Below are 288,358 nucleotides of genomic sequence, written 5' to 3' on the forward strand. Positions count from 1 at the left end.
GAGGTTGAACAGTTCCTTCCAGATGTGCATTAGCGTATATAAGCCGCCCCACTGTTCTCGGCCTCTCTCTCTCTCTCTCGCCGTGCTATAAATGATGTTTGTTTTCATTTCTATCAAAGCAATTACACATCGTTAATCACGAGGCCTGTTGTTTTAATGAGTTTATTTATCCGTGCCACCTTCGCGCTGCCCTGATAATGTCCCTTGACTTAGCACGACTGAAACAACATCTCCCTGCTGATAAAACAGACGGCAAGTGCCGTTAGCATGTTGATCAGAGAGTGAGCTAAAAAAGAAGTATGAATCTGAAAAAAAATGGTCAAAAATAACCCAAACGCCATTAATCATCCAGGTCGCCAGGGTTCGTCCAGTTTTCACGGTCCGCTTGAGAAGTAGGGGGGCTTTCTCTCGGCTTCAAAGAGGGATTTATTACGTTTTTTTTATATTCAGCTGAGACTGCTGCGAGCTTTCTTTGAAGATTTGATCAGTTACTGATGTGCATTGTGGCTGCGCCATGGTTCAAAGTGACACCTTTCTTTTGCTGGCCATTAAAGTCGAGATGGGAAAAGAATCAGTAAGTCTCCCGTTTTTATTCCAATCACAGACCCCAAGAATAAGCTCATTAGTGCTAATTACAGGTTTCCTATTCCACTACGTTTCCTTCTACCCATTTGGTGTGAAATTTTAATTCCATAACAAAAACCAAATGGTAAGAACACAGAGAGCCGAGTCACGGCGCTCCACAAGGGGCCTTTTTGTTAGCTACAGGTAACCCTCCCTCCCTGCCCGCTCGCCTGCTTCCAGCAATTTGTTCTCCTTGATGAATAACAGGTATAATTGAGTGGCACAGTTTTCTCTGCAAAGCCAATCTAGAAGTTGAGGAAATCGCCAACTTCAAAGTGGGTACCTCACATCGAACACCGAAGCCACTTCACTAGGCGGATCTCTGAGCGAATGCATATCACTTCTCGTACTCGTAGGATCTGAGTTATTCATATGCTAATTACTTTGCAGTGTGAGAATTACTCAAAGAACGATTTTAAGTTGGCTTGGGTCAGTGTAGCTTCCTAAAAAATGGTCAAGTTTAGAATTCTGGTTTGTTTTTTTCCTTGCTGATTGTTCATCCTCCACGCCTGCTGCGATAGCTCCAATATTTACTAGATCACGGTAGGTGGCTTTTTGTCAGCAATGTTGTTGTGGTGACAGGCGGTTTTCTTGCATGCATGCACTGTGAACCCCAGCGTTCGGTGGGACTCCATCGAGCGGGATTACCCAGGGTGATTTGGCAGTGTTTCAGCAATCAGGCATCCTGCCACACAAACAGATGAAGTCAATAGAGACGTTTCCCCTTTCCTCTGAAATGTGACTCTGACAGATGCTTTGCTGACACTACAGTGACACGACATGACGGCTTCACGCACTCTCTGTGACTTCAGTTACTTATTCCGGCTCAGAGGCGCATGATTTAACACAAGATAAATGTTTGTCAGCGGTGTCACCATGGAATACACAGGAAATCATAGAACCGCTGTCCCGTGTGAGCAAAACACAATGAAATATTCAAATGGGAATGTCTGATTTTGGCTTTCAGGAAACTACACCGGTTCCAAAAGGTAGTTTTCACAGTAAATGCCACAGAAGAACCATTCTTGGTTCCCAAAAGAACTTTTTTTTCGAAGTGTGAAGAACATTTTAATAATCTAAAGAACCACTATGAAGAACCTTTTGTGCAATGGAAAGCCTCCATGGATGTTAAAGGTTCTTCATGGAAACATAGAGTGTTGTGTTTTTTTATACTTTCTTTTTAAGGAATTGTTCGCACCCAAAAAATTTAATTCTGCCGTTATTTAATCATGTCTCATGACAGTACGGTGCACCTTTCCATCATGAAAGATTATGAAAGAAGTCCTTATAACTTAGATTTGGAGAATATTGTAAGGAAATAACAATTTCACGTTCATCTTCTGTTTCTCACACGATTATATGGCTTATAAGTCAAATTGAATACTTTTACATATTGACAGTATTTTCCGGTCAACTATTCCTTAAAAGTAGTTGTAACTTTTAAAGTGATAACTTTGAAAGCAAGCTGGGTCAGCTAAGCCCTGCTGATACTGAGTTGTACCTTTGGTGCCGGGTCTCAAAGAGCATCAGTATCCGAGTAATCACTGTCTAAGGGGCGCAAAGGCCGAAAGTTATTACCAATCAGTGGGGTAATAGATTCAACACTTATAAATGGAGAATGCAGCATTTCTTCACAGCGAGGAGGGTCTTTGCAAGATGGATTAGGTGGGGTTTGTGAGTTCAACATTGACACAGATTCATCGTAAATCATTATGCCACAGACCTGGAGTGATTTCTGTATTAGGAGCAGAAAATGGAGTTCACCCAGTCAATGAGGAGGGCATATTTCACATCAATCACTTCCATGCTCATAGGCTTAAAGCACCAGCAAGGCCACCACGAGAATGGACTGAATCAGTTGAGGGCTCTTTGTGTATGTATGCGTGCAGATTTCAGACAGCTGAAAATGTAAAGGTTTTAAAGACACTGAGTAAGCATTGATGCAATCGCAACAGAAAGTATATATATATAAGTATATATATATATAACTAATCCAGATGAATTGGGCAGTTTAGTACAAATTTTCTGAAGAGACACAATCACTTCTTTATATGATGATCAGATTGAATTTAGGCTTTTATCCACATATAAACATTGATCAGAGAACACACAGAAATTCAACCGAACTTGACGCACGAGAACAAACCTCTCGCTGAAGCTCAAAGTGCTGTGTAACATGGGAATGAGCGTCATTGGTTCTTGCGGAAGCGTAAACGTTCTGTGTAACACAAGAATGAACCTCATTGGTTTTCGCACTTAAAGCGAACATGAGCTTCCGGTTAACTTATGTGTGAGTTGATGAATGTTTATATGTGAATAAAATCCTGTTCATCACATGATCGTGTCTCTTCAGAAAATTTGTACTAAACCGCTCAAATCATGTGGATTCGTTTTACAATCTCTTTATGAACGTTTTGAAGAGTCAAAGTGGTAGTTGCGTCGCTGTCAATGGAGGGACAGAAAGCTCTCAGATTTCATCAAAAAGATCTTCGTTTGTGTTCCGAAGATGAACGAAAGTCTTACGGGTTTGGAACGTCATGAGGGTGAGTAATTAATGACAGAATTTTATTTTTTATTTTTGGGTGAACTATCCCTTTAAGTTACAGACATTTTCCTTAACCATAAAACACAAGGCAATGCATTGCATAATAAAGAAAAAATGGCACATTGTGTATTTTCTGAACTCTTCTTTGAGTGTAGATTTATTAAAGATAGGCTACCATATATTTATCATAAATAAGGAATCCTTTTCACAACTGAAAAGGGTCAAACATGGCTCAGTCTATTATTAGACCCAACAGAAAACTTTACAATAGAAGAAGCAATTTATGCATGTAAGGCAAGCTATGTATACCTATGTATTTATTTGATGGCAGGCAATTGCGAGGCTGGTAATAGTTTTAATAGCAAAAAAAAGCTACATTTAAGCTATTTAAGCTACATCAACAACTTACGCTTTCAAAAGCACATTTTTGGGAACGACAGAAGTCAATCTGACATGCTCCTTCAGATCTCTAGGTAAACAAGACCCCTGCTAGTCTGAGAGACAGACAGACATACTCTTTTATAAACAGTCTCACTTCACGAACAATTCACACATGCAGTCTCGGCTGGAACATCTGAATGTATGAATGCAGCTGGTTGTGATCATCGGAATCCGGATGTGATGAAAATGTTTCAGCTCAAAGTTTCTCCAGGAGCAGGAGCTCGAGCGCGCGCGGGACTCTCGCGCACAAACTCATTATCCAACGTCTGTATCTGCTTGACAGGGATTTTTTGGACTATTTTGGGGAGGTATCTGATAGTTTCTACGGAGTTTTGATTCTAAGCAGGGTATTAAGGAAACTTTTCCTAACGGCACGCCGGTTTTGCCGGAAGAAAGGATGCAAATAAAGGAGTTTCTCTGTTGACATGTTTGAAAGGTAATCAACCAACTTTGAAATGATCTGTTACATGCTTGGCAAACAAATAATATTGACTTAACGAGTTGATAAGATATTTAGGAGTGTGTTTGCGACATTCTGAGTTTCGTTAGAGAAGAACAAACCTAAGAAAAACTTTCCACCGAGTTTAACGTCTTTTCGCTGGATGACGTCACTCCATAGGAAACATATTGGTCGCGTCTGTTTACTTTGCCGCAGTGAATCAGCGATTGATATTATAATAATAGTTTGTTGTTATCTTACAGGTTTGAGGGCTAATTGCGTGGGGCAGTGTTGTTTTTGGGTGTGTTTAGTATCTAAACATCTGGCTCATGTCCTCGGAGACTATTTTACCTCCGGAGGGGCCTGAAGGGCCAAACAAGCAGGAGACAAACCAACTTCTGTCAACAAGAGGTAAGAGATTGATTTACTATTTCTGAGATTCAAATTCAGTTGTATGCCATGGATGCACTGACTAATTAGTGTTTAGTGCATATTTTGTAGCATAAAATGGTGATTTGTATGTTTATATTGGCTAGTAGTCGGAGTTTTTGCACAATAAAGTTTTTATTTCTATTGATTCCATGACTGTGCCTCTAAACAATTAATAATATAGCTCAGTTTGGATAATTTTAGGTTTTTGAAAACAGTTAGTCATTGCACTTGACTTAAAACTGTGACAGATCATCTGCAAAAATGTGACACTGATTTTGAATGTAACGTTATAGCAAATATGTTTGCTGCATTTAAAATCTTTAGAGCAGTTTTCTTTTTTAATTATTTTTTAACATGTTAAATCTCTTGACCACATCCACTGTGATTATTTCAGGCAATTGAAAATATTTGCTGAATGACCTTATTGACAGTCATTAATAATGTTGACTTATTTGATTTATCTCTTGATTTTTACCTGGTGTCCCACCAGTAACTGACTGGCATAAATGGCAACTAGCAAACAGATTCCCCATATGTATGTTGCGCCAGTAGGCATGATAATGTTTTCATTATTTTCCAATAAAGATTGAAGGAGCGCCTTGGTAACTATTAGCAGGAACCACTGCCAATTATAGTTTTTAATTAACTTTCTAGTTGCTTGTGAGATTATCACATGTAAAATAAGCTTGGCCCCCCTCTTCTTCTTTTTTTTCTTAGGCACTGAACCGTTAACCATCCTATTTATACCAAGCATCATTATAGCACTGTCAAAAAATGGCAAAGTAGGACAAAGTAAGCAATCACAGGCTCCGGTGACAAATGGATTTTTGTAGGGCCTTCAAAGTCTCTCCGTTAAGACTGGATTTCCCTCCCCGGGGACTGTGTATGCTTAGAGAATAGAGCAATTTATTTCAAACTGTAATCACTAAATACAGCGATGCATCACAAGGCTTCTGGTACTGTATGTGCATTTGAGGAGTCATGGCTGGAATAAAGGGTTTCCATTCATCAGCCTCAAGCCCAGATGAAGTGATATCAATCTCTGTATCTAGAGCTACTGTATTGTATTGATCTTGTCCCATAATACGCTGTAACGAGGGCTGTAGAAAAAAAAAAAAAAAAGAACTAAACCAAACACTCTATGCTCGCCAAAAGTGAAAACAAGCTTCTGTTTGCTGAGTCACATGCTTTTTCCCCAGAATGCACTTGAGTGATGGAAAAGTACAGGTTTGTGCAACAGAACTGCTTTGACAATACTAAATAAATGAGCAGTTGCCTGCTGCCTCTGTACGTGTGTGGCCACATCGAGGGCCGCCACAAATAGCACGAATCGGAGAACCATACCGTCTCGTTTACACGATGGAACTGGGAGCTGAATAAGTTTAAGTGCTGCGTTTAAAGGTTGCCTATCTTTTTGTATGCCTATCAGGCAGATTTTGCCTACATCCATTTTCCAATTTAGATGAATGCGCTCTTTATAGCTGTAAAAACCTTGGCAGGTGTTGTGTACCCGGGAGCAGAATCGAGAAAATGAGATCCAGAGTTCTGGCCTGGGCCTACCTGATCCGCCCACACGATTTTGCAACTGTTCACCAAAGGAATCTTTTTTATCTGGCAAATTAGAGCTCGTCTTTCTATTCTTGAGGCTTAGGCGAGTCAATATTGGCCTTTTGCATGCTTGGCTTCTGGCAGCTATGAAGTAACGCAAAACTCCGAGATTTAAAATATGACTGTTTTGTTTATTTTTTTTTATTTTTTTTTTGTCCAGATAAATGCAACAGCTGCTCTGATGAATCCTCAGATGCTACGGAAACATCCCAAACTCCGATACCAGGAGATCACACTTCAGACGAGCAGGGTCACATGACAGGGGAGAACCACACCCATGATGGTCTTGTTAGAAGTAAGTGCTGACAATTGTGGTAGTCATGTCTACAAACACATGTTAATCAAACATGCTTGACATCATTGGCTACATCCAGTAACTGTTGTTTTTGCATATTTTTGGCAAATATTGCTCGCTCGACTGAGTATGATTCATAGCTTTCACTTTCTATAACCAATGCAGTGTAGCAGATGCCTTGTCGACAGAAAAAACGGTTCTCTTAACAGTTTTATCCAATCTGAAATATCTAGTCTTGAACCTTTTTTTTTCTAATCAGTCAGTGATGTATATGTGAAACTGATCTGTTTCCATATAAAGCATTTCATTTGTTACCAGTCTATACTTTACCATAAACTTCAAAGGGTTTGTGATCCAATCTCATTTGGATTATCAACTGACATCAACCTTTGTCAGCATTTTCTACAGTTCTGCGCTACTGAAAACTGAAGCTTCCATCTGGAAAACACTGATGTGATTTTAAAACGTTTACTGTGATGATAATTGATTTCATTATTTACTGCTGCGCTGATATTCTTTGCCTTTGGGTGTAGCTTTGATTTGAGATTATGATAATGCGCAATCTATATGTGCAGTATGTAAGCGCTTTGCTTTTTTATTTTCATTGGTAAGATAATGCTATAGGTGCAGTAGCACAGAGTCTTAAGCATTAGTTTTAGTGAAGTGTTGATTAAAAGAAAATGTACTGGATTTGAACCAGCGTCTTTCTGTTGCAGTGAAGTTGTTACTTTCAGTTGTTCTCCTGCCAAAGTCTTGAAAGTTTAGTGAGCAAGGATATCCCATTGAGGTTTGGCCTTGGTTGGCCTGGATCTGGAAATCACGGCTGAGCACTAGAATGTACTGAAATAGTATCTCTCTTACCTGGTAAAGCATGGAGTTGCATCATAGAGACTTTTCTTGTTCTGCTCATATGGGTTTGTGTACCCTAAAAATGTTGAGCTTGATAACATCTTGGAGGTTGTTACTCCGCATGTGAAATCAATGGTGGATCAGCTCAGTTGTGGAACTAATTCAGGGCATTGTTTTAGGCAAATGATGTCAAATGGATGAGGAGTGATGGAAAATCTCACTCATCACTACTTAGGTCGGTTGGAAATAATTAGGGAAACAAAGATTTGAAACAAAGGATGTGTTTGGAAAATTCTCACCACTTGTTTTTGGAGGGGGAAAAAAGTCCTGACACACCTACTTCCCACAGTCTCTTTGTGTAGAAATCTGGTGGACCGTGCAAGAAACTCGTTCCACGGAAGATGCAAGTTTGCCACAAAAGAATTCTCCCCATCAACTTTTTATTTAATGCATTTTTTCAGCTAGAACACATTCAATTGATCAAAAGTAACAGTAAAGACATTTATAATGTTACATTTCTATTTCAAATTAAATGGTTAGTTCACCCAAAAATGAAAATTCTGTCATTATTTAATATTTACTCACCCTCATGTCTTTCCAAACCCGTAAGACCTTCGTTCATTTTCAGAACACAAATTCCAAGAGCAACGTCATAACCACTTTCAAGACCCATAAAGGTAGTAAAGACATCGTTAGTCCATGTGACTACAGTTGTTCAACCTTAATGTTATGAAGCGACGATAATACTTTTTGTGCACAAAAATAATGACTTTATTCAACAATTTCTTCTCTTCCTTGTCAGTCTCCAATGTTCACGTGAGCACTATGACACGTGTGTGTGGTGCTTGCGCAGGAGCCGGCCAATACTAAGCCAGCGTTCTGACGTAGAACTCGGAAGCGCTGCACTGTGTTTACAACATGAACCTCGTCAGAGAAAGGCTGAAATCTTTTAAACTCTATTAATATTTCACAACAGTACTTTTTGTTCAAATAAATGCAGCCTTGGTGAGCATAATAGACTTAAAAAATCTTACTGAACCTGAGTAGTTTGGTCCATGTTTGACTTGTTTTAAATCTCAAATAATTATAAGTGATTGGATATCTGCATAAGGCTCTACAATATGCGACTATACCATGTACAGTATAAGGGTCTGTCTGGCCAAGTATGGATAGAGCAGGGCTGTAAGGCAGTGCACTAATTGGATTGGGAAATATGATGTGATATTTAGAGTCTAGAGCGGGAAATCGATAGGAAATCAACTTGACTGGCCACTTTACAACAGTTTATCTTTTTTATTTTTTATTATAATATTTCCATTTTAATTTGCTAGCAGAATTCACTGTCTAAAGATGAATCGCACTTATTCAGCACTGTCCGTTGACTTACATGGGCAGATAAAAATGGACTATGGTTGAATATACTCCGCTTGAGTTATCGGTGTCATTTTTAATCGCATACTTCTCTATTAGGCTTCAAGAAGACAGTCCAGTAGAGACAGAAAGAACAAACGCATTACACATTCAGTCTCATATGTGTGGGATGTGGCGAGCCTCACAGCTGAACGACAGGAAAACTTGTTCTGGCCTGTAAGAATTTCAGGGTAATGATGTAATGATCAAGAGGTGTTTAATCACTGAATAACGTCAGTCATTTTTTATGTATATCATTCTGTACGATGACAACGCCTCTGCGTTACGTCTGGAATTTTTGTGCTCTCACTCAAGGGTTACATTAGGTTCAGGATCAGGTATTTATTGTTGACGTTCAAAATGTAGCTTTGCTGTTAATCCTCAAAATCAAATCATTGCTTCTAAGAGAGTACACATGCATTTCACCTGCATTCACTTTTGAAGAGTGGCTTTATTTCAATCATTTTGGGCGGAAAGAGTTGATTGATTCAAGATGCTAATTTTTCAGACCACGTGTTCCTCCGAAGCAAGAGCCCATTAGAACACAGGAGTAATTTTCAAGTGATTACTTAGCCGTGGGTCATGGAATCAAAACTGGAATAAATAGGGTGAAATGCTAGCGCAGGGGTTGATTAAAATGGCCATTGTGATTCTACCTCTGTGCTAATTATTTCCTCATTGTCTTGGTGTAGACATATTTCATATGTAAAAATTCCCAGCATTTCAATTAGCGTCCTCGCAAAGTGCCGAATCCCTTTTAGGGGCTCAGATTTATGAGTGTAAAATGTATTTAAATTACCTCAGATAAGAGGTGATCTACACATCTGTGAGCTATAGGTTTAGCACACCATTAGCATTTCTGATTGTACTCATTGACCATCAGCTCGGTGTTATTTCTTTCGCAGGGTGGGCATTATGGGAAACGGCGCTGGGGTTTGAACTATGCAAGGAATAATAGATTGGAAAGTGGAGTCTGTCTGTTAATAAGATGTAGATTTGAGGCCCACGCTTTGATTAACGGCACAGCGCTGCATCTTCGAGAGCGTGAACGCTCCCGCTGCAGCAACCCCAACACAACGCTGCCTTTTCCAGACAGAAAAGCACTTGAAATGAGAGTTGAGCGGGAGGGATTACTGGCCCTCTAACAGGGTTTTGGCTTCAACATTAAGGTTAAACCCCTTTTCTATTACAGTGATCTCTCGTGATGTGCTCCCATCCTGCCCTGCATGTTTGCAGGTTCACCGCACCTCTGCTAGGTCATTCCGTCAGGCCTCTGATCACTGGGGGGTGACCGGGGAGCCACCGACTGACTCCATTCAGACAGTGCTCCCTGCCACGGCTAAAATCGATATGGCCATCTCCCTTTAAAAAGCCTCTCAGAAACAGACGAGCACCCCTGTCCTTAAGCCTGATTCCCGGGCTTAAGGTCTTGATTGGCACCCCGAAGACAGAGTCCAGTGACCCACAGCTGTCACATTAGCGCAGTTAATGCTGAGATTGAAACGGAGCAAATAAAGGAACCTTGTCTATAGATATATATATTTTTAATAAACTCTCCTGGCTGGCTTTAGTTGCCCCGGAGTCCCTCTGTAAGGCCTCGTTCTGTAAGTCCTCCAAGAGATGCCTGCTGCCTCTTGATCCTTATGCAAGGATTATTTTACTGATGTTTTTTTTGTTGAGATTGGTGGAATCATTGAGTCACCGATGTAACTGAAACAGAAAACACACCCCCAGACTCCTCACATCTGTGTTGCTGGGGTTTTTTGTTTGCAGTTGTCGGGAGGCAGGGTGGAGCACTCGTCGTATGAAGTCTGGCAGCTCCCTCAGGCTCGGTCTGAGTCACGTCATAATTGATCTTTCGAGAAAATGTGGTAGCTGTGTAAAACGGCTAAATCTGTGCAAGATGTGCGTTTTATAACCGCGTTTGTGTAGAACCTCTGTGTTTATGGGATTCTTCCATTCCACCGTGATGGAAACGGATGGAAGGGAAGGAGGTGCAGATATGGATTGCTTGAATGTTGTTTCAGGTTTCGTGAAAGTATAAAAACTACAGTTTCGGCCTACTTTAGCAGCAGCAACCACAAGCTCCTGTAGCTCAATCAGTAGAGCATTGTGCTAGCAATGGCAACCTCATGAGTCCTATTTTCAGAGATGAGTTGTTTTGGATAAAAGCGTCTGCCAAATTCATGCATCTAAATGGAAACAAAAAATACCTTAATTCTAGGGATGGTCACAGTGGTTGACTAATTAATAATGTTTATTCAGGTTATGTAGTTCAAACTTAAAAAGTGCATCTTGATATGTTTTTATGTTGTGTTTGAGCACAAAATGTGCCTAATGTAGGAGATCCATTTGAAGTGTATGGTGAAATGTCTAATCAGAGTCAGGGTAAACCGAAAACCAACTTAATGCGAAACATCCTTAAGATTAGTTAATCGATTTTTATCAATTTAAAAATATGTAGTTTAGCATATCCCCACTTCAGATGGATTGTGTCTGCTCCACACTATCATAAGGTTTTCTGGTGGGTTTTAATGATTTTGATGGCTAGCATGCCACATACTGCAAATGCAGATTTGAAATAGGAGTATAATAGATGAAAAGCTTAAGCCTTCACAATCTCTCTCCTTGTCTTTGGAGTTGCCGGCTGCCTTATAAAATGTAATTAAGCAGAACAAGGTCCGAAGGGGTTATTTTTTTCCACTCAATCAGCAGCCAAATTACTAAATTTGAAATTAGTAAATCCCAGACGCCTGGCTCAGCTTGTCATTGTTACAGAGAGATGGAGTAAAAGAATAGCCGAGTGAGAGCGGGACAGACAGTGAATGACTGCGAAAGAGGGTAGCCCTGGAATATTAAACGCCTTCTCAGGTGTCACATCTCTACGGCAGGTTTCATTCGAACAGCCAAATTTAAATGATTGTCAGAAAGAATTAAAAGTGTGCTGTTGCACAAAAAAAGCTGAGTAATAGTGACTACCTATTCATCTTCTGCTAGAAATGAGTATAAAATAAGATGTGAGCTACGGTGTCTCTCAGAAATTAGATATTGTAGGGTGCCAGCAAACCAGAGGAGGTGCTGTAATGGAGTTAAAATAGTTCTGGCATGTGACATTTGGGGCGGCTTCAAAGAACAGGGCAATTACTGTGATCAAGACACACCGTAGTCTCAAATAAATGTATTAAAGACACAATTGGACAAAAGTTTAAATAAGCTAACTAAAAAATACAGATAACTGTTGTGCATGAGATAATATCAAGAAAGTTCTGGGTGTATCAGACACCTTTGTGCAATTTGCACCTTTCGTTTTACACTTTATTTGGTAGGTTCACATTCATTTTATGTACATAATGGATCCAGCTCAGGCAATAGATCAGCTAAGTGAAAATTTTAATTCTTAACTTCTCTTCTCGGGAAGTAAGACCTTGCCACAGAGTCGGAAGGTCAAGCAGTAAACGATTTTTAAAATGCTGAAGGTTTTTTTTTTTTCTCTGTCACTGCCCTTTTTTAATAATATTCATTCTACTTCCTCCCCTCCAACCAAATTCCCATGGTTTTGTTTCTATAAATACGAGGACATCATTTCAACTGAAAAGAGTATATTGCTTTGGATTGAAAGGTGTAAGCTTGCCATACGTGTTTGTTAGGAGAAATGCCACCCCGGGCTGTTTTGGGAGATGGTGGGAACTCTCCTGGTAGGTCAGTGCACATTTGCAAATTAGCATTTCAATCAGAGAGACTGGCCCATGGAGCATTAAACAGCTATTTGTGTTGCATTCATATTATATACACAAAGCTAAACAAATTCTAATGCAGCAACCCTAGCCTGGATTATTTTTAAATCTTTTTTTTATGGATTTTCAAAGAATGTTTTCTTTTTCTTCTTTTTTTGCTTTATCTTTTATTCATAGTAATATTATTGAAAATTTTAAAAAGTAAATTTAAAATTTAACATTTTCAAAATGTCATTTTGAAAGACCTCCTTTATTTATATATTACTCGTACTGTGTGTATATACTGTGTGTATATACTGTGTAGGTTCGGTATGAGGTTCAAAATGAGCTGTCCACAGATTTTATCATTTGTAATAAAACATAATCTATGTAACTTTTCCCCTACATCAAGTAAACCTATAAAAGATCAAACCGTTTAAAGAGAAATTTCCACCAACTTGACCATTTTAACTTTAGATAGCGGTTTTTCACCATCACAGTACTTTGCATATTTTCACTGGCCAACTCTTTTTGTACAGGTAATGATTGTTAGCCATTAGCAGATGATGATAAGAAATGGATGGGGGCTGTTTAGCTGGATGACATGAGTTGACAAGTGAATTAATGTATGTTCCGTTTGATGGGCGTCCTAATGGGGCACAGCAAACAGCTCCACTCTCAGGATGAAATATTAAAAGGCCTCGAGCCGCAAAAATACAGGGACCTACTTTTCTCTCTCTCTTTCTCTCTCTCTCTCTTTTCTCTCTCTTCTCTCTCTCTTCTCTCTCTCTTTACCTTTCAGTCTCCATAGAGATCAGCGCAAATGAGAGAACATCCTGCCCCGTCTCACCTCCTTTCCGACATCTCTCCTGCTTGACCGAATTTTCGCCGTCTTGTTTATGCCGCTCCATGCCATTGACGTTCATACATATTCGTTCTTGGGAGGTCCGCCATGCTCTGCTTCCATGTCTTTGGGGTACAATTTCGAATTCTTCCAGCGGAGCTATTTTCTGTGACACCGAGGCAAAGGGGTGTTTATCCACAGTTTTACATAGAGAGCGACTCCACGGTGGCACGGCGTCTCTCCTGGGCGTCCCGGCCCGCCGTCCCAGCGTGGGGTGTGCGCCGAACGTGCGGTGACAAATGGCAATTATATTTGTGTGTTCTTCATGAATCCATCAAACACTGGCCTTTTAAAAATGCTCCCAGGATATTTGAGGCTGTCAGATCCAGGGGACCAAATTGGGATGCTGCTTAGACAGTCAAGAAGCACTCACCCCCTGTTTGCCTGTGATGTGTTTGACAGCGTGTGTAGAGGAATACCATGTATTATTCAACTACAAATGTACACTCTCAACAGTTGTTGATATGTTGGAAGCAGAGCGGTTAGAAGACCAATTTGAACTGTTTTCTTTTTCCCCCTCCTTCCATTCCTCACCATAACATGGTGTTTTAATGCGACCTGTCAGCTTGTGTACAATCACCGTTTGCGAGACAATAGTTGTTTTTATGCTTAGTGCGGCTATTCAATTTTTATCACCTATCATGCCTTGGGTTGAAAGCAACATTTATATTTTATGGAGGGGTAACTTTACTTTTGGGTTGCGTTGGCCTTTGGGCTTTCGTCGGGCCCATGCGATCCTATCAGTGTGCACCAAATGCCCGCAACATTCTCTGTTCTGTTGTTCTAGCTGTGTATTGCAAGATGCATGTGCAACGTGTTCCTTGACTGGGCCGCTTTTGAGGCTGTCTGGCGAAGCAGAAGGCAAATGTAGTGTTGTGTTTAAAGATCAGGTCTGGTTCAAAACACTTCAAGGGGGGGATCCATAAACCATCACCGTTGTGCCCTAGAGCAAGACACTTAACACCAGGCTGCTCCGGGTGGGCTATCCTGATGTACAAACATCAGTTAATAAATTATTGCTTTCTTCTAACTGCTGTTGCTTTTATACATTTTAAAAGCTCAACTTTCCCTGTGCAAAAGGTAGTTACCAAGCAGGCAGTGACAATGGAAAGCTTTTGTATTGAGGATTTTGTGACCTTGAAGGCTGTTGATGTACAAAAAAATGTAAAAAGGTGAATACTTTTTTTCAGTAATCATTTATCTAAAGCATCTTACAGTAAACTCATGGAGTAGTGACTCCTGGAGTAACATCAGAACATTATTGAAACTACTTGTTTCGAACTTCCACTACTTGCGCTCAGATTATTGCATCAAAATTTTATACTTTCAGATTGTATTTTAATTTTAGTTGGTTTTAGTAATTTTATGCGCTTTTTGTTTAGCATATATTTATTGTTATATCAGTTTTAGTAATTTTAGTACTGAAACCTATACGAAAACTAGAAATGTTGCCCAACTAACTAAAATTATTATAAGTTGAAGTTTTTCATCTAACATTTATATTTTACTTTATTTCAGCTTCATTTCAATTTAACACAGTCTCACCCCAAAACGTCACGTACTGACGGGTCTTGACCAAACGGCAACATACGACGAAAAGGGTACCCCTAAAACGTCCATATTTGACGATTCGGGTTATGGGTAGGTTTAGGTATGCGTTAGGGTACCGCTAGGAAGCGCTACTGGTGCGCTTATGTCTTCGTCTCATATGGACGTTTTAGGGGTACCCTTTTCGTCGTATGTTGCCGTTTGGTCAAGACCCGTCAGTACGTGACGTTTTGGGGTGAGACCGGGTTGTTCAATTAACAAAAACGTTTTTTTAAATAGTTTTACTTAACAATAACATCACTGACCAGCAACCTTCTAGTCACCAGCCCTGAGCTTTGCTGACAACTACCATCACTGACCAGCAACCTTCTAGTCACCAGCCCTGAGCTTTGCTGACAACTACCCCACAATTAGTGGGATATACGGATTGTAAAATTTGCTCAAAATAATTGAATCATAATTAAACAAAGGAAGCATCTTGATAGCCAATAGAGTATCCTGTTGACTCCTTACATGTGTTTGACAACTGGCCATGGCCTGTTTTTAAATGTAATTTTACATTCGCGTCAGTGTCAAGGGTGATATGATGTTATAAAGAGGTGGGCTGGATTTCTTCTCTTGTTAACAATAATAGCACAGTCAGTGTGGAACTCCCACCAAAAGAACAAAGTAATTAAGAGAACTAATTTCACTGAGATTTCATTGGGAAATTCAGGCTCTCTTCCTTACAACACACCAGACAGAATGCTGAGATCTCTGCAAAAAGCAAGAATAAGGTAGAAAAAAAATCTAAAAATGCAGGAAAATGATGAATAATTCAAAGGAGCCCAATAAACATGAGGTGCGAATCCTGAAAGAGAGTACAATAAGACTCCCAGCAGAGCTGAATGCACACTAGTGTCACTTGCTCACTTTACCATCACTACTGTTGCATCATATAGAGCCTCTCGGTTCAGGCTATGACCACCTCCTCACGTTTGTTACTTGTATGAAGACTGGAAGTACTGGGTTTCTGTCTCACGTGGGCCTAGGTTTGAGGTAGACTGTATTCAGGTTATGGATCACAGGGGGTTAGGGTTGGGAATTGTGAAGTGGTTCTTATTCAATACCGGTTCCTTGATGCACTAAATCTGGGCTCAGACTACAGGAGTTTTAAAATCCTTACCGATTATGAAATCTGGTTGCATCGCGCACAGCCTCAAGGGGATATAATGTTTACTGTTGTTTGGCAACACCGTCAGCATGTTAGCTTATAGTGCTAGCAGTTTTCTACACGGACACAATTTCTCCCCAGCTCTTCTCTTTGTCCATAGAAGACACATTATACCGGCAGTCGTTTTGTTGCCACTCTTCCACAAGCCATCTCTGCTGTCCAACAGAGCCATAAAGCAGCTTGTTTCACAGTCGCCTTTTCTCGCATTCACCTCCGTCTCCTAGCAAACTTGTTTCTCATTGGCTATTGTGAAAGTACTGATGTAATCGTAGTCATAATCATCCCGGTTTAAAATCCTAAATATCAAACATGTTTGATATTATCAGGGCAGCCCCCGATGTGTCTGTGAGCAGATCGGGAGGTTTAAGATTTGATCTGGAAGCGCCTCACATTAGGGCCAAACATCGTAACCAACCAAAGTCCTGGAGAAGATGTTTTTCTCAGATTGCCGGGAGGGGTAAATCGGGATAAATCGCCCTAAAACTCTGAAGTCTGAGCCAGCTTAAATGTGAACGGGTAATTGCATGTCCTCCCCAATCCCCTCCCAAATTCTTTCTTCCTTAAAATGACTTAAAAATATTGATAATTGGATGATTAATTAACCATAATCGTTAACTGGAATTGGAATAGGAGCCAGAATGTTTATTAAACATTTTACTGGGACTGATGCAACAACATGAGTCACTCGTACTGTTGACGTTTAAAATTTGGTGAATGTTTGCTGAACACACATTTCCTGGTTTGTTTCTTTCTTGAAAATGTACTAGAGTAAAACTTTTCCTGTTTTGCATTTTATAATAAAATAAATGCTATAAAGGTTATTAATTTCGTTCGGGTTGAAGTCACCTTGAAGTCTTTCTGGTCAAAAACAGATGATTACAAAAAAATCTGTCTCTCTCTCTCTCTCTCTCTCTCTCTCTCTCTCTCTCTCTGTAGCTCAACCTCAGCCTCTGCCCCAGCCAGCAACATCCCTGCAGAATGCCATTGATGGAGAGGCTGGCAGGCAGCAGAACGGTCTGCACACAGTGCTAAGTAATGGCCATGGCACGCCCTGCGGGGTCACACAACCGCCCTCCGCCTGCCACACCTCCGAGCCCAAGAAGCACCCATCGCCTGTCTCACACCGTGTGCAGAGAAAGCTTCGCTCTAGCCTGTCGGTCAACAGCAACAGCAGCAGAAGGAGCAAAAGCAGCTCGACGGGCTCCCATAAACCCGGCTCTACTCCAGAGGGTACATGACATCACACACGCAAATATACACTCGCACACAAACTCGTATGTGCTTGCAGATTTCCTCTGTTCTTGTGAATCTCTGGTCTTCCCCTCCCTCCGCTTAACCGCAACTAATCTGTGACTTTTCTGTGCTGTGTCCTGTAAATGCACTGCTTTATTTCATCTTTCATAACGCCCAACTAGATTGATCTCTTTATTTCTGTGGTGTTGTATTGTCTCGCAAATGGGAAGGAAAAACAGAAGGCCGATCTGAAAAAAGCAGCTTGCACATTGTCAGGTGTGATGGTAAGGAGAGGGCAGTAATGAAGGAGATCGCTGGTGCATTAGTAATGGTCACCAAGGTGTGACCTTTTAACAAGACTGCGGAGAGCGGGGGTCTGCCATGTGTCAACCCCACCTCAGCAGGGGCTATCGCTAGCCTCTCTCACAGTGTCCTCTCATTAAGACCGGCTCTCTGCCTTGCTTCTGTGTACCAGCGCCACTTTCCTGGCTCATGTATTGCGTTTTCTTTACTGCGTGATGTTCAATCATGCTTGTCTGATACCGTAACCCTTTTAAATCAAGCAAAGTCTTGCACCTTATGTTTCATACAACATGCCCTGGCATTTAGCTAAATTAAAAGGGATAATTTGGGAATTTGGGAATGTGTTTTCATGAAATAGCTTCAGGAAGTTTGGGAATTTTTTTTTATTATATTTATGTATTTATTTAATTATATATATATATTTATATTTATGTATTTATTTAATTATATATATTTATATATGTATTTAATTATATATATTTATATATGTATTTCATTATATATATATATATATATATATATATATATATATATATATTTATATATATTTATATATTTATATATATTTTTTTATATTTTTTTAATTAATTTATCATTTATTGGTTAAAGATGTAATGCTCTACAAAGTACATCATTGGTGTTTGCTGTTGCTACAATTGTTAATTTAAGTAAGTGGGGACTTTCTTGTACTATAATAATTGGAAACGGTTTTATACATTTATAAATAATAATTTGAATAATACAGTCTTGAATGCAGGATTTATTTATTCGCTTGGTTTGTTAGTTAGTTTTATTTTAAGATTTATTTGCACAAAGGTAACCATAGGCCGGCACTTATTAGAGACACTTGATCCTGTGTGTGAAAAGTCGGGAAAGAATGTGAACATTTTCCAACACTGGAAAGTTTAAGATCAGATTTATCACTCAGGTGATTTGCGAGTAGGAGCCTTTTACGAGGTGCATGTAACAAACACTATCATCTCCCTACGGATTTAACGGAAATGTGTATCTTAAAAGGCGTCATAGTTTTCACATCTTAATTGGAGAGAGGGGGGGCTGTATGAACAGTTCAATAAGTCTGTCTCATTACAGCTTGTGTGCGTGCGTGTGTTATTTGTAGAACTGTGTTTTGAATCAATATGTTCTCTCTCAAGTAGTAATTTCCCCCTGGAAAACAGCAAGCTGTTGTGTTTTAATGTTTACACGGATTACCATAATCTGTTTGCCTGTGAAATTAGCTTCTAAACAGCCTGGGAAGCTGAAGAATAAAGCTTTACAAGATCTCTGCTCAGGGGATTGCGATTCCTCGTGTTCTTGGCTGCCGTCGCAAGCTGCGATAACGGCAACCCCAGCAGAAAATCAACTAATTGAGAGATCTTTTGTTCCATTGCGGGTGGGTTAGGACCTTGAGTGATGGCGTGTTTGTGATTGTGTTGTGTTGCAAGTACGCAGTAGTCTAAAATCCCTCTGACAAATTCAATTAAGGCTGCGGGATGTACGCAGAAAGCTAGCGCGGTCATTAGCAGTGCATCGTAATGCCATGGTTTCCCCGTCTTCGCAGCTTCCCCAGCGTATCCAGAGTTCTCTTTCAGAAAGTTTACAGCACCCACTTCCTTATTGACTGCAAATTAACTGCTCAATGCCAACTTTTTTTATTTTATTTTATCTCCCTCTCATTTGGTCTCTAAAGCCGCCATGTACAACCCATGGACCAGTCAGTCTTTCTTCATTTGAACGTTCCTGCACCGCTCACTTGTTTTATGTCACGCTGCCTTTCTTTTTGATGTTAGCCTTTGGAGTTTTCCAGATGTCTCAAACTATTTCCTCCAAGGCGCTGGGGCTGTTTTTGGCCTTGCGGAATCTGGGCATACTCCGCTCGGGATGACATTAAACATGAACCCTCTCATTGGGGCGATGCCGGTTTTGCGGCTGAGATAAGGCAGCCTGTCTCCTGTGTACATTACACAGACTCTCATTCCTTAAGATTCACACTAATCGCTGCTGATAAATTATACATCCAAGGGAATTCATTATGTACGGTTGCTTTTAAACCCGTTTCTAGAAAGAAATTGTTAGTTAAAAAAAGGGCAAGAAAAATAGAGCGAAAGAATCGGTGTGGACATGTGTAATTTTTCACACTTGTTTAATAGGATGCCCCAAATCAAATCATTATTAAATGAATTGGTAATCAAGTAGGAAGTATGCGTTTTTGATTAGCATGTACTGTTTATGAGTACTTTAAGCAGATGAATTAAGCAAACAGTTGATGTAGCTGATGTAGTCGGCACAGGCGAAATCTAAAAGTACGCCCGTTTGACCTTTCAGAAAGCTGATGTTTTAAGCCTTTGGTGGGCCTGCATGCAAACTTGTTTCATGTTCAAACACTGTCCAGGCTGCACAGCACCACCGCTGGTCAGCTCCACCGCCTACAAAAAAATCACTTTGATCAAACAAACATGAACATCCAGTGGTCTTCAGGCCTCGTCCTTGCTCTCTCTCCCCCCCACCACCACCAGAGCCCCAATCAAACCCAGCAATCTCTCTGACAGCTCACCCCGGCCTGATGAAAGCCATGCAAATTCACGTTTTAAACTGATAACGATATACACACCACATTGCAGTGATTTCTCCAATGCACCGCGGTTTGGGTTCTACAGTTGATTAGAGGTCCGAGCGGCACGTCCGGCTGGTAGGGGTTCACTGTTATTCTCTGCGGCACTGTTTATGCTGTAGCACAGTGTGAGCGCCGTGCCGATTATTGAAGCTTAGTTTGAGTGAAAGATGTTCTCTTTTCACATTGGTGTTGTTTGTTATAGTTGCATTTTTTTCTGTAATAGATTTTGTATGCCTTGTATCTAATTAGCACACTGCAGTCCTGGTTGTATACCATTTATTAAATATGAGTTGTATTGTATGTATCATATTGCAAACACTCTACTGAGCGATTTGAGGATTCAGCTCTTGATGAGTCAATTATCTACCAGAATTTTTATTTTTATTATTTTTTTTTTATTATTGATTTTATCTATTTATTTACATTAAATATCTCAACTGATGGCTGAAGAGTGGACTGACAAATAATTAAATTTTTAATGCAATTTTATATATATATATATATATATATATATATATATATATATATATATATATATGTATATGTATATGTATATGTATGTATATATATCAAAATAAATTATATTAAAAATAAAAAATATATATATACAGCCAGCTCTGGAAAAAATTAAGAGACCACTGCAAAATTATCAGTTTCTCTGGTTTTACTATTTATAGATATGTGTTTGGGTAAAATTATCATTTTTGTTTTATTCTATAAACTACTGACAACATTTCTCCCAAATTCCAAATAAAAATGATTTTCAATCACAGCTTTCATGTGTCTTGGCATGCTCTCCACCAGTCTTTTACATTGATGTTGGGTGACTTTATGCAACTCCTGGTGCAAAAATTCAAGCAGCTCGGCTTTGTTTGATGGCTTGTGACCATCCATCGTCCTCTTGATCACATTCCAGAGGTTTTCAATGGGGTTCAGGTCTGGAGATTGGGCTGGCCATGACAGGGTCCTGATCTGGTAGTCCTCCATCCACACCTTGATTGACCTGACTGTGTGGCATGGAGCATTGTTCTGCTGGAAAAAAACAATCCTCAGAGTTGGGGAACATTGTCAGAGCAGAAGGAAGCAAGTGTTCTTCCAGGACAACCTTGTACGTGGCATGATGGTCATGCGTCCTTCACAAAGACAAATCTGCCTTACTGTAGCCTTGCTGAAGCACACCCCCCAGATCATAAATTTTCAGCTTTGTCCAACACCTGGTCATCTAATGGTTAGACGGAGACCTGGAGAGGCCTACAAGCCACAGTGTCTCACACCCACTGTGAAAATTGGTGGAGGATCGGTGATGATCTGGGGGTGCTCACCCAAGTCACCCAACATCAATGTGTGAAAGACTGGTGGCATGAAAGCTGTGATTGAAAATCAGGGTTATTCCACCAAATATTGATTTCTGAACTCTTCCTAAATTAAAACATTAGTATTGTGTTGTTTAAAAATGAATATGAACTTATTTTCTTTCCATTTATTTGAGGTCTGACAACACTGCATATTTTTATTTGGAATTTGGGTGAAATGTTCTCAGTAGTTTATAGAATAAAACAAAAATGTTAATTTTACCCAAACACATATCTATAAATGGTAAAACCAGAGAAACTGATAATTTTGAGAGAGAGAAAGAGAGAGAGAGAGAGAGAGAACATTACCTGTTGTGCTGTCAATGCTACTGTAAAACTGTGTATCCATGTCACCTTAAACAACTATAATTTGGCATCGTATGTGGCGCACCTGCGAGAGGAAGGTTAAATGTTAATCAGAGATAAGAGAAACGACAGCATTAACACGCCAATTTGCTGGTGAAAATGTTGGACGCTGTTAATCAGCTTTACGTGACCGACCCTGTGCTTTTGCATGATAATAACCCCATTATTCACAAAGCTACTAATCAACCCAAAAGTGGAATTCGTTCCTTTTGAATTTCTCTGATTCCTCTTTTGCTCTCACCGCTGCTGAACCACCGTCTTACCCACACACACACACACACACACACACACACGACGCACACATATAGACAAGCGTACGCTAGTCTTGTCAGCCAGTATGATCAAAACAAACAAATAAAATGTTGTAAAATACTATAAATATTTAAAAGTTTGTTTCTATTATTTTTATACATTTAATCTTTCATATTAAGCTCAATTTAGTTTTTACGCCTATAAATTTGATTTTAAAGGTGAAGTGCGTAATGTTTGAGCCACTGGCAACATCAAACAAAAATAGCAAAAATGATCACACAAGAAAAGTGACACTACTTTAAATACTTCAAAATAATTGTGTATGTTTATTTGATGTTTTTGTTTTGTTCTGCCTGCTGTAATCCTCTGAGAGCAGACTGCTGTGTCCACTGCATCCTGGCCTGCCTGTTTTGTGAATTTGTCACTCTGTGCAATATGGTGGTGGCTCAGGCCTCGTGCGGCACCTGCACGTCAGAAGCCTGTTGCTGTTGCTGCTGCGCAGACGACCTGGGAGACGACTGCAACTGCCCCTGTGACATGGACTGTGGCATTATGGATGCGTGCTGTGAGTCCTCGGACTGCCTGGAGATCTGCATGGAGTGCTGCGGAATCTGTTTCCCAACATAAAAGCCCAGATGCATACAGGCGACAGCCAGGACAGATGTTGAGCAAGAGTGAGTGTGTGTGTGGATGAGAGCTACTTAGTGTGTCCCTTTCACAAAAATCTGTTCCTGAGCTCCAAATGACCATAAAGGTCATACAAAAGGACAAAAAAACATTATGTACTTCACATATCCTTGTAGACTAAAAGTGCACAAAAGCATATTCAGCGCTTTATATTCAATGCTTTAATGTATCAGAGCTTGTTCTATTGACTGTTTTAACTACATTTCTTCTCTTTGCAGAGGTTTTGAACATTGTTCCTTTTGTTTCCAAAGACATTTCACACTTTTATCATTTTAAAAACTTGCAAATGGTGGAATTAAAACAGTAGACGTCACATGACTTGAGGTCGCACTGCACATCACTGTAATTTTAGTGGAAACATTGCTTTCACACTGTCAGAGGTCAAGCCTTTGTGGGTGTTAAGTGGAATTATTGTTTTGAACTGTTTCTGAAAAACAGAGAGGGCTGTTTAAATGATAGCCAATTTTGTAAGTCTTTATTTAAACTGTGTCTACTGTAGCTCATTTAATTAAATGTCCCTAAGTTCTTGAAACAACATTAGCAGTTAGCTTGCTGGTGTTTTAAAGATACAAAATAACTGGATACACCGCATAGTGTAGAATGCAGATGCAGAAATTCACTTTAAGCATCTTGCGAATTACGTGTAAACTTGACTTTGTTTTTCTTTTATTAAGCCTCTGCTAAAGATACTCTATAAAAGCATCTTTTTGCTTTAGTTCCTAGGTGAAAACTGAACACATTATTGAAAAGTGTTATTACATTTATATAGTTCAGATTGCATTGCCTGAGACCTTCTTGTGAATTGTACAAAGCTGGCATTTGTCGGCATTACGTAAGCTTATGTTAGCATCATAACATTAACACGGTTGTTTTTTGTTCAAAGTGCGTAAAGCCTTCGGTACGTCGTGTGTATGTGATTCGTCTGACTCATCTCGTCAAAACTGCTTTCGACATACTTGCCAAACTGCACTTCAGAAACACAGTGTGACCTGAAACATTCAACTGAACCCGGTTCAAAACAAACAACTTTACCTCTACAGACTTTACCTCTCCAGAAGGAGTGTGTCTTTTGACGAGACCCACTTTAAGACCAAACTGACTAGGACTTGGCTCTTTAACACTGAAAATCTGAAAAAAAGTATAGCTGACTTAAGATACTAGAGAAGTTTGTTGTTACTGTAAAGGCTTTTTATATGAATCAAATGCATTTTAATAGTAAGCAAACTAAAACTCAAGTCATTTTCTTGAGATTTTCTAATTAATTTGAATGAAAATGCACATAAATACATTGACACAAAATATATACATTGACATAAATACATTGATGTAAACTCTCAGAGAAAAAGAAACTAATTAAAAAAGATTGAGATAAAAATGAAAATACGTTTTTAGAGACCGGTGTTTAAATTTAATTGCAAATCTGTAGCTAATTGCAATGTCAGAGGACCAGACGAAAATATAATAGTCTATAAAAAAATTTTTTTTTTTTTAAATCATGCTTTCCACATTCAAAAATGCAGGTTCCATGATTATGAAACTTTTTTTTTTTTTTAAAGGAATGTGAATCGAGCTTAGCATTTTTATCTGTCCAGCATACTGTATTCAGCACAGTTTGATGGTTTTATGTTTCTTCTTTGTCCTCAAATCACTTTTTTTAATATATCTGCATTATGTACCAAGCGTTGTTTTGTTAATGGACCATCAACATTAAAATTTTCTAAAAATAAAATCTTAAACTGGAGACCAAGACATCTGTACCTGTTTTGTGATGCAGAATTGTGTGATTATTCACTGAAAATCGTCTACACGTTTTTTTTTTTTTTTTTTCAGAAAGCCGCCCGTGGTCTGAATGTTTATCAGGTGCATGTCATGCATCAGTGCAGCTCGGCGGTTTGCCATCGCGTTCAGGCATGCGGTAATTGACTCACCTGTACAAGGTTCAGAGACGGATATAATGTAAATCGTTAGCATCATAGTCAGCGTATCAAATTGTAATGTCTCCAGAGAGATTTTGAAGGTTTGTGATAGATTCAGGACGGCATGTCACACTGAATTAAAGGTTGTACGTTCTATTAAATTGGCAGAGGAGTTTTGGAAGGTGATTGATAATGCTTCCAAAAGTCGTGACTTTGTACAGAATTGCTTCCCTTTCGTCAGTTATATAATATACCATCATTATTTGCAATTAAACGTTTCTTGGGTAATTTTGAATAAGTATTATTGAGTAAAAATAAACCGTCCCTTTTGCTGCCATTTAATTTGTTTATATTTACGCTACTGTTAATTCTGTTAAATTTGGTACGATTTTTAAAAATGTTTTTGAAAGAAGTCTCTATGTCTCTCTTTGATCAAAAATTCAGGTAAACCATAATATTGTGAAATATTATTACAGTTCACACTGTTTTCTGTTTTAAATAGAATTTAAAAAATAATTTATTCAAGTGATGGCAAAGCTGAATTTTCAGCAGCTTTTCAGTGTCATCATTCAGAAATCATTCTAATGCTGATTTGGTGGTCAACAATATTTCTTTTTATTATCAATGTTGAAAACTGTTGTGCTGCTTAATATTTCTGTGAAAAAAACGTGATCCTTTTTTCATGATTATTTGATGAATAGAAAGTTCAAAAGAACAGCATTTATTTTAGTTGGCTTTTATATATAGATCAATTTAATTTGTCCTCTCTGAATTAAAGTATTTATTTCTTAAATTAAATCTTACTGGCCCCAAACTTTTGATCAGTAGTGTGTATATACTGGACATTTTTATTATATTAGCCATCAGCCACTTTGGTTTCTAGATATTGAAATCTGCCTTTTATCAAACCCATTCTCTAAACAGTCTCACATAGGGATTGTGCCGCTACACCAGGAACATGCATAAGTCAGGAGGAACCGGTGCCTTTCCCTCTGGATGGTGGTCTTCCCTGACCTTTGACAAACCTTTGTCCCTGTTAACCTCTCAATTAACCTCGACACCACCCCACCTGTGCTGCCTTCTGTTCCCAGCCACAACCTGCTGCCTCCCCCTCACTTCCTTCTGTCGTTTTCTGCCCAGATACCGCCTGCCAGAAAATTACCATCTTATTTCACTAATGGCATTGCTGGAAATATTGGAAGTCGTCTCTAATCACATGGGAGATTTTTTTTTTTTTTCTCCATATTCTTCCACTTTTTTTCTTGTTCAGAAAGAGGGGGAGTTGAGAAGTCCAGTAAGTGTGCAGTGACCTTTTCACAAAGTCACCCACCTCTTCTCCTTTTAATCAAACCCCCTCTGTTCCTCGCTGTGCCACTGCTTGTAATGTCACAATTAAGGTGGCTCCATTGTTTCTGTTTTCAGGCTGGAGAGACGTAGCGCTTCTTGGACCCTGGGTCATTTCTCTTGCAATATTAAATAAGTCATTAGAGACCCGTGACCAACACCCCCACCTTAGGTAGTGGAAAATGACTATCTGCTGTTACCCGCCACCTTATGTAGCGCATATTCAAAGTTCTAGTTGCATCGTGCTTGCATCATAAGAGGAAACAAATATGCGGTTTGATTTGTGCAAGTGGGTATTATGAAATTGAATGATAAAGAACTAAGATAAAGGGGAAATGGGAACTATTATGCCCTTTTTTACAGTCTTGATTTTGTTTTTAGGGTTTACCAAAATAGGATTTCATGCTTGAATGTTCAAAAAACATTATTTTTCACATATTTTACATTGCAGCATCTCTGTTTAGTTTCTGTTTCTATGAAGCACCATCCTTCTGAAAAGCACATTGTGCTCTGATTGGCCGGCTGGATGAGTGTGTTGTTAGTGACGTTGTGCTTTGTAACTTTGCAGACATTTTTCATGCTCAAACAGCAACATCACACACTAAAGAAAGTTGAAAATGTACAAAAGTATAATATGAACTTTATCTCATTTGAAGATGATAATTACTGGCACTTGGCCTTCAGCTAACCCAACGTTATGGCTTCTTAAGTGCTAACAATGATATAAGGACTGTAGATCCACGGCAGTGCATCATTCTTCTGATGTTTTCCATTTCTTTAACGTTCACAGGCACAGGACCAAACCCACTCCTTGTCTTGAAGTCAAGCACTTCTGTTCATCGCCAGAGCCATATGCATAATGTACCATCCTGCCCTTTTTAAACATCAGAGTCAATGAGGGGTTTGAGTGGACAGTCTTTCAGATATTTGAGTTTGAAAGGTAGATCTGTCAGTCAGGTAAGCAAAGGCAAGACGTGGAAGACACGGAGGGGGAAAAACAGAGTTCAAGAAATGTCACTCTCAATTAATCTCCTCGGGTCCTGTCCCCATTAAAACCCTAACACATGGGGGATGCTTTACAATGCAAATGGCCTCATTACCTAGCCACACTTAATTGACTGTGACAATGGCTGGGGATGTTTTGCATTCGATATTTTTGTTTTCTTATAATTATCTTGAATTTGCTGATCAAAATGGTTGTTTACTGAAATACAGTTGAGAAGTGGCAAAAAATGGCAACATGAAAAGCTACTGTTTTATGTAGTGGGAGATGGTTTATTCTAATTCTTTTGTGTATTATTTCAGGGATGATGGGGGGGAAAAAAGCATCTATTTTCTAACTTACGACAATCACCTCACGGCAAACAGCTTGTCATATTGTGCATTTATCTTCCTTTTTGGAATTTTGTTCTTAAAAAATTGTATTAAGTGTAAAATAGACACGGCGAATGAAATGTAAATGATTTGCAGGTTTGTATTTTGTATTTCAGCTCTGCCTCATTGTACTCACACCTTAAATATTTAAAGACCCCCTCCATAAAACCTTTGCTGCTTTACAAGGGCACCGCATGCTGTTTAATCTCTCTTTACCTGCAGGCGAAGCAACAGCAATGTAACGACAGCAAGCGGTAGTTAGCGAGATCAGGAAAACAAGCCCACAGCCACAGACGGGGCACGGAGTGGTTCAAAGTTTCTACGGTTCGCCTTTTTGAAGTCGAACGCTGACAACACCGGCTTTGGATTTAAAATGAAAGAGACACATTGAGACGTATTTTGAACATATTCATTTTCATACGCATTTTTGCAACTTTTTCAACCGCGTATATCACGACTATGGGATTGCCTGTGCGTTCCCTGTGAACGTAAATGACTGGGCTCGTCTAGCCTATTAGAAAGGCATTAAAGTTCTGCACCTTCAACTTTTTTTCTGCGCCCCCTAAATGCATTGAACCATGGGAGAGGCAAATTGAGTTTGACGCGTGGTCCGGAAATGCCTGTTTATTTGCTTGTCCGCAGTCCTTGAGTTATAAATTGGATGTCACCTTTGCTACTTGTCATTCTTTGATATGGATGTGTTGTGGGAACCAAAGCAGGGAGTTGATTGTTTGCTCTTAACATCACTTAAATGAAAGGCCTCAATAGCCCGTAGTCATTCTCCATGATTGGCTGTTTTGTTTACCATGATGCTTTGAGCTCGTGTATTGTGATTCAGCCGCTGCTACAATCCACAGCGTTTGGTGGCAATTAGGTTAAGAAAAAAACATGCTATCGGTTTTCTTCTGGCCTTTAAATACATGGCTGAACTTGCAGCATACTTTTTCTATTTATGGTTTTGTCAATCAGCCGTGGCAGGCATGGTTTATGAAAGATAAACAGTTTAATCACTTTGTTTTTTCAGTCTGATATCTTGTGGTAGAGTCAGTGGCATGTCAAATCTGGCTAGCATATTTACTGAAGCCTTTCAGTGTGAAGATCTGATGTTATTTTGGCACTGACATCAAACAATTATGATAGAGTATGCAAGTATGAATCTCACGAAACCTGTATTTAACCCCCAAATCAACTGAGAATAGAAATTGTATATTTTAGTTTTTTTTTAAAAAAAGCCTATTTTAGAACCATTAAGATTTTTACGTCGTGAAATGTATTTTCATGATGACTTTCCCCAAGGTCCTCATTGCTATAATTACCCTATATCAGGATTATTATAGTTAACAGAAAGTAAAACTAAAGGCATAAACAAAACATTTGTGTTGGTTTAAAATAACATTTCTCATTTTTATATTTAGTCTAATTTGTACTAATTTGTACATGTACTAAAATAACTAAAACTAAAAATTATGTATGTATGTATGTTATGTATGTATATATCATTTTTAGTTTTAGTTATTTTAGTACATGTACAAATTAAACTAAATATAAAAATGAGAAATGTAATTTTAATATATATATATATATATATATATATATATATATATATATATATATATATATATATATATATATATATATATATATATATATATATATAAAAAAATATATATTTTTTATTTTATTTTTTTAAATGTTAATAAATTAATAATTTATTAAAAATACATTGTTTATTGTAAAAAAAAAATCAATATTATTATTGTTGTTATTGTTATTTTTTTTGCTTTAGGAGTGAACCTGGGGCCTGGACATGTTTTCATGAGATCCACCCTAACATTAGAAGCCTCTTCTCATTGAGTTTGTTTGGATGACATGAGAGGCTTCATCTGTAGAACAGCAAACAAACCTTTCATATTTTTCAATGCTATTCTTTACATAAACCAACAAAACAACTTCCACTCTTTGATCAGCTTAACAGTTTTTACATCAGTGATGAGCGACAAAAAACGAATTCATCTTTTCGGATGCGCTAACATCATCAGTCAGAACAAGGTTAGATAATTAAACCGATTAAATCCGTTTGCTGCTGTAATTACACCATTACATATGCTCTTGATTTGTTTGTCAGGCTCCTCAGACAATAGCTACACCTGTTTATGTCTCTGTTATCCTTGTTTATTCACAATATAGAGGCAACCTGTCAGTCTGACAGGTAGGATTTGTTGCATTGCAGCAGGAGCGTGGTGTTTATGCCTGCATCTGATCGTTGCATCCCTAACGCAAGGGAATACAGGGAAACATCACAGGTGTGTGAAATGTGCACCTGCAGCCTTCTCTCGCAGGGATAACTGCTTGTGCCCCGACGCCGTGTAACCACCTCTTATAATAGCTGCACGTCCTGTGGTCTTTCTTGTAAATCTGCCACCCCGACCTAGACTTGTTCATTCATTCAGATAATCTCCATCTTCATTCCACTGTGCTCTCAGTACTTCTGCATTACTGAATATGATATATTTCTTGCATTATTATGTTATTTCAGGTCAAACGCATGTGGATGCAGTAAATTGCTGCATAAAAGGTTTAATGTCAGATTCTGCTGTGTTCTGAGCAAAAGGTTAAGGAAGGACTGGAATACTTCCCTGGAAGAAAACGTGCCTTGCACAAGATTGGAGCAACTGTGGCTTCTCTTTCCCCATCGCAGTTCCTCCTCTAAGAATCGAAAGTGACTAACAAAGAGAAATACTCCACTGCCTGAGGAATATTCATGATCTTGCTTCCAGGTTAAAAATGTATATGCAAATTTACTACATTAGAGCATGCACAGGTTGTTAATAAATTAGCACGTGGCAGAAATAATTCTGCTTAGCGTGATGAATCTCTGTGCAAGCTGTCAGCTGTCGCATTGTTCTGGATAGAATGTGACGCTGAGACGGCAACGCAGCCAGTGAACTGTGATGTTTTAGTGTACCAGCTCCTAAATCTCAGGGCACTGGCAAAATTTGTGTCTTTTGTGTGTGTGTGTTAGCGTGAAAGGGATCGTGTTGGTGTGCGTGCATTCGTGAGTGTTTTAAAGCTCAGGATTTATGAAGTAGGACAGACAAAGCCAGTATAATATTACCTCTCTTTGGAATGAAATGATGCATAATTTATTCCACCTCAAAAGGAAATATCCGCCTTTTTCTCATCTCTTAAATTACGGATATGAATTTGGTAGTGCCGCGACTGGACCATCTTCTGTGAATTTACTGTCGCCATTTCCTGAAAATGACGTGATATACCTGATTGCTATTATTATTTTCGCAACTGCTGAGGAAGTCAATGAGCAGTTATACGTCTACCCAGAGGGACATTTTAGTATTCAGTGGTTGCTTTGTCATATCAAACTGGTCTTAGATGTTTCTCCTAAGTTTTAAGAGGAAGAAAATTATGCAATTGTTGACATGCTGTAAGAATTAAAAGCTAAATTGGTATTGCTTACAGGAAGCTTTTAATGTTACAACTTCAGTATCTTTATTGTTTTTACCCTAAATTAGAGTAAATGCAGAGCAAACAGAGACTTACTGTTAGTCTCCTGCTTCTCAGATGTTTCTGAAAAGAAATGAGATGAAAAGAGACATTTATTGGCATATAGGAAATGTTAATATCTATAGCATTTATTGTGGATTGTGATCAAATTTGAGAAATGTTTGTTTAAATTGAGATCTGAATTTTGATTGCACACTTTTGTGTCTTAGCAAATTTCACTACAGTTTGAGACCATTAAGAAGTGAAGATGCCAAGCGGTAACCCGTAACCCACAAATTTGTGTTCTGCATTTAACCCATCCAAGTTAGTGCACACACTTTAGGAGTAGTAAACACTCACACACACACTGCAAACCGTGGACACACACCCGGAGCAGTGGGAGCGATTGGAGGTTAGTTACTTTACTCATTTCCTGCCGGTATTGAGAATCGAACCTGCGACCTTCGGGTTACAAGTCCGACTTTCGAACCATTAGGCCACAACCGAGAGGAGAAACATCTGAGATTTGAGCAATAAAATCACCATTTGCTTTCATTACTGTCTAAGATAAACAACTGTGATTTCAAAGAGATCTCATTTGTGATTCTTCTTCCCTATATTACGTCTTTTAGGTTCCCTCAATCTTTCAAAGTGCAATCCAAGCAGGGTTACCTATGTGCCTGACCATGCGGAAGTGTATCCGTGCGCGTCTGCACCCACATGTGCTTGCGTCAGCTCTTCGGGCCGCTAAGCCTGTGATTTCATGAGTGTTTACATCTTGTTGTGCCAGCTGTTGTTGCGTGGCACTACTTCTCGCCCGTCCCAGATTAGCATAGCGAGATCCGGGGAGCGCCGCAGCCTGACATTCTATTTGTGAAGCCCTAGTTGCAGTCGTGTAAGATGTCAAGTGACTCAAGCGAGTTTTAACAAGCTCCATTTGTTCAATTTCCTGTTTAAACATTCCGTACACATTGTAGCATATCCTTAAAGAGGCTGCCCTATCTTTTAATGAAGTCCCAGACTAATGTGCCACTTAATTGACTAATCAGGAGATTTTGTTTTCTCTAATTTACTGGAAAAACCAGCAGCACATAAGCTTTTTAATATCAATACCAGGAGAATGGGACAGTCACAGCTGCCGCAGAAATTGAAGTTGTCGCTAGGGAAGGGGGCTTTTTTTATCCTTCATTTAGTCTGCGACTAAAAACTCTTTGACAGGGCTATACCGTGTGTCAATTGTGGGATGATTTTTTTTTGTTTGTCCTAATAAAACTGCTTTTGTAACCCATTTTCCATAATGTGATAATTCAGAGGGAAAAAGGATATGCCATGACAAAAAGTAGGAACTTGCTTGATTATATCCATCAGGAGTTAGCTTTGTTTCCATGTTCTGAATGTAATCTATGCACACACAAACTATTTTTGAATAAAGCAGCATTTCCTATCCAATGTTTTCAAGAAAGAAAAATGGTAATTTGGCAAAAAAAAAAAAAAAATGGAATGTTCCAGATGTAGTTTTAGCACAAAATCTAAATATTGCAAAAACAATTTTCAAATAAAGCAGCATTTCTATCCCATGTGTTCAAGAAAATAACATTTTCATTGGCAAAAAAAACCATGCCCATGTCCCAAATGTATGAAAAAATGCATTACTAGAAAAGTTTAGTTCAATATTTTTCAATTCAGAGATAAAAATACATCAAAAACCAAACACATGCACTGCGTCTAAATATACAGTACGTGAGCCGAGCAGTTCGAACTCATAGTGAGGCCACGGGAGAGGTTTGTGTATAGAAGTGAACGCCTTGGGTCACATGACCATGGCTACATGTCTTAATTTCATTCATACTATTTAGAACATTCTTTTTAATGGTCGCAAAGTAAGTTTCAAATCAAATGTAGTACCTACTATACAGTATGCGATTTCGGATGCAGGAATGGTTTGGTTTGCATGCACTGCTAAGACTCCTAAGTAGTGCATAAATGCAGACTGTAAAAAAAGGAATTTGTTCACTAGGCGGTAAACAAAGCTCTAATTCAAGAGAGATGTTTTCCAGCATGTGCAACAGAATTTGTGGCTTTTAATGATGTGTATCTCGATGCCTTTAGGACATCAAAACTGGCTTGTATAGTGTTTGAATCTGTCCACAGATGCCTAATGTAGGATCGCAAGCAAATTGTGTGTGTGTGTGTGAGTGTGTTTATGGACAGCTAGCTTTAATTTCATGGTGACATGCCCCAGAAGAAGAAGAGTTTAACCGTAGATTGTAAAAAGGGTTTGTTCGGGTTCACAGTGTCAGGCTTCGACATGCTCGGATTCTGAGTGAATGGAAAAGTCCTGTCAGGAAGGTTGCTTTGAGGGCAGCAGATCTGAAAAGACTGTAAACAGTGACTCATCGGCATGTGCCAGAGAGAAAAGGAAGGAAGGCAGATCTCCTGTCCAATGTCGTTCATGGGAAGTGCACTGTGGCCTGGACACACACTCCGGCCTCTGTTTTAGACTTGCACTCGCAGCGAAATACAGAGATTCAAATGCTGTTTTGTGGGGTTTTCAGAAGGGGTTTCCCTACTCAATTTTGCTCTCTCTCTTTCTTTTTCAGCACACAAAGACATTTTCTGTAGTGCATGAGATCCGATGCTTCCCAGTTCACGTGCTATCCGTTATGCAAAATAAGACTTAGTGCATCTCATAATCATATTATGTCAAACCAGATTCATACTTTTTCTGTATGTGCATGTTCTTTATTTCTTATGTTACCCACAGCTCTTTGTGCTATAAAAGAGAAGTTTGTAGCATAATTGTTCTGTTTCGATTTTTTCAGATGAAAGAATAAAAGAGCCCATAGTTCCTGATTTTAATTTTTTTTTTTTTCTTGTTGAATGTCCTATTTTGTCTGAAATATGTCAGATTATGGAAGCAAAGTGGGAAAGCTGCTTTAGTGTTGACTTCTAAACCTACAAGTTAAATGACTTGGATTAGCTTAATTCTTTATGCTTGAACTCAAACAGAATGTGACGAGGGAGTTTATCTCACTACTGTTGCATTGTCTTACTACATATTCAAAAGTATGCACTTCATCATCAGAGAAGTACATACTATTAGTGTGATTTGGAACACAGCCACGCTTAAAGCTTCAATAAATATAACAGAGTATCAGGGTATAAAGTAAACACACAGTCATTAAGACAGCAGTGCAAATACATCAGGCATTTATTAGCATAAACGCTTCAACGAATATGCATGCTATGAGGTAGACGCTTTCACACGTATGCACCAAACATACAAGAAGAAAAACAAAGTCCCTGGATAAATAATTAAATCTCTTGTGACCGCGCACAAAGATTCTGTGATACATTAATTGGGTGAAATTAGCATGAATTAAAGCAAATAAGTGTAACGTGTAATTTATTACTTTCTAAGCATACTTTTGCCGTGGAAGTCTCAGATTTCCCCCAAGATTGCTTTAACAGCTATAATGCATTTCTTAATTTACTCTGTGGAAAATCAATTTTTTCAGAGTTCATTAAGCACCAATATGTTACAATGCAGCTCCCCAGAGCACTCGGCTACAGAAAAACATTATGCAAATTGCTGCAAGCGCATTCTCAGTATGTAAATAGATACTAACACCAGTGTCAAGTCTCTATGGAAAGCTTTGTTAGTGAAGCCTTTTGTTTCACTGCTTTCTGTGATATTGCAGATGAAAATTGCTTTTGCCTCTTTGGTTTCGAGCAATATGTCTACTGGTTTTGCAGTTTGCCGCATTCTTTGCTTCGCTTTTGCGTCTGTTCTGTCATTTTTGGCAGTGGTACTGAATTCCCTCGTCACGTGGACTGTAATTGAAACATCCTGGTCTGTGCCGAGTGTCTGTCCGTGCCAGCGAGGGGCCGTTGTCCAAAGACCACTCTGAGCAGCCAAGCCTCGAGTAGAAAACCCCCTCTGTAAAACGTGGAAGTCCGTGTTTGAAAGCAGTAACGGGCCGCAGAGTGAGCCCACAGAGCTTTAATATGATCATCAGTTTACACTCAAATATGCTCTTTTCCATTCCATGGCCTTAATGTTTATGTTCATGGCACAAGCTCCATCTCTACCTTTCTCTCGCTGTCTTCATTCATCTGTTTTTGTTTTTTTCTAGATCTGTTATGTAGCTTTATTGAAATTTGCAGTTGAGAAGAATGTCAAGGAGGTACCGTGCATGGTATCAGATGCTAATGTAATGTAATATTATATTTAGTTCCATGGTACTGAACAAATGCAGAATCTGCTAAATGTTATTTTAACAAAATAAGAGGGATCATAAAAAATTAATTTACTGTCCTGAACAATCTATTTCACATGACGTCCACTATACAAAATAATAGCTGAATTTATCAAAATGACCCATTCAAATTTGACATACACTTGATTCTTAATAGTGCGTGTCATTACCTGGATAATCAATGATTTTTTTTTTTTTTTTTTTTTTTTGCGATAGTAGTTCATGAGTCCCTTGTTTGTTCTGAGCAGTTACATAAACAGCCCACTGTTCTTCAGGAAAATCCTCCAGGTCCCGGAAAAAAACTTGGTTTTCCAGCGCTTTTATATATTTTAACCCATAATATTTTATGTATGTCTATATTATGTATATGCATATTGATATTTATTTATATAAGTATTATATTATTTTAATATTTTAATATATGTATTATATTATAATATATTATATTATAATTAATTGTAGCGCACACACACACATATTTTTTAAATGCATGTCTGTATTACGGTATTGAGAATTTATAATAATACATAATTAATTGTTCTTAATTGTACTGAAAATAATGTCTGAAATTTATTTTGGTGTGAAATATAACCTAGTCATATTATATTAATTATTTATACTGTATATATTTTTTCCAAAGAAATCTGTGTGAAAGTTTCAAAATATGGTCCATATTCAACTATAATTTTGAAATATTTCTAGATTGTAATGTGTCTTCAGCAGCAGTGGCTCTAATCTGCGCTGCTATAGAATGATTCACCTCAACAATAATCATGTCTATAACATCACTTGTTCTTAAGTGCAGCATTCTTTTTCTTATTATTATTATTATTTATTTATTTATTTATTTTTAAAGATTTTTTTTGGTGATTTTTGCCTTTATTGTGATAGGATAGTATAGAGTGGACAGGAAGCGAGGTGGGAGAGAGACGGGGGACGGGATCGGGAAAGGTCCACGAGCCGGGATTCGAACTCGTGTCACCCAAAGCACAACGGCGCCATATGTCAGCACGCTGCCCATGAGGCTATCGGTGCCGACTATTATTATTATTATTATTATTATTATTATTATTATTATTATTATTATTATTATTATTATTATTATTATTATTATTATTATTATTATTATTATTATTATTATTATTATTATTATACAGAATTGAAGTCCCATCTTTGTCAAACCATCACCTGAGCACAATAGCATAAACCAGCTCTTCAGGACACATGCTGCATTAAATGTCTTCCTTATCTCTGTATGATCAGTGATCAGAAGTACGTCCTGCAAAGGTCAGTGACTCTTCATCTTAAGATTTCTATAGACCAACTCTGTGATTCATTCTTTGCATTTGCACATGTGCAAATTGGACCCATTCCAGCTTTTCCTGTATTTTTCCCATTGTGATCAGTGCATTTTTGGTGACCTAGAATAACTGCCAAGAAAAACATGATTATGAGCCACATGAGTCATTGAGCATATGTTATCTAATTTGAAGAGAAAATAGCCCTGTTATTGTAGAGAAAATATTGTAGTTTAATGCATGTACCCTGGCTAAAAAAAGTACAATACCATAAAAGTATTATCTGATACCATTACTAAAGCATGTTACTGCTAATAAGTTTAAAATAGATGCCTATATGTTATTGCAGTTTTCTGCACAGATGTTGTTTTGTGGTTCAGTTTCAGTTTTAAGTTTTCTCTGCTGCCGCCCATGTGCTCCTAAACAGGAGGAAGTACCAGCAGCCTAAAGGGGAAGACAGAACCACATGCAACAGGAAATAAAACCTGCGTTCATCCTCTTTCTGTGCATCTCTGACATAATACCAGCTTTACTTGTTCTCCCTGCAACGGCTGTTTTTAGAGGAGCTGTGGATGAGTAATGGGCTTGCACTGTAATTGGAGAGAAATTTTTGAATTTAGTCTCTTTTTCAACCACATCTACACACTATTGCTACTGTCCATGTTTGAAATAATAGTAAAGTGGATGGTAGTAAACATTATGAAGTAACTAAAAACATATTAGAGAAATCAAAACTCTAATTTTAGTTTCTTGAAAGTTGTTATCCTTTATTTGGATCAAACTATATGTATAGTAAATATTTTCCTTCCAGTAGATGTTATATCAATTTCTAAATGAAAATGAGGTTGTGATGGACAGATGTATGGTCTGTTCATTTTGTCATGTTGCCTTAAGGTCTTAGATCCTGTTTAATTCACACAACCTATTTTCCAGAGTTTATGACCACTGGAAATTTGTGGAAAGTGTTTTTGGCTGAATGGTACGTCATATTGAACTAGCTGTACTTTTATCCTAAAGCCTTATTTTCATTTGTCGAATTGAATATGGCATCTGCTCTGACTAAAGTCTATGTGAGTAAATCATAATATTCAGAACAGTGTTTGAATCTCCGGTCGCGCTGTGTGTGTGTACTATGGTGGCGTCTATACCACATTATAATAGATGTCCAATAAGTCCCACCAGACTGACTGAGGGGGAAAATGAGCAGCAAGGGTTAGACATGCAGGAGAAGTCTGCCATCACCTTGCCATGCTCCATTAAATGACTGTGTGTGTGTGTGTGTGTGTGTACTGGACCCCAGCTGCAGTCGAGCAGCCCAATTGCCTCTCCCCTGACAGGTAGTCATGTGTCCAGAGTTGGGCTTTGGGAGTGTGAGATGAGTTTAAGCCCTTGGGCTAAAGACACTCAACCCAATGGGAGATCACAGAGCTCTCCAAAATCAGCAGTCTGGGTTTGGCACATCGTACTGGAACTATCGCTCGTGGCAGCTGTCCACATCAATATGACACGTAAACACACTGGCAAGATGCATGAATGTGATAACAAAACGGAGCCAAGAGTTTTGACCTATCAGGGATCAATCAACCGACAACCCAGAAAAAAATAAAAAAGTATTGTTCACCATTCCAGATTCGAATCTCCACACAATTGTATGTTTTTTAAAGTGTTAGTTCACCCTAAAAATGAAAATTGTCACTCGCCCTTATGTCACACCAAACCTGTTTGGCTTTCTTTTTATTTCGCAGATGTTTAGCGGAATGATCACAGCCTTTCAAAAGGTTAGGGTCGATGTAATTTTTAAAGGTCTCTTCTGCTCAACAAGGCTGCATTTATTTGATCAAAAATACATTAAAAACAGATATTTAAAATAGCTGTTTTTATATTAATATATATGTGATTGCAAAGTCAATTTTCGAATGTTGGGACAGCAATATTGCAAAATGGAGAGATCAAAATAGAAAGAAAAAAAACAGAGCTGAAAAGATATTGCTTTTTATTTTGCCAACACGTTTCGGCACACATGCCTTCATCAGGGCTTAAAGATTACAGGTGTACAAAAGCTCATTTAATTTCAAACTTGCGAATAACCAGTGAAAAAGTCAGATGGTATGACATACACCAAACACATAACATGTGAAGTGAGTGATCACATATCAGGCCCATAGCCTCCGTTCTTATGGTACATTTCTAATCAACATGTTCAACAACAAAATAAAAGGTATGATGACAAAAGAAAAAAGAAAAAAAAACTAACTTTATGTATTTTAATATTTCTCAATGTTAATGTACACATATGTCTACACACACATACATACAACTGTTAATAAAAACATAAGCAAAAAACCCATGTAAAGCTACATTTTCAGCAGCCAGTCTTCAGTGTCACATGATTCTTCAGAAATATGCTGATTTGGTGCTCAAGAAATTATTGTTGTTATTATTATTATTATTATTATTATAATAAATTTTTTCAGGATCTTCGATGAATAGAAACTAAGAACAGCATTTATTTGAAACCGAATTATTTTATTTTTTAACATTATAAACGTCTTTACTGTCACTTTTGAATAATGTAATGCATTTCTCCCGCTGCATTTCATTTTCTTTTAGTAGTTCAAGTACTTTTCATCTCACGTTCTGTATCCAGGTTTGTTTACAGATGTTAATTTTACCTCTTTCTTAAGTCTAAAGTGTTTGCATGCATCTCCACTGGGACAGAATTTGCCTGTCATGCTTGTTTATGTAATGTACCCTCAAATGAGAGCATTTTATTCCTCTAGTCTAGGTGGTCCTTCCAGTGTGTTCCTCATGCAACAGCTTGCCAGTTTGATGGATCCACCTGAGAGATTCCGGTAAATGGGTCTTTCTCCCAACAGTCTCTCTGCTCTGGGCTTGTTTACTGACAAATGTCCCCATAGCAACAAAAAACAAACCAAGAAAAAAATGCACAAATTTACTGTGTATGAAGAGGAACATTTATTCCTCTCGTTCGGATACACACGTTTGTGTCTTCTTGAATAAAATGTAAATACAGGCCTTCCTCGATGTCCCCGGCCCCCAGCTCTTGCTGTCTGGTTTGCCTAATTGCACTAGCAGTAGCCAGCATACTAATTGCACGGAGCCCCCTGTTGTCACAGCATTTACATGGGCTGCTTGATTCTGAATTTAATCTCCTTGAAGGGTTTGGATTTCATGCTTGCTTTAAATTCAAACACCCCGTGGGACTTAATATAGCATAGAATGAGAGGACGAGGAGAAAAAATGTGATTAGTTTTGTTTGTTTGCAATTCGGTGGCACAAATTTACATTTAGGTGCAACTTGTGCGCTGATGTCTCTGATCACTGGCTTACTGTCAAAGGTGACAGCAGTCAAGCCATTTAAAAAAAAATAATAATAATAATACACACTGAAATAGAAGAGAAGGTGTGCAGGTCTACCTTTAACGCAGATGAGTTTATGCAGTACTCAGTTTGTGGCCTAGCCTGGTGTTTCACGTTTGATCCTAGGCTGAAGGAGCTCATGATACGGGGAGATATGAGACCACACGCCACAAAGCAATCAAAGACGGGCGGCTATTTTAGATTCGCCGAGGTTCAGTAGATTCCAGTTCAATACGACCGCCGAGGCCACACATGACCGTATCGCTGAAATCACAACCGCAGCTCCTCAACCGAAGCAATACCCATAGCGTCGAAAAACTCAGAGATAGTTGATGCTGTAGTTTTCAGTCGAAGCTTTAATATTCTGTGGTTTTATTAATGGAAAACACTAAGCAGAGAGATGCCAGCGAACCTTTAGGTGACCTAGTTGTCAAACACTAGCCCTCTGCTGAGACTTCCTGGTTTGATTCTCGTTTTTTTTTCCAAGTCAAAATGTTTGTGTCTAGGACATGCCGTCATATCAGTGTGCTTGCTCTCTTTCCTTCCCTTTTTTCTCTGTGTCTGTCGAGGCAGACGAGGAAGGCTGACAGCAGTCTGGAGAGAGCTGTTTTAGACTCTCAGTGGGCCAGGCAACAGAAGAATAATGAAGCCATTGTGGCTGTGTCCAAATTCCTCACCCTGAAGCCCTTTCTAGAAGAATAGTGCCCAGTGTGTGGAGATTTACTCCACCGCAATACTCCGAGGACCAGAGGAGGCTCGGAGCTCCTATTCGGAGAGGGGATGTTGATGTTGGATGGCTCTGTCGAGGGTGTACGGCGGGGAAAAGAGGGAGTCGCCCCGTCAGGCAATACATATATATAGCATACGTCTCAAGTAAGACAGATGCAGTCTGGGATAAAACGTGCACGACAGCCGTTCAGAAACGGACACGGTTGCCGGTTCCTGTGCTCTCAAATGCTTTCAGGTGACTTTCCCAGGTTCTGGATCAGGTTCTTTTGCGCTTGGTTCCAAATTTTTCCCGACCATCTCCCCCCTTCGCTTCACTGTCACCTCCCATTACGCGAGAACCGGAGAGCTCCTGTTGACTTCACCCTGAACCCAAGGAGCCGAGCACAGTCCGCAGAGGACCGCACCGCACCGCACGTCAGCGCTGACAGCTCCAAACTGAAATAGCTCCACTCATTAACTCGCGGAAAAAGTGGCAGCGCTCAAAAGCTAGGCTTATTTATCAGCGTGCCATGCCATCTGCATGCCATATTGTGCTCTAAGATTTACAGCGCTGTCTCCTTGCCTCCCTTAGTTCAATAGATGCAGTTGGCAACTCAGCGGCGCTGATATCAACCCAATTATAAATATTTATAATCTGCACATTTAAAAAAAAAAATCCTGTCAATCACAAAGACAAGGCCAGCTAAGCTCAGAGTGTATCCGGGATGCAATTTGCATGCCACAGAACTTGTGATCCATTTTGTTTTTTTGTACTTTGCACACAAGGCGCTCTCTGCACAGATTAAATATAGAAGTTTTGTTCTCAGAGAGAGCCAAGCTTATTTTCTTCTCTTCTCTGCATGTTGTTGCTACGCTGATGGCGATTCATTATTGAGAGGGAAAACCATCGTAACTGAGCTCCGGTTTGTTATGTGCCCTTTTTTGTGTTCTTGTCATCTATTTTGAATGTTTTTTTTTTGTTGTCAATCAGTACAGAGAAATAGCTCGTGTTCTAGCTCTCTTAGGGTGTGTGTTTGTTTGAGTAACTGTCCTCTGATGAAGGAAATTGTTTTGTGTGGCAGAACGGGAGACAGAATTTGTGATTGGAGTCTGAGATGCTGGAGTGCAAAGTGGCACAAGCAGTTCAAATGAAAAGAAAAGATTTGTATTTGTTCACTAAAAGTTCTGTTCTGAGTTTTCACTTTCTGAGCAAACTTGAACATTCCTCACACTCCTCTATAGGCAAATATTAAAAAAAAATATTATTATTATTTTAACTCGTGTTTTCCACAAAATATTAAGCAGTACAACTGTTTTTAGTATTGATGATAATAAAAAAATATATTTCTTTAGCACAAAATCAGCATATTAGAATGAGTACGGAAGGACACCGAAATGAAATGGAAATTGAAAATTCAGCTTTGCCATCACAGGAATAAATTGTATTTTAAAATGTGTGAAAAAATAAACCAACGTTATTTTAAATTGGAATAACAGTTCACAATATAACAGTTTTTACTGTATTTTTGATTAAATAAATCTTGGTGAGCATGTGACTTGTTTCAGAAACATTAAAAAAAATCTTACTTAGCCCAAACTTTTTTTTTTTTGGTACAGTTTTACATTTTCAGTGATTAGTCTGTACCATTTTGGAGTGGATGCCAGGTGTTGCTGTGGATTTGGGATGTTACTAGGTAGTTCTGGGTGGTTTCAGGTGGAGCCCACATCCAGCTCTTTGTAAACTGATAACCCCTGGATATATCTTTTTTATCATCAAGTCAGGTGAGAATTGTATGATCACTTAGAAAAGTAACAGCATGATTTTAGTCATGTTTGTACAGTAGCTTGAAGTTTGTTCAAATCCCTAAGAGTAGCATGATAGATAAGTGCAAGTTTCTAAAACAATGGTGTCTGTTATTACGTTGCTTTTACTCACCAGAACCAAGTGTGCAAACCGCAGACACGACCACTTTACTTCCACCCAGGAGTTCAACTTTATTTAGAGGCCAAAATTCACACGGTGAAGCTGCAGCGACTCTTGTTGTGTGGCATTCTCTGCTGATTTCATGCTTTGCTGATGGAAAATTAGGCCCCTGCGTATTGGCGAATGAAAAGAGAGGGAGGGATAGCTCCTGTTATCGCCTCAGGACACTCCACCCCGACAACAAGAAAACTAGCGCAAAGGAGGCAGAGGCGCTGCCTGCTAATACACTCTAAACAAGATGATGAGCGCTCGCAATCCCCATGTGGAGCGTCTGCCGGCTTCAAAAATATCAGCAGTGTTTTTGTCTCTTTCTCTCTCTGCCTACTCACACAGTATTGTAAACCATAGTTATGTGTCTGGCCTTTTAAACAGGCTCCAAACGCATCCCATGCCTCTGAGGTGATTTGACTGGCATGTGAAGAACTCAGGAGAAGACGTTAAAGTATTTCAGCCGCACCGCTTTTAAAGGTGTTTGGAGTCTCTGGGTGTGTTTTAAGTGTCTTAATATTGTGTCTTTGTATTATTTTGTTCTAAATGAATTTGGATTTCATATATATAGTTACTTTTGTGATTATACACCTTACATGATCTACAAGAGTTTTTTAAAGACCAGAAACGATGCTGTCCTGATATCTTAAAATATCTTAGAATTTTCCAAACTCTTGGTCCGTAATCGAACATCAGTGACTGTCTTTTATGTTGATTGTGAATGAGTTTCTGGTTTGTCCTGAGCAGAGAAGCCTTACACGATTCTTAAAAATCCTCTAGGTCCTATACTATCTTCGGTTTCCCAGCATGCTCTGCACATTTGAGTTCGTTCCTCAATGATGTTAAAATCAAGCTTTGTCACTCTCAGTACAACTGAGAGACGTAAAAGGATTAGCTTCTAAACAGGATAATTTGGGTAATTTCCATTATGATTTTATTTTCTGGACATTATTAAACAAAAAACGAAACATTTTTATGATCTTACAGACCAAAATACAAGTGTTTATTTCTGTAGCTTGCTGTATTTTTTTTCATTAGAAAATTATTCTTGTCTATTCCGTCAGTTTTTAAAAACAAGCAAAATTACATTTAGAGTAACAGATTCACATTTGAAGTCTGAGGTAAAGCACTGCAGGATGAACTTTTGAAATACACAGTTTCTACACACTGAATTGCAGTAAATTACACGTTTACCAGGCTAGTGTGAAATTGTTTTTAGATAATTAGTCTTTTCTTTCATCAAATAAATCTCATTATAGAATCAATTACTCCAAATAGTTGTCAATATTTTAACACAAAATTGAAAGCTTAAATGTGCACGGTGTCATTTTTAGCGGCATCTAGTGGTGAGATTGCGAATTGCAAACAGCAGAAGTTACGGTGGCCGACAGGAAGAGATGTCGTCGTCTGAGACAGCAAAGAGTAGCCAGTTAAGCAATGAGGTTTCTTTACAAATATAAATTAAGAAATCATGTTTACTTAATTATTCAGTAAAACGATATGTTATTGCGAATATTATTGTTACTTGTTCAACATTGTGTCAGTGTTTTATTCGCTGACTTTAGCTAGCTTCTTTGCATTAAGAACCAACATGGTGACGAAACGCGTTTGTCTGTTTAGGGCTACTGTAGAAATATGTCGGCGCAAAATGGCCATTTCGATGTAACGGGACTCGCAGTGTATGTAGATAGAAATGGCTCTTTTTATAGCCCTTTATAACTTTACAAGGGTAGATGGAGTAATGTTATTTTACAACAAGACGTCTGTAATATTAATGGCCAATTCGCAAGGGATAAGATAACGTTATCTCAGTAAAACTAGCAGAAGTGTGAGGGGTAACTCGATTTGCGCATCGCCGTGACCCTCCTGTCGTCATGGGCGTATTACGATGCTTCCTGATATCACGTGCGCAAACACATTTAACCTATATTTTATTTATATAACTTATATAAAACAGTTATGTCCGGTCGAACGATGTATTAATTAACTTCAGATTGGATTATGTTGGTAAAAGGCACTTACATAACGCTAAAAGATGTTTCGTGCCTCAAACAAGTGCTTTCGATCTTCATTCTGATCTGAATGGTGTGTGTGAAACACTTGAGTTTTGCCACAGACTCGTCCCAGCGTCTAGAACGCAACTGAATGCCTTTTCAAGCGTCTCCATACTTGAAAAACCGCGAAAACTACTTTTAAACAGCGAATGACGGAATATTTACGTACATATTTACAGCGGGTCTATTCGCATTCGATTAGTATTACCTGAGGTAATTTTTCCGGACCTTTTTACTGAAGTACTGACAAGTACTGACATTGTCCGTAATGATTACTGAGATGTCACATTCGGACGGGACTAAAATCACTGAGAAACTCTGGTAATTATTACTTTACCCCACCTCTCCATGTTAAACTAGTCCCATCCGTATAGGGTAGTAAAAACATAACGGTTCATTATGCAAGGTCTTTATACACCACTCAAAACATTTATGTAACGTTATATGACATTACTTTTCTGTCAACAGATCCTCCTAAATATTACACAATGAACCTTTAATTCAACAGACAACCTGTATTTCAATGAAATGAGATATGGTAATACAGGGGTGTAGTTTGTGGGGGGGTTGGGGGGGAGATAACCCCCCCAATATTTAAATCTTTGCATTACAACCCCCCCCAATATTTATACCATGATCACAATATCAGGAGGCATACCCAAACTTCAACCCCCCCAATGTTCAAACCAAATCTACGCCCTTGTGGTAATATATCTAAGCCAATTTAAATAATGTTATACTTTACAATGCTCAATTTACAATATAAACGGGCAAAAGTCATGTTTTTATTACTCGGATTTTGTTCAAAAATTGTTTAAAGTGATGTCAGTCTCGTTCCTGTCAGGAGAATACTATACCTCACTAGCACTGATATACTGCCTACCCATCATCCTCTTTTCCTTTTCCAGAGACTTCAACCTGTGTGTGTTCAGAGGTTAAAATGACCTCACCTCAAAATTACCTGAGAGTTCAGTGACACAGAGAAGCAGCTGGGATTGTTCAGAGAGTCGCTGCGCTGGAAACTTCATTTCATTGGCATGAAATGTGCGGCATCATTTTAACGGTAAGGTTCAGTTGACGGGGTTTTTGGTACAGTATTACGTGAGATACATTACAAGAAGGAGAAACAACTTTTTGGGTGTTACAAGTTCTTTACAAGTCTATATTTATCATAAAAGTGGCCCATATGGCTTATACACTACATTCAGAGTCTTCTAAAGCCATACGCTTTTTACACACAACAGGTCAAAATGTAATCAAAATAAATGTCATGAATCACCTTAAATCTTCCATTCAAATCTCATTTGTGATTGATGTGTTTTCAAGTGTTTTATAGCCAACCGGTAGAAGGGTTCAATATGTTAATTTTGCAAAAAATTACTTTTCCCTCACATAAAGACCTTCGTAAGATTTTGGAATTTTGTGACAAATTTGTTTAGATGATTTTTAGGATACTTTTTTTTGTTTTATTTGTCATTTGTTGGCGAAAACATAAACTTCTAAACATGGAACATTCTGTTGTGTGTTCCACAGAAGAAAGAAAGACATGCAGGTTTGGAGCAACAAGAGGGTGAGTAAATGCTTACAATTTTCATTTATAGGTGAACTATTTTAAACAATAAATAAACTATTTTAAAGATCATCAGAACCTGTACATTTCAATTATGAATACAAGCTCACGTTAAAGCTCTTTGCGTTCCCCTCCGCCTTTTAAAGTACACTCCTTGGCCGTGAGCGTGGAAAGACTCTTTCAGCACGTGCAAACTATCTAGTTGACCTTTGTGTTCAAGCTCTCAAATGCGTCGTTGTATGCACACCGTCCACACAGACATAAAAATTGGGCTGACCCTCCAGATGGTAAAGTATGCCACGCGAATAGTGCGTGGATCGCAGTGAAATGCAGAGGGCCGAAGTAAACTTAAAAATTAAAGGGTTAGTTTACCCTAAAATTAAAATTCTGTCATTAATTACTCAGCGACGAGAATTCTTTTTGTGCATAAAAAACAAACAAAAATAACGACTTTATTGAAGAATTTCTTCTCTTCTGTGTCAGTCTCCTATGCTGTTGGCGTAGTAAACCCAATGCAACGCTTCCAGGTTCTACGTCAGAACGGCGACGCCAATTGTCTGAAGCTGTTCACGTGAGCACCACGACACGTGTGTGATGCTGACACAGGAGCTGGCCAATACAAAACCTGCGTTCTGACGTTGAACCTGAAGCGTTGCAGTGTGTTTATTACGCCAACAGCATAGGAGACTGACACAGAAGAGAAGAAATTCTTCAATAAAGTCATTATTTTTGTTTATTTTTTGCGCACTTAAAGTATTCTCGTCGCTTCATAACATTAAGGTTGAACCAATGGAGTCACATGGACTATTATAACGATGTCTTTACTACCTTTCAGGGCCTTGAGATTTTTCGTTGCGTTGATGTCTATATGGGGGTCAGAAAGCTCTCGGATTTAATTTGTAGGGCTGGGTATTGACACAAATTTCACAATTTGATTCAATTTCGATTCACAAGCTTGCAATTCGATTTCGATTCAGTATTGATTATTGTGGATATCAGGTACAATACATGGCAAATTTTCTCAAGGAAAACAACTAATGCTGTAAACTATGGGAGTCAGCTTTAGCCTACTAGGCTTCATTAGCCTACTATAATATTGAAGGTAAAAATGAACTGATTTGTATACAAACACTTAAATTACACTTTTATTTATTTTTTATAATAATAAAGTTATATGGAATATAAACATTTAAATGGTGGCTGTCATAAAAACCTGCCAGATTTATTCAAACATGCATTAAAAATGGAAGAATATTAAAAATTATAATGAATATGTAATATGGTGCATATATTTAGCAAAATATATTTCCTCTCTACAGTTCATTTTTCTAGCTGACTAACGAGTTTATGGTCACTGGATATAGTTTTTTTTTAGGTAAATGTGACGTTACATGACATTGTTTACAAGCTGATTTACTGACGTCTTTCCATGGTTGAAACACTGATTGAGCGATTCCATGTCACATGATACGGATTTCGCTAAGTTGTACTCTACCTTTTAACACACTTTCAGATGCTCATTCATGTTTATTTTGCGCGGTAACTGGTATTAAGGCGGAAGAGAAGACACGCCACAGCGCCAAAACGGTATTTATGTTTTTGAATTTCGTAAGAAAATGGACGTAATTTGAAATCTGAGACTTTGTTTCATATCAGTAGTAACAAAGCACAAAGATTAATGCGATTTATTGGATGGGATGCGCGCTACAATGTTCCATTCATTCATCAACTGAAAACAGGATGACTAATCGATTCTTGGGATTTAAGAATCGATATCGGTTCGTAAAAATGAGAATCGATTAAAATCCAGAAATCAATATTTTTTTTACCCAGCCCTATTAATTTGTGTTCCGAAGATGAGCGAAGGTCTTACGGGTTTGGGGAACATGAGGGTGAGTAATTAATGACAGAATTTAAATTTTTGGGTGAACTAACCCTTTAAGCACAAAATGCACTTTTGTAGAATGTAGAATGTAGTTTAAAAGGACTTTTGAAGGTGTGCAGAGGTATCCTATCCTTAAAGGCAGGTTTTTCTTAATTATTATGACCTTACAACTCTTACCGCCCCACAACACAAAACACACAGCCCTTTTCCTGTGATAGTTAAGCCTTCAGTCAATTTTTTAGCACATGTAAGTGTGTGGATGCTCGTCCTCTTCATATCACACACCGCTGCCCCCCCCAGCGCCGTCCGCCGTACCTGCACAGGAGCGACGGAGACAGTGATAGAATTAAAAGAGTGCAGCAGCGGCCTGTCACACTGCCTCAGTCTGTCAGTACTCCATCTCTCTCTGTCCTGGAGGCCATTATAAGAACAGGACACCATCTCGACCCACCCCCTCCCGGACCCTCGCCGTCAGTATTCTCAGGGACCAGAGGAGACGAATAATGACGACTAGTGTGATAGAGCCTCTTCCTCACCGGGTATCTCACCTCCAAGCTGTTCATTTGTACATTGATGGTGGGATCTGAGGAAGAGGGACTCAATCATTCTCCTCGCCACTGATTCACCCTCACCGTTCTGAATTTACTCTTACCGGGGGGTGAATTATACTCTCGCTCTCACACACATTCGCGCATGCACACGGCACTTGATTTCTGACTAGGAGCGCAGGTGATTTGCATCCAGCAATCTTTCCATTACACACCACTTGGTCACAAAATTGAAATTCAATTTGATTACATGTTTTTACAGTGGATTGCCTCTTGGGATATTAGCATAGTGGTTTTTTTATCAATGTGTTGTGAACTTATATCATTTTCCTTTTTTTGTTGTAGTAGACTTGACTTTTTTTTAGCATTGAAGTTAGTTCTATAAACAAAATATGTGCAGATTGGAAATATATACACCTACATTGAAATTAAAATAAAATAAAAATATAAAAATAAATAACTGAACATACATTTTTATAATGTTTTTTTGTGTGCATAAACTAAGCTTTTTAAAATTTCAAATAACATTGCAAATGCTATTTTGTTTTTCAAGTGTAATAATTTTGGTTCAATTTAAATCTTCAAATCACATGAGAATAGGACTTTTTGAAAAAGTCTGTTTTGAAATGGAAATAAATTCAAACTAAGTGTAGGCTGTTAGAGAAAACTGTACGAAATGAGAATGCTCCCCAAAAAAGTTCCTTGCTTTTCACCGAAAAGTCAAGTTTTTAACCATGCATTTGAAATGCTGAGTTCTTTCATAATAGATCTCTATTCATTTTTAAATGAGTTGATTAGCCAGCACAATGTCAGTGGATTCAGGGGCCTATTACACATTTATGACAGTAAATTACTGTACATTTACAATCCAAATGAAATTTCATGAGAGTTGATATTGAAAAAAAAAAAAAAAGCCCTGTGTGTATCTCCTCTTGATTTTGTGTGGCTGCAAATGCATCACATCAGCGCCCCCTGTGGTCAGTGGTGTAACTGCAATGGGGGATGGTGTCGAGCCAGTCTCAAACTGAGAGCTGCTGTATTTTAAGGAAGTGCTAATTTACATCTATGCTCATTCAGTGTGCTGTATTGCATGTTCATTAAATATCTTCAAACATTACAGAGATAATATAATGAGGAGGCCACCTCAGCCTAAAGATCTGTAGGAACGGATTCTGTTTGAGTATGAGCAGGTACATTGAGTCCTCTCACTGGAAGTTCAAGTTGGGCTTCGCTTCCATTCCTCCCAGATTGCCCCTCTGTTTTGGCTTCCTTCGCTTTCCATATATCCGTTTAGCAAATGAACAGTGACAGACATTAGCATAATCAGGGGCAACTTTTTCTTGTAATGCGATCTTTAAGGAGAGACCAGGAACGGGGCAGCCTCACGCTTGTGCTGCTCGTCCCACAGCTCTCTGCCCCTAAATTATTCATCATCCAATCAATCATCTTCTCTTTGTTTTGGACCCCAGTGCAGGAGATGAAACGGCAGACTGCCAGAGCTGTTTTTCTTCATCTGAGGTCTGGAAAACATGATCTACTCAGATTACACTCACCCCCAAAACACACAGCTCCAGTACCCACGTGCTTTCAGGAAATACACAAACACACACACACACACAGGCAAACAGACACCCTTGAGTCTTGCACCTGTACACATAACTATAGTATATGGACATAGACACCTCACACCACTTCCATTGCAGAAAAACACATACTTGGGTTTATTATTATTATTATTATTAATATTATTATTATAAATAATGTAAATACATTTTTTTATGTATTTTATTATTTATTTATTTTATTTTTTTTAATTTTTATGTATTATAGTAAAATTGTATTTATTTTATTTGCCGTTTTTAGTCAATTTTATGATTTATTCATTTAGCTTTATTTATTTTATTTTTTTGTGGGCTTTTGAGGCCATTTTGAAACTATTTTAGAGAGATACTGTGAGGAAGAGACATTACATTTTTGAGAAGAGTTCAGAAAACATCACAGGCTTCTTGAACCCGCATCACCCATGAGAGTACCAGAGCTACAACATATCAAAAGCTTTCATGTTACCTATATGCCATGGCTCTGACATATTTTATCTCTTTCTGAACTGTGAAACCACTAATTCATTGCATCTAAAAACATGTAAAACAACAATTAGGTTTCAATTGGTTGAGCTGCTTTGTGACTGGACCTTTTTTTAAATATATATATATATATATATATATATATATATATATATATATATATATATATATATATATATATATATATATATATATAATTATTATAAATTTACTCTATGGTTATATGATACTTTTACTCCTTTTACTCTTTTATCTTCGATTCCCAAAACATATATATAACAACAACACAAATATATTGAAATCTTGACCAGCTTGCCTGTTTATTACCTGTTATGATAACGCATTCTGCCTTGTTCTTGTTCTTCTCGGCCCTTTCAGCAGCTCTGCAGTAAACATGGCATATTCAGACACTCTCACCAGCGGCTGGGTGAACACAAGCACGCTTTTGTTTATTAGTTGCGTATCAGCTTGCGTCTCCATCCTTTCGTTACATCCCCAGCCTCTTTTCTCGCCTCTCCATGCAGAGCTTTGACGGACATGTCATCACACGGCGTAATAAAAGCAGCGAGGCTGTATGATCTATCAGCTGTAACACAGAGGCCCGCTTAGCACATCCAACAGGGGCCCGTCTGCGTCTTAAGCCTGTGTGGGAGTGGAGCACTAATAGGGGGAAATGTCTTGGACAACTGATTTGAAGATAGTTCGTTCAGAGCGCGGCAGGTGACGCGGTGTCTCCCCTTTTTGATGTGGCACAACACAGTCGCGTCGACTGATAGCTTCAAAACGCACAAGAGTGAGACCTTATTCTGCCTCCTGCTAGTGCGACATCAGAGGAGCTGACATCTATTATGGTACGGAAAGACAAGTGTTTGAAACGAAATTCAAGTGTGCGTGGAAGTGTCAGGATTTACTACAGGCCCCAGCATCTTTTTTTCTTTTTCTTTTTTCTCGTTTTCTCTCTTTCCCGCACGCACACCCTCCTCCTGCAACTCTTTTTTTATTATTATTTTTTATTTTCTTTAATAAGGTGGTTTAAACCAAGCATGTCTACATGAACTCCGCAGGAGAAAGCATGAAAGGGTGCTGCCAGCCCATGATGAAAATATTTTACGTCAAAAAACCCGGTCAGTTCCTACTGACTGGAGACGGCAGGGGAAATGGAAAAACAGCGGACTCTTTCATGATGCTTTTGTTGGAAACAAGTTTATTTTCATATAGTGAGAGATCATGAAAAACAACAAAATTGTAATAAGGAAAAGTTCTAAACATGTTATTTTACATATTTTGTTATTTTTAATAACCGGTATTTATTAATAAAATATTTTGGCTATTTATACTATTATTATTTTGTAATTTTAGAATTATTTTATAGTATTATTTAACTATATAATTTTTAACTAAATTCTTATAATTCATTTTTTTTAGAAGAAAATGTACCTGTGCCAAACCTGTCTGGGAGATTGGGACGGTGTTGCTAGGGTGTTCTGGATGTTTATAAAGGCGTTGCTAGGTGGTTTCAAAGTGGTTGCTAGGTTGCCCAAGTCAAAAGACCCAACCTTTACGTTTCTATGACGTTCTCCTCCCTAAATATGGCTCAGATTCTTTTTCAATGCGAGCACAAGAGATTTTTTTTTCTGCCAGTCAAAAAGAATAAATTGTGAATCATAAGATATTGTTAATCTTTGTAGCACTAATTAATTACGTGTCAAAGTTTTATACTTAAGGTTAATATTTGCCTTAAACAAGCACTGCTAGAAAGATTAACATTTTTACTAACCATATTTTAAGCTGTTAACCTTTGTATCAACAGTGATTACCTGAATATCTTTCACCCGGCAAACCCCCCCCACACACACACACACACGAGCGCATACACACTTCAGTTGAGGAATGGACTTTCGAGGTGAAATATTGCACAAGGGAATGGGATCGAGTGAGCTGGACGTCTGGAGGCAGATAAATAGTGTCGTCTGGCGGTTAGGACACATCAGCCGTAAACAGTACCGGCAGCCATAAAAAGACGAACAGCTTTATTTCCCCAGTCCTTGCAGACGCATCAGTGAGACGGACACAGCGCTCGGAGTAAATAAAACAAGCTGACTGGCGGGGCGGTTAGACTGGGATCGCTCCGGGTCCCATAATAATGCCCCGTAGGGCTCACGTCAAGACGCTCCAGTGGGACTGAGCCAGTGCTTTTACCTCCCTGTTTGGCACTCACCAACTAAACCAGTATTTTCACACACCAATCAAATTGCATTTACTTTAATAGTACTGCAGTACATCAGTAGTACTTCCAGTACGGAAGTATGCTTGGATGATAAAATGACAAATTTATAAAATGCATAATTCTGGATTTATCTGGATTTTTTTTTTTTAATTATTGGATGACCCGTTTTTAAAATCAATTGTCAAATAACCGATATAAGCACACTATTGACTGCCCATTAGTTCATACTATGAACCAGTATATCACAGAATTTTTTTGGGATGGAATTATTATTATTATACAATCGTAATACACCAAAAGATCCCATGTTAAATAATTAGATGTTATAATTATAATTAGATTGTATAATAATAATAATAAAAATTTGAATAATAATGTAATTATTTATTAAACTCGGGGTCTTTTGTCATTGCTTATTATAGTGATTTTACTAGTTTGAGAGGGTTATTGGCTCTGCTTCACAGTATGCATAACTACACCCGTTAACCGTGGTAAAATCACTGCAATACACTGCCTGTCTTTGCATATTTTTTTAGTAGAGGATAGTTGGTAAGCATGGTCATTGTTGTATTTAAAATATAAGAATTATATTGAAAGAACAAGGTCTTGATGTAGTCAGATGTAGAGTAAAATTAATAAGTGTAAAAAAAATATTCCTGTACATTTTATGGTAAACCCATTTAGCACTGAGACCCATGATTGAGTGAACAGATGAGTGTTGATTTAATATTTCTTGATGTTTATATTAATTAGGATTTAATTGTCAAAAATATTTAGCTCAGACATGCAAGTTGGACACATACGAGAACATTTTAGCAGCCCTTGCATTATTCCAGTTTCATCAACCTCGTTTTAATTAACCTCTTTGAATAATTAACCACACGTTATTATCAAATGAAGCAAATAATTGAGGTGCTGGCTCAATTTGTAATTTGACAATTTTCTACCATTTTAATTCATGTGTTTCCCACTTTGAAATGAAGGAAAAACATTTTACAGTAATGACCTTAATGAACAGGGATCGCTGAGACGAGAGGGAGCCGGAATAACAGCGACTGTAGTCAGTGAGCATAGACAGACTGGTCAATCCCTTGAGGAGTTCTCCATCTCACTGTGTGTGTGTGTGTGTGTGTGTGTGTTTCTCTCTCTCTCTCAGGAGGAGCTGATAGGGCTCAGGGGAACTCTGGAGAATCTCTACATGGCCCAGTATGGGGAACAGCCTTTCATTACAGTATAGAGGCTCAGACATGGGGGAACTGTGTCAGAGCGACTCTCTCCTCCAGTTTGCAGGCAGCGCACCCGTCCACTGGTCTGATAGGCAAATCCTCTCAAAGCATCTTGGGACTAGGATTACCGAGATTTTATGAAGGTACCGTTCCCCTCTGTGCCCTCGAAGTGTTGACTTCCTCTTTGTGTCCGGCTAGCTGTGCAAAGCCATGGCATTTACAGTTCTTTGGTATAGAGCAGACTCCATATGGCTGGATTGACCCCGGTGTCAGATCTCAGCTGGTTGTAACACAGGTGCTCTTTCCCCTCCCGCTCTCGTTCTCTCTGTCTTTATGTAGGAGGGTGACTGTGGCCTCGCTCCAAGATGCTTCATCATGGGTCTCGCTGGGCTCTCGCTCGTTCGGGCAGACGTTTAACTGCCACGCAAAACTGAACGCTTCACTGCTTCTTCAATCATTCATGTGACAGTTAGCAGCCAATGGTGGCTAATGATTTTCTGTCATGTTCGGCGCGCGGCGTAACCGCGTATTAGATATCGGCGACGGATGGACACATCAACTACTAAAATGGCTCCATTCCCAGGGCCATCAAAAGACACAGCTGTCCCAAAATGGATGAAATATTCTACATGCGTACAGTTTGATTTTTATTAGTCACCTGCTCAGTGATCTTTTTTTTTTCCTAGCTCTTTTAATTTTTTTTTTTAGAGTGCACTCCCTGTTGGAAAAACTAAGTTATACTAACTTAATGTGGTCAAACTGTGTCTTGGAACACAGTTAAAGTCAGAAATTACATTTGCAACCCATTTTACTAACTTAATGTGTCATATTTCAGAATGAAACAGAATATTCAATGTGAAAAGCGTTCCTCACCAGAATGGAGCCAGAGCTGAATATGAGTTCATAATGTCGCATTTTGAAACGCCACCGGCTGCCACTTTTTAAGAGACTTTTTGTCTGGGATGTGGAGGCTGAATGTAAAGTTCACTTAAGAGCATCTCAATAATGATGCAAAAATTGATTTGCTCTCCTGCATTAACTATTGGTAAGATTGTAGATCCGCTGCATCACTTAGTAGCCTTAGTTAACATTATTTTTCCCATCCCAGAAAGGAAAGTCAAAAGTCATTTGAAGCCAGTTTCAAAATGAATAAATTGGACACAGTAAGACCAGGAACGTGTGTTTAGAAAGTAAGTGGAGTCATTTGGTTGTCATATTATTAACTAATCAGCATTATCCAGTTATAGCAGTCTGCTAACTCTAACCAGACTGACCAAGATTGAAGAGATTAAAGATTTTATTTCATCACAGAGCCAGCAATATCCATTGCCAGGTTTATTAGAAAGCTAGACTAGTTTTTAGTAGTGCTGTCTAATCGATTCATCGTGATTAATCACATCTAACATAAAAGTTTGTGTTTGCATAATATGTTATTACATATAAAATTTATATATATTGGATATATGTCTGTGTATATATACTGTATACACACACACACACACATTTATACACATATATATACTGTATACAAGTGTGTATATGTACATATACACAAACACATATACATGATATATGTACATTTAATAATATATATACACAAATATTATGTAAACACAAACTTTTCTGTTAGATGCGATTAATCACGTTTAACCGATTTGACAGCACTAGTTTTTAGTGTTTTAATTTATTTGGAGAAAATACAGTATATCATTTTGATACCAGCCATTAATATCTTCAGCCTATAATCAGTCTATCATGATCTGCTAGAATTTTAATATCAGTGCATCCTTTGCCAAGATGGTCTACCAGGTCACCTCGGCCATATCCGCTAGGAGTCGAGCTAATGACCAGCTGGAGATTTTTCGGTGGGGTTTTAAATCGGTAATAAGATACCATCACCCAAGACCGGTAGAAAAGTTCCACAGACTTGGTCAGCATCTCGGGAAATGAATTGTGGCGAATTTTTATTTTTTATTTTTATTTTTTTCCAAAAGTTTATTCTTTCTCAGGATGTGTCAATTTACGCCAGAGAGATACTCCTGTTTCACCTGGAAATCCGGAAGCTGCATTGATGTGTCCTGTATACCTTATTCATGGCAACATATGTCGGGCCAGGCTTTCCCTACACATCAACATCGTTTTCTGGGCGCGCGTCTCTGCAGGCACCCTGCCACTCGAGTGCCACAAGTATTTATTATTCAAACAACTGTGTTCCTGTATTCTGTTTTTTGGAGCAGAGGAGGAGCAGAGGTCTGTGTTTGGTGTTTTGGACATGCTCAGCTACCTTCTCCATCAGTGACAGCTCCACATCAAACCTGTCCCTGCCAGACTCCCCACCCCCACCCCCACCCTATTAGCCCCACAGCTATGAGTTACTCTGCTGTGCACACCAAAACTTCTGTTGTGCTACACTTCTTTGATTATACACACAATTAAATGGAGAGTGTGATCCTATTTTGGGAATGTTCTTGCTTTGTTTTCTTGCTAGGAAAATAAATTAGTGTATTTATTTCTGTGCATCTTTAAGGTAAAAAAACAATATCCAGAGGTTGGCGTGTTGCGTTAGAAGAATAAAATAACAGTTCTTTCTTGGGTAAAAAAAAGTGTCACTCACTCAAGCATTTTTTTCCTGCATGTGCACATACACACACACACACAAACGCACACACATATTCACAGAGTAAAGCCGTCTTTGAGGAAATGCCTTCCTCTCTATATCTGCGGCTCCTTCCTGTGCTGCCAAAAACTAGCTTCACTTTGCATACAATATTCATACCGTGTCTGAAAAATGAGGCTTGAAGGTCTGGTCATCTGAAAGACCGGGCAATCAGCGATTGTCTCTGGTCCTTATAAAAAAGAATCGTTCCTCTCCATGCGAGGAGACGGCTGTGAATGGAGTTTTTTTGATGAGTGACACCCTCAGTCATACTGTTGCGTTTTATGTGTGCTGCTCATTAATAAAGAAACACCCCAGAGAGGGCAACGGGGGAGAAACTCTGTCAGCGGAGCGTGTGTGCACGTAACTTTTTTGTCTTTTGAAATGTCAGGTGCAATTTCTGCTCTGTGATCTTCTGAAAGCAATGCTCGGTCCCGCAGTCGTGTAGCTGTTTACCGTCTCTGCTTTTTTTTTGACTCCTGTCAGTTTTCGTAACGAGGTGACATGTTTGTAGGGATAGATGAGGCGATGGAAAGAAAGGGTGTGAAAATACTTTAAGCATACCTCCAGGGGTGTAGGAAAAATAAATCTTTAATGTATACACAGCTAACCAGTGATCAAAGGCCTTGGTGTGGTTACTAGTAACAAACAGATATGATGGATATCATTTGGGCCTTAGATTGGCATTATAACACGGATATTATAAAACACAAATAACAATGCAATAAAAAATGTATATATATGAATATATAATTCATGTGTATATATATTAGTACCGTCGATCGCTTACATTTTTTAATCGGATTAATTACACTTTTGTTGTGTGATTAATCAAGATTAATCGCACACTTATTGTGAAAATAACAATATGCCATTTATCTCGTTTAACACATTCATTTTGTTGTCATTTGCTATATCCAGTATACAACAATCAGATTGAAGGGCGATTCTCAAAAACCAAGGACCCTTGGAGACTCTGAAAGGACACAAAATAACCTAATTACATTATATATATATATATATATATATATATATATATATATATATATATATATATATATATATACACACACACACATGTATATACATGTATGTATATGTGTATACAATAATAACAATATGCAATTAACTTTGATTAATATAAGTAATCAGCACATGTAATTGTTTTTCTTATTAGTTTACAGTCCCAATCATTTAATTTTTTCTTCCAAAATGCTTCAGTTATTATCTGTGGCAGATTTGTCATGTATGTGCATGCTTCTGTTAGTGTGTGACCATTTGCTGAAAAAGGTATTCTGCATTTTGTTTTTTTTAAATATAAATGTTATGAACAGATGCTTTGATGTTATACAAGACTACACATGCATCCCTTAACAAGAATGCAGGTTCACTCCTGCATACAAAATACATTTCTGCACTCAGCTGAAGGAAAAGTCATTTAAACCTGTTAGCTTTTAGTGAGCATATTAAATGTGTCAACTTGTAAGTAAAACGCTGTAAATGCTTACAATATTCATGTTTCTCTATTTGTCAACCAACACTTCATCACAAATTCATTACAAAAGCCTCTCAAATGCCTGCAGTGGGAATGCTCTGTACAGCACATTTATTTTTGAAAAGACATCATCCATTATGGTTCATCATTGGAGATTTGCATCCTACGCTTTCAAAACGAGATAAATATTTTTCTATCATAAATTCTTTAAGCTCGTAAGCCATGAAAAAAAATGAAAGCTAGCTGCTCTTCTGCACAGTAATTTTGCGTTTAAAAAACACTAATGGACTTGTATGTCAGTTCGTTTACTGAATAATTAACAGCAGCATCGTGTGCTGTGCACAATGCGCAGCCATACATTATTGATCCCTTGGTTGTTTTTGACTTCTCTGGGTTTTTATTTCAATTAATAAACACTCTGTGGTTGGAATACACACACACATACACATACACATCTCTAAGTATTATGGTATGCATATATGGTGTGCATATTTATATATTTTTTAAGTAATTGTATTCTCTCTCATTTTTTCAGAACATCGAAGGCTGAAAACATTAGGAAGAGCCTTGGAGGCTTCAGGCAGAGTGAGTTGTGATGCTCATATGGGTGATACAGGTTAGATTTCTCCTGATCGCATTCATTCCTGTCACTTTCCGCTATATCTCAGATATGCCTTCCCAAAAAGCCATTCTGAAGGGTCAGTACACAAAACTCGAGTGACCGTAATCAATCTCATCTGAAGAGTAGCAACAGGGCCAGTTTGGCCTTTTCACCCAAGGTACTATTACTTGAGTTTAGCTAACTGTAGAATCATAAATGTTCATAATCAGAATGAAGGAAAAAGTCACTTTTCAAGGTGAGTTTCACCTCTACAGGCACTGCGGGGAGGGAAACCCTTCACACTAGTAAATATCATCAACCTATAGGCCATGTGTTGGGATATAGATGCAAAAAGCAGCTTGTTGTATAGATGTAGAAACAGGAGGGTCGTTAGGCCTCCGTTGGAAGGTTTTAGAAGAGCTTTTGTTTCTGAGACGGTAGTGTTGCAATGGAAAGGAGGCCCCAGTAGTGATTTACCAGCTTATAGTCTGCGTCTCAAGGGCATTTACATTATCAATTAATGGAATATTTAAAGGCTTAGCTTATGGAAATGTAGTTGACTGAAATGGCTATCCATACCTCTCAGCAGAGGCTGTAATTACATTTTCAGAACGTTTCAGTGAGAGCAGGCCAGTGGAGGAGAGCTCTCAGTAAGTCACCTGACCAACCCTGAGAAGTCACACTGGAGCTCACAATTGGATAATATTGCTGTCACCAGCTTCTCAAGCCATACAGGTATATGGAGCACAGTGAGTCAGCTTGTGTGAGGATTTCATCTATACAACCCAGGTCTGCAGAAGAGCTGAACGCACAACACTTCGGACCACACTGTAGCTGCGTCCCAATTCAGAGGCTGCATCCTTCGAAGGATACTGACCTAAAAGGCCACGAAGGTCGGAACAAGCTTTGTTAATCGGGACGGTCTAGCCTTTGTAGGATTGTTTTTGTCACCCATACTGTGACAACTGCCGTTGATGAGTGGCAGTAACGTTTGTACTGGACTTGTTTGAAAGTTTTAGTAAACTGTCTGAAAACAAAACAGGGTTCACAAACTGTCTAAATATATTCACCATGGTCCATTTCTCTATAGAATTGCATCTTAGCAAGATATGTCAACATTTGAACTGCTTTAAACTTTTTTTACATTTTTACATTTGTATCATTAGATATTTGAGTTAAGTTGAAACCCAATACTTACGTTTTTAAAAGTGTAATTCTAAAAATGTTCTCAAAAATAATCCTGTCGGTACTGGCGTGCAATGAATTCTGGGATAGGCAAGGCCGTGAAGGATCCATCTTTTATATCCTTCATTGCACGGGAAACGAAGGACTCATTTGGAGGCCGCATTTGAAGTAGCCTTGGAATTGGGACAGCCTTCGCCGTCCACGGGGACGCAGTCGGCCTTCGAATGCAGCCTCTGAATTGGGACGCAGATTGGAAAAAAGTTTCCCGGTCTGATGAGTCTTGATTTCTGCTGCGACATTTAAATGGTAGGGTCAGAATTTGGGCGTAAACAACATGAAAGCATGGATCCGTCCAGGCTGCTGGTGGTGCAATGGTGCGGTGGAAATTTTCTTAGCACACTTTGGGCACCTTAGTCGCAATTGAACATAGTTTATATTGTTGCTGACCATGTCCTTCCCTTTATGACCACAGTGTACCATCTTCTGATGGCTACTTCCAGCAGGATAACGTGCCATGTCTCAAAGCCCATATTATCTCAAACTAGTTTCTTAAACATGACAATGAGTTCACTAAACTCAAATGGCCTCCACAGATCTCAATTCAATAGAGCAACTTTGGGATGTGGTGGATCGCGAGATTCGCATCGTGGATGTGCAGTCGACAAATCTGCAGCAACTGCGTGAAGCTATCATGTCAATATTGAGCAAAATCTCTGAGGAATATTTCAAGCACCTTGTTGAATCTGTGCCATGAAGAATTAAGGTAGTTCTGAAGACAAAAGGGGGTCCAACCTGGTACTTGCAAGGTGTACCTAATAAAGTGCCCTGTGATTGTAAATCTGACAGGAGTTGATGGGATGAAGAGGATAGAGCTGGGACCAGATGTGAAATTGATTCGAACCCGCATCTCCCACATGTGCACCACATAGCAATGTGCTAAACATAAGCCCATGGCCCTCAAGAATGGTTCATCACGGAGCCATCAGAGTATGTACTTACACCTCATTTATATTTGAGCTGTCTGGGATACTAATGACTGGTGTCTGTGGAAAACACCAAGCAGAAGCCGTGCAACACATTTAATTTGCCTTGTTTAGTGAGGAAAATCCAGCAAATGTGTTTCTTTTTCTGCTCCCCAAATGGTCTGGCACTGAGACAAAGACATCGTATTCCTCATGCACAGTTAACCTTTTCATTAAACTACATTGCATAATTATCGCAAGAAGCCCCAGCATCCTCTATTGTTGTTTAATTAGCCAGTTAATGTTGTTAGTCTGTGCTGCAAACCATTCATTTGTCTTGCTTAAGGAGCCTCTCTTGCCGTAACGGGGAGGAAATTGAGTTTGTTATTTATTGTGAACAGAGACAAAGTGACGGTTATTAAATTTTAATAAGCTCCAGTTTACACTGCTGAGTTGTTGACGACAGCGAAGGCTTTATTACAGAACGGCGCTAACCACCAGTAAGCAATGAACTGGGGTTTGCGCACTGTGATGCAAGCTTCCTACCTTTTCCACGGAAATGGGACTTCCTTTCCTTCTGTATAAGTCAAGTTATCCTGTGAGAAGACATGGTGCACTATATGTGAAGTTGCAGTCACGTATTGATCCTGGTAATATTCCTTAGCACTTAACCTTTACACTAGCTGGACGGGGATATGAAGTCCCTTATTGAATGTGTACTTTTATGCCTTCCTCTTGTGACGGCCCTAATCGATAGCCTCTGCTTCATTAGTTAGCAAAGCTCTCCGTTTTCTCTCCTTCAAAGCTGAAATTTATCTACGTATGGCAAAAAGGGGAAACCAGGTGCTTGTTAGACCAGGTGTTCTTTGTCAGTCCTGTTACTGGCGTACAATAGTAAATCAATACTGACCTTGTTTGCTGCCAGATTTAAGTTTATATTTAGTATAAATAATAATGTTATTTCTTTAACTTGAGGCTATTTTAGTCCTATGTATTTTTAGAAAATAAACTCGTAATATTTTTTTTCAGTCATCAACAGAGATACAAACTAATTTAATGTCTACCACATCATGGTGGAAATGACAGTTGAGTGTCAGCTGTAACTTACTTAAAATGTATCATTTTCATAGAGTAAAAGTTGCAATGGTTAATTTCACAGTATATATTATCAGTTTGATGTTCAGTTAGCAAAATTAAAAATGTTAGTTCTAGTAGTAGTAAAATCTAAAGTGTCAGTAGCTGAAGAAACCGAAAAATACTTGTGATCCAAGACATCGCTGCAGCTCTCGGATAGTTTTTTTTTTTTTTTTTTTATCTCGGAGGTTCTGTGCGGTTGTGTTTTTATTTTCATTCCCCTTAGCTGTTTTTTTTTGGATGCACGCGATTAATCACCCTCAAACCCGCATCTGTTCCTCTGCACACCTTCACCTGAAATTCTGCAGTTGGAGTCCCCGAATTACATCCATCTTCCCTGTGCAATTGGTTGACACATTATCTCATTAAAATTTACAAAGAAAACTCCTTCTCTTTATCTGCAATAATCTAATTAGCATGAGGCAGATGGTTTAATAAGCGATATCTGCACCGTTTAGCCTCCCAGACGCCCAGGTGGAGAGCCAGGGAGCCTCCTCTGGATGCCTCCTCTCTCCCTGCCTGTGAATGGCTCTCCTGGGCTCATATTATTGCTTCCTCTGCCTGAGGGTCGCAGCGCTCGTTGCTCTCCAGATATGAATACAGAAGAAGAAGCTGAGGGAATCAAACAAGATAGAACCCTAATTATTTTGCTTATTAACCAAGCCTAACTAGTTAACAGATGTTCGGAGGTTTGCACGGCAAATTAATGCATTCTTTCCTTCTATTTTTTTTCTTAATTTTAGATTGTTTGTCTCATCTATGTGGTTATCAGGGATAATAGCATTTGCCCCCGGGTGAAGATCAATATCATATTATGCAATCGGCCTGTTCTCCTCGCCATGTCCATCAGACGTGACTAGGAAGAGTAGAAGGGCAGAGAGATCGAGGAAGGCCGTCATTAAGAAGAGGAAAAAGTCCAGTGACCAGATTACATTACAACCATGTTTTTTCCCCACTTCTGACAGTTCTACCAGCTGATAATGAGGCGACGAACCCACTGCCCAGACATGAACGCTCAGATGAAGTCCGGCCGACAGCTCAGCCGTAGCCACTACATCCTGAATCTAGGCAAATAGGAGCTGGGTAGGCCTTCGCTTCAGTACTGAAGCGGAGGGAAAGATCCGCTCAATTACCTTCCCAACTTTCAGCTGAGGTCTTCTTACTTACTGGCTGAGAGGAACCGTAATGAGAGCGGATTTAGAATAAAAAGATGTGCCCATCTACAAAGGCAGAAGGCAGAATCGGGCTCAGATTGATGGCTGGAAATGGTGGGGAGGTCAAGGCGAACCCATGAAGCATCACTCTGGTGAAGGATATGGCAATACGGCCCAGCAGAGCCAGAGTCATAGGTGGTCTGCTTCCCAGTTCGCCCAAAACCCGAGATTTGCTCATAAGCAACATAAATGGAGCTGCTCCATGCGTCTACACACTGAAAAGACCTTAATGGTCCCCATTAACACGGATCAAAGAGAGGTCTTATGGAAGGCAGCTGTAGAGTAACTCAAAAGTTGAAAGTTACAGGGTAAAGACTTGGGAGAAACCAATTTTCTTTCTACCGAAAAGGAGGACCTTTCTTTATATTTTACCATTCAGAACAAACTTACCTAAATCTCAGCCTTAAGCCTTTTGTCTATATTAATAAATAGTTCTTCCAAAATGTCTTTCAATAATGTGTCAATGAATGACATGCACATTTAATAATTCAATTGGCCATTGATTTATTTAATGACATTTTATTATGTATTGAAAGATATGTTGGCATATACAGTATATACACGTATTTATTTCCAGATTCCGTATATATTCACGTTTTATGGTGAAATCCACCTACAAATGGCTTACTATTAGTTGTCCGGAAGTTACTGTAACCGTTTGTAGTTTAGTGTTAATGCTGGTAGAGAAAAAAACATTTTAATATAGAAGAAAATTAACGCTTAATCTCATGAAGTCATTTTATTATATTTGAGAAATTTGGCCCTCACAAGTCTGGTGAAACAAGTACGCCCCATCACTACCTGTTTTTGGTATCCAAAGTTGTTGTAATACTAACTTCTCGTTTCTAGATCATTTGCAAATGTGACCTCAGTCCTCATATGATCTGAACAACATGCCAATTAAACGGTCTGTGAACTAATCAGCCTCAGAAACACTTTCAAAGGAAGTTGATTATTTCTGAAAGAAAACATGAAATTAGTCCTGCACTTCTTGCCTTAGGTTAGAGATTAGAAATCATGCTTATACTATCTAATTCAACCCAGTGCCAGCTCGCTCCGAGAGGAAGGACTCCAGAAGTTAATTACACTCAGCTGTGAATTGAAACAATATCTAATTGCGCGCTGGATTAATTACCAGCATCTGTGGTGTGCATGCCTAAACAAGAGCCCTCATAAATAACAGCAGGTACATCTACATCTACACAGATGGGAATTCTACAGCCAAGCCTTCAGTTTACTCTGAAAACATACTACTACAGTACTCGTTGTTAGGTAAGACAATAGTCTTTGGCCTAGAATCTTAATAAGGGTACTTTCTGGTTATTTACCAATAATCAAGGCTGTTTATCCTGGTATTAATATTTGTCTCTGGTGATCTGAACACAAGTGGTCAGCTGAGTAAAAGTCTTAAAGTGTCTCCACTTCTGATAATGTGTGTGTATACCAACAGTGGTCCAAAGAGGAACAAACCACAGCCGTGTACGTGTGCGCGTTTTACCTGGGGAAGTGATGCACTGTGGGATGACGGCAAGCTGGAGTGTAATGCCCTGTGAGTGTGTACTTTTTTTCTTCAAGTTTTGCTTTTTATGTGGTCCAAATGTCTCTCTTTCTAGATAGTTTTTCTAGTTTAGAGTAGAGAGTAGCTTTAGCAGTTAGTTAGTCTACACTAATTATAATTAGCCTAATTTAAGAACTATGGATCGCCTTCGTTTTTTCTTCTGCAACTATGTAGGGTCTCTTATTCAGACAGATCATCCCTTCGCTCCCCTCCTGGGCACCGATCAACTGGCGTGTTTACATACAACACTCTTCAGTTTAAAGGCATTTGCATAGTCAAATCCCTCCTCATATTATAAATGTAATTAAATCTCTTAACACAGAGGCAACCTCTGAATGTTTTCGCTGCTGAAGCACTTTTTCTCCCGCTGTTTTACAATCAATTAAAATGAAGGAGATTCACAGTCATCGCCGAAGCGCTCTGATCACCATCAGCTGCGAGTTTATGATGTGCACAAGACAGTCGCAATTAATGTGTGACCGCAGGTGTTCTGCGCCTGAGGCCGCCTCGGGAGGATCATATCTAACTTTGTGCGGACCTCAGTCAAAACTAAGACTTTGCACGCGTCAGGTTTGCATTAAGAATATTAATGCCCATATTAATTTTGTATTGACCTTTCTTAGCCGGCTTCATCCGGCAGTCCAAACAGAGAAAGAGGCAGTTTTAATTCCCCGGCTTGAAGGCAGAGAGCCGTCGGCTAATGAAAAAAGGCAGTCAAACAGAGCTGCTCACACAACATATTAAAATAGCAAGATCAATAGTCCACTCTATGATTATAGCCAAACATTGCCATATTCCCAAACAGCAGGCAGGGAAAAGTACAGCCCTTTCTGTTGGATGCCAGCAAATGAAATCAATAGCACGACTTTAAGCACAGGCATTGAAAGTAATAGATTTTAAATATTTGTGATGTCTCCGGTGAGTGTTTTGTATGGGATGTCTATTTTAGGATGCTCTTACTGCAGATGTATGTATTCGCTGTATGTGTGCCATTCTCAGCAACATTCAAAAAGCTTGTGGCCTCATGTCATTACGATGAAGTGCGTTCCTCAACTTTATGGTCATTTTACTGTGAAATCGCACACCATTTCTACAACTTCTCAATAATTTTTTTGGTCCATGACCCATTTTTGAGGTCCCAAATTGTTTGCAACCCTACTGCACTAGTGTCAAAGTATTAAGCTAAACTCTGTAGCATCTCGGTTATATTCTTAAGATTAACACAATTTGCCATTTAATATAATTTGTATTCAATCCGGCTGGTATTGTGCCATGAAAATATAATATACAGTTCTCACAGACCCCAAAGTTAAGAGCCAGCTCATTAAATCGATGGCTCTCAGGTGAATGAACACTTCACAAAGTTCATTACTTCATCAGTTTGCAGGATTCACATACGCTGGATGATGTGTTTGGTCGCAAAATAAACTTCAGCAGCGACAGAGGGGACGAAAGGAGACGCGTTAAGACTTATGTTGTGTTTTTCTAAAGTCGACTTTCTGTGTAAAGATCACTCAGGAGAAATTACATTTCTGCTTTGATTTAATTAAAGCTAAATATTGGCCAATCGTCAACGGCCGGCCTGGCGGATGCTTGACACTATAATTATCTCCTGAGGTACTTTGTCTTAAAGGCTGCGCTCGAGCGTGAAACCAATTCCAGCGTTCACTCATCAGGGGCCACGTCGCTCGGCTCTGTTTGCTTACTGCTGCTTTAAGTCGTTTCTGAATTGCGCCATTGGATCAAGCAGGACCGCTTTGTGACTCACATTGGCCGGGGAATTACAGCCACTCTGCTGTTAATGAAGAAAATAATTCAGTCTGTTTGGTGGTCTAGTAGGTGGTACTTTGGAGAGCAAATTATTATGAGGGTTTAAAAGGCTAAACTAAACAAAACAGTATTCGCAACACATTTTGCTTTGTCAAATTAATGTATTTGTGATATTCAATGAGAAAAAAAATCTAGGACAAGATATATCTCTGTTTATCATTACTATCTCTATATATATATCATTATGTTTCAATTTGTATATTGTATCTTTTTATATTTCCAATTGTAGAAATGCATTACTTGGCCATGATTCATTTATTCTATGAGTAAAAGTCTCTGCTAAAAGAGTGATGACCGAGATAAAGCGAACTGTACGAACTTTAACTGACCATGTGATCTCAAAATGGCGGCCTCCATGAGGTGACCCACTCTGTGTAAAATGAAACTGCTTTTATTTGGCTACTGATGCTCAATTATTTCTACATTCAACACATTTTTCAAAGCACAAATTTTTCATCAACATTGTTTCATGAGAAAAAAAAGGTCCATACCTTTAAGAAACTTAATTTCAGGGTCATCTTTAATTTCAGAAAGACTGAGAAGCCTGTGATTTGCACTCAGAAAAGTAGACGGATGCAAATTTTAGCAGATGTGGCCTCCCAGACCAGAAGTATTGTATTGCGGTGATGTAACTTGTAGACACTGCAATATGTTGCTTTTGATGGCACAGCAGAGTGTTACGACAAGCCGAGAGTATCCACCCATACATGTTCTATACTTTTTGTCATTGACTTATCTACTCCCTCTCTCTTCCCCCCTCGTTCCTTCTTTCTTTTCTTGAATTATTCAACAATGTCACAGCAGTGACCTGTCCCTTGTCAGCACTACCTGCAGTACCTGCAACTCTGAGGCTGTGGTGATGTGAGGTCTGTCTCTCTTCTTAGCTTTCTCTCTCTCTCCTAGCTGTAATTTGTGTCGGTGACAGCAGGTTGATGACTGAGCGGCAGCATATGTTTGTGTGTGTGTGTGTGTGCGCAAAAAGGCCTCCTAACACACATTTTCTCTCTCTCGCTGGCGTGTCACTGTGAGAAGCCTGGAGGAGACAGGCCGCGGGTTTTTTAACCCGGCGCTCTGCCGTTCACAGCTGCGACTTGTCACATTAGTCAACTCAAATTTTAAGAAAATCAATTCCAAAGTTTAATTCGCTCGACTCCCATGCCTGTTCTTCCTCCGTACCTTGGCCGCGGCGCCCCCCGCTACCCCCCAGCACCTCATGAAACAGACTCCCAAGGGGCACAAGTCATCAATCTTAAATCACGTCCTCAAAACTAATGGCGAAGCTCTGTGCCGGGCCTGCTAAATTGAATTATTAGTGGATTGACAAAAAACTGCTGGGATTATTTTAGGGACAGGCAGTGAGAGGCTTAATGACAGGAAGTGGCGGGGGGGTGGAGGGAAAGGGAGGATGTGGCCAGAGTGAAGTAGGAAGAGAAACGATTCAGAAGGGTCTTCGCTTCCTCCTGCAAATCATCTTCTTCAGCTGCGGCATGTTCACCTGTGCAAGCTGCCAGTTTGGGCTCCAAACGCACTCTCTGTGAGTATGCGAACGCAAACGCAGACGCTTACAGCTATGCAAGCAAGAGTGCATTGCATTTTCAACGCCGCCACTAGGGGCGCTGAAGCGTACGTTAGATTAAACTGTCCTTTTACAGTCAGTTTTCTCTTTCAGGTCAACCACTATCATGGTGGAGAAATGGTTTGAAGACACTTTAATCCTATAAAGCCTACTGTATCATATTTGATATGCACATTTTTAAGACCTCTAAATTATCAACACGATCAAAACTTGGCTTTGTTGTGCACAATCTAAAGTCCCCATGAAATCAAAATGGACAATTCTCATTTTTTTATGGAATATTGTAGTATTTTTTTATTTTATTCATGCGCCCTTGTAATCTTCCTCTCCCTCTTGCAGCGACATCTGTTCTGTGATGATGTGTTTACTGGCGCGAGGGCGGGACAACCTGTCACTCACATGAGGTGAGATCGACCAATAACAAACCACAACCATCCAGTGAATTCCCGATGAACAAAATCAAGTCCCGTTCTAAATTTTTCTTGTACGAGAAGCCGTTTCACTCTGATATACGTCACAATTGGAAAGAAAAGACTATTGCAACTTCCATTTCATGCCGACCTATTACTAACTTGTATTGTTAGTAATGTTTCTAGACGAACACTTACTAGACTAAAGCAACTTTATTTATTTAACTATCCATACGTTGTTCCATTTAAAAGAATATGTTTGATTTATTTCATATATATTGGGCTTTACAAGGTTAAAGTTAAACTGTTGACATTTGTAACTAACTACCATTTGAAGGAAACTGTATTGCTGCTTTAAGCAGTTTGCAGCCACATTAGTAAAACAAAATGTGTGAAAAGTTTTTTGACCTTAAGATGTTCTCTTTCTTGTCTCTTTAGATTTTTCTTGCCTTTGACTGAGTGCAAACTTCACTACATCAGCTTCTTTTATCTCTGGAGCAACTGCTAAATTTTGTGGTAGAAATATGCTGAAAATCACACATAAAGTTAGAGTTCGAAACACACACTGAATTTGTAAGCGCAGTTACTGAATATCAACTTTTTTTACTGGATATTTATGATAGTGTGTAAAGAGACACATTTACAAAAGAGTTCAAAAACGGAATTCTATAGGAAAAGCCAGTGATTCCCATCACAACCTGATGTGAGTGGTTTGGCCATGTAAACTGATATTTAAAGATGTATTTTCATGGGGTTTTCCCTCCACCGGGTCTTGTGTTGTATATAAGCGTTACAGCTGTGCTCCTGCCTCATGATGGTGATGGATGAAAGTTGCTCTCTCCCAGAGCGCGGCACTGAATTAAATTGAAAGGTACTGTTGATTCCCCCCGTTACCACCTCAGAATCAAGTTTGTTAGAAATTGATTTAAGCCAAGGGGGTCTTTGTGGAAAGAAGAAGGCAGCGATTTCCTCTTGATGGGAAGGGATGATTAGATTTGTTTTGTCTCTCTTTTTTTTTTTTCTGCTGGTGTCAGCAAATCACATCAGCTCTCTCCCTTGTCAACACATGCTCCTTGTTGAGCAGTCAAAGCTAATTTGCAGATGTGCCACTTGCTATTTTTCTTCTTGCTACTCGTTTCCCTTTCTTCTTGTCTATCCTCCAAGATATTTTGACACTAAACGTTGACTTATCCTTTGCCACCATTGAAGCTTAGCAGTACATTGTGTGATTTGTGTAGAAACTTCCACTGTTTAGCCTAGATGAGGAGTTGGGAAGCTGTAAAGGTTGGTTGTCATACTTTCTACCTTTTGTACAAGATGGTTTCCTATGGGAAAACTGAGCTTCTGACTCGTCATTCATCACCGGTGTTGCCGGTATGTTTTGCAGTCTCCAATGGCAGGAGTCTATCTACGTATCATCCATCTTCAGGCCAAAGTCTCACCTCAGCACTGCAATTAAACCCCAACCTCTCGTGCGTAATAAACAAGCAGGGCATGTTAAACTGGATCAAATATAGAAACAGTGAAGGTTATTGCATCTTCAGCTGTTTAATTAAATTCAAAGATGGTTTAACTTCGGCCCGCAAGGTGTCAGTCAACGTGTCATCGGGGTTCCCCCAAGCCGCCCCGGGACAGTCCTGTTTTGAAGACTTCAGTCCTTCCCATCACAGCGACGGGGACTGAAAGAGACTAGCCTCGTAAACCTCCACGTCTGTGCCGTCCACAAGAGATTTGTCAATACACTGAGCCATATAGGTTCTGGCAGGCTTTCTTCAGGGACGGCATTTGCCTTGAAGTACTGTCTTTTCTCATATTCAATGTCAGCCCGCGGGCTGGAAGACAACATATGTTCTCTTCATGTCCACCAGACAAGGCCCCACCAGTCATATGACACATTATTGAGTTTAAACGCATCACATATTTCAGCTTTCTTCACTACTACGAGAACAGATGGCACAAATTACCGTCGCAGAGATACTTTGACAAACATGCACTGTCCCGGCACCGAAATGACAAAATCATTAATTGGTCTCTGGTATGTTGGTGATTTTTCGCACAGCGTGAAGGCCTGTCTCAAACTCACAGATGTAAAAGATTAATCTGTTGCCTTCAGGTAGGTGAGATGAAAATCAATGCCCGCGATGACGACTCCTCACTGTTTGGAGTTGCTCTCCTCTTTAAACACAAGAGGAAAGCACTTCCTCTTCCTCCTGGGAAAGTCTTTTTTTTGTCCTTGAACAGAGTCAGTGATGGTGACCCCTCTGGCTGTGGTAATTATGACAATTTGAGGAATGGCCTGCAACTATCAGTGATTTCCTCCCATTTACTCAATGTAGAATTTAATTGATTTTACCACCCAAGATGCCAACTAAATATAATCATATTCTAAACCCTTTCTCCATGAAGAAAGAATTATTTTCCACCCTTTCCGCTTGCATTTTGGCTGATTATTTTTATTATTATTATTATTATTAGTAGTAGTAGTAGTAGTAGTAGTTTATCAATATGATTTAATTATATAAGAAACTAGTAGTCATCATCATGCAAAAACATTTGATTGCAGAATGACATGATTGACTAATCAGAATCAAGTATTTTATAATGTTTGTTATTGTTATTTTAAAGTGTTACCCAAGTATTTCATAGTAAGTTACTCCATAACCTACTATGTATGAAAACACAGTTCATTTTTTAATATTCAGTCAAGTATTTCAGTGCAGCCATAACCCAGAGTCCCACGTTGAGAGCTATAATCTTGCTGCTCTCTGGATGTGTGGAGCCTTGTTAATGTTAAACAGAGATTAGCCCTTTCATTTGCCATACAGCTCAGTTCTCGCCCCCTCATCTCCTCTGCCCCCTTCAAGTATTCAAAATTAATACTACCCTCAGCTCCGAGGCCACTGTCTGATATTAACAAAGTAATAAAGAGAATGAATTTTTTAAAGCATATATTCGTAGAGGGTTAATATTAGACTGTTATCATCGAGAGGTCAAGTGATGTGGGGAATTTTGCTGTCAGTTGTAGGAGCTCTGCAATTTTGATAGCTTAGTCGTTATTCGTTTAACTTTATTTTATATGCCTTAATGTATGGCGTATAGGCAAGAAGCCTTTTTTTATTTTTTGTTGCAATGAGCTTCTTTTATGGTCGGTAGTTATTTTAACCACCGTTTGGGGAATAGTTTGCACTGCTAAAATGGGTAAATAGCTAATTAGGGATAAATGTTAGGGTTTTTTGGTCATTGAACACAAACATTATTACCCCTTCTAGTTAGAAATATGTGATGCCATCTCTCCTTATCCTCCATCTACCTCTCCAACATCTCAGTTGCTCTCACTTCTTCTTTTTTGTTGTCCTCTCTCTCCATTAATCTTTCTGAAAGGCCTGATATCATCCATCTCCCCAGTCGGCTATTCCCGAAGGGTAAATTACTCCAGAGGCCCGCGTGGCCCCGCTCTGTATCAGGTTGACCCACGTCTTGTTTGCCATTTTGTGTACGCCGCTGTTTATTTAACAAGGAGCAGAGTGAGAGGGCCTTCCAGAGACGGTCCTTTGATAGTAACTTTGACACCCGAGCTGAATAATAACCCTCATTATGGAGTGGCTGACAGCTCCTGAAAGAGCTGATTTATGAATATGCTGGGGGCTGAAGCCTGCTCGCTCTCCACGGCTCCGCCGGCATCTTGGGCCGCCACCGTCCCTGTGCTTCCACCTTCCTCTCCTTTTCCCCTTTTTGTGCTCGAGATTACAGGCACGTTACGTCAGGAGACTGTAGGCCTATCTGAGAGTCTGAAATCAACGGTAGTTGACCATTGAGACTAAGAACTAAACCTATTACCTCTGTTTTGATGAAAAAGAAGATAGATAGGTAGGTAGGTAGGTGGGTGGAGGGATGGATGGATGGGTGCATGGGTAGATGGAAAGGTAGGTAGGAAGGTAGATGGTTAGGTGGATGGATGGATAGCTAATCTTCAAATCTTTTGTTAAAACTTGCTCCACTTCTAAAACAATTTTCCTTTTCAGATGACATCTTCAAGCCCTCCAATTTTCAATCCCTCCCTCCCGAACATGTCATGCGCAGGGCAATTCTGATGATCCAGTCAATTCCTAATGGATAAAATGCCATATTCTTTTTTTCTCTTGGATACTCTCTGAAATACATCACATTAAAGTAAAATGGTTTGCAAAGTGTTACATATTTGACTTTGAAGTTGTTTAAAGTTAAACTTTACTCTGCATTCATGCTGTAAAATGTAAGTCAGTTCATGAAAAAAACAGTTCAAGTAAAAAAACACTTGCAACTAGTTCTTTTTATTTTTCGGATAGTTGTTCATGAAATTTTAAACCCACCCGTGAGATTAGTCCTTATATATATTAACCTTTTTTAAATATCGCCCATATCAAAGCTTGCCTAAATAAAAGATGAGATATACACTATATTTCTCTTTTTTTTTTGACACCCCAGCAGAATCAATTAAGCAGGAAAGGGAATAGGGATCTCTGGGAAGACTGCGGGTTTGGAGAGGCCTTGAGCCCGAGCTTTGGACGCCGTGGAGGTGGGATATCCAGTGGATATGCATAAACGGGCTGGGGAGGATGAAAGCTGTTCAGCAGATAAAGCCATAGCAGCCTGTCGGAATCCTGCCACGCCGGCCCTGATTTATGACCGTCTCAGTCAGACTCCCTACCAAATCCACCCGCTGCCTTTTTCTTGAGTGGAGATGCCCATGTTTGAGCCGATAGCACGACTACGCATACGCACGAGGTGAAGACAAATCGCTCACAGGACTGGTACCGTTGGACTGTCAATGTTGTCTTCAGAAGACGATAGCAGTAAGAAGAAAGACTGTTTCCAAATGCTGTATATAAATCTACTGTTTACATAGAATAAGTCACTGATAGTAGATTTTCATGCAACATTGTTTCATTTTCGTTTACTGCCTGTTTGGTTACCACAGCACCTATACGCCAATGGTGGGTGAATTAATAACATTTACTAGCCATAAATGTCTTTTGATAAATTAATCATTCAAATAATTTATTTATTAGACTTATATATTAATACATTTCTGCAGACATGAAACTGTATTTTGCATTATCTTAATTCATTAAATATTAAAAAATAGATATTTTATTATTTTAATTTTATTCAGAAGAAAAATATATATTTAGGTACTCTGTTCCTAATAAAGTTACCGACCAACTGGCGAACAGCTATATTTTATTTACCCACCAAAGCCTTTACTTTGACAAGTGTTATCTTGTATACACTTGCTTTAGATATTCTATGTCCATTACAACACTCGTTGGCTACAGATAGCAGAGAGTGACAAAACATTATGGGATTGTTCCACAAGCTTTTTTTAAATCTTAAAGTTTAAACTTGAATAAGCTGTTCTTGTTTTCCTTCTCTGTTGATCTGCTCTTCCATAAATACTGTATGAAAACCAAGAAGTGCACAAAAACTTAATTGACACCAAAGCTGAAACATGATGCCGATTAGCAGCAAGGCCCGCTCTGAGCTAAAAGCATCTCTAGAGTATCAATGCTTTATTATTTGGTGCTGTTTTCATGTCATTAGTGTAATAATGATGTGTGTATGTCTTCCTCAGGGACGTGGTCTGGTTCTTCACACTGAACCTGAGGACACAGCCGATGCCTCTGAGTAGCACTCTGATGTTCCCAGCTCTTCCTCTCTCGCGCAACATTAAAAAGTCTGGATAAAAGGTAAGGAATAGGCTTTATTAACTTTAAATATGCATGATGTTTCTGAGAAAAGTGCAGTACGCCATCGAGAAACGTCCAAAAGCTTGACTACTTATTTCTTCTTATTTTTCTCCCTCTTCCTCTCTCCTGCTCAAAAATGGTAAATAATTGAAAACAGAAGGGAAGGAAAGAGGGGAAAAGACACCAAGATTGTGACACACTCTGCATAAACATATCCTTATTAGTGACCCTAGATGCCCAGGGAGAATCTGCCGCCACACACACACAGTCACACACGCTGTTGCTCATCCAGTGTGACTGAAGCACTCTACTGAGAGCCCAGATAACTGAGGTCCATCTTCACCATCATAACCTCTTCTGGGGCCTCATTTATAAAACTGTGCGTAGGATCCTTACTAAAAGTGTACGTGCGCCCGAAAGCCAAAAATGGCGTGCGCAAAAAAATATTCAGACTTATAAAACCGTTCGTACGCCAGAACCTGCGCAGAATTCACTTTATAAATCCCAGTCAGCGGAAGATTGTCCGCAGATCCTCATCTGCATATCATTTGCATATAATTATTCATCCACGTGATAACGTTTAACGGTACAAGACACATTACATTAATAAAAATCAAGTAGTTGCCTATCCTTGCCTTGTTTTTTAATACATAAATCAAATAGTGTAAAATACATTTCAGAGAAAGTTTTTTCTCAATCTTTTCCACTGGCCGAATTGTATTTTTAATTGATTTCTATTTTTAATGGAAACGGATAGACCTTGGGCATTATTTGCACAAAACTATTTTCTCAGACAATCTGGTATTATCATGATAAGCAATCATCTCTGTGGTTAAAACATTAAAACACAGCAGGCCACAGGAAAAGTGTTCAAAAGCATCGCATCCACAACAAATATTTCTATTGATTGAATATAAAAAATGTTGTAAATTTTCAGTAATGATTTCATGTTTAAGTGTTTAACTCCATTAATTTGAATGGCATATTTAATCTAAATGTTTATATCAGAAGTAAAACATAGTTTAAATCATTATTTTATTTATTTAAACTGCGTCAGTTTCACTAAACGGCCCAACGCGCTCGCTGGCGCGGACATTTAAGAAGGCATGGATATTTGCTTCAAGTGACAGGCTTGGTAAGTGAAATTATATTTGTATTATCTTACTGTAGATGTTTAATTTTCTTAAGATTTTCTGTCTAAAAGTGACCAAAAAGACACTAATCTCCAGCTCACCATCGGTGTCGCCAAACTGCTCCATCTCCAAAACGTACGTACGCATGGGTCAGAGTTTGCGTGCAGGTGCGCACATTTTCCCGTCAAGTTTGTTTTTATAAATCAAAACTTATGCGTCGGAAGTGGCGTACGCCTCTTTCAGGGCCTGTTTTGTGCGTACGCAACGGTTATAAATGAGGCCCCTGGTCTTTCACAGGTGACTCAGAACTGTGAACGCTTGACTATAAGGTCAGAGAATCATGGCAAATATGGCAGTGTTTCTTTATGAATGTTTTGTCAGGTAACCTAAAATTGTTTTTATTTTTTAGTGTTATTCAACCTGACTATATGGTTACACCAAGTCATTATAAGTTTTTTTTTGTTGAAAGAAATTCATATTTTCATTCCGCAAGGATGCATTAAATTGATCAAAAGTGACAGTGAAGACATTGTTCATCAAAAAAATCCTGAAAAAAAAAAAAAAAAAAATCATGGTTATCCCTTCATCCACAAAAATATTAACAGCGCAACTGTTTTATATAATAATAAATGTTTATTGAACAGCAAATTGGCATATGAGAATGATTTCTGAACGATCATGTGACACTGAAGACTGGAAATTACTGTTTTTGAAAATTCAGCTTTACCCATTCTTCTAATTCTAATAAATTTATATTAAAAATAAAATATATTAAAATAGAAATACAGTTTAACTTTAACTGAAACAGTTAAATATATATATATATATATATATAGTTTCATAACTCTTACATTTAATTACATACAAATACATAAAGTATTTAGTATGGCTGAAATGGTGCATTGACCAATCAGAATCTATTTTACAAGAAGTATTGAGAAAAACTGATCTGTGATTTATGTGTTTATTGATTAATACTTAACCTGTAAAGCTGGAGAGGAAGGACTCTAATAATTATTCAATAGCTAAAGATGCTAACATCATGAAAGAAACGCCATGTCTTTGAAATCAATGTTAATTGATTAACATTGTTGTAACGGTTGTCTGAATATTGCAGTGTCATGCGATTCGATCATGGTGCCTCTTTATGAATGTATACCATACAGTAGTACATTAAAAGATTTAAGACATTCAGAGTCTAACATTAAAGGGCTTATGATCCTAATTTGATACAAAACAAAAGTCTTAAAAGGAATGTTCTGGCTATTAACAGCGTTTGTGGCATAATGCTGACTATCACAGAACACATTTTCAACTCGTTTTTAATTAAAAATTAAAAATCATTGTTACAGTAAGGCACTTACAATGGAAGTACATGGGGACAGGTGATAAAAACAGTTTTTAAACAATAGTTAACTTGTATTAAACCTTTCTCATTCTTTTAAGGGCATAGGTTACATCTAATCTAATCTAATCTTTTTTTTTTTTTTTTTTTACCAGAACATTGTGAAAACATTTGTTTGCGATGTTTCGACTGAACTTCTGTTCCCTGAAAGTGTAATTTTAATTTGTCTAATTAAACATAGCGTCTGCTCTGACAGACTGAGGTTCGTTCTTACTAAACGAAATGGAAGAACTTGAATTGACCTTATAATTGTGTCACTCTATAATGATTCACAAAACACATCTCTACTCCTTAGTAAAACAAACCCTTTGTAATAGTTGTTATAGTTGTTCTTAATCTTTAACTGTGATGGGAGTCTTTCTTCATCCCTTCATCCCACACACTCCTCTTCATTGAAAGTGTCAGGTCAAATGGATAAACAGCATGTATTTACCCATCATCACGATACTGTCAAACGTGACTCTGTACTAGCGCTCGCTGGGGTATTTATGACTCTCATTCACTGTCTTCTATTTATTATTACCTGCGTTGCCTTTATTATCTCATGGCTTCACACTAGCCGGTGATACATGGACCCTCCTCTGAATTTTAATTTCAGAAACGTGTGATTATTCCTGCCAGGGCGCTGTAAGAGGACGTCCTTCATGGTTCTCTCTCAGTGATGGATTAACACCCGGCCGGTTAATGAATGGCTCTCATAAGTTGTTAATGCTGTTTTAAGGTGCAATTTCTATTAATTTTCTAGCCAGCGTGACTCGCGTTTTCTCTTATTCAACACTTTTTTTCTGCAGCATTTCTTCTGCAGTTTGTTTGAAAAGAACAGCTTTAAAGTGTAGTCATATAAAAAAAAGACAAAAAGTAATTAAAATATCAATTTGAACAACTTGGAAGTGTATAGAAGCATTAATTTATATTATATATCTCTGTGGGTGTGGATGTGTGTAGCCATTTTGAGTTTTTTTTCTTTTCAGTTTAACATGTAATTTTACTACTTAGCACGTAACAACTTTTTTTCTTAATTTTTCATTGATTTTTATTTTATTTTAAATTAAACATTGCAATTTTTGCATTTTAATTAATATTTTTAATTAATATTTTAAATCCATCCATCCATCCATCCATCCATACATACATAAACCTTTTAACAGGTTTAACGTGTCGGTGGACGTGTGTTAACCAATAAGCCATGGCTCCTACTTATAGAAGCATTATCAAAATAATAAAATCTTTATTTGTAGGGTCCATTTCACACCGTATCTATGCAGGGCTTGCATCCGTGCTCCTTACTAGCCGTTCAGCGCTCCGCCATGCATTTTATTGGCAGGTGCTGTAATCTTCGGATCCCTACAACAACCCCGGCACATATGTAAGCTGTCATCCTCCGAGCCCGGCCTAAATTACTGCATAGCAGGCTAAGCTAAAAGCTCCAGTTAGAATACGGCATGCTTCAAAAAGCCCACGCTGGATGGCTAAATTAGCGAGCGGCTGCGTCGAAGCGCGGGCAGGGGGATGCCTTCCCTTCACTGGGTAGATTATTCTCAGGTATCAGGAGCCAAGAAAGAGGATTATTTCAGTGCAAATAGAGTTGTCAGTTTAGAAACTCCAGATGCAATCATTTCCATCTTGGGATAGTTATGGGATCAGAAGTGGGGTTTGTGTTGAAAAGCTGGCGTGGGATGAGCTATCACTCTCTAATGAAGGATTTTACACACTCAGGGTGAGCGAAGTGTCAGCTAGAGTTCTCTCCTGATCCACACCTTTTTTCCCTCTACCGGTTTTAATAGCAACGGGCCTGTCTGACCTAGTGGTAATTGTATGTTTTGTCTCTTCTTGTCTATTAGAGGGTTAAAAGTGTCAGGAAAGTGGGTACCATTGACCTTTGACCTCGTTCACAGAGCTGCTCACATTAAAGAAAGGGCTCTTTATTATGGCCTTGCGGTGGCCACTTCCACTCCGGACTGGAGTGTCAGCTCTCATCATGTACACCAGAGAGAGGTGAGGGTGTCCGCACAGTGTGCCAGTAATTTTTTAGTGAGATTTTCATGATGAGAGCATAAATTGGCAATAAAAGTTGAAGAAACACCCTGCTATGCAGTTATGGTGTTGCTGGGTGGTTTCTTACTAGTCTTGTATAGCCAGGCCTTCAGACTGACGGCTTTGATTAATTGATTCTGTATGTGTTTCCATCGTAGTTTCTGTGCATGTTTTTCTTTCTGGTCACTAGATATGGTTATTGGACTTTTTGCCTTTTTAATCAGTGAAAACTGTATGTCTGATCACTTAGAAAAACAGTTCCTCACCTTTTTTCATCAAGGTATCATTCACATCTCAAGCAGTGCTGGATTAGCTACACTGGTAAGTGCACTAGTTAGTATTTGGTGTGGTACTGTACACCACATGAATACAGTAGCTGTAAAATGGTCTTGTATTGTCTATAATAATTATGAATCAAATGCTGGACTGTCTTATTTCATAGTTTAGTATTGAGCATTTATTCCCTCTGGTGTGTGTGACACGTGAGGGGGTTCCTGCCAAACGTGGTGGCTGGATATGTCGCACTGGGGTGTGCAAGCTTGGAAAAGGTCACACATTTGAAGGGATGGCCATTATGTTGATGTCACTGCATGATGATGTATCGTCGGAGCCGGGCTCTACCTGACACACAGCGAGCACGAATATGATTTCAGAGAGCATTAAAAATTCAACAGCCTGACCTAATTACACTGTAATATTCAGATGAAGGACTGCACATCACACCGGGAGCTTGCTTTTGGAATTCATTTCTAATTTTATTTAGTTTGATTCGTCAATAGCTGGGATTGTAATGTCTGACGCGATGCAGTGTTTTAATTGTGGTATTACATTGTTTGTTTATACCTTCAACTGTAGTACCTTGTACTATATGCTATTAATATGCAAATCCCTTTTCCCCCAGATGCCATGTCCATGCTGATGTTTTGATTTATCAAGAGTGGGGTAAGCTGTGCCACTTTTTATGTGAGTTGTCCATTAAGAAGACACTAATATGCCTTATTAGATTTCAGGATGTTTGCTTTAAAATCAAATTAGGAGAAAGCATCTATAAGTAGTTACATACTGTAACTTGCCCAACATTAGGGGTACATTAGGGATGTTTTTCAGTGTACATTAGTGCAACAATTGTCAACATTTTGAAATGGTATTAGTAATATTAATAGTATTTCCTTTGAGTGGCAGATTTTATGTCAAAGCATCTAACTCACTTTAACCCACACGTCATATTCTGGGAAAGATTTGTTTAAGAAGTCATTGCTTTTCCTTATAATGGAGCCAAATAATGGAGGTGTATTGCATTTTTAGACCTGGTTAAATTTCCTTTGACATAATTAATTTGACCTGTCATGTAGAAAATTTACTTTGAAATGCAAAATGATTTTGTTTACTTTCCTTGTGAGACAAATTGTGCATTAAAGGAGTGACATCTTACCCACACCGCAAAAAAAAAAAGACTTCTTAATTACTTTTTAATTACTTTCTTTGAAAATATCTAAAAATCAAAAACAAGATAAATATACCTGAGAAGCTTGTTTTCTTAGATTTCATTTTAAAAATGATTTGTTTTAACGAACTGGCACATTTCCCCCCTTGTTTTTACTTAAAACAAGTGAATTTTTTATTTTTATTAAAGATGCGTATTTTTATTAAAGTGTTGCTTTTCAAGTACATTTTCAAGGATTTTTAGATATTTTAAATGCAAAATTAGATCATTCTCATTAAAAAAATAACAGTTTTTGCAGTGCACTGACACATCTTACCCCTCTCCCCTTGTGTTTGGACCGTAAAGTCACTTCACTTAATATGTGTGGTGTGTAAAACGTGAGGTGGAAATCCTTATTTACAGCGTCTGTCTTGCTTTAGGCCCACAGTCTCTGCTAAAGACGCAGAGAAGCTGGGATTACACTCAAGATAAACACTATCTCTACACACAGGCAGTCTTAGAGAAAAGCGCTGCATTTCCTCGCATTGTTCTAGAGTTAAATCAATTCCCCGCGGCATTCAACTCCCTTTTCTTACCCCGCTGATCAGGCCCGGTTACAAACAGCAATCATTTGCATGAGAAAAAAAGAAAGCTCAAATGGAGAGAGTGGCGTATTATCAATATTACAAAGTGTTGCAGGTAGCTCCACTGAAGTCAACGAGGAGCCCGGCTTTTCATGTCTGTGCGCATTGATTTAATGCTACTTAAAACGAATTGCAGATCAATTGGATTACCCACAGGCAGATTTAATGAGCCACACACCGCAAAGGATGTTTGTGGCCCCCCGTCATCTCAGCAAGAGAGACTCGTCATTCTCTGGCAACAGTTTCTAGCAAATGACGTCTTGAGCGGCGGTCATAACAATAGCGAAAACTTTATGAAAGACTTAGTTTACTATGGTATTCTATGATATACCTTGGAATATCACAGTTTTATCAGTGTTTTAACATGGTACAATGATAATACCATAATTTTTAGACATAGATTTTAGTACCATAGTATTACCATGGTATTCTATGAAATGTCTTGGACCATCACTTTATTATGTTGTTGTTTTTTGAACATGTTTGGAAATGTATAATTATATATTACTATGGCTTTTTGGTCATATACCATGGTACTGCCATAATATTCTTCGAAATACTTTGGAGTACTATAGTTATTCCAAGTTTTTTTATCATGTACTATGGTAAAACAATGGATTTTTGGACATACACTCTTAAAAAGAAAGGTTCTTTATTTGCAACAATGGTTCCATGAAGAACCTTGCATGGAACTTTTCTATTGCCAAAGATTATTTAGATGTTCTTCACACTAAGAAAAACTGGTTCTTTTAAGAACTGTTCACTGACATGTTTTTTGGGAAACCCCAAAAATGGTTCTGTGGCATTGCTTCGAGAACCTTTTTTTTTTTTAAAGTGTAGATAGATCATAGTGTTCTCTGAAATAACTTGACTTCTATGGTGTGGTACTACCATGGTATTCATTTAAATTAGTTTAAAGGGATACTCCACCGTCTTTTCATATTAAACTATGTTATTCCCTTAACTAAAACGAGTTGATACATACCTCTCTCGTCTCAGTGCGTGCACTCAATCGCTCTGGCGCGCGGCGAAACTTTGTTCACTCAGTTCATTCAATATGGGCCAAGCAGAGAAGCTACCAAACACCTCCACGTTTTCCCTATTTAAATACAGTTACTCGCGTAGTGTAACTCGACCTAGGACGGTGACACAAAACAAAACTTTGCGCTTTTCTAAGCGTGTAAAATGGATAACTATATTGTATGGCGGAATACCATAGCAAGTGCTTATGAGCACTTCGACTTGGCGGAGTAATATCTTCACTAGAGGGAGCGGGGGCCGGTGAGAGGATTTTTCACGAGTGAAGATATTACTCCGCCAAGTCGAAGTGCTCATAAGCACTTGCACCCTAAAAAGTACTGTGGTGGTACCATTGTACATTGAAGGTATCAAATAGTACTTTGCCATATACACCATGGCACTGAAATTGGTACTCCATTGTGGGTTTTTTTGGTATTTTTCTCCAGATGTACCATATAAATACCATGATATATGAATATAGCAATCAGTCAGTACCATGTATCTATAACAGTACATTGAAACCTTGAATATCTGATACATTATCATCGCTGTGCCATGGTGATCTCTTGAATTGAAGGTCCCCAGTTCTGTGCCAGGTCTGCAGTGAGTAAAATCGGTCTATATTTATACAAGTTATTTTGTAAGTGATGTAATGCCCAACCTCATATGTCTTTATCCCCTTTTTCGTTTCCCTGCCAACTTTCCATTTCCATGCTCTCTCCGCAAGACTGACCGTCACAGACCGGGTTCATCTTGATACTGGCATAAACTCCCTCTGTTTGACGGGCATGTTTTGAGTGGCTCTATACCATCATAGCGAGAGATGTAGAATAAATATTTATCCTTGGCTGCTGATCCGCACCTGGGATCAATAAGGCTTTTTCTCTGTGCTAATCAGATTGCCTCAGGATCATATAATTACTGTTTAATATCCGGTTACAGTGAACAGAGGGAGAACGCCTGGCTGCCAGCTCATGATTCCCCGCTCTGTCATTGGAGCAGTGTTTATATCCGCGAGTCCGACCGCAGGACGGCAGGCACTCTCACAGGCCGCCCGACGCCTCGGGATCACTCAGCAGACGCTGTCTTCCAGTTGGACACGGAGGGGCACTCGCATTTAGATCAGATTCCTGTTTAGAATCTGAGGAACATTAAGATGGAAACGTTAAGTGTAGCGAAACAAGGAATTGTGGAAGGGCTCGCCTTAAAGTGAAGTTTAATTTGCTTCTTTGGATGTGTTTTAAAGACTTTGTGTTTATCTATTAGTTAATTTTTTACTCAATTCATCGAGGGTGTCTTGCTTTAAGTTTTAGTTTTGCTTCACAACAGAGCTCCTGTTTACACTCAAGTTTCCCATTAGCTCCTCACCTGTTTGTTAGTGATTCAAACATTATTTCACCTCAAACAGATCTGACCTCAGCTTGCCTGACCCCACAGCCACCGACGCACGTGACCTTCAGATGAAGTGCATTTATCCACCTGAGGAGAAGTCACGCTGCGCAGCCACCAGTTCGGTTCTTGGAAATCCTGCCACATCAGAATTCAATCACACACAAGCACCATCCAGGCACCCCCTTGTTGACTTGATTAAGGTGAGTGGAATCGCTTCAAAACCTTCACACACTCACAGGAGGCGCTCATAAGTCTGATTTCAAAGCTTCGTAATTGGGAAAGGATATTTTAGACCTGGTGTGGAGCCCTGTTCCTGTATTGTTTCCTGACTTTAATGCTCACAGGGAACGATTATGGTATGAGGGTCCATTTAAAGAACAACTCTGCACTGAAGATGAAGAAACCGCGTCAACAGCCATGTCGTACCCTGCCATTACTGCTTCGGTTGCCTACTCCTATCCTGCTATTTGATCCCATTAAAAAAGCCTACTAGAAGGACTGCAATTCATTCAGACGTATTGTATGTGGTAATGTACACTATTAAGTACTAGTATATTGAAACAAACCTTTGATTAAATGTATTTGAATCACAAAGAAACAGCAAGAATCCTCCCTTGCCTTTGTTAATGAGGGTCTCATTGTGCTACCTGTGCTCACCGACTTTTGTGCCTGTGGTTTCAAGAGGCCTTTCTTCGCTGTTCTACTCTAATATTAAATCAAATCAACTTGGGGAGAAAAAAAAAAGGCTTTTGTTCACATTTGAATAATTTGTACATATTGTTAGTTATATTGGCTGATCCCATAACAATGTGAGGCAAGAAAGGACGATATTTTTTTCCTAGCATAATTGGCATTAAAATGATGGCTGCATTGAAAAGTTAGTTTTTATGGTTTAGGTTTACTTTAGGTGTATGATTTGTTTGTTCATTATGCATTCATGCAATTCATTATGCTAGTTTGTGTTGCGAGGTTATTTGGATACGGGAACACAAACAAACGAAAACAAACTTGAACCGAGCACGCATGCTGCTGCATTTGCATTCGCGGCGTAAACCGAAAAGCGTCACAAGTAAACATGCAGCCAAAAGGGTACAAAAACAAGACTTTTAAACACTCGAGCACCTTAAATACACAATACAAAGGCATTGCTCAGCCATACCGAGAAAGGCGTGCAAATCTATGTAAGTATCATACTGTTTGCATAATAGATTAGAAATTAGCATTTTTGTTCATTTTCCATGTATGCACAGTGCCCTGGAAGAAAAACGCTCCATGCATATCAGATCAGCCAGCCTTCCATTTTGCGCAGTATATTATTTGACAATCTAAAATGTGTAATTTGCATGAAATTGCTTAATTAAAACACAGTCACTTGGGGTATTAATTTCTTTGTCTGCCGACGGAGTGCGGCGCAGGCAGATGTAAAGGGCTGTCAGAGAGGAATGTCAGGGAGAGAGAGGGGGGACACCGCGTCTTGGCCTGGAGAGGGTTACGATGCCTGCCTGCTCTGGGCACACTTGGTAAACGGAGGACCCTGCTTCGGCGGGATCCAAAGGGGAGGATTCTGGGGCGATGGAGGAGGAGGGCGGCTGGCAGCGTGCCATCGGCTCGTGAGATTGGAGAGTCGGCCAGATCAAGCACCACATGCTGTAATTCATAGACACGCTTTTGCGATAGGAAACACACTAGGCTGTAATATATCCATGTATCATGACTTTTTGTATGTATTTTTGTATGAGTGTTTTGTACTGAAAGTTTGATGCAACTAAATAATTTTTAAGGGAATACTTAGATTTCTTTTTTAAAGCTCGAGAGACTCAGTGGAGCACTTTTTTTTATTTGTTTTGGAGATCATCTGAGATTTTCCAGTAAAACTTTATTTCAGTGGTCCACTTTAGACATTGTGCTAACCATATAGTAACTTTGTAACTACGTGTCAATTTATTCAACTAACCCTAATCTAACAGTCTACTACAGTCTTCTAATACTCTAATGAGAGTTCGTTGACATTTAGTTGCAAAGTTACTTATAGTTAGTTGAATGTCTAAAGTGGACCAAGGAGATAAAGTGTAACTGATTTTTCTCTTTAAATTCTATAGAAAATTTAATTTGACACAAGTTGACAAAATCGTTAATGTACAGTAAAATTAGTATCTGAAACATTTATGGCCAGTATAGCCAAGATAATTTGATGAGAAATGTGTAAGTTCATATTACAATTGCTTGCAAATCTGAGCACAGTTTGAGAAATTGTTGAATCTCTTTTGAACTCTGAAAAAAAAAAAAACAACAACAAAAAAAAATCTTAAATTAAATCAAGAGACATTTACTTGAGAAGCAAAATAACATAAAAAATCATCAAAATTAAGTGAGTTTTTGTTTAAAACGAGTAAAAATATCTGCCAATGGGGTAAAAAAAAGAAGTTTATTACGTTTTTCTGACCCCACTGGCAGATATTGTACTTCATTTTGACATTTTTTCAGAAAACAAGATTTAAAATCTTGCTTCTCAAGTAAATATATCTTGATTTAAGAATGTTTATATATTTCTACTGGAAAACAAGACAAAAATACTGAGGAAGAACACTTTTTTTTTTGAGTGAATTGAGTTTTTCTTTTTTTTAAAATAAGTCATTTAAATATTTAAAACAGATCAAATGAATTAATTAGAATTAATAAATAAATTGAAATATAAAATACATATTTAAAGATTTTAAATATTTAAAAAGGTATTATTTATAAAATTACTGGGATTTCTGTTCTTAAGAGAAAAAATATTTCCAAATAATCTCATCTATGTCCAGGAGAAACAACTGAGATGTTAAAGAGATCACATTTATGATTTTATTTGAAACTGAATCTGACATGCATGTACATGTAGTCACATTAGTAAGCACATTGGTATACAAATGTATCTGGCAAACCTTGTGGCAAACCTTTTAATTATAGAAAAGAATAACAGTAAAATGGCTGTTTTTGGAACAGAATCTGACATGCGCACACACACACTAATGAAATCAACCGCTCATATACATACTCTTAAAGACTGAAAGCTTATTGATAGATCATGACGTGTCAGATGAAGTGTCCCGTTTCTAGTTTGTGAAGTGTCACTGTAAGTCTCGCGCTGTACCCTTTTGTCTTAAATATCAAAGCCAACACGGGCACGTTAACATTTGAATATTTTCCAGTTCTTCATAAGGGGAGATCGTACAATAGGGTGGGGGGGAAAGGGCTCGTTGTAGTGAAGTAGCACATATCAAAATGAAAGAGCCCTTTCTCTTTCCTTCTCTCTCTCTCTCTCTCTCTCTCTCTCTCTCTCTCTCTCTCTCTCTCTCTCTCACTCTCACATCAGTGACTGCCTGTGAAGGGCTTCCAAATCACAGTCCTTGTACCATTCAGCACATACAAAAGGGCTGTGTGAGCCTGAGCAGGCAAGGCCTAATTAAAATCCTTTAACAGAGAGAGAAAGAGCGGGGCACATGGAGCTGGGCTGGGATTGTAAAGGAGGCTGTCAGTGAGTTGGGACGTCGACAGCCACACGCAGACTCTGTGACAGCTCTCCAGAGCAGCGAACACATACGCCATTTGCTCAGAGGGCCTTAATTGGGTCTTTGATGTCCCTTAGAAAGGTGGCAGAGAGATGGAAATGTTATCGTCGCCCACTTTCATAATGCTTGCCAGCTTAGATTGTTTACAATTTACAAAAGATGTGCTTTTCTTGTCTTTTTCACCTGCCTCTTTCTCACTTTCTAATAGTGATGGGTCAGGATGCACGATTAGTGAGGTCAACAAGTGAGTTTACCCCCCCCCCCCCCCCCCCCCTTTGTTTTTAGAGGCAATCCTATAATAATAATAATAATAATAAAAGTTAATTTTTTTTACATTTTATTATTATCTGTTACAAAAACAATTTCCCTTTATTTTTAGCTAATACATATTGCTAAATGTAACAACAACAATAATAATTAAAATTATTACGAGATAGCATTATAATTATTATTATTGCTGCTACTACTACTGTTATTATTATTATTACTTTTATTGTTATAATTATATAACAATTTCATCTATGATTATTTTTAGCTAAAATATTGAAAAATTATAGTGGCAACAACATTAATAACTAGATGCGAAAGTTCGTCGAGACAAACTTTAAGTTGGCTTGAGAAAGTTTGGACCGGAAAGTTTTTTGCTAGGCGGTTGTTAGGATGTTATGGGTGGTCGCTATGGTGTTGCTAGGTGGTTGCTAAGGTATTCTGGGTGGTTGCTAGGCGGTTGCTAGGGTATTTTGGGTGGTTGCTAGGGTGTTTTGGGTGGTTGCTAGGCGGTTGCTAGGGTCTTTTGTGTGGTTGCTAGGCGGTTGCTAGGTGGTTGCTAGGGTGTTCTGGGTGGTTGCTAGGGTCTTTTGGGTGGTTGCTAAGCGGTTGCTAGGGTCTTTTGGGTGGTTGCTAGGGTCTTTTGGGTGGTTGCTAGGCGGTTGCTAGGGTGTTTTGGGTGGTTGCTAGGATATTTTGGGTGGTTGCTAGGGTCTTTTGGGTGGTTGCTAGGCAGTTGCTAGGGTATTTTGGGTGGTTGCTAGGGTGTTCTGGGTGGTTGCTAGGCAGTTGCTAGGGCGTTTTGGGTGGTTGCTAAGATATTTTGGGTGGTTGCTAGGGTCTTTTGGGTGGTTGCTAGGGTCTTTTGGGTGGTTGCTAGGCGGTTGCTAGGGTATTTTGGGTGGTTGCTAGGGTGTTCTGGGTGGTTGCTAGGCTGTTTTGGGTGGTTGCTAGGGTGGTCTGGGTGATTGCTAGGCGGTTGCTAGGCGGTTGCTAGGGTATTTTGGGTGGTTGCTAGAGTGTTCTGGGTGGTTGTTAGGCAGTTGCTACGGTGTTCTGAGTGGTTGCTATGGTGTTGCTAGGGTGTCCTAAGGTATTTTGGGTGGTTTCTAGGGTGTTCTGGGTGGTTGCTATGGTGTTGCTAGGGTGTTCTAAGGTATTTTGGGTGGTTGCTAGGGTGTTCTGGGTGGTTGCTATGGTGTAGCTAGGGTGTTCTAAGGTATTTTGGGTGGTTGCTAGGGTGTTCTGAGTGGTTGCTATGGTGTTGCTAGGGTGTTCTAAGGTATTTTGGGTGGTTGCTAGGGTGTTCTGAGTGGTTGCTATGGTGTTGCTAGGGTGTTCTAAGGTATTCTGGGTGGTTGCTAGGGTGTTCTGAGTGGTTGCTATGGTGTTGCTATGGTGTTCTAAGGTATTTTGGGTGGTTGCTAGGGGGTTCTGGGTGGTTGCTATGGTGTTGCTAGGGTGTTCTAAGGTATTTTGGGTGGTTGCTAGGGTGTTCTGGGTGGTTGTTAGGCAGTTGCTAGGGTGTTCTGAGTGGTTGCTATGGTGTTGCTAGGGTGTTCTAAGGTATTTTGGGTGGTTGCTAGGGTGTTCTGGGTGGTTGCTAGGCGGTTGCTAGGGTGTTCTGGGTGGTTGCTATGGTATTGAGGGCGGTTGATATGGTGTTACTAGGTGGTTGGTAGTTGTCACAGATGGTTACTATGGAGTTTTTATAGAGTCCTTAGCATGATCTTGGTATGATTTAGCACTTAACTAATTGATATTAGCATGTAGCTATTCACTGCTAGCATGTGTAGCATGTTGGAAGTGCTGTTTGCTAGCATGAGTCAAAAGAGCCAAACCTCATCTCTATACGATGTTCTGATACAGAGATATAGGTCTTGCAAAACGGTTGCTAGGGTACTCAAGTTTGGTTGCTATGGAGTTGCTTGGGAGCTTGAAACTTTAAACTTAAAACGTTTAAAGTGGTTTGAAGTTTAAAGTAGTTTACGAGTTTTGAGTTTACAAGTTTAAATGAGTTTAGAGTTTAAGTTTAAATGAGTTTAGTGTGTGTGTGTGTGTGTGTGTGTGTGTGTGTGTGTTCACACACACACACACACACACACACACACACACACTCAGAGTTTATGAGTTTAGAGTTTTTAAGTGTATAAATTGATGAGTTTATAAGTGTTAGAGTTTTTGAGTTTAGAGTTTATAAGTTTTAAATGAGTTTAGAGTTTATAAGTTTTAATGAGTTTAGAGTTTATAAGTTTAAATGAGTTTAAGAGTTCAGAGTTTATTAATTTATGAGTTTAAGAGTTCATAAGTCTATGAATTCATGAGTTTATAAGTTAATTAGTTTATAAGTGTATAAGTTTAGAGTTCATTAGTTTAAATGAGTCTCATTGGCTAATATAGTATATAGAACGGCAGTTTGGTTTAGTCTTCAAGGTATTTTGATTTGAATTTTCGTCGGTTGGTGAGTTTGAATCTGGATTTGAATTTTTTAGAACTCCCCAATGTAAGTCAATGGGAGTTTTTCCGAGTTTTGATCGTCATTTTTAGGAAAACCGTAAGTCCGATCAGTCTGAAAAGATATAGCACACTAAGTCAGAACAGTTTGAGTGTCTGAGCCGAGTTTGGAGTATGTAGAGTTAAAGCTCTAGGAGGAGTTTGAGTCAGATTTTTTTCCGCTCAGAAGAATAATAATAACTAGATGCGAAAGTTCGTCGAGACAAACTTTAAGTTGGCTTGAGAAAGTTTGGACCAGAAAGTTTTTTGCTAGGCAGTTGCTAGGGTATTCTGAGTGGTTGCTAGGCGGTTGCTAGGATATTTCTGGTGGTTGCTAGGGTCTTTTGGGTGGTTGCTAGGCGGTTGCTAGGGTGTTTTGGGTGGTTGCTAGGGTGTTCTGGGTGGTTGCTAGGCGGTTGCTAGGGTGTTCTGGGTGGTTACTAGGGTGTTCTGGGTGGTTGCTAGGCGGTTGCTAGGATATTTTGGGTGGTTGCTAGGGTCTTTTGGGTGGTTTATAGGCGGTTGCTAGGGTATTTTAGGTGGTTGCTAGGGTATTTTAGGTGGTTGCTAGGGTATTCTGGGTGGTTGCTAGGCGGTTGCTAGGGTATTTTGGGTGGTTGCTAGGGTCTTTTGGGTAGTTGCTAGGCGGTTTCTAAGATATTTTCGGTGGTTGCTAGGGTCTTTTGGGTGGTTGCTAGGCGGTTGCTAGGGTATTTTGGGTGGTTGCTAGGGTGTTCTGGGTGGTTGCTAGGCGGTTGCTAGGGTGTTCTGGGTGGTTACTAGGGTGTTCTGGGTGGTTGCTAGGCGGTTGCTAGGATATTTTGGGTGGTTGCTAGGGTCTTTTGGGTGGTTGATAGGCGGTTGCTAGGGTATTTTAGGTGGTTGCTAGGGTATTTTAGGTGGTTGATAGGGTATTCTGGGTGGTTGCTAGGCGGTTGCTAGGGCATTTTCGGTGGTTGCTAGGGTCTTTTGGGTAGTTGCTAGGCGGTTTCTAAGATATTTTCGGTGGTTGCTAGGGTCTTTTGGGTGGTTGCTAGGCGGTTGCTAGGGTATTTTGGGTGGTTGCTAGGGTGTTCTGGGTGGTTGCTAGGCGGTTGCTAGGATATTTTGGGTGGTTGCTAGGGTGTTCTGGGTGGTTGTTAGGCAGTTGCTAGGGTGTTCTGAGTGGTTGCTATGGTGTTGCTAGGCGGTTGCTAAGGTATTCTGGGTGGTTGCTAGGCGGTTGCTAGGGTGTTCTGGGTGGTTGCTATGGTGTTGCTAGGCGGTTGCTAGGGTATTTTGGGTGGTTGCTAGGCGGTTGCTAGGGTGTTCTGGGTGGTTGCTATGGTGTTGCTAGGCGGTTGCTAAGGTATTCTGGGTGGTTGCTAGGCGGTTGCTAGGGTGTTCTGGGTGGTTGCTATGGTGTTGCTAGGCGGTTGCTAGGGTGTTCTGGGTTGTTGCTAGGCAGTTGCTAGGTGTTCTGGGTGGTTGCTAGGCAGTTGCTAGGTGTTCTGGGGGGTTGCTAGGCAGTTGCTAGGGTGTTCTGGGTGGTTGCTAGGGTATATTTGGTGGTTACTAGAGCATTTCTAGATGTTGCTAGGGTGTTCAAGATGGTTGCTAAGGTATTTTTGGTAGTTGCTATGGTGTTACTAGGTGGTTGGTAGTTGTCAAAGATGGTTACTATGGAGTTTTTATAGAGTTCTTAAAATCTTTAATAACGAGTGCCTTCAGTACGGCACTCGGCCTGCGGCCTCGTGCCTATGGCCGAATAGGCACAAGCATGGAGCAATATCGCAAGGCCACGAGTGTAATATTGCGTTAAAAAATACAAAAAAATGTAAAAAAAAATTTTTTTTGGTTTAGGGTGGTTGCTAGGGAGCTCTTAGTGGTTGCTAGGGTGCTGAAACTGGTTGCTATGGTGTGGCTATGAAGATTTTAGGCCATTACTTATTGGTTGCTTGATAATATAAATCCTCTGAGGGAGAGAGAGAGGGAGAGACGCAGGGCTGTCAGGCCCTTTGGAGTCTGTGTGTGTGAAAACGGCAGTTTGGATTCAAATGTTTTTAGAACTCCCCAATGTAAGTCAATGGGAGTTTTTCCGAGTTTTGATCGTCATTTTTAGGAAAACCGTAAGTCCGATCAGTCTGAAAAGATATAGCAACGCGAGTCAGATCAGTTTGAGTGTCTGAGCCGAGTTTGGAGTATGTAGAGTTAAAGCTCTAGGAGGAGTTTCATATAGAAATTTTAGTCTCGGAATAATAATAATAATAATAATAACTAGATTAAAAAGTTCGTCGAGACAAACTTTAAGTTGGCTTGAGAAAGCCGGACCAGAAAGTTTGAAGAAGTTTGAAGTTTAAATTAGTTTAAAGTTTAAAGAAGTTTGAAGTTTAAAATAGTTTGAAGTTTAAAGTAGTTTAAAGTTTAAATTAGTTTAAAGTTTAAAGTAGTTTGAAGTTCAATTTAGTTTAAAGTTTAAAGTAGTTTGAAGTTTAATTTAGTTTAAAGTTTAAAGTAGTTTGAAGTTTAATTTAGTTTAAAGTTTAAAGTAGTTTGAAGTTTAATTTAGTTTAAATTAATTAGGGTGTTCTGGGTGGTTGATATGGTGTTGCTAGGCGGTTGCTAGGCGGTTGCTAGGGTGTTCTGGGTGGTTGCTATGGTGTTGCTAGGCGGTTGCTAAGGTATTCTGGGTGGTTGCTAGGCGGTTGCTAGGGTGTTCTGGGTGGTTGCTATGGTGTTGCTAGGTGGTTGCTAGGGTATTCTGGGTGGTTGCTAGGCGGTTGCTAGGGTGTTCTGGGTGGTTGCTATGGTGTTGCTAGGCGGTTGCTAGGGTATTCTGGGTGGTTGCTATGGTGTTGCTAAGCGGTTGCTAGGGTGTTCTGGGTGGTTGCTAGGGTGTTTCTAGGTGGTTGCTAGGGTGTTCTGGGTGGTTGCTATGGTGTTGCTAGGCGGTTGCTAGGGTATTCTGGGTGGTTGCTAGGCGGTTGCTAGGGTGTTCTGGGTGGTTGCTATGCTGTTGCTAGGCGGTTGCTAGGGTATTCTGGGTGGTTGCTAGGCGGTTGCTAGGGGTTTCTGGGTGGTTGCTATGGTGTTGCTAGGCGGTTGCTAGGGTATTCTGAGTGGTTGCTAGGCGGTTGCTAGGGTGTTGCTAGGCGGTTGCTAAGGTATTCTGGGTGGTTGCTAGGCGGTTGCTAGGGTGTTCTGAGTGGTTGCTATGCTGTTGCTAGGGTGTTCTGGGTGGTTGCTAGGCGGTTGCTAGGTTGTTCTGGGTGGTTGCTAGGCGGTTGCTAGGTTGTTCTGGGTGGTTGCTATGGTGTTGCTAGGCGGTTGCTAGGGTATTCTGGGTGGTTGCTAGGCTTTTGCTAGGGTGTTCTGGGTGGTTGCTATGGTGTTGCTAGGCGGTTGCTAGGGTATTCTGAGTGGTTGCTAGGCGGTTGCTAGGGTGTTCTGGGTGGTTGCTATGGTGTTGCTAGGCGGTTGCTAAGGTATTCTGGGCGGTTGCTAGGGTGTTCTGGGCGGTTGCTATGGTGTTGCTAGGTGGTTGGTAGTTGTCACAGAGGTTACTATGGAGTCTTTATAGAGTTCTTAGCATGATCTTGGCATGATATAGCACTTAAGTAATCGCTATTAGCATGTAGCTATTCACTGCTAGCATGTGTAGCATGTTGGAAGTGCTGTTTGCTAGCATGAGTCAAAAGAGCCAAACCTCATCTCTATACGATGTTCTGATACAGAGATATAGGTCTTGCAAAACGGTTGCTAGGGTACTCAAGTTTGGTTGCTATGGAGTTGCTTGGGAGCTGGAAGTTTTAAACTTAAGAAGTTTAAAGTGGTTTGAAGTTTAAAGTAGTTTACAAGTAAGGAGTTTTGAGTTTACAAGTTTAAATGAGTTTAGAGTTTAAGTTTAAATGAGTTTAGAGTGTGTGTGTGTGTGTGTGTGTGTGTGTGTGTGTGTGTGTGTGTGTGTGTGTGTGTGTGTGTGTGTGTGTGTGTGTGTTCACACACACACACACACACACACACACTCAGAGTTTATGAGTTTAGAGTTTATAAGTGTATAAATTGATGAGTTTATAAGTGTAAGAGTTTTTGAGTTTAGAGTTTATAAGTTTTAAATGAGTTTAAGAGTTCAAAGTTTATTAATTTATGAGTTTAAGAGGTCATAAGTCTATGAATTCATGAGTTTATAAGTTAATTAGTTTATAAGTGTATGAGTTTAGAGTGCATTAGTTTAAATTAGTCTCAATGGCTCATATAGTATATAGAATGGCAGTTTGGTTTAGTCTTCAAGGTGTTTAGATTTAAATTTTTGTCGGTTTGAATTTTTTAGAACTCCCAATGTAAGTCAATGGGAGTTTTTGAATGAGTTTTTTCGAGTTTTGATCGTCATTTTTAGGAAAACCGTAAGTCCGATCAGTCTGAAAAGATATAGCACACCGAGTCAGATCAGTTTGAGTGTCTGTGCCGAGTTTGGAGTATGTGGAGTTAAAGCTCTAGGAGGAGTTTGAGTTGTAAATTTTTACGCTCAGAAGAATAATAATAACTAGATGCAAAAGTTCGTCGAGACAAACTTTAAGTTGGCTTGAGAAAGTTTGGACCAGAAAGATTGAAGAAGTTTAAAATAGTTTGGAGTTTAAATTAGTTTAAAGTTTAAAGTAGTTTAAAGTTTAAATTAGTTTGAAGTTTAAAGTAGTTTGAAGTTTAAATTAGCTTAAAGTTTAAATTAGTTTAAATTAGTTTAAAGTTTAATGTAGTTTAAAGTTTAAATTAGTTTGAAGTTTAAATTAGCTTAAAGTTTAAATTAGTTTGAAGTTTAAAGTAGTTTAAAGTTAAAAAGTTGTTGGGGGTTATCTAGTGGGTTGCTAAGGTGTTTTGGTTGTTGCTAGGTGGTTGCTTGTGTTTTCTGGGTGGTTGCTAGGGTGTTGCTAAGCGGTTGCTAGGGTATTTTTGGTGGTTGCTAGGGTGTTGCTAGGAAGTTGCTAAGGTATGTTGGTGGTTGCTAGGCGGTTGCTAGGGTGTTCTGGGTGGTTGCTATGGTGTTGCTAGGCGGTTGCTAAGGTATTTTGGGTGGTTGCTAGGGTGTTCTGGGTGGTTGCTAGGGTGTTGCTAGGCAGTTGCTAGGGTGTTTTGGGTGGTTGCTAGGCGGTTGCTAGGGTGTTCTGGGTGGTTGCTATGCTGTTGCTAGGCGGTTGCTAGGGTATTCTGGGTGGTTGCTAGGCGGTTGCTAGGGTGTTTTGGGTGGTTGCTATGGTGTTGCTAGGCGGTTGCTAGGGTGTTCTGGGTGGTTGCTAGGCGGTTGCTAGGGTGTTTTGGGTGGTTGCTATGGTGTTGCTAGGCGGTTGCTAGGGTGTTCTGGGTGGTTGCTAGGCGGTTGCTAGGGTGTTTTGGGTGGTTGCTATGGTGTTGCTAGGCGGTTGCTAGGGTGTTCTGGGTGGTTGCTAGGGTGTCTTGGGTGGTTGCTAGGCGGTTGCTAGGGTGTTTTGGGTGGTTGCTAGGCGGTTGCTAGGGTGTTCTGGGTGGTTGCTAGACGGTTGCTAGGGTATTCTGGGTGGTTGCTATGGTATTGCTAGGCGGTTGCTAGGGTATTCTGGGTGGTTTCTATGCTGTTGCTAGGCGGTTGCTAGGGTGTTCTGGGTGGTTGCTATGGTGTTGCTAGGCGGTTGCTAGGGTATTCTGGGTGGTTGCTATGGTGTTGCTAGGCCGTTGATAGGGTATTCTGAGTGGTTGCTAGGCGGTTGCTAAGGTATTCTGGGCGGTTGCTAGGCAGTTGCTAGGGTGTTCTGGGTGGTTGCTATGGTGTTGCTAGGTGGTTGGTAGTTGTCACAGATGGTTACTATGGAGTATTTATAGAGTTCATAGCATGATCTTGGCATGATATAGCACTTAACTAATCGCTATTAGCATGTAGCTATTCACTGCTAGCATGTGTAGCATGTTGGAAGTGCTGTTTGCTAGCATGAGTCAAAAGAGCCAAACCTCATCTCTATACGATGTTCTGATACAGAGATATAGGTCTTGCAAAACGGTTGCTAGGGTACTCAAGTTTGGTTGCTATGGAGTTGCTTGGGAGCTGGGAGCTTTAAACTTAAGAAGTTTAAAGTGGTTTGAAGTTTAAAGTAGTTTACGAGTTTTTGAGTTTTGAGTTTATGTTTAAATGAGTTTAGAGTGTGTGTGTGTGTGTGTGTGTGTGTGTGTTCACACACACACACACACACACACACACACACACACACACACACACACACACACACTCAGAGTTTATGAGTTTAGAGTTTATAAGTGTATAAATTGATGAGTTTATAAGTATAAGAGTTTTTGAGTTTAGATTTTATAAGTTTTAATGAGTTTAGAGTTTATAAGTTTAAATGAGTTTAAGAGTTCAGAGTTTATTAATTTATGAGTTTAAGAGTTCATAAGTCTATGAATTCATGAGTTTATAAGTTAATTAGTTTATAAGTGTATGAGTTTATAGTGCATTAGTTTAAATGAGTCTCAATGGCTCATATAGTATATAGAACGGCAGTTTGGTTTAGTCTTCAAGGTGTTTAGATTTAAATTTTGTCAGTTTGAATTTTTTAGAACTCCCCAATGTAAGTCAATGGGAGTTTTTGAATGAGTTTTTTCGAGTTTTGATCGTCATTTTTAGGAAAACCGTAAGTCCGATCAGTCTGAAAAGATATAGCACACCGAGTCAGATCAGTTTGAGTGTCTGAGCCGAATTTGGAGTATGTGGAGTTAAAGCTCTAGGAGGAGTTTGAGTTGTAAATTTTTACGGTCAGAAGAATAATAATAATAATAATAATAATAATAAGTTTAAATAGGATTTCAATATGTTGGCTCTCTCAAGCCAACTTAATAATAATAATAATAAGTTTAAATAGGATTTCAATATGTTGGCTCTCTCAAGCCAACTTAATAAGTTTAAATAGGATTTCAATATGTTGGCTCTCTCAAGCCAACTTAATAATAAGTTTAAGTACAATATCAGTATGTTGGCTCTCTCAAGCCAACTTAATAATGATAGTACTAGTAGTAGTAATAATAATAATAATGTTGTTGTTGCAGTTATTTTATATTATTTAATTATTTTAAATGCTGGGGGATGAATTTTGATACTTCTCAGAAAGTTTTTTTTTTTTTTTTTTTTTTTTTTATGCTCAAGTTGCGTCTGTAAACTCATCAAAGCACTTTTGCGGGCTGTGAATGGCCCAAAACCACGTTCGATCTGCGTAATGGACTCAGCTTAATTATGCAGTACATCCATAAGTAGACTACATGCGACCCATTGACAAGCCGTTGTTAAAAATATGTTGCACATCCCTTCTTCCAATGTCATTACTCCGTTAGCTCGCATTTTAACTCTTGTCAGGGTCGTGGCATCTGTAACTTCCACTCCGTGCTTAATTCTCACCCCATAAATTTGCAGCCATTGCAATGGGGTAATAAAACGAGCGTGTGTATGTGTGTGTTTAAGCTTGGAAGGCTAGAGAGGGGCAAGTCCCTGCTGCCACCACTGATCAAATGAAACAACAAGGGCAACGGCAGCTAATGCGGGGAGCTGTTTAGTGCAGAGCTGCCTTTTGAAATGATGATGATAATGGATTCAGTCCGCTCATTAATGGAGTCCGAGTGCTCGTTAGAGTGAACAAACAAGCCAGCCTGTCAGCACTGGAAATGCCAAGTGCCGGCAACTGTCTCCGTTTTATGTGAGGACACCGCGTTCTCGCCATTTACCCACCTACTCCACCCCCAACATCAAAGACGTTGGCGGGGACCACCGCGACTCACCAACCACACCACCCTCAGAGGCGGCCCAGGCGAACAGGGTCACCGGGTCAAGAGGGATGAAATCCATTGCCTCGCTTTTGGCTCCGTCCTCACATAAGTGGAGAGTTTTGAGCCAGTGTGTTCGCTCATACAAGCAGTAACTAGTGGGAGTTTATTTTTATTTAAAGCTCATATGTGCCATTTTTTTCCGATCGGTTGTAAAGTGTGGTCACATTAGCGAAATTTTGCAGAATGTCTATTGTCAATTGGTTTGAGTAGGACAAACTTAAATTAAGTAGTTCAGTCAAATTAACTTTTATGAGTATTTATCACTTTCCTTATCTTTCAAGTTCACAGAGCTGATATATTTTAAGTAAACTGAACTGTTTCATTGTTTTGAGTTTTATGAAATTATTTCTTTTGATTTAGACGAACTTAAGTTTAATTGAAACAGCCAATTATTACAGCATGTCTATTTCTCAGCATGCTTTGCCGATGGCACTCAAAAGGGAGAGTAAATGCTAAAATTAAGTGTAATATAATGTTTGTTTTTTTGTGCAAGATTAATGTTAAGTGGGAGATTTAGTAGTGATTAATGTTTTGTTATACTAATTTAGAAGAATTTCTGTTAATGTTGTTTTAGTTACCATCATGGTTACAAGTGGTGCATGCAGCTTGATTTGAGAGCAAATAAAACCTTTATATTGCTGCACTCATACAGCAAGTGCTATTGTATAACATACTATCATTAACGTGAACAAATTAGTATGTTAGCAAACTAGCTTGTTAAAGCTAGCTAAGTTTATACTAATAAGTGTTCACATTGAGATTGGATGAAAGTTTTAAATTAAATGTATGAATTAGTGTACTCAAACATTTCAAGTTAAGAACAATTCAAATATATAAGTAAAAAATAAAAATATGCCAGTTCTGCTTACTTAAAACTTTGAATTTCTTAACCTAAATAATCTTAGGCAACTGATTGCCTTACATTTTTTGAGTTTTGCCAACTTATTCGGGTTTACAGTGTGCTAAAAATGTTATGCTCAAAAACTGTTTATTGGTTTCCTTAAAGTTCCTCCTAAAGTTCCCTAACTATAAAGTGAAAACTTTAATGACTCTAATAGGACATTTATCTAATGGGAAAAAAACGTTTGCTGTTTTTTCATTGATATAACAATGTTTCTTAGTTTTTTCCTTATTAGTTATGTACATTAGTACATCAGTATTATCATAATCAGTAAGTCATGGCAACTTGTGTTTTTACATTACTTGAACTCATCACAAAAAATTTAAGCAATGTCAACTTTATGCGAAATTCAACTCAACGTTTTAAGTCAGTTTAATATAATTTAAGTTGAAATGACTTGTATAGCCAATTTGATTATACTTAAAAATGTAAGGCCTTAAATGAACTTACTTTACAGTGTACATCTTATGTTGTTAGACTAATGTTTATTGCACTCATTTAGTGATGTGCGTTACCATGACAGTGTTTTGTGTTTGTGTGTATGACACTGTGAGCACTATATCTATATAATAGTATTCATGAAAACTAGTATAGTATTTGCCTCACACGGAAATCTCACACGAAATTCACAATTGCATGGATTCCTATTGAAATGATTGGATTTGGCCTGCGGAAATTCACAGAACAACGATAAATGTGACCTCACATTCACACTTTCACTTTCATTTTCTTCTGTCCAGTGAGCGTCATATTTCATTACAAGAATAAACGCTGACTGTGGCTTTTCCTGTCTCTTTTTGTTTGCAGCCCGAGATTGGCTCACACCATTGGCTCAACCAAAGATGGGGGCGGGACTATCTGTTTGGCCAAACAATGGAAACAGTTGGGACAGGAGGGACCTGTATGCAACTGTTGTGGTTAGTTTCTCTATTCTCGCATATCCTTCTGTGTGAACTTATTTCATGTTCTGAAAACAAAGAAATGATTAACATGCTTCACCTCCGCTGATACTGAAATACGGCACTCTCATAAAGCAGAGATGAATGTTTTTCCCCGCCTACATCCTTCAATTAAACATTGGCTGAGTTAAACTGAGTCATCTACTGTATGTCAGACGATCCTCGATCTCCCAGCGTCTTTGAACCCATCAAAAAGTAAAATGACAACGTCTTGTCAAGGAAGTTGAAAGATCAGAGATAAAATCGCTAGGGTCTGTCACAGAAGTACTAGCTCCCACCAAGCACGTAATGAATGAACGTTGGCTACTTTTTGTGATTCGTAACGCACCTTATCTTCCCACAACAGATCTTTGCTAATCAGCGTCTCGTCTTAGTACTTGTCACATTCTTCTCGTGTATACATAGTAATCATACCTCTCCATATCAGAAACGCACTGTAATACTGATTAAGTTTAAGGAGTCTTTTTTTTTTTTTTTTTCTTCAAGTGCAACCAAGTGTGAAGTTTCAGATAACGCTGTGTTATGCATGAAAGGAACATTTGATCATATTATAGTTTTTTGGAGGCAGAAAGAGAGAAAAGATCACCAATGAAAAGTCATTGGCTATTAAAGTCAGGCAAAATTACCCGGGTTGCATTAAGAAGCTTTAAAAAGAGAGAGAGAGATGTATCATGCATGTGGAGATGCATAAACATGACGGGGCAGCTTAAGTAGAAAATGAGATCTGATGCCTTACTGAAGAAGAGACCTCGTGCTCAGAATGCATTTAAATTTAAATATTCATATCATTATAATCCAGAGGAATATGTAACGACTGTATGATATTTTATTGAGGAGGTTTTAAAAATGAATGCTGTCCCAACTCCTTAATAAAAATCCTGCCAAAGCTCTTAGTAGTCATACTGAAGGCATTCCTCTTTGGTGTCATGCCAGTCAAGTCTGCTACAGGTCCTCGAGTGCTTTGCCCAGACCCACACACACACACACTCTCTCACAGGAACTCTTTCTTCTAGCAGTATTTACTTCTTTCTTTGAATCTTCAGATTGTTCTTGTGCATTTATATTTTCAGAAAAACATGCCAGAGAGTGGCTGCACATAACAACCCCATGTGTGTTCAGTCTCACACACGATGCACATAACAACCCCACGTGTGTTCAGTCTCACACACACACAGACATTTACTTTGCTGTCTAAATGGGGACATATCGTAGACTTCTATTTTATTTGATATAAAATTAATAAGAATGGCTACAAATAAACCTTAAATGAATGTAAATTCCCAGGTAAATGGTTTACTTGGTTCAAACAAACATACTAACAAACATACTATACTGTGTGTGTGTGTGTGTGTGTGTGTGTGTGTGTGTATATATATATATATATATATGCACCTTTTAATTTTTTTATATTAAAAAAAATATAATAATAAATTAACAAAAAAATATGTATATTTAAACATAACCTTTCTTTAATCTCACTTTTGGAGACAGTTTTGAACAAAAAAAAAAGTATGGATAATAAATTCAGAGACACATAAAACTGGGTATTTGAATGGGGGAGTACTAGGGCTGCTCGATTATGGAAAAAATCATAATCACGATTATTTTGGTCAGTATTGAAATCACGATTATGTAACACGATTATTTCACATGACTTTGGGAACGTGTTGCATTTATTAAAAAGACACGGTAACACTTTACAATAATGTTAATTAGTTAACATTAGTTAATGTATTAACTAACATGAACTAACAATGAGAAATACATTTGTTGCAGTATTTATTAATCTTTTTTAATGCTAGTTAATAAAAATACAGCTGTTCATTGTTTGTTCATGTTAGGTTACAGTGCATTAACTAATGTTAACAAATACAACCTTTCATTTTAATAACGTATTAGTAAATGGTGAAATTAATATTAACTAAGATTAGTAAATGCTGTAGAAGTATTGTTCATTATTAGTTCATCTTAACAAAGGTAGTTAATGCAAATAATGAACCTTATTGTAAAGTGTTACCGAAGACACCTTTCAACAATTCTTAAAAAATCGAAATTTGAACATTGATTGTACTTTTTGAAATATTAAAATAAATACTATATAACAGATAATACTTCAATGAGTATTTGAATAATTCCCGCAGGTCTACCACTTATAATGCGGGAAATTCCCCCGCAAACATTGATTCACTTTAGCATGTAGATTGTATGAGTAGCCTAAATGAATCCACACAGATTATAAAATATTTTAAAACTTTCTCCAAGACGCAATTTCACAAACCGCGTGAGTGTTCAGCGGTGCTGCGTCTTCTCTCTCTCCGTCTCTCAAAATGCGCTGGACAAGGCAAGCGTCGAAACTACACTCTCGCGTTTAGGAGTCAGGACATGACGGAATTGTCACTTGTACAATCGGGCCAGCATTGCATCGTAACTAAAGTTTATCATTTTCACTTCTTTTTAAGTTTTATCAGTTTAAACATTCAAGCTGAGAGAGTTTATGGCATCGGGAGGGGCGGATGTGTGCGCGCGTCATTCAGAACACAAGACAAAATAAGAGCGTTCTTTCAAAACGGAACATGGCAAAATAATCGTTTTTACTCGATTATACTATTTTGGTGATCGTTGGGAGCAAAAATCGAAATCGAAATTCAATTAATTGCACAGCCCTAGGGAGTACCATACATTTTACATATAGATAATCATTGTTATAGATTAAAATTGGTAATTGGGAAAAAAATTATACAAAGCGCTTCTCCAAAAGTTTTCAGGTTTACTTCAGCTGTGAACATTATTATAAAAACTAGTTTAGAAACACACATGCCGTAGGCTTGCTGCTCCTTGTGTATGATAGTACAACAATCATTCTAACACACTGTACGTTTGTGGTCCAGGTGTGATGTGGAGTCGGTGCAGTGGTCTCCTGTTGTGTGTGTGAGGTGTGAAAGGCAGTACACACTTCTTGAGGAGTTGAGGACAGATTGAGATCTGTGCTGCTGAACAGCTGTCATTCCCTGCTCACTGTCAAACAACATACAGGGACGCCTGGGGTTCTGTCAGCTCTACCGCCATCCAGAACGTTTATTTATCTGAGGCGGAGGAAGAAAAGCTGGAATAACACAAAGAGAGGATGATAAGGCATGTACGTTATGTGAAGAATGTCATTTCATGTCTTAATAAAAAGCAAAGGGGATTAACTGTCGTTTAACGGCATCCAAACGGCACTACTTAACAAATAATCTTTTATGTTTAGAATGTCATAATATAATAATAATAACATTTTCTTACTGCTATATATAAAGTGTGTGTGTGTATATATATATGTATATGTATATGTATATATATGTATGTGTGTATGTATATATATATATATATATATATATATATATATATATATATATATGTAGATGTGTATATGTATATATATATATATATATATATATATATATATATATATATATATATATATATATACACAGTATACGAATATATTAAAAAGAAAAAATATAAAATTACACGCTCACGCACATAATCATCATCATCATCTTTTTGACTTAAGACTTGATAATTCCTGCTACATTTTGTCATTTAGTTGACTGTCCATTGTTTAACTTCCTCTTGATCGTTCTATATTCATCCTTAGATTCTCGCACCTCCAGCTCAGCGTTGATATCTGTTCAGAGAGAGACAGAGGGAAAGGAAGAATGGAAGGAGGAGGTGCAAAGAAGAGGAGGAGGTAAAAATAAATTGCATTCCCCTCCTAACAGGGAGCCTTCACTAATTATGCTGTTTGAGTCCTCACAGAAGCCAAGTCTTCTAAATAGACCTGTGCTCGCTGAACCCTGAGTCGGGGGGTTCCTGGCGGTGCCCAGCCGGGCTCGGCTGCCCTACTTCCTGTCGTTAATTATCTTTTGTTTGCCCTTGATAATCCGCGGCCCGCCGTGCCCGTAATGAAAGCTCTGAATCACCGCTAAGTGTAAAAAACAATGGCATTGTCATTACCACATCATCAGCGCATTATAAATAATGAATGAAACGTGCATTAGGCAGACAGGGAGAGTTTATGAAAATGACTTGTGAGAATAGATTAAATTACAACTATTATTACTTTTCCTTTTGATGTAGTGCATCAGAGTAATTACAAAATTTTATAAAAAGGATTCCATTCTCCGCGAGCGATATAAAAATCAAATTTATGTTACGAGGGAATTGTGTCTTGAGTTGACAGTGCTTAATGTATTATTTTAAATAACATTTTCTTAAAAACATCCCTTTCACATTCAGAAGGACATCATTAGGACGAGAATAAAGCATTCATTTTCCACTTGGCCAAACGTGAATGCGATCTGTGCGTGGGCCTGTGTGTGTGTGTGTGTGTGTGTGTGTGTGTATACACGCGTGCAGACGAATAAAACCCTTCGTGTGATAAGCAGCCATTAAACGTCGGCCTGCTACATTCTCGTCCCTGATTTTGCTTTACGATCCTCATAAATCTGTCGGCAAAACTTATCAAGTCACAACGATAGACTGCGTTGGACCATTAGTTTGCAGTAGCACCTTGTCCTTTTTGGTGGGAAATACACACGGATTGGCATCAGTTAAAGATTAGGGTTTCATAAATCTGATACGCAGATTCAAAATGAAAAAAGTCGACTATTTCCCGATCAACTGGGATTATTTGTTGGTAATAGAGATCAGTTTCCTAACGAGAATATCTCTATGTTTCGAATAGGTACGTACGCCTGTGTGCGGCGAATGAGATGACATGTACACCGACAATTCGTCATTTGTTCATGGAAGTTTTCAAACTGTGGAAATGATGTTATTACTGGCCGGCTGCATTGTGCGGGTGTAATGTGCTATTTGCCATGCCAGGCCTGGGTTTTGCAGATGGAAATTAAAGGGAGAAAATTGCTACTAACTACTCAATTACAGCGCTTGATGGTTATGCTGACCTCGGTTGGCAGCAATGGCAACACCGGGCCAATCATGTGGCCCAGATGGCATTAAATTAGAATAGGAAAAGAGAACGATTGCACATATTCATCGTGCAAAAGACATTTGAATTACCTCGGACGCTTCGGCTTGATATCGAACAATTAAGTGCAGTGATAGGATTTTATGGGACAGTTTAGAGGCAACGTGCATACAGGAATCACAGTGCAGTGGAGAGAATTGGCCTTAGATTTCAAATCTGTCAATTAAAGGGCTTCTTGTTATTCCCCAACAGGCCACTCCGGTGTTTACCGTTTATTTAATAGCTTTATTTGCAGTTTCTATGTACTTGAAGCAAGATATATGAAATTATATGAAACCCGCAGCAGTCGTGCATCATACAAAGCAGATTACCCAGGAGATGGTCTCCAAACTTATTTTCATATAAATAAATTATAGATCTTGGCATTGAGTCTCTTCTTTCAGGGGCTGACAGTTGTTTGTATTCCACCTTTAGTGTTGATTACATCATGATGTGTGTACATAGCATATATTATTTATATCGAAATTCTGCACGGAAGAATTTACAATTACCGAAGGCACTGGACTGATTAATTCCATTGAGTTTTGCTGTCGTGTTCCTGCCATCATTTGAAGTCATTTTCTCTGAAGTCTCATCTCTTTAGGGTTGATGAAGTGATTTGATATGATAAGTGTTATGATTTTGGAATTGTTCTTTGCCTGTGTGTCTCTTCTTATCTCTCTAGTTTGTTCATATACACATAAAAGCATATCAGCGATCATGAACAATACTTTATCATTAAGATCAAAAAGTGCCAGTGAAGCCCAATCAAAACTATTTGTTTTTATGTCTTATCACATTGCATTTAGTTAATTTTGTTATATAGTAGTAAACTATACTTTACAGTATAAGGACTGAGCAAAAATTTGGCCACATGACGGAGTGTCACTTTAGAAAACTTATTGCGACACACCATCTTCATTGAAATCTTCTCTGACTCTACATAACCTCTAGCGTCTACACACAGTTATCAACCCTCTATATCAACCTTGTTGGCATTACTCATACAAAATGTCTTATGATTGATTGCTTGTGGAGTATACATCACATCTGTAATAAATCCTGACTGGTGTAACCTGGCTTAGTCAGACAATCTCTTTAAACCTGTACAATGCTGTGGGTCATTACAGGCCTCTGGCCCCCTTGAAAAGCCTTGACTCTTTGTTTGTCCAGTGGTCTCACTGAGATGTTCTATGGATTGCATTCAGCGGTAATTCTAGGCAGACACTAAACCCGGCCGGAGTCAATAGCCCATAAGTCTCTTGTTTATCACCAGATCAATTGCTCCACTTCACAAGGGAAGGAGAAGACTAATTGTTTTAGGAATAATCTCTCTTTGTGCGTGCGGATGTGGCATCGACTTGCAGAAATGGAAAACGATTTTCGCCTCTCATCCTAGATGAGAAGACGCACTTCTGTTTGTGCGCGCGAACGTGTTTATAAGTCATGAGAGCACCCGCGAGTTTTGTGAGTTTGAGATGATTGCGGCAAACAAACACCCTTCATTTAGCCACACATCTTGTTTCATTTAGTACCACTTTTTGACTCAATCCTTCTCTTTCTTGACCTTGAATCTCCCCAAACGCCAGGTTTCGTTTCCAACACATTAGTCACTAAACTCTGTTTTGGTGTAACCAGCAGTAGCTTCAGGATGTTTTCATTCATTCACTCCATCTATCCTGTGAAAAAGGGCGGTGTGGCTGAACTATTCACTGCCGTTCCCCTGGTCTACGGGTGAAAGCCCTTCCTTTTGGGATCAATTACTTGGCATTGGGATCTTTAAAAAAAGAAACCTGCCTTATTAAAAGTCCTCACAGCACCCTGAGATCCCATGTTTGGGGATCCAGGCCTCAGCACAGCTATTTATTAGCATATAATATTTAAAGGTCAGTGGCTGTTTTACATAGGTGCTCTATTAGACGGAGGTCAGTTAGGCCATGTGTGTTGTTTCATTGCAAGCATAAAATGCGTTTTTGCTCTTTGCTTTCAAAACATTTAGATTGCATGGCCATCCTCTCAGGGGAAAATGCGAGAAGCACTGTTGGTTTTGCCTCTAAACGTAGCATTAGATATACACTAATACTCTCGTATTGTAATGCATTTAGTTCATCATTGTGGCTAAGGGAGTCTTTTTTTTATTCTGCACGGAGAATACCCACAACTCCTTGGGAAGTGGTCTCTATTGGCAACAGGCACAAAGCGAAGGTACCGTGTTCGACATAGCCGCTGATCAAAGAGGCCGGAGGCTGGTGGAGATGGAACGGCTCTCCTCCATGGATAAAACTGTATTATAGTGTATTAAACAAAACCAGTGAAGGAGCAGAGGAATCCCGCCAGTGCTTTCAGAAGTGCTAAATGCTGGGTCCCAGTAGAGTCTATTAGACCCCCATCCTGCACTGGTACTGCATTGTAGAAAGCGAGTGAGAGAGAAAGAGATATCTCACTTTGTGTCTTCCTAGAACAATATTTAAGCTAGAAACTCAATATTGAAGGACTAAGGTGTTTTTTTTTTTCAGAGACTGCTGGTGGTAATGAAAGGCCTTATGGTGCACTGAAAGTTTTAATAATAGGAATAATGTCATCCTTGCCATTGCCGTCTGATTTCAGAATTTTCTGTAGGATCAGTTGATTTAGCAATTACATTTTTTTTACCGCTTTTATTGCATTTTGTTCTGAAGTCGTCTTATGTAAATCATAGTTGCTTGCATGGTTTCATGCTGTAACGTACAGTGTCCTCCAAAAATTTGGAAACACCCTAGGCACAGAAGTGGGGTTTTATAAATATAAATGCATTTCTAGGCGGTTTCTTTTTTGAAGACTATTGATTTATTGATTTCCAATAAAGATTATATTATATTATTATCTGATAATTATCTTTATTTAATAAAATGTTTACGTTGTTTGTATTATTCCTCATAAATGTAAAGGAAAAACCTTTCCTAAAAATAGAACCTTCAAGGGTTCTTTATGTAAATGGCAGTAGTGTTAACGTGCAAGTATGCATGCATGCATGGCCAGTCACAAACAAGAGTTAAGTCCTTATTTTCAAGATTTAAATGAAGTCTACAATATACACAAAGTCATAAAAAGACAAGATATGTCAAGTTCTGTACTGAATCAAATTATTGTACCAATGCAACTTCCAACTTGCAGTCATCCACTTTTGCTAAATTACATTAATGTTGTTTGTCTAACCTGCACGTACTAGCACACTTCGCACAGCAGTTAGTCTGGGCAGGTCAGTGTGTTTATGGTTATGATGTCAATACCATATTTTGAACAGCCTGTTTTATCAGTGTAGTGTTCAGAAATGCTTTAGATGGACTGAAAAGAGTTTTGCATTGTTAGAGTATGTCTACTTTAGTACATCAAACTCTTAGAAGTGTCGAAATCCTGTTTTCCATGATATGCTCCCTTTAATAATCAGTGAATATCTTCACAATATGCTGCATTTATTTATAGACTTGCATTTTTTAAGTAGATCGCTCAGAATCAGAATAATTGGAGCTCTTGGTCAAGCAGTAAGAAAATGTACGGCACTGTGTTATTAGATCTGACAGCAGAGAGGCTTGATTAGATAGTTGCAGTGTAAGATAATCAAGAGTCAAATCACATACATTTTCATTTTTGGTGCTGTATGATCTCTCTCTCTCTCGCTCCCTCTCTCTGTTCTTGTTTTTGCGACATGTTCTCGCTCAGAAGCATATAATTATGGCTTGCCCTGGCTGATAAACAGCTCCTAAGCCGCACTCCACCTCGTACAACAACACATGCAACATACTCCAGATCATACGTGTAATCATGTTGTTGAGTCTGATGGACGCAAGTGCAATTACAAGAGAGGCGGTCAGGTGGGCAAAATTAGAGCTGCCATGCTGCTGTTTGGTCGTGGACACAGTAATGACTACTTAAAGCTGTTTCTGACTAGGGCTGTTTACTCGGGGGGAAAAAAACAAAATCGTCCGATTAGAGCATTCAGGGCCAATAAATGTATCCTGTTTTTCTCTCTCTCTCTTTCCAAGGCTCTTTTCTGTTCCTGTATACTGGATTAAGTGAGGATGTACAGTGCTATTTTAAACCCCCTTTCCCAGTGGAGCCGTGAATAACTGGTGTGATTAAACAAGGTGATAAGCTTCCGTTTTTCTTCCTGAATGTCATTCCAGGTTTGCTTTATCGACCTCGCTCTAATTGGCAAACCATTTCCTTGTCGAGTTCAAAAATAATGAATTGATTTGGGCCTCTTTTCTTTGTTAGTTATGTTCGGTTTACCAAGAGGTGTCTGTGTATCTGCTTATTCTCCTATTTAATGAGCACATTGCGTGTGTTTGTGTGCGCATATGGTGGCGGATGTAATCTTTAATTTATTGATGCTTTCACTGAAGATGAAAACTGAGATTCAGTTTCAGTTCTCCTCCCTTAAAGATCTTACAGTAAGTCTTCACGCAAAACACTAGGCCTAGATATAGTGTTTCAGGCAATGTTTTATTTGCTTCTGTGTTGACTTGAGAGGAGAAAACACTAGCTTTATTGTTTTCCTTTTGATTTTGTTCTTTGATTTAGGCACGGCACGGCAAGGCAGGTGTATTTATATAGCACATTTTGTATACTATGGTAATTCAAAGTGAGTTTATATGGGCATAGAATAGCGGGAAAAACATGTCAAAGTCCATTTTTAAACCATTAATTAAGTATATAAAAATAAATAAAAACGGTTAATTTAAAAATCGATTAAATTGAAAAGCACAATGAATTATGCTGCTATATAGATGAACAGTACCCAATAACCACCAAAAACTTTTTTTTGTAAAATATGAGAATAAATAAAACTAATTTGTTGTGCTTTACTGTATTTATTTAATTTTTATTCTGATGGATTTGGAGTACATTCAGTAAAGGATTCTTCGAGTTATGGCTTTGTGAACAATTCATTGAAAGAACTGTCTCATAAAACTCACTTGTTCATGAATCAGAAAACACTTTCCAAAGAAAGTTGCACTGTATGTAATGCCCACCAACAAACTTGTTAATTTATTTTAAAAACGTATCTTATTCCTAACGTGAACCCGGCACCATTCTCACAGTTTGCCCACAGTTTGAAAGCTCATGCACTAGCTTTCATGGCAACTAAACAAACCAAACTTTGACATCAGACTGGACCAAAGCCTCTAGTATGAAAGCATGCTCCGATAGACAGATAGATTGTGACAGAGCGGAAAAAGAAAAAAAGGTTTCCAGGACAGGTATCTACTGCATGGCCAGGCGCTCAGCCACACCTGACTTTGATTAATTACAACCTCTCCATCCCCCTCATCCTAGTACCTGACAGGGAAAATCCAGCCCTGTACAAGCACAACAGACCAGGAAGCTCAGCCACTTCACTTCACACCGCACTCGTTTTCTCCCTCAGGATGTGCTTTTCAGAACACACTTGCTGAGAGATACAGGGCTGCGCTCTTTTGTCCGTGAGGATGTGGAGCTCTGCCCTAAACAGATCATGCTGCATTAATCAGAGCTGGAAAGTACACAGTTGCCTGGCGGCCCTTCCATCGGATTAGTCGTGCAAGGCTTTAAGCGTTCGCATCGCAGGCCTTTTATCAGCCATAAGCGTCTAATTTATGAAGCGCTCCAGCCTTTGCCTTCAGTCAGCGTGAAACCACTAAAAGTGAGAAAGGACAGACCACGAGCTGCATCGTTTTATTTAATGCAGATAATTTTGCGGCATTAACTCCCGGAGAGCTTTTTGCAGCCACTGTGTGGGAGAAAGCAGTGTTAATGCAAGAACTTAAAGTCCGTAATAGGGCTGGAATTAGCCCTTATTAGAGTTCCTGAATGAAGTTTCTGGACTTTTCGTTTGTTAAACCCATAGTATACCTCTTTGTCTTTGGGTTCCCGTCTAGACACATCCAGAGCAGATGATTTGCAGGGTTTTAGAAGCGCGTGTGTGAAATTAGCCAGACGTGAAAGCATATCGTTAATCAGAGGCGGCCACGTCACTTTGATATTTTTCTGTCGTAAGGTCGGAGACATTTGTTTAAGGAAGACGGTCAAGTGTTAGTGAAGGACATGTCTAAATTCACCCAGAGTGATGACTTCCTAATAAACTAATGCAGAACGAGAGGGAAAGGGGTTTAGGGACGCTCTTGGTGGGTGTTAATTAATAACGCGGCCCGTAGCATAAAGGTTAAGATTCAGTCAGATCCAAATATCAGGCGGATAAAAGCCAACATCTAGATTGTTGTTAAGATCTCGAACTACAGCAGAACTAAGTGCCCGGCCACCTTCCACTGAGCGATTTGTTCAAATATAAAACTGACCTTCAGCTAAGCTGCGGGCGCATTATTGTAATAGCTCGGCGAAAGAATGGCCACGCGGTGCTCGCATGCCTTGAATTTGTGACCGCTCCTTAAGACCGGCTGGTTTCCTGGGTGGGAATAAATGAAAAAGCACCACAGAAACAGGGCTTGCCGTTCCACTCTCTGGGTGTTTAACCAAGCACAATTTGCAGCTTCAATGAGACAAAGCTTGTGATCAATGCATAATAGCTCCTTATTAACCTCAATTACCACAATTAAGCCCGACTGCCACTGGGCTGCTTTGATGACTTAATTAATCTGATTCAGTGAAGAGGCCACAGTGTCCCCCCATAGTTCCAAGCCTTGACCGACCATGTGGCCCCTGTTAAAAGCACATCTGGTGGAACAAAACATCTCCTCAGTGGCAGACAAATGCCTCCACTCTGTGAATGAAAGGCAACCCTCTGCTCTGTGATGTTCATAATGAATGGTACAAGCCCCTTGGCACAGTGCCTTATTGGGTGGCTTGGATAGCTGCCCAGTTTGTTCGCGGCTAATTGCTTAATTGATGCATTGTTTTTAGCAGCGATATGAATTGCTCTCATTTCGACAACAAAAGGCATTACACGCCATTAGCGAGTCACGGCTCTCTACGTGTGCTTGTTTTAAAGATTTAAGGCGCCTTTTTAGATTTTTCACATCAATGCGATTAGGAAACACCCTCTTGGAAGACGTCACGCTCTGTGAAGAACGCCTGCGGCAGGGTTGTGTAAAATTCGCAACTGAAGAATTGGCTCCTTTTCAATTCATGAGTTAGAATGTGAATTGAATTGGCCTCAAAACACAAGAAGTTGAACATCTATCTATCCATCAATCCGTCTGTCCGTCTATCTATCTGTCTGTCTGTCAGGCTTTTGAAGCTTTTTTTCAAAACGTTCATACAAGACTTTGACAACCCAACATGTTTGTCTTAACAACTTTGCATTTCTAGTTAAAAAATAACAAGCATTTCTAGGCATTTTCAACTCGATTCTAAATGGTGCACAACCATGGCCTGCAACTCCTTCTGGCAACAGCTCCTTCTATGATTATTTTGCGATCCAAATATACATGAACTCCCCCTGCCCACATGAACACAAAAACACTGTTGGTATTTACAGTCCCCTCTTCGCAGTTAAAGGAAATGAAATGGCATTTGACTCAGTGTTGGAGCTGTTTAATTAGCAGGCTAAGGGTTAATAAGTTCCTCCTCCGGCACTGGAGTGTCTCCTCAGGAGAGTTGACACTTCCATAATGCATTCCCTTTCCTGCTAGAGTGTAGCACTTCCACCCCCTCCTCCGTCTCTACATATTCCCACTGATGTCTGGGATAAAGAGCTGTTTTTCCCCTCTCTCTCTGCTGCATGTTTGTCCCCAGACCCTCGGAGAGCATTCCGGAAAGCCGGCAGCCTCTGCGGAGCGTCTTCTGCTTCCAGGGGAGCTCGTGGAACTTGCAGGGATGAAGAGAGGGCCGGCCACATGGAGACACACTGTTACTTATTCATCAGTTCGCAGTTCTCTGAGGGAGGAAACAAGGCCTGTGTGCTGTAAACACACTGCCGCACAACACAAAGACTGAAATAACAAGAGCTCAGCCCGGCATCCGAACTGACAGAGATGGGTGCCAGGCGAGTTGTGGATTTTTGTGTATGTTTTGGAAGGGATGACTGAGTGGTGGCTCCCTTGATCATATAGTTCTTTGGGTGCACCAGACTGTTGTGGGAGGAGGTGTTGATGCGCGTTGCATACACAACACCAAAGCCATCTCTCTTGTGACCGGACAAATGCTGGTTTTGAACAATTTAATACGAACTGATTGGGGCCAAATGCGCAAGCATCCGCCGAGAACGTATGTAAGGGGCTCTGTTTTGGCGAGATTTGGGATTTCACGGGTATAAAAATAGCTTAGTTGCCGCCTATTATCTCAACAAGACAGCACCATACGTGCCTTTCCCCCTGTGGTACGAGACACCGGCATTTACATCAGTCTTGCACGGCAGATAGGAAATTACCTGCTTTGTGATTTGCTTGTCTGCTGCGATTACAGCATTATCATAATGTTACGGTGGGAGAATCGTACCTACGAGAGCGTCTGGCCTTCTCTCCACCCCCCTTTCTCTCCAAGCAGAGGGGTGCAGGCCCCCTCCGGAGAAGAACCGAGGGCCCACACAGACGCGTGTCGTGCCGGGCAGGTGGAGGATGCGGTCGGAGGCGTCCCTCAGGGGAGCTGGCGGGTGCAGATGCTTGACAAAGCCCCCGTGTAGGCATTCTGATTCAATCAGTGCTTTCTGCTGCAGCAGCACACAGCGGCTCATCCTACTGTTACCACTGCAGCTGCTGCGGAGAAAGTCCGTCATAAGACCAGAGTTGCAAAGAGTAATACATTAGGCATTCGTTTTTTTCTTATGTACTAAGTTCATGAAGTCCAACGTCAGTTAGGTTGCTCGTTTATGTCACAATTAAAGCCTTTGAGACTCTTTTTTCATTTGTGATGGACACCAGTGGACAGGTTCTAGATGCAAAAGTGCTCAAAGGTCATGTTTTGTTGTGAAATTCACTACAGTGTTCACTCTGAGTGATGGATCTCTGCCAGTATGTCAATGTTAGGCCCTCAACAAGAAGTATCACATTTGTTTTTGTTGTTCTTGCAACTGCAAAACCAAAACCAACTGCAAAGCCATGCTATAAAGAATACACTGCTACGTATCTAGTGGGCACAAAAAGCAAGTTCTTACATTGGAACCGAACCTTAATTTTTTGTAAGATGAAAGTCAAAAGGTCCTCTTTACTGTGTTTAGAGCAATGTAACTATGGTTTAATAAGGCAAAGTGTGTTATTTTAATGAAAATAGCACTGTAAAAACCTTAAGAAACTGTATCAGTGTTGTATTTTCTTTCTCCCCTCATAGATTTTTAGCAAGTATCTACAGTGTTTCTGACAAAATACCATAGTTACAGTGTTTTACTAAGTAAAATCTTCCTTTTTTGTGTGAAGAGAGTCAATTATCTATGATGAAAACCAATAAATCTTGTTCGTTTTCTATGATTTAACAGTATCTGCAGTTACTATGGTATTTTGACAGATACTGTGGTAAATATGTGTAACAGTAAGCTGCTACAGGCCTTAGTTTGCAAGAGATAGATCCTGCTAAAGTCAGCGAGCTGAGAGCAGACTATCATCTGCTTTTGCCGTTTCGTGCTGTCGGAGCGGAGCGCATTGCATTTGCGTGTGTTTAGCAAGCCGTCACAATCAATTAGCTAACAAGATGTTACAGGTTACATTTAGTTGTGGATTCAGCGTTTAGAGCATCAGAGGGAAAATCTTATGAATAGTGAAATATTCATGATGTTTGTTTAAATGCTTAGCGCACAGCGTTAAACTGTTTATAAATTCTAATAGGCTGCTTTGGAGTCCTCGCACTCGAGTTTTCTAGCGTTTAGCAGTGATAGGCGGGGAGTCTATGCAACATAAGCAAAGGCCTGCCAAGACTGTTATGTTGCACCTCTGAAGTGCAAATGAGCGTTTTTCTCCCCAACCAACGCTAGATTATGTTTTTATGAAACGGCAACATCAGCAGAAGCTTGTTTATTTCACTTCAGATTAGCATAGCGCTAAGAGTGAGCATGACAACATAAACAAACTGATGTTAGTGCTTTCTTACTGAATTTAGTTAGTTTTTTCTCATATATCTGATCTCCCGCTATTTCTTTTCTCTCAAGAGTGCCCTGCTTTTTATTGGTCGATGAGATCTAAAGCTTCAGAGAACATTAAGTGTGTGCAAAAGTACAGGTAACTCACAGAAACTGGCAGCTTTCATCTCGCTAAAGTTACCCTGATTGTTTATAGAAGCTCGTATTGACCACAAAATGAACATGAACGTGTTTTCGCACCAAAGAGGCCCCAAAAAGTGCGTGGGTGTGTTTTTCTGGGCTTGTTTGGGTTTTTGGGGGTTGTTATGTTTCACCAAAGAGTCGTCTTTCTCTTTCTTTCTGCAAAAGCCTCAGCGTGGTGTATTTCTGCCTCTGTCTTATTGAAATAGCTCGAATCAGACTTTGATTAAAGGACGGGGAGCTCGTCGTCTTTCTGCCTGGGTGGCTGAAGCTGCAGCCTGGGGAAATTTGATTTGGATCTAACTGATGTGACTAGATTAAGATCATAATTAGTGCCGTGCGGGATGGCGGTGATAGCGGCTCGGTCCGGCATGGGAAGAGAAGAGGATTAAAACATTTCCAGGATGGCAGTCGTGTGTGTGTGCGCGCGTGTGTTTGAGGGCGCTGTCAGCTGACAGGGTGGGCAGTCCATGTGTCAGTAAGACAAGAGTGTGACTGCTAAACATTTCACATCATGTCAGAATGAATACCCAGCACCACGTGTAATGGGCGGGTTAGATTTAGGAACCTGCGCTTGACGCAGGCCCTGGCTGATTAATAAAATGAAGTTCTGTTGGCCCAAACTGTCACCCGAGTGGAATATATCATCCGGACGATTTTGCCTTGCTTGGAATTGCTTCCTCGTCAATGCGATGCACAGAATGAGAGAGTGAAAAAAAAAACATGAGTGCATTATTAAGAAATTTGCGACGTTGGGATGCGGGTGATGTGGTAATATCCTGTGACAAAAGCTAATATGATGGGGGGTGATATTAGCCGGGGCCTTGTTAGGACAGACTGTTTTTTTTTTTCCTGGGCTGTGTTTTAGGAGAAAATAACTCCCCTCCATGACATTTTTGACTGGGGCCCCGGGGCACAAGGGGGAATCGGACAGGGTAATTACGCTAGGGTTTCTCCTTACTAAATTAACCTCTACTTGGAAATTTATTGGCCTGCTGTTTTTGAAAATTATTTAAACTTGCACTTTTTTTTCTGATTCAAAGCTTTTGGTGTCAGACCTTTTTTTTCCAATAGAGGGCTGATTATACCAGAGAGGATGTTTTGAAAGGAGAGACGGTCTGGATAATTCATTCTGGACAGGATTTGGCCCATCCATGTTTTTAACTGCTCACCTGTGGAAATATACATAGAGCGGGGTAGCTATGACGACTGGGTTAAGTCAATACACGTTCCCGGGTCATTGGAGGCACAGCCACTACTCTGCATTAGTATGATTCACTCTTTACGGGACGTCGTCCAAAGACGTTGTCTTTTACATTGCCATCTGGCAGCACTGTAAAGACATTACATCATGCTCCAATACTAGCAATAAATGGAAAATTGCTTAATTTGGTATCTCATGTGAGATATGGTAATTACAAGAGGTCTCATTCCTGTTGTTTGAAGTTATTTCCCATTGTCTCAGAAGGAAACGAGACCGAAGTTGTAATGACTAAATTTCACTTGACATTCAGGGGTCAAGAATTAGATTGGGACAAAATACATTTATTTTATGTATGTATTTGTTTATTTTTACCTATAGACACCTATATTACAGAATTGACTGGTGAATAATTCTTATGCAACATGGAATGTTATTTTGAATAATTTACTTACATTTAGTCATTTAGCAGACGCTTTTATCCAAAGCGACTTACAAATTAGGACTAAATTAAGCGAGTCATCATGAAGAGGCAAAAACAACGCAAGAAGTGCTCAAAATACGAAGTTCAGGCATTATTCAGAGTAGCATAAGCCCGATAAGTGAGGTTTTAAAGGGAAAGGGAAGTTTATTTTTATTTTTTTAGTTTTTTTTATGAGGTTAAGTGCTCACGGAAGAGATGGGTTTTCAGTTGTCTTTTGAATGTTGTCAGGGATTCTGCATTCCGGATGAGGGTGGGGAGAGCGTTCCACCAGCATGGAACTGTGAATGAGAATGTTCTGGAAAGTGATTTTGTGGCTTTCTGTGATGGAATCACAAGACGCCGCTCTTTGACCGATCGTAGGCTTCTGGTAGGGATGTAGACTCGTAGGAGTGAGTGAAAGTAGGAGGGAGCTGAGCCTGTGATAGATCTGTAAGCAAGCATCAATGCCTTGAACTTGATGTGAGCAGCGAGTGGTAGCCAGTGCAGAGAGATGAACAGTGGGCCCTCTTGGGCTCGTTGAAGACAAGACGAGCTGCAGCATTCTGAATCATTTGTAGAGGTTTAGTTGCACATGATGGAAGTCCGGCCAGAAGAGCATTGCAGTAGTCAAGCCTAGAAATGACCAGGGCCTTGTGTTGCATGCTCAGTTAGGAAAGGCCTGATCTTCCTGATGTTGTGCAGTGCAAACCTGCATGATCGAGCTGTCTTTGAAATGTGATCTGTGAAGGTCAGCTGGTCATCAAACGTTACTCCAAGATTTCTGACCGACCTTGATGGGGTGATTGATGATGATTCTAGCTGGATAGTGAAGTTGTGCTGTAGAGACGGATTGGCAGGGAGGACGAGAAGCTCAGTCTTTGCCAGGTTGAGCTGCAGGTGATGTTCCTTCATCCATGTCGAGATGTCCGCCAGACAGCTTGAGATCCGTGCAGCTACTGTGGGATCATCTGGTTGAAATGAGAGGAAGAGCTGTGTGTCATCAGCATAGCAGTGGTTGGAGACACCGTGTGCCTGTACTTTATTAATATTTTTTTTAAATTTAAATTCTAATTTAATATCATCTCTTCAGGATGACCCTGCAAGCATTCTTAGCTTTTAAAAAAATTGTGTCATCTGCAGGAATGATATGGAGATGGTCAGGATTTAAATTGAATTAAAAAAATTAAAAACTAACTTGCTGTGCAGCAATAATAACCGACAGACTTCAGCAAATGTTCTTCAAATGCTTTAATCACGGCCGGGAGAGTTCTCGAGCAATTTAAAAAGAATACATCAGGTTTTATAGGATAAAGACAGACACAACAATAAGATTAACGTGACTAACTTATGACTTAACTCACGTCACCTTCTTTTAATATGATTGGTTCAATTTGTAAAAGCAAGCCCCTCCCTTTTACCCTCTGTTACTGGCATTGAAAAAAACATTGAAAAGGGTTAAGAGTTCAGTTGATTACTCAATATGTCATGACACAATGTAGACAGTATATTTTTTGATAGTCATGATCAGCACTTCAGAATTTTCCATGGACACAATAGGCAAAGAACAGAACATTTTAGTACATTTTGTGTTAGAGGGTTAGGCCTAAAAGGGGAAGTAAGGTTCAGATATTAGAACCATGGTTAGTTTAAAATATAGTTTACTATCTTATCTATTAAAAATCCTTCACACTGTCACCTAGCCCATTTTTAGTTGCATTTTAGACTTGGCGAGTGTTACATTTGGCCCAAAACTCAAGCTGGCAAACAGGCATTGTATGGTTTGGTTTTATTCACATATTTTCATTGTCTGACTGAAATTTTATGCAGCGTCGGAGTCGTCATTGTTTCATAATTGTCCTCACTCAAGATGCCCCACTGTTGATGCTCCACCACTGGCAACATAAGGTCTGAGCGATTGCTTTTTATGGCACATTAAAAACGATCATGTGAAAATCCAATGTGGCAAATGCTAACACTTAAAAAAGATATTAAGACATCCTGAGCCATTAGTTCCCTGAACCCAAGCTCACTAAACTTCCCCGACAACCCTTTAAATATGGGTTAGATAAATGATACAATCTCTCAACCTCTTCCGCTCTCCCATCCTCGAGCAAATTAAACTCCTCTACACCCAGAATAGGTGGACTAATGATGAGGTGTCCATTCTGATGGTTCCGTTGCTGAAATATGTTGGCCGGCCCTTGAAGCGAGACGCTTTGAATAAACATCAATCTCAGGCTCTCTCTAAGTCGAAGACAATTGTCCAAACCATGCAGCCGGAGACGGCCGACAGGAAACTGACAAGTAGCCAAGAGAAGCCGGGGAAACGGTCAGCCGATCATGATTTACATGCTATCTGGCATTTTGGCCGGCTGACGGAGAAAACTATCACTCAGCTCTATTTGACTTTTTCCCTCTGACAGGCCCTGAAGTCATCCTTGTGTGTCTATATGTAAAGCGCTCCTTTTTCTTTCCACTTGTGTTCCTCCTTCTCAGGGCTGACCATCTCGACGTAGCGATGCCAATTTGGCACGTTGGCCGTGACAAGGAGAGAGATGTAGCATGTTGTCATGTTCCACCCGAAAAGCTACGGGGGTTGTTGTCTGCGCCCCTGATACCCACCAACAGCCCTCCAACCCAAATCATAGGCACGTCAATGAACAAACTTTCACCTTCTGCAAAAAAAAGATGCCCCACGTTTGGGGCAAATTTGTTAATAACCTAAGAGTGCTTGCAGGCTCGTAATGGAGAGCTGATATTAAAACGGAAGCGTGTAGTACCACACTGACCTTTCAACGGGAGAATAACGGCTCCTCATAATCAGCTCTGTTGAGTAAGCAACCTAGAAGGCAAGGTTATAGTCTGGGAAAAATAAAAGGCTGTCCTGAATGCGATTTCACAAGTCAATAAACTTCCCAGCGTGCGCGTGTGTGGCCGTGGCGGTTATGCTGATGTGCAGGTTTTTAAAGAGTCAGGACAGCGGGATCCCTCCAGACATTTGTAACGCATCAGATAGGAAAGCATCAATCTCTTCCTCCAAAGTGCCCTGAATTTAACACGGCCAGAGGCAACGCAGGATAGGAGAGCAGTTAAATGTTCTTTATTTATCTCTCTCGGAATTCTCTCGGTAGGCTGGAGGGGTGAAATTGATATGGATGCGTTCCAGGGTTTTTATTTTGCGTCGTGCTGTGACTTTGCGGTGTCTTGTTTTGTATCCACTTATTTATTTATTATCTGTTTTCCTTGCCGGTTTCATTTGCAGCTCTGTTACCAGGTTTTGTGTCACTGTAAAATGAATTTTCACACATTCCCTTGAACACACACCCAATAACCGGAATGATATTTCACGGAAATGTGGCACAATGACACTGTAAATGAAATGTTAATATGAAAATATAGTGTAGGTTCTGGTAGAAGAGGAAAAAATCCTTGCCTGACAAGTCCGTGTGTCTGAGAGAGAGAGAGAGAGAGAGAAAGAAAGTCAAGACTTTTCTGTTGGAGTGTAACAAGCTTTCCCAAACAGTGGCACTTGTTTTTTTTTTTCCTCGGTCTCGCTGTGACTCCATTGGCAAGTGCATCTTCCTCTGCTTCTCTGCCTTCCTCCACGCACCGCAAACTTCTGCTGACACCAGCAGAGAAACATCTTCTTCCACCCCTTAACAATTTTAGCCACTGGTCCATCACTCTCGTCAAACCTAGTGTTTTGAATTTTTACCCCACTGCAGTTGATAGTTGACTGCTGCACGGGACTTCAGATTAAACAGCTCAGAGTTCAAGAAAAATGATGGTTTCAGCTTATTTTACTCACACCTGGGACGAGTTGACTGGTTGACTAGTTTTCCTTGAGCCGATGTGTTCGGAGTTATTTTCATTAATTAAAGAAATGTACTGGATTCTGTGCAAGCATTGAATAAACGTTAAAGTAGACAGTATTTTCAAAATATATCCACAAGACTTTTTTACTTTATCCCTCGGTTTTACAGGAAAGGCTTAAGCTTAGTCCCAAGACTAAAATGTATGTTTGAGCTGTGTTACCTGAAAACAACTTGCACGTAAAACATCTCTGTGCCATTGTTTTGTCTCAAGATGCACACCAGTAATGTTTTTTCTAAGACACATTTATAAAAGCTAATTAAATATCCTAATTGAAACAAGGCCTAATCCTGGCTTGATATAAGCCCTATCTGTGAAACAGGCCTAGTGTACATCTCAAAAAATGCTTTCCGCAATTTCTTTTTATTTTTTACCTGAGGGATGAGTTATTTACTATGATCAACATTATGCTATAAATGCTTTCAGTAGAGCTTGACTTTGAACCTACTGAACTCGAAACATTCTTTTAAGGACATTTAAGAGAAAGTACCAACCAGTGAGAACAGCTTGCAATGCAAAATGACAGTGATTTTTGCATCACTCTTCGGTTTTCTCTTACTGTGCGTGTTTCTTTGTGCACACACAGAGGAAACAGACAAGGGATTATCAATCTTCATTTTGTAATTCATGAAGGCCTGCTTGTCAGGTATCCAGCAGTGACTGAAACAACTCATTCTAGCGTGCTGGGGTAGAAACCCGAGGGAACGACAGGCTCCTGTATCTCTCCTCCACCTTACCTCTGTCAGCTCGATGCTCACCGCGCGGGATTAACCCCTCTGTTCCTCGCACAGGTGCATGGGCACCCGCGCGTCCCCGCTCATTAAGACAGAGGGCAGACCGGCGCTGCCTCAACAAACGGGAAAACAAGTGCCGCTAGTGGTGATGGGTCCAGCTCTGCAGATCCACGTTCCCACGAGTCTCTCCACAGGCCTTTCCGCTAGCATGGGACTCTCAAACACGATTAATTATTCAAGAGCTGACGCAAAATCACCCGAGGCACCATCAAAGAAACAATTAGCTCTCTTTTTCTTGTTGGACACTTTTTATAAACAGGTTTTGGGGAATTTGGGTCTTTACATTATGGAAGCCAATTTTCGGCACATTTTCAAAAAGTCAACAATTATAAAAAGTCAACAATTATGAGATAGGCTACTAAGGCCCTGTTTACACCTGGTGTTAAGATGCGTTTTGGTCGATCAGATCACTAGTGGACGACTCTAAATACAGGTGTAAACGGGGTCTAAAATGGTTTGAGCTTGTCCACTTTCAACCACTTCCAGAGGTATGGTCGAATGCGATTGAACAGCCACAAAAGACCGTCTTCTCTCCGCCTACTGACCTAATGCGTAAACCTTATGGGAAGCGTGCTAGTCAGACGGGATTTGACCCAAGTTTGGTTTGAAGATGAAAAATTTACCAAGCACAATGTTCTCTCACACACTCAAGGCATTCGGCGTCATCTTGCGGCTGTCAATCATTGTTATGAGATAAAGATAAAATTATGTCAGTCTAAGTCATTATTATGAGATCAAATGCCAAATTATGAGATCAAATTGTGACAATGTCGAAATTATGAGATAAAGTCAATTATGACATTTTTTTTTTTTAATAATTATGACTTATCTCATAATTTCAACTATTGAATTTGAGTCTTTATTATGGAAGCCCAGTTCCACCACATTTTCAAAAAGTGACGATTATAAAAAGTCAAAATTATGACACAATAGGTTATAATTATGAGATAATGTGAGGTCATGTCAAATTATGAGATAAAAATTGTGACAATGTTAAAATGATGAGATGAAGTCAATTTTGACAAAAAATTGTGACTTAGTATCTTTTTGAGAATTTTGGCAGAAGAAATGGATCAGGAAAAGTTTAAAAGTCAGTTTGACCTAGAGGAGCACCACAGCTCTGACATCAATTGTTATATTTTACCAATGTATAAACGCACACTGGTCTTCATCCCCAGCCAGCAGTCGAGTTATAGTAGTTTTAGCTACAACGCCTTTAAAAGTTCAGTGAGGACCACTAATTTAATTTAAATGAACACATTTGATTTCCGTCTTTTCGGGATGTGGGTGATCAGAAACAGTTTTAAACTAGTTTACATCATCAAAAGTTCACTTACTGTGGATTTCACCATCAAGGTGGAGAGCAAACTTAATTACCCAGCCAGCGAGGGTGTAGCCGGGGTCTGCTCTTAATAAATCTATCATTAATATTTCGAAGTGCATTAATCTGCAAATTTGAAAATCACTTTGATCGCATCTCGCTCTTACTCTCTCCATTTGCAGTTTTTCCCGTGCTTCTTTTCCCCTCCTCTTTCCTCTTCTCTCAAACCATTAAAGATTGAAATGTACTTTTCGAGAAGCGGGCCCTAGGAAGCGCGGGTTCGCTTCATTTCAGAGAAGTTAGTTTGTGGCGACCTTTTTGACTGTGAATAATTCACTCTCTTAAGAAGCTCAGTGGGCCTCCTCTATTTGCTTTGATTGGGGAAAATGTGCTGATTTGCAAGCAATAGCCCCAGGCACCCACCCTAGAGCAGCCTTTGGGGTTGGGAGGCCTCAGTCCTGCCCCCCCCACCTCCAATCCCCATCCCGATCAACCGGTCTGCAGTCCAAAAGTCCGGCCCGAGAACGCTAACTACAGTCCTTTAAGGACTAGATTAGCATAGAGAAGTGAAACTCTGAGTACGTTTGCCTTCGAAACCCCCTCAGGAACGTGGCCTGATCTAGGAGCTGATCCTCTGAGAGATGGCCACTGACAGCTCATCCGCGCTGGCCAAGAACCTTCCATCACCTCAGGCTGCAATTTGTCGCTTGACCTGCCAGGGGCCTTGAGAAAATCCTCACCGGAGGAGAGGAGTGGGTTTCTGCTCCTGCCGGCTCTAAACCATGGAGCCAGTGTCATCCTCGCCTGTTTTTATCCTGGTATTTATGCATGTGGAAAACTTGACCGCCACAAGGCTTTGAAAGAAAACTTGCAAGCGCGCCCATGAGTGTGTTTTGGTGCCGTGTTTGTGTTTCAATTTTAGACTGAGGGATCACCAAAGGATACAGACACTCTTTCATGCTCCATGTCTCTCTTCTTCTGTCCAGAGTTATTAATTGTAAACTTAAACCTAAAACTTTAAAACAAAGTGTTTTTGATTTTATTTTTGTAAGATTTACATCTCAGATCATTTCCTAAATATTTGCCACAAAACAAAACAAAAATCACTGTGCATCATGTTTTCTCTCGGCTGTTCTTTAGAATAAGAGAGTGTTTGTTTAATTCAGATGCAAGTTAATTGCAAACTAAACTTATGCATGAACTTAGAACTCATGTCCTGTTAGTTTAGATTCCTATATTATTACTATTTAACCACAATTAAATATTTGTCCTCACATTTAGAATCATATTGGTGGCATTTTTGCCCCCATTAATTTCTGACCCTAATCAAATATAAATAAAGTTAACACTAAACTGTATCAAAATCATGGCTGAATCAAACTAAAACTAAAAACGAACTATAACTTTGCTTCTGTTTGTCTTCTGCTTGACATTCATTTGCTGCAATTTATGGAGTGACATGAAACCGCCTCTAATTGCTCTTGAATTTGCTGCTGCATCACAGCGGCATTAATAAAATAGGAAAACATGCTTTTGAAGATACTGAGAATTATTATTTTTTTTCTTTCCACAGAAGTCTCAGATCTTCGTCTGGCTCACAAACTGACCCCAAATAACCGTCCACCCAAACCACCACAAGTAACTGGATGTCCAGCCAACGTCTTGTGCGGGGAACATCTCGTTTCTGACACTAGATCCAGCGGTCGTAGCAGAAAACTCTTTTGAGATGCATGAGAACAGATGTCTTGTGTTACCTCAAAGGTAAGAGCAAGGACAAATACACACACAAGACATCTCAGTCAAAGAGTCAGGCCTGTTTAAATCTCACTGCTCCAATCTAAATACTACCTGTCCGTCTGTCTCGTGAACGTCAGCACTTTTCTCATCAAAATTAATTTTTGGTTGGATGTGGCTCCTCCGTTCTGCTTTGTTTGCCTGCAGTCTTTGCATCTTCAGAAAGATGGGAACAGAAGGATAAAAGACACTTTTATAATCAACATTTTGTCCCTAAGCAGTCTTTTTCCTCTCAAACGAGTTTTCATTATTTATAAGTGCTCGGGAGGTGTAACTGGGCTGGGATTTCACGCAAAGGTTTGATAGGAGTTAGATGAAGCTCACAGAATTGATTTGAGAAGCATGGAAATTATTATCTGCTCCCTGCATTGCACCGTTAACACATTTCGCCTTGTATCCCATGAAAAAAGTTGAAATCTCAGCGTGTGGACGCGTGCGTTTAGCCGTGCCTTTGTGTGGAAGTGAGAACGCAAGTGTCCACTTAAACACTGTGTGACTTCAAAGATGAAATGAAGTGCTCAGAAACTAGATTGTGAGAATTGAGATGAATTTCTTTCTTGAAGTATCAAAGAAATCTGAACTGGCTAATTTGGCTCTCGCGTGCATCTGTCCGAGTTTCATACCGAGTTACATCCAGCATCTTACACAAAGCTTGAATTAAAAAAAAAAAGGATAAATTTAGGCATAGTTTTTAAAAAGGAAACTCCAGCTAAACGCATACAAAGGCAAGCACACATTTTCTTTCTCGATATTATGAATATTTCAGTACAAAGAAAAGCAAACTGATTCCAGAGCAAAGAACTGAGGGTCAGTGAATCTAGTTTTAAAGAAACTTCTCCTTTCTCTCTCTCCCTCCGTTTCCCCCCTCTATCAGTCCTATATTCTGCTGTCGTTTTCTTCCAAGAATGTTAATAGCAAAAAAAAAAATGACAAGAATGACTTAGACATACATGTCAGGGAAAGAGGTCATCTCATGGCAGTGGGATGTTAATTCTCTTCTATTAATGAAAATTATCCTCTCCACTGTCTAGTCGCTTCAAAAGCAGGGACCCTCGAAAAAAACGTAAGAGGGAGAAATAAAGGGAGCGGGGCTAAAAGACTTTTTTTTTTTCTCTTTTTTTTTGAGGCCACCAGGGGCAGGGCAAAAGGAAGAGACTGACAATCGTCAGGTGATTAAGAGGACTTGGAGGCTAGGTAGACCTACAAAATGAATAACCGTGGACCCAAAACCACGCCATAAGGCTCAATGGTTTGTGATTTGCAAGTTGATAAGACAAGAAGATTAATAATGCTGCCTGATAATGGTTGCTGGCGACTCAGCTGGGGAGATGGTAATGATGTGATCCTGCTGTAGGAGCAGTTCAGCACGCCGCAGCGGTGAAGAGATGGCAAAAAAAAAAAAAAAAAAAAAAAACACTCATCCCAATTGGCCCTCAGGATATGGAGAGTTTGAAAAATGAGAATACAGTTATCATTTTAATTAGATATAAAGTTTTTTTTTTTCCCATATAATTTTGCTGAAATGAGGACTTCAAAGAATGCATTTTGCAGCGTTCAGCCCGCTGTAATTCCTGAGTGACAGTTTTGTTAATTTGTGAGGTGTTTTTTCCTCCCCTGTTTGAATCAAACTTTTCCTTCAGGCGATTTGATGGGGGCATTATAAATGAAAATCGTGTGTGTGTGTGGGGAGGATGGGAAGACTGAAATCTCAGCTGTAGACACATTCAATCTGATGAGTATCGTAAAACTTAAAGCAAGTCTTTTTGCTTGCTTAATAAGCAGGGATAGATATTGATGACTGTGCATACATGCCTTTAGTGATTTAAATGTATCTTATTTTATTTTGATTATAACTTGTAACTTTATATTTATATTTGTGGTGAATTGCAAAATTGCTTTTACAATTAACTGTACAAATGCATATGCTCAAGTACACATGGGTTGACTTTTCTTGACAAACCTTCCCAGAATTCTCTAGAAGGAAATGCTCATTTCAGAGCATGATCCTGGAAAATATCGTTCCTTTTAATGCACCTAAAAAAATTTATTCTAGATGCCTGATGTGCTGTTTCTTTGACCTTTGACCTTTCAGTTTGTTCATCTTGGAGTGATCACGAACCTGGAATATTCCTAATATATTTGCATTTGACTGCAACTGCGTTGTTTTGTTGCGTCACATGACAGCAGTGGTGTCAGGTAACTCTGATGTGTCAATAAACCACTTAGTGTCTTCGAGCCAACAAATTAAATGTGGAAAAACAAGTCGTAATAAGTTTGTTCACAAGATCCCCGAGTGCCGACATGTGATATGGCACGTGTTGAAACTCCACGTTCGAATGTGTGAAACGAGGGTGAGAGTTTGTTTATGGTGTGTGTGTTTTGGAATGAGCAGCGTGTATGATTCCGCAGAAACTCACACCGAGCGTCACATATCGTCTTAGTCTGATACCTCTCCCATTTGCAAAACAAAGGATGCGGCTTTTGCCAACAGTGCCGAGTTCATTTAAAACAATTCAAACAAATGAAATCTCATTTTTCCTTTCTTTTTTCATGCCATGGCTGACACACAATCCCTCCATTTATAGTTTAATTTGAGGCACTCTAGTTAATTATTGCAGCTGGGTTGTAATGACGAACTCCGCATTTGCATAGGTCACAATTAAATGAATGAATTCTCTGGAAATATTCTACCATTGAAGTGTCAACTTTGCTAGAGGTCACAGTAGCTACGAATGCTCCCCCTATGCCCCGTAATGAGTTAATAACTGCTATTAAATTCTAATTAAAAGGCCAGCGCTGGGTGAGTGAAACAGTTAATAGAGCAATATCTCAGATGTTTCTCTTAATGCATAGCCAAAGCAGAGATTGCCTATTCAAATTAAACCTAGCAGGGTTATTGTCTGCGAGGCTGGCCGCATTCTGACACTTTAATTACGACGGGGGAGGAAGTTGCATTTTTCACCACGACAGTTGCCTCGGTGTGACTTCGTATCGTCGGCGTCGCAGGAAGTGATACCTTACGTGTTATTATACGCGTGAAGTGGTCTTTTGAGAGCGCTTACTGGTAACCTATAATGCATAATGGAGCTCTCTCAGTGTGTATCTGTACATAGGGCCGCTGTGTTAACATACTGCGTTGGTCACGCTTGCCGCGATGGATATTTGTCCTGTGTTGGGATTGACATCTATTTAAGCGTGGTGGGCTGTCAGTTTGACACAAAGCGAATGAGGCATATTAGACGCACACACGCTCCTCCGGTTTACGGCTTTAAGTGGCGCGCCGATGCACTGATAGCTACCAGTAAGCAACGATAAGTGCCGAGAGAAGTGACAATGTCAATAGTCATAATCTCGCCCGCCAGGAAATGATGAAACACACGTGCCGTATCTGCTAAACATGCCCCTCAATATCCACTAATAAAACGAAGGGGAAAATTTCTTTGAAGAAGCAAGAAAAAAAAAAGAAACAATCAATAAGCCATCGGATGATAAATATGAAATTGGCGTGTAGAGTGAATATATTTGCTCCCGTGTGGACGGCCGTCAGATCAGTATGAAGAGGGCTAAGAAGCCTATTTGTATGTAAATGTGGGATTGATTATATTTATTTGTAGGCTCGTGGTGGAGATGCGCTAGAGGGACGGATCATCTCGCGGCTCTACCTGCAGGGTCTCTGTGTAAACCACCAGATACTGTGAGAACCAGTTAAATTAGCCCTTCATCGTCAGAGCTGTGGCTTTGTAGTTAGCACACGGTCCAGACGTGTTGAGCTGTGGCGCTCACCAGGGAGATGCAGGTTTGAATCTGGCATGCATTGTGTCCTTATCCTGTGTTCTCTCTTCTGTGTACTGTACATAATAATAAAAAGAAAAATGGCCCTTAATTTTGATAGGATAGTCGTTTAGGACTTTGTAAAGTTGACCTGTCCTGCAGTTTGACGTGCTTCATATAAAACTATTTAAATGATAATTATCAAATTATTATTTTTATAAATATTTTGCCAATAGCTTTTATGACCTTGAGAATTGAGACTTTACGGGGATTTTTTTGTATTTGTATTAAAAATCATTTGTCTCTCTGCAGAACCATTTCAAATGAACTTTTGAAGGCAAAAATGTGAATAAAAATAGTGAAAACTTGTGGAAAAAATAAATGGACAACAGTAACAGAAGTACACTTTTACTATAAATAAATAAATAAATAAATAATCTATCCAGATAATTATTATTATTATTGCTACTTATATTAATAATTCACAAAAATATTATATGAAATGATATAGTGTTAAAAAAATATACTTTAATAAAATGAAATGTTTTTAATATATTTCTTATTATGTAAAGAATATTAAATTATTATTACATAAAATTATATATATATATATATATATATATATATATATATATATATATATATATATATATATTATAGTATTTATATTGTATTTTATTATATAAACAGCATCGTTTCATTTCTCCTGCTCAGAAATATGAATAATGAAATAATTCTCAATATCAGCAGTCTTGTGATCCTAGTGAGTAACCTCCAGACCTCACTCTAGTTTTCACCTCTCAGCGTCAGTGTAGCCCTGGGTAAGCTCACTATTCCAGCTCTCCAGAACATTCTAATTACCAGTCCACCCTCATTATGTTTGCCATGTCATTGTGTGCGGACGAACGAACGGAGGGAGGCGGGGAGGGGAGGAGGAGAGACAGACAGACAGAGAGAGAGAGAGAAAGAGAGAGACTGCAAGCGGTTTGGACCAATTTAGTAATTTCTTAATCACTTTTTTGGCAACCTTTGCATGTGCCTGGGTTAATACCATAAATTGAATATTGCTTTGGTTTTCTCCTAAATAGGCTATCATACCATTGCCATGGCGCTTAGCGAAATCTATTATTGTAATTTGCATAGTCCTTTTTAGTGCAAAGATCCCACAAAGGCTAGAAGAACAAAGAGCTCATGAGGGAGAAAATAGGACAGGAATGATCCGGATCGTGCCTCAAACGTGACGTCAGCCCCCTAATGAAATCCTTTGACTGAGACCATAGCAAATGGTGAAATTCATATCTGACACTTAATGGTTTGCATAGAAATTAGAAAGCTCCCGTGCTTGATGTGCCTGATTAATTTACATCACTTCTGTTATGTCGGGAGCGCTGAAAATAATTCGCCGGGTGGGGATTTTATTTGTAATAATGGCAATAATAATAATAATAATATAAAAAAATAAAATCAAAAAATAGATTTTTTAAAGGAAAGCATTAAATAAAATGGCTAATTGCTAGAAAAAAAACAGCAAGCACATTACATGTGTGCCTTTTGGGAGAGCTGGCCACTTGATTTCCTATGAAAATTAATCGGCTATCAAACCATCTTCGTCTGCCGAGGATGATTATAAAGCCAGGAGAGAGAGAGAGAGAGAGAGAGAGAGAGAGAGAGAATGCCCTTTGTGTAGGTGAAATGTGTCGGAGACTGTCATCGTAATATACCTCAGTGAAATGAAGGTTAATTCTGATGTACAGCCTGCATGGCAGTCATTATCAGCGAATCATGAAAATAAATTAAGCCACTGAAATAGATACGTCCTCCTCGCGCACACAGCAGGGATCCTGTGAGCGATGGACGGATGAACTTTACAGATTATTATTGGAAAATACTGCCGAATTCAATTAATGCACCTAAAAGACACCTTTATAGAGGGCAGCCATAATTTAAATGACAGCAGGTGTAATTTTGCTTGTTATAAGTCAAATTTGCAGAGTTTCATGTTCCACATATTTCATTTTTCCCACGTTTTCCTCCAGCTTTTTTTGTTCTTCCCCCTCCATTACGACACATTCCTCGAAAAGTGTGATCTCTTTTCCCGTACGTTTTCGTGATTCCGTCTTAACGGAGACATCTACAGCATTTACAAAATAAAACCCTCTGAATTTATGCCTCAGTCTGTCCGGGGCGCTCCGTAATCCCTCACGGCAGCATCCCTCTCCCCTCCCGGCCCCGTTCCGAATTAACTCGTGCGTGTATGTCGCCTGTATGCAGATCGCCTGCCTTCTCGCCTCTCATCGAGGGCCTAAGGATAGGGCTAAACGGTTGACCTCTGACCCCGCGACAACGGGAGGGAGAGAACAGGAAGCTTCAGTGTTAATCCACGCAGGCATCTGACAAGCGGCGGGTAGACTGGGAGTCCATATCAGCCTGACCCCGACGCACAGCACCTTTATCTGTTAATCTACAGCTCTCTTTAACAGCTTGCTGAATTAACACCCAGGCAGGGCAAGAGGGCTTCCGATTAACACACATCAGCCCCTCTGCGCCGAGCACAAAGGAAACGCTACCTCGTCTTCCTGCTTGTGTATGTAAGACGTTGTACCACCCGCCCTCCCTCTGTCTTTCTTGGCGCTCGGGAAGTTAAGGAAAGTTGCGTTAATGTCCTTTGAATGTGATGATGGCAGAATGTTAAAATAGGTTAGTGTGACAAACTGCTGCGTGTGTTAATCAGGAGTGTAATTCTTGTGTATTATATTTAGGATACAGTATGTATACAGTATGTGCTTAAATGTAGATGATGGTTGATTAAATATGTTTTAAATAAGAGTTTTTCCTTCAGGATTTTCAGAAGTGTAGAACCCAACACTGTATTTACCATAAAAAAGTAAACAAAAATATACATTAAAATGTATTAATATTACTGTACATCAGACCTGCAGCCCAATTATTTTTCACAACTCACTAGTTAACAACCACTGATGTTTAGCATGATATTTAAAAATATATATAAAACTTAATTTAACATTTCAAAACATTTTAATTTATTTACTTATTTTTTATATTTGAATATTTAAAAAAAAGAAGCATCACTATGATTTTTATTTTCAAATATATTTCCCTTTTTTTAAAGATTATAAAGGTTTTTTAAAGATTTTTGTCAAAGTAGATAATAGTGTGACCTTTGTTCTTTCTGAATTTTATATTTATATATCATATTTTCCATTTCCTAATGAAATATATTTGCAGCATCCGAATGGATATTGAACTCATCTTTGGGTTGTGGAATTGGATGTAGATGATCACTCATTGCAGCAGATAGTAAAATCAATAGGTGTGTGTGTGTGTGTGAGTGTGTGTGGCAATGATATCTTTAGCACAGCAGACTGTGTTCGGGAGAGACGCTGCAAGAATAAAATGTGAGGGAGTGGGGCCACCTTTTGACGACATGAACGCACAGACAGCTGTGTTTCCCCCGCACACACACATCTCGTCTCTTTCTCACACACACACTCAAACTGGGCCCTTAGACAAAGCATGGACGGCTAATTCCAATGAGAGCCAAATCAATCAGCTTTTTTTAATCACAGCACTACTTTTATAGTCTGGCAGTAATGATGAAATCCTACATAGGGTGATCCCCTAAGATACATACACACACACACACACACACACACACACACACACAGTCGATTTCAGTACTCCAGACACTTACTGTGATGATTTTCATTTTTCAATTACATTATCTAGTCAGCCAATCAATCGTGGGGCTTATCAATAATTAATGCTTCAATGACTATTAAAACTCCTAAATAAAACTGCAACATGGCCTCTGACAACATTTAATGATTTTAGCTCTGTGACATATTGCTGGGGCAAAATAATCTCCATATTTATTTTTAAATTGATAATTTCAGTGATTCATTACATCTGGAATGAGACAAACTGCATATCTTTATTTAAATGATGAATATAATACACGGCAAATGATTATTATCCCTCGCCGCGCACATGCAACACACAAACAGCCGTGTTATCCCGTCTAGGCTGTTGATTGAACAGATTGAGCTTCTGGTAATAGAAAGTGTTATTTTCTTGGCCACAGGCTCAGCTTCACTCAGAGGGGTGTTAACGCGTGCGGTTATGGGTCGGTTTCGCTCTGCCACTCTCGCCTGTTGCTGCCGCGTGGATTTGTCCATGATCCAGCTCAACAGCCAAAAACAACTGTTTATAAACAGCTTTGGCGCCCACGGGCCTTGAACCAATTCAACCTCACAGCAGATGCAGCTTTGATCCGACTAATCGGAGGACTGAACTCGCTCTCTCGCTGTATATAAGTGTGTGTGTGATGTTTGTTTTTAGGTTTTTCAGGATGGCTGTCATTGGTAGGGAAAATTACGGGTTAATTTGTAGCACACAATGGAGATCACTTTAAAGTCAGAATGAAGTGGCATTCTGATCCCATGTTACTTTTATATTAGATAACACTTTATTGTGATGGTCCACTTTAGACATTTTACTAACTATAAGTAACTTTGCAACTACATGTTAACTAACTCTCATTAGAGTTTTAGTCTGCTTAATATCTGCTAGCGAACCATCAAAATAAAGTGTAACCTTCTATTATAATGTATTTATGTGATATTGGATATTCAGTGAGGAAAAACGTATTTCATTTTATCCATACATTTATGTATTTACAGGCTAATACTTTTATCAAGCTGAAGCATGCATTTTATCAGTTCATGCATTCCCAGAATCGAACCTGGGAATCATGTCCTTGGTGTTGCTAGCGCTTGTTCGAGCTAAGAATGCCATCACAAATTGCTAGGATAACAAAAAGGCAACATTCTGTAGCAGACGTTTGCTAAAACCATATCTAAATAGCAATTTGCCTATCAGTTAACATTATCCAGTAGCCTGCATGTGTTAAGTAAGAACGTCAATGCATTTTGGCACAGCTTTTCTTTTCTTTGGAATAATGTGCACTGATGAATTGATCACAGAAAGACCAGGAACGTGTTTCAAGTCAATTTTGACTTTTAAAATGCAAAACTCTCTTAAAGTCATATATAAAAGTCTGACAGTTGCATATGTGTGTGTCATCTGCAAGGAGGGAGGGAGAAAAAAGTGAGGCGAGGCAAGAACATCTGTCAGCACTCAGGCCGGTGTGATGAGGAGTAGTGCTGGTATGCAGCCGCCCAACGCAGAAATCAGCAGGGCCGGTGAACTTGGCACAGCTTTGTTGTTTATTTGGCCTGACCCAGCGTTTGCCGCGAGGCTGAGGCAGCCGCTCGCTGAAAGAAGCTTTTGTCCTGCAGCAAGAAATCTGTTACAAATATTTACCGTGAGGGGGAATGCAAAGGCCTGGCCCTCGGCCAGCCAGACTGTGGCTATAAAATTCACTGCACATTCTTGAATTAGTCGTCCTTTCAAACTGGGCAAAATTTATACCCTCCCTTTATTAATGAGATCACGCTGTCAAAGATTATTGGCCATTTATGCTGTCTATGTATGGATTTCATGATCACACTCAAGCGAGTCCTGTGCTGTAATTTAATATCTTTGAACGGAAATACATATGTGCATTTCTGAAGTCTGGACACGACTAAAATATGAATGTTTCCTGGGAAATGTTTAATATTTCAAGCCATCTGATTTTTTTGGGCATATTTAATGTAAAATTATGGATATTCTTTAATCCATGCTTTTTTGCACCTCCTAATATATGTATATGTGTATGTATATATGTGTATGTATATATATATATATATATATATATATATATATATATATATATATATATATATATATATATATACACATATATACACATGTATACACATATATATATATATATATATATATATACACGTATGTATATATGTACATACATGTGTACATACAACGTAATCCTATATGTACATACAACAAAATATATATGTACATACAACGAAATCCTTTCGTTTTTTTTGCACATCAATATTCAGTGCATGGATAGTTTTTCCCTTTAATATTTTTTAGAGGAAGAATCAGAACAAATCCTTCTTTTTCTTTTTCTCAGGCTCACACTTAGGTCAATGGTAACAAATGCCATTTCAAACACTGCATAATATCACACAGGGAATGTATGTATTTCTGAGGTAAAAAAAAAGAAATTCCATAGCGGTCTTGAACACATCTGCCTTAACCGGCGAGCTCGTCTTTTACCCTTGTAGCCGGACCTTGCCAACAGCTTTCTCCAGCACATTGACATGCAACAAAGCTAATGGTACCCAATACGGGAGGGTCTAATCTCGACTAACTGACAAGATTTAAATCGAGGAGACATGTTCTGCTGATTAGCTTCCACACCCACAATTATCCAACTGGGGTGTCAAGCAAGGTTTAACATCTCCACTGATTCTTCTCTCTGGAGAGATCCAGCAGGAAACGCAATCGCTTTTAATAACTGCAGCCACCTCCAGCAACACCATCCAGCGACTGCAGTGTTCCCAGCCATTCAAACTCCCTTCAAAATTAACCTTTCCAGCAAAAATATAATTTCGTGCAAAATGAACCACCGAGCCCTTTTTCTCGCCCCTCTCTTTCTCTTTCTAGCGCCAGTCGCCCCCCCCTCCTTCGAATAATTTATTCAAATTGCCCAACTCAGAACAGTGGAGCAATCTGCTGCCCCTGAGAGGACCTGTGAATTCAGATTTTATTCGGGGAAAAAGAAAAAAAGAAGTTTATATACCTGGCCATCTCCTGACAAATAAGGGACTCATTTGAAACGGCCCCTCGGTTGCGTGCGAATGAGCCTCATTTGAATATTCCATGCAAAATATTATTTGATTGCAGGGCGTGTCCCGCTATTTCCACGAACACGAAGCCCCCATCGGGCAGCATATGTCACCGCCGACTTTGAAACCGAGATTGACCCCGTTTGGCGCAGGTGCGGCGCCCCGTCACCCGACGTCACGGACAGCTCGGTTCATTCCGCGCCTCCTAAGCACTCGCCGCATCACTTCGATTTTCATCTCCACTCAATCATTTGCCCATTTCCTTCACTAACGAACTGTTTTTCTAATGCTGATGAAACCGGGACACAAAGCAATGCGATTAATAATTTACTGTTTAGTTTTACTAATTGATCTGTTTGGGGAATGAGGATAAAAGTGAAGCTGCATCCTCAGATCACAATGCTTTCATATGGCATTTATACACAAGCCACAGCAGGTTCCCATAAGATGAATAATGAACTAAACCAGATCAAATAATTATCACCAGGGACTTGAAGAGCACAGTGTAGACAACAAAGTTGCCAAATAGCAAAGGTTCAGTCCGAAGGAAATGTAAATTTAGTTTGTTTTTTTGCTCTTCATAGTAACATTAAAGTGCGTCCTCTTTGTCTTGTGGTATTATACTAGCCTTGGGTTTACTGAAACATTGTCAAAACCATAATTAAAGGGTTTATATTCAGACATACGAGATGAGCTATTTTTGAAACTGTGAATGCCTGTGAATAAATTAGGCAGATTACTGCACTTTGAGTCAAAGCAAATGCGGGCCATGTTTAAGACTCGATAAATTATCCACAGTCTATCGCCCGATCGTTAGTCCGCACATGTAGTTTAGGTTTCCCCAATAAGCAGGATTGTACTCGCTCGTATCTTATGAATATTTGTATGTGGATTTGCACGTGCGTGCTTCCACCATTATGAGCTCAAGTTTGTGCTGCGGGTCTGACATCCGTCTCCACAATAGCTTAATATTGTGTCCCAAGGTCAAACGTTAAGCCGTCGTCAGGCTGATCAGAACGGCCCCGCCATCCCGAGGTGCTGTTGTTATTAGCAGCCAACTCAGAGACATTCAATGTGCTAATTTCAGAGGAAGGGGAGGGCGGCACGGAGATATGAGCGCCTTAGTAGCATCGCTGTACAGAGTAGGATTAATATGGAATGGGATACATTTCCGTGGTCTTAAAAAATCTGGATGAGGGAAATTATGTAGCAGATATTCATCTCGGCTCGCTCACAAATGAAAAACTCCAGCTGCATTTCTCCAGATGCGTTCGCTGTGTTTTAAAACATTAATACCTTGATAGATTTAGCCTACTTTGTATTCATTAACTAGTTTACAATCCATAATTGTGTCTGTAATAAGCCCAGGCGGAGCGGCTCGCGTACGAGTGAGAAGTGAATCAAATGTTCCCTACCTAATATTCCAATTCCCTCTTGTATTTTGAAAATATGTATAAATTTGTGTCAGTGTGACTGAATTTGGCAAGTTTTTTTTTTCATGTTTACGATCTGTTCATTGGATCGCGACGTCTAATCACTCGTGTCGTTTATTTGCGACAGCTTTCTACGCTGTCTCTTTATCTGCCACAGCAAATGAATGGGCTAAGACGACATGTGTTCACTCCTCCAAATATAGCTTTAGCATACAGTTTGTGCGATATGTAACCACTACGGTGGGCTGTCATAGTTGTACCCGCATCTACATATGAAACCAGACAGATCTATTTCCAAAGGTGAAACTGAGGCTTAAACAAACCCTGATGTCAATCACAGGGGCGATTCTTATTTTAGCAAAGTCAAGCACATCTGAATATGCATTATTTATGATGGAAATAAGCTTCTTAGGCAGTTTAACCCAAGCGTGCTGGCAGATATTAGCAGGAGACATACTTTTCATCATAGCTCGGTGTTTGAAGTCTAAATAACGCACGTGTGATTAGACCCAAGGTAACTGCCGCCCGTCCCGGGAAACTCTTTTCTGAGCTGGAACAAAGAATTCTGTGTGTGTCAGGAATTTTGGGAGTTTTGTTCGGCAACAAACTCTCTTTTTCATGCGCTATTTCCTCTGTTGTTCGGTTGCACACACTCGCTCATTCTCTCTGTTTTCTTTCATATCGCATTACCTACTGACAGTGTGGTTGATATATGGCGAGTTTGTGGAGAAAGCAAAGGGTTGTTGACCCATGTTGTTTTAATGAACAGTTCTTCGTGAAAGGCACTCTCTGTAGCCCTGTCCTTTGTGTGTGTGTGTGTACGATTTCTCTCTTGCTTCTTTGCCAAGATTTATTTCATTCATAATAGATTTGCGGAAACTCTGGCTTGTGTCTTCATCTGACAGTTTTAGAGCCTTTCTTTTTCCTCTATCTGTAATATAGCAGAAATGCTCTTCAGTTTTTCCACTTGAGATTGCTGGATTTCTTCCAGCTCTATAGAGACAGAAGCTGCATGACACAAATTCAAAAATATCTGTTCCAAAACAAGTATTTACTTTGGGTTGTTTTGCTTTATGTGACCCTTTTAAATTTAAACAAGGAATTGATAGTTAGGAAAGTTATTGGATGCATCTCAGTAATATATCCATGGGCGGCTCTAATTTCAGTGGATTTCTGTCGGTAGAGAGCTCAGGCCATACCTTTATTGATGTGTCTGCAGACATGGGCCCATGGGGCCACTCTTTTATGAAATACTAGGGAGAACCTGATTTCAGCATGTTCCTGGATCAACATCTTTGTTGATCCTGGAACAACATTCCAATCAACCAATCAGATTTGAGGGACAAGCTTACAGTTTGTGTCAAGTTTAGGCTTACAGCCAGGTAAGCCAGGTGCTTCTACATCAGTGTTATTAACCTATCATTTCCCTCTGATTTTAGGGATAAGTTATGGGTAGGGTTAAGTTTAGGGGTAGGGGGATAGGGTTAGGACTACATTTTCGGACAGGAATGCTGTTCCGTGGGTGTGTGTGTGTGACAAGATTCACAATGCATGAAAACTGGTGATTTAAAAACATTCATCTTAAGCCCTGGAATCCAACCCCTAGAGTCGCACATGCACATATCAGTAATGAATGTGGTAAAGAAACACAGTAAATGAGGGACAAGTACAAACGCTGCAGCCGCATCAGGTGGGAGGCCCCTGCCGCTACGGCTCTGGCCCTAGTGCTAGCGCTTCCTTTTAGATCTGCTTATTTGGATGCACTTGATGACACAATGGATGTGCATTACTCGCCCTCCAGCCTTCCGGCAGCTGTAATTTCATAGCAGTTACCACATGCATCCTACTTGACATACAATTCACTCTCTCTGGGAAGGGAGCCAAATAATGGGATTTAGCCCGGGCTGCTAGCTCGTTCGTGCCACCGCTCCTCTAATTAGCCTATCCAGACATGCACCCCTTTGCACTGTCAGCCACACATCAGCCCGTGACGTACCACTCCACCACTGAGAGGTCAAATCTGTTTTTCAGAGCAAATGGAATAATGGACTCATACGGGCCCCCTCTCTTCTTTGCCCTGAGCACTCTTAACCACACGCCGAGCAGTACAGATAATGCTTTAGATGGTAGTGATGCACTGGAGCATGAGAATGTTTACTGGAACAGGGAAGTGAATTGTGGAATTGTAGGTAAATAGAGCAAATTATGGCCTTTCGTCAAATTATATGTGCCATAGGTATGTTGAGACTTGTTGTACAATCCTCTGATTGCTACAGGGGTCTATAACTGCTAATACCACCTATGGTGGGGAATTGAGAAGCGATCTTATTCAGAAAAAATGATTTTCAAGACTTTCAGTCTTATATTGTGCATATAGGTTATTGGCCAATATTAGGTTTTTTATTATCAGTATCTATCAATGCTTTAATGTTGTCCAAATTCTGAAATTGAGACTCTTCAGACCAGGCAACGGTTTTCCAATCTTCTTGTTGTCCAGCTTTGGTGAGCTGTGTGAACTTTAGCCTCAGTTTTCTGTTCTCAGCTGACAGGAGTGACACCGGTGTGTTTCATCTGCTGCTGTAGCCCATCTGCTTCAATGTTCGACGTGTTGTGCGTTCAGAGATGCTCTTCTGCAGACATCGGTTGTAACGAGTGGTTATTTGAGTTACTGTTGCCTTTCTATCAGCTCGAACCATTCTGGTCATTCTCCTCTCACCTCTGGCATCAACAAGGCATTTTCGCTCACAGAACTGCCGCTCACTGGATATTTTCTCTTTTTCGGACCGTTCTCTGTAAACTCGAGACTGTAAAAGAGATGTTTGTGTGTGAAATACTCAGACCAGTCTGCAGGTCTTCTTGTCCATGTCTACATGCCTAAATGAGTTGCTTCCTTGTGATTGGCTGATTAAATATTTGCGTTAACAAGCAGTTGAACAAACCACAAACCAAAAACCACTCATAAAATATATTAGAATGTATTTGCAGACAATAAAACTAACAGTTGAACTAGGTCTGTGTGAATGAGCGATGCCGCACGGCTGATCATGTGTGGTTTGTCTGGACATTGTGCAGGACTTTAATTGTTACAAGCAGAAGCTTCATCATAATAGCCCCCGCCACAGTCTGTAGTCGAGCTGTCAAAAACACACTGGAACAATTTCATCTGCTCCTGAGAGGGAGGCTCGCACACTGTCTAATCAGCCGGCAGAGTATTATTGACTTGTTTATTTAACGGTGATGTTGCACGGGGCCTTTGTTCCCTTTTTCTCTGAGACTGTCACGCCGCTTCCAAGAAAAAGATAGGGTCAAACAATTAACAAAATTAATGAGTTTATTCAGTGTGCAACCATACACAGGGAGAGATGAAAACGGATACCTCAGCAGAAACACAAGACGCACTTTCTTTGTATTTGTGTTGGGAATGCACAGCTCATTAAGACTGTGAGTTATTGAGAGTTATCTGTTTAATTGTGGAATGTATTAAAAAATGTAACGCCCTAACAATGAGTGCAAGGTTCACTGATCAATAGTGGAAAATGGATCCTTTGTGGTATTATTACAGGTAATTGTATTTCTCTGCCTGCTTGCATCAATAAACAAATTAAAAATAAACAGAATTTGAATAGCATGCTGTATATTAAGCTTTGAAGAGATAATGTTGGCCAAGTTTAGAACAGCATACTAACAAACTCTTTCTGCAGTAAATATAATCTGTTTTGTCACTGTATTATTCAATTACACTTATACCTAAACAGAAAGATGTGCACTGAAGCTCAAAAAACCCTCTTTAGCTTGATAACTGAAATTGACTGCCAAAAGACATTTGCATTTATGGATTTGACAGACAGTTTTATGCAAAGTGACTTGCATTGCATCCAGGATAAACATTTTTCTTAGTTCATCCGTTCTCTGGGAATCGAACCCATAACCTTGGTGTTGCTTATATTATTTCTCTACTGTTTGAGCTACAGGAATACAGAAAAAAAAAAATGTTTTCAGTTTTTAAAAATACCAGTATTTATTTGATGAGGTCATGTGACAACATATTATGCGTTGTTTAAAGAGCTATGCTGTCTACTTTTGTTTTTTAAAAATAGCATGCGGTGAAATCTGTGTAGTATTCAGTAAGGGTAAGCCAATAATCATTTTCAAACCAGTCTGCCTCCGGCTTGTTTTGTCGAATTTTTCAAAGCAATGGTCCCCAAACACTTTAAATGCATTTAAATACAGGATTCTCCCCCCTGCGGGCCTTCTGTAAAAGTCTGTCCATTTCATGTCGGACTCTAGATTGTCAGCTCTATAATGAGGAGCCGTTTTTTAGTCTTTGAGCCTGGTTGCTTTGGGCTTCATTAGTTTTCCCTGCGTCGTGAGAAGTGAGACTCACACGTTCACAGAAAGCGGGGCGGACACTATCTCAGAGTTGACACCCAGAGATTGCGACAGTGTATTTGTGTGCGCTGCCACCACAGGGTGACACCTCGGCCGTCTCTGATCAACGTATAATTACCTCAGCACAGGAAGTGGCGGGTGTTGGCAAGGGGGTTTTGGCCGTGATGGATGTTGACCCTCCCGGGAAGGATGGCTCCTGTTGTGTCACCCTGGGGGTAGGACAGGAAACAAGAGCTCTTTAGAGGATACCACCGCCATTAGGTCACGGCAGGGGTCCTCTTCATTGCACATGCAAACACACATACACATAAGAAAGAACAAGTGTCATCGAAGAAGAATGACCTCGCCTTTTCTGTCCACAACACTATAGCTCAGTTCATGAGAGTTGTATAGCCCATAAACTCCCTTAATATCTTCCCCCATCTCGCCCGCCCTCTTCCGTCAGGAGCGTGCAATAAATATCATGTCAGACCAAACGGCGATGCTCCTTCATGGAACACTGGCTGTTTATTAGCGGCAGGCTAACTTTAAGAGAAATGCTAACATAATTTATTAATGGGCCGCATCTTGGGTCTGATGAGGCGTTTCGGCGGCGCGGGGCCAGGCGTAATGGCGCCCGGTAAACGGGCGGCGTAATTGTACGTCCAAATCGTACAGTGGGGCCGTCCGAGGCCTGACAGTGACAGAGCAATTATGGCGAGCCAAGCGGGCCGTGTCAAATTAGCGGCCCTGAAGAGACTCTCATCTCTCCCACCCAGGAAGTGATCGTGACTGATGGGTGAGACATACAGTAGATGCAGCACTAACTCTCTGATTTGTCAATAGCAGGTTTTCGAGAACTGGGTGTCAGGACTCTATTGAGATGTTGAAGGTGGGGGTCCGGTGACCCGAGCAGGGGGTCTTTCACAGGGAAGGTCATCAGTCAATGTTCCTGTCAGGCGGAGATCACACGGATGCCTGCAGCCCTCCGCAGTAATTACACTTGACTGGGGATGAGGAGATGTCTTCTTCTGTGGGCCTACAATGACTGCATAATTTATAATCAACTGCAATCAGGCAAGTCAGACGAGGAGGCTTTTGTTTTTTGGGTTGTCTGCTTAGTTCGCTGCAAGGATAATCTTTATGACGTGACGGAGTAAGCTAGTGCGGAGACAGTTCGCTTATGCATGAATAAATACGTACGCAGCTATTTTAGAAGTTGAGTGAAATTTTAATAAAGATGAATTATGAGTTCTTGAGAGAATGTTTTATGTTAAATGTAAGATTCTTCGGTAAACTCACACCACTGGTTGGTCAGTTTTGCAGTGTCGGTGTTGAGTGTTTACAGTCTAATTGCAGCTGTCTTTGCATATTAGACAAGGAAGAAGCTTTTTAACATTTCATCTTTTAAGGAAATATGTTTTCTTCTTTTAATTTATGTAATTGTAGTGTGTGTGTGTGTGTGTGTGTGTGTGTGTGTGTGTCAATCTCATTTCTACCATTAATGTCACTTTCAGATCATCACTCTCAGATTATGTTTAATTATGAATGCTTTTCAGTCATAAATGTTAATGCATATTTGCATGGAGTTTTATGTCAAAGAAGTGACATCCTCTATCTCACTTATGCATCCTGGTGAAAGGATGGAAGAGATCAAGAAAGAAAGAAAGAAAGAGAAAGAAAGGAAGAAAGGAAGAAAGAAAGAAAGAAAGAAAGAAAGAAAGAAAGAAAAAGACAAATGATAAAAGAAAACATTAAATAAAAAGAAAGCAAGAAAAAATAAAAAGGTAAGAAAGGAAATAAAGAATGTGAAAATAGAGAAAGAAAGAACCAGGAAAAATTAAAAAGAATGAAAGAACAATGAGAAAAGTAAGAAATGGCAAGAGAGAGTGAGAAGAAATGAGAAAAGAAAGAAATGAAAGGTTGAGAAAAAAAAGAGGATAAAAGAAAGAAACAATAAATAAAAGGTGATAAAAAGAATGAATGAGGAAAAGGGTAAAATATCAAAAAAGGAAGAAAAAGGAGAGAAAGAAAAAATAAGAATGAAAGAATGTAGGGAAAGGATGAATGAGGGGAAAAGAGAGAAAAACAAGAACACAAGCAGAAAGAATAAAATTAAGAAAGATAATTTAGTCAGTATGATCTACACATACAGCATAAGGAGGGTTCAATCCTATATATATATACATGAACCAGACATGTTGTTTTATTCAATTATAATACATGCGACAAGTTCTGCAGTGATTCTACAAGTGTGAATGTTTTAGGCCATTTTCAATTGTTCATGTTCAAAGATTTAAGTGAAACTCCCAAAAAATAAAGAAATCCACCAGCTTATTTTTGCACTAGACTACGATTTTAGAGAGGAGCGCTGATGATATATTTATACAACATAGATGTAGGCCCAGTGTTACGCTCTTAAATATTCCTCATCTTTTGGGGAGGATTTCACAGACGGCGTCGATGTTGCAGACTTCCGTTCTACATCGTGTTTCCTTTGTAACAGAAATCCATATGACAAATTCATCATGCATATTTCATCCCTCTTTTGTGTTTTATTCTTATATTACGTTTGTATGCATTCATTCACACGTTTTAAAGGTGCTTGTGGTTTGTCTGTTGGGTAATGAACAGATAAATGTTTTAGCTTCGTGTTAGTTTATGCACATTTGATATCAGGACACAGTCTTGTTGATTTCTCAGTTTGTCAAGCACTCCTGGCATTGCACGTTTGAAGTCTTTCCGGTTATTCCCATAAAACAAGATGAGTAGGCCGAATCAACGAGGCGTGGTGTTTAATTATTCACTCTGTCCTCCACGCAACCCTGATGAAAGTGTTGTTCGTTATTCACATTCGCTATCTGCAGGGCGCTTCTGTTTTATAAGTCAGAGATGTTGATAAGGTGAAGGGGGGGGTCTACGTTCCTCGGTTGACATGTTGGATGCGTGCGGCACGGACTGGGAATGCACCCAAAGAGCCATGAAAGTCGTAATCTCGTGGCCCACTTTTGATGCGAACTGTCTGTCTTGAAATGACAGGGGTTTTTTTTTTCTTGGCGCCTTCCTTTTCAGTGCACCCCACTAGCCATGAGGAAAAAACAAGGAACGAGCGGGAAGATCCTTAAAAACTGAGCCGCAGAGTTCCGAATGTGCTCTTTGCAGCCAAGACCCCTCGGAGCGCGAGATTGACGGAGCTGAATGATGGCGCAGTCTGGTGTAGGACCACGGCTCCTTTAATAAGAAGTAGAAGAGGTCCACTTCCTTGTTTGTCTGCTGAGTTTTGGATGTGCCACATAAGACTTCCTCTTCTCCTGAGGCACCGAGGCTTGACAGGAACATTTTTTTTTCCCTGTGCTCTCTTTCTCCACCCATCCCAGAGTTCCATTTCGAATTCCTGGAATGCTCTCGTCTTTCTCTCTTGCTCCTGACAGGTGCACTGCGGCCAATGGGATTTGTTTCTGTGGCCGGCAGGTTGTCAAGAGAGACAGCCAATAAGCAATCAAAGTGGCATGAGTTGCTGAAACAAAGAACTAGGGTTTTTTTCCCCCTTCTCCTTTTTTATGGCGGCACGGTTTGGCGAGTCTTGCATGTATAATTAAGTGAGAGGAAAAAGGAAAGGCCACTTAATCTTCCCCCTAATGGCGATTCCTTCCATCACTGGCTTCCTCTGGGGGGCATACCCCAAAGACCGCTCCCCGGGTCACCGGTGTCCCCCAATTGTCATTGCTGAATCTTTTTTATCAGGCTGAGAGGTGTTTGCTTGCGATGTGGCATTATTCCATTCATCATTGCTTTGTTCCTTTAAAAATTCGTAGGGCAGCGGAAGGGTCCGTCACTGGGGCGATTTATCATCTGAAGGAAAAGAAGAAAGATGTGCGGGGGCCCTAGTTGCATATTTCACATGAGATGCACACACACACACACACTTCTAGTGTTGAAGTCTGTCCTTTCACAGTTTTTATTTGTTTTACCACTTTAGTGGCTGCAGCAGAAGCAGTTTTAAGGGAGCCGCTGGTTGTAATTGTGTTGTGTTGCGATGGATCCAAATGTATTCATCTTCCATAATTAACTGCCCACTCACTGTCTGCACCTTAGACATTAACGGCACGCACCATTTACTGTAGATTATTCCTACTATACTGCCTTTGTCACGTACAGCTCATTACGAGAGGCTCTAAATAGCCAGTGTTTTAATATCTTGCTAAGTTGTAAATACTTATTTTTCAGTCTCTCTTGCATTTGCACATTATTAGTTCTCCGTTCCCAATATGCAAATCTGCTGATCTCAATATTGAGATCAGAAGATACCAGCAGATATTATTAAAGGTAAATGAACTAGAGGTGCTGCTTAAGAGTCGCTCCACCCTTGAGTGACCAAACTAGTTGTTATTAGTTTCAAGTGTCGTCCGCATGAGTTCCATCCTCCGCGCAAGTGTCCCTGCGTATGCAGGACAAGGAGTTGCACCGGAGCCTGTGATTTACCCCAAATGGGCTGCACTGCTGCGCTCTATAATATAGACTATTATGTGGTCTCACCACTGACACTAATGGGATGTTACAGCGATTTAAAATGATTTAATGGCTCCCAGGTTGGGACCCTAATGGCCCTCTTTATACTGCAATGCCTATTATGAATGTGAATGACAGTGTTGTGAAGTGCCTCTGTTTTTTTCCCACATCTGCTCAAACAGTGTGACAGGTGCCGCTTTACCGGCCGAGTGGAGGGATCAAGGGAAAAGAGGGGAAAGGCACGTGTTGACTGCTCATCCTTTATTTGATTGGTTTCTTCACTTACTGTCAATCCTTTCTGTCTTTCTGAAACACAAACTACTTGGAGTTATGGTTACTGGCGTTATTTAGTCTGGTGAGAAAGACAGGACATTAACTCAACCTGTCAAGTACAGGTTTCCTTCCCTTAAAGTTTTCAGTATACAGTCCTGCTTATGGATACTACTGTATACTGTCATAAAAATGTGTGAAAATTTTACTTTTACCCTAGGCAATACCATTACAGTTACACCTTTGTACCTTATCTACTTCTTAACGGTTTATATTAGTATATCAAGGGTACTTTAATGTACTAAAGTGCACCCTTTAGGGGCACATAAACTATAAAGGTGTACTTTTAAGGGCACTGTCTCAGTGACCAGCTTAAGGTAAAAAGATTTGCACATTTTGTCTGACAGTGTATCTTCATGTGGAATAGTGGTTGAAATCCAGGCCAGAAAACTCCAGACCTTTCCATATTTTCTGCACTGAAATTTCAGCAGATTACCAAATTAGCCAAAATATTTATTTCACAAACATGTACAAACCTTGTGTGCAGCCGGAAGTATGCAGATCCTGTGTGGGCTTGGCTGTGACCCCTCACCATTGTCCTCTTGAGAAAGGCACTTAACCTTGGATTGCTCTAGGGGGTTTGTCCCTCTAATAGGTTCATGAAACCATTCTGTGTGAGGTCTGTTAAAGCCATGGATATGGTTGCACCAGATATGCATTTAGGTTTTATCTTGTTGAGGTTGAAGTTTCAAACTGATGTTTCATGAAGCTGTCAATAGTAATGACTTCTATTTCCAATGAAATGCGATGCATTAATAATCATGGACAACTTGGCTTACAGTGTCCTTTATAGATGGCAAAGCAATAACTAGAGGGTGTCATTAAAGCAAACACTAGCATAGTAGCATTTTGATAAGGCTATGCTACAGTAGCTAGCTTTTGAGCAGAATTTGACCTATTCAACATGCAAAGCCCCTCCAACACAAACTCCTCACAGTCATCATGGATAGTTCACCGTCTGGGTAAAGCCTATTGATCGGAGCGGTCAGAGGCGGCCGTGGGGTTAAGCTAATTGTGTCACGGTCCCAAACATCTTATATGAACTTTCCTCCCTAAAGTATCTGTCCTGACCTCATTAGCATTAAACAACCCCAAGCAGTTTAGCAACAATGCTCTGGACCGCTTATTCCCTCCTGAAAGGTGAAAGCCTGTGTCCAATCAGAAGGTGATGCTGAAGGGTGAGAGAGGTTAAAGGAAATTGAAGGCTCGAGGACGATGGCATCGCTGGACACAAGCTGCCACTCATCTTTTCTAGTTTTCCAGCTCCTCTGGTGAAAACCGCACTGTCCACAGGCATTTTAAGAGCCGGGGAATGAGAGAAAGTCGCTGGATTGACATCCCTAGCAGTCATTACATGCTGGGTTGAATACTAGATTACTCCAAAGTGGCTCAGGGTCAAGCGGTAACGTGTTCGCTTTTGGCACGCGATGACTTTAATACCGGGCGCCGTATCAGACAATTACTGCAAATCCCAGCACTGCTCTTACCAAAAAAAAAAAAAAAAAAAACACACACACAAAAACTCACCCACCAAGTGAAGCTTCAACCTCATTCAAACCAGACAACAAGCAGCTCCATTTTGAGACAATAGCGCTGTCTGCTGTCCAAAATGGCCACTGTGAGAAAGCACATCCCTGTTTGAACCCTTGAACTGCCATCCTTTTTCTTCTGGGTGAGTGATACGACCTTTAGGTGCTTTTGGTGACAATTACAGAGAGCGAAAAATTGAATTATTAGCTTTTTCTTTGCCTGCCGGTGGCTGTGTAGGCGTAGCTGTAAAACGCGGTAATTATTTAGCTAAATTGGCATATTACAAATTTTTTTTCCCTCCTTTTGGAAAATGAGTAATAAAGGAGATGACATGCTGGTTGTTGAGAGAGGTTTGAATAAAGGCAAGTGATTTAAATAGCTGGTTTAAGCTCGGCTTGATGTTGACTGTCAATAGGAACAATAGACGCACTTTCCAAGAGGTCACTGGGAGACAGTTGGAGTGAAGGGAGGCCATAGTCCTCCATTTTACCTCTCTTTGGCTTTCCTAGGTTCAGACAAGGTGATTTTCTTGATGGTGTGCACCCCTCTGGCCTTCTCTCTCCACTTCCTCTCCTTTTTCCCAGCGTGCCTGATTGTAAGCATGTTCCCGCAGTGGCTGTAATTATTTCCCCCTTGGTATTCGCCCGAGATGAGCGTTTTGCTTAGTGGCTTGTATCCGGCCCTGACAAGCCTCGTTTTGATTATGGTATCCAATGATTTGGCAAACTCTAAAACCTGTGTCGCTAATTAGGTAGCGTTTGAGTGGAATAGATGACTGCGAGGTCCTCTCAAGGTCATTCCTGCGTCTCCAAAGCCTGGCAATAAATTTGAAGTTTGAACGGAAGGGGAGCAACGGGGCCAGTGAATATGAAGATGAAAGTCCCTGGACGATTCGTTTTTGTGCTCACTGGGTTGTGAGCGCTGTCATGTGCACTCACACGTCGGCATTAACCTTTTCTTGCCTTGCCCCTCTCATCCCTACAAAACATATTCCTCCCCCCTTATCTCCTGTCCTGTCCTGTTTGTTTTTCCCAGATGTATGTTTCGGCGAGTACGTTCGTGCATTTATTTGCCTTGGATGTGTGCGCACTCTCATTCCATCGCGCTTATTCCAGTCAGCTCTTGTGATGTCCTGGGACCAAAATCCTTAATGAAGGCCTGATCAGAGACCCTCTCTCTGTCCCTCTGTCCTGGCACCTGGAAAGCCTGTCTAGCGTGAAATAAGATGCACCAACTGTGGCTCTTTTGTTTCCCGTTTTGAAGAGTTACCCCAGTCCATATCATTAGCATAGTCCCTCACGGCAGTAAGCACAGAAAGTTAGAAACAAAGGGGCTCTGTATCGTAAGGTTGGAACATCGCTACTCAATTTAGAGTGACATTCGCACCGGAAACGATATATTCTTCTAGAATTGACTGACAAATTATTTTAGTGGTCCTTAAAGGACACTTCTGAGTAGTTACACATTACCCATAATTCATAGTCAGAATTGCTTGAATTTGTTTTTTTACTTTTCAGAAGAGTATTTTTTGAGAGTATGTGAAATGTGCGTACGAATGATTTTAAACATAATAAAATTTATGATTTCTGTACGGCCTTATAATCGTGTTAAGTTATTTCATCCTAACACGACTATAATTATATTGAAGTATGTTGCATTAATTGTATTATATAATCCATATATAAAATTATATTATAAAATTATTAAATACAATTTAATTTAATCTTAAATACATTCCATCATATACAGTTAAAGAGTAATAAAACCTGCATTATAGCTTCAGAATTACACGTATGTACAGAAATAAAATATATAATATAATATAAAATAAACTGAAATATTATGAGTATTAATTATTATTAATACAATATTTTTTAACAAGAAGAGCAAAGTTTGTCTAAACAAACTTTGAATGCTAAAGGTTTATAGGCCTAGTCTATTGAATTAATTAATATATTTAATAGTTATATATTTCATTAGGTCTATTATATTTAATACATTTTGTGGACAAGGGTGTAAGAACACTCAATTTCCCAGAATGTCTTACCTGTGTTGAATTTCTTGAACATTTCTTTTTCTTGTCATCCCAACTTCTTTTGACTTGCAGATACTTTGATTAAAACTCGCACTCAAGAATTGAAAGGGAGCCAGTTCTTTAATTCTGCATTTTTTAACAACCCTAGTGTCCAGTTTTAGTTTGGTTGTGCCATTTAACTGATAATGTTCTTTTATGCTCGTAAGTAATTATTTCTCTGCAGAGCTAATATTTCTTATAGGCAACGTCAATGGGGGCGCATATGTCTTGTCTTTGCGAGTCTGTCTGCAACTGCAGCCGCGGGGAGTGAGTTACCTGTTATTCTGAGAGATCCTTCGTGCAGGGAGGCCAGAGACACATTTATCTGTTTTTCAGATGGTGTTAAATCACACAGACACAGAAAAATGGAAGGTCACATCCTCTTGCGATGGGAGGCCTGAGACTCACCCCAGTCCAAATATTGACATGGGTATGCTAAACTCAAGGCAATAAAAATCATCAATGACTAGCTTTAACCGCCAGTGTTATTCCAACGCCGTGTGTCCTTGAATTACCGCACAACACAGAGGCCGTTCTTTAGTTTTAAGTAACTCCGGTGTTCATTTGGGTTGGATCGTTTTCCCGGCCCATCTTGTAGCACGTCGTCATTGTGCATCTCTGGACACTTAGTGTAATAAGAGCACCAAATCTTGCAATATCAATAAAAACAGTAAGGTAATATGGTAAAGGGGTCTGCGTTAAATCAGAAGGGGCTCCTTCCTCATTCAAGGTCGGATGAAGAATGAGCTATCGCTTGCATGAGCCGTTGGTCAAACGGCTCTACGCCAGCCCTCTGTGTTTTTAAATATGCAGTGAGGATTGGAGACCTTCCAGCGCTCTCTGTGTAACCCTCTTTATGCAACACGGGGTGAAATCTGCATTCTGTTTTGTGCTGAGAGGCCTTAAATGATCACCTGGGAGAGGATTTGACCTCATCCGTGACCTCTGAGGGAGAATGCCGGAGACGGAGGGTTTTACTCCTGCCAATGAATCCGGAGGTGCGTCGCACACACTCGGGCACAATGAAGGACACCCGTGTCAGACAGGATTCTAATGGGCTCACACCTGCCCACTGTAACTCAAAGGGAAGCCATTCTCATGCGGGAAAACAGGGACTTGTGTTTTCTGTCTGTTATTATCATTCTGGAAATGAATATCATGATTTTTTTATGACTCATTATTTTCCTGGACCAGGAAGAGGGCTGATATTGATTGCAATGCAGAATTCATAAAGAGGCAGACTTCGGCTTTTGTTCCTCCACTGTTTCCCTAGTCATGAAGTGTCCGATCGGTCTTCCAAAGGAGAGCACGGTGCAATTTTTTCTTCTTCTGTTGTATCTGTTGTGTCAAGTGCTGTGGAAAGAATAGATCTTTCCCCTTTCAAACTAGTACCTCCTAAGGAATTCATTTATCTTGGTAAGGCCTTGTGTGCAAAGTGACATGGAAACTGAGGCGCTTTTGTGGCGGGAGGATTAATGGGACAAACAGAGCAATAAAAACGTCCAGCACTCAGAATCCCACTCAAACGCTGAACACCTTACGTTCAGAACGTCCTGTGTTCAGCGTAGAATGTGGTTCAGTTAAGGTGGAAACATTAATTTAGCAGTTTTGGGACGTATATTATAATATATTCGGATATAATGTATATAATATTAAAATATGTAAAACAAAATTATAAATTGCTAATTTTAGTCAAAGAAAACTGACAAAAACTTATATATTGTTAATACACAAATGCAGCTTTAGACAGTGTACACGAACATATCCAAACTTGGCAATCTAAATCATATTCAAATTATGTTTCTTGAAGTTTTCCTTAAAAATTATGCCTGAAAATCATGATATACTTTTAGATTTTTTTAATTATCAGTAGCTTCTTACAAATACTTCAAAGAAGTAAAATGTATTAATGACAATCACAAAAAACTATCTGTGTACATAATATACTTACTTAGTCAAACTATTTTATGTTTACGATTGCCAAGCCACATTGAAATTTAGCATATTAATGTAGAATTCTTTTGATGTGCAGTTCTGCGTATACGTACGGTCTTTATTACTGTCTTCAGGCATGACTCATCCAGTCCAGATTTTAAAGTAGGACCAATCCAATTTATAACTTTTTTTTTTTTTTAACATAATTCACACCAAAGTTATGCAATGACCTTAAATGAAGCCCTACACATTTATGAAGGGGAAAATTGTGCTTCGAGCAGATGTAGTTAGCTGGTCGCCATTTAGCAGAATCTTTATATTTAAAGTGACTTACAGTGCACTAATTGCATGGACCGTCCCAGCGGGTCGGCCTGAGGTTAAGTGCCCTGCTCGGGGGCACAACGGTGATACAGCAAAGAGTATGATCTCAGTAACTCTCCTTTCTACAGTACTTCAGGCTGAACTCGTAATCCATGTTAGCGGCGTACATCTTTAACCAATAGGCTAACGCCACCCCAGAACAATAAACAAGACAATTAACAATTTACCACATGGAGAACAGCTCATATTTATTCATTAAAGACTGGATTATCACAGCGGTAGCCCAATAAATGTTGCACACTGCGTTCGGCATCAGGGTAAACTGTGCATCGAACCTTTGTTTGAAAGCAAGCAGGGCTTATAATTTTTCTACTGAGGTGACATATCCAAATAAAAGAACCAAAGCATGAAGAGTGACATTTTCTTTTTCCCCTTTTTTTTTTTTTTTTTTTTTTTAAGATCTCATGACAAATGGTAACCTGACACTACAGAATTACCGAAGTGTGTCTGAGAACTAATGAGAAAAATTTCCCAAGGGAATCTTTATCTATTGCTCCTTGGAGTGCACCTTGGGGACCTGCTCACCCGCTACTCTGTCTGTCACTCCACCCCCTAACACACACACACACGCACGCCACAACTCGCACTTGACACCCTGCTTCCTTTACACTGTCGGGGAGTGAAGCCATTTCACTTTGCACCTTGCAATTAAAATCCGAAAGCGAGCGAGGAAGAGAGAGATACTCTTACTGTTGTATGAAGCGCACATACTTGCCACGTTCCCCACCCCTGAAATATGTGGCATACACATGTACGCAGAACGTGTCAAGATTGTGGAGTTGAGAGCAATGACAGGTATGGAATTAATTAACAAAAGAAATCACACAATTCCCCTTTAGCAGGAGCATTTTCTATCAGCTTTTTACATTACGCCTGTATGATTGCTTTTGAGGTATTGCTGTGCTATTTACAGATGTCTCTTACAGTTTTAGCTTCTGCTTTGTTAAAGTAGGTGTTGTTGAAATTGTTTAGTGTTTCTTTCTCAAGTGCACCTTTAAAAACTTTGCTGTGGTGGTACTGTAGTACAGTGATGTTGTCTAATTGAAATACTCTCTTTTGGAGTAAAAAAAATTTCATATATACTATGAAATAACCATCTAGTCCCACCATAATTTGAATTCATGTGATGTTGATTCCCCTCATGTTCACACAGTTTGAAAACCTAATAGTGTCCAAATTATGTAAATATGTTTTGTCTTAATTTAAAAAAGAAACATCCTTTTTTTTTTTTTTTTTTTTTTTTTTTTCATGAGGAAAACCATACTAAGTGATGTTTTTTTAAATGCTGAAAGTTTTCTGTGATGGATAGTTTAGGAGTAGGGTTAGTGCAGTTAGTGTAAGGGGAGAGAATATACAGTTTGTACAGTATAAAAATCATTATTTCTATGCAAAGTCCCTATAAAACATGAAAACACAACTTGTGTTTGTTTATTGCTTTGTCATTTAGAACCTAAATAGGCAGACTTTCTTATTTAATGAAGTGACATTCATGCATTTTAAAATGTGGCTTAAGTGTCCTTAAACAGTTCCTTTTGGTTTCCAATTAATTAACACAATTTTAATAGAGGAATCAAACAGGATGCAGAATTGAGGGGAAAATGAATGCAAGGAAGCAGAATTAAAATCACTGGAAATTTAAAGAAATTAATGTATTTTTAACTTTAAAAAAAAAAAGCTAGCCCAGACAAACTTTTAATGTTGGCTCAACAAAGTCTTGAAACTTTTGAAAAAACAAAGAGGTAGATGGGGGTGTGGGTGTTGTTGTTGTTGGGTGTGTGTGTGTGTGTGTGTGTGTGTATATATATATAGTGTTGTTAAAGAGCATTTCTAATCTGTGGCATTGATATACCTATACTTTTGAAAAAAGATAGCTAGATAGATTGATGGGTAGATAGATAGGTAGAGTGTGTGTGTGTGTGTACAGTGTTGTTAAAGAGCATTTCTAATCTGTGGCGTTACTATACTGACCTCTACAGGAAGTGTATTTGTCTGTGTGTGTGTGTCATGATGTGACCCTCTTACATTTTCTGGTAAATAAAGCGAGGTCTCAGGCTGCAGAGGCGTGTGTAATAGCTTCTTGTGGTGTCTCACAGTAATGTTTGAACACAGCACCACAAACAGACCCGGACAGAGGAATCTGTAGTATAAAACATTAGAATGGCTGAGAACAAACATACACACATGGCCAATGCCACTACACGTGGGTCAAAAGTCAGAGCCATGTAAACAAGACGCTTGATGAGTTTTTCATAACCGTTCAATTTTTCATTGAGCAACAAATTGGAATTTCATGCGTTACATATGTGGCCTCTTCCAGATATGATATTAAATATGAATTTTGAGCATCTCAAGCACAAAAAAAAAAGAAAAAAGAAAATAAATTAAAGCATGATTCTCTTTGTGCCAAGCCATGTTGGTATGTGTGAAGAAATTTGATAGCTATTAAATGTAAAAAGCGCTATTTGTCACACTAGAGCCCTTGAGTTCTTGAAATACCATCATACTGTTCATATCTACTAACTGCATATCAGTTTCTCAGAGTTTAGATTGTCAGATTTTATTTTCTGCCATACCTACATGAACATTAGTTCTTGTAATTAGTTCTAGAATTAACTTGGCAAAAAAAAAAAACATGAATACTTACCAAACATTGTAGCCTAATCTTAGTGTACTTAAAGGGATGGTTGATTATGATTTCACTTTTCTAACTTTAGTTAGTGTGTAATGTTGCTGTTTGAGCATAAACAACATCTGCAAAGTTACAATGCTTAAAGTTCAAAGCAAAGGGAGATTTGCTTTTAAAGAAATTGCTTTTTAAGGACTACAAGAACCCTAAAATTTACATAAACCCCACCCCCTGAACATGATTTTTAGATTATCAAGACAGAATATGCTAATCAATGACCAGAAGATAATTACACAAGCTACATAAATTCATCAACTAACCATTCAGAAACATCCTATTGCATTCTACATGTTGTCACTTCTTCTTGACAACATCTGCAAAGTTACTCCATCATTGTCTGAATCCGGTTTGAACATAAAAGGCTAAAGGTTTTTGAAATTTTCAGTGCATGTTTGTGTGAGTGCAAGATGTTGAAGCTCCGCCCCCTGTGCCGGGAGCAGCAGCTCATTTGCATTTAAAGGAACATACACAAAACAGTGCGTTTTTGCTCACCCTAAAAAAGTGACAATTTTAACATGCTATATAAAAATATCTTTGGGGTACTTTGAGCTAAAACTTCACATACACACTCTGGGGACATCAAAGACTTATTTTACATTTTGTGAAAAGGGCATTTTACCACCCCTTTAAAATCATTTCCACAATGATATTTTGTTATTACACAGGTCTATTTCTGTAATTTTACACGGTCCTGGACAGTCATTCTTTCTGTTGGATACATCAGTACACTGGTAGGTGGCGAAAAGTGACTTTCTTTATGTGTAAGTCATTAAATCATTCACAAAAACACTGATTTATTCAGGAATGAAACAAGTGGTTGTCTATAGCTGCATCCCGATTCAGAGGCTGCAACTATGACAGAGTGCCAGTAACTTTTGTACTGGACTTTTTTGAAAGTTATAGTAAATGATCTGAAAATAAAACAGGGTTCACAACCTGTCTACATAAGTTCAACGTGGTCCATTTTTGTACACAATAAAAATTATGAACTATCTATTCAATCACGTGTCAACATTTGAACCACTTTAAAGTTTTTGTTGTTGTTGTTGTTAACTTTTGTATCGTTGGATATTTGAGTAAGTTGAAACCTAATACTTGCATATAAAAGTGTAATCTGCTATTTTCTCTCCAATTTCTCCAAAGAATCTTGGAATAGGCTAGGCTACGAAGGATCCACGTTCTATCCTTTGTGACCCTGGAAAAGGATTTGTGGGCCACATTCGAAGGAGCCTTCAAATTGGGACAGCCTTTGTCACACTGCTGTGATGCGTTCGGCCTTCGAAGGATGCAGCCTTTCAATTGGGACACAACTTGTATGAGTAAGTTCATTCACTTAACAGATTAGTTCAAAAAATTAATAATTCAGGAACAATCAAATGTTAGTCATTGAATCGTTCACTCAATCGATTTGTTCAGTGTTGCTCAGAGACGAACAACAATCGATCTGTTTTAAGTAATGTCTTGTCTAAAACATAAGTTGCTCAATATTAAGTGCTTGTTTATTGAACTGTTGTTACACTCACAATCGTGTTATTGGTATGAAAATCAGCATGTATATAATTACCTGCAGCCTATCTGTTTTATTTTTGTTATTTAACCCTCTGGGGACCACAAACGCGCCCGTGCGTTTTGCTCGTTTTTTTTTTTTAGCAATGAAAATAAACACTAAATGCTCTGTTAATTTTGATCTTTCATTTTCGTGTAATACATCAATCGATCCTGTTCAGTTTCTATTTTTTTTCTGTATACTCACAATAAAAATAAAGTGTTTTGCTTTTTGACAAATAAAGAAAAATTAACATGATGCGATTTCTGCCTTCTCTCTGTCAGTAAACTCCCATTTGAAACGCGTTCGAAAATGATCTATAACTCCGCGAAAATTCAGTCAAACAGGCAAACAGACCCACGGGCATAAAGCTTGAGATCGCATCTTTTAAATGAAGTCATTTATATAAAAAACAAATATTCTCAGCTTCTGTAATCTGTATAAAAAGAGAGCGACTCCTGTCGAGCTCATTACGAGCTAATTCACAGTAATGTGACCACTCCCCGGAGAGCGCGTGCTATTCAAACGCAAATTCTGAGAACTATTTCAGAGCTGTGAAACGCCCACATCAGCTGTAAACAAAGCGCGTCGCGACTCCTCGCGAGTGAGACATTATAGCCTACCTTATGGAGAAAAGATTCCTCAGAACAGTGCTGATGAGGAGCAATATCTCCTGAAATGAGGAGCAGATTCCGCTGAGGAGTGAGGTAGGCTGTTTTCTTTTCTCACGTGTGGAATAACGTTATGGAATAACGTTAGTGTAGGCCTATGTAAACCGCAAAAAGATGAATCGCATTTCTATAATATGACTCGCCTTTCTGTGAGATGAATGAAGGGGACATATTTGTAAAGACTGTTTAGCCTAAATATGAATCGCGCGTCTGTGTGTGAAAGAATAAACTGCTTTGCTATAGCCTACTGAGATGAGTAAAAATCGACTGGAATATGTTGAAATAAAATGTTTTTGTATAAGCAACGTATTAAACTGCAAAAAAAATACTATTTTTGTCAAAAATAAATTCATAGACTAAGATGTTAGATGTTCCAATGTTGGCTATATTCAAACTAATGAATACATATGATAAAATGTAGGCCTATAATCTTTTTTTTTTTTTTTTTTACAAAGAAAGAGTACACTTGAAATATTGTTGAAATTGTAATTATTGTTGTAATTGTAACATTTTTAATAAAATAGCAAAACATATTTACAAGAGAGATGTAAGCGAAATCTTAAATGGTCAATATAAGTCTTCTTCTAAATACATCTTTTGTCCTTGCATTGTGGCTCAGTCAGTTTCACACCTGAGTGAATGGCTCATTATGCAGAGTGGGTGGGACATTCATAATCTAAGGTGTAAACTACTCCTCCCCCTCGCATATTGGCTTTCCAAGCAAAACCTGTTTTACACCATTTAAATCAATGTATTTTTTTTTGTGAACGATAAAGCAAGACTATTTTTACATCATTTTGAAGCTAGAACTCAAAGGGACAACATCCATTAGTCAAAAGTCTTGTGGACACATATTTAATATGTGTTTTGTGGTCTTAATTCAGCAACTTTCATTTTAATTTTTTCCAATAACCATGCATAAACATTATTCTCTTAAAAATACAAACATCTACATACACGTTGCTCGCATATTATGGTAGCCCTGTTTGTGCTATATAGAGTGAATTTACACCTTTGCCATTAACATGTTTATAAATAACTGAAAAAAGCACAAATGTCAAGGCATGTCAGAACATCTCAAGGACCCCAAAAACAGCTTGGTCCCCAGAGGGTTAAGTAGCTGTGCAATAAGAGGGGTAATGAACAGTAATAAAATTGTGCCTGGGTCCTGATCTTTCTGTCAGGTTATTATGTATGTATGTTTTTGTTTGTGTATTCTGTTTTTGTTTAGATATTTTTAAAAATCTTTTAATAATCTCAGTTGTTTTTCCTTAGACAGAAATGACATCGGATGGGACTGAAATGGACAGTTTTGCTTGAATCTCCTGCTTCTCAGATGTTTCTCCTGATGAAGTCTCCCTTACAGCTGACTCTTTCAGAGTTTTAGAAGAGACTGTGCTCATATTTCTAAAGTCTGCAACCAAAGGTCAGTGATTTCAATATGAATATTTTCCATCAGATTTGTTCAAAGCCAATTTATAGTTTTATGCTTTAAAGTTGAAAGTTGAAACATCTGGAAACATCTGAAGTTGACATTTGAATGAAGATGTCTATGAAAGTGTAACCTCTAAACAATAGCATTTTCCTCTGGGTAAAGAAGAACAGTTCAAATACAAAACTTATCATTTTTAACATTACTGGTCTTATTCCACTGAAAAAATGTTTTGTCTTCATCAAAAATGTTCTTTGCCCCCATATAAATCACCTGTGAACCCCTTTTCATGATCGAATTTTTAATGGATATACACCGGTATCACCTTGAATTTTTGTCACTGAATATCATGTTTCACTTGGAAATGTCAGATTACTGAAGCAAAATTTTATATTGTCTTCAAATGACTTTTTCAACAATACTTTAACTCGGTACACTCCATACATTTCACATTTAATTATGTGCGTCTGCGCACCCTACTATGGGTCTGGGATACACTTGTTTAGCTTCAAACACCTGCAATCAATACGAATGTCATCAAAAATGTATGAGAACACTATTTTCTGTTTATGGATTTATTTATTTATTTTAATCCTGATCATAAGCAACTCTATTTCTCATTCTCTCACCCTCTCTCGCACCTCAGGGGTTTTATAGATTGAGGACAGCGATCTTTGAGATGATTGACAGCTGATTTGTTCAGTGATGATGACGTGCACGTGTCCAAGGAAAACAGACATGATGGAAAATTTGAACAGGGGCCGGTTCTAATTTCAGCTCGGAGTAATTATGATAAATGACGAGCGGGGGGCAATCAGGGGGCCATGCACTTCTCCTAGTCACCTTCAAAACGCGTGTTTGCTCAACGGAGGAATCACCGCGCATCCCAATTAACCCATCGACTGACAGGAGGATGACAATATTACAGCTGCCGCCACCTCCTGTTGTTATGGTAAACCTTTGATTCAATTGCTTTGATTTTATTTCCAAACTTATGAAGTGTTGCCCCTCTGTTGACAACAGTGCAACTTCAGTCATTTTCAACGAGGTGATTGTGTCGAACTACGGCTGTCTTAACTTAATTTCAATTTTGCTTTGAAGAGAGTGATATGTTGTATCCTCTGGACCCAATTAAAGCTGTTTTTAACCTGTGAAAAAGACTTCACGAATAACCAAAAAAAAGCAGATCTTCACACACAGGGCTATAAAAAATGCATCTGCTGGTACTCGCGGGTGTATCTGGCGTCAGATTTGATTTTGGATTCGATTTGGGAGGTTTTCCGCTGTTTTTGCAGTTCCCCCATGGTCAGTCACTTCAGTTTTTCATTGAATTGGATTTAGATTTTACACGAAACCTAAAATGAGTCTTGATTTAGCGACTGTCCCACCCCATTTTTCAGGAAGTTAACATGTAGATAGGTGATTACTTCTCCAGTGCACTTTTGGATCTTCCCTCTGTTCTCCGTGAGCGGTAGGGTCGGCAAACCGAAGTCTCGCTCCACCTACTGTGGCCTGTGTTGTGTGTGTGTCTCATTACCTCTCTGCACATCTGCCAAAACACGCACGTCTGTAGGCCTCTCCTGCGCGTCAGCTGCGTTTACCATGGCTTTGAACACCTGGTCCTGCATGTTTTATTGATTGCTTTGTTGGTTAATGCTGGATTCCCCTACATTGTCCAGAGATGGGCTTATGTATTAGGAATGCGGCACGCAATAGGTCAGGCAGGATGAAAGGAGATCCGAGATGGGGCTTTTTTTATGTTACCCTGAAGAACTGGAGGCTGTATCCTTCATCAGATAACTACATTTATGAGACATTTTTTTTACTTTTTGTAGTCAACCACAGAGTATTATTCACCTCTACTGGGCGTAGTCTGACAAAATATAATTTTGTCATTTATTTTCCATTGTTTTGTCCTTGTATTGTCAGAAAAAAATAACATTGAGATAAGGTTAGGTTGTACCACTAGATAAGGTTGCGGTATCCCAAAAGGTGCTTAGGAAGCTCTGGATTGTGTCGCCACATGACAAATAATGTGGCATTGTGGATATCATGTGGTTTCATGTGTTTAGCATTAACAAAGTACCCAAAATCCTCATTTACAGGATTAGTTCACTCAAGAATGACAATTGTCATAATTGAATCAATCTCATGCTGTTCAAAACACATTTTACATTGTTTCATCTGTGGAACTCAAAATGAGAAGTTTAGCAGCAAGTTTATGCTGCTCTTTTCCATGTAATGAAAACATATTGTGACCAGGGGCTGCTTTAAAAATGACCAAAAACCACCATAAGAAATGAATGATTTGTTCAGGTCATCTAAAGCAATGGTTTCCAACCTTTTTGACTCCAAGGCCCCATTTGTAAACAATATTTTTTAAGGACCCATGACCTTTCCAGTTGCTCATTATTTACTTGATATTAAAATACCCACAGACTTGTATCAAATTTATTTGTCTTATTTTAAATAATTTTAAGTCAAAAGGTCTAAAGCCATATGATGTGTGGGACAGACTTATATTAAGTAAATATTTACTGAAAATATAGTGTATAGCCATATATGACGCATGACGATGCATTGTGCAATGTTTGTTTAATATGCATAAGTGTCAATTAGTTTTTTAGAGAGTAAGTTAAATTACAGCCTCTTCTTCACATAGGCTTCAGATGCAGAACATTGGATACAATGTTTATGGACTACTTTATTGTGCATTTTTGGAAATTGAATGCCTATTAGATGGAAAAAAGCAGCATCAATGTTATGCTAAACATTTCCTTTTGAATTCCAATGTAGATAGAAAGTAATGCGGGTTTGCAACAACATGATTTTGGGTTTCTTATGCCTGGTTCAGATTACACGATTTTTTTGTCTGTTACGATAGTCACTGTGTCAGATTACACGATTTTGACTCCTAAAAATCTTGTCACGTCGTGGACAAGAAACATGTCAGACTACACGTTGTTTTCTGACCAGTCATCGCGAGCCGTCTCACTTACTCATTCACTCGCACATACACACGCTCACTCACATAGCCTACACGCACTCACACACGCACGCACTCACTTTCTCTCTCTCTCTCTCACACACACACACACACACACACTCACTCACTCACTCGCATTCTCTCTCTCTCTCTCTCTCTCTCACACACACACACACACACACACACACATGCTCTCTCACTCACACACTCACTCTCGCGCACACACACAGTCACACACTCTCACTCACTCTCCCTCACTCACTCACTCGCGCGCCGTCGTCGTGGAGGACCGTTAAAAAAATTAAACATGCTAGTCTTTCTGTCGTGATGTCGTGAGGCATCGCAGACGCGACGTTGGTTGTCGTCCACTATGACACACTATATGAGATGAAACGATCGAATCTTGCGTCCCGACGCCCGTTGTCGTTTGCGAATCCCCACGACACCCTACGTCAAACGGATCGTGCCAAAATCGGGCTAAAATCGTGTAATCTGAACCAGGCATTAAGTGTTTTCCGAGTAGCTGCCTGTCCTTTGTGACTCAGTATTAGTTGTAGGTTTGCATTAGCTTCAACAGTTATGGTTCCACATGACATATAGAAACAACCTAAAGTCCCTCGAATGCTGTTAATTACATCACTGATTCGCCCAAGAGAAAGCAAGACAGCACGCTGGCCAAAAACAGTCAGAAAATGTCACATTAATTAGAGGAAGAAGGAGAGCGGGAAAGAATGTATCACTGTGAAGTCATTAATTACATGCTTAGTTTAACCTCTTGACTCGGTTTCTATTTGTTCTAGAGGGGGTAAGACAGAAACATGCAGATGTGTCAGGACCTGCATTAACGCTCCATATTTTAGAGCCTCCGCCTGCTGCAAACAGTCATCAGATGAAGGGACGCGGCGCCTTGTTGTCAGACAGTCGCTCCACGCAGACTTTTTGTTAGCGCGTACATCGGCATCTCACTGTGGTACGGCTGTTTTTTCATTCTCGAAATGCCTTGACTTGCATTTCTCATTGTTTCCCAGCTCTCTCACCACGACTTTTGTTTGCTTAAATGCTTGTAATTGTTATGACAATGTTTAAGAAAGGGATCAGCACACAGCAGATGTTCGTAGTGACGGCTAGCACTTATACGTGTTGGAATATAACAATGGCTACTATTTATTTGAATGAAAAGGCTTGCAGCGCCGCCCGCACGTCAGATTTGAGGCCGTTCTGCTGATATGAGCGGTACTTTTCAGTCCGAGATGAATAATCTCCCCTCATGTAGACTAAACACTAAATTAAAAAGCTCTTTTTGATCTATCTCTTTCGCTGTAATAAGACGATGGTGGAAGTGCGCACCGGTGACTTTGAGAGATAAAACGTGGCGGCGGTAGCCGAGGCTTGGGATAAGGGGAAATACATTTCGCGCATATGTAACGGGGCTTGATTAACAGCCTTCCCAAGCAAAAAGCTAATTATTTTATTGAGTCAGGAGACGGAATCTCACCCGGGGGATTTGGCATTAGCTTTGGAATAGAGAAGAACTGTGTCTTTTCCCCCGCCTCTCGGACGACCAGCAGTCTGACAGAGGGATGAGCCCCAGGTATGGGTGGTCTCAGCACATGTGTATCAATAAGGAGCTTACCGGAAGAACTGCAAAAAGGAGGGAGTACAATACTGGAGCAATTTGATTCTAAGCCCCTTAGGTCAATCCGTTGAACCCTTTTTTTCCCCCACAAGGGCTTTTTTATCAGGACTCTTCCCATTTTTTCATAACTCAAGTTCTGAGTTGGCGAGAATAATGTTTGCTGTCTTTCAGCTAGTCCTTGATTCATCTATAGCACGGTTTTCAAGAACGCAGCAACGTTTTCTCTCTGGACTGTGCTAAAAAAAAGTACCACACATTTACGTGCCCGAACAATCCATATCTGAAGTGGTGGCACTCCGACAACAAATCGCCCTCTGCGCGGGTCGGTGTCTCCAAATGCTAAGGTTAGAATTTAATTGTGACGCAAGGGGGAGAACGTGGCGGTTATGGACAAAATAGCAATGTACATGTCACAGGACGTGTTGCGAATAGTTCACTTAATACCACTGTATACACAGCGGACAGAGAGCGGCCACCTTTGCTCCCCGCTCTGCAAATCCCTGAATAAGAATGTGACATAAATTCTGCACATATAAAATTAGTAAATGCCACTGTAGCCATAGTTAAATATCACACAATTCCCCAAGGAGGCCCCTTGCAAGATACCTTGCCCTATTTTGCAATAAAAAAGAAGGGGGGGAAAGAAATGGATGACAAAAAAAGAAGGGGGGGGGTAGATTGTAGGCAAAGAAAAGACGACGGAGAAGTGGTGGTGTTGGCCACAGCTGTGCATAGTTACAATGCAGAAACAGAGAGAGAGAGAGAGAGAGAGAGAGAGAGAGAGAGAGAGAGAAGGGTTATGGTCCAGGCTTAGCCAGAGTGGCTTTTGCATTTAGCAAGACCTCCCCTCATGCCGACTCATATTGAAACTATCAAATAAAACGTGGTATCGAGAAGGCTTTCTCATATGGCTCATTAGGGGTTAAGTGCGGCCTAATCTTTTCTCTAATAAAGTTACTTTGAAGTGAGGAAAGTGGGCGGTACGGGGGCCGTTGAACATTTTGTAAATGAGCTCAGCTAAAAGCCTTGAGTGTGTGTGTGTGTGTGTGTGTGTGTGTGTGTGTGTGTGGACTTCTCAATGCAATCTGTCACTTTGAACACGTTTAGAAATGTACTCTCCTGTGAAGTCTCAGATGTGTCTCCGTCCTCTCTGGTTAGGGTTTTCTCTGCTTCGCTTTGCATGATGGGAGATTTTCCTTTTCTGTTCCGCCGCCTGTTGCTGTGCTGGCGCGGTGCCATGTGCGCTGGGGGAAGCCCCTCATTAATTTAGCCACAGATTGCTGTTAGCTCCTCGCGCTCTGGTGAGAGGTGTTTACAACAGTTTAGCGGCAAACTGTCACAGACTGAAGCCTTAATGTAGTGCAGAGTCACACTGCCTGGACGGGGCTTGTTTGTTTTTTTGCGTATGTTGGCATTTTCCGTTAATAGGCAACGTTGGGCCGTCGCCAGCAGCTCTGGCAGAACGCAACAGGTCCTCTGAATGCCTGCAGGGTGCCAAGTGCTGTATCTAACACGTTGCAATATGGTTGTGATTCCAGTGTAAATGTATTGTACTACAGTGAGTGAGTGAGTGCGTGCGTGTGTGCAAGCAAGCGTGTGTGTGCGAGCAAGCGTGTGTGAGTGTGTGTGTGTGTGTGTGCACACTCCATGGTGTGTTTTCTATCCATCCCACATTTTTTTAATCCTCCCGCTCCAATAGGATTGGAGGGGGGTGAGATTCTTTTCTTCGAACAGATCATGTTAAATTACCCAAAGCCATTTAGCATCCAGCACAGAAATGGCATTTTAAACATATGGAACTCTTTATTTAATGTTTTCCTTGTTGATATACAGAATCTATAACAAATGTTAATGATTCGCAGCTGCTGAAGGGATGTCAGATGTTTGGTCGAGGCTGGAATGATGAAGAGGTGCCTCGTTCTTGCAATAATGCACATTTACTGCTGATTGGACACTTGGGTCAATTGACTCAATACTCACAGGGACAATAAAAGATAAATCGAGAACGATTTTCAAGATGTGCAGCCACATACTATAAATGTCAATCAGTACGCACTTTTTACGTATTTACTATTTAATATAATTTAAGTCATTTTGCATGCAAACTTTCTTGAACTTACATGCATACTTTGTGGATTTTTATCTCAAATATATACTTTTCCCATATGAAGTTGACTCTATGAAAAATGCGAAAGAGCCTTGACAAGTGTAACTAAATGAGACACGAGAGTACATATGCATATTTGACCTTCTTTGCATTTATGTATGTATAACCTGGAGAAATGTATGTTTCTTATTCACCACCTCTGTGATTGCCATGTTCGCCCCAACTCCGGACCATCACAGGCCTAGTTAACACACCATGCCGTGTTTCAGCCTGTCATCAAATTGACTTGATGTAGCATAGCATGGCAGCGAGAATGTTGATTTTCTGAAACCCCAGGCCTTGATTATACCTAGCCGACTGTGACCAAAGCAAATCATAACAATAATCGCACATTCTGCGGCCTCCAGGGGGGCCCATATATGAATGTGCTGTCAGTAATGTAATAACGGATGTATGGAACTTTGTTTCCAACAGCAGATCTGCTGTGATCGTTATGGACAGATGACTCAATCCCCATGGTGGTACCAGTTCTCTAGGTTAGTTAAGATCTTGGAAAATGAGGACAGACAGGTCTGACTTTTGAAACTTTTATAAATTAATTTTAATGCAATATTTCTATACTAATGTTAGTATTTTAAATATCCATTCACTGTGTTGTGCCCAATTGTAAGTGCATTACTGTACACGTTTTTCGAGTCGAATTGAGTCTTGTCGAGTATTGAATCTGGAATATTCCTTTAAGAGAGGCATTTTATAGTCTATCAGAAGACTAGGAACAAAGGAAGGAACCACAAGGTGAATTTAACTTGGAATTATCCTTCAAGCATTTATGAAATTTTACCTGTGTAATGAAATGGATTTCTAAATATAACAGGATATTCGATGAGAAAAAAAATGCACAATAAGACTTGTAAAGTGTGTTAAGGAGGTAAAATAGGTTCACTTTTGAATTCATGTTGACTTTAAGGCCTGTCAGAAGACTAGTGCAAAGCTTTTCAAACAGCCACATACTTGAATCTAGCCAAGCTGTTGTTGTAACAGCAAACAAGTCATGCTACAAGGAAAATACCCAATTCATTACTGCATATCTCTCTTCTGACATAACATGACACAGAAACAATGCAAAGAGCCTTCAGTCTTTGGCGCTATAATGAGAGCTTATTGGTTTAAGGTTTATGCCCTTTGGAAACCCAGCAGATACCGGCTTGGCTTTGAGGGGGGAGGTGGATCTTTTTGCTAGATTTGGCCTCAGTCCTTTGTAAAGCTGTGTTGTTGTTGTTTTTTTGCGCCCTTTAGCAAAATGGCTTTATTGCATTTTTGAGCAACCAGCATAAAGCTCTAGGCTGTCAGCGACTATCCCGCTATTACCTGAACGTGTTTGTTTGACAGCCTCTATCGATAAAGATAATCTTTGATCAAACAGTGCGTATTGAACTACACGCAACTCCAAACCGATGCCTAGATAAACAACGAGCTCAATCACTGCGCTGTCAGACGAGTGTCCTCCGCTAGCTTAACCATCCGGGCCTGTTTTCCTGACAGCTTCAGAAGAGCTTTTTTCCTCTTCTAAGGCATCGTGGAATGATCCGTTCTGACAGCGCTGGAGAATAGCATGTTTGGAGTCCACAATGGGCTTGTCACGTCTTTGTGTATTCAGATATTTACTTTGTGTTCATCTCATTTGGGCCCGTGGCACTGAATTCTCTTTCATATCGAGATAAATGTCAGAACACGTTATTTTACAATGTTATTTTTTTTTCCCAGCTTGTTGTGCTAAATAAATATTTAGGCTCGGGTGTCACTACTGCGTTGTTTTTTTTCTCGCCCTTTATGCATATCTGTTTATCACCCTGCTGAGATAAGAAGCGACCGGGGAGATCGTTTGAATAATACAACAAATTAGCAAACACAACAAGTGCTTTCTATCCTTTGGCAAGCGGTGGCAAATTAAATATCTATTATTTACAGTTACATCTTGTTGCCAGAAGAGAAACAGTTTGTTTACTAAACATGCAGATGCCGAGATGAAAGCGTCGCAGTTGCATAATTCATGCACCACATGTTTGCGCGTGTAAGTCAGGCATCCTAAACTCTTCCCCATGCATAAAAAAATACACCACTGTAACGCAGCAAAGCTCCCAGTATTGTTATCATTTATTCAGTCACAGTGGCATTAATATTGCACACGCGCCTCTGCCCTCCCGGTCTGTTTTTCCGAGCTACCGGGGCGCCGTTTGGGAAACCCGTCGTGGCAGCGGCGAGGCCGACCTGGGTTCTGCTCTCCACCGAAAACGAATCCTTATTATAATGACACCTAGATTAGCCCAGGTGAGACAGCCCACCACCCTTCGGGGCATCTCGGCACGCCGTTTAATCCAAATGCCAATTTGGCGTGGGTTTGTTTGGCGCGAGGGAGGGTTGCATGGAGAGGGGAAGGCGCTCCTCCCAGCTTGGTGCGTCTCTAATTGGAGTGCAGGGAGCGGGTGGAACTGCCTGGCGTCAGTCAGTGTTTAGGATGCCCGGGGGCAGCGCTCTCCTGTGGGTATCAAAGTGCTCTAATTAAATGCAGGGTTCATAACGTGGTCCTCTGCATTACGGGCCGGGAGAAAGCGAGAGCGGCCGGCCGCCTCCTTGCCTTTGACTAGTCTCTGCTAATTACCTATTGTCCAATTGACTTCCCATTCCACTTCATACTAAACAAAGAAACCTTGCTCTCATCAGGCCGACCCCCATCTCGCTGTTTTTATTTTTTCCTCTTATTATTCTTCTTCTTGTTTCTCACCTTGTCTTAGCCTGGCCGGCCTAATTAATCTTATGGAGATCTCCCTCCGTCAGGTTCCTGCGCGCCTGGCCTCCTGTTTATAATTTGATTTGGAATGATAAAAGTATGTGTGGCTATAAAAGACGAGTGTCATTTTCCCGAGTGCTGGGACGTGCCGGGGCTATCAATCTTCCCAACGTGCCCGGCAAACTGATTTCCCAGAAAATTAACTTCAATTAATATCACAAATCCCCTCGGCGTGGCCGCGGAGGCAGGCGTCGCTTTGAAGGAGAACCTTCAAAGATGTCTCACAATGGTGTTTTGCTCGCATCCACACATGCCCTTTTGTTTCCCATAGCATAGGAAATATTTGCTGCATCTACACAAATATTCCCACATCAACATGAAAAATTGATTACACTCGCAGAGCAGAATGCTAAAACGGAGATCGTGTTAAAATAAGGCATTCAGGACGTTTGTTTTTTTTCAAGCAACTAACAGCTTTGTATTTTAAATGGAGAGCGCTGGGGTTTAATCATTTTCTGGTCAAAATGGGATTTTTTTGGTGTAGCCCTTCAGTGTAGGAATTTAGACTGGCAACGAGCCCTCGTTCTTCATTTCTATCCAAAACATCTTTTACATTTTTTATTTAAAGCATGCATTTCATTAAATCATGCGTTTCCTGGGAATTGAACCCATGACCTTGGTGTTGCTAGCGCATGCTGCCACTGTTACAGGAACGCTAAAACCTGCTGAAGCGGTGTTTGTGTGCATCTTAAACCAGCCTAAGCTGGTTTGCTGGCCTTATCTGGTCTTAGTTGGTCTTAACTGGTCTGCTGGCTGGTTTTAAACGGGTTTGGGTGCTTATCAGATGGTCAGGCTGAGAGACCAGCTTAAATTAGCTTAGTCTATCTTAAACTTGTTGAGACCTTTAAACTATCTTAGGCTGGTTTAAAGCAGTTTTTAAAAAATATATTAAATGAGAAAAAATGTAAGGCGGAATCGTTTTTTTTTACCCATTTGCAATTAACTGGATTGGGGAAAGTGGTCTCTACGTGCGATCTTTTTTGGGGGAAATCGATCAAAGGTTTTGTTTTTTTGTTTGTTTTTTACCATTGGAATAACATGTAGCAATGAATCATTTACTGGGAACGTTTATTATGGAGGGCCATTTTTGATGTCATGTTAACTATAATTGAGTCTCACAAATCAAATTCCACTTGTTAGGACTGTTTATGTGTGGTTTTGTAGTGTTGTATCTGCCGTCTCCCAGCGCTAGCTGTGTAGCATCTGTGGGTCGCTCGGCTGTTTAGCAGCCAGCCTTCTTCTTCTGACTGCACTCAAGAAATCACACTACTAAAGCAGTTGGTGTCAACAACCAGCAAAACCACAGGCTACAGCGAGGAGACGCACACAAATACAAATAAAATCCGTATGCTGTGGCGGGCGTTTGAAGGGTCCATTAGAGGGGCCGTTGGAGGCAGTGATGGAGGGAGATAAGTGTCAGACCCCCCGCTGCACTGCGCTGGAGTCCTGCCAGCTGTTTACTGCATCCTGGAGCCGCTGCTTGTTACTGTCTGACACAGTCAAGATCAAATATCTTTCTCTATCTCAGCTTAGAGTGGAGTCTTTCCTCCCAACAAAGCGGCTTCTGCTGACTCACAGGACCTGTGAACGGCCCGAGTGGGACAAAATAGCACAGGCATTATTCTTTAAATATGTTTTTGGGGGGTTTTTTGCACTCAAATCTTTCTTGAAAACCCTATGAAACTGGACTTGTGTCTGTTAGTCCATGACTAATGCTCGATATCTGAAAGAATCTCTTTCTCTGACCTTTACCTTGACTCTGTTCCCTGCTGGTGGAATGATCTGCCTAACTCAACCAGAGCTGCTGAGTCCGTAGCCATTTTCAAGAAATGGCTGAAGAATTTTTTTTTTAAATAATAATAATTATATGTACTACGTTAGACTAAACTGGGAAGGGTCATAGCACTTACATGTTGTTGTACTATTGTTAGTTTAACTGCTTCTACTCTTCTCCTCATTTGTAAGTCGCTAAATGATTACATGAAAAATGTATCTGAAGGTATCTGAGGGGTTGCAAGAATAATTATGCAAGAATATATATGAATAATTATGTAAAAGAAAATAAGTATTAAAATAAAGTATGAAAAAATATGAAATTATGAAGGCCAATAATTGGTTTTTATATTGTCATTGTGCTGTAGGCAGAAGAAAATATATATTGAAGACATTTACTTTGAATTCAACTCATTTTTTATTTTTTTCAGTTAACAATAAATATTTTTTTTACAATAAAATGTTCTTGCTATTAATGTCACCTTCAAATCAAAAATGACATTTATTGTTTTTTCATGGAATATTGCCGTATTTATTATGAATAATTTATTTATTAACTATTTATTAACTATTTTCACAAACAATTCATGGCCCCTAGATTATATTGTTGAATGAATATCTGAACCTGCATTCTATCAAAAGAAAGATATTTTCTATTTTAGTGACAACCTGTCACTCACATGAAATCGACCAATAGCAAACCACAAACATCCAATCAATACCTGATGGACAAAATCAACTCCCGCCCTACATTTTTTGTTTTGTTTGAGAAGCCGTTCACTCGGATTTACATTAACATAAGGAAGAAAAGTCTATCACAAATTGTTTAATACCGACTTTATACTAATCGCTGCCATTAGAGTAATTAATTATTAACTCTTAATTATTATTTTTTTATTTGTATTTTTAAATCCAATTATTCAATGTTCTGCATGTCGTCATTCAGTTCATTTCATTCATTTTTATTTTATACTTTATTTTTTTATCCTTCATAAAGTAGGGTCATATAGTCTCATCCCAATGGCCTGTTTCAACAGGAAATACGTCATCATCTGTGCTTGTCAAGCTATTTTATAAGGTTTTTAAAGAGACATAAAATGCTGCATCCTCACTTCTCTGGTCTTGTTAGGTTTTCCGATGAATTTAAAACTCTTTTATGCCTCATTTTCCCAGCAGCTACTGTTGAAAAGGCCTTTACGTTGAGCCTGGGTTTGCTCCACAGGCGTTTACACCAACTTACCTTAAATCAATAATGCAAGATGACAGTTTCATATAGTCTGACAACAAAATAATGCCTTTATTGAGATATATTGAGATGCGTCAGAACCTATCGCACACCTGCTGCTCAGTCAAGAGGAATTCTGAGTGTGTGTGTGTGTGTGTGTGAGAGAGCGAGTGGGCTCCATGTAAAGCCAATGTTTCCTGCCTCTCTACCCTGCCTGAGGCACTGCCTCCATTGGGATGGTTTATATGCAATAGTAGGCTTCTGCTTATTGATCAGTGCTAATGTCTCAATGATCTCACACTCATGAGTCAGTTCTCTCTCTCAGTCGGGGGAAACTGCAACCCCAGCTGCTGCCTTCATGTTTCAGACTGATTTACAACTGCTCATTAATTAGCCACCATTCTAATGAAGAGACAAATCTTGTCTGCTCCTGTCTAGTGCCTGCTGAAAATAACCGCTTAGTCCCGCCTAAAGTGGTTTGCTGGTTTTAGCTAGCCACCAAGCTGTTTTTCTTTTTTTAACAGGGTGTGCTGGGTGACGAAATGAGAGACAGCTCTCTTGAATGAATGATTCAATGACAAATACATTTTTTAACATTCATTTGTTGCCAATGATGACGATGCATAACAACAGAGCGTAGGCGCCAAAGCTGTTGTGGATCCACGTACCGCTTATTTGCATCCAAGTTTGTGCAGATAATTTGTGCAAAAATGTGTGCATTTGTGCATCTAGATAAGCGTGATTTTGTCCAGTGCAGTCGGTGGAGAGTGTGCAATCCCGTACGGACGCCTTGCTGTCGACAAAAGAGTATTTTTAATGACATCAGAGAAAGTTAGACCGCTCTGACACGTCTAACCGGCATGCATCTCGCGGTGATTACCGGGGATCGGTTCTGTGCAGATTTAGCCCATCTCAAAGGAGACTGTTGTCTCATTTTTGATCTCAGTCCATGACGTTTTTATGACTTTGTAGAATGACTAATCTCATTCTGGAAAGCTTTCTATTGGACAAAAATCTGTGTAGTGCAGGATGAGTCATCAATGTTTTTGCTCCATTTCCCAGGAGATAAAGAGTGTACATTTTGAGTGTGTGCTAAAGATAAGTGTAGTCAAGTTTTAGGAGTATTTGTGCATATAGATTTGCATCAAAGCTAACGGGCTAAAACCCACAAAACTCAAACTTAGATTTTATGTTGTTTTTCAATGCAGTGCCACATCATTCCCTGGTCTTTATTACCCAAACGTCTTTACAAACCCAAAGCTTCACTGGTTCATGTGCGTTTGTGCATCATTCTGTCTTATTTAAAGATGAGGTCGTAATTCATCTGAGCTTGTAAAGTCTCCAGCCTCTGTGTTTGTGCTGGAGTTATTCTCTCAGCCCCTTTTGTTTCCACGTGCCTTTAAATCTCCCCTGGAGTGGACCTAAACTGGAAACAGTAAATTAAAGAACAATGCTTAGGTACTGACCCTTTAGATCTCTCTCTTTATCTTTCGCTCTCTTTCTGTCAGCTGGTGTGTTTGATTATGGAGAAAGCGAGCAGACTCTCCCTCGTTTGTTTTCATTAGGGTGATTGCCTCAACGTCTGAGCGACCTTCAGCTTTCCTCTCATTCCAAAAGAAATCTACACACACACACACACACACTGTCTGTCTGTGACTAATGGCATGTGTGTACAGATTCAGTGTTAGGGTCAGCACTGGAGCATGATGGGTTTGGTGTAATGAGGGAGGGTTTGACTGACACGGTCGCAGAGTTTCTTTTCTTATTTTCACTTCTGACTCTCTTAAGCTGGACCCCTTTATCTGGGGCTTTGCCATTAGATGCCGCCGTGTTTCTGGGCTGTTTTAAAAGGTTGTGGTGATTTCCGTTTGCACGAATGATTTTGGAAGGATGCTTAGTTGGCTGTGACAATATCTTGTTTCTGATTGGCTGACGCTTTTTTTGGTTGTTGTTCCATGCTGCTGTGTCCTGCAGCTCAGTTATGATGCAATGCAATCTGAAAAGCTGTAGTTGAGAAAATCCCATGTGTAACACCCACACAGTTACGAAGGAGACTCTCAGAGTCTCTAATTAAATTACACTTTAATGTCTGTACCAGGACTGGAGCTATATGTGAGTATTAATATAATTATTACACGGTGTTCTGAAATACTTGTTTCTGATTGGTCAATCACAACCTTCTGCCTCAAACTGTTCTTCTTTTCTTATATTGTTTCTCAGGTGTGCTGCTGAAGATTATTAATATTAATTAGTGGCAGTAGAAAGCAGGATGCTGTGGGTGCTGTTGTGTTGTGTGATTGAAGGCCTTTGTTCTTCGGAGAGGCCCATGAACTCTCCTGAGTCGGACACCCACGCAATACAAAAAAAAAAAGAGAGAGAGGGAGAGAAAGAAAAAGCTGTTATATTCTATCTACTGTGTTGCTTGACAAAGGTGGTGAAGTATATCATCGTTTTATTGGATAATCCTCATAAAAAACATCACATTTCACACCAAAATCATAAGAAAAAATAAGACATAACTTGCATAAAAAAAAATTTAATTGACTGATTGTTTTCATGATAATTTGATAACTCATGATAACTGTAAGGTGTCCAGACTTTTTTTTACGCAAGTCAAAAAACGGATTCTGACAGCTGTACACACACACACGCACATTACAAATGTAATTGTTTTTAACAAAAATTAAAGCTTAGTTAATGCCAGAATTAAAAATATCTTAATGATCCTCAAAAATCTATTTCTTTCTTTTGATTTTGGGATGAACTATGCTTTGACATCACTGTTAATGGAGTGCTGCTTTTTGACGGTTTTGAACCTACATGCAAATTTAAATAAACACATACTGTAAGATCACATAATACACAATTGCTGCCAGTGGTTGACAAGTTACAATGTTAGACAAATTAAACCAGCAAGTTAAAGTTAGACAAATTACATTGTGTCAGTGTAACTGGTATCCAGACAACAGACTTTCACGCTTTCCCTTGTTTGTATTTGTGCCTCATGTTTCTTTCTGCCATGGAAACAAAATTGCAGCTAAATGTGGTTGCGTGTTAACTTTAATGCTGTTTTTAGCATGTTTTGCAACACTAAAGCAAGCACGCACAGCTATGTCCATTGTGAACGCCTTTTATTAACCAGGAAATATTTGGTACTATAATTTAAGACGCTAATTTAGACAGCCGAGAGGGGCAGTGAATTAGTCGTGTGACTGAATTCGAATACACAGGCGTTCATTGTGCACGTTGCGCAAGCCCTAGGCTGCAACTTGATGAGTTTATAACTGTCAGCAAAATTGAAATTATTATCAGGTTACGTCAGTTAGCAACATTTCTCTTGGCCATACCGAGAGTGTAATTAACTTTTAGACCTCTCCGTTCGAGCCAAGTTTCTTAAAGCAGGTGTGCCAATTGAAACAAGCGCAGAGCCACCTTTTCTCGCCTTCATGTCTGTCTCACTCTTTTCTGCTCTCTCCAGCTTTGTGTTCATGTTGAAGAACACCCGCTCTGGAGGCCCTTGTTACCGATGTGAGCGCCTTTCACTTTTCAGCCATCAACGCAAAAGCCTTTCCTTGCTTTGTAACAATTTAGCGTTCCCAGGAGACCTTGTGTTTCGAGCAAGCTTCAGTCACGCTGGCACTCTGGAATCGCTTAACGCAGCAAATTTCTCATCACCAAAGAACTGTGCTGAACTGAGAGGAAATAAAATCCAGGGCATGTTTTCAGTAAATGCATCCTGACACACTCATCTGGAAGTATATTCAAAAAGTAGTAGTTGTTGACTCACAATTGTTATTTTATTCTTTGGCAGTGAAAGTTTGACAGTCTTTACACAATGGGTGTTCTGGGGTAGTTTTCTGTTTCTGATGAACAAACTTTAGCACATTATATATAAAGCACCATTTGGGCTACAGTCTTCGGTGATACATCAGCTTGTTGAGAAGAGGTGTGCTGTTCCTTTTCATTTGCAAACAAACACATAATACTCTGTTTGGTGAAAATTCATATAGACTGATATTAAAGGGATATCTGGAGACCAGGATATCATAGAGACTTCTGAGGTGGAGACCTCTTTTCACTTGGGCTGGTTCATAACCATTCAGATCATCCTAGCAATGCCCTAGTAACCATTTAAAGCACTCTTGTAACTAAATTTAATTAAATTTTCATTTATAGGGTTAACATTATATACAGATATCACAAAAATGATCCAAAAATAATGATTTTTCTTTAAAATGTACATTACTATTTAAAAGTTTGGTTTCAGTAAGATTTTTACTTATTAAAGAAATAAATTATTTCAGCAAGTATGCATTAAATTGCTCAAAAGTGGCTGCATATTCATCAAAGAATCACAATTTGCACACAAATATTAAGCAGCACAACTGTTTTAACACTGATAAAAATAAGAAATGTTTTTGAAGCAGCAAATCAGCATATTACACCATGTCTACACGGGACGCCACAGTCTTGTCATGTCGTGGCACAACAGCTTGAGGCTGTCAATACTGGATGCTACAAAGCGACGGTTGGAAATCCATTTGTTCTTCGTGTCAGAAGTAACACAAACACTTTGGAGTACATCAGAAATAGAACAGGGCATCAGTTTAATGTCGGGAATTTGTCGCATCCAGTGTAGACAGCATCACCGATTATAATGGGTTCTATTTAGATTTGGCGTGTCGCGCCACTCGTATCTGGTGTAGACATGGTGTTAGAATGATTTCTGAAAGATCATGTGACACTGAAGACTGCTGGAGTAACGATGCTGAAAATTCAGCTTTGCCATCAATAAATTACATTTTAAAATGTATACAAATTATTTTATTGTAATAATATTTCACAATATTACTGTATTTACTGTATTTAGGATCAGATAAAGGCAGCCTTACTTTTGAACAGAAGTAATCATATAATGAGATCGTTTAATAACTCAATAGTCAATAGACCGTTGTCAGGTTAGGCGGCATATTGAATTTAATACGAGTGAAAACGAGCCTGTGAGGGATAGACTTACAGTCTTTACTTTGGCACTCACTATAGATAATGTATTTTTCACAACTTTTAAAACTATTTAGTCTATAAAGTCTATTTTTCCGACTGAAAGTATCTACCCTGACTAAGGTCTAAATAATGAAATGCAACGGTTTGTTTCTAAAGTGTTTCAGACAGTCAGCTGAAGTGTACTGTAGTTGAGTAAGTGGAAAGCGGCCCCTTTAGTGCAGGTGTGCATCTCTCCGTTCACATTCCAGGGGCCCTCCATCACTAATGAAGGATGATTCCTGGATCTCTGTTTATTTACTAGATTCCAAACTAGATCGGCCAATTTAGAGGTTCACTCCCCTCTCTCTCTCTCTCTCTCTCTCTCTCTCTCTCTCTCTCTCTCTCTCTCTCTCTCTCTCTCTCGCTCATCCATTGATACATGGTTAATGGTTGTCAGATGTGGCAGTGTTAGTGGGGCTCGAGATGTATTTGTTTGCTCTGGCTGATTTCCTCAGACTAAACTGGTATCGGTCCTCTCCAGTTGGTTTATATCAAAACATGAGTGACTGTGGCGGCTCCACCTGGTAAAACAAGATGGGAGACGGACTGACAGGAGTGTAACATCTTTCTTAACATACGAGCAGTTTACTGAGCGAAGCCACCTGACCTACGCTTGTTATTTTAGTGCTTAATCCTGCAATGTGGATGGGAGATAAGGAACGTGTGAAAATAACATTTCTGTGTTTGTCTGCAAGAGCAGGCCAGACTGAATTATGGGACACGAACACTACATGCCACACTCTATATTTAGTTTAGCGGGTTGTTGCGGGAGAAGGAACATATTGGCTTGATTTGAAGTAAAACACTTTTCTGATTAAACTGTTTGGTCTGAGAGGTCCAGTTTCCAAACATCATTGGGCATTAGATCAAAAAAGTCCCAAAAAAGTGTTGGGTTTACATCTTCTGAAGCTGTTTAAGGTATCTCAGTTATAGATAACAGTTATTGCTGGCTGTTTCTTTTGCCGTTATGAAGTTTTATGCACAGGTCATCGGCTGTCTACCTGTATTAGCTGTTTTCTATGTGCTCCATGCTTGATTGTAATGAGTTCAGCGAAAACATGTCTGTTTTGGGATGTGATGTAGTTTACGTTTCTCTGTTGCGGATCCACAGGTGTGTCATGTCAGCCCAGCTCAAGTTCACCCCTGCTGGCCTGGAGAGGCACTGTGGCCTCGTTTTCCTCCACTGGTCGGTCGATCTCCAAATTAAATTGATTAGCGGATGAAGGGGCTGTTCTCCGGAGAACCTCTGGGATTTCTTAATATCCTGTTTGCCTGAGGTTTTTTGGCTAAGAAAAGTACAGGAAACAGGTGAAGAATTCAAAAATCTTTAAAACAGAAACAATACTATTATATTGGAATAGGGCCATAAAAGATGTAGGATTTGAGTTGCAGCTATCAGGGCTTCATTCAGAGAAAGCGGCCTTAAAAAGTATTTTGACACTCAAAGTGCCCCATTATGCTTTTTCGGATATTGCCTTTCATGTAGTTTGTAGCTGTTTGTGAATGTAAAAGATCCAGTTTCCAAACACCGTTGGGCATTAGATCAAAAGTAGTCCAAAAAAAGTGCTGGGTTTACATTTTCTGAGGCTGTTTAAGGTATCTCAGTTATGGAGTCTGTGGAAAACCACAAGTTTCTTTTGCCGTTATGAAGTTTTTATGTGCTGGTCATCGGCTGTCTGCTTGAATTGAGTTGCTGCTATCTGTGTGATAGACCAATCACAACTACCTTTCATGTAGTTTGTAACTGTAAAAGGTCTGACAAGTTTTAAAGATCAAAGTGCATAAATGGATAAATGGAGTTATTGTCTCCCAAAAGAAAGAAGTGATTCTAAACTGCCTGAAACCAGTTGTCAGTAATTGCCGTCTTAGTTACTGCACAAACCTATGTAGGTTTGTCATAAACTTGCCTAATGTCAGCCATTGGTCTTCAATGGCCGCCTACGAACAGCGTCTACTTTCCCCCGCCCTCAAACACTGTAGTTATAGCTGAGACTTTTTTCGTGTTGTCGATATGTCGAGAAGACGCATTTTTCTTTGCATGCACTTCCAGAGGATTAGGACTCTGACTTTACTGTTTGTATCACTGTGTATCAAGCGCTGAGGAAGCCTCCAGATCTAAAATTCAGATATGGTAACAGGCGTTTAGTTTCTGACATGTGCTGTAAGTGTCCAATCACAACAGACTGGGCCGTCTGACCAATCAGAGCAGAGTAGACCAATCACAACAGCCTGGGACATCTGACCAATCAGAGCAGAGTAGACCAATCACAACAGCCTGCGACATCTGACCAATCAGAGCAGAGTAGACCAATCACAACAGCCTGGGTCATCTGACCAATCAGAGCAGAGCAGGCTCTTGGAAATGCAGGGTTTAGAGACGGAATGTATATTAAGAGACTGAATGTATATTATGAGAAAATTAAAGTGTTTTTGATGCATGTAAACCTATTGTAGGAGACCTCCAAAAATAAATTAGGTAGCTTTAAAATAGCATAATAGGGGCACTTTAAAAATGTTTGACAAATAAAGTGTCCAAATACTTGTCTTCATTTTGAACGGAATGTTTTTATTTTATAATTTAATACCTGAAAAAATTCTCTTTTTTGTCTAATGTGTGCCATATTTCTGTAAAATTACTCTGGGTGTGATATTTTTTAAAATAATTCAATGATATTCAGACATTTTTAGGTGTGCCTTACGTCTTCGAATAGTTATTTGAGCCGCAGTATGTGCTGAGCATTAAATCAATTTTAAATGCTTCTCCTCAAGTAACAGATCAGAATGAAATGAAGACGTGCCAATCTGCTTGGATTTCTTTATTCACCATAGTCATCTCATTCATTCCTGTAAGGCTGTTTTTTTTTAATAACTATCCTATCTGACTATGATCAATTCAGAGAGTTTCTCTGGTCTGGAGTTCAGATATCCATCATTCAGTTGTTTTACACTGCCAGGACTGATCCAGGTTACAGTGCCAAGTGAGGGAAGGAGAATGAGAGCCTCATTTATACAAACTCAAATACAGAACAGCCAATTAAAGATAAGCCATTGTCAGAAAGGTTAAAAAACTTTTAATAATCTAAAGAACCTTTTTCCACTATAAAGAACCTTTTGTGGAATGAAAAGTTTCCATGCATTTTAAAGGTTCTTTATTGAACCATCAATGCCAATAAAGAACCTTTATTTTTAAGAGTGATGTTGTTCTCTTAAATAAGATATGAGGTGGTACCACGGTACAGTAACTGAATTATGTACTATGGTATTTGGGTAGATTTTCGAGAAGTTGACAGTGGAACATGCGAGACTCCTTCCAAAGTCGTATTAAACATTAAACATAGCATTATGCTAATTATTTTATAATTATTATTCATGCAACTTTATAACCTTGAATTAATCAAGAAACTACATGGAATATTTGTACTTTTTACAAATTCATTCGTCACACAGCAGGACCATTTAAAATGGACCATTTAGGAAAGGCAAATAGATTAGAGAAATTTAAAATAAATGGTGACCATGAAGTTACAGCACTCTCTAAAATAAAATCTTTAATCATTTAATAACTAAAATCTCGAAGTTCATAAAAAAGATTGACCAATTAAAGTACAAACATCCCAAAAAAATATGACATTACCATGATACATGTTCAAAAAAACATTTTTTTTGTCAATTTTTACTGCTTATTGTATTTTAACTGAATTAATTTACTTTTACTTTATAGTGGAAGCTACAGAAGAGTTTGAGAAATCAGTAGAAAGACAATGATATTTAGTTAAAATCCTCTTTTTTTCAGACATAATACGTGCTTTTCTATATGTTTTTGACGTTTGCGAGCTCTTGAGCTGTACAGGAAGCTGGTGGTGTGCAGATTTCCATCATCACGTCCCGTTCGTGCTGAGGTGTGTGGAGTCTCACATGCTCAGAGCAGGGACTGCAGCCTCTCTTCATGGAGCTTTGCAGGGGAACGGGTGGAAAAGGGTCAGGGCGAGAGCTGAGGCGACGCTGAAGTGTGTTTATTTGTGAGAAGTCGCAGTGTCAGGTGTATGGGGGAACAAACAGGCCTTTGTTGTGTGGTGAAAGGGGTCACGCTGTTTTTAAGAGCTCACTGTTATCACCTCTACACTGAAGGCTGAAGGAGGAATTACGACTCACTCTGTCACACAATCTTTTTTCTCTCTTTTCTTTCTCTCCGGTGAGCAGTCTGCCATTTTTGGAGTGGTATGTAGATAATAGACGTTGGTATATTATGTGAATCTTTTTAGTGTGGTCTGTAGTCCTTTTTGTTTAATATTTTTTCTTGTTTTATATACAATATGCGGTTCTACTTTATATTAACTGTCTTTAACTACTATGTACTAACATTTAAATTAATCATTTTATACACTACACTTATTGTGTACATACATGCTTTTACATTGTACTTACATTTAAAAATACCTGCATGTAATTGCAGCTGTAATTAAGTTCTGTAATTACACTGTTGAAACTTCCCTTATACCCTTAAAGCAAACCCCGAAACATGCCTCTGACCTCACCCCTATCCCAACTCAATCGCAGCAAAAGTGTTTTGGGTAACACTTTCTTTGGTTGTACAGACCAAAAATTGTAATTCAGTTTAACCCGACTAGTTTCTTTGGCATATGCATTTAACTTCTACATGTTATGGCTTCTAGTTGTACAAAATTACATTAACTGGACAATCTTGTGACTCTCAATTGTAAAGGAGGGTTGAATTATAAGAAACTGTTAGCACCAATACGAAAGCAGTGCTGCAAGGGTAGGTGTACATGGTACTTGGTAAAAATAGTTATTTTAGTTAGTTTGAGGCATTCAAATTGTGGTATACGCCCATAGAAATACACACACACAAAGTATATTCAGGTGCAAATAAATAGAGGCACTAATAAATCTAAATGTTTTCAATGGTTTTCCCTCCTGCACTCACACTCCGTCAATCCCTACATGTTCAGCATCCTTCAGTGGAGATCATTATTTACTAAACAGGCTTCCTAATAAGTGTGGAGTGATTACTGAGAGGAAAAAAAAAGAGAAAAACCTCCACTGGAGGAATATCCATCATAATTGATGTGTTGCAAAGCAGATTACACACATTAGCGCACACAGTTTTGAATATGACAGCTCCAACTGAACATGACAAATTCCATAATGTGGAAAAAAAGGAAGGTATTTGACTCTCAGGGTATTAGGATGCTCGGCATGCAACAAAGCAGCATTTGCATGTGAGTGTAACGGTAACCACCCCCCCCCCCCCACCTCTGTTCCTTCGGCCATAATTATCTCTCTGAAATTGTTCTTTATTTCAGTGGGATCCTGCGCGCTGCGTTTGCTGGACGGCTCCTGCGTTCGTCTCGTAGCGCGTCTCTCATTGAGCTGGGCTGATCCTCAACACACACCGTATTAGAAGTGTTTGAGCCGATGCTGTTATTTACTGTAACAGAGACGCTTTAAAGCCATTTATGACAGATTTACTAAAGCAGTTTTACACTAAATGTATATTTAAAATATGGGAAATAGAATTAAATATCTTATAGTTTTTATTATTATTATTATTACTACTACTACTACTATCTATCTATCTACATAGATTTGGAGATTGTTTATAAATATGAATATGGCCTGCAGACATTATTATCATTATACTACTACAATTTGTATATGTACATAAATTTGGAGAATGTCTACATTTTAGTGTTTGTTTTTACATTTTGTATATGAATTTTTATAGAGGGAGAGTAATGACCTGTCAACATTATTATTAACATTATTATTATTATTATTTGCAAAAAATCCACGTTTTTTTAATTTCACATGTATTCATTTGGCACGAGGATTTTTTTCTTTTCTTTTGTTGTCGTAATTACAGTTCTTATCCTACATTTCTCAGGCATAAATTTGAGGGTGTTTATGATTGAAAACGCTCCTCAGAAGTGTCATTACTTCCACACATCACGATAACCACCTTCCAGCTCAACAGAAGGAAAGAAATAATATCCCACCTTATGATTGTAACACCTACAATATTTTAGTCATCTTTACCAAATACAAGCTTGAATTGATTTTATCATGCAATATGTGACTCTGCTAATAGCACGTCACAAGTCGAGTAAATCTGTCGTTCCGAAAGACAAAAAGTAAAGCAATACTCTCGCCCTCCGCGTTTGAACACAATTAAACACTTGTGTTCAGATTTCTCTCTGGATCCATATGTGGTTTCTCCCACACAGTCTCTCATGTTTTCTTCAACACGTGTAAATTCTAATAAGGCTGTTTAATTTCTGTCACACTCCTGGGTGTTATTGAAGTCCTTGGCAGATATTTTACTGAACGTACACTGTCGCAGATTTATATAAATTGTAAAAGTATGTTTGCTGACTAAGAAGCAAATGGAAAATGTGTTCTCTGCGCCCTTTATACTATTTATACTGATAAGAATTAAATGAATTTGTTCTCAAGTAGTTCCATCAAATTCCTCCTGGGATATCAGTAATTTTCCTGAGAGTCAAATGCCCATGCTCTTATTTGTTAGAATTATTTGGAGCTTTTAGTGATAGCTTATGGTGCTGGTTTAATCGGTGTTAAATTAAAACAATCAGTGAGTTGTGTGTGGCTGCACGAGCACGAGTTGTTTTGAAATGTTATGGGTTTTTAGGGAGTCTTTCAGTGAGGACTTGAGTGTGAACTCTGCTCCAACACTGACCTCTAGTGGCCGGAGTTTCCTGAATCCTCCTGATGAAGCGACTCATACCGTCATACCATCATTTTAAAGCCACTTCTCCTTTAATTAGGATGAAACAATTATAGCTGAATGGAATTAAAGTGACCTATACTGTGAACAATTAAAACATATAATTACATTATCATTTTTAAAGTTATAATCATTTACTGTTCAAGAAAACAGAACAACCCCCTTTACCCATGAGCACACATCTGCAGAAATACAGATAAAAGAAAAAGATTGATGATAAAACAAGTCACTTATTCATTGCAGGGATTTATGTGCAATGGAAAATAATATTACAATATTATTATTTATTACTATTACCATTATATAATGTAATATATAATAGTAATAATATACAACATTATACATAATAATAATAATATTATTAATAACAGTTATTATTATTTTCAATATGAATATCTTATTTTTATTATAGTCAACTATTGTAGTATTATTTTTTTCACTATTTTTGTCAATAATAATAATAATAATACACAAGATATATAACAATATAATAATATGAACAAATAATAACAGTTATTCTTATTATTATATACTATATATATTATAAATAATATTAATAACAACCTTATATCATTATATATTATTACATATTATTATATTCAATATTATATCATTTTTGTATTAAAGTTCACTATTTTTTGTCAATAATAATGATATGCAAGATATATAATAACAACAATTATTACTAATAGTATATTCAATAGTAATCTTATATTTTTATTGTATTTTATTATTGTATTATTATTGTATTCATTTCAATGTTTGAATGAATGAATCTTTTTTTGGGGAAAATAAAAAAAGTACATTTTATAATTGAGTGCTTAACCTGGAAACTGGTGTCCCAACCCTCCTGCCATCCACAGTGAAGCACATGACCCACGAAAGCAACCTTAACTCATAAATATGTAGTCCTGACTCGCTTTTGACCTGCACCTGTTAGTCTGCTCTTCCTCATTCCTTCTCGTCCTCTTCATCCGCGTGTCCCTCCTGTCCCGTGCAGCTGTATCACATCTTTAGTAAACGGTCAAACGGCCAGTGTCTACTCCACAGGCTGTAATAGGCATAATAGGGTCAAGCCTCTGCATTTAATAAACAATTATCTATTAATAATTAATAAGTCTCCATCTAAAGGGCGTGGCGACGGCCCGCTGCAGGCCTGGAGATGAATAATGCACAAAGTCCTGGTCAAACGGGCCGACCCGCACAGCGCCAATTATCCCTGCGTGATAACGAGCCTCCGAAACCCAACACTGCTGGTCTGAACACACACACACACACACACACCTCAGAGTGATGGTGGCAGTGTTTCTAGGATTAATATCTCCCTCCTGCTTATGTTATTTTCTTGATTTCCCTGCAGTGTTTATGAAGGAGAGGCTTCTGTTACCCGGCCCGTGCCTTCAGACCTGTCGCTCTCGTTTTGAATTACAAATCAATGACAGGTGCCGTCCGCCGCCCTGCCAAGGTCACTGCGATTATCAGAGGTTACGAGGAGAGACTGATGGACCGCCGGAAGATTAGCATAGTCCAGAGCAGGGTCTCGAATTAAAGAGCCCCCGTGGACCCTTTCAGAATTCCCAGAAATCCCAGCTCGGCCTCCCCAAACACACTCTTACTGTTTATAATGGAATCAACGCTTTGCACTTTGCACTGGTCAATTATAGATATTAAGCATAAAGAAAATATACAGGGCTCCCACAGGGCCACGGGAGATCTGACCGCGGTGGGACAGAGACTGGGCGGTGTCAGATGTTGGGTTAGTCTATTAAATGTGGGACTGTCTATAAAATTGCTGCATATTAATAATCTTTTTTTTTTTTTTAACTGTTTACTAGTGACCAATAAATCAACCCATTAATTGGCTAATTTCTGATATTTTAAGTTTTTTAGTATACATTCAGCCAATTGTGTCATTTACAAAATCTCCAGGCAATTTCTGTTTTACTTTTTAAAAAATTTTTATTAATGAATTGATTTGTTTTATTATTATTATTATTATTATTATTGTGTTTTTTTGTGCATTTTTAGTAAATGGTTTATTTTATATATATTTTTTTAAATTTTGTGACAATTTTATATACTCAATTTGTTGGATTGTTTTGTGTGTGTTTGTGTGCGTTTAATTAAATAGTGATTTTTTGTTTTCATTGATAATCAAATTATTATCATATATATCAGTACATTCAATATATAAAACAGACATTTGTATATATAATATTTATATTTTATAGTTGGATAGTTGATAGATAGCATTATATTGGCTTTTTGCTGCCCTGATTTCCAGAAATCAGTTTCTACATCAGACATTGGCAACTCAATATCAGTTATATCGCTATATTTATGGCAGCAAAAACTGTGGTATACTTGCAAAATGAACATTCGTCAATCAGAGTTTCACACATATGCTGGTAAATGTAGGTAAACCTGTGAATTAATATTCACTCATGTATATGCATTAGAAAACCAGAGCAGCAAGTTTCCCCTCTGCCTGTGATTTCATTTCCAGAATGAAGGTTTGGCAGGAGGCAAATTAGCATTTAAGAAATGTCTTTGCTAGATGACTGTTCTCCCAGCACCTCCAAAACTCTCTCTCACTCTCTCTCACTCTCTCTCTCTCTCTCTCTGTCTCTCCCTCTCTCTCTCTCTCTCCCTCTCTCTCTCTCTCTCTCTCTCTCTCCCTCTCCCTCTCCCTCTCCCTCTCCCTCTCTCTCCCTCTCTCTCTCTCTCTCTCTCTCTCTCTCTCTCTCTCTCTCTCCCTCTCCCTCTCTCTCTCTCTGTGTAAATGGTCTTGTCCATTAATGTCTGTCTGGAACTCTGTCAGTTCACTTTGTCCTAATGACACACTCTCGTCTCCACATCCGCACTGGTCGTCTCAACATCCTGCCCTGATCCGAGTGATTTAAAACACACTCGACCGTACCCCATCTTTATTGTGGAATAAAGCACACACGGGCCTGAGATACCTTTGCTCTCCCCGTCTGCATCTGCGGCACATCTGGAAGTGTGCGTCTAAATAATTGGAAGTCAATTTGTTTGAAGTTATGTTTTGGCATCTGGTTCAATTCATTCGATCTCTGGAAATCACATTCAGGGGTTTTATAGCGCCGCCCAGCTGGAGGCTTTTCATCTCTTTGTGCTCCGTCGTTAATTCGGCTCTCCGGCCAGTGATGTGGGAGTTTGTGAAATACTGCTGGGTGTGGTCCCATAAACACAAAATGGAGGCTCTGCCCCAGAGGATTATGGGAAGGCTGGTCAGTGGGGTTCACTTGGGGACGTTACCGTCACCACAGCTCTCATGTGCAGTCTAACCCTGGGTAGTGCTAGTTAGCCTGATTATCACAATAAACTTATTAAAGTCACCATGAAATCTTAATTTGAAGGGAATATTGCTGTATTTATTATAAAAGATTAATCTGTGCACATATTTTTTTAATGTATTTTTTTTATTGTGCCCTCATAATTTTTAATCATAGTAACTTCCTCTCTCTTGCAGGAACATCTCTTCTCTGATGATGCGTTCACTGGCGTGAGGGCGGAGCAACCTGTCACTCACATCAGATTGACCAATAGCAAACCACAACCATCCAATCAGTTCCCTGCAAACTCAAGCCCCGCCCTACAATTTTTCCCTGTTTGAGAAGCCGTTTCACTCCGATAAGTCACAGTAGGGAAGAAAAGACTACCGTAACTTCCGTTTCATGACGACTATTATTATTTGATTAGAGCAATTTTAGAATTTTTGTAACATGAACAGTGGAATATAAAGCGTTACCTTTTCTAGGACATGCATCATTTTGAATTTAATACATGACCTGTCAATGTTTGCATAAATTGTTTATTTAAACGATAAAAGTTAATCTAAGAGCCACCACATCAGACTTTTTGTTTTCAAGTTAATCACTTTATTTAATTTGTTGCAGTGCCAATTCGTTTATCTAATTTATACCATTATTTATTTAATACATTTGATTTATTTTTAATTATTATTGTTTTAGTTAATCATGTTAATAATGTTTTAACATGCACATTTTTGAAATATGTATTTTGTGTATTTTTTTCAGTCTGTGTGCTAAAAGTTTGTTATTTCCAAAATGAAATCATCAGCAATGCCCAACAATGTCATTGACCTCTCCACCAGGTGAGTGTGAGATGCTTTCTTTCTTTCTTTCTTTCTTTCTTTCTTTCTCTTTATTCCTTTCTCAGATTATAAGGAGGATTGTCTCTATTATTCCTGCATACATAAATAACATCTGATGCTTTTACATATCTAAGAAGCAAAGCCACATATTAAAAATCTCCCACTGACTTGCATCTTCTTTTGTTTCCAAGATTTATATATACATCAAAATCAGACTGTGGAACAATCCGGAGGTTTCTGTGAAACATGATTTACTGACTATAGATTCTCAGCTCTCAATGTGTGGCACATATGAGGATCTCAGTCTTTTACCACCATCTGCTGGTGACACACAGGACAGCGGGAACAAATCAGCTGAAAACAGGTAACAACAACCCTCCATTTTCTGGGATTCTACATTAAAGTCACATATTAATAGTAATTTTTCTAAGGAAGGAAAATATATTGACCTATGGCTGTGGATGATTGACATACAATGTAGAGTATCTAGTCTAGTTTATGCTGCATAATACATTGGTGTGTGTGTGTGTGCGCGCATTTTAAATAATGTATGATAGATTATTAGTGGTGAGATTTGAACAGACCCCTAAACCTCAGGATGAAATGATTTTTGTCGCATGTAACTCACCATTTAACGGGTGACAAGCTTTGAGGAAGGGACCAGAGTTACTGTATAACTACTGTATAACTACAGACCCAGTATCACAGAGACTTGAAGGTGGACTCTTTTGATCTGGACCAGTTAGAAACCATGTAGTGATACTCAAAAGCCATGCCCTAGCATTATAGTGCATGCTCAACTTTCACTCAGATTGTCTTCAGAATATGTAAAAATCTAGTTTCGTTCTCATCTGACTACAACAATTGTAGATCTCTCCTTCTCTAGTCTTGCATATGTGCGATAGCATGATTGCTTTTTTTGAATTGAACATAATATTTGTTCCTTTTTCAATTCTTTATCCATATTGAAATAAATCAAAGGATTGTGTTTGCGGAGGAAAAATGGTTTGGAAGTTGCTGAGAAAAGGGAAATGGGAAATTGCGCTCATGGAAATGATTTCCATAAGGCCTCGTCCATGTTTGTAATTTAATGAAAATCCATATTTACTCTGGGTAATTGCTCTGGCCAATTAAGCGTAAACATCACTCAGCACTTTGTAGTTGGAGTATCAGTGCTTGATAATGATGTGGCAGTTCAATTTTATTTTCCGTCTGCGGCGGAGATGCAAGTCGAAGCTTTTTTCGATTTCATTACAGAGAAACATATAAGCTAATAACATTCTCAAACATTAATTTAGCCAGGCTTTGATGAACACGGGCTATCTGTTGAAATGCATTGACGTGTTTTTTTTTTTTTTTTGTGCTAGTGTTTGTTGTATTATTAATGTGTTATTTCATTTTCGATTTTGGTTGAATAATATCTGCTAATGAAATGTGTCTTTAGAAGGCTGCCTATTCTGGGCAAGTCCAAAATAAAACTTTAAATCAGCTTGACTCAAAAGAGGCTCAGAGCAGCTGTGAGATTCGTCTTACATGTTGTTGCTAACTATTTATGATCGTTAGTGTTTGTATATGCAGTAGAACTCAACTCGTTTGGGATTCAAAGTCTGGTGTGATTTTTCTCATGACTGTTCTGTGGTAAACTTCTGCTGCGGATGGTTTTTGTTAGTAGTTGTTCAGAAGACCGCTAGCACATTATTAGTGGTTATTCGAGTGCCATTAGTGTCCTGCGGGTGAGGGTCATCTTCATCACTGGTCAATCAACATGTCAATCAAACTGTCAGCCTCCCAGTGAGAGCCGGTACTTCAGACCCGGGTCTCATCAGTGTCATCATCACTCCTCAGTCTGGGGCCGGATTCACAAAAAATCTTTTTATGTTATGTAAGGTAAGTAGAAGTGCAGTTTTTTTTAAAAGAATGTCTTAATTGACAGGCGTCAATAACTTTTTGAATGTAAAGTTTGTAAAATGTGTTAATGACATTAACTGTTAGAAGAATTTATTTGATAGATTATAAACGTATAGTACTAATAGGTATTGCAATGCTTAATATTTGATTTTCAAAAAATCATTAAAAGTTTTAGCATTGTAGACTAATTTATGGAAGCATGTTTCCACCATGGAATAAAAAGATAAATTCAAACTCAAGTTCATATCTTGCAATTCTGACTTTTTCCCCCCAAGAATTGCAATTCTGAGAAAGAAAAAAACTCGGCTCACAATTATGACTTTTTTTCTCAGAATTGCGAGGAGTAAGAGTCAGAATTGCTGGGATAAAAACTCACAATTGTGAGGAAAAAAGTCGTAATTGCGAGATATAAACTATAAAATGCAAATTATTTCTTAGATTTGTGGCTTTATATCTTGCAACTTTTATATTTTATTCCATGGTGGAAACAAGCTTCCATACGAATTGGAGATTCACGATGAACATACTTTTCAAAAATGTAAACTTCAATGTAAAGTTCTAACATTCTACAAAATATTCTAAACTGCCATTTTATTATTATTTGATAACTTAAAGGGACAGTTCTCTCTCTCTCTCTCTATCTCTCTCTCTCTCTCTCTCTCTCACACACACACACACATTCTGTCATAATTTACTCACCTTCATGTTGTTCCAAACCTGTGTGACTTTCTTCTGTGGAACATAAAAGAAGATATGTCCTTGTGTTTGTTTGGTTGCCAACATTCTTCAAACTATATTCTTTACCGAAACTTTGACTTGAATGACAATTTGAATATGCAAGAAATGTGAGACAGTGTGTTGAGTTTATCAAAAAAGGGGTTTATTGTGTTTTCCCACACCCCTAGAGTTATATATAAAAAGTAAAAGAGTTAGAATAAGAAATGTTTTTTTTTTTAAAGAATACAGTGATTAAAACATAAATACTTGAACAGTATGTTTCTGGAAAAATACATTATGTATGATACAGAAAGATGTGTTAGGGTTTTCCTGCCTAGCATAATTACATCTGCATCGCTTCTGGTCTCAGTGGTAATAAAGTTAGCTTGCTTTGGGATAAGGCACAAAAAGATTTCTTTCTTTAAACTGGTCCGTCTCAACAATGCCATTAAGTGTCAGAAATATACATTTGGTAATCCAGTGATCGCTTGTAACCAGTGTTATCGCTGTACAGACAGTCCTTTATCTGCACAGTATGTCAATGTCAGTAGATCAATCAGTCAGTCTCCCTTTTTTGATGTGTCTGACTCAACATTGGGGTAAGATGTTGGGATGAGTTCCCGTCGTCTTTGTAATCCAATGGAAATGGGAGGTCAGTTACACAGTGTTGCAGGTCGGCGTCGGGACGGTCAGAGGTCGTCTGCTTCCTCTGAGCTGAAGCTGCTCCTGCGACTGCTCCCTTTGGACGCCGCGGGCGATCCGGCGGAGAGGAGTGGGTCGGTCCCGAAGGGCGAGAGGGGGTCGTCCATCAGGATCTCGTCCAGCCGGTGCTCTTCTTTCAAGGTGCTGCAGAAGAAGTCAGTGAAGTGGGAGAGAGGATCTGAGAAGGTGGTGGAGCCGTCGGTCTGTTCTCCGCCGTTCCCCACAACCATGGCCGCCGGTAAGGGTGTCCGCTGGGTGTAGTCCGGGCCGCTGATGTCCTCCTGAGGGTAGAGGGGGGGCTGGCCTGGCTGTGGGGGGGTCTGGTGCTGCTTCAGGAGATGGGATGAAAGTTCAACTGCTCCCATTGAAGCAGCCATACTGGGCAGACCGTGAGCACGAGCCTGGATTTCCAATTCCTGTCAAAGACACACACAGGAAGGTGGGTTGAGATAAACTGTCCACTTTGCATTCAGGCCGTCCGGGTCAAGTCTGACAGAAATAGATGACACGCTAATTTGGTCTCTTTCCTTCTTCTTTTTTTTTGCTCTAGGCCCTCATGTGCCATAAACACATGAAGGGGTGCATTCAGCTTCAAACTCATCCATCACAGAGAGAAATTCTGAGGTAACTTCCAGCAAGCAGGGCTTCCCGTTACAACAGGACAGCTTAAACCGCGGTGTGTGCCGCACAATCATTAACTTGCCCAGACCTTTGGCCTTGAGCTGACACCATTACACAGTTTTTGGTGAAAATATTCTTAAATTGGTCATCATTTCATTGTCATGTTTATTAATTTGAGTACATTTTACTGTGACTAGAATGGCATCTAATAACAATTGCCTGTTTAAAAAGCAAAATAAACCAAATAATTCACATATTTTATACATTTAAATATCTGATTAATGTGATATGTATAGAATGAGTTTGGGTGATTGGATCATTTAAAACATTATTATTGGATATTACATTAATTTCTTTGAAAAACATTAATATCAGGCTTTTTTTTAAGTTATTTTTTGTTGAACACTTTCATTTATTTTTATATTTAGACTGTATTTTTATTATTGAGTAATAGTATTTAACAACACGTACGCACCATATAATTAGGGTTAGTTGCTTGTAATTGTGCATAATTTACTGTTTTGACTACAGTAAGTACATGTAAGATGTGTAACATGGACACTAAAAAAAGTGTGACCTCATATTATTTGTTTACTCATCTTCTTTTTAATTAAAATAATTTAAATATAATGATGTGCACGTTTATTACTAATTTTTGTTGATTAAATAATAAAAAATTAAAATAATGAAACAAGATTTGTTCACTCATTTTGGTTGATGAGATTAACACTAATTACTAACCTACTAGTACTCATGCAAGTGTCTACACTAACCGCTATGGTTTCCTATTTCCATTACTCCCAAACATCATCTGTAGCGGAGACAGTCTAAATGAGCTATTGCATTGCCTCTCAGCGTGGGTATCTTCAGACACTCAATTGAGGTATTATTAGCATTAGCTTTTGGAAAGGAAGCCTTGGGGTAATTACTTTGAGGGCTAATTGCGATGTCTTCACATGTGTGAAGAAGACTCGCGCCTGGTCCGTGAATATGTCAATACTGTTGGAAACTAATGCATAAATTCAGACGAGGAGCCCAGCTCTTCAAAGTTATTAGGCCTCATAATCTAATTCCGGGGCACATTCTGCTCAGATAATTATTAATCAGATAATCACCTCAGCTCACCGTGTTTCAAAGCAGGGCCGGAAAGGCGGTTACAAACTAAAAGTACTGATACTACTAGGTTTTTGCAGTAGTGGCTTTTGTTTTTGCTTCCAGTTTCAAGCTAATTTTCCAACGAGAAACAAAAAGTGCAATATTGCTCAATTTTACCGCATTTTATCATGTCTGTAGATTTGACAAGGAGAGAGTTAAGGCAAGAATTAAACATGGCCCTTAAATAATGAGAAGCCCAATGCATTTGAGAGAATCGCTTTGTTCAAACGGTTCAGGTGATTACATGATTCAGTGGTCAAACAAACAACTCACCAATTCATTTTTGGCCCCTTTGTCTGTTATGTAGGTAAATTCTGCTGTTTCTGTTGTAACTCTTTTTTACTGAATTATTTCTTTAAATAAAATTACGGTTAATTGAATGCCATCAGTCCAATTTAGATGTTATTAAGTGTAGAATTAAATCGTTTCATCTGATAGTTTATAAAGATGTCTTTTTTCATCGTTTTTTTCTTGCCTTTCGCTCCTACAACCATCGCTTTCTACCGTCTCTCATGTCTACATCTCATTCTCTGGCCACATTCCCCTCGTGTCTTTACCTGGATTCGTAGCTGGAGTCTTCTGTTGGCCTGTTCTAGTTTCTTCTGTCGGCTCTCGAGATCACGGGCGTGCTGCTGCTCTTTCTGCAGCCACTTAATGTATTCCACCGAGGCCTTGAGGATCGTCCCTTTGTTCCAGCGCATATCACTGGCAGAGAAACGTAAAAGATAACCTTTCTCAACACCGCCTTTGCATCAGTAGAACTTTCATACACAGAGAAAAGCCTCACAAGGGTCTCCTTTTTTTCCCCAGGACCAAGAAACTGTGATTTACATGGCCAATTATTCATTCTCGGACATTACCTTGCCTTTGAATGGGAATTTTAATGGAATAGTTAAGTACGTCTGCAGAAAGACCATTCTATGGCCCCTTGTACGGTAAAATTAATCCCTGAGCAAAAATAGGTGTCGGAAGAGGCAGAAAAAAAATTGGACTTTGGAAGCCGAAAGTAAAGTGCAGTCATTCCCGATACCATTACTTTTTAAAAGGAGGAAAGTGTCGTGAAATTGTCTCTTTCTTTGGAATAAGATGTTGGCCTGATCTGAGCTAATAATCTCCTTTATCTTGTGTTAATGGCAAGGTGACAGCACTAGCCTTCCATTTAAATTCGATAAAAAGTTCAATTAAGCCGGGGCAATGGGCTCCCTGTCTGCACCGTACTTCATCTCTGGGTTCAGTTGTGCTTAAACTTTACTTCAAATGGTCTATACTTTGCCTTGAACCTCATTTTCATCATTCAGATGGTGGTCTGTTCGCGCTGTAGGTATTTCCTTGAGAAATTAGCCCTGTACTGTCATCTTCTCTCTCCTTCAGCATCATTTTGCCCTGTCTTTAAGAGTCTATCTCTGATGTGATTTGATGTGAAGAGTTTGGCTGTGAATCCAGTAAGACTTTTACTTACGGGTCATTTGATTTCGGTATCAGCGTTCCCAGCTCTTTGATCCTGTAGTTGATGTTGTATCGCCGTCGTCTTTCAACTGCCAATTATGAGAACAAAGTAAGTCACGCAGCACAAACCTAATATTAATATTGAAAATAATTAATGCATTATCGAATTACAATATGAATGGCTTATTATTGAATAGAAATAATTACATTAAATATTAAACCATCCTATTTTGTTGAAAGTGACTTGAACTGTCTTTTGAGACCCTAATGTACATTTAAATAATAAATAAATAAATAAACATTTTGAAATTAGCCTCATTATCCCAAAAAACTGAAAGAATATTGGTAACACTCTGGAATAAGGTTCCATTCATTAACATTAGTTAACCCTTATGTGCTGTTGGGGATGTTTTCATCCACTATGGGGTATTTTTTAGTCTAAATTTGGCCATAACTTTCTCTGTGTTTCAGCAAATGGAATGATTTTTGATGACAAATCTTATTTTGACACATATTTTAGGAAAATGCTTTGAAATTTTTCAAAAACTCAACAGTACACTGTGGGCAAATTTACTACCCTTTCGTTATGTTTGTGGCTGAAAACAGCCACTACTTTAAACTGCTGTAAAAATATATCAGATAAATATTTTTTTCAAATTTTTTTGCATAAATCTATTAATCAACCTCCGTCCTGCTCAAAAATACTAAATGTGTAAAAAAAATTCAGGATTTTAACTCTTTAATTGCCAAATTCGTAAATGATGTCACTGATTTGGGAAAAAACACACACAAAATGACTAATTTTCAATATAAAATGTGATTGTGGACTGGATTTTTTTTAACCTTTTATCACAGTCTTGGACATGTCAAAGATCAGAAACAACATTAGTTTTGATGCATTGTTAGTTTTTGTGCAGCATCAGATTTTAACTTTTTCTCCCTCATTTACTGTTTGTGGCTGTTTTTGCCCCATTGACTTCCATTATAACCACATTTTTTGATTGCAAAGCCATGACACCATATAATCATGCATTTTTGATTGTTGGTGGTTTTCCCTGTTGGGAAGAGGTACAATTTGTAATTTTTACTGTTGATAACCAGGTGGCACCATTAACCCTTTAGATAGGCCTGTGCAAAAAAAAGCTTAGTTTCTGGCTTTTACATGGAGTTATATGAAGTGTATATGGAGTATAATAGCATAATAAAGTGTGTGTGTGTGTGTGTGTGTGTGTGTGTGTGTGTGTGTGTGTGTGTGTGTACTCACCTTGATGCGTCTGAGAAAATCAAAATATGCACCTCAGCTCTCAGAACTACATGGAGTAAACAAAAACAAAGTAAGTGTATTTATGCATCTGCTGCCTTTTGATGGTGAGAAATGCAGACTAAACAAATACAAAGCAAGTGGATTTAAACACTTGCATGCAAGCCTGCTGGTCATTTGATGGTGAGAAGAGCAGCAAGCAACATGAGAAAGGGCTTGACTTGTAGTGAAGTTTCAGAGATGATTATGCAGCCTGACCCCTCCAGCGAGCTGCAGGATGTATCGTCTTCTCCCTCTGACACCACAGACTCAGGAGAGTCAGATCCTGATTTGGATGTGGCACCCTCATCATCCTCTCTAGCTTCCACTGAAGGCGAGGAGGATTCGGAGGATCCTGGATCTGGGTGGATTGGGAGAAATGGCGAAGTGTGGTTTTCCACCAACGCGGAGACAACTCCCTTTCTTCAGCCTGCCAACTCCCGTGACTCCAGGGCCGACGTGCTATGCCATCGCAAGCGTCCAGAACATGGATTCTGTGTTCAATCTGTCTTTTACGGAGTAAAAATAGGAGGGGAAGGCGATGATCCCACAGGCAACGTGTGGACTCCCCTCTGGACCTGTAGACGCCGGCCAAAATCAGTAGCCCCCATGTAGGCACGGAGATCTGTGGAGTCCACCCCGTTTCTCATTGTGCGGCGCCCATGGAGGTTGGTCATGCTGACAATGAGGTCAATCATCTCCTCAGTAAAAAAACGAATCCGTTGAACACAGAATTCATGTTCTAGATCCTTGCGATGGCATAGCGCGTCGGCCCTGGAGTCACACCTCTGACAGGCTGAAGAAAGGGAGTTGACTGAAAACCACACTTCGCCATTTCTCCCAATCCACCCAGATCCAGGATCCTCCGAATCCTCCTCGCCTTCAGTGGAAGCTAGAGAGGATGATGAGGGTACCACATCCAAATCAGGATCTGACTCTCCTGAGTCTGTGGTGTCAGAGGGAGAAGACGATACATCGTGCAGCTCGCTGGAGGGGTCAGGCTGCATAATCATCTCTGAAACTTCACTACAAGTCAAGCCCTTTCTCATGTTGCTTGCTGCTCTTCTCACCATCAAATGAGCAGCAGGCTTGCATGCAAGTGTTTAAATCCACTTGCTTTGTATTTGTTTAGTCTGCATTTCTCACCATCAAAAGGCAGCAGATGCATAAATACACTTACTTTGTTTTTGTTTACTCCATGTAGTTCTGAGAGCTGAGGTGCATATTTTGATTTTCTCAGACGCATCAAGGTGAGTACACACACACACACACACACACACACACTTTATTATGCTATTATACTCCATATACACTCCATGTAAAAGCCAGAAACTAAGCTTTTTTTTTGCACAGGCCTATCTAAAGGGTTAATGGTTCCACCTGGTTATCAACAGTAAAACTTACAAATTTTACCTCTTCCCAACAGGGAAAACCACCAACAATCAAAAATGCATGATTATATGGTGTCATGGCTTTGCAATCAAAAAATGTGGTTATAATGGAAGTCAATGGGGCAAAAACAGCCACAAACAGTAAATGAGGGAGAAAAAGTTCAAATCTGATGCTGCACAAAAACTAACAATGCATCAAAACTAATGTTGTTTCTAATCTTTGACATGTCCAAGACTGTGATAAAAGGTAAAAAAAAATCCAGTCCACAATCACATTTTATATTGAAAATTAGTCATTTTGTGTTTTTTTTTTCCCAAATCAGTGACATCATTTACGAATTTGGCAATTAAAGAGTTAAAATCCTGATTTTTTTTTAAACATTTAGTATTTTTGAGCAGGACTGAGGCTGATTAATAGATTTATGCAAAAAAAATTGAAAAAAATATTTATCTGATACATTTTTACAGCAGTTTAAAGTAGTGGCTGTTTTCAGCCACAAACATAACGAAAGGTTGTAAATTTAAACGATGCACAAGGGTTAACTGCGTTAGTTAACAAACTAACAATGGAAAGTATTCTAAATGTTAATGTCAGCATTTACTAATACATTATTAAAATTAAAAGTATCTGTTAATATAAATGCTTAGGGTCCAATTCCCACTATTAACTACGACTTTTGCCTCAATAAACTCCCAATTACCGCTTATTAATAGTTCTTAAGGTAGTTGTTTAGTTTAGGTATTGGGTGGATTAAGGGATGTAGAATATGGTAATGCAGAATAAGGCATTAATATGCGCTTTGTAAGTACTAATAAACAGCCAATATCCTAGTAATATGCATGATAATAAGCAACTAGTTCAGAATTGGACAATAAACTAAACTGTAACCACATTATATAATGAACCTGAGCCAACATGAGCTACCAGTTAGTTAATGCATGTTAAGTAATGGTATATTTCTCAGACCTAATCATCCATTTGACAACATTTATTGAAATTGGAGTTAATTTGAGTCCTTAAAAAGCACACCACAAAAAGAAAAGTCATTTTTTGAGTATTTTTGTTAACAACAGATTCATTTTTTGGGCCTCTGAAAAGAACTTGAGGGTTAAATAAGCAAGTGCAAATGCCCTCTTACTTAGATTGTGGTTGTCTTTTTTCTGTCTTTCTTTGGCCGTGACTCTGGTGTCGTGTTCTGTAAGAGAAGAAGAAAGGATGGGAAGGTTATTGCAGAAACTGATAAGTGCATATCCAAAGGTAAGTTGAACACCATGCTGATGCAAAAGAAAGCTGTTAGATTAATAACATCATTAGTTTGAACAACTTCCTAGCCAGTCCTCAAGATTCCTGCCTAATGCTCCCAAAACAACACAGCCACACATCAGCACAAGCCCTCTTTTTGTGTCTGAATAAGTGTCATTCACCCCAGACTCGTCAACACCAGATCTCTGTCTAAATGTAGAAAAGCTGTGTATCTTCTTTTAATCCTTCCGGACCTTACGATTAACCAATCTGCTGCTGACGTCCCGGAGCGGGTGAAGAGGAGGGAGGCCTAATGCTTCTGCATTCATATTCACATTCACATTCTTCCAAATTATATAATTGGGAGCAGTGATTGGATTTCTCAATTCATTTCTGCTGATTCAATAAGGTCATTTGAGCCATGCGTAACCAAACAAGAGCGCCGTGCAGCACGCTTATGTGAAAAAGATAGTAATGCTTTTATTTTCCTGCCGGAGTGAAGAGTTCTCCAGGCATCCTTTCTATTTCCTGAATCAATTAGCTTTGCTTGATGCATGACATTCATAAGAAAAAAGGCACCCACAAAGGAGGAATTGTGCCGTGTCTATCATGCTAAGAATACATGCTACCATATTCCGCTCACTGAAGCATTGATAATGAAGAATGAGAGCAACACAATGGTGAGCTAAACACGGAGCACGCTGACAGAGTAAGACAGCTGGATAATAACATGAAACATACAGTTGTGTTTGGCTTTCACAGCCTGGGCCTTTTGGAATAACACATGTGGAATGAGCCCGTCTGGGTTTGCTTTGCTAGATCTATTTACAGTATGCCCTAGATTTTATTTATTTAGTGTTGTTTTGTTTTTAATAGCTGTTGAATAGGACTTGTCTTCCCTACATACACCTATAAAATACATTATATTTGTGTATATTATATTTATGTGTAAATATTTTATATTATACTACAATAAAAGTGTTCCCAAGAAACACACAAAAATAGTATGTACTATTAGAATTATATTTTGTGTGTTTATTGGGAACACTTTTATCATAGTATAATATTATGAAATAAAGCAGAAGTCAATAAAAAAAAAATATGATTCAGAAAATAATGAAGTATGCCAAATGCATAAACGTTAATGTAATTTTGAGACCGCTAATTCATCATTCATAATTCAAGTATGAAGCTAGTTGTGACAAGGTCACAAGTTTAAGTCCAAAAAAATATTTCTTTGTTTATTAGTCCATTCATTCATTTTATGTTTTTGTGTTCTTAGGTCACAAAATAAGTCCCAAAAAAAAATTATTATTTATATATATTTTTTGTGTGTTCTTACTCTCTTAGAAGAAAAGGTTCTATATGGAACCTTAAAGGGTTCTGTCAGGTGTTTCATATATAAAACCTTTTTCGGGATTCGGGAATATATGGGATAATTTTGTGCATTCAGCTTTAATTAATTTTCTTTTAATTAATTTTTAATTTTATGAATTAAACAGCTTGAAAACATACTTCATCACTAGAAACAAATTAAAATAAATGGTTAAACATGAAAGTATTATGCAATCATTTTAAGACATTTGGGTACTTTAAAATTAAGTCAAGAACCCTAGAGTTCTATATAGAACCCCACTGAACCTTTTTTTTTTCTTTTCTAAGAGTGTAGGGACTTCCACTTGTGACCTTGTCATGGCTATTGCAATGCTCTACCAGATGAGAAACAGAAAATGAACCGTTTCAAAACTGCAGTCGCATCTTTGCGGTTTTTAATCCGAAACGAAACTGCTCCTGTAAGTGTATCTTTCTGAAATGCCTAACAGCACAGGTCCTGCTCGGACAGGCGTCTGTGCCCTTCTGTGCTCCGTACCTGTGACTTCCATTTTAACTGAGAGCTTTGTGGGCAATGAGGGTGTCAGTCCACCGTGAGCGGCAGTCATACCTTGGTCGCCGCCGTACATCTCCAGCATGCTGTTGTTCAGTGACACCTTCAGAGGAAGAGAGAGCAAGTAAGTCAAGATTCACACATGTGTAGTGATTCTGCATGCATGTGATCTTTTTCCAGTCTATTTTGCATCATATGTAATATTTTTGGTGTTACATGCATGATTTTTGACACCGACATTGTTAACATTGTCAAACAGGCCTAGATGAAGTTTACTCACTTGTTTACACTAATTTTGAGGATTAAAATGTGATTATTACAGCCAAATGATGCATAATCAAATGAACTAAAATATGTAAAATGAGTCTTAAATGAGCAGAGAAACTCAGCAAACAGATCCAGGAGACAAAAGAGCACTGTACAGCTTCTTCTTTTTTTATTCTCAGTTTCTATTATTCTGAGCTTACATTATTGTTCTCCCCACATTGCAGGAGTTTTGCTATGGCATAATCCTTTAACCATTTACACGTATATACGTTTTTCGCCAACTACCAGTCCAACAAAAGCTAGAGCAGTGAAAAGCCCATTTCTGTCAGCGCTATAGGTGAAATGTAAACGTGGTGCAGGATTAAAGAGGAGGTCAGAGCGTTACAGGAAGACAGAAGCGGCAGGCGTTATAGTGTTTCCTCCGCTCGTACGCGCTTCTCCATTATCTCAGTAGAGGAAAGAGTGCGCTTATCAACATGAAAGATTGCCACAGCCCCTTGACTGTTCACGTCGTAATCGCTTCAATCCATTCCCATCATGTTAGCAGATATGTTGACACGGGGAAGCGGTTTGATGCGTTGTGCTGTATGACTAATTAGAACGAATTGATCCGTTTAAGCATGGTATCATTTCTGAACAAGTCCACTGGGAGAGAAGATATTAGCTCAATCCGATGCTTGACTGCTTACTCAAATACAAAACTCTCGCTTGCTCATTCTCTCTCTCTCTCTCTCTCTCTGCACACTCTGCCTTATTCGTTCCCATCATGCTCTTAGTATCACATACCTCTCTAGTGAGTTCAGGTGTTGTAGTAATCACAACTCAAGCGATGCTTTGTCCATCCACGGACGTCAGTACGACAGTAACAATTTCATGCTGGTCTCACACATAGTCGGGCCACTTGTGTGCCCAGATGCTTACCTAAGGGTTTTCATTGGCTCTAGCTGAATTGCAATTCCTCAGCAGAATGCGCTTTTGGCATTTAGCAGAGTTGAGGTATTTTTCTAGCTTGCTCCCTCTTTCTGTTTTGGAGAAGTGATCACTCATTAACATAGTCTGGCTCTTCTAAGGCATACCTCTCTGCATGCCGACATCATTAACAGACTAATCTGTATTGTTCCACTGTTTAAAGCCTGAGATTTAAGTCTGTTCCCCCTTTTTTCACTGCAGAGACTGAACTTTGACTCTCAGGGACCTCACGCAAAGACGAACCCCTTTTCACAAGCACACCAAAGGCACGTGTTTGTGTTATTGATGTGTTTAATTCATTTTTAAACCTACAAATGTAGCTTATATTTTGGATTCAGACTTGTTTTATTCCTATAATTAAGTGTGCATTTTATGAACATGCAGAACGTTGTCATTTTCATTTCATTACATGGTAACACTTTACTTAAGGTCTGTTTATATAATGCATCAAATAGCTATTTATACTTTTTTTATAATTATAGTTGTTATACTTGTAGGTATTATAGTTATAGTTAATACTTTATAAATGTTTTATAAATATTTTAAAATTAAACGATTATATAAAATAGTATTTGATCTAATTATTGATAATTAGTTTGTTCTTTATTGATATTCTGGTTATGGTTAAACTATTTTGTTTTCAATTAAATTGATTATAAGTTGTACTATAAGGCAATAAGTCTACATTGTAATGCATTATATATTAATTTACTTTCAAGTATGATTTTTACTAGATATTGACGGTTAGTTATTTTGACATACTGTATTTCCCAGTACTTTTTACACCTCTATACACAGGTCATTATTAATTGCACGGGACGTAACAGTTCGACAAAGTGAGGAGATTAATTTGGTATATACTTACGTTATTTTGCATTATGATTCCTGGCTCCATACAATCCAAACCCCCATCTTTGAACCCGGTTTCAAGGCTAATAAGATCATCAATAACTTCATCCATTGGAAACTAAAAGAAAACAGTGATTATAGCACATACTTCCATCAATAGAGGTTGAATTTGTCAATCTGAGATGTTGTTTTAAGTTTAATTTTCACTGTCGTGAATCCAGAGTAAAAGTGAGAGACTTAAACTGGGCCACTAATCCAATAACAGATGATTCATCATCTCTGAAAGACGACTGTGAGGATGAAGCACCTCTTATCAGAGCAGCCGACCCATCCTTTAATTGTCAACATGATCAGAGCTGAGTGTTTAAAGTTATTGATGAGTACAAACACTCAGAGAGATGACATCACAGAAGTACTGACCTCGCTGTCGTGATTGTTGGCCAGTGTGAGCAAGGTGACGGGGCTTCCTGGCGTGCTGCTGTCGCTCATGGGTGGCATGTGTCCGTTGCGCATGACGGGCACCGTGCCCAGGGCCTGGCCCGGGTGAGGATGGGCCTGGCTAGCAAGTTTGCTGCCCAAAGTTAGGTACTGTTTGACCTGCTGGGCCTGGGTCTGGTGGAGGTGATACTTGGAGTTCTCCAGATGAACCTTTAAAAAGATGAGAAAAAATGGCTTTTTTTAGCTTAGTAAGTCTTATTTGTCCACAAATTATGTCATTGTAATTATATCTCTTTCATTTAACTTGTTTTCCAACATTAAGCATCTGCACAACCAAAACCACCTTACCGTATTCAAGATATGCAATAAAACGTGCAATTATTTCCTTCAGTTAAGCATATATTAAGCCCAACATCGCAAGTCTCAATGTAATCTCAGTTGCCTGCTTAAAACGTCCCCAAAAGTGACTTAATCACTGCAATCCAACCTCAGCCAAAATACCAAACCAAAATTCTGAAAGGGATAGTTCACATAAAAATTTAAATGCTGTCATCATTTACTCACCCTCATATTGTCATGTATGACTTGTTTCTTCTGTGGAAGACCCCACTGAGTTTCATCCTATGGACAAAAACAGTTTTTTTTCAGTTGTTCCACAGAAGAAAGAAAGTCCTACAGGTTTGAAATGACACAAGGAGGGTGAGTAAATGATGACAGCACTTTCATTTCTGGGTGAACTACCCTTTAACCAAGCACCAAAACGGCCCTTATCTTGCGCAAAACAAGTCAAAGCAGAACATAGCAGGTCCTTACGTTGGAAACTCGAGCTCCGTCTCTCATCTTGTAGAAACTACAGTCAGTTAAATGTGGCATTCTCAATCCCTGTACTTCCACACGGAGGAACGCTAAGGTAGGATCCCAGGCTGCGGAGAGGAAACCAAGTGACTGTCCCCTCTTGTTCCTGTCCGGCCTTTATAACCAAGCAGGAGGAACTCCGTGACCTAATTAGTTTAAAGACCAGGCCTTTCCTTTTTATCGCAGGTCGTAGTAGTCACCTCAAGTGGAGAGATTTCTGATCTGACAGGTTTGATCACTGCAGGGTCGAGGTCTTTTGCCTATATGGCTAATTCGGTGGGACCGCCCAGTTTTGTTTGTGTGAAGCAGCCAATCCCAGACTTCCCCCTTCTACCACTTCTGCTTCAGGGGGTCCGAGACAATTACTGCTTGTTGTGTGTGGTTTCCAAATGACCCAGAGGCCCATCTCTGGACCAGACCCACTAGACAACATTGTCTTGTATCTGTTTTCAAAAACTAACTGTCTTGAACCCGGCGGCTCCCCTAATTTTAGTCTATAACATATCGTAAAGCTAAATATAGGAGGGAAGCATTCATTCGGGGTGATGGAGGCGACCCCTAGCAGTCATTATTATGTTGTCTACGCTCACAAAGCACAACTGTTGAGTTACTTTTATGGCGGTCAAAGTATTTTCGGAAAAATCCAAAACTGAACTTTTACTGACCGTCGACTAAAGATACTCAATTGTGTGAGTGAAAGTTATGTTTAATTTGATCAAAACGTCTGTTTGCAATAACAAAAGAGGCATTTAAGACTCATGCTTGAGTCAGAAACATTGCTGGAAGTTCGGCTGTATTGCCCTTCAATGGAAATCTTAAATAGAAAATATTATCCCATACGCACTGAAATAGTTATTTAAGCCCTTAAAGGATGAATCCGAGGACCAAATCGGATCTTCTATGCCCCTCTGACTGCATATTCAACAGTTCACAAGAGGTCTGTCTCTGTTTATCAGCCATTGCAAAGCTCTTTTCATTACACACACTAGATTTGGCTTCAAAAAGACCTAAGAGTTTAACTTCTCTCTTATCCCAGGCAAAGGTGAAAGAAGTCATTGTGTCTCAGAGCTCATCTCTGCAGTGGGGAAGGGAAGGGTTATAGTTGTGTTAAAGGGCCATGTCCTTGACTTACATCTCCCCTTTCTGTTGTGAATGCAGGATACAAGACTATTAACTAATCAAAGCCTGTAATGTGTTTGAAGTTGTAGTGATTTCGTTCACAAATAAAGTGTAGACAATGGAAGTTCTATATGTGAAGATGCATTAGATGGCATATTTAAAACAACATTACACACTCATTAACTAAACATTCAGCAAGCAGATTATGAGCTGATCTTACACGAAGTTATCAATGATACAGTTGAGATTTGCGTGCTTCATTTTTTTACACTTTTGATAATGTTTATATTTTGATGTATATTATATAATGTTTCTATTGTCTACAATAGTAATGTGTACTCCTTTAAATAACTTTATTTAATAGAACTATTAGAATTAAACACTGTACAGAAATACTGACACATTAATGTAATATAACATATAATAACAAAAACATTTCCTTTACCTTGATTTGGTCTTTAAGTGTGCATCTTGCATAGAAAGGACCCTGTAAGTGTGTCTGGAATGATGAGATATAATCTATTGTGCTAGCGTTGATGTTGCTTAATTTTGTTTCAGCATTAGTCAAGTTCTGGTTTCACTTCAGAAAAATCTGAGTTTTGAAACACTGGGGAGGGGGGCAATTTTTACCGGCTTTAGAAATCATGGACAAAACCTTTCATGGCCAAAAGGTCAGGCATTATATTGAGCTGGAATGGGTAAAGAAGTTAAATCACTTCAATATAAATCTAAAGGATATGTCTTTATTTTGACAGATGTGAGTCAGAGATACTCTTCTGTTTTGTTTTGTTTCTGAAGACATCAGTTGTGCTATACTGAATATTCCTCTTAAGAATCAATGCTGTTAGACCACAAAAGTTTCTGAGGGGAAGAGAAAGTAAAACTTCTTACACACACACACACACACACACACAACACACCAAAAGAACGGAATCACATTCACATCAGGTGTTGTTCCTTCTCTTGAATTTGACAGCATGTTCTTGATATTTCTTTGCACAGCAGCAATAAACATATTTAAACAATTTAGCCACACTCAAAAATGCTAAATGTCAAAAGGAAAAAATGCAAACCATCAAACCAAGCATAATTTATTGTATAGAAATAGAGGTTTCTAATATGAAAATATATTTGTATATTATTTTTACTATTAAAATATTAAATGCGATACACGCTTATAATATTTAATATTTCTTTTTTAACATTTAGTCATTTTTGAGGACTTAAGAGTCCAAATACTTTTGGGGAACAATGTGTGCTTTACAGCCACTTAATATACGTGTGTGTGGGTTTTTTTTTAATCCTACTTCTGTCATTCAACTCTCTTCAAAAGTATTACAGATATGTTAAAATTTTGCTAGAGCCATAAATCTGTTTGATTGTATCATCTCTGTCCATTTAACCAAGGGTCCAACCCAAATAGATATTCAATGTATATTTATGCATTTGACAAACACTTTTATCCTAAGTGACTTATGGTGCATCCAAGGTATAATTTTTTTCATTGTGTTGTCCCTGGGAAACGAACCCATAACCTCGAGTGCCATAGTGTACTCTACCAGTTGAGCAACAGGAAGCAATCTCTTCAAAACAGCACTTTTATAGACTCAGAGTAACTGAAGCTCAATCTAAACTCAGTTTTCCATTAAACAATTCCAAGCAGCCATTAAAGAACATTGCACTCAAAGACTCACAAACAGCATTTGCACTCAAACTGTCATGCAGCTCTCATCCCTGTTTCTCTCGCTTTTGCAGCTACATACCGGCAGCAGTTGGATCTCAGTGAGAGAGATGACTTGAACCACACAGCAGCGGCTCATGGTCCACAAGAAGGCCTTCACAGTAGGTCAGACTCAGCAGGAGTCACGCAAACAACACGCACAAACGGCCTGCAGTCTTTGCCTTAAACCGCAAGCCAAGAGGAGTTGGAATCTCTCAGTCCAGTGTAAACGCAACAAGGCTAGGAAAGCAGAAGGATAACTGAGCATATGTGTGTGTGTGTGTGTGTGGCTTTCCTGAGCTGTGTGTGCAGAAACACGGGCCTGGAGAGGAAGGCATGACACAGCTTTCTCAGCTTCCTCTGTACGGGATCTAGTGGTCACCCAAAGGCCTGACGGAGGCAGAATTTCAGGTGCTAGAGACTCGGAGCGTTATTTTGTTCTTGGTCCTTCCTGTCTGACCCTCTTTACAGCCTTACTCAGCACATTCCCCTGATAGGTCATCTCTTTAACACTCACACACACAACGTACATAAAAATTAATCAAACGAAATGTTACTGCAGACACACTCGCTTGCATGTGCACTTGTAAGTAGTGTAGTGCACACACATTCACTTTCAGAACCAACAAGTACACTCAAGGCCAAAAAGTGCATAGTGCTGTGTACTGAAGCCTCTCGGATTAAAATGACTACATGTTTTGACTGTTTTCCATTCAGTTTTGTCTTCCAGGGCAGTTTTTATATTGCACTATGGAGATTTGTTTCCCCACAGTCTGCAGTGTTGTTTGTGTTTCTCTGTAGAAACGCTACAAGTCTGACTTACTGCTAGTTTGATCCACCAAGTCGAACAGATGAGGAATTTATGGAAGTCTGTTTCCACCTCAGAGTAAAAAAATAAAAATTTAAATTGTAAGATCATGTTTAAAACAAGAAATAAAGTCATAGTTGTGATTGTGAGAGATGAAGTCACAAATTTGCAATTGGGAGACATACATTTTGAGAAATCATTCACTGCTGAGAGAGCTAAATTTGCGATATTTAAAAATTTTGATATTTAAAGTCACAAAGTGATATAAAGTCACAATTATGATAAATGAAGTCGCAATGGTGAGATATTAAGTGATATTGCTCAATATAAAATCACAATTGCGCAAAATAAAGTCGCATTTAGGAATAGTTGCTTTTCAGTGCTGCATGATATAAACTAAGCAAGAAAATTGAGGTCATTATAAAACTTGAATCTCAAATGATGATTTATGGCATGAGAACAGTGAGAAGATGCTTTGGAAATGGTTGAAATCATTGCAGAGTAGACAGGATGTGTGTATCAGCATCCTTTTGTTGCCTTGTTTCCTGTTTTAAAGGAAATGCAAAGGAAAGTTTCTAGTAATTGACTAAAGTGCCATTGAACCTGCGTGCGTGCGTGTGTGTGTGTGTGTGTGTGCGTGCGTCCGTGCCTGCCTGCCTGCGCCTGGTATTCCCTGTTATGGGGACCAATTTGACCTCATGGGGAAATTTGTTTGGTCCCCATGAGGAAAACAGCTTATAAATCATACTAAATGAAATGTTTTAAAAATGTAAAAATGCAGACAATTTTCTGTGATGGGTAGCTTTAGGGGTAGGGTTAGTGTAGTCGAATATACAGTTTGTACAGTATAAAAATCATTACATCTATGAAAAATCCCCATAAAACATGGAAACGTGTGTGTGTGTGTTTTCTAGAGATTCTGTACGTGTTTGTATATTTACCTCTAACCAAAAATCCTAGTTGGCCATTTTTCCATGTTTTTCTCTGGGCCCGGTCTGAATTCTCACCTTTGTTAGTCCCACATACAGTATGTATAAAACATGAGCTACTTCCTGTAAGAGTTGGGCCGCTTCTGAGACAAGACTTCAAAGTCCAGCTCACACATCTGAGAGCTGTTTTATCCAAGTAGAAAAGGAATGCATAATAACCAGAAGACTTTAATGATTCATATATAAATTAAATATTACACTCATTTTAACTGTATGATAGGAGTGCCAAACTGTCCTCCCTGAGCTCAGTGCTTCAACCCAGTTTATCAACAAGAAATATGGAATGTGAAAATAGTACATTTATATATGACGTTTACCTGGATTCTCTTTCATTGTGTGATAGTGACCCCAAAAATGTAAATGTTTTATTTTATTCTATTTTATTTCAAATGTACCCGTGCAATTATTCTTTATTATTATTCTTTAAAATCAATACCAGATGGTTTGTTATTTTGTTACCTATGGAAGCTTGTTTCTGCCATGGAATAGAAAAATAAAAAAGGTAACAGAGAATATTTATCTCACAATTATAACTTTTTGTTTCTCTGAATTGGGAGTTTATATCTCGCAATTCAGACTTTATAACTCACAATAGCGAGTTTATGTCTTACAGTTCCGAGAAAAAAAGTCAGAATGGCAAGATAATCTAAACTCGAGTTTATATCTTGCAATTCTGACTTTTTTCCTCGCAATTCCAAATTTATAATTCACAATTCACACTTTTTTTCCCCATCGCAATTCCGAGTTTATAATTCACAATGACTTTTTCATGCAATTACAGTCAGAAAAAAAGTCAGAATTGTGAAATATACACTTGAAATTCTTACTTTTTTCTCGCAAACCTGACTTTATTTCTCACAATTAAGTGTATATCTTATAAACTCAAGATAAAAACTTGGAATTGTGAGGGGGAAAAAATCTGAATTTTAAACTTTTCATGGCAAACGTAACGTGTCTTTAGTATGCAGGGCCTTGTAATGATGCTTACAATAGTTTTGATTTTTATATTCAAAACTGCCTATTGTGACCATACAGAAAAAAGTATTTGGACTGGTAAGTCTCGCTTAAAAATGTTTGAATGTCATTGCATTGGGTAACTCTGAAAGCTTGTCAATTCTGAGTTTTAGATATAAATTCAGATTTGCAAGATATAAACTTGGAATTGTGAGATATAAACTCTATTCCGAGGAAGAAACAAGCTTTCATAGTTAACAAATGTAAATCGTCTGCAATGTTACATAAACAGCTTCATAGGTTGCTAATAGGTTTGTGCGTTTAAAGAGTGGGCTGAATAGAAACTTGGTTTCCCCAGAAAAGATGTGATTACGTCTAATGCGATTTTCGATGTAAATCAATTAGCCTCCACTCCATCAGGGCCGACAAGGCAAGCCGTTCACAGGCACACCTGAGAGGAATTCACTCAACCCCGTCCCATTCAGACCCACAGTTCCTGTGCGCGGACAGATTTAATTGAAGAGCCAAAACAAAAAGCAACTGTAACCTCTATTCAAATATAGGCTATCCGCTTCAAACAACGCATTGGAAAGTAGTTGTAGTGAATCCGATCAATAAACTGCTTTCATTGGGAAATTTATCCACAATATTTGGAGGAGCAAACGACTTTTCAGAAGCATCTAACCGTTTCCCATGATCTTCTAACTCGGCACCCCGCTTTGCACTGATCCCCTTAAAATCACAAAATGACCAAACCGCATCACATGACTTCCCTCCACACACCAGACTCACAAAAAGGACCCAGCACTCTCAGAGCAAGGGCTTATGGGTAAGCTGTGGTTTTGAAAGGCCTTCTTTATCTGGGTTTGGGCTAATCACTGGTTTGAATCACCTACATGGATTTATTTTCGGCAGAGCAGTTGTGTTGTAACGACAGATCGTAATTTAATTTCATGGTTTGTCTTAGTGAGGTGAGCTGGGGTAAGGAACATTTGAGGATATGTCTGTTGTACACAGACGTAGCAAACATAAAAAAGAAGTTACGGTATCTAAGCAGTAATGTACAAATGTACCGTTCAAAAGATTGTGACTGAGTCAGTAAGATTAAGGAAATTCATAATTTTATTTAGCAACTCATTAAATTGATCAAAATGTCACAGTAAAGACTTTTAAAATGATACAAAAGATTTCGGTAACACCTTTATTTTTAAGGTGACGTAGTTACTTACAGTAATGACTAACCCTAACTGTTAAGCAGCACAAATGTTTTCAACATTGATTGATAATAAGAAATATTTTTAAAAATCTTACAGACCCCAAACATTTGACAGAAAATGTATCACAATCACAATGGTAGGGTGTTGCTCTGCGGTTTCTGAGGCGTTTTGAGCACGTTAAAAAGTAGTGTTTGCTATGGTCTTCTGGATAGTTTCTTACTGGCCCTAGTTGAAAGAGCCCATTCTCAAATCTATCGGGTCCCTTTTTCAATTTAAGCCTTTGAGATATTTTCTCACCGGTTTCAAGTTTGATTGCTTTGAAAAGCACACCTTTACCCAACAAACTAACTAGATATCATTCATGGTTGAGGGATGAGTTACATGCTAAAGTTTAGGCACTCAAATGTTCAAATCGCTCACACCAAGTATGAGGAATAGTAATAACAAGCACCACTGTCTATATTTATGTATAGTCATATAACTTGGCTGAAAACTGTATTACAGACTCCTTAATTTCAGACTATACGGTTTTATTTTTTGAGTACTCAAGCCCTCATGTCATTGTCTCAGCTTTCTGTTGTAAAATAGCTGAACACAAACCAATCCACTTTACTTCAAATGTCATGAAAGATTGAAACGGGGAATTCAATTTGGCTTTTAAACACAGACTCTTGTCTTATCTGATTGGAAGAATGTACAATAAGCATCTAAACTCTTATTTACGAGTGCAAGTTTAAGGGAGTATCAAAAGTTGAATGGGTTGTCACTCCAGATATCTGCACAATTGCTGCCTTTATCCTGAAATTTGAGTTTATAATGTGAGTGATAGTATGGCCTATGGTCCAGAGTAAAATATATTGAACTTTACAACCTTTTTTTTTCCCTTCCAAGTGCACATAAAGTGCATTTGTGAGCTAAATTTGCAAAGCTCTGTTCAAAAGCTTTAGCTTGAGATATATTCATTACGGACTAAATCTAATTGTGTAAAATGAAATAATGCAATAGCTGTTTAATGAAGACTAAGCAGAAAATTAGATCAACTTTGACCTTACCCGAACTAATAATGCGCAGTTTGAAGGATGACAAAGAAACGCTTGTGTCCACGTTCTCTTCAAGTCAGTGTCGTGTATGTGTGTGTGTGTGTGTGTGATGTGACTGTGGAGAATCTACACAGCGTCCATGTGCATTTGTGGACATACACAGAGGCACAAGTGTGTCTGATTGTGCCGTAACATGCGTGACACGTTAAAGCAGTCATGGTCGTCTCAAATACAGTGTAAAAGCCTTCAGTCATTACACTGACACAGTGAGACACAAATCTTATACTCGCACACACAAAGATTGTTTATATCTATTCATTCATGTTTGATTTCAGTGTCATTTCTCAAAACATCATTGAACTTTTCTCAAACTTTGTTATATTGAGTGAAATGCATGTTATCACATTACTTAGCTATACAAAACAAAGGTTTATTCACAAACCCTAGAAATATCAGCTCATCAACAGTGCTATAAAAGAGTGGGTGAACTTTTCATATTTCAGACCTTCTCTATTATGACCTAATCAAATGAATTGTAATACCCAGACATTTCTTTTGAGATGAATACACTGATTTTGTGATTTAAATTGGATCATTGTAATTTCCTTCCACAGACCGAACTCTCCACACTCTCCCGGCCCAAATTGATTAATCAGCACAGCCTGAGTTGAATTTGATCGTGGAGTAGAAGAACAGACGCTAGTACAAAGTGACCAGTGTGGCGGCCTCTCATGTTCAGGATTGAATAAAAGGCCTTGTCCGTCTGGCTGAAACAGATCTGATCTTCTGGACGGACCCTTCTACTCTCACCTCTGATTTGTGGCATATCAGATGAGGTATTTTGGGAAGTTAATCACGTACAACATGGCTGACACCGCAAGAGAGAGGTTTATTACTACATACACAACAGGTGCATAATGTGGCCACTGAATGTCATTGCATTAGATAACAAAACATCAAACCAAGTGGCATCTGTAAATACATATTGCAAGAGCTTTACTCAGAATAAACAACTTGTCTTCGTTTAATTTAGCAATCAAAAACACTAATTTTGATATTTTGTTTTCTAAAGCAATGAAATTCATACACATTTATGTAGATGTCCATTTCTGCTTCAACTGTAAAAAAAAGTGACTTTTCCTAGCGATTACGTTTTTTTTTTATGTCACATTATGACATTATAGTGTCCCTATTATGCTTTTTCGAAAATTGCCATCAGGCATTGTGAAATATGGCTGTTTGTGAATGTAAAAGGTCAGCAAAGTTTTAAAGATCAAAGTGCAGAACAAATAAAGTTATTGTCTCCGAAAAGAATCGATTCTGAACTGCCCAAAATGAGTCGTCAGCAATTCCAGTCTCACTTCCTGTTATACATACCTATACGTAACAATCTAACAAATTTGCATAATGCCAGTTTATGATCTTCATTGGCCGCCCACAAACAACGTTTACTTTGACCAGCCCTCAAACACTGTAGTTGTAGCTGAGACTGGAAGAGTTTGGTTCGTGTTGTCAACATGTGGAGAAGATCACAACAGACTGGACCATCTGACCAATCAGAGCAGAGTAGGCTCTTGGAAAGGAGGGGTTAAGAGAGACTGAATCTTTGAACTAACCATTTTCAGACTTTGAGAATTTAGGTGATGCTGCAATGTATATTATGAGACCATATTTATGTTTTTTGACCATTGGTGCATGTGAGCCTATTGTAGGAGACCTAGACAATATACCACTAAAATAGCATAATATAATTGATATTTCTCTTTCACATTTTGTGGCTTTGTCACAATTGCAACTTAATTGCAACAAAAATTATGAAAATGAAAAAATGAAAACAAAAATAAACTAATTACATTAATTGTATAAATAAAGAGTGAATTTATTTCTTATAATTTTGACTATTTCTTATAATTGCAATTTTATATTTCACAATTATGACCTTGTATCTCACGATTTCACATTATGACTTTATATCTTACCATTGCAACTTTATTTCCCAAAATTGTGGCTTTATATGTCACAATTGTGTTACTATTTCTCATAATTGTCTCTTGATTGCGATTTTATATTACATGGTTACGACTTTCATATAAATATTTCATATTTTATAGGAATATTTTTAATTTACTACTGTTAGGTATAGTCACAATATTTAATTGAATATCGAAGACAGGGGACATACTCGTCATACTCATATCATACTCTGCCCAGAAATTCTTGAGATGTTTATTTACAACAAAAACAACTAAATAATTTTAAAACAATCAAATAATATACCAACTGATTTATAACTATTCCTGTTTTCCATTTCATAATTACTGGATAAGGATTTCACTCACCAAGAACAATGTCTAATGTCTAAAATCAGTTTTGTATCTCAAAATGTTGTTACTTAGTAGAATGTCTAAAGCGGATCATCAAAATAATGTAACCAACTGTTGACCCTTAATGTTAACTAAGATTAGCAAATGCTGTAGAAGTATTGTTCATTGTTAGTTTGTGATAACTAAAGTAGTTAACTAATGTTAACAAATGTAACCTTTTTGTTAAGTGTTACCAATATATTAAGTGTTTAATTACTTTTTTGGGAAAAGTACATATTTCATCAGTTTTCAACCAATAACATTGATATATAATAAGAGTACTGATATCAATCAAGATTTATAAACGCTGACTCATTTGAATTGAAGAACAGTTCCTTCCTAATTTCTTTCTCCTTTTTGAAGCTGTCAGCCAGAATTTTCACATCCCCAGAAGTTTTTTAAATTCCTATAAACCAGTGAAATGGCTGTAAAATGGTGAAAATGAATCTTTCTAACCACGCCACCACATTGACGAACAACAACACACTCCGTTGAACGGAATCCCACATTCTTGTAGAGCTTTCGCTTTTTTTTTTTCTCATCTCGTTTCCCTCTCAGCTGAGTACGTGGGTGACGTTAACGTGAGACGATGCTTCTCTTTTCATCACTGCAGGGTGCTGCTCAAACCAAAAGTCTGACTTTAAGACCTATTAGGTTATTAAGTGCCTGATATGGCACACCCAGGTATGGGAAAACCACCAAAGTCAATCCTCTAGCAGTCCGAACCGCGCTGGGGGTACGAGCAGCTTCAGAGAGGGCATCCGTCTGAGCATGTTAGGTTTGTGATGAACAGTTTTGAGGAATTTTACCTCATCACGTGCTGGTAACTTGAACATTTAGATGGCGGCAATTGAGTGTGCGTGAGCAGAGCTAATCGCATGTGATACGCAAGGACAGATGGCGAGTCGTGACATTCTGTGCCACAACAAAGCAATGAAAAGCACCACTGTAAACGCACATGCTTTTGTTTACACACAAACACACACTTTAACAAGAGATCTACAGCATGCAAGCTAGAAATAAGTTTTCTCTGCTCAAAAATGTTTTACTGTTCTCATCTGTAGATGTTGACGGAACCTTGTCATTCATTTAAGGTTAGTTAAATGATAAACGTGGACATTAATATCATATTTTATAGATGCATGTTTGGACGTGTTGCATGTCGTTATAAGAGAATGAATAGAAATTAATTCATTATTGAAGTATTTATTTTTTTGTTAATTTGGCCAATATATAAAATTCCATTACCCAAGTAGCCAAATTTGCATTTTTTTCTAAATGTTATATAAAAATGAGATTAATTTCCATATCAAGACTGTGACGTTATGGCTGGTTTCCAGTCTAAGACGCTTTAGAAGACTGTAAGTTGAAAATATGAAGCGTAAAATGAACCATTATTATAACACACGCAACACCAATGATACAATTATGTGAATTAAATTAGCCAGATTGAATTTACTTTGACAAATGTAGCATAACATTGACACATTATATATGTTTTTCATTATACACCTAGTTTGTAATGCGATTTTTCACTACAGATTAATTTGATGCAATAGGACAGACTTTAAAGCATTTTAAGTTGTTCCTTGAAGTTTGCATATTTGCACTTCCTCCAAAATAATACACTTTATGGCAGGACAAACCAGCATTTAAGCAATAGCTCAATCAGATGAACTATTTCAAGATCTAGAATGCAAAACATTAAATGCTCAACTGACTTACCTGACCGTACCAGTTATATTCCAGCATTTTGATTTTATGAGTGGTATCGCTCTCAAAAGCCAAACTGTCGCTCTCTATGGCACAACAATATCATGCATTTACTTGTGTAGACTCATCTACGGGTCCCACTAAGCCCTCGACACACACCCCAAGCCCGTTTAGCACTCCTAAGCTTACGACCTGTTGATAATGAACCTGAACCCATTATTTTGAGTCAATGAATTGAAAGAAATGGGGCAAGGAATGAAAGCCACAGGGCCAATTACTGATGCTCTTTGATGTATTATTCTCCCTCACTCACTCAAATGGATCTGCACATTTTGTCTTCATCCTCTGTTTTTCATTAATTATTTTGCTTGGGGTCAAAGTTTGACTGGCTAATTGTGCAGACGGTTCAGCTTTAAGAATGGCAGTGATTCTCCAAAAGCTGACACTCTCTCTAGCTGTGCTCAGCCACCTTGCATTATGCCAATTAATCCAATTCTTTGATTTTTTTTTTTTTTTTTTTTCATTTTCCTTTTTCTTTCTTTCTTTCTTGTTCAGCCTCTCTTTCTGTCCCTTCTTTTGTAATTCATAATCTTAAAATCTTAAGAGTTGGGGGGTCTTGGACTGGTTGGGAGATTGCTAGGTCAACTAGAGTAACTAATAGTTCAGTGTTGGCGACACATGGAGAGCTTTATTTTACAAACTGTATTCCAACCCATAACCTACAGAGAGAGAGAGAGAGAGAGAGTGTGAGTGTGAGTGTGAGTGTGAGTGTGAGTGTGAGTGTGAGTGTGAGTGTGTGTGTGTGTGTGTGTGTGTGCGTGTGCGCGCAGAGTGTATGTATGCATGTATGTTTGAGTATTTTATTAAAAATCTTTTCCATCACTATGAAACTGAACATATTACTTAATATGCATGGCAAAAATTGGTGTTTGGGGGCGACATTGTAATAACTACAGTATTAATTTGCCAACATTTAATATGTCTTATTTTGTAGGATTTATATATTGTTAATTTTCTTGTCTATAATCACAATATTATATTGAATATTGAAGACACTATATACTCTGCTCTGAAAATCTCACTGAATTTTTTTAGATGTTTTTTTACAAAAAAAATCAAATTTAAAACAATCAAATAAGATGCATAAAAAGTAAAATAACTACTGTTTCCTAACTTTTCAAGTTTTCCATTCATAAATACTGGATAATGATAACACTCAAGAACAATTTCTAAAACCTATATATACACACACACATATATATATATATATATATATATATATATATATATATATATATATATATATATATATATATATCTATCCTATTAATTGTAATTTAAGTGAAATTACTGAACTTAAATATACAAGCTTGATAAAAATAATCATTCTAGAAGAAAATTTCAGATGGCACTTAGAGGCTTTTGCATCTGAACTCTTCATATATATATATATATATATATATATATATATTAATTTTTTTTTATTTTTTATTATTTTAAGCTGTACAGAAGTAGAACATGTTTATTTATTCATTGTTAATTAAAAATGTTCAAGACAATTTCAGGCCTGGAAATCAACGATATCTCCAGGTTTGCATGGGAGCCCTGCATCATCGCAGGGAAATTACAAAAATCACAAAAATGAATTTCTTAGCACCAGTAGAATTAGATATTCTCACACCTTTCCTCATAAAGGGCACATGAATAATTTGATCATAAGTATATACTTTAGTAAAAGTGTTCTTTATGTGGAAAAGTTTTATTTTTAAAATCAGTTTTGCGGACCAGACATGCAAATCGCTGGCCAATAACAATAAGCGGCTTTTCTCACCATGCTTGACCCTGGGTTAGCGTGCTTTTTAACTCTGGGTTAAGGCCACTTTTAACCAGCATCTAAGCCATGTTTCACAATTGTAATTTGTGTTTAGCAAAGGTGCTTAGCGAGGGAAGTAAATGGCAGGGTTGACCGGGAAATGCAGTGCAAAATGGAACAAGATAAACTAGGATTACGTTAGCTCAGGGATAAAACGTCCCCACGAGAAATCCCAATAAAAGAGCTGCATATTAATTTATAAAATAGTTCATTCTGACTCATGTCGTAGGGTGCTTATAAGGCCTTATACTTCCAGGCTGCCTCCACATTTCAATTCTCACTGTCTTTTAGCTTAGCCCTGCAACTATTTCACAGTGTGAGCCAGCTGAGCATGCATATTAGAAGGCACTCTCATTTATTATTGCTGTAAAAGTCGTCTTTCATCACTCCACCTCCAGGATAGTTCCCGCTTAGTGTTTTAGTTTACGTGTATGGCATCTTTCATACCGATCAGTACATCCTAGTTTCTCTCATCTTACATATGACCTTTTCAATTTAGATGTAAGCAAACGGATTTATTTACTAAAATAAAAAGCCTGTTGGGGACTAGATCCTGTGGGGAAACCCACTCATTGACATAACAGAGGATTTAAGAAACAAAAGAAATATTATTCTAGAGATTAACTTTCCATAATGGGACAGATAGAGTAATCTGAATGAGATTAGGAAATGCTAATGACATTTTCCCTCTGATCTTGATTGACATTTATCTGAATTCCTACATGAAGCATTGGCTGCCCTTAATGGCTAATACTCGCCACTTTCCTGCTTTTTTTTTCTTTCTTTTTTTTCTTCTTTTTTTCCCTTCATTTCAGTTTAGTCTAGTCCCTCACAAGGGACTCGTGCACCCTGACTGGAGAGGAACTCCTGTGTCCTTTTCAGTTATTTTGCCCAAAAGACGCCAGCGACTAATCAGTGTGGCTGAGCAGTGATTCTGAGACGTCGGCCTGGGGGTTTTGCGAGGGCCCCTGGTGATACACCACATTAAGGGCCATAGTGGCCCTGTTTGATACATGTTTCCCCATCAAACGCAGAAATGGACTCACACTAATCAGAGGCCAGAGGTCAGTTGGAACAGACAGATAATATCTTTGTAGACAAGAAGAGTCTAGTTCTCCTGCCTTTTTACGTTTAATCAATACGATCCAAGCAATTCTACATAGTGGAAAATCACATGCAAGATCTGTCACTGAACAACAGACAACTGTGACACTGTTTTATCACCTTCAATATATATATGTTTTTTTTTTTACGTTTTTAAACAATCTTGTATGTGTCGGAAAAGTAGAAATTGCTCCACAGAAGCCCGTTTCTAAAGTGGGATATAGAAACTCGCTTTCCTGTGAGATTTTTCTCACTGTGAATGCCATAATCTGAACCAAAATAATTATTAAAAAGCTATTTATACATCATATTTGTTGCATGTACTTTCTAATTTGAATAATCTTTCTCACAGTTTTTTTCTGTAGCTCAGTACAGTAGAGCTTGAAATGCGATCTGAATGTTTTTGTCAGATTCACTCATTAAGAAATGTTCGTCTGCTCACTTTCGTGCTCTGGCAGATGAGGGCAGCAGTGTGGATGGACAGATTCTGGAGTTTTATTATACTGTCTGATTGTATTAAAAAGAAAAAGTAAAACCTTTACTGCTTGTAATAATCCCTGTACACCTAAATAGACCCCCTCAATCCTTACGTCCCCTGTCTAGCCCTCTGGCCAGATCAGGCCTCACAGGTGCCCCGGGGCACAGCGCTCTGTCCCGCTCAAGGCTAAAAGCCCACACTAGCATATATTCCATGCATTGAACCTTTTTCCTTTGAATCCTATTAGTGGCTGAACATGGTTTAACTGAAAAAGACTGCCGACTTCACTCAATTAGGCCTAATAGGATTACAGGGCTGGTATGGGCCGGGCGGTTTAAATAAGACAGGAATTTTGGCAGACACCTGCAACATGTACTGCATTAATCTTATAAAGGAGAGTATGCTGGCTTGTTAATGGGGATTGCACATGCCAGGACTTCAGCTGCCATCTTTGTTGAGGCAAGAATCAAGCTTGTGATGAAAGGACTGTTCACTCGTTTCAGGCCTATTCAGCACATTTGGTATTCGGGCATTTTATGTGCGCCAAAGCACGTGTGTATCATCAGAACATCATGCAATTAATAATATTGAAATTGATTATGTAATCATTATATATTTAATATTATGTATTCTATTATGTTCTAGAATATAATATAAACAGATTCTTTTGACCTTCTGAATTCCTTTTTTCAGACAGATAAACAGGTTCCCATCCCACATTGTTTTGTTGTTTTACACACAATATATAGAACTTAAAAGTCCGCTGAATCCTATTACCAGGGAACAACCCTGGCGGATCAAAGAGACACGGAAGGACCAAGCAACAGCAGGGCTGTAAAAGTCCCTGGAAATGCTGTACTTGATCAAGAGTACTTCTGATCAGACTCAGTTGTTTTTTTAGAAAGGGAGAACAGTGACGAGTCACTCCACTGTCCTGGAAAAACCCCATCTTATGTTGCAATTGATGACAGGCCGTTTGTCATAATCAGAGCTGCTAATATGGTTTCCTCTCACTGCTGATTCACAGTGATTGGGTGCAAGTAAATTTTGATGTTCATGTCTCCATCCTTCCTTCCTCATTTGCTTTTATTCCATTTTTCTATCCTTCCACCCAGCTTTCATTCTTTTTAGCCATCTCTTTTTTTTTATCCTTGACGATTGTGTTGAGATAAACGCCACCGTTTCTCTAGATCCGCGCTCCACCCACCCTGCTTTAGCAATGCTTGTTCATTGAAAATAGAACTCATATTGTGAGTGAGTATCAGTTATATTATCATGTAAAACTATCATGCAAAAATGCTAATATATAAAATGTACAATTGCCAAGGTGGCTACTTTTTTGTGGTGTAAACATCTAATTAAAATGGCACATGCACACATTGAATAAGCTGACGCAACACCGCTAAATGCTTTTATACGCATCGCTAAAGAATAGAATTTAGGTCTGTTTAAACTGAAGTTGGGACAATCTTTTCTTGCATACGCTCAGTCCACTCGAGCACAATGTTCTCGGCAGCAGCCATCTCCGTGTCTGGCCAACGGATGTACATCCGAGCGAAATGACCAGTATATTTTATTTCAGGGGGCGTTTACACAATACCGTTTTCAACAAAACGGTTACAATAATATCATTCATTTAGATTTTTTTTTTACATTTTTGTTTCATGTCAATTTTAAACCATTTAGATTTCCACAATCAAACGCAACAGTTTAAGCCTTTTACAGGGCCATACATGTTCAGTATCATCAGAGTAAGATTGTGTATGTAACGCTTTCACAATTCTGTTAGCATTCAAGACTGTATTTAGCACATCTGCTCCGTCAAGAGCATTTTAATTGTGCTGTCCAAGGTATGGACTGTTATGAACACCCGCGCCAGTGTACGCTACAACTGTCTATCCCCATTAGACGTCTCTTGACCTGCCCTCCCTCCTGCCAGTCCAGTGGGCCGCAGGATGTCAGACTGAGTTTGGGTCTGAGCCAGACGGGGTGGGTGGTCTTCCTCGCAGTCTGCTTTGGTCTTATTAGTCAGCCGGGATCCCCCCCCATCTCCGTCTCCCATAATACGTCTTCCCATAACCCCTTGGCTCTACCCGAACTGCCTCATAGGCGGGGAGGCGTGTAGATACACAGTTATAGATCTGTGTCTTCTTGAGTGAAAGTATGTGTGTGTACGTCTGCCGTAGCCTCAAGGGACAGCACGCTTCTAAGAGATCAGCCTCTTTCCTCCAAACACAGGTAGTGCTGCAGTGTTTGAAATACACAGATCCACACCAAAACACAGACGCACGCACACACACACTTTAACACATGAAAGGCCTCTTGTGGACCAGAGCAAACACAAGGCAGCTTTGATGTGCTCCAGCCTCTTCTATTCCCTTTCACACACCCTAAAACTGACTGTCTGAAAATCTGATTTTTATCTTTCTCCTTCTGACAGGTATTAAAAGTGCAGATGAAGTGAATGTTTTTCTTCTGTCTGGCCAATTTAAGCAGAACTCATTTGAAAGACAAATGACCACAAAACACAAATGAGATGTGTATTTTTACTATTACTGTTATTAGATTTTCCCATATGTATTTAAATATATATATATATATATATATATATATATATATATATATATATATATATATATAATACATCTGGATTCATTTTATAATTAAAGCACCGATTATTGGGTTCCAAGGACAAACGGCTTGTGTAGACAATACAGTTAAACAATGGCCATGTCTCTTTTCAAATATAATATGAGTGTCATATATACATATGAAGAGTTCAGATGCAAAAACCTCTAAGTGCCATCTGAAATTTTCTTCTAGAATGATCATTTTTATGAAGCTTGTATATTTAAGTTCAGTAATTTCACTTAAATGGCAATGAAAATTACCTATTAATTGCCATTTAAGTGAAATAACTGAACTTAAATAAACGAGCTTGATAAAAATGATCATTCTAGAAGAAAATTTCAGATGGCACTTAGAGGTTTTTGCATCTGAACTCTTCATATATACATATACATATACATGTGTGTGGTTCAGGTGTATACCCTTCAGGTTCAGGTATACATAACACATATCATTATGTCTATGGAAATTCCCCATCAAAGTTGTATAGATTGATTGATTGATTGATTGATTGATTGATAAATAGATAACATTTACTCAAACTGTGCTTAGATTTGATAATGTTAGAGATTTCAATACGAGTTAAATCTTTCTCCGTATTTTGCTCTCTTATAAAGCATATATTTATATTTAGCCATTTATATTGCTCTCCTAAGCTATTCAAAAGCACCTCTGAGCAAGATTTTTTTTTTTTTTTTTTTTTAAAGGATTAAGAAAATGCCTTAGAATGAAAAAGAATGAATGATATATAGAAACTCACAGCCCAGTTCAGGAACTTTTACTTTTTACAGTCAAAATAAACACTTGTCGAATGTGACTATTGTGATTACAGTGTTCTGTCAGCACATAGTGTGGAATTACGCTCCGAAACAAAACCGCCAGCAAATCCACGGCATCGGAATTCCAGACAAATGAGTCCTGGGACACAAAGGCTGTTTGGGTGGTTTCTGGCTCAAATGTGCGGACATAGGCATGCGTCTATAATCACATTATGGGGTTAAGTATCAATGTGGCAGAAACGAGAAAAAAGCCTCTTTATTTATACTAATAAAATCTTAATTATTTCTCCTGGCATCTAAGAATTTTTTATAAAGAATTTAAACTGCAATATTTAATTTAATTTTCTTTTGTTTTATTTCTGAAGCACACTGAATGTGACCCTGTCATTGTCCATTTCTTTGAAATATATTCATTTACATTTTAATACATACTTAAACCTAAAATGAATCAGTCTTATTTTAATAAAATGAAATTATAATCTAAATAAAATAGTAGTAGAATAATTTACTAGTGACATTCACAGACATGCTGACTTTCTTTCTCTCTCTTTTCTAGATCATGTGCAAGTTTTTGCCCCCCTCCACACCAAGGGGTCATTTTAATTTGTGTTACGATGCATGTAACTAAATTAAAACCAGCTCTAATGATACTGCCAGCACTCTTATGAGTGTGCTAATGACTACCAGTCGCTAAAATAAAGAGTGACTTAGTCAACACAAAGTCAGACATGATCCTATAAATGTTGTGAATGCATTTAACTCACAGTTCCACTTAATGAATAATATCAGTTAAGATACATTTTCCACGAAGACATACTTGCCACCGCAAAAAGTAAAACACGCTGCATTGCATTCGATTTCATTCAATGCAATGTAATATTCAGTTTTTCACAGTTAAATGCTATGAAGCAAAAACTAAACGTGTCGGAGATTTTGCATACCTTCCATTGGGTCCAAGGATAGATTGAGGGCTGATTGCTGTGGTAGGGGCCCGGGTTCGGGTTTGTGTGGTAGGAGTAAGGACAGGTGGAGAACGAGGGCCCCGGGACCCACTGGTTCTGCTGGCTTGATACATTAGTTGCAGGGACCACTGGAACACCAGAGAATGACTGGAACATTGCTGGATTCCTAATGCTGCACGCTGAAAACACAACACGAGAGACGAGAGAGCTGTGAAATGTGATATCTCGCTGTATCTACACAGCTCATTTACTTTTATGTAGTGTATAATTTTAGAAATTAACATGTATTACTCATTTTTAGCCATTTTCAAAACATTTTGTTTTGATTTGCACCTTGAATAAATCTGTCTGACGCGTGAAGTCAGAATCAGTAAAAGCCTTTAAATGAATTTACTAAGCCGGTTGAGTGTCCCTAGGGTCAATTTGAAATCTTATTTGAGGGATGTTTTCTTTTAGCCTGTGATCTGATGTTGCAGTGCATCTTTGTTCAGACTCACGTCAATGTTGCAGGAGGTGACTGAAACGGAGCTGAAATAATAAGGGGCAGCATGCTGCATATATAGTCTCAGTTCAGCTGTCACACACAATCAGTGATTTTAGTGTAAAAGGCTAATTGCCTGTTTCAGTGTTATCTACTTTAAAGTAGTATTGAAAATTACATAAATGCTTTAAAAATGCTTTAGTGTTGCAGTGTGACTGTCATTATTGTGATGATTTTTTTCTTGGTATTATTTAAGGTTTTATATGAATAATTATTTATCATACTGTTAAGTGTTCTATCCATCCATCCATCTCTCAATCTGTCTACTCGTCTGTGTCCACTCATCTATCTATCCATCCATCCACTCGTCTGTCCACTCATCCATCCATCTATATCAATCTTACTACTCGTCTGTGTCCACTCGTCCATCCATCCATCCGTCTTTCTACTTATGTCTACTCATCTTGTCTATCCATCTACTCGTCTGTCTGTCCACTCATCCATCCATATCTCTCTGTGTGTGTGTGTCTGTCTGTCTGCTCATATATCTATCTATCGGTCTCTCGCTCTGATGTAGCTACACTTCAAAAGCTACAGCTGTTCCCCATCCATGTTTGACCACACTGCATATGCAAGGAATGTTTCTTCCTTATTGTATGACTCTTCTACATCTTTTAATTTCAGATATCTGATATTTTACAATATGTAGGCATGGTGTAGAGTTATGCAGCATGAGGATCTGATTCTATCAGAGAGAGATCAGTGAGACAGTGACGCCTCACACAATCAGAGGGGCCACGCTGAGAGCCAGACAGCACTGTGAAAGGAAAGAGCTCCATAATGGAGGAGCAGGAGGTTGAGCACAACGTAATTGGCAAGTCTTCCTCCTTTTTTTGCCCACACCTCTCTACTTCCATGCATGGTGCAAGTGATTTTAAATTGCCTTCTTTCTCTCTATATTCGCTCATTATTTCTCTCTTCCTGTCAGCATTGCAGAACAGTAGAATATGCGATCCTAGACACCAGTCAGATTCAGAGCTGGACCGAAATGCTGCTAAAAAATGTTTCTGTCCATCTGTCAGCAATCCAGGGACAGAGCTGCTTTTAGCTTCATTTACTTGAGACAATCGTCCCTGTCTGCACTTCAGTTGGGTCTGTGTCCACACTGGGCCACTATTTGTGTGTGAGCCTCTCCATTATGAGAAGAGTAAGTATTTCTCCCAAACAACAGGAGCATTTTATAGAGCTAATACTATAATGAGGGAAGGTAATGATACCAAACCAGGGCTTTTTGTTTCAGGCTTCCAACTCTATAGCAATGGCACTATTTGACACATTCAGAGGTCAGAAATCCCAAGCCATTTTTTCATTTACTACAATTTACCGAACAGTAAAACACTATATTTGGCGTTCATCGGGATGCAAGGGGCATGCTGGCAAACGGGTTGTTGTGCAAAACTGCAACCTGCTGCTTTTGGCATTCTTAACATATCTTTCATATGTTGATTTAAATGTTTTTGTAAAGAATTAATTGGTGTTGCTTGCTAAAGTAATTATTTAGCAAATTCTTCTCATTGCTCATTCTGCTTGAACTTCTCATACGAATCATGTGAGCTATTACTTTTCTAAATGATCTTTTTGGAGTTAGGATAAAGGTCTTGTAGACAATAAAACAAAATAAAAATTAAAAAATGCATTAAAGAAAATACTCAAGCCACCTTGAGACCTTAATTTGACTTGAGCTCGTAAGCAACCACCCAGCCACTGCAAAAAACATTCAGGACATATCATTATGTCATATTATGCAGACAAGTTCTGCATAAGCAAATGCCTCAAAAAACTCTAGTTTTTGATGATGAACATGGCTTTTCCCTGTTAGTGTCATTGATTTGCAAAGGGGTCATTTTTGGATGTCACCAGGGTGAAGATGAGGTCAGCGAGACACTGGTGAGCTTTAACTAGTGATTTACAGTGTATAGTAAAACCCTTCAGGCTTATGGGTCATTGGCTAGCTGGTTGTGTAGGTGAAGACAATAAAGTATAGGCTATACTTCGATATTGTAGCCTCAGGTGAAATGCATATCAGCAGGAGTATAAATCCTGCCCTGCTCTCATTAAAAGTCTAGGAGGCATTTCAATGTGTATATGTGAATATATGTTATATAAAATGTGTGTGAGAGAGATTTTAGAGGATGTGTCTCAGTCTGATGAGCTCTCCTTTCCCCCTGAGCTTCATTAAAAAGCTTTCCCTCAGAAACGGCCCTGTGTGGCGCTTTGCCCCTTCACCAGCTCTGGGCTGAGAGACAAAACACTTGTTTCCCCTCTCTCTCTCTCTCCTCATTCTTTCTCATGTCGTCTCTCAGGTCCTCAAAAGGCTTTGTTACAGGCTTTTCAAGTTGAAGCACCTATTTATTTGCTCTTTTCAAGGCTAATTCTTGGTTTTGTGCTCTCGCTGGCTCTCCTCGGATGCCGAGCGGCGCTGCGGTGCTTCTGCCTGTGCTCAGGCCCTGAGTCACTGAGTCTGGATAATGGACAGACTTAAGCCGGGTTCACACTGTACGATTTTGACCACGCTTTGGCCGTCTGAGACAAATTTTTGAAAAGCCTAAAAGATTCCTCTGATCCTATAGGCTAAAATCTGTAGACTTTGATTGCTAGTTTGACAGCCGATTAATGACCATTGCGATCAAATGTTAAGTCTGCCAGTGTCCAAAGTCCTGCAGTTTTGTTTTATCCTATGACAACCATTAAATCAAAAAATGAATAGGAGTGCAGAAACTGATGCTGCAATTAGTGTAGCGACAACATTAACGCTAGAGAATGTTTTTCGTTGCTAGCCACCATTTCAATCCCGCATTTAATGCAGCGTCATGGACTGATGATGTAAAACTCTGACGAGTCTTCTTGCGTACGTCTGTTTTTAACATGTCTTGACTGCATGCCGTACAGTCTGACATCTAGACAACTGAGATCCTACAGTGTGAAATGGCTTACAGTGAGCATGATTTCACCAAGTACAACATCTTTGTTGATCCTGGAACAACATTTCAATCAACCAATCAGATTTGAGGGACAAATTTACAGTTTATGTCAAGTTTTGGCTTCACCTATAATTTCCTGCTGATTTTAGGGATAACTGTTAGGTTTTCGAACAGGAATGTTGTTCCAGTATCAACAAAATATGTTGTGTATGCAGTAAATTTCATCACATGTCTTAATATATTGGATAAAATATTAAACTCAGTTTTCTGTGATGGAACACATTTAGTTTTCATTCATCAAAGGTGTTTTTTTTTTTTTTTTTTTTTTTGCCAACTAGAAGTTTTGCCAGCTTCTAACAATTTTAAACTATTTTTAAAGGAGATATTCCCGTGTTTTTTGTTTTTTTGTTTTTACTATTTATTTATTTTTATTTTTAAAATATAGTTATACTTTTTAATATATTTATAGTGGGGGATCAAGGTTTGACTGTTTAGTATGGTCCAATAGGCAACATAAATTGCAAATATTTTTATTGCACTTTATTTTACAGTACATGCACTTTCAATATACTTACAGTGTACTTACCCACAAAAGTACTGAGTAGCGTAAGGTAACTACATGAGTTAAGTTAAAGTTTAGTACATAGTTATTACCCAGTTTGTGTCATTACTAAAATAAGTGCATAGCATATTCATGCAAAACAGAGCTGTGAAATAAAGTGCTACCACAATACATAGGCTATATTACAAACATTATATTATAGTAAATTATACGGAACCTTATTTTATTTCCTTTTATTTCATTTTTTCATTTTATTTCATATAGCATGGCATGCAAGTTCCTACAGTGCTTCCTCTGGTTTCTTTCAATAGGCTTTTCTAAGGAGTTCACTTACAAGGCTGAGGATTTAGAAGGCCACAGTGAGTTTATTTGTTTTGGTGATTTCTGTCATGTTTGGTGTAATCTGGCAGCTGTAATAGAGCCTGTCTGGACAGAGAGACTGTTCGCTCTCAATCTCAGTCGTCTATCTCTGTTGTAATCCTGTTAGGAATACCCACTGAGCTGGCATGATAAGTCACTGTTAGCATTCCCCACACCTGATGACCCCAGAGAAGGGTTCTGCACTTTTTACTTACACCCCGGGTTCACTATATCAGTGAGGACACCCTCATAGAGGCAATGGATTTTGTATGTGATGTCACTTCTTGTGGGTGGGACCCCAAGATTTATGGAATAGTGATGTAAGTGCCATTAAAGAGGACCTGTTATGCTTTTTTACAATTTAAATTTCTTCAGTGTGTAATCTTGCTGCTTGAGCATGAAAAAGGTCTGCAAAGTTACAAAGCACAAAGTCCATACCAAAGGGAGTTTTATCAGTTGCACACTGTTTCTGAACTCCCTGAAACGCTTTGATTGTAGTCGAATTTTCTTCCAGGAACGTATACATCACAAAATTCCTCATTTAAAGCTGCAGTCCGTAGCTTTTTCGGGTTAAAAATTATCCAAAATAACTTTTTGAGCAAGTACATAACCAGCCAGTGTTCAACACTCTCTGCTTGCCTTAGCTCGATTCAAAATGTTAAGCTTGTAATAATGTTTTTAATCCAAGTGGTACTGGTGGATTTCCGCGGGAAATTCAAGCATGTCTTTGCGTGTGAGGATGTTGGTGGTGGAGATTTATAGCCTATTCTCACAGCACTTGATATAATTAAACTTATCAATTTGATGGCGGATCCAGAAAGGTTCAAAGGACAATTACCAGTGACAACTGGAGATTTACCCGTTGTAAAACGCGAAAGACTTCAAAAAAAAAAAGACTGCAACTGGCCCAATGTGAAAACAAGGATACATATGGGAAGGGCATTAAATGTAGTCACACAATGCTGATGTTGTTAACATTAACAATTTGAGAACAAAGTATAATTTGCACGGTTTGACGTGATATGATAAGCGATCGTTAGATTTAATCAGCGCGATTTACTGCAATGCTTTTTTCCCATAGTTGGTCAGAACAAAAGTGGATGTTACTACTTCAGATGACATTTTCCGGTGAAAATTCTTATGTTGGTCATACTTCCAAAAAGTAGAATCTGTGATTGCGAATGCCAGGATCCACACCGGCGGCGACTGACAGCCGAATATTCTCCTCAAAACATTGGATTCATCCGTGCTGTGCCATGCCGAGGCACAACCCACGTAAAGTTGATAATTCCGCGAATAACTGCAATTGCAGATTTCGAACAGAGATGGCGACAAAGAGGAGAAACTACAGACTGCAGCTTTAAATAATCCCAAGACACATGCAAAATAAAGCGGCGAGGCCTGGTTGAGTTAGTAGTGTGTTGAAACTGGTGGTTATGGTAAGGGGTGGGACATTTCTCAAACACGCTCTAAGTGGTTGACCAATCACAACACACTGCTCCAGCCGACCAATCAGAGCACATTGTGCTTTTCAGAAGGAGGGGCTTCACAGAGACAGGAACTAAACAGAGCGTTAATGACAGACTGGGACGAGAGGAGCTGCAACAATGTTATGTGTGAAAACTAATAGGTTTTTTTTTTACATTTAAACAAAATCCTATTCTAGTAGACCCTAAAAACAAAAAAGGGCCCTTTTTTAAAAGGGCATAATATCTTAAAGTTAATTACATATTACATATATTTTCTTGTGCACCACATTTGGGGACGTTATGAACGTTGTCACACACAGTTCAGATGCAGAACATTTTTGCAGCTTTTCCCAAATAGACCAGACAGGGAAACAGAGGCTTGTTTTTGTGTCTGTCTAGCCAGCGCTCCACTTGAGTCGGTCTCTTCTCAGACATGGAGCCTCAGTCAAACCCAAGAGCCACAGGCCGGGAAGAGCAAACATTCAATGTCATCTCTGATTGGCCAAGGTTGAGCAGCGCCTCACCTTCCCATGAACCCCTCCGCTGTCACTGATTGGACGAGGTGAGCCGAGCCTCACTTGTGTCTGAACCCTGCCTTGTGCGAGACGCCGGTTGTGTGATGTGAGAGCTGCTCGCGGGCCTCGTAGACGCTGTTGGGAGACGGACTCAGGGTGGGTGGTCTCGGTCATGAGGGCTCTCCAACCATCGCTTGCAGTGGAGAGCTCCTTCATCACCACGCCGTCATGATAGCACTACTCATAAGAGCACCACAACCACCACTCCTCAACATGACAATTCAGACTTCCTCCCTGTCATTAAGCAATATGAAGTCTGGAATGTGAATTCCGAGATATTCGATTCCTGCCCTTTATGAACTTATCTGGGTTGGGGGAAGTTATTAGACTTGAATGTTGTAGAGGAACCCAGTGTACTACAGCTTTAACTGCAGTTCCTTTTATGCTCACAAGAGGTCACTGTGTAGACGGCACAGAACTCTGCCTTGACTCGAGAAGTCTGATAGTTTGCTTAACTTGAATTTTTTCTTTTGCTTATACAGTAAAACTCAATCTAAGTAAATCAAAATGTGAAGATGATGATAATAGTGTGTGTGAGAGTGTATATATATATATAGATATATATAGTGTAATATTAAACATTAATTATACAATTATTTAATATAATCTAAAAGGAAAATGATCAGTTAAACATTTCTTAACATTTCAATTCATTGCAGAGGGATGTTATGATCATGTATGTTGAATAAATCATTAATTTATAATATACTATACAATATACAGTACCAGTCAAAAGTTTGGAAACATTACTATTTTTAATGTTTTTGAAAGAAGTCTCTTATGCTCATCAAGCCTGCAGTTAAAAACAAAAAAAAACAAAAAAAACAGTAATATTATGAAATATTATTACAATTTAAAATAATGGTTCTCTTTTTTAATATACTTTAAAATGTAATTTATTTTTGTGATGCAAAGCTGAATTTTCATCAGCAAGTACTCCAGTCTTTGGTGTCTTATGATCCTTCAGAAATCATTCTAATATGCTGATTTATGATCAATGTTGGAAACAGTTGTGCTGCTTAATATTTTTTTATAACCTGAGATACTTTTTTCAGGATTATTTGATGAATAAAAAGTTAAAAAGAACTATTTATTTAGAATAGAAATCTTTTGTAACAATATACACTACCGTTCAAAAGTTTGGGAACAATAACTATTTTTTTTTAAAGAAATTAGTACTTTAATTCAACAAGAATGCGTTAAATTGATAAAAGGTGATGGTAACGATTTATATTGTTAGAAATGTTTTTATTTTGAATAAATGCTGTTTTTATGAATAAATGCTGTTAACGTTTTACTCAATGAATCCTGAAAAAAGTATTCCAAAAAAATATATTAAACAGCACAACTGTTTCCATCATTGATAATAACTGAGTATCAAATCAGCATATTAGAATGATTTCTGAAGGATCATAAGACACCAAAGACTGGAGTACTACTTGCTGATGAAAATTCAGCTTTGCATCACAAAAATAAATTACATTTTAAAGTATATTAAAAAAGAGAACCATTATTTTAAATTGTAATAATATTTCATAATATTACTGTTTTTTTTGTTTTTAACTGCAGGCTTGATGAGCATAAGAGACTTCTTGCAAAAGCATTAAAAATAGTAGTGTTTCCAAACTTTTGACTGGTACTGTATATAATAAAATATGATATATAAATATATAGACAGATAGATATAAAACATCAAATTGTGTATATTTATTGTATGTTTTGTATATTTGACCGATTTGTCATTTGAAGTAAAAGTTTAAACAATCTAAAAGTTTGATTTTAAATAATTTTAGGTTCGTAATTTTTGTTTTAGTTTTAATAATGTACATAAGGAAATTTAATAAATGTAAAAAATGTTTTTAAAACTTTAAAAAAAATTAGAAAAGTGATAACATGCAGAAACGAACACTGTTATAACTGTTCCCTCGTCAGCTCTGTGACTTTTTTTTAAGTTGTTTTGAAAGAGGTCATATCCTACTTTCTTCTTTTATCCCCCCATTTTTCCCCTTAAGGTTCCCCTTATGTTTTTAGTCAATTTAGTGTTTGTTATAATTTAGTTTTTGGCATTTTCTGACCCTTGATGCAAGTACATTCTACAAATGTGAATTATGTAACAGTAGCGGAAATCTTATTAACAAACTTTGGTCAATCTTTAATTGGTGCCCTTCAGAAGGATATGCAGACATTAGGAGCTTGTTTTTTTTGTTTTTTTAATTGGAGGATATTTTGAGTTTTGGATGTGTGGTTTCATTGTACATCAAACTCTTTGACTCTTCAAAAGATAAAAAAAATGCTTCATTTTCATTCAAAAAAGATTTCATTTCTCCTTTTATGCCTAGAATTCATGCTAACTGTCCCTCTGTAGGATGCATTTGTGATATTTATTATTATTAGTATTATTATTATTAAACATTAATTATAATTAGTATTAGTATTATAATAATTATTTAATATAATCTAAAAGTACAATTTACTTACCAGTAAATATCATATCAAATGTAATTTTATTGACAAAGCAAGGTGTGTGTGTATATATGTGTGTATATATATATATATATATATATACACCTTGTTTTGTCAATAAAATTAGATTTTATTATTATTTATTGTGGGTAAAACAATCTGTTAAATGATATCATAGGAAGCTATTTATTTGCAAAATATAAATCTGAATGTCATGCATGACAAAATCTATGTACTAGTATCTATATACTATCTATATACTTAACTAGGGTGCAAACTCTTATTATAAAAATAATAGTAAACTAAATGTGAGAAAAATAATGCACACTGTCAAAGATGTTTTTAAGGAAAACAGTATGGGACGTGGATGCATTTTAGGGTTCAGCTGGACATAAAGCCACTGGAATTATGGCGTTCAGTTCAGTCCATCTCCATGTCTCCTAAGTTTTTTCCTCATTTCTTTCCCCACACCTTGTCTCTGCTGATTTTTTTTTCTCCTTTTCTAAGATTTATCCATTATCTCATTGTCATTGAAATGTTCGATATCTTTCCCTCTCTATTTTCACCTTCAGTGTCTCAGATCACCTGTGTGTGCCACCAGATCAACACCTGCGCATCTCCCGCTCTCTATTTCTCACTCATTCTCTCTCCATATAAATGCCATTAATCTTTTGATGGGCTCTTGCTCATCTTTCTCTGATGTTTCCTTTTGTGTTCTTTTCTTTCAGGGCATTTCAAGTAAGACGCTGCCTCACGTCTGTGGTCTCATGAGAGATTCCCATATGCTGTTGTTTCAGATGCTCAGCATTAATATACCCATCGACTGCCCCGCACTTCTGCTTTGCTAAAACTCCTTTGTCATGCAACATTATGTAATGTGTGGTGTGGGGTACAACAGGGCTCAAAATGGGAGCATTTGCCAAAGTTGTTTTATTATTTGTATTATCATTTATAATTTTACAATTATTTTTCTTTATTTTTCTTTTTTTTAATTATTATTATATTCCGCTGTAGGCTGTAATAGGGCTTAACTTTTTTTCTGGTGTAAAGATATTAATATATCTTTACACCAGACAAAAAGTTAAGCCCTATTATTATTATCATCATCATTATTATTTTATAATTATTTCTTTATTAATATTTCATTACTTTATTCTGGTGTTTTATTATTATTTTTCTTTATTAATATGAATATTTTTCTTAATTTTTTATTCATTATTATTATATTCTGCTGCAGGATAAAGAACAACAGATTTGTCAGTTGTTCCACGATGACTATTGTTTCAGAAACTAATAAGTGAAGGACTGCACTTATTAGACTTGAATGTTGTGTAGAGGAACCCAGTGTACTACAGCTTTAACTGCAGTTCCGGCTGCAGTTAATTAATACGGCTGAATTAATTTCTGGTATGAATATATACTATATGAATATACACACACAATCATTTTTATTTTATAATTTTATTATGGTGTAGGGTACAATACGGGCTAAAGAAAATTTAATTTTTTGGGGGTCCCAAATGTTTATTATTATTATTATTACTCAATTAATTAATTATTAATACTTTATTTGTATTAAAAATTGGAGCAACATCATTTATGTACAAAATATGTTTGTTTGGATTAAAAGATATATAAAAAAAAATTAATATGAAAACCATCAGTCTTTAATCTTTAAATAAATATTATGATTCGCAATAGCATAAATGTGCAACATTTAAAATCATTAACTGTTTGATCAGATCGTCTCAAGCTCAAATGATGGCAGTTTCGCAGTGCATAATGAAAGGTGTGTGTGTGTGTTTACTTCTGGATGTGTTTAGCCCATTGCCCTCTAATGTGTTAGTACTTGTTATTCACTCACTCTTACAAGGGCAATGGTCTTGAACAAAATCATTTTAAAAGGCCATTATAAATCAGTGTGCTTTTTTGCAGAGTCATACCTCGTGTCGTGATTGTGACAGTCGCTCATGTGCTCGATTAAACGCCCCCCGCCCCCATATAAGTGGCATCCTTTAAAGTGAGAAACCACATCCTTCACAAACAAGAAATGGGTTCAAAAATCCCATGATAGATGGAATTTCCTGTATGTAAAACAATATATGTGACAATACCCGAATAGAGGAAGTTTAATTGAAGAATGTGGTGAAGGCTGCCGCTTCTTCATTTTTGTTTTTTTTATAGTTTTCCTTTTTTGCCATGTCACTTTGTTGCTGTAGACACTAAGTTCTATAAACAGAATGCGAGTCCTGGAAATGCATTACTCAAGAGCAGATGCACCAGATTTATGAAAACAAAACCCCTTCCAAAAGATCTGTGTTTTACATTAATACATTTGGCAGACCCTTCTATCCAAATCAACTCTCAGTACATTATTAACATTGTATTAGTTCATGCATTCCCCGTTTCTAGCGCCAGTTGAGCTACAAGAACAAAAGCATATGCCTAATGCATAAAAGTAAATGTTTTATGAACAGATATTTTAGTTCCTTTCTGAGTGCTTAATGTAAGAAAATATATAAGGTATGGCAACATGCTTTTATATTAACTGATATTAAAAAAAGACTTGCACAGCCAATTTGAGGTATATTATCAATTATCAAGTTAATAATTTGAAATAGATGGATTTTTTTTTATTTTTTTTATACAGAGTACTATAAACTGCTTTTAGTAAACACTTTATTTATACTCAGAGAGAGACTGAGGCATTTTGCCTTATGAATTAACATTAGAATTATAGTGAACATCTTCACAATGTATTCAAGAATAAAATCCAGAGGTTTAGCAATACTAACTGAAATATTTGGAAATATCTATATTTACATCTATATTTCGCAAGGTTTCTTAGATTTGTCTGTTGTTCTATGATGACTATTGTTTCAGAAACAAATAAGTGTATTATCCAGATCTGCAAGTTTATATTTTAAGGATCACAGTGACACCAGAGACCAATCAGACCACTAAATTACAGTGATGCTCAGTATCTCTGATCTCTCATTACATGTAATGTGCTCAAGCATCCCTGGTTACTGGACACAAACTTCTATGATATATTTCTTTATCATAAGCACGTTACAGAAGAAGCCGACTATTAATAGTTCTTGTTTGTGTGGCAGATTAAGTTAAATGAAAAATCTAAATTACCTGCGATTGTCGGCTGCATGCGTTTTCTTCTTCTTCTATGAAGTCAGCGGTTGTTTCCTTCTATTACAGTTTGCAAACAAGATCAGCAGGTCCAATATAAATCTTTAACTATTTCCTCTTTTTCTTCGTCCATGGAACCGGGTGCAAATGGGAAGTCTCTATTTCACATACATCTTGAACCTAGAAAGTGAGATGTTATTCATTTTTATGTATAATAACTTTTCCCCCTGGTTTCAAAGACGAGGCTTAAGCCTAGTCCCAGATATAGTCCCATATCTTAAAATATGTCAGTGTCGTTGTTTTGTCTCAAGATGCACACCAGTAATGTTTTTTTTCTAAGGCACGTTTATAAAAGCTACGTAAATTTCCTAATTAAACTAAGGCCTAATCCTGGCTCTAAGCCCTGTCTGTGAAACCAGGCCTTTATGTATATTAAGTACAACTTATTGTTGTGTTCTTAATGTAGAAGTTGTGCAGTGTTGAATGCAAGTGTTCACATATTGAACTGATCATTTTTGCTCTCATTGAAAACCATTATTTTCTGGCATAAAAAAATAACAACGGTCAGGAGGGTGAGCAGAAATGACACTGTGTGTGTATGTCTGTGTAAATGTGTGTGTGAGATGGTGTGTGTGTGAAAGAGATTGTGTGTGTGTGTGTGTGAGATGGTGTGTGTGTGTGTGTGAGAGAGATTGTGTGTGTGTGTGTGTGTGTGTGTGTGTGTGTGTGTGTGTGTGTGTGTGTGTGTGTGTGTGTGTGTGAGAGAGATTGTGTGTGTGTGTGTGTGTGTGTGTGTGTGTGTGTGTGTGTGTGTGTGTGTGAGAGAAAGAGAGAGATTTTGTGTGTGTGTGTGTGTGTGTGTGTGAGAGAGATTGTGTTTGTGTGTGTGTGTGTGTGTGTGTGTGAGAGAGAGATTGTGTGTGTGTGTGTGTGTGTGTGTGAGACTGTCTGTGAGTGTGTGTGTGTTTGTGAGTGTGTGATTTTGTGTGCGTGTATGTATGTGAGAGAGACAGGGTGTGTGTGTGTGTGTGTATGTATGTGAGAGAGAGGGTGTTTGTGAGTGTGTGTGATTTTGTGTTTGTGTGTGTATGTATGAGAGAGAGAGGGTGTGTGATGTGAGAGAGATTGTCTGTGAGTGTGTGTGATTGTGTGTGTGTGTGTGTGTGTGTGTGTGTGTATGTATGTGAGAGAGACTGTGTGTGTGTGTGTGTGTGTGAGTGAGAGAGAGAGGGTGTGCGTGTTTGTGAGTGTGTTTGTGTTTGTGAGTGTGTGTGATTTTGTGTTTGTGTGTGTATGTATGAGAGAGAGAGGGTGTGTGTGTGTGAATGTGAGAGAGAGAGAGAGAGTGTGTGAGAGAGAGAGAGAGAGTGTGTGAGTGTGTGTGTGAGAGAGAGTGTGTGAGAGAGAGTGTGTTTGTGTATGAGGGAGAGAAAACACTAAACCACAGTCTATATTAGTTAGCTGTGACGTCTCAAATGTCAAATGAGTCATAAATAATAACATGACATTAAATGCCATATTAGAAGTGTTATTCGTCCGTATATATTTAAACATTTGTGTTAGGATGAGAAGTGCATTGTGCACTGCCATAGACTGTATCATGTGGGTGTATGATTTATGTTTTTGAAAGAAGTCACTTGTGCTCACCCAGGCTGACTAAACAGTAATATTGTGAAATATTACATTTTTAAAACAATATTTGTTAACACTTTACAATAAGGTTCCATTAGGTACGGTTCTTAATGCATTAACTAATATTGACTAACAATGAGAAATACATTCGTTACAGAACTTTTTAATCTTTGTTAACATTAATTAATAAAAATACAACTCTTCATTGTTAGTTCAGGTACATTAATGTTAATAGATACAACTTTTTATTTTAAACACTTATTAGTAAATGTTGAGAGGTTAAAAAAATGATTAAGAAATATTTTTCATTGTTATTTCATGTTAACAACTGAAACCTTATTGTAAAGTGTTGCCCAATATTTTCTACTTTTATGTTTTAAAAGGTTATTTACTCATATGATGGCAAAGCTGTATTTTCAGCATCATTACATCATTACTCCAGTCTTCAGTGTCACATGATCCTTCAGAAATCATTCTAATAAGCTGATTTGCTGCTCAAGAAACATTTCCTCTTATTAATGTTGATGCTTAATACTTTTGTGGCAAGTAACCATGATATGTTTTTTTTCAGGATGCATTTCTTTGATGAATAGAAAGTTCAAAAGAATAGCATTTAATTGAAATTGAAATCTTTTGTAACATTTCTAAAAGTCTTTTGCACTTTTAATCAATTTAATGCATCCTAAAAACAATATATTGACCCCAAACTTTTGAACGGTAGTTTATTTGTTTTGTATTGATTGATTTATTCGACACTATTCTTTTTAATTAATTTTATGCTTAATTTTTTCAGAAATTCGTTTTCTTTGTGAGGGTCTAGATAGTGCAGCGAGATATGCAGGTTTTTCTATATTGTAATTTTTGTTTGAAGAGCAGAAAAAAAGTATATTTAGTGTTTTAAACGAGGTGTTTGAAATCACCATACAAAAACACTGATGGAGAAAAAACACGTTGGTGTACTTGCCCTGGTCTATATATTGCATTTGTATGTGTGTGGTCATTTCGGCAAGAAATGAAAGATGCGTTTGAATCGACACGGACATCTCTGTGTTTAGAGGATTATCCACAAGGAAAAGATTGTTCAAAGCAGAGATAAAAAATCTAAAGTGTCCCTTTACGCAGCGCCCTCACCTTTATCCCAGAATTCCCTTTGTCCAAAAGTTTCTGGCGAGAACAAACTTCCCCCCGCATCTTCAAAACCTGATCACTTTGCTTTATTCTGATCAATGTGCTCCACGTTTCTCCTCTCAGTGTCAGAGTAGTAAGGAGATAAAAAAGCAGGAGGGAAGGAGGGGTGTGAGGGTAGACGGCTTACTTTTTTTAGATGCCAATTGTATGTGTCTCTGTGGCTGCCTTACCTGTGTTCCTTTGATCATAGCTGAGCATGGAGTGGCGTTTGATTCCAGGGCTACTTTGACAGCTCGCAGGCTGGCAGAAGCCTCTCGGATGACTGGAGATCAGAGAAGACAGGCTGGAAAGCAGAAGTCCAGCTGAGAGAAGATCAGAAGAGGCACAACTTCAACCAGAGCTATTGTGAAGGAACGTAATGGCTTAGATAACTTTTTCCCCTCCATCTTTTTTTTTTTCTTGTGAAAACTTACCCTTCAGAATTTTGAATTGCCCACTTTAAGGTCTGTGGGGCTTTGTCTGGCTTTGACAAAAGAGGCATGTTTTTCTTTCTGTCTTGTCCTGGAGAGCCTGATCTATTTAAGCAGCGTCACTCCTGCTTCACCTTCTCTTGTTTTAAGTGCCGCTGGTTGACTTTCTGTAGATCTACACACTACGAAGAGAATAATATAATTATATAAATGTGCAAAAATGCCGCCTTTATATCTCAAAATGTGTAAAACAGCTACACTACACTCAAATGCCTATCTAGACTTTATTAAATCTGCATGTCTTCCTTTGTTTGTTTTTGTTTTGGATTAATTTTTTGAGTGTGTGCTAAGAATTTGCAAATTAAAATGTGTGTTAATTTAACTTTCAATTAATAGTAAATCCATCCAGCGGTATCTGTAACCACACAAAACATCCAGAGGGCTCCTGTGGTGTAATGTCTCCCTCTGGTGGAGGGTGTGATGAACATCTCACACTGCACTGATTCATAAGTGGAAATCAACAGGTGGAATGTGTCTTAAACAAAAAAATGTAATATTCAGAAGAAGAAGAGTAGTAAGCTCTTACAAAAATGCTACTGCTGTAAAACTGCCATAAATAAAATACATAAAAACTATTCGTGCAGTTTGAAGGTGGTCCCATATTCGGTTTAGTTTTAAATGCTTTCTAGAGGAAGTCCCTCCAAAACAGCACCTGCAACCGACCAGCAGCACACACACTCTGTGCAGTTTCTCATTTGAAGATGAACATATATATATACACCTTTATAGAAGATCTTAATACCTCTGAACGTGAAGAGGTGACCGGAGAAGCGCCAGGAGAGAGAGATACACCGCGAGCTGAAGAAAACACAACAGAAGAACCACGTGTCGAATCGCGAGACTGTCAGAGAGAAGAGCGAGTGCAAGCGGTGGAAACACTACCACATCAATACAAACATATAATTACTCCAGTAAAAAAAAGAGAGAGAACTAGGGACTTTGACGAAGGAACGTCACGTGGAAAGTTACTTACAGGTGAGTCACGTTACACTCGAATTTTGCACTTTATCGCCGTTTTAGTCGGTTTTGTTTGCTGTCGGCCTGTGATATGTGTTGTTGAGTGAAATTAGTATCCTATCACTGAGCTGTCATCTGCAGGGACTTACTTTCATACCATTAAAACGGTATGAATGTGATCAATCATCACGTTGTCAATGATCTACAGGTGTTAGGCTGAAAGTAAAGCTCGCTTGTGCCGCCTAGTGGAGCGGATGAAAAATGCGCTTTTTTTTTCTGATGCAAGACTTTTATTTTAAAATACGTGCGTGCGATATGTACGTTTCGTAATCAAAATAAAAAGTCTCACCTCAGAAGCATCAACTTTCCTGTCCTGTCAGACATGGTCAGACCAGACGTTACCCTAAAGGGTTAGACCAAATCCTATCGTACACTCCCAAAACACTTGGAATATGCGTGTCTCATGGGATAATTCTGTAATAATAATTTGCATCTTATTTTAAAGCCGGATGCCGGTCGCTATTCACTGCCATTATATGGCATTTGTGGTCCATAAGTGTACAATGCATTAGAACAACACCAGGGTGAGTAAATTATGACTTAATTTTTATTTTAGCGTGAACTAACCAATTATTCAGATAAATTATTATTAAAGTCTGTATTAAAATGACAGATTGACAATCTAATTTATCATTTATTTATAAGACATAACCTAACCATTTAAATTGTCTATTTGCAGCTTTTTGCCGATTAATATAACAGGCACATTGCCCTGTTTCTCTGCCTTCGGCCCGAGACGCTGGGACCGGCTCTAACAACCCCTCATAGGACCCTACACACACAGGACAAGCGCTTTGGAGAAGGGATGGATGGATGGATGGATGACGGGCACATGCATGAGACCAGATGTTAATGTGCTTCTTGAGGACAATAAGTGTATCTGCATTATTATAGGGAAACAGCAGGACCAGAAACAGCTGAAGCGGCTGATCAAGATCTTTAGGTTTACTAGAAAACTTCCAGGCTGGTGTGTTGGACTGTTTTGTTTTGCTAAAATGTGACAACATTTATATGAAAAAACTAAACAAATGATGTTATTTACAAGTTATGTATGTGTTGTCAGTTTGAGTTTGATGATAAAGTTCTTAATGACCATTTTTGTGATTGTTTGTACATTTGATGCAACTTGTTTTAATAAATGGTTTTGAATATTGTTTCCCTTTTTTCCCCACATCAGCTTATGTGTAACACAAGATTTTGTACATGATAGCAAACGATGCAGATTCAATCCTGAGCAGAAAATCATCCTAATATTACTTCCATACAGATGAAACAATGAAGTTCTTCATATAATAATTACTGGAACACTTTAGAGTAAAAGCTGACAAAGCCAAGATCACAAAAGCTAAAACAAAACAATGAATATAAAGGTTGTGTGGCTCAGAGGATAATTAGTTTTCTTTTATACTGGAAAGTCATGGTTTAGATCCTACTATTTTTACATTTGAATTAAAGACTGAAAATGTTAAAGCTCTAAACTTGAATTTACCATGTATAGCTCAGTCGCTCAAATAATGTGTTTTACGCATGTAGTCAACATTTTTTGAGCTCAAATACTGGAGTTCTGAGTTCAAATCCAACTATTGCTTATATTGTGTTAATTAACTAACCCTTAACAAAAAATAATGCAAACATCACAAAGTCTGTGTTAATGTATGTGAAAGTCTTGGTTCAAATCCTACAAATGTTTTCCATCATACAAAAACAAAGGTCTCAATAAAACAGACTCAGAAGCTCAAGCGGTAAAGTGTTGCATTTTAGTCCTAAGTTCAAATCCCACTATTGCTTACATTACATTGTTTTAATTAATGATGTGTAGATAAACTGAAAATCAACCGAATTAAACCAACTAAAACTTTGCAAAATCAGTGGCTCAGTGGTAAATCACCTGCCTGTCATGCAATGAGCTCCTGGTTCAAATCCTGCACTTTCTAATATTTTCATTATAGAAAACAAAGCCCTCAATAAAGCTCAGCCCAACACACCCATCGGTATCTCAGGCTCAGTGGCTCAGGAGATAAAGCGTTGTGTTTTAATCTTGGATTCATGAGTTCAAATCCCCCTTTTACATACATTAAATTGTACATCCAACAAGATTTTCCAAATAACTTTGAAGTTGTTAAAGCCGTGATGCTGCAGTGGTTAAACACATTAACTACAGATAATACCAGTGCAATGAAGACATGGGTTTCAAACCCAACAACAGCAGAACTTTTAATATTCTTTTATGATCATTAGATTCGTTTTGCAACATTATAATTCACACAAATCACCACCAGAGGGTGAAACACTTTTTTGTTTATTATAATTGATTTGCAATGGTGTAATTCACACAAATCACCACAAGAGGGCGAAACCCTTTTATGTTTATTATAATTGATTTGCAAAGGTGTAATTCACAAAAATCACCACAAGAGGGCGAAAAACTTTAAAGTTCATTAGACTCGTTTTGCAATGGTGTAATTCACACAAATCACCACAGGAGGGCGAAACCCTTTTATGTTCATTAGACCCGATTTGCAACGGTGTAATTTACACAAATCACCACAGGAGGGCGAAACACTTTTATGTTCATTAGACTCGATTTTCAATAGTGTAATTCACACAAATCACCACAGGAGGGCGAAACACGTTAAAGTTCATTAGACTCAATTTTCAATAGTGTAATTCACACAAATCACCACAGGAGGGCGAAACACTTTAAAGTTCTTTAGACTCGATTTTCAATAGTGTAATTCACAAAAATCACCACAGGAGGGCGAAACACTTTAAAGTTAATTAGACTCGATTTGCAATGGTGTAATTCACACAAATCACCACTTTTATGTTCACTTTTACCCGATTTGCAACGGTGTAATTTACACAAATCACCACAGGAGGGCGAAACCATTTTATGTTTATTATAATTGATTTGCAAAGGTGTAATTCACAAAAATCACCACAAGAGGGCGAAAAACTTTAAAGTTCATTAGACTCGTTTTGCAATGGTGTAATTCACACAAATCACCACAGGAGGGCGAAACACTTTTATGTTCATTAGACCCGATTTGCAACGGTGTAATTTACACAAATCACCACAGGAGGGCGAAACACTTTTATGTTCATTAGACCCGATTTGCAACGGTGTAATTCACACAAATCACCACAGGAGGGCGAAACACTTTAAAGTTCTTTAGACTCGATTTGCAATAGTGTAATTCACAAAAATCACCACAGGAGGGCAAAACACTTTTATGTTCATTAGACTCGATTTGCAATGGTGTAATTCACACAAATCACCACAGGAGGGCGAAACACTTTAAAGTTCTTTAGACTCAATTTGCAATGGTGTAATTCACACAAATCACCACAGGAGGGCGAAACACTTTTATGTTCATTAGACTCGATTTGCAATGGTGTAATTCACACAAATCACCACAGGAGGGCGAAACACTTTTATGTTCATTAGACTCGATTTGCAATGGTGTAATTCACACAAATCACCACAGGAGGGCGAAACACTTTTATGTTCATTAGACTCAATTTGCAATGGTGTAATTCACACAAATCACCACAGGAGGGCGAAACACTTTAAAGTTCTTTAGACTCAATTTGCAATGGTGTAATTCACACAAATCACCACAGGAGGGCGAAACACTTTAAAGTTAATTAGACTCGATTTGCAATGGTGTAATTCACAAAAATCACCACAGGAGGGCAAAACACTTTTATGTTCATTAGACTCGATTTGCAATGGTGTAATTCACAAAAATCACCACAGGAGGGCGAAACACTTTTATGTTCATTAGACTCGATTTGCAATGGTGTAATTAACAAAAATCACCACAGGAGGGCGAAACACTTTAAAGTTCTTTAGACTTGATTTTCAATAGTGTAATTCACAAAAATCACCACAGGAGGGCAAAACACTTTTATGTTCATTAGACTCGATTTGCAATGGTGTAATTCACAAAAATCACCACAGGAGGGCGAAACACTTTTATGTTCATTAGACTCAATTTGCAATGGTGTAATTCACACAAATCACCACAGGAGGGCGAAACACTTTAAAGTTCTTTAGACTCAATTTTCAATAGTGTAATTCACAAAAATCACCACAGGAGGGCGAAACACTTTAAAGTTAATTAGACTCGATTTGCAATGGTGTAATTCACAAAAATCACCACAGGAGGGCAAAAACACTTTTATGTTCATTAGACTCGATTTGCAATGGTGTAATTCACAAAAATCACCACAGGAGGGCGAAACACTTTTATGTTCATTAGACTCGATTTGCAATGGTGTAATTAACAAAAATCACCACAGGAGGGCGAAACACTTTTATGTTCTTTAGACTCAATTTTCAATAGTGTAATTCACACAAATCACCACAGGAGGGCGAAACACTTAAAAGTTCTTTAGACTCAATTTGCAATGGTGTAATTCACACAAATCACCACAGGAGGGCGAAACACTTAAAAGTTCTTTAGACTCGATTTTCAATAGTGTAATTCACAAAAATCACCACAGGAGGGCGAAACACTTTAAAGTTAATTAGACTCGATTTGCAACGGTGTAATTCACACAAATCACCACAGGAGGGCGAAACCCTTTTATTTTTATTATAATTGATTTGCAATGGTGTAATTCACACAAATCACCACAGGAGGGCGAAACACTTTAATGTTCATTGGACTCAATTTTCAATAGTGTAATTCACACAAATCACCACAGGAGGGCGAAACACTTTAAAGTTCTTTAGACTCGATTTTCAATAGTGTAATTCACAAAAATCACCACAGGAGGGCGAAACACTTTAAAGTTAATTAGACTCGATTTGCAATAGTGTAATTCACACAAATCACCACTTTTATGTTCACTTTTACCCGATTTGCAACGGTGTAATTTACACAAATCACCACAGGAGGGCGAAACCATTTTATGTTTATTATAATTGATTTGCAATGGTGTAATTCACAAAAATCACCACAGGAGGGAGAAAAACTTTAAAGTTCATTAGACTCGATTTGCAACGGTGTAATTCACACAAATCACCACAGGATGGCAAACGCTTTAAAGTTCATTAGACTCGATTTGCAACAGTGTAATTCATGGAAATTACCACAGGAGGGCACACATCGTTTTAGGTCTTTTGACTTTTTTGCAAATCAATTTATTTGAACAGAAGACAGGACAGAACATAGTGTAAATAGATATGCTTGGCTGTTCATGTTGTTATGAGTATATTCTTCTGCTTTCACCCTCTAGCAGAAGGATAGTAAGTTACATAGAGTCAACTTGTATTGATGTAATTCACAAAGATAACCACAGGAGGGTGCAACACATATAAGTTACTTAGATTTAAGTTGTTTTCATTCATAAAAATTAGTGCAAATAAGTCACACTTTTGATTTATTTGCAATTATGTATATTTACATTTTGAACAGAAGACAGGACAGAACATAGATAGTGTAAATAGTTCTGATTGGCAGTTTATATGGTTTTCTGCTCTCACCCTCTTGCAGAAGTGTAGCGCATTTAACCACATTAGACTGTGTAATTCACTAAATCACCACAAAAGGGCGCAATAACAAGCTTGAACATAAAATGAACTCTACAAAACAAAACGCATTTTCATACTAATATATATATCGAGCTTTACCATCAACAATAGCTCAGTATAAACAAATATTTCTGTTTAGTCAGATAATATAAGTGAAGTAAAATTACAAATCCTTGCAACCTTAGTAAATATAAAGGATTGTAATAGAATATTTTTCTACAATGACAAAAAGTACAACATCTTTGAACTACAAAAAAAGTAAATCTAATGTGAAAGACCAAACCAGCCCTGAGTTCGACACAATCTCTGTGGTAGAGAGGATCATGGTTTGCGAAAACTTTTTTATTTGTTTTTACACTACAAACAAGATAAAGTGATTATAAAGCACATTTATTAGTTGAGGCTCAGTGGCGTAATGGGTAAACGAATGCCTTTGAATCATAACACTGGAACAGAGACCTGTGATCAAGTCCCACTGACACGATGAACATCTTTTCCTCAACCTAAGTTAAGATCAAATCTAAATTACCTTAAAAACATCATCAGTGCATCTCAGGCTCTGTGGCTCAGTGGATAGTTGTCTTTCTTTCAAACCAGAAAGTTCTGGATCAAACCCAACATTTGCTGAACTTATTCATCATTTAACACAAAGCTCTCAAGAAAAACCCATCCAAAACATCAACTTTCTCTTCTGATTCAGTGGCTCAAGCAGTAAAGCGTTGTGTTATAGATCGTGGAGTCTTGAGTTTGAATCTCACCACTGCTTATATTAAATTTATCACCCATTACTAATATTTTCACTATATATTTCTGTAACAAAGCCCTCAAAAAAGTGGTTCAAGCGGTAAAGCCTCAAAAAATCTGTGGGTCAGTGGTAAAACACTTGCCTGCCATACAATGAGTTCCTGGTTCAAATATTTTCATTATAGAAAACAAAGCCCTCAATAAAGCTCAGCCCAACACACCCATCAGTATCTCAGGCTCAGTGGCTCAGGAGATAAAGTGTTGCGTTTTAATCTTGGAGTCACGAGTTCAAGTCCCCCTTTTACATGCGTTACACTGTACATCCAAAATGATGATCCAAATTTCTTAACTCAATGTGAGAGCCATGATGGAGCAGTGGTTAAACACACATTATCTGCAGATGATACTGCAATGAAGACTTGGGTTCAAACCCAGCAAATGCTTGTACCATTATTTAACACAAAGCTTTCAAGAAAAACCCATCAACTTTCTCTTCTGATTCAGTGGCTCAAGCGGTAAAGTGTTTTGCTATAAATCATGGAGTCCTAAGTTTGAAACCCACCACTGCTTATATAAAATTTATTTCCCATTACTAATATTTTCACTATATATTTCTGTAACAAAGCCCTCAATAAAGCTCAGCCCAACACATCCATCAGTATCTCAGGCTCAGTGGCTCAGGAGATAAAGTGTTGTGTTTTAATCTTGGAGTCGCGAGTTCAAATCCCCCTTTTACATGCATTAAATTGTACATCCAACAAGATGTCCAAATAACTTCAAAGTTGTTAAATCCATAGTGGTGCAGTGGTTAAACACACATTATCTGCAGATAATACTGCAATGAAGACATGGGTTCAAACCCAGCAAAAGCTTTTCCCATTATTTAACACAAAGCTCTCAAGAAAAACCCATCCAAAACATCAACTTTCTCTTCTGATTCAGTGGCTCAAGCGGTAAAGCGTTGTGTTATAGATTGTGGAGTCCCGAGTTTGAATCCCACCACTGCTTATATTCAATTTATCACCCATTACTAATATTTTACCTACATATTTCTATAACAAATCCCAGAAAAAATCTGTGGCTCAGTGGTAAAACACTTGCCTGTCCTACAATGAGTTCCTGGTTCAAATCCTGCAATTTCTAATATTTTCATTATAGAAAACAAAGTCCTCAATAAAGCTCAGCCCAACACACCCATCAATATCTCAGGCTCAGTAGCTCAGGAGATAAAGCGTTGCGTTTTAATCTTGGAGTCACGAGTTCAAATCCCCCTTTTACATGCGTTACATTGTACATCCAAAAAGATGATCCAAACTCCTTAATCAAACGTGAAAGCCATGATGGTGCGGTGGTTAAACACACATTACCTGCAGATAATACTGCAATGAAGACATGGGTTCAAACCCCGCAAATGCTTTTCCCATTATTTAACACGAAGGTCTCCATAAAACAACATCCGAAACACCCATTGACACCTTAGACTCAGTGGCTCAGAAGATAAACTGTTGTGCTTTACTCTTGGAGTCCTGGGTTCGAGCCCCACTATTGCTAAGGTTTAATTGTTGTCGTTAAATCAGACAAACTGCCCCAAACAGCTTCTCTCAGTGTGAAAGCCACGATGGCACTAGTGGCTAAACACACGTTGGTTGCGGACAAGGCTGCGATAGAGGCATGGGTTCAAACCCCACCTCATCATGTGGGAAACATGAGAAAAGAAAGCTGAGGCAACAGCAAAGTACCTGGGGCGGTACACCAAACAAGAGGCGTGATGGAAAAGATGGAGACCTGAGGCTCACAGAAAACTGAACACAACTGAAACACGGACTAACTGGCTGAGAAACCTGGGGCGGTAAAACAGACGAGCTACACAACAGTGAGAGACTCAGGCCGGCAGACAAACCTGGGGCGGTAACACAGAGACTCGGGCCGGCAGACAAACCTGGGGCGGTAACACAGAGACTCGGGCCGGCTGAGAAACCTGGGGCGGTAACACAGAGGAGAGATGAAGGCAGGACTGGAAGAGAGAAAGAGATGCAAAGAAGGGGAAAAAAGCTTTTAAAATAAAAATTTTTTCACTTTTTTTTTTCCATTTAATTAAAAAAATCCAATTTTTTCCCCAAAAATCTTCACTCCCATTAAGAGGAGCAGCAGAGTGGGGATTCGAACCCTGGTCTCCCACATCAGGTTTAGCTCTCACACCATGAGCTCTGACCGCTGGCCCACCAGCATCTCACAACAAGAACTGTTCGTTTGTATACTTTGTGGAAAAGCAATTGCAGACATTTTGAAAAAAAAAAAAGTAATAATAAAATGCTAAAAACTTTAAAAACAGAATTTAAAACTGTCTAAAACTTAATAAATGTCAATTGACATATATACATTCATCAACAGTGCACACACACTGCAAAAAATATATATATTTTTAAAAGTAAAACAATAATTGAAGTAAGTTTGACCACAATAGGATGTTTCTATTAACTGCATCACTTCCGGTTGTGTAAACCGCATCACTTCAGTTCATAGAAACATCCTGACGGGTGTAAATGTGTCTAAAACTACAATGTGAAACAAATTCAAAAATTATACTTCAGTAATTTACATTTATGCATTTGGCAGATGCTTTTATCCAAAGCGACTTGCATTGCATTTCAAGCTACATATTTACATTCTTATCAGTTCTTGCTTTCCCTTAGCGTTGCAAGCGCTCAATATCAATAATACTCATTTTTTGGCTTGATCAAACTTCTTTGCAGTTTTGTTGTGATGATACTTCTAATTACATTCATGTGTTTCATGCCACAAACCATAAGAACGCTGAATAGAAAGAAAATTTTAGTGTGTATGTTTTTTCACACTGCATTACTTGATGCCTTATTATTAATCTGGTGTATGTTGTGCTCCACACTACTGAACTCAACTGTGTTCATCAGCTTTCACTGCTGAATGAATGCTGTGTGACTCACATGTGGTAGAAGTCGAGGTTATGGCCTTCAATCTGTCTCTGTGATTCTGGGGACGCAAAAAAACATGTTTTACAATCTCTCCATCCGGTTCTCAATGTGTAAATAAAACTTACCAAACAGTTACCGAAAGGGAGAGTTCACCCGAAAATGTAAATTCTGTCATCATTTGCTCACCCTCATGTCATTATAAACCTGCATGACGTGGAACACAAAAGAAGATATTTTTGTTTCAATGGGTTTTAATGACCACTGACTTCTATTGGATGGAGAAAATAAAACAATTACTACTTTTTACAGGCACCCTCATAAATGCGATTATTATATTGCAATTAAACTTTACCTCATGTAAACAATTCTTTGATCAAATTGATGCAATTAAGCTCATAATTGTGGTAACAACACTGTCAGAAATTAGGGGTACAGTAGGAGTCCATTTCTGTCCCCCAAGATTGTACAATCTACACTAACGTACCCCATAGGGCTTATTATTGGACCTCAAGGTACATACATGTACCTTTTTGAGGGTCAAAAAGCATTAAAAGGTACATATATGTACCGTTTCTTTTAAAGGTTAAGGTACAATATTGTACCCTTGATGGTACAGCCCCAGTGACAAGCCATTGTACCCCTAAAGGTACAGTTATATACTTTATTTTCTGAGAGTGAATAATCGTAGTAAAATACGTGGCGTATGCATCTAAACCCTTCAATCACATCTATTCCACTCTGACCAAAGTGTGCATGTGCTTGTGATGGACACTAGTGAGATGTCATGCACAGATTTGTAACCACAGCAGTAAAGGCAGCGTCACATTTTTGGGGTGTTGAAGAAACTGAGTTCACGTTGACAACGTTGCGCGACACGAATGTAATGTAGTGTATTGTTGGTCAAAAACATTGACATGAAGACATTTAGGCGCATCACAGTCAAAATCCAATACATCATAGAAATGTGTTTTGCATCTGACGCAAGTAGATGATGAGTTTATCATTTGTGCTGTGCACTGGGGTATGTGAATAATGGCGGTAAAAATAACCACAATTCTTAGTGAATAATCAGAATAATGAAAATTGCATTGTAAACAGGAGTGAAGAGGTTTGCTTGTGTCATTTAAACATCTTAAAGCGATTAAGTCCTTTACTCTGATTTTTGGACATAATAATCACCATTATTGGTGTACATGTAAGCATAGTCAATGACACATTTCTCAAAATATATTTTTTTATATTCCACAGAATGATCCAAGTCATACTGGTTTGAAACAACATGAGGGTGAGAAAACGATGACAATTATTAGTTGAACTTTCACTAATTCACTTACAGTTGTGGTCAGAATTATTGGCACCCCTGGCAAAGATGATCAAAGATGGCTGTAAAAAATAGGCTAAATCTTCATTGTTTATGTTTCATTCAAAAAATTTGCTAAAATCTATCGTTTCATTAAAGTAAAAAGAAATTGAAAGTGGGGGAAAACTCACATTATGAAATAAATGTTTTCTCCAAAATACGCACCATTTTATTAAATACTGATCAGAGACCATTCCTCCATACAGAATCTCTCCAGATCCTTCAGATTCCCAGATCCATGTTGGTGCTCTACTCATTGGGGTTCTGGTCAGGGGACTGGGATGGTCATGGCATTTTGTGGTCAGTGACACATTTTTGTGTTGATTTTGATGTTTGTTTTGGATTGTTGTCCTGATGGAAGATCCAACCACGGCCCATTATAAGATCTCTAGCAGAGGCCGTCAGGTTTTGATTTTTTAGCTTTTGGTATTTGCTAGAAACCATTAGGGGTGGGGAAAAAATCGATTCTTAGATGCATCGCGATGCGGGACGTGGACGATTCTGAATCGATTCACAAATGTCAAAAATCGATTTTCTAAAAAAAAAATAAAAAAAATCTAATAACGTAACATTGACGGAACGCAAAAGGCGGAACTCTGAAGCGGACGTGCAGTGCGCGGACAGTCTGTGGCGTGCACATAACAGAGACGCATGATGGCTGAGCGCCAAATTCGAACGGCACCCTCTTTGTTAAAAGCTAACGTATGGAAAATTGGCAATTTCATTGTGATCTATTTAGTATTTTTTTGTATGAGAGCTAATTTCTGTATTGTTTAGTTTTCACATCGATATGCTGTAAACCGATCTGTATGCAATATGTGCAATGCCAGTCACAAAAAGTTACATTTTGACTGTAAGTTACTCTCTGCAGATGTTCATTCACTTTCTTTGTATAAGCTGTTTTTGATTGTGGTATACAGCAAACATTTCAAGTCATAACTCTTTATTATTTAGTTGTGTATAAGAGCGGCTTTGTATGTTACTAATTATTCAGAATATGCATAAGTCCACAAGCATTATATGATAGCTTCTGGTACATAATTCTATATTTTTGAACGAAAACTGTTTGTGAATTTGCTACAGCAAAATGTTTTTTTGTCTGAAGGATTATATTGCTCATTGGAAATAACAAGAGGATGTTGGTTAGAAGTCTATTATTAAATGCTAGAGATTCAGAATATGCTGAAGTTTGTATTAATTTACTACAAGTACGCTGCTAGTACAGGCACACATTTATTTTCCTGTTGGTTCTCAGCAATGTTGGGACATATGCTGGCAAATGTAACCTTCCCTGAGAATTGAACTTAATAAATGTGAAAGACACTTTAATGTCTCCGTTTGTCATTCTGTATAGCAAAGCAGATGAGAGTAGATCATGATCAGAAACCCGATTAGAAATCATTATGAATAAAATCGAATTGTTGAATCGTGAGATGGTAAAAGATTCCCACCCCTAGAAACCATGTATCTGAACAAGATGTCCAGGACCTCCAGCAAAAAAAAATAGGCCCACAGTATTATAGATCCAGCAGTATATTTAACCGTGGGCATGGGGTACTTTTTATCCCTGTTTGCACCAAACCCAAAAACCTCTTTTGTTTAGTTTCATCTGACCACAGAATCCAGTCCCGTCGTGTCTGACAATCTGACCACTGAATATGCTGGAGCTTGTTTTTGGATTAGCGAGGAGGATTTTTCTTGAAACCCTCCCAAACAACATGTGGTGATGAAGGGGTTGTTTGATATATTTTTTTAGGCTTTCTGACCCCAAGACTCAACTAATCTCTGCAATTCTCCAGCTGTGATCCTTGGAGAGTCTTTGGCCACTCAAACTTTCATCCTCACCGTACATTAAGACAATATAGACACACATCCTCTTCCAGGCAGATTCGTAACATCTTTAGCTCTTAATTATTGCCCTGATGGTGGAAATGGGAATTTTCAATTCTTTAGCTATTTTCTTACAGTCACATTCTAGTTTGTGAAGCTCAACAATCTTTGCTGCACATCAGAACTATATTCTTTGGTTTTACTCATTGTAATGGATGATTAAGTGAATTTGGCCTTTGTGTTTCCTCATATTTACATATATTCTGGTGTGCTAAAAATGTATATTAATGGGAATATACTTCAGAGATATTTTACTCATAACAAATTCTAGGGGTGCCAATAATTTTGGCCAATGTATTTTGGAAAAAAACATCACAATGTGATTTCCCCCCCACTTTCAATTCTTTAACTTCAATGAAAGGCTAGATTTTGTGATTTTTTTTTAATGAAAGATCAAAAGGATAAACAATGCAGATTTATTTTTACAGTCATCTTACCAGGGACGCCAATAATTCTAACCACAACTGTAGGTATTGACTACCCTACGAAGCACAAACTTAAAGTGTCCAATTAACCATGGTTTTGTTATAGTAAAAGTATAGCCAACTAGCCTAGCTAACCATGTTGTTTTTTTGGCGGATTGATTAGCCTACAATTTGTATAAAAGTTAAACTATGGTAAGTGTAGCAAAACCATGGGTAATATGTGGTTATCCGGGTTTACAATAACCTTATTTTTTAGTAAAACCATGGTTCATTTTCGTAAGGGCCATTAGACTATTACCTAAAGTGACACCACAACATCAGCAAATAAAAAGCCCTATTGCTTATTATTCTACTTTATAAGCTTTATAGGAATCACTTAGATTTACATTATAAAGGTAAAGCAACAATTACTGATTAATTTGTTCTTGTAAAGGTCTGACAAGTGAGTTGAGAAATAGAGCAGCATGTAAACAGTCGAGCAGCATCAACCAGTGACTCCAGCAAACTGATTTGATATCAGAAGAATAATACATCAATACTAACTTAATTAACAACTTAAATACAAATGAGGACTGTTATATAATCCGTGATAGTGATTTTACAAGAGAAAAGCACTTTATGCTTAAAGTTACTTACAGGTGAGTCGCGTGACATTGTCGATTTCCCCCATTATCGCAATGTGTGTCAGTAGAATTTGCTGATGGGCTGGAATATGTGCTGTTGAATGACACTGTCACTGAGCTGTCATCTGCAGGATCTGTACTTTTATGACTGTAAAACGATGAGAACGGACATCAGTGTCATCATGTTGTTGACAAGGATCAAACGGTGTCATGAACGTGAAGCACTTGCGCCTGTAGAGGAGCGAATGACAAACTGCACCAGTTTCTACCAGACGAGTCGTGTCTCACCAGCAACAGACTGAAAACCACTTCAAGTTGGGTTACTGACTCAGTTCTTAAACGTCTAGTTTACTTTAACATTTTCATACTCATAAGAAAACTCAGTTTATTACGTTAATGTAAGACAGATGAAAAACAGGCGATGACCGGCTCCCTCTTGTGGTCAACAAGTGTATCAGCAGCATTAATACAAGAAACACCAAACTCAAAGTGGCAGTCGTTGGGAAGAGGGCACAACGTTGTATTTGATATATTTTAAAACAAATCAGGGATTTTGTCAGCATCTAAACCAGTAGATAAACTTTAGAGTCTACAGGTAGGCCTAGCTTATTCAAATCAAATGAACTGTGGTAAGAGTCAGACAGATAAATGTGTTGATCTGAGAGTCACATGGAGGACACTCAAACACAAATATAGGGATAAAAGATCTTCTAAAACACTCCCTTTGGATGTGAAGTTTTTTAATGATATTATAAGTGTTCTTTATCGTTTTCTGTTCACAGTTTAAACAATGGTGTTTGCAGATTCACACCACTTTTAGAGAAAAGCTTTATTGTTTATTGTACAAAGGACCGATGGTCTAATAGTCTAATGATTATTAAAGTCGGTATCAAAATGACTACCCAGCTAAAACCAGTCTAGGCTGGTTGGCTGGTTTAAGCTGGAAGTAGCTGGTTTCCCAGACTGGCCAGCTAAAATCTTAAACCAGACTGGGAGACCAGCTAAAACAGAGAGCTTTTCCGGCAGAGAGCCTATCCTAGAACAGATATAACACTATGCAGGTTTGTTCAAAACAGATTTTCTTAAATCGATTGTACTGATAGGATTATAAAGCTAATTCTGCACCAATCAAATATCTTCCACACTTCTCACTGTGATCGTAACAGAGTAGAGCAGTCTATACAACGAGTAAATGTTCAACAGAGAAATGGGGGCAATAATTTATACTAAAATATGTATTTGCATGCGTCATAAAAACCCAAGAAATGTTTTAACAGGACTGTTTAATAACTGTAATGGGATCCTATATGAACAATACATGACAGATTACTGCTGTTAAATAAGTAAAAGTCTATTACATCGAGATTGCTTTTGTTTTGTCTGTAACTTAGTGTTGTAAAACTGCCTTTCTGATTTACAACTGTAGACAAAGAAGCTTTATGCAGTTTATATTGTAGCATAGGTTACTTTGTTGACACACAGACACAACTATTTTACTTTTTTTAATATAAATTAGCCAGTAAAAAATCTGACATGCTGGTAAAATATCTTACAGGTAATATTAGGTTTAGTAGTCGAATCAGCATAGATGGTAGGAAAAATTAATAAAGTTTCTAAAAAAAAAAAAGCATAGTTAAGCATAGTGGACGGTGAAACACTTTTTTTTGTTCATTAGACTCGATATGCAACGGTGTAATTCACACAAATCACCACAGGAGGGCGAAACACTTTTATGTTCATTAGACTCGATTTGCAATGGTGTAATTCACACAAATCACCACAGGAGGGCGAAACACTTTTATGTTCATTAGACTCGATTTGCAATGGTGTAATTCACACAAATCACCACAGGAGGGCGAAACTCTTTTATGTTCATTAGACTCGATTTGCAATGGTGTAATTCACACAAATCACCACAGGAGGGCGAAACCCTTTTATGTTCATTACACTCGATTTGCAATGGTGTAATTCACACAAATCACCACAGGAGGGTGAAACACTTTTATGTTCATTACACTCGATTTACAATGGTGTAATTCACACAAATCACCACAGGAGGGCGAAACCCTTTTATGTTTATTACACTCGATTTACAACGGTGTAATTCACACAAATCACCACAGGAGGGCAAAACTCTTTTATGTTCATTAGACTCGATTTGCAACGGTGTAATTCACTAAAATCACCACAGGAGGGCGAAACTCTTTTATGTTTATTAAACTCGATTTGCAACGGTGTAATTCACACAAATCACCACAGGAGGGCGAAACCCTTTTATGTTCATTAGACTCGATTTGTAACGGTGTAATTCACTAAAATCACCACAGGAGGGCGAAACTCTTTTATGTTCATTAGACTCGATTTGCAACGGTGTAATTCACTAAAATCACCACAGGAGGGCGAAACTCTTTTATGTTCATTAGACTCGATTTGCAACGGTGTAATTCACACAAATCACCACAGGAGGGCGAAACTCTTTTATGTTCATTAAACTCGATTTGCAATGGTGTAATTCACACAAATCACCACAGGAGGGCGAAACTCTTTTATGTTCATTAGACTCGATTTGCAATGGTGTAATTCACACAAATCACCACCGGAGGGCGAAACCCTTTTATGTTCATTACACTCGATTTGCAATGGTGTATTTCACACAAATCACCACAGGAGGGCGAAACACTTTTATGTTCATTACACTCGATTTACAATGGTGTAATTCACACAAATCACCACAGGAGGGCGAAACCCTTTTATGTTTATTACACTCGATTTACAACGGTGTAATTCACACAAATCACCACAGGAGGGCGAAACCCTTTTATGTTCATTAGACTCGATTTGCAACGGTGTAATTCACTAAAATCACCACAGGAGGGCGAAACTCTTTTATGTTCATTAGACTCGATTTGCAATGGTGTAATTCACACAAATCACCACAGGAGGGCGAAAACCTTTTATGTTCATTAGACTCACTTTGTAATGGTGTAATTCACTAAAATCACCACAGGAGGGCGAAACTCTTTTATGTTCATTAGACTCGATTTGCAATGGTGTAATTCACACAAATCACCACAGGAGGGCGAAAACCTTTTATGTTCATTAGACTCACTTTGTAATGGTGTAATTCACTAAAATCACCACAGGAGGGCGAAACTCTTTTATGTTCATTAGACTCGATTTGTAACGGTGTAATTCACTAAAATCACCACAGGAGGGCGAAACTCTTTTATGTTCATTAGACTCGATTTGTAACAGTGTAATTCACTAAAATCACCACAGGAGGGCGAAACTCTTTTATGTTTATTAAACTCGATTTGCAACGGTGTAATTCACACAAATCACCACAGGAGGGCGAAACACTTTTATGTTCATTACACTCGATTTGCAACGGTGTAATTCACACAAATCACCACAGGAGGGCGAAACACTTTTATGTTTATTACACTCGATTTACAATGGTGTAATTCACACAAATCACCACAGGAGGGCGAAACCCTTTTATGTTCATTAGACTCGATTTGTAACGGTGTAATTTACACAAATCACCACAGGAGGGCGAAACACTTTTATGTTCATTAGACCCGATTTGCAACGGTGTAATTTACACAAATCACCACAGGAGGGCGAAACACTTTTATGTTCATTAGACTCGATTTTCAGTGGTGTAATTCACAAAAATCACCACAGGAGGGCGAAACACTTTAAAGTTCATTAGACTCGATTTTCAGTGGTGTAATTCACAAAAATCACCACAGGAGGGCGAAACACTTTAAAATTAATTAGACTCGATTTGCAATGGTGTAATTCACTAAAATCACCACAGGAGGGCAAAACACTGTTATGTTCATTAGACTCGATTTGCAATGGTGTAATTCACACAAATCACCACAGGAGGGCAAAACACTTTTATGTTCATTAGACTCGATTTGCAATGGTGTAATTCACACAAATCACCACAGGAGGGCGAAAACCTTTTATGTTCATTAGACTCACTTTGTAATGGTGTAATTCACTAAAATCACCACAGGAGGGCGAAACTCTTTTATGTTCATTAGACTCGATTTGTAACGGTGTAATTCACTAAAATCACCACAGGAGGGCGAAACTCTTTTATGTTTATTAAACTCGATTTGCAACGGTGTAATTCACACAAATCACCACAGGAGGGCAAAACACTTTTATGTTCATTACACTCGATTTGCAACGGTGTAATTCACACAAATCACCACAGGAGGGCGAAACACTTTTATGTTTATTACACTCGATTTACAATGGTGTAATTCACACAAATCACCACAGGAGGGCGAAACCCTTTTATGTTCATTAGACTCGATTTGTAACGATGTAATTCACTAAAATCACCACAGGAGGGCGAAACTCTTTTATGTTCATTAGACTCGATTTGTAACGGTGTAATTCACTAAAATCACCACAGGAGGGCGAAACTCTTTTATGTTTATTAAACTCGATTTGCAACGGTGTAATTCACACAAATCACCACAGGAGGGCGAAACCCTTTTATGTTCATTAGACTCGATTTGTAACGGTGTAATTCACTAAAATCACCACAGGAGGGCGAAACTCTTTTATGTTCATTAGACTTGATTTGCAACGGTGTAATTCACTAAAATCACCACAGGAGGGCGAAACTCTTTTATGTTCATTAGACTCGATTTGCAATGGTGTAATTCACACAAATCACCACAGGAGGGCGAAAACCTTTTATGTTCATTAGACTCACTTTGTAATGGTGTAATTCACTAAAATCACCACAGGAGGGCGAAACTCTTTTATGTTCATTAGACTCGATTTGCAATGGTGTAATTCACACAAATCACCACAGGAGGGCGAAACTCATATTTCTTGGATTCAATTTGCAACGGTTGCACCTTTTTTTTAATCAAAAAAAGTTTTTCATCAAGAATAGCTGTTTAAACATTTTTTTGTCAGATAATGAAAGTGAAGTATAATTACAAATCCTTGCAATATTAGTGATTATCAAGTATTGTAATTGAGTATTTTTCCACAATGACAAAAATTATGTCTTAAGGTTTGAACTACAAAAAAAGTAATTAAATCTGATGTGAAAGACCAAACCAGCCTTGAGTTCGACACAATCTCTGTGATAGAGAGGATCATTGTTTGATTAAACTTTTTTTTAATTGTTTTTACACTACAAACAAGATAAAGTGATTATAAAGCACATGTTTTTACCTGAAACTCGGTGGTGTAATGGGTAAACGAGTGCCTTTGAATCATAACACTGGAACAGAGACCTGTGATCAAGTCCCACAGACGCGATGAACATCTTTTCCTCAACTTAAGTTAAGATCAAATCTAAATGACCTTAAAAACATCATCAGTGTATCTCAGGCTCAGTGGATAGTTGTCTCCCTTTCAAACCAGAAAGTTCTGGTTCAAACCCAACATTTGCTGAAGTTATTCATCGTTTAACACAAAGCTCTGGATCAAACCTGTTGAAAATGCTCATCGTCTCAGTGGCTCAGGAGAGAAAGCGTTGTGTTTCAATCATGGCGTCCTGAGTTCAAATCCCACTATTGCTGACTTTCAATCGTTCTCGTTAGACAAGGAGTCCCAAAAAACAGTTATTGTTGTGAAATCCATGATGGACGAGTGGATAAACACACACTCTCAGAGGACAAGACTGTGATGAAGACACGGGATCAAATCTCACTTTAACTGCTTTATTGGAAACTCTCAGGATAATAGTGAAAAATAAGTTCCTTCATGTGAAGAAACAAGAGATCTGTGGCTCACAGGTAAGAGCGCTGCCTCACAGTTCAGAGGTTGCTGGTTCAATCCCAGTCGGGTGCAGTTTCCCCCGGAGCTTCCGGCACAGTCACCAGCAGTGGTTATCCTTTTGGACAACAGGGGAACAAAAAAATATTAATAATTTGTATAGAAAAAATTCCACTCCCCACTCGTTTAGGTTCCCATCATTTGCTTTTCAATGGAGTGGCTCTTCAAAAAGAAAGTGATGGGAACCTACATGTTTACCACAGTAAAACACACAATCACACATCATATATATTACCTGTCCATGAGCAGAAGTCCATCATTACAGTCGATGTCTGTCACACGACTCTGAGCTCGGGATGTAATGGTTCAAACACATTCCTTCTGTAAGGAAACACATATATAAAAAAAATAATTACTCCATATTCTACATCTAAAAAACGAGACTGTCAAAGTTAGTCTAAAGACTAGCTAATAAATGAAAATGGAATAAATTGAAAGCCTAAAGCTGTACAGTGTGAAAATATATTGCTGAGTATATTATATTTCAGTGATGCTGTATCAATAATAATCTTTTAATTCAATTCAAATTAAGACAAGACTTTCCTTCACAATAAACAAGAGTAATCCTAAAAGGCTGGTTTCCAGCACATGGTGTTAGCCCTGATCTGTTCTGGACTGTATTTATGATGCTTTTCATCAGAAGTAAAATCACTGCAGTTTTACAGAAGATGAAGAGCAGAAACATCAGAGCTTCTCTCTCCAACTGACTCTATTAACAACATCAGTCCAGTAGATTACTACAGTAAGACTACAACAACAACAACACACAAAAACCACCATATAATTCTACTTATTAATATGAATATCAGATGGCCATTTAAAGATTATAACTGTAGCAGCTAACTCAACAACTACCGCTTCATTAGTTCTGAAGGTCTGAGGGAGTTCAGCAATAGAGCAGAATGTAAACAAACACTAAATTACCTGACAGAGCAACTCGTTTACTGAAGAAATTCTCTTTGTGCAAAGTTACTTACTGGTGAATAGCTTGACACTCGATTCCCGCATTTTATCGGACTATATGTCGGTGTATTTGCTGAAATGTGTCCAGTTGTTTGATATTAATAGCTGTCATCTACATGTGTTGTAGCGACTGTCATCAATGAGTCGCTCTGACAGTGAAACCCGCTCACGCCGCCCAGTGGAGCGGATGAAGAACTGCGCTTCAGTTTCTGTCACTCTATCAGCACTGTAGAGCCGAACTGGTGTTCTGGGGAAGTGAACTTTCGGTCTCGGTGAGAGGGTTGACATTTAATTTTCATATAGTTGAACTAATGTATGATTCTGTCAGGATCTGAGTAAGATCAGCTCTCCTCTCCTCAGCTCTCTTTTTCATGGGGTGAGAAAGACAGATCAAATGTTCTGTTGAAAGTCACACGTCTCAAGAGTAAACACACATGTGGGCGACGAAAGATCTGATTCTTTTAGTTTGTCTATCGGTTAAGTTTATTTGTTTTTATCTATTTTAAGTATTGTTAATTACGTTTGTTCACAGTTAAAAAAATATATATACAACGACTAAACATTTAATGGTGTTTAAAGGCAGTTTTCACTCGTTAATTTAACAGGCACATGCATTTTAAAGTTTCAGATCAGTGTTTCAGCGCCGCCTTGTGGACAATAAGCGTGTGTGCATGAACCACAGCAGTGTGAAAGCATGAGCAGAAAACTATAGTATGTATTTATTAAATCTAATTTATGATACTAAAAGAACAACATAGCCATTAGACTATGGGGTTTTCTTTATTAAATGAATGAGAAACATCCATAGAAGCACATGTTTTTCTGAAAATACAGCAGCATGTGAAATGTTCTCCAGTTTTCCACAACAGACTCAATGAGGGGATCTTCCTCTGTGTCACTGATGAGGAGGAGGTGAATCTCAGAGTCCTCCGAGATCAATGTGTCTCATCCTTGTGGACAATAAGTGTATGTGCATTAATAACTGAAAACAGCAGTTGGAGGAAAGAGGGGCGTCTAATCCTGTTCCCGGTGAGACACTTTCCTGAGTTTAGCTCCAACCTCATTAAACACACCTGGAGCGGCTGATCAAGGTCTTTAGCTTTACTAGAAACTTCCTAACAGGTGTGTTGGACTCTGTGTTTCTAATTCATATAAACTCTATTTACTTGAATAAACAAATTATATTTACTAGTCATGTATGTGTTGTCAGTGTTTAATTGGTTAATATTTTATAATTTGTTGTACATGTGACTGATCCAGGTTCAGGCCTGAGCAGAAGAAATAATAAAGTTTTGTCATACAAATGTACACAGATAATGTGGAGGAAATTATTAAGCGATTCATGTTCTTGAGCCAGTAAATTCTGACAAAGCAAAGAACACAAATACATTGTTCAGCTACTCTGACCAATGCCTGAACTTGAAAAACGTATTTTGAGCACTTCTTGCGTTGGTTTTGCCTCTTCACGATGACTCGCTTAATTTAGTCCTAAATTGTAAGTCGCTTTGGACAAAAGCGTCTGCTAAATGACTAAATGTAAACACAAATACACTTGTCTGCATCACAAACACTGTCTGCCTCATGATGGTTGCAGGCTCTGTGGATGATGAACTGTCCTGAGTTCAAATCTCATTATTGCTTGTTTAATTGTGGGCATTATATCCAACAAAGTGTATCAAGACTGTTTCCAAATGCAAACTGACCAAATAAAGCTTAGTGGCTTCAGAAATAAAGCCTTGTGATTTAAACACAAGTTTCCTGTGAATCCCCCTATTGCTTACATTAATGCTGTAGATAAACTAAAAATCAACTGAATTGAACCAGCTTGGAGTTCACAAAGTCTGGCTCAGTGGTAAATCACTTGCCTCTCATATGTGGGGTTCTTGGATGAAGTCCCACAATTGCAAACATTTTCCCATTATTTAACACAAAGCTCTCAAGAAAAACCCATCCAAAACATCTACTTTCTCTTCTGATTCAGTGGCTCAAGCGGTAAAGCGTTGTGTTATAGATCGTGGAGTCCTGAGTTTGAATCCCACCACTGCTTATATTAAATTTATCACCCATTACTAATATTTTCACTATATATTTCTGTATCAAAGCCCTAAAAAAATCTGTGGCTCAATGGTAAAACACTTGCCTGTCATACAATGAGTTCCTGGTTCAAGTCTTGCAATTTCTGATATTTTCACTATTTCTGTAACAAAGCCCTCAATAAAGCTCAGCCCAACACACCCGTCAGTATCTCAGGCTCAGTGGCTCAGGAGATAAAGTGTTGCGTTTTAATCTTGGAGTCACAAGTTCAAATCCCCCTTTTACATGCGTTACATTGTACATCCAAAAAGATGATCCAAACTCCTTAATCAAAGGTAAGAGCCATGATGGTGCAGTGGTTAAACACACATTATCTACAGATAATACTGCAATGAAGACATGGGTTCAAACCCACCAAAAGCTTTTCCCATTATTTAACACGAAGCTCTCAAGAAAAACCCATCCAAAACATCAACTTTCTCTTCTGATTTAATGGCTCAAGCGGTAAAGCGTTGTGTTATAGATCGTGGAGTCCTGAGTTTGAATCCCACCACTGCTTATATTAAATTTATTACCCATTACTAATATTTTCACTATATATTTCTATAACAAATCCCAGAAAAAATCAGTGGCTCAGTGGTAAAACTCTTGCCTGTCATACAATGAGTTCCTGGTTCAAATCCTACAATTTCTAATATTTTCACTATATATTTCTGTAACAAAGCCCTCAATAAAGCTCAGCCCAACACACCCATCAGTATCTCAGGCTCAGTGGCTCAGGAGATAAAGCGTTGTGTTTTAATCTTGGAGTCACGAGTTCAAGTCCCCCTTTTACATGCGTTACACTTGACATAAAGATGATCCAAACTCCTTAATCAAACGTGAGAGCCATGATGGTGCAGTGGTTAAACACACATTACCTGCAGATAATACTGCAATGAAGACATGGGTACAAACCCAGCAAAAGCTTTTCCCATTATTTAACACGAAGGTCTCCATAAAACAACATCCGAAACACCCATTGACACCTTAGACTCAGTGGCTCAGAAGATAAACTGTCATGCTTTAATCTTGGAGTCCTGGGTTCGAGCACCACTATTGCTAAGGTTTAATTGTTGTCGTTAAATCAGACAAACTGCCCCAAACAGCTTCTTTCAGCGTGAAAGCCACGATGGCACTAGTGGCTAAACACACGTTGGTTGCGGACAAGGCTGCGATAGAGGCATGGGTTCAAACCCCACCTCATCATGTGGGAAACATGAGAAAAGAAAGCTGAGGCAACAGCAAAGTACCTGGGGCGGTACACCAAACAAGAGGCGTGACAGAAAAGATGGAGACCTGAGGCTCACAGAAAACTGAGCACAACTGAAACACGGACTAACTGGCTGAAGAACCTGGGGCGGTAAAACAGAGACTCGGGCCGGCAGACAAACCTGGGGCGGTAACACAGAGACTCGGGCCGGCAGACAAACCTGGGGCGGTAACACAGAGACTCGGACCGGCTGAGAAACCTGGGGCGGTAACACAGAGGAGAGATGAAGGCAGGACTGGAAGAGAGGAGGAGATGCAAAGAAGGGGAAAAAAGCTTTTAAAATTTCTTTTTTAAATATTTTTTTTTTTCATTTAATTAAAAAAATCCCATTTTTTCCCCAAAAATCTTCACTCCCATTAAGAGGAGCAGCAGAGTGGGGATTCGAACCCTGGTCTCCCACATCAGGTTTAGCTCTCACACCACGAGCTCTGACCGCTGGACCACCAGCATCTCACAACAAAAACTGTTCGTTTGTATACTTTGTGGAAAAGCAATTGCAGACATTTTGAAAAAAAAAAAGTAATAATAAAATGCTAAAAACTTTAAAAACAGAATTTAAAACTGTCTAAAACTTAATAAATGTCAATTGACATATATACATTCATCAGCAGTGCGCGCACACTGCAAACAATATATATATTTTTAAAAGTAAAATAATAATTGAAGTAAGTTTGACCACAATAGGATGTTTCTATTAACTGCATCACTTCCGGTTGTGTAAACCGCATCACTTCAGTTCATAGAAACATCCTGACGGGTGTAAATGTGTCTAAAACTACAATGTGAAACAAATTCAAAAATTATACTTCAGTAATTTACATTTATGCATTTGGCAGATGCTTTTATCCAAAGCGACTTACATTGCATTTCAAGCTACATATTTACATTCTTATCAGTTCTTGCTTTCCCTTGGCGTTGCAAGCGCTCAATATCAATAATACTCATTTTTTGGCTTGATCAAACTTCTTTGCAGTTTTGTTGTGATGATACTTCTAATTACATTCATGTGTTTCATGCCACAAACCATAAGAACGCTGAATAGAAAGAAAATTTTAGTGTGTATGTTTTTTCACACTGCATTACTTGATGCCTTATTATTAATCTGGTGTATGTTGTGCTCCACACTACTGAACTCAACTGTGTTCATCAGCTTTCACTGCTGAATGAATGCTGTGTGACTCACATGCGGTAGAAGTCGAGGTTATGGCCTTCAATCTGTCTCTGTGATTCTGGGGACGCAAAAAAACATGTTTTACAATCTCTCCATCCGGTTCTCAATGTGTAAATAAAACTTACCAAACAGTTACCTAAAGTTCACCCGAAAATGTAAATTCTGTCATCATTTGCTCACCCTCATGTCATTATAAACCTGCATGACGTGGAACACAAAAGAAGATATTTTTGTTTCAATGGGTTTTAATGACCACTGACTTCTATTGGATGGAGAAAATAAAACAATTACTACTTTTTACAGGCACCCTCATAAATGTGATTATTATATTGCAATTAAACTTTACCTCATGTAAACAATTCTTTGATCAAATTGATGCAATTAAGCTCATAATTGTGGTAACAACACTGTCAGAAATTAGGGGTACAGTAGGAGTCCATTTCTGTCCCCCAAGATTGTACAATCTACACTAACGTACCCCATAGGGCTTATTATTGGACCTCAAGGTACATATATGTACCTTTTTGAGGGTCAAAAAGCATTAAAAGGTATATATATGTACCGTTTCTTTTAAAGGTTAAGGTACAATATTGTACCCTTGATGGTACAGCCCCAGTGACAAGCCATTGTACCCCTAAAGGTACAGTTATATACTTTATTTTCTGAGAGTGAATAATCGTAGTAAAATACGTGGCGTATTCATCTAAACCCTTCAATCACATCTATTCCACTCTGACCAAAGTGTGCATGTGCTTGTGATGGACACTAGTAAGATGTCATGCACAGATTTGTAACCACAGCAGTAAAGGCAGCGTCACATTTTTGGGGTGCTGAAGAAACTGAGTTCATGTTGACAACGTTGCGCGACACGAATGTAATGTAGTGTATTGTTGGTCAAAAACATTGACATGAAGACATTTAGGCGCATCACAGTCAAAATCCAATACATCATAGAAATGTGTTTTGCATCTGACGTAAGTAGATGATGAGTTTATCATTTGTGCTGTGCACTGGGGTATGTGAATAATGGCGGTAAAAATAACCACAATTCTTAGTGAATAATCAGAATAATGAAAATTGCATTGTAAACAGGAGTGAAGAGGTTTGCTTATGTCCTTTAAACATCTTAAAGCGATTAAGTCCTTTACTCTGATTTTTGGACATAATAATCACCATTATTGGTGTACATGTAAGCATAGTCAATGACACATTTCTCAAAATATATTTTTTTATATTCCACAGAATGATCCAAGTCATACTGGTTTGAAACAACACGAGGGTGAGAAAACGATGACAATTATTAGTTGAACTTTCACTTACAGTTGTGGTCAGAATTATTGGCACCCCTGGCAAAGATGATCAAAGATGGCTGTAAAAAATAGGCTAAATCTTCATTGTTTATGTTTCATTCAAAAAATTTGCTAAAATCTATCGTTTCATTAAAGTAAAAAGAAATTGAAAGTGGGGGGAAACTCACATTATGAAATAAATGTTTTCTCCAAAATACGCACCCTTTTATTAAATACTGATCAGAGACCATTCCTCCATAAGAATCTCTCCAGATCCTTCAGATTCCCAGATCCATGTTGGTGCTCTACTCATTTTCTATGGGGTTCTGGTCAGGGGACTGGGATGGTCATGGCATTTTGTGGTCAGTGACACATTTTTGTGTTGATTTTGATGTTTGTTTTGGATTGTTAAGACTACTTGAAGGCAAGCGAAAGTATGACCACATAACACCCATCTTAATGTCGTTGCACTGGCTTCCAGTAAAGTATAGGATAGAGTTTAAAATTTTATTATTTGTCTATAAAACTGAATAATTTGGCTCCTCAATATTTAATGGATCTTTTGACCCCATACACTCCATCCAGAAACCTGAGATCCTCTGACCTTGGCCATCTTACAGTCCCTAAAGTTAAACTTAAAAAACGTGGTGAACGTGCTTTTGCCGCTGCTGGGCCGAAGCTCTGGAACAGCCTTCCTCCTTCTATTAGGCATGCTCCATCTATCTGTAGTTTTAAATCTCAGCTCAAGACTCATTTATTCACCTTGGCTTTTAACACTCTGTAGTTTGTCTTCCTGGATTTTTCTTTTATTCTATTTAGTGCCTTTTTGTCTTGTCTGGTATTTATGTATGTGGTTTTATTTTTGTGTCTTTTTTATTCCTTGTAAAGCACTTTGGTCAACTTCGGTTGTGTTTTAAATTAGCTTTTGGTATTTGCTAGAAACCATTAGGGGTGGGGGAAAAAATCGATTCTTAGATGCATCGCGATGCGGGACGTGGACGATTCTGAATCGATTCACAAATGTCAAAAATCGATTTTCTAAAAAAAATTAAAAAAAATTCTAATAACGTAACATTGACGGAACGCAAAAGGCGGAACTCTGAAGCGGACGTGCAGTGCGCAGACAGTCTGTGGCGTGCACATAACAGAGACGCATGATGGCTGAGCGCCAAATTCGAACGGCACCCTCTTCGTTAAAAGCTAACGTATGGAAAATTGGCAATTGTTTAGTTAATATTGTTTAGTTTTCACATCAATATGCTGTAAACCGATCTGTATGCAATATGTGCAATGCAATATGTGCAATGCCAGTCACAAAAAGTTACATTTTGACTGCAAGTTACTCTCTGCAGATGTTCATTCACTTTCTTTGTATAAGCTGTTTTTGATTGTGGTATACAGCAAACATTTCAAGTCATAACTCTTTATTATTTAGTTGTGTATAAGAGCGGCTTTGTATGTTACTAATTATTCAGAATATGCATAAGTCCACAAGCATTATATGATAGCTTCTGGTACATAATTCTATATTTTTGAATGAAAACTGTTTGTGAATTTGCTACAGCAAAATGTTTTTTTGTCTGAAGGATTATATTGCTCATTGGAAATAACAAGAGGATGTTGGTTAGAAGTCTATTATTAAATGCTAGAGATTCAGAATATGCTGAAGTTTGTATTAATTTACTACAAGTACGCTGCTAGTACAGGCACACATTTATTTTCCTGTTGGTTCTCAGCAATGTTGGGACATATGCTGGCAAATGTAACCTTCCCTGAGAATTGAACTTAATAAATGTGAAAGACACTTTAATGTCTCCGTTTGTCATTCTGTATAGCAAAGCAGATGAGAGTAGATCATGATCAGAAACCCGATTAGAAATCATTATGAATAAAATCGAATTGTTGAATCGTGAGATGGTAAAAGATTCCCACCCCTAGAAACCATGTATCTGAACAAGATGTCCAGGACCTCCAGCAAAAAAAATAGGCCCACAGCATTAAAGATCCAGCAGTTAATTTAACCGTGGGCATGGGGTACTTTTTATCCCTGTTTGCACCAAACCCAAAAAGCTCTTTTGTGTAGTTTCATCTGACCACAGAATCCAGTCCCGTCTTGTCTGACAATCTGACCACTGAATATGCTGGAGCTTGTTTTTGGATTAGCGAGGAGGATTTTTCTTGAAACCCTCCCAAACAACATGTGGTGATGAAGGGGTTGTTTGATATATTTTTTTAGGCTTTCTGACCCCAAGACTCAACTAATCTCTGCAATTCTCCAGCTGTGATCCTTGGAGAGTCTTTGGCCACTCAAACTTTCCTCCTCGTCGTGCATTAAGACAATATAGACACACGTCCTCTTCCAGGCAGATTCGTAACATCTTTAGCTCTTAATTATTGCCCTGATGGTGGAAATGGGAATTTTCAATTCTTTAGCTATTTTCTTACAGTCACATTCTAGTTTGTGAAGCTCAACAATCTTTGCTGCACATCAGAACTATATTCTTTGGTTTTACTCATTGTAATGGATGATTAAGTGAATTTGGCCTTTGTGTTTCCTCATATTTACATATATTCTGGTGTGCTAAAAATGTATATTAATGGGATACTTCAGAGATATTTTACTCATAACAAATTCTAGGGGTGCCAATAATTTTGGCCAATGTATTTTGGAAAAAAAACATCACAATGTGATTTCCCCCCCACTTTCAATTCTTTAACTTCAATGAAAGGCTATATTTTGTGATTTTTTTGTAATGAAAGATCAAAAGAATAAACAATGCAGATTTATTTTTACAGCCATCTTTGATCATATTTACCAGGGACGCCAATAATTCTAACCACAACTGTAGGTATTGACTACCCTACGAAGCACATTCATTCGCTCCTCAAGCTTTCTTTTTCATCAATAACAAAGGAAATAATGCCATAATCATTACCTTTGCTTGAGCAGATGCCCATCATTATAGTGACTGTCTGTCCACATGCTTCTTTTGGCTGAGTATAACGGTCCAAACACATCCCACATTCTGCAGGGAAAGACATTAATAAACAAAGGCATTGCTCCATAAGTGCATATTCAAACTTTCAATTGTAAAACAGAATAAGAATCTTCATTTACACATTTTAAGTTTTGTTATAGTAAAAGTATAGCCAACTGGCCTAGCTAACCATGTTGTTTTTTTGGCGGATTGATTAGCCTACAATTTGTATCAAAGTTAAACTATGGTTAGTGTAGCAAAACCATGGGTAATATGTGGTTATCCGGGTTTACAATAACCTTATTTTTTAGTAAAACCATGGTTCATTTTCGTAAGGGCCATTAGACTATTACCTAAAGTGACACCACATCATCAGCAAATAAAAAGCCCTATTGCATATTATTCTACTTTATAAGCTTTATATGAATCACTTAGATTTACATTATAAAGGTAAAGCAACAATTACTGATTAATTTGTTCTTGTAAAGGTCTGACAAGTGAGTTGAGAAATAGAGCAGCATGTAAACAGTCGAGCAGCATCAACCAGTGACTCCAGCAAACTGATTTGATATCAGAAGAATAATACATCAATACTAACTTAATTAACAACTTAAATACAAATGAGGACTGTTATATAATCCGTGATAGTGACTTTACAAGACAAAAGCACTTTATGCGTAAAGTTACTTACAGGTGAGTCGCGTGACATTGTCGATTTCCCCCATTATCGCAATGTGTGTCAGTTGATTTTGCTGATGGGCTGGAATATGTGCTGTTGAATGACACTGTCACTGAGCTGTCATCTGCAGGATCTGTACTTTTATGACTGTAAAACGATGAGAACGGACATCAGGTGTCATCATGTTGTTGACAAGGGTCAAACGGTGTCATGAACGTGAAGCACTTGCGCCTGTAGAGGAGCGAATGACAAACTGCACCAGTTTCTACCAGACGAGTCGTGTCTCACCAGCAACAGACTGAAAACCACTTCAAGTTGTGTTACTGACTCAGTTCTTAAACGTCTAGTTTACTTTAACATGTTCATACTCATAAGAAAACTCAGTTTATTACGTTAATGTAAGACAGATGAAAAACAGGCGATGACCGGCTCCCTCTTGTGGTCAACAAGTGTATCAGCAGCATTAATACAAGAAACACCAAACTCAAAGTGGCAGTCGTTGGGAAGAGGGCACAACGTTGTATTTGATATATTTTAAAACAAATCAGGGATTTTGTCAGCATCTAAACCAGTAGATAAACTTAGAGTCTACAGGTAGGCCTAGCTGATTCAAATCTAAAACAAATGTAAGACAGATAAATGTGTTGATCTGAGAGTCACATGGAGGACACTCAAACACAAATATAGGGATAAAAGATCTTCTAAAACACTCCCTTTGGATGTGAAGTTTTTTAATGATATTATAAGTGTTCTTTATCGTTTTCTGTTCACAGTTTAAACAATGGTGTTTGCAGATTCACACCACTTTTAGAGAAAAGCTTTATTGTTTATTGAACAAAGGACCGATGGTCTAATAGTCTAATGATTATTAAAGTCGGTATCAAAATGACTACCCAGCTAAAACCAGTCTAGGCTGGTTGGCTGGTTTAAGCTGGAAGTAGCTGGTTTCCCAGACTGGCCAGCTAAAACAAGTGGCCAAAACCAATCTTAAACCAGACTGGGAGACCAGCTAAAACAGAGAGCTTTTCCGGCAGAGCCTATCCTAGAACAGATATAACACTATAGAGGTTTGTTCAAAACAGATTTTCTTAAATCGATTGAACTGATAGGATTATAAAGCTAATTCTGCACCAATCAAATATCTTCCACACTTCTCACTGTGATCGTAACAGAGTAGAGCAGTCTATACAACGAGTAAATGTTCAACAGAGAAATGGGGGCAATAATTTATACTAAAATATGTATTTGCATGCGTCATAAAAACCCAAGAAATGTTTTAATAGGACTGTTTAATAACTGTAATGGGATCCTATATGAACAATACATGACAGATCACTGCTGTTAAAGAAGTAAAAGTCTATTACATTGAGATTGCTTTTGTTTTGTCTGTAACTTAGTGTTGTAAAACTGCCTTTCTGATTTACAACTGTAGACAAAGAAGCTTTATGCAGTTTATATTGTAGCATAGGTTACTTTGTTGACACACAGACACAACTATTTTACTTTTTTTAATATAAATTAGCCAGTAAAAAACTGACATGCTGGTAAAATATCTTACAGGTAATATTAGGTTTAGTAGTCGAATCAGCATAGATGGTAGGAAAAGTTAATAAAGTTTCTAAAAAAAAAATGCATAGTTAAGCATAGTGGACGGTGAAACACTTTTTTTTGTTCATTAGACTCGATATGCAACGGTGTAATTCACACAAATCACCACAGGAGGGCGAAACTCTTTTATGTTTATTAAACTCGATTTGCAATGGTGTAATTCACACAAATCACCACAGGAGGGCGAAACACTTTTATGTTCATTAGACTCGATTTGCAATGGTGTAATTCACACAAATCACCACAGGAGGGTGAAACTCTTTTATGTTCATTAGACTCGATTTGCAATGGTGTAATTCACACAAATCACCACAGGAGGGCGAAACCCTTTTATGTTCATTAGACTCACTTTGTAATGGTGTAATTCACTAAAATCACCACAGGAGGGCGAAACTCTTTTATGTTCATTAGACTCGATTTGCAATGGTGTAATTCACACAAATCACCACAGGAGGGTGAAACACTTTTATGTTCATTACATTCGATTTACAATGGTGTAATTCACACAAATCACCACAGGAGGGCGAAACCCTTTTATGTTCATTAGACTCGATTTGTAACGGTGTAATTCACTAAAATCACCACAGGAGGGCAAAACTCTTTTATGTTCATTAGACTCGATTTGTAACGGTGTAATTCACTAAAATCACCACAGGAGGGCGAAACTCTTTTATGTTTATTAAACTCGATTTGCAACGGTGTAATTCACACAAATCACCACAGGAGGGCGAAACACTTTTATGTTCATTACACTTGATTTGCAACGGTGTAATTCACACAAATCACCACAGGAGGGCGAAACACTTTTATGTTTATTACACTCGATTTACAATGGTGTAATTCACACAAATCACCACAGGAGGGCGAAACCCTTTTATGTTCATTAGACTCGATTTGTAACGGTGTAATTCACTAAAATCACCACAGGAGGGCGAAACTCTTTTATGTTCATTAGACTCGATTTATAACGGTGTAATTCACTAAAATCACCACAGGAGGGCGAAACTCTTTTATATTCATTAGACTCGATTTGTAACGGTGTAATTCACTAAAATCACCACAGGAGGGCGAAACTCTTTTATGTTTATTAAACTCGATTTGCAACGGTGTAATTCACACAAATCACCACAGGAGGGCGAAACACTTTTATGTTCATTACACTCGATTTGCAACGGTATAATTCACACAAATCACCACAGGAGGGTGAAACACTTTTATGTTTATTACACTCGATTTACAACGGTGTAATTCACACAAATCACCACAGGAGGGCGAAACCCTTTTATGTTCATTAGACTCGATTTGTAACGGTGTAATTCACTAAAATCACCACAGGAGGGCGAAACTCTTTTATGTTCATTAGACTCGATTTGCAACGGTGTAATTCACTAAAATCACCACAGGAGGGCGAAACTCTTTTATGTTCATTAGACTCGATTTGCAATGGTGTAATTCACACAAATCACCACAGGAGGGCGAAAACCTTTTATGTTCATTAAGCCTGGAACACACCAAGCCGACGCCGACGAACTAGCGCTGATGAAAGCCGACTGTGTTGTCGCCTCGCGTCGGGGTAAAAAGCTGCACTTGAACACACCGAGAGAACTACAGCCGACTGTCAGCTAGAATGCGCGTTCTGCGCCTGCGTGTAAATGAGACAACTGTCTATTTCTGCAGATATATTCGTCTATATTCGTTATTCAAAAAGGGAAACCGACGCTGCGGCTGCAGATACACAAACCGTAAACAAAGCAGTGCGTGCTTAGCCTACCGTTTTGAATATCAATCCTGCTAAACACTCTTTATTCCACTCCTCTCGTGTTAATATTGAAATATTCGCCAAGGAACACTCAGGTAAGATGACGTAACATTAGAACAGCCTTCTATCTGTACCGTTTTGACTTTGCTCGCTGTTTTGCTATTATTCTCGTGCACTGACTCATTCACTAAGCTGAACAGCCAATCAGAGTTCCCTCTTTCACCGACGGCCCGACGCCGATTCAACATGTCGAATCGGCCGTTACAAAGCCAACGAGGACCAATTTCAGCCGACGGTGCGGAACACACTGAGAAGATTTAGTCGGCCGACGCACGGAAACTGCCCGACGGCCGACCGTCGGCTTGGTGTGTTCCAGGCTTAAGACTCACTTTGTAATGGTGTAATTCACTAAAATCACCACAGGAGGGCGAAACTCTTTTATGTTCATTAGACTCGATTTGTAACGGTGTAATTCACTAAAATCACCACAGGAGGGCGAAACTCTTTTATGTTCATTAGACTCGATTTGTAACGGTGTAATTCCCTTAAATCACCACAGGAGGGCGAAACTCTTTTATGTTTATTAAACTCGATTTGCAACGGTGTAATTCACACAAATCACCACAGGAGGGCGAAACACTTTTATGTTCATTACACTCGATTTGCAACGGTGTAATTCACACAAATCACCACAGGAGGGCGAAACACTTTTATGTTTATTACACTCGATTTACAATGGTGTAATTCACACAAATCACCACAGGAGGGCGAAACCCTTTTATGTTCATTAGACTCGATTTGTAACGGTGTAATTCACTAAAATCACCACAGGAGGGCGAAACTCTTTTATGTTCATTAGACCCGATTTGCAACGGTGTAATTTACACAAATCACCACAGGAGGGCGAAACACTTTTATGTTCATTAGACTCGATTTTCAATAGTGTAATTCACACAAATCACCACAGGAGGGCGAAACACTTTAAAGTTCATTAGACTCGATTTTCAGTGGTGTAATTCACAAAAATCACCACAGGAGGGCGAAACACTTTAAAGTTAATTAGACTCGATTTGCAATGGTGTAATTCACTAAAATCACCACAGGAGGGCAAAACACTTTTATGTTCATTAGACTCGATTTGCAATGGTGTAATTCACACAAATCACCACAGGAGGGCGAAAACCTTTTATGTTCATTAGACTCACTTTGTAATGGTGTAATTCACTAAAATCACCACAGGAGGGCGAAACTCTTTTATGTTCATTAGACTCGATTTGTAATGGTGTAATTCACTAAAATCACCACAGGAGGGCGAAACTCTTTTATGTTCATTAGACTCGATTTGTAACGGTGTAATTCACTAAAATCACCACAGGAGGGCGAAACTCTTTTATGTTCATTAGACTCGATTTGTAACGGTGTAATTCACTAAACTCACCACAGGAGGGCGAAACTCTTTTATGTTTATTAAACTCGATTTGCAACGGTGTAATTCACACAAATCACCACAGGAGGGCGAAACACTTTTATGTTCATTACACTCGATTTGCAACGGTGTAATTCACACAAATCACCACAGGAGGGCGAAACACTTTTATGTTTATTACACTCGATTTACAATGGTGTAATTCACACAAATCACCACAGGAGGGCGAAACCCTTTTATGTTCATTAGACTCGATTTGTAACGGTGTAATTCACTAAAATCACCACAGGAGGGCGAAACTCTTTTATGTTCATTAGACTCGATTTGTAACGGTGTAATTCACTAAAATCACCACAGGAGGGCGAAACTCTTTTATGTTTATTAAACTCGATTTGCAACGGTGTAATTCACACAAATCACCACAGGAGGGCGAAACACTTTTATGTTCATTACACTCGATTTGCAACGGTGTAATTCACACAAATCACCACAGGAGGGCGAAACACTTTTATGTTTATTACACTCGATTTACAATGGTGTAATTCACACAAATCACCACAGGAGGGCGAAACACTTTTATGTTCATTAGACTCGATTTGCAATGGTGTAATTCACACAAATCACCACAGGAGGGCGAAACTCATATTTCTTGGATTCAATTTGCACCGGTTGCACCTTTTTTTTAATCAAAAAAAGTTTTTCATCAAGAATAGCTCAGTTTAAACATTTTTTTGTCAGATAATGAAAGTGAAGTATAATTACAAATCCTTGCAATATTAGTGATTATCAAGTATTGTAATTGAGTATTTTTCCACAATGACAAAAATTATGTCTTAAGGTTTGAACTACAAAAAAAGTAATTAAATCTGATGTGAAAGACCAAACCAGCCTTGAGTTCGACACAATCTCTGTGATAGAGAAGATCATTGATCAAACTTTTTTTTTATTGTTTTTACACTACAAACAAGATAAAGTGATTATAAAGCACATGTTTTTACCTGAAACTCGGTGGTGTAATGGGTAAACGAGTGCCTTTGAATCATAACACTGGAACAGAGACCTGTGATCAAGTCCCACAGACATGATGAACATCTTTTCCTCAACCTAAGTTAAGATCAAATCTAAATGACCTTAAAAACATCATCAGTGCATCTGTGGCTCAGTGGATAGTTGTCTACCTTTCAAACCAGAAAGTTCTGGTTCAAACCCAACATTTGCTGAAGTTATTCATCATTTAACACAAAGCTCTGGATCAAACTTGTTGGAAACGCTCCTCATCTCTGCAGTCTCTGTGGCTCAGGAGAGAAAGCGTTGTGTTTCAATCACAGCGTCCTGAGTTCAAATCCCACTATTGCTGACTTTCAGTCGTTCTTATTAGACAAGGAGTCCCAAAAAACAGTTATTGTTGTGAAATCCATGATGGACGAGTGGATAAACACACACTCTCAGAGGACAAGACTGTAATGAAGACACAGGATCAAATCTCACTTTAACTGCTTTATTAGAAACTCTCAGGATAATAGTGAAAAATAAGTTCCTTCATGTGAAGAAACAAGAGATCTGTGGCTCACAGGTAAGAGCGCTGCCTCACAGTTCAGAGGTTGCTGGTTCAATCCCAGTCGGGTGCAGTCTCCCCCGGAGCTTCCGGCATAGTCACCAGCAGCGGTTATCCTTTTGGACAACAGGGGAACAAAAAAATATTAATAATTTGTATAGAAAAAATTCCACTCTCCACTCGTTTAGGTTCCCATCATTTTGGAATCGTTTAGGTTCCCAACTCTATTTACTTGAATAAACAAATTATATTTACTAGTCATGTATGTGTTGTCAGTGTTTAATTGGTTAATATTTTATAATTTGTTGTACATGTGACTGATCCAGGTTCAGGCCTGAGCAGAAGAAATAATAAAGTTTTGTCATACAAATGTACACAGATAATGTGGAGGAAATTATTAAGCGATTCATGTTCTTGAGCCAGTAAATTCTGACAAAGCAAAGAACACAAATACATTGTTCAGCTACTCTGACCAATGGCTGAACTTGAAAAATGTATTTTGAGCACTTCTTGCGTTGTTTTTGCCTCTTAACGATGACTCGCTTAATTTAGTCCTAAATTGTAAATCGCTTTGGAGGTTGCTGGTTCAATCCCAGTCGGGTGCAGTCTCCCCCCGGAGCTTCCGGCACAGTCACCAGCAGTGGTTATCCTTTTGGACAACAGGGGAACAAAAAAATATTAATAATTTGTATAGAAAAAACTCGCTTAGGTTCCCATCATTTGCTTTTCTAAGGAGTGGCTCTTCAAAAAGAAAGTGATGGGAACCTACATGTTTACCACAGTAAAACACACAATCACACATCATATACATTACCTGTCCATGAGCAGAAGTCCATCATTACAGTCGATGTCTGTCACACGACTCTGAGCTCGGGATGTAATGGTTCAAACACATTCCTTCTGTAAGGAAACACATATATAAAAAAAATTATTACTCCATATTCTACATCTAAAAAACGAGACTGTCAAAGTTAGTCTAAAGACTAGCTAATAAATGAAAATGGAATAAATTGAAAGTCTAAAGCTGTACAGTGTGAAACATATATTGCTGAGTATATTATATTTCAGTGATGCTGTATCAATAATAATCTTTTAATTCAATTCAAATTAAGACAAGACTTTCCTTCACAATAAACAAGAGTAATCCTAAAAGGCTGGTTTCCAGCACATGGTGTTAGCCCTGATCTGTTCTGGACTGTATTTATGATGATTTTCATCAGAAGTAAAATCACTGCAGCTTTACAGAAGATGAAGAGCAGAAACATCACAGCTTCTCTCTCCAACTGACTCTATTAACAACATCAGTCCAGTAGATTACTACAGTAAGACTACAACTACAACAACAACACACAAAAACCACCATATAATTCTACTTATTAATATGAATATCAGATGGCGATTCATTTAAAGATTATAACTGTAACTCAACAACTACCGCTTCATTAGTTCTGAAGGTCTGAGGGAGTTCAGCAATAGAGCAGAATGTAAACAAACACTAAATTACCTGACAGAGCAACTCGTTTACTGAAGAAATTCTCTTTGTGCAAAGTTACTTACTGGTGAATAGCGTGACACTCGATTCCCGCATTTTATCGGGCTGTATGTCGGTTTATTTGTTGAAATGTGTCCAGTTGTTTGATATTAATAGCTGTCATCTGCATGTGTTGTAGCGACTGTCATCAATGAGTCGCTCTGACAGTGAAACCCGCTCACGCCGCCCAGTGGAGCGGATGAAGAACTGCGCTTCAGTTTCTGTCACTCTATCAGCACTGTAGAGCCGAGCTAGTGTTCTGGGGAAGTGGACTTTCGGTCTCGGTGAGAGAGTTGACACATTTAATTTTCATATAGTTGAACTAATGTATGATTCTGTCAGGATCTGAGTCAGATCAGCTCTCCTCTGATGGGGTGAGAAAGACAGATCAAATGTTCTGTTTAAAGTCACACGTCTCAAGAGTAAACACACACGTACGCGACGAAAGATCTGATTCTTTTAGTTTGTCTATCGGTTAAGTTTATTTGTTTTTATATATTTTAAGTATTGTTAATTACGTTTGTTCACAGTTTTAAAAAAAATAGACAACGACTAAACATTTAATGGTGTTTAAAGGCAGTTTTCACTCGTTAATTTAACAGGCACATGCATTTTAAAGTTTCAGATCAGTGTTTCAGCGCCGCCTTGTGGACAATAAGCGTGTGTGCATGAACCACAGCAGTGTGAAAGCATGAGCAGAAAACTATAGTATGTACTTATTAAATCTAATTTATGATACTAAAAGAACAACATAGCCATTAGACTATGGGGTTTTCTTTATTAAATGAATGAGAAACATCCATAGAAGCACATGTTTTTCTGAAAATACAGCAGCATGTGAAATGTTCTCCAGTTTTCCACAACAGACTCGATGGGATCTTCCTCTGTGTCACTGATGAGGAGGAGGTGAATCTCAGAGTCCTCCGAGATCAATGTGTCTCATCCTTGTGGACAATAAGTGTATCTGCATTAATAACTGAAAACAGCAGTTGGAGGAAAGAGGGGCGTCTAATCCTGTTCCCGGTGAGACACTTTCCTGAGTTTAGCTCCAACCTCATTAAAAACACCTGGAGCGGCTGATCAAGGTCTTTAGCTTTACTAGAAACTTCCTAACAGGTGTGTTGGACTCTGTGTTTCTAATTCATATAAACTCTATTTACTTGAATAAACAAATTATATTTACTAGTCTTGTATGTGTTGTCAGTGTTTAATTGGTTAATATTTTATAATTTGTTGTACATGTGACTGATCCAGGTTCAGGCCTGAGCAGAAGAAATAATAAAGTTTTGTCATACAAATGTACACAGATAATGTGGAGGAAATTATTAAGCGATTCAAGTTCTTGAGCCAGTAAATTCTGACAAAGCAAAGAACACAAATACATTGTTCAGCTACTCTGACCAATGCCTGAACTTGAAAAACGTATTTTGAGCACTTCTTGCGTTGTTTTTGCCTCTTAACGATGACTCGCTTAATTTAGTCCTAAATTGTAAGTCGCTTTGGACAAAAGCGTCTGCTAAATGACTAAATGTAAACACAAATACACTTGTCTGCATCACAAACACTGTCTGCCTCATGATCATTGCAGGCTCTGTGGATGATGAACTGTCCTGAGTTCAAATCTCATTATTGCTTGTTTAATTGTGGGCATTATATCCAACAAAGTGTATCAAGACTGTTTCCAAATGCAAACTGACCAAATAAAGCTTAGTGGCTTCAGAAATAAAGCCTTGTGATTTAAACACAAGTTTCCTGTGAATCCCCCTATTGCTTACATTAATGCTGTAGATAAACTAAAAATCAACTGAATTGAACCAGCTTGGAGTTCACAAAGTCTGGCTCAGTGGTAAATCACTTGCCTCTCATATGTGGGGTTCTTGGATGAAGTCCCACAATTGCAAACATTTTCCCATTATTTAACACAACTTTCTCTTCTGATTCAGTGGCTCAAGCGGTAAAGCGTTGTGTTATAGATTGTGGAGTCCTGAGTTTGAATCCCACCACTGCTTATATTAAATTTATCACCCATTACTAATATTTTCACTATATATTTCTGTATCAAAGCCCTAAAAAAATCTGTGGCTCAATGGTAAAACACTTGCCTGTCATACAATGAGATCCTGGTTCAAGTCTTGCAATTTCTGATATTTTCACTATTTCTGTAACAAAGCCCTCAATAAAGCTCAGCCCAACACACCCGTCAGTATCTCAGGCTCAGTGGCTCAGTAGATAAAGTGTTGCGTTTTATTCTTGGAGTCACAAGTTCAAATCCCCCTTTTACATGCGTTACATTGTACATCCAAAAAGATGATCCAAACTCCTTAATCACAGGTAAGAGCCATGATGGTGCAGTGGTTAAACACACATTATCTGCAGATAATACTGCAATTAAGACATGGTTTCAAACCCACCAAAAGCTTTTCCCATTATTTAACACGAAGCTCTCAAGAAAAACCCATCCAAAACATCAACTTTCTCTTCTGATTTAATGGCTCAAGCGGTAAAGCGTTGTGTTATAGATCGTGGAGTCCTGAGTTTGAATCCCACCACTGCTTATATTAAATTTATTACCCATTACTAATATTTTCACTATATATTTCTATAACAAATCCCAGAAAAAATCAGTGGCTCAGTGGTAAAACTCTTGCCTGTCATACAATGAGTTCCTGGTTCAAATCCTCTAATATTTTCACTATATATTTCTGTAACAAAGCCCTCAATAAAGCTCAGCCCAACACACCCATCAGTATCTCAGGCTCAGTGGCTCAGGAGATAAAGCGTTGTGTTTTAATCTTGGAGTCACGAGTTCAAGTCCCCCTTTTACATGCGTTACACTGGACATAAAGATGATCCAAACTCCTTAATCAAACGTGAGAGCCATGATGGTGCAGTGGTTAAACACACATTACCTGCAGATAATGCTGCAATGAAGACATGGGTTCAAACCCAGCAAAAGCTTTTCCCATTATTTAACACGAAGGTCTCCATAAAACAACATCCGAAACACCCATTGACACCTTAGACTCAGTGGCTCAGAAGATAAACTGTTGTGCTTTACTCTTGGAGTCCTGGGTTCGAGCCCCACTATTGCTAAGGTTTAATTGTTGTCGTTAAATCAGACAAACTGCCCCAAACAGCTTCTCTCAGCGTGAAAGCCACGATGGCACTAGTGGCTAAACACACGTTGGTTGCGGACAAGGCTGCGATAGAGGCATGGGTTCAAACCCCACCTCATCATGTGGGAAACATGAGAAAAGAAAGCTGAGGCAACAGCAAAGTACCTGGGGCGGTACACCAAACAAGAGGCGTGACGGAAAAGATGGAGACCTGAGGCTCACAGAAAACTGAACACAACTGAAACACGGACTAACTGGCTGAAGTACCTGGGGCGGTAAAACAGACGAGCTACACAACAGTGAGAGACTCGGGCCGGCAGACAAACCTGGGGCGGTAACACAGAGACTCGGACCGGCTGAGAAACCTGGGGCGGTAACACAGAGGAGAGATGAAGGCAGGACTGGAAGAGGAGGAGGAGATGCAAAGAAGGGGAAAAAAGCTTTTAAAATTTCTTTTTTAAATATTTTTTTTTTTCATTTAATTAAAAAAATCCCATTTTTTCCCCAAAAATCTTCACTCCCATTAAGAGGAACAGCAGAGTGGGGATTCGAACCCTGGTCTCCCACGTCAGGTTTAGCTCTCACACCATGAGCTCTGACCGCTGGACCACCAGCATCTCACAACAAGAACTGTTCGTTTGTATACTTTGTGGAAAAGCAATTGCAGACATTTTGAAAAAAAAAAAGTAATAATAAAATGCTAAAACTTTAAAAACAGAATTTAAAACTTAATAAATGTCAATTGACACATTCATCAGCAGTGCGCGCACACTGCAAACAATATATATATTTTTAAAAGTAAAACAATAATTTAAGTAAGTTTGACCACAATAGGATGTTTCTATTAACTGCATCACTTCCGGTTGTGTAAACCGCATCACTTCAGTTCATAGAAACATCCTGACGGGTGTAAATGTGTCTAAAACTACAATGTGAAACAAATTCAAAAATTATACTTCAGTAATTTACATTTATGCATTTGGCAGATGCTTTTATCCAGAGCGACTTGCATTGCATTTCAAGCTACATATTTACATTCTTATCAGTTCATGCTTTCCCTTAGCGTTGCAAGCGCTCAATATCAATAATACTCATTTTTTTGGCTTGATCAAACTTCTTTGCAGTTTTGTTGCGATGATACTTCTAATTACATTCATGTGTTTCATGCCACAAACCATAAGAACACTGAATAGAAAGAAAATTTTAGTGTGTATGTTTTTTCACACTGCATTACTTGATGCCTTATTATTAATCTGGTGTATGTTGTGCTCCACACTACTGAACTCAACTGTGTTCATCAGCTTTCACTGCTGAATGAATGCTGTGTGACTCACATGCGGTAGAAGTCGAGGTTATGGCCTTCAATCTGTCTCTGTGATTCTGGGGACGCAAAAAAACATGTTTTACAATCTCTCCATCCGGTTCTCAATGTGTTGTAGGACAGTAAATAAAACTTACCAAACAGTTACCTAAAGTTCACCCGAAAATGTAAATTCTGTCATCATTTGCTCACCCTCGTGTCATTATAAACCTGCATGACGTGGAACACAAAAGAAGATATTTTTGTTTCAATGGGTTTTAATGACCACTGACTTCTATTGGATGGAGAAAATAAAACAATTACTACTTTTACAGGCACCCTCATAATGCGATTATAATGAGATTTAGGGAATATTGCAATTAAACTTTACCTCATGTAAACAATTCTTTGATCAAATTGATGCAATTAAGCTCAATCTTCAATCACATCTATTCCACTCTGACCAAAGTGTGCATGTGCTTGTGATGGACACTAGTGAGATGTCATGCACAGATTTGTAACCACAGCAGTAAAGGCAGCGTCACATTTTTGGGGTGTTGAAGAAACTGAGTTCATGTTGACAACGTTGCACGACACGAATGTAATGTAGTGTATTGTTGGTCAAAAACATTGACATGAAGACATTTAGGCGCATCACAGTCAAAATCCAATACATCATAGAAATGTGTTTTGCATCTGACGTAAGTAGATGATGAGTTTATCATTTGTGCTGTGCACTGGGGTATGTGAATAATGGCAGTAAAAATAACCACAATTCTTAGTGAGAATAATGAAGAATAATGAAAATTGCATTGTAAACAGGAGTGAAGAGGTTTGCTTGTGTCATTTAAACATCTTAAAGCGATTAAGTCCTTTACTCTGATTTTTGGACATAATAATCACCATTATTGGTGTACATGTAAGCATAGTCAATGACACATTTCTCAAAATATATATTTTTTTATATTCCACAGAATGATCCAAGTCATACTGGTTTGAAACAACACGAGGGTGAGAAAACAATGACAATTATTAGTTGAACTTTCACTTACAGTTGTGGTCAGAATTATTGGCACCCCTGGCAAAGATGATCAAAGATGGCTGTAAAAAATAGGCTAAATCTTCATTGTTTATCCTTTTGATCTTTCATTCAAAAAAATTGTTACATTTTTTCGTTTCATTAAAGTAAAAAGAAATTGAAAGTGGGGGGATCCTTCAGATTCCCAGATCCATGTTGGTGCTCTACTCATTGGGGTTCTGGTCAGGGGACTGGGATGGTCATGGCATTTTGTGGTCAGTGACACATTTTTGTGTTGATTTTGAAGTTTGTTTTGGATTGTTGTCCTGATGGAAGATCCAACCACGGCCCATTATAAGATCTCTAGCAGAGGCCGTCAGATTTAGATTTTTTAGCTTTTGGTATTTGCTAGAAACCATGTATCTGAACAAGATGTCCAGGGGTCTCATTTATAAACGTTGCGTACGCACAAAAGAAGGCGTACGCCGCTCTCTACGCAATAATTGGTATTTATAAAAAGCAAACTTGACAGGAAAATGTGCGGTCCTTCACGCAAACTCTGACCCAGGCGTACGCACAAAAACGGGTGAAATGAGAAATGGCGACACCGTCGGCAGATGGAAGAAACACGTGAAAGTAGACCGTTGTGTAAAAGAAATGGCAATACTGCCTCTCATAAATAACATGAAGACTTCACAAAGCAAGTCTTACAATGAACAGCCTACACAAACACCCGTTTGATCGATCTGCAGTGTAAAACAAAAAAAATCAAATGAAGATTACAACAGAAATTCAAATTAACACATATTTGCAAAAAGAAAAGTGAAATATGTTCTGCAATAATATTGGCATGTTATGCAATTCATCCTCATAACACATCTGTAGCTTGTCAGATGCAATCAAATGGATGGTAATAAAATGCCATGATGCCATCACAATGCTTCACGCTTTTTTGCATCGACTTTGATGTCCGACCATTTCTTTTTTATTTCGGCCACGGTCCGAGGTTGTGAGGCTGCAGCATTAACGGCGTCTGCAACCTTTTGCCACTCAAGTGCCTTTTTGGCATTAGTAATGCCCACACTGTGCCCTCCAAACAACATTTTACTCCTCTTTTCCACCTCGCCAACGATAATTTCTACTTCACACTGAGTGAAGTTACGTTTCTTGGTTTCCTCTCTGTGTTTGCCATGATTTCGCAATCTATGAATATTAACTTGTGGGCGTTTCACGGACTATTTATGGGCAACTATGGGCGTGACATGAAGCCGCAAAAGCTGCGCTACATTTAGAATTGATTGTGATTTATTAAGGGAAAACTGCGTAGGATGTGTGTGCGCACGGTTTTACAAATCCGAATATTTCTGTGCGCACACACGTCCCATGTTTCATCCGTACGCCACTTCTGACGCAAATCCTACGCAAAGTTTTATAAATGAGGCACCAGGACCTCCAGCAAAAAAAAAAATAGGCCCACAACATTATAGATCCAGCAGTATATTTAACCGTGGGCATGGGGTACTTTTTATCCCTGTTTGCACCAAACCCAAAAACCTCTTTTGTTTAGTTTCATCTGACCACAGAATCCAGTCCCGTCGTGTCTGACAATCTGACCACTGAATATGCTGGAGCTTGTTTTTAGATTAGCGAGGAGGATTTTTTTTTACCCCAAGACTCAACTAATCTCTGCAATTCTCCAGCTGTGATCCTTGGAGAGTCTTTGGCCACTCAAACTTTCCTCCTCGTCGTGCATTAAAACAATATAGACACACATCCTCTTCCTGGCAGATTCGTAACATCTTTAGCTCTTAATTATTGCCCTGATGGTGGAAATGGGAATTTTCAATTCTTTAGCTATTTTCTTACAGTCACATTCTAGTTTGTGAAGCTCAACAATCTTTGCTGCACATCAGAACTATATTCTTTGGTTTTACTCATTGTAATGGATGATTAAGCGAATTTGGCCTTTGTGTTTCCTCATATTTACATATATTCTGGTGTGCTAAAAAAAAATAATATTAATGGGAATATACTTCAGAGATATTTTACTCATAACAAATTCTAGGGGTGCCAATAATTTTGGCCAATGTATTTTGGAAAAAAACATCACAATGTGATTTCCCCCCCACTTTCAATTCTTTAACTTCAATGAATGGCTAGATTTTGTGATTTTTTTTTAATGAAAGATCAAAAGGACAAACAATGCAGATTTATTTTTACAGCCATCTTTGATCATATTTACCAGGGACGCCAATAATTCTAACCACAACTGTAGGTATTGACTACCCTACGAAGCACATTCATTCGGTCCTCAAGCTTTCTTTTTCATCAGTAAGAAAGGAAATAATGACATAATCATTACCTTTGCTTGAGCAGACGCCCATCATTATAGTGACTGTCTGTCCACATGCTTCTTTTGGCTGAGTATAACGGTCCAAACACATCCCACATTCTGCAGGGAAAGACATTAATAAACAAAGGCATTGCTCCATAAGTGCATATTCAAACTTTCAATTGTAAAACAGAACTAAGAATCTTCATTTACACATTTTAAGCCCAAAAAATAGGCTTAAAATCTAGGGGGTATAGATTTAACTATAAAACTATATAATATTTATAGTTATTTTAGAGTAAAAGTGTCCAATTAACCATGGTTTTGTTATAGTAAAAGTATAGCCAACTAGCCTAGCTAACCATGTTGTTGTTTTTTTGGCGGATTGATTAGCCTACAATTTGTATCAAAGTTAAACTATGGTTAGTGTAGCCAGAGCCGCCTTAACCTAATGTTAGGCCCCGGGGCTGAGAGGTTTTGAAGGCCCCCCATCCCCTCGATTTATAGAGTCTCATTTTAAAAAAAGTGTAATATCTAGGTAATCTACATCACAGAATGCATTAGTTTCTTTCGAGACCTACAACAGTGAGTTTTTTTAAATATTGTTTTCAATTTTAATATTGTTATTAACATATCACTGAGCACATAAACACAAGACACAACAAGACACTTTATTTAACAACCACACACAGCAACTAAATTTCAACTTTATGCAAATGAGAAGCGATTTTCGCGAGCGACAACCAATAGGAAAGAAGCCTTTCAGTGGAGCTCAGCTCCCGTCACCGTCTCGAGTGCAGTGCAGGCAAGACAAAAGAGTTCGAGGGCGATTTCACTGTTTTAAATGATTTGACTGTAACTAACCACAAACATGAATAGGCTATAATAAAATGATGCATGGAAAAGAAACTGTCGACAGTCTCAGTGAGTTTATGCTGGATTTAGTGCGTAAATCATTTTGTTTACAAATTAGATGCTTTGCAGTTGTTATATAGCCTACATGTTAAAGATTTTATTTTGGATGTGTTCATTGTGATTATATTGGCTGGGTTTATAAAAGTTTATAAAATTGAAAGGATAATTGCTTGGTGCATTTGGAAACAAAGCTTGTCTATTTCTAAATGTAATCGCGTGCATCTGTCCGTGTGTTGAAAAAAAACTTAGATTAAACACACTGGCAACAGACACACCCCACAGCGAGACGTTAGCGGCACTGAGCGGACTTTTGCCTCATTCGCGCCGCGGGACCTCTAGACGCGCGTAAACGCGTCTTTGCATTGACTTAACATTGAAACCACTCGCGCGGCGTCGCGCCAGACGCTCTATTCGCGTTTGGTATAAACGCACCATAACAATAACATAACAATAACATAAAGCGACAGCACTACCAACGTCCACAAGCGACATACAGCGACAAAATCTGACAAGTTAAAACAATATGACCTTTTCAGCTCATCATAAACCTGAACATGGGAGGCCCCTGAACTTGGGAGGCCCCTGGGCTTCAGCCCAGGTAAGCCCGTGCATTAATGCGGGCTTGAGTGTAGCAAAACCATGGGTAATATGTGGTTATCCGGGTTTACAATAACCTTATTTTTTAGTAAAACCATGGTTCATTTTCGTAAGGGCCATTAGACTATTACCTAAAGTGACACCACATCATCAGCAAATAAAAAGCCCTATTGCTTATTATTCTACTTTATAAGCTTTATAGGAATCACTTAGATTTACATTATAAAGGTAAAGCAACAATTACTGATTAATTTGTTCTTGTAAAGGTCTGACAAGTGAGTTGAGAAATAGAGCAGCATGTAAACAGTCGAGCAGCATCAACCAGTGACTCCAGCAAACTGATTTGATATCAGAAGAATAATACATCAATACTAACTTAATTAACAACTTAAATACAAATGAGGACTGTTATATAATCCGTGATAGTGACTTTACAAGAAAAAAGCACTTTATGCGTAAAGTTACTTACAGGTGAGTCGCGTGACATTGTCGATTTCCCCCATTATCGCAATGTGTGTCAGTTGATTTTGCTGATGGGCTGGAATATGTGCTGTTGAATGACACTGTCACTGAGCTGTCATCTGCAGGATCTGTACTTTTATGACTGTAAAACGATGAGAACGGACATCAGGTGTCATCATGTTGTTGACAAGGATCAAACGCAGTCATGAACGTGAAGCACTTGCGCCTGTAGAGGAGCGAATGACAAACTGCACCAGTTTCTACCAGACGAGTCGTGTCTCACCAGCAACAGACTGAAAACCACTTCAAGTTGTGTTACTGACTCAGTTCTTAAACGTCTAGTTTACTTTAACATTTTCATACTCATAAGAAAACTCAGTTTATTACGTTAATGTAAGACAGATGAAAAACAGGCGATGACCGGCTCCCTCTTGTGGTCAACAAGTGTATCAGCAGCATTAATACAAGAAACACCAAACTCAAAGTGGCAGTCATTGGGAAGAGGGCACAAAGTTGTATTTGATATATTTTAAAACAAATCAGGGATTTTGTCAGCATCTAAACCAGTAGATAAACTTAGAGTCTACAGGTAGGCCTAGCTGATTCAAATCAAATGAACTGGGGTAAGAGTCAGACAGATAAATGTGTTGATCTGAGAGTCACATGAAGGACACTCAAACACAAATATAATAGGGATAAAAAGATCTTCTAAAACACTCCCTTTGGGTGGTTTGTTTAAGTGTGAAGTTTTTTAATGATCTTTTAAGTGTTCTTTATCGTTTTCTGTTCACAGTTAAAACAATGGTGTTTGCAGATTCACACCACTTTTAGAGAAAAGCTTTATGGTTTATTATATGAACAAAGGACCGATGGTCTAATAGTCTAATGATTATTAAAGTCGGTATCAAAATTACTAATGACATATATTATAATGCTGAAAAAACAACAACAGCTAAAACCAGTCTAGGCTGGTTGGCTGGTTTAAGCTGGAAGTAGCTGGTTTCCCAGACTGGCCAGCTATAACAAGTGGCCAAAACCAATCTTAAACCAGACTGGGAGACCAGCTAAAACCAGGCTGGTTTTATCTGGGTTTTTTGTTTTGTTTTTTTCGGCAGAGAGCCTAATCTAGAACAGATATAACACTATGCAGGTTTGTTCAAAACACAGATTTTCTTAAATCGATTTAACTGATAGGATTATAAAGCTAATTCTGCACCAATGAAATATCTTCCACACTTCTCACTGTGATCGTAACAGAGTAGAGCTGTCTATACAACGAGTAAATGTTCAACAGAGAAATGGGAGCAATAATTTATTCTAAAATATGTATTTGCATGCGTCATAAAAATTACCCAAGAAATGTTTTAATAGGACTGTTTAATTACTGTAATGGGATCCTAATATGAACAATACATGACAGATCATTGATGTTAAAGAAGTAAAAGTGTGTTACATCGAGATTGCTTTTGTTTTGTCTGTAACTTAGTGTTGTAAAACTGCCTTTCTGATTTACAACTGTAGACAAAGAAGCTATATGCAGTTTATATTGTAGCATTTACATAGGTTACTTTACTGACACACAGACATACAACAACTATTTTACTTTATATATTAAATTAGCCAGTAAAAAATCTGACATGCTGGTAAAATATCTTACAAGTAATATTAGGTTAAGTAATCGAATCAGCATAGATGGCAGGAGAAGTTAATAAAGTTTCTAAAAAAAGAAACACTTTTTTTGTTTATTAGACTCAATATGCAACGGTGTAATTCACTAAAATCACCACAGGAGGGCGAAACTCTTTTATGTTTATTAGACTCGATTTGCAACTGTGTAATTCACACAAATCACCACAGGAGGGCGAAACACTTTTATGTTCATTACACTCGATTTACAATGGTGTAATTCACACAAATCACCACAGGAGGGCGAAACACTTTTATGTTCATTAGACTCGATTTGCAATGGTGTAATTCACACAAATCACCACAGGAGGGCGAAACACTTTAAAGTTCAGTAGACTCGATTTGCAATGGTGTAATTCACTAAAATCACCTAGGAGCGCAAAACTCTTTTATGTTCAATAGACTCGATTTGCAAAGGTGTAATTCACTAAAATCACCACAGGAGGGCGAAACACTTATGTTCAATAGACTTGATTTGCAATGGTCTAATTCACTAAAATCACCACAGGAGGGCAAAACTCTTATCTTCAATAGACTCCATTTGCAACGGTGTAATTCACTAAAATCACCACAGGAGGGCAAAACCCTTTTATGTTCATTAGACTCGATTTGTAACGGTGTAATTCACTAAAATCACCACAGGAGGGCGAAACACTTATGTTCAATAGACTTGATTTGCAATGGTCTAATTCACTAAAATCACCACAGGAGGGCAAAACTCTTATCTTCAATAGACTCCATTTGCAACGGTGTAATTCACTAAAATCACCACAGGAGGGCAAAACCCTTTTATGTTCAATAGACTCGATTTGCAAAGGTGTAATTCACTAAAATCACCACAGGAGGGCGAAACACTTATGTTCAATAGACTTGATTTGCAATGGTCTAATTCACTAAAATCACCACAGGAGGGCAAAACTCTTATCTTCAATAGACTCCATTTGCAACGGTGTAATTCACTAAAATCACCACAGGAGGGCAAAACCCTTTTATGTTCATTAGACTCCATTTGCAACGGTGTAATTCACTAAAATCACCACAGGAGGGCAAAACCCTTTTATGTTCATTAGACTCGATTTGTAACGGTGTAATTCACTAAAATCACCACAGGAGGGCGAAACCCTTTTATGTTCATTAGACTCGATTTGTAATGGTGTAATTCACTAAAATCACCACAGGAGGGCGAAACCCTTTTATGTTCATTAGACTCGATTTGTAATGGTGTAATTCACTAAAATCACCACAGGAGGGCGAAACCCTTTTATGTTCTTAGACTCGATTTGTAATGGTGT

The 288,358-nt window shown here is 38.6% G+C and overlaps 4 protein-coding genes across 20 annotated transcripts; 2 read left to right on the forward strand and 2 right to left on the reverse strand.

Annotated features, from left to right (window-relative positions):
- The first annotated feature begins 3,696 nt into the window (after positions 1-3,696).
- On the forward strand, positions 3,697-24,569 carry mdfic (MyoD family inhibitor domain containing). The gene is made up of 5 exons (XM_084112051.1): positions 3,697-4,046; positions 4,313-4,460; positions 6,250-6,384; positions 16,958-17,251; positions 22,518-24,569. The coding sequence occupies exons 2-5, from the start codon at positions 4,379-4,381 to the stop codon at positions 22,766-22,768; spliced, it is 762 nt and encodes a 253-aa protein (XP_083968177.1). The 5' UTR covers positions 3,697-4,046; positions 4,313-4,378; the 3' UTR covers positions 22,769-24,569.
- Positions 24,570-45,564: 20,995 nt separating this feature from the next.
- LOC311080918 (uncharacterized protein) lies at positions 45,565-188,781 on the forward strand. Its single transcript, XM_084111153.1, has 18 exons — positions 45,565-45,698; positions 46,169-46,205; positions 54,106-54,318; positions 58,862-58,942; positions 64,873-64,971; positions 68,726-68,790; positions 73,261-73,628; positions 74,408-74,522; positions 79,996-80,036; positions 83,590-83,773; positions 99,408-99,517; positions 102,448-102,691; positions 103,197-103,289; positions 123,958-124,145; positions 155,118-155,293; positions 157,467-157,617; positions 158,270-158,575; positions 185,501-188,781. Exons 1-6 carry the CDS (start codon positions 45,678-45,680, stop codon positions 68,740-68,742), a joined length of 468 nt encoding a protein of 155 aa, XP_083967279.1. The 5' UTR covers positions 45,565-45,677; the 3' UTR covers positions 68,743-68,790; positions 73,261-73,628; positions 74,408-74,522; positions 79,996-80,036; positions 83,590-83,773; positions 99,408-99,517; positions 102,448-102,691; positions 103,197-103,289; positions 123,958-124,145; positions 155,118-155,293; positions 157,467-157,617; positions 158,270-158,575; positions 185,501-188,781.
- Positions 188,782-188,911: 130 nt separating this feature from the next.
- Positions 188,912-233,771, reverse strand: tfec (transcription factor EC). Of its 9 annotated transcripts, none has more exons than XM_084111144.1 (10): positions 233,674-233,771; positions 221,618-221,817; positions 201,601-201,657; positions 201,019-201,246; positions 200,615-200,716; positions 198,499-198,616; positions 196,525-196,581; positions 192,708-192,783; positions 191,806-191,953; positions 188,912-189,888 (listed from the first exon to the last, which is right to left on the reverse strand). In XM_084111144.1, the coding sequence occupies exons 1-10, from the start codon at positions 233,690-233,692 to the stop codon at positions 189,460-189,462; spliced, it is 1,434 nt and encodes a 477-aa protein (XP_083967270.1). In that variant the 5' UTR covers positions 233,693-233,771; the 3' UTR covers positions 188,912-189,459. The 9 variants fall into 9 exon arrangements, with proteins under 9 accessions (XP_083967270.1, XP_083967272.1, XP_083967271.1 ...); XM_084111146.1 differs by having other exon boundaries at positions 198,571-198,616; positions 233,674-233,770; XM_084111145.1 differs by lacking the exon at positions 201,601-201,657.
- A 23,435-nt stretch (positions 233,772-257,206) lies between these two features.
- Positions 257,207-267,953, reverse strand: LOC311080509 (uncharacterized protein). Of its 9 annotated transcripts, XM_084110504.1 has the most exons (7): positions 267,774-267,953; positions 267,041-267,130; positions 262,828-262,873; positions 261,844-261,879; positions 261,727-261,804; positions 257,571-257,656; positions 257,207-257,393 (listed from the first exon to the last, which is right to left on the reverse strand). In XM_084110504.1, exons 2-6 carry the CDS (start codon positions 267,120-267,122, stop codon positions 257,611-257,613), a joined length of 288 nt encoding a protein of 95 aa, XP_083966630.1. In that variant the 5' UTR covers positions 267,123-267,130; positions 267,774-267,953; the 3' UTR covers positions 257,207-257,393; positions 257,571-257,610. The 9 variants fall into 9 exon arrangements, 4 of the variants coding, with proteins under 4 accessions (XP_083966630.1, XP_083966628.1, XP_083966629.1 ...); XR_014605620.1 differs by lacking the exons at positions 261,727-261,804; positions 261,844-261,879 and adding an exon at positions 262,941-263,013 and having other exon boundaries at positions 257,571-257,653; XR_014605621.1 differs by lacking the exons at positions 261,727-261,804; positions 261,844-261,879 and adding an exon at positions 262,941-263,013.
- Positions 267,954-288,358: the final 20,405 nt, after the last annotated feature.

The sequence above is a fragment of the Abramis brama genome (genome assembly GCF_963993115.1).
Source record: "Abramis brama genome assembly, chromosome: 4".
In the NCBI taxonomy this organism is placed as follows: Eukaryota; Metazoa; Chordata; class Actinopteri; order Cypriniformes; family Leuciscidae; genus Abramis; species Abramis brama.

Coding starts and splice junctions, on each gene's coding strand:
- mdfic (XM_084112051.1), top strand. CDS start 4,379: ATGTCCTCGGAGACTATTTTACCTCCGGAGGGGCCTGAAGGGCCAAAC. Junction 4,461..6,249: donor CCAACTTCTGTCAACAAGAG/GTAAGAGATTGA, acceptor TTTTTTGTCCAG/ATAAATGCAACAGCTGCTCT. Junction 17,252..22,517: donor ACCCGGCTCTACTCCAGAGG/GTACATGACATC, acceptor CTCTGAGAGCAG/ACTGCTGTGTCCACTGCATC.
- LOC311080509 (XM_084110501.1), bottom strand. CDS start 267,122: ATGTGTTTGGACCGTTATACTCAGCCAAAAGAAGCATGTGGACAGACA. Junction 261,880..262,827: donor AACCTCGACTTCTACCGCAT/GTGAGTCACACA, acceptor CCTCTCTTCCAG/TCCTGCCTTCATCTCTCCTC. Junction 257,657..261,726: donor TCTCTGTTTTACCGCCCCAG/GTTCTTCAGCCA, acceptor GTTTCCTTACAG/AAGGAATGTGTTTGAACCAT.
- LOC311080918 (XM_084111153.1), top strand. CDS start 45,678: ATGTGCGGCATCATTTTAACG. Junction 45,699..46,168: donor TGTGCGGCATCATTTTAACG/GTAAGGTTCAGT, acceptor TGTGTTCCACAG/AAGAAAGAAAGACATGCAGG. Junction 46,206..54,105: donor AGGTTTGGAGCAACAAGAGG/GTGAGTAAATGC, acceptor TCTCTCTCTCAG/GAGGAGCTGATAGGGCTCAG.
- tfec (XM_084111144.1), bottom strand. Junction 191,954..192,707: donor ATACCGAAATCAAATGACCC/GTAAGTAAAAGT, acceptor TTTCTCTGCCAG/TGATATGCGCTGGAACAAAG. Junction 189,889..191,805: donor GACTCCAGCTACGAATCCAG/GTAAAGACACGA, acceptor TGTCTTTGACAG/GAATTGGAAATCCAGGCTCG.